This window comes from Pelodiscus sinensis, chromosome 9, assembly GCF_052426305.1.
Source record: "Pelodiscus sinensis isolate ZL-2025 chromosome 9, ASM5242630v1, whole genome shotgun sequence".
Lineage (NCBI taxonomy): Eukaryota > Metazoa > Chordata > Testudines > Trionychidae > Pelodiscus > Pelodiscus sinensis.
In genome coordinates this window covers 36,730,962-36,986,854 of record NC_143060.1, presented here as the reverse complement: position 1 = coordinate 36,986,854, position 255,893 = coordinate 36,730,962, and the positions used below count along the sequence as shown (strand labels likewise).

The window sequence follows — 255,893 nt, the reverse complement described above, 5'->3', positions numbered from 1 at the left end:
TGCAGCAGTGGAGTTCCGGAACTGCAGTGGACACAGACCGCATGCATAGCCCTATTTTGGCACCAGACCTCTTTGTCGCAAAGTACATCACAAGAAAGAGAGTCACTTTTCTATGGCTATACACACGCTGCTGGATCACCAGGGACACTTCACCAACATTAATACTGGCTGGTTTGGAAAGATGCATGATGCAAGACTGTTCTCAAAAAAACCAGTAAGCAGGAACTGATGGATTATCATTGGCAAAACTGAAATGCCCGTAGTGATCTTAAGGGACTCAGCCTACCCCCTTGCTCATAAGCTGCACATCAGCCTGCTCAGCAGAACCAAGGAAATATCCAACTACTAGCACAGCACTTGCTGAATGACAGTTGAACATGCTTGTGGTAGAATGAAAGGTTGCTAGCATTGTTTGTTCACAAGACTGGATTTCTGAGAGAAAAATATCCCAATGATTATAGCTGCATGGTACGTCTTGCATAGTGGAAAATTTGCCACCAGTATGGAGAGTAGAGACACAGCAGTTGTCTGCAGAGTTTAAACAGCCAGACACAAGAGCCATAGCAAGAGTTCACTGCAGAGCTATCTGGCTCAAAGAGGCTTTGAAAGAGCATTTACACAGAAAACCACAGTAATGCATTGTGGTTACTGTGGTCTACCTGGATCTGCTGTTTGGGGGCCTATTGGGAATCATTTAGTGCTTGGAACAAATCTACAAATATAACACTGATAGTGTGCCTGTTAATTTTGTAGTGCTTGCTGTACACGTATGATTATCACAATGTGTTTATCACTGATGCTATGAGTCATGCCACAGCATGCAGTAACTACGTGGGTGTTTTCAGTATTGCTAGGCATTCTCAGCATATGTTGAGAAACTGATAAAGATAAATTATTTTCCAAACAATATTGTTTCTATTTCAGAAAATTCGGTGCCAGTTAAAAGCAAATACATTAAAACCTTAATAAATATGTGGAAAAGAACTTAAAGAATGAGAAGGAACCTTCATGTCCATTTTAGCCACACATACATCAACCATGATTCTCACAGCTCACTGCATGAGACACTATGATTGTTCTTTCCCTCTTGTATGGAGTGGTAGGGGTAGGGTTGTAGACTCTAATGCTACATGGAATGCTGAGGGAGATGTAGAGTAGTATCCTGGAGCTCCCCATGGATTGCAAAGTGAGGCAAGACCAGGATTATTGAACCTTTAGGTTCACAAGTATCTGTGGCATCAGTTTGATGCCAGAAAAGCCCCATTATGTCCTGATGCATCTTCCTGGCCTACTCTTGAGTCTTCCTCCTGTCTGTTCTTTTCTTCTCTATAAAGTCTGCAGTACTCACCCTCCAAGCCCTCAGCTCACAGCGCAACACAGCAGTGACTTACAGGATTTCCCTGAACAAGTTATCATGAATCCTCATCTTTCTGCTTCTTATGTGGATCAGGAGTTCTGCAGATGTTGAGGGGGGAGCCCCTTCACGCACAACAACTACAGAGAAAATACAGGTAATGTGGTCAATATAGTCAGGATGGAAAGCAAAAGTTAAAATGTAGAACTCCCTCCTGCTTGACCTCCCCCTTCCACAGTTTTAAACAAGACATTGACACTTCTGCTTTGGAGTGTTGCATAAGGTGCCACTCATAGCTCCAACCACAGTGAACAACACACACTAGGGGCGAGAGAAATGGGGAGGGAATAGGGTTGCCAGATGGTTTAACCAAAAATACCGAACACCGTCCCCCCCCCCCCCCCACAAAACCACCGGGAAAAAAATTCTATTGAGCAAATAAAAGGGGGAGACCAAAGTTGTTGAGCAAAAAAAAAGGGGGGGGGGACCCAGTTGTTAAAGCAGTTAAGCAAAAAATAAAAAAATCAGCATGGCCCCCTTTAAGAAGAGGCTTTTTTGTCGGTGGCCATTTTGTTTTTGTTCCAGCCACAAGACAAGCCCCTGTGGAACCAGATAATTGGTGTGAAGTGGGGGGAGGGGTATCTGGGGGGAGGAGGGACGGGGGCTGGGCCCGGTTGCCGAGTGTGTCGTAGGGTTGCCAGGTGTCCAGTATTTTCGCCTATTGGCAGGGAAAGAAGAACAGAAAATACTGGACATTTTAGGTCCAGTATCTTCTGAATTTTTTTACTGGACAGGCGGCGAAAATACTGGACACCTGGCAGCCCTAGAAGGGAACTGTTTGAAACTATCAGTATAGGATGTCAGCACTGACTATAAACCCCTTTTGCCACAGGTGATGTGACTAACTGATCTCTCACTCTCAGGGTAACAAAGGCACTGAAAGCTGGTGTCCAGAAACCACCTAGGCCCATCTGCCACTAGACTCATTACTGCAATGGAGTCTGCTGAAGTAGCAGCAATGGCATGGGAAAGTGTCCTACATAACGCTGTCATCCCTAGAAACTTTTGGCAGAGGATTGCATAGCACCTCCATGAAAGCTGCATCAGGTTACTCAAGGGACACCCCATTGTACATAAACAAAGAGCTCTGTTGCTCTCCTGCCTAACTCTACAAGGGCACGAAAACCAAATGATTCCACCTCTCTTCATTGTACCCCTGTCTCTTCCAGCACGAGCCTGGGCAGGCTCCTTTCACCTGTGGTCTCACCCCTTCCACACCATGGCTGTCAGCCCCCCATCCAGGCTGGCTGGTGCCCACAGTCCCCCCCCAACTCCGGTGCAACAGAAGGGAGAGTGCACAGTGCCACCACAGCCCCCTAACCCTAGAAAGGCAGGTGACCCGGCGCAGCCCCTAGAGTCCATTGGCAGCAGACTGAAGCAGGAGCCTGGGGGCATAGTGAGTGGGACCACAGCTGGCTCTTTGGGAGGCCTCCCCTGCTAACCATAAGCACAGTTAATGAATAGTCAATAGCTATGTCCTGCAAAGTTGGGGACACCATGGCTGTAACAGGAAATACATTTACAGATTTATTCAAGGTCCCTTCCCTTGCATTGGGCTCACCTGTGTTCTACCGCCAGGACTGACTGAACTGCAGTGGATTCTTAAACAGGTCTTGGCTCACAGCATAGCTGGACCCTCCATTTGATTGTCCTCTGTCGTCCTCCTTTCTCTCCATCTCCTCCTCCCTGTTCATGGACGAGATCTCTGGCCTAGGCTCTGTGAAGGTGTCTACTCACATGCAGGATAGTGCTGGAGTCTTTGCCAAGTGAGAGTGTAAAAGCAGCTGGTCTGCAGCTTGACACGGGTTCAACTGTTGGCCCCCCCTTGCCTTCTGATATATGCCTTATACTGTTTCTTCATTTGTGCAGCACTGCTGCTGGGCCTTGCCATGTCCTTTCTTCTGCATCTCTTGAGCAGTTTGCTCACAGATGTCCACGGTTCTGTGACTGGGCTACTGCTACCTGCACAGCCTCCTCTTCCCACAGGAGCAGGAGAACTAATCTCTCTTATCTACTCCAGGCCAGACAGCATCTGGAGCATGCAACCGGCATGGTCAGCCAGGCAGTTGCACACAACTATGGAGAGCTGCTAGGTGTGGTCGCCAAGATGGATAATCAGAAAGAGGTATTGCAAAAATTCCCTGGCATTTCAAGTGAAGAGTTCCCTCCCCTCCCCCTGGTCTCCATGACCCATCCCTTGGCAGTAGCATTCACAACTGTGACCAGAGTGGTCACTGTTGGGCATTATGGGAGAGCTGCTGGCAGACTGTTTTGGTAGATATAGGTAATGCAGTGTCTACATTTGCACTCTGCCAACCTCAATACATCACCCCTGGCTCAACACCACTTGGGGAGGTAGTGTGACTTTGTAGGCAGAAGGGAGGGCTTACATGGATAGGAGATAAATGTAAGTGAAAACACAAGGTTGATGCAAGCTGGCTTATGTTGCTCTAATGTTTTAGTGTAGCCAGGACTTACTACATGTATCTTAACACAATGCATGAAGTTAAAACAAGCTATGTTTGCGGAACTGGATTGCTCTAAAAATAGATTTCTTTAATGAGATCATCACTTATAGATTACCGTATATTCCGGCGTACAAGACGACCTCTGAAGTTAAAAAACATCCCCCAAAAATCGGGGGTCGTCTTGTACGCCAGATGCCCCGCCGCCGGAGCCCCTCCGCGGCTTTGAAAGCCTCGGGGGAAGCCGGCGGCGGGGCATCCCAGGCGCGCATGGGCTGCCCCCCCTCCGGAGCCCCGCGGAGGGGCTCCGGAGGGGGGGCAGCCCATGCGCGCCTGGGATGCCCCCCCGCCAGCTTCCCCCGAGGCTTTCAAAGCCGCGGAGGGGCTCCGGCGGGGGGGGAGCCCATGCGCGCCTGGGATGCCCCCCCGCCGGCTTCCCCCGAGGCTTTCAAAGCCGCGGAGGGGCTCCGGCGGGCGGGCAGCCCATGCGCGCCTGGGATGCCCCGCCGCCGGCTTCCCCCGAGGCTTTCAAAGCCGCGGAGGGGCTCCGGCGGGGGGGGGGGGAGCCCAGGCGCTCCTGGCGGCTTTGCTCCCGGTGCCTCTGGTCTGCTGGGGACCATCTCCAGCAGACCAGGGACACCGGGAGCAAAGGAGGCGGAAGGGCGCTGGGGTATAAGATGAAACCCTATCTTTTAATTAAAAAGATAGGGGGTCGTCTTATACGCCCAGTCGCCCTATACGCCGGAAAATACGGTACTTGTTTAAATGCAAACTAGGCTGTTAAAGAATGAAAAGCTCCCAACCTCAGATCTGTTAAGTAGCTAATACATCAGAGGAACTGATCTCCCCGGCAGAAAAAGCCATCATCATAACTGGGATTTGCTGGTAGTCTCATCAGCACAATGACCAAAATTTAACTGGATGTGGGGACTGAATGCCTTTTCATGCCCTGCATGTGCTCTCTGTGGGGCACACATCAGGCACAATATTGGGGCAGCTTATATTATTTTTGACCATGTTGTATATGAATGAGAATCAGAGAAATTCAGTAGTCAGCTTATTTCGATATTGTAAACAGATACCTTTGGCAACCTGCTGAGGGGGACTAAAAAAATCCAACTACCACCCACATTCCATATACAGGACAAGGCCCAAACTAACCTTTCTGGAGTTTAGCATTATTAACACTAACAAAATGATTAACTCAGGCTCTCTTTCCAGGCCTGGCTGCTCCCATAGTTCCTCACTTAGGACTGGTCAGCTTCACCCTACATCCCCTCTTCCTCCAAAGGTTGCTAATTTTTGAGCAAGCAGCTCTTCCTTCACCATTCTTGCCAGGCCATGTTATACTCCCCCAATCCCACTTCCAGCAGGGTTATTTCTATTAATAGCTTCTGCACTGTAAATGGTGACTTACTTTTTAGAGAAAACAACTCACTTAGTAACAGATTAATTTTGTTGTTGGAGCAGCGGTTTATGCTGTGGGAGTGGCATTGCATGGCATGAGTAGAACAGTTTTCAAACCCACATACAAGTACCCATCTCATATATTCTGGTGGGATAAAAGTTACCATCCTCAGTAAGTAGAAACCACTTAACTCTGTTGAATTACATAAAAGCAAGTAGAGCACATCAACAATTTTGCATATAATGGTCTTTGTAAAAATACCCAAACTTTTTAAAATGCAACTTTCAAAATTATCAAAATCATGTCACAAAATGTCCTTGATTTATTATTACAGAAGTTAATGAATTATTTTTAAATTGTCTTTAAAATGTTGCAGTCTTCCAAAACCCATGTTTTCTTACCAAATATCAGATTTTTATTAAATGGCATTTTTCAAATCTACTTTGGTAAATTTCAGTAAGAACCAATTGTGGAAGGTTTTTTTTCATAAAACAATGAAATGGGTTTGTTTAAATCTTGCACAATGGAAACAATTTTATTGTTTCCTAAAAGTTAATTTTCTGCTTTTCAACCATTAATAATTATTATTTTCATCATTATTATTTATTTGGTGAGTGTAAGCAATATTACCAGTTTTGCACAAGACACATATGAAGACAGTCCCAGACACAGAGAATTTAATATCTAGATATTGGACAAAATAATAAGATGCACTGGAAAATCCAGAGGACAGAGCTTAAGTTAAGTCCAAATATTTTCATATCTTTTAATCTATATTTTAAATAAGAACGACAATTTGGATTCAGGCCACTGACTCATCATCCTGTCTTCCGACAGTGCCAATACCATATGTTTCAAATGAACTAAGGCAATCATCAAGTGACACATCATCCAAGTCCTAGCATTTTGCAGTTGGAGGCTTAGGAACACCTTGGCTATGTCTACACTCGCGGCTTCTTGCCCGAGTAATATGCAAATGAGGCTAAGAGTGGAATATTGCCGAGCCTCATTTGCATACCTAATGAGCCATCTTTTTTTCAGAAGAGGTTCTTGCCCAAGGAGCAGCGTCTACACTACACTCCTGGGATGAGGCATACCTGGGTTGTCGACAACTCCCTTTGATGTCGGCAGGGGAGCGTCCAGACTATCGCGCTGAGCCGACAAACAGCTGATCAGCTGTTTGTCGGCTCAATGCGGCAGCCATGTAAATTTAAATGAAGCGGCGATTATTTAAATCGCCGCTTCATTTTACTGTGTCGGGTAGCCTAATCTACACTGGCGACAGAGGCATGTAGTCTAGACGTACCCTAAGTTTCCTCTGCCCTGCCAGAAGCACGTAGCACTTTGAAGTGCACATGCGCTCCTGGCAAAGGGCGGAAGGAGACTTCACGCGCTCCCCCGCCCCCCAGCCCTAATTGGCCTGGGGCTACAGGAGTGTGCAAAGCCTCCTTCTGCAAGGAGCACTCGGCATTTCAAAGTGCTGCATGCTCCTCTCAGGGTGGAAGAAACTTCGCACACTCCTCCCACCTCCAGGCCAATTAGGGCTTGGGGGTGAGTGTGCGTGAAGTTTCCTCCCATCCCGCCAGGAGCGCATGTGCACTTCAAAGTGTGCTTCTCCCACCCCCAGGTCCTAATTGGCATGGGGGTGAGGGAACATGCAAAGCCTCTTCTCCCCCCTGCCAGGGGCATGGGTGCTTAGTGGGAAGGGAGGGGGCAAAAAGACTCTCCCATACACCAATCATAGTCTGTGGGTGGGAAAGCCCAGAAGCATCCTGGCCCTGCCCCTGCGCCTGCCCTTCAAAAATTTTTGAAGTGGCCCCCAGTAAAAATTTATTGTCCGCCCCAATCTTGGGTAATAGCTAATGACGGACCTCTCTCCATGAATTCATCTAATTCCTTACTTAATCCAGTCATAGTTCTGGCCCTGACAACATTCCCTGGTAAGGAGTTCCACAGGTTGGTTGTACCTTATGGGGAGAAATACTTGTTTTTGTTTTAAACTTTCTACCTATTAATTTCTTTGGGTGACCCTTAGTTCTTGTGTGAGACAGAACTGGTAAATAATAATAAATAAAGTACTTTCTCCATATCATTCAAGATTTAAAAAGGCAGCACAAAGAAAATATCAAAATGAGGTTCAGAAAAGGTAACAAGGAGGCATCAAGATTGGCACAACTGAAGTAGTTTGTGGATGAGGAAGATCACTATAAGACAAGATTTCAGGGGCAGGGTGGAGTTGTGTAAATGTACATTTTGTATTTACATTAAAGATTAATTTTCTACTGTCTATATTTTAAAGGTTTGTCTGGGAAGCAATTGCCACAAAAGAGTAGCCATAGCAGCTAGCTGTCTGAATTACACGGGATAGCCATCGTTGGTCATTTCCCGTACCCAGGGCTGAAAGTAACTTATTTCTTACAGGTACTATCCTATTGCAACCCAAGTCCCTGCCAGCTTTTTCAATAGCTTCCTGCTGGGTTTTGCTGTAGCTCAGTCATCTCTTGCCAGAGCTGTGCACCAGGGCACACCCACTTAATTTCACCTCTGCCCACGCCCATCTCCTTAATCATTCTCTCCAAAGAGTGACCAAATCTGGAAGTTTGACTCCAACTGGAAAATCTGGTTGTGGAGTGGAATGGTGTACCCAGGCTCTTCATCCTGCTCACATTACAAGGACTGCTGCTAAACTAATCAAATTCTCTTCATTGGTTTATACTTGCACCTGAATCAGAAAGCTCAGTTCTTGTGCTGGAGAGACACAATTTTGATTTCTGTTCTGGGTGTTGTTCAGGAAACACAGTTTTCACTGTTTGGGTTAGAGAAGGGCTGGGCAGGATGCAGCCAAGGGGCCAAACATAGCCCACCTAACACTTTGATCCAACCCCTGGACTACATCTGGCCACTTTCTAGCATCTCATTCTTACCCCTTCACCATTTACTTCCCTAGTACCTGAACAGGCATGATATTCAAAGCCTAGTTGGGAACTGACCTTATGCCAGGCAATATAACATTGCCTGACAATGCAATACTTCTCCAGCATGAGCTGCTGCTCTAGCAATAATATTAGGGCTATATCTACACTAGCACTTTTGTTGGTAAAACTTTTGTTGGACACAGGTGGCAGAGAGGGGAAAATCCCTTTGACCAATCTAAGTTTCATGAATAAAAGCACTAGTGTGGAAAGGTGCCAGTTTGGCCAGCACTGTGTGGACAGGATGTGTTCTCTTGCTGACAGCTATCGCACTTGCTGGAGGTAGTTTAATTATGCTAATGGGAAAGCACTCTCCCACCAGCATAGAACAGCTACAAGTACAGTACAGCTATGCTGCTATAAGGTCTGTAGTGTAAACAGTTTTTGTGAGTTTTTCCTCCTTGAGAATTAATAGTTTTGCCTTTTAGGATGACTACAAAAGATTTTGACAATTAGATGCAGCCCAGTTCTGTATACAGGACAGTACTCCAAAAACTATGCATGGATTGCTGCCTACTCAGAAATTAGACTCCCATCTGGTTTCCAGCAAAGTGCTTTTATAGAAATCCTTGTTGTGCCTAACAGGGACTTCAGCCCAGATTAAACCAGATACCAGAAACAGGAGAAAAGACAGGTACCTTCCCAATTCAAGAAGCACTATGGTCCAGTTCACGCATCACCATAACTACAGACTCTAGTAAATGAGAACTGCCCTAATATACAGGCCTCTTGTAATAGTTTGCACGAACCTATACAGAGGGGCAAAACTGCTGCAGACACACTTTCAGCTTTGTCTTGTGGCAGCATAGAGGAGGCTCTGCAAATGTTGTGTGGGCCATCTGTGCTGTTGAGGCTCTTTAGCAGTGCTGTCACAAACATGTCACAGGGGACCTCCGAATCTAGTCTTTTATCTCCATCTGTTTCCTCACTGAAGCCTGTATGCTGCTCAATACAATAATAATAAGATGATCTCTGCCCAGAAGCGATTAATAACATAGAATGAATGTTTAAACATGTACGTAATAATTTGCCAAGAGACAGGAAAGGAAGATAGATTTCTACCTGCTGCTTATGATGAATTGTACAACCATATTACTTAGGCATATCTATTTGTGATTACAGGTGAGTGTTCACTGTTTCAGTACAGTCAGAAAAATCCTCAAATGTTTTACATTTTAAAACAAGCAGTTAGAAAAAGAATTCAGGCACATTATGAAATAAAGACACATACCAGACCTGACTTGCAATCTGTGCACCCTTTACAAATATGGCCATTGGCCCAAAAAGCTTAGTCTCGTAAACAAGAAACAAAATGGAATCCAATGAAAAATTCACCTCCATAAATTAAAAAATAATCTTTGTTACTGGTTTCTGTAAACTGGCAAATTAAAAAATGTGCATTTACAGGCAGTCCCCGACTTACGCGGATACGACTTATGTCGGATCCGCACTTACGAACGGGGCTTTCTCGCCCCGGAGGTCGAGGTGGCGGATTGCTACCTGCAAGCTCCGGGGCGAGAAAGCCCCGTTCGTAAGCTGCTCCGGTGCCCCTGGTCTGCTGGAGACTGTCTCCAGCAGACCAGGGGCACCGGGTGGGTTCAGAGGTGCGGGGAACCGCTGCTGCTGCCGCTTCAGTCCGGGTGCCTGTGGTCTGCTGGGGACCGTCCCCAGCAGACCACAGGCACCGGGACTGAAGCTGCAGCCACGGCGGGGTCCCGCGCCTCTGAGACTTTGCCAGAGCAAAGCCTCAGAGGCGCGGCACCCCGCTGCCGCTGCGGCTCTGCTCCCCGTGTCCCTGGTCTGCTTGGGGGGGGGGGCGCAGCTAGTGTGCCCCTCCCCCAGCAGACCAGGCTTTTGTTTTGGACCCTGGGGCAGAGCAGCTGGGGCGCTGCCAATTGGTCCTGCAGCGCCGCTCTGGGCACTACTGGACCAACCCGGCAGCACCCCAGCTGCTCTGCCCCAGGTCCTGATTCAGCCGCTGCTGGTCAGTTTCAGCAGCGGCTGAATCTGGACGCCAGTTCCGACTTACATACAGATTCAACTTAAGAACAAACCTACAGTCCCTATCTTGTACGTAACCCGGGGACTGCCTGTATACCGGTAAGTAGCCAAGCAACCCATACGTAGCAACTAACAGGCTTATTTTTCATCATACTATTATTATTGACGTATTAGATACTAAAGAGAGGGAGACATGGGAAAAGTCCTGTTGGAGAAATTACTAATTACATTTAAACGCATGAAACTAAAATTCTGAAGTAAGTGGTTTTTGGGTCAATTCTCACAATTCTCTTAAGCTCATGGCAGCTTCGTATAATCAGCCCTTATTACAATTGCTCACACAAAGGCTGCAGACAACGTTTGATTTGTTAGGGATGTTAGGAAGAACAAGTGTATCCGATAGCTTATTTCAAAAACACACTATGCGAAGCTGTTTAAATGTTAGGAATGTTGCCAGTAGACTTGGTAGGGCTGCATTAGAAGACAGGGCAGAGAAAAAGTACATAAAAAAACGTAAACAATAAATAGACTAGTAGCATCTTAAAGACTAACAAAACATGTAGATGGTATCATGAGCTTTCGTGGGCACAACCCAACTTCTTCAGTGGGTTGCGCCCACGAAAGCTCATACCACCATCTACGGCTTCGTCTAGACTGGCATGATTTTCCGCAAATGCTTTTAAACGAAAAGTTTTTCCGTTAAAAGCATTTGCGGAAAAGAGCGTCTAGATTGGCACGGATGCTTTTGCGCAAAAGCACTTTTTGCGGAAAAGCATTCGTGCCAATCTAGACTCAGTTTTGCGGAAGAAAGCCCTGATCGCCACTTTCGCCATCGGGTCTTTTTCCGCAAAACGGTTACCATCTGTCTACGCTGGCCCTCTTGCGCAAAAGCATTTGCGCAAGAGGGCTTATCCCTGAGCGGGAGCATCATAGTATTTGCGTAAGAACACTGACAATCTTACATTAGATCGTCAGTGTTCTTGCACAAATTCAAGTGGCCAGTATAGACAGCTGGCAAGTTTTTCCGCAAAAGCACTTGCTTTTGCGGAAAAACTTGCCAGTCTAGACGCAGCCTACATGTTTTGTTAGTATTTAAGGTTCTACTAGTCTATTCATTGTTTTTTAAAGTTTTTCCTGTTACAGACTAATTCAGCTACCCCTCTGAAGCATAAAAAGTCCTAATACCCAATTATCAATATTATTATGTTTAAGATGGCTTTTATCACAGACCTCACTACTAGGTTTGTGACAGTATCCACTTCTCATAATTGCTGTACATTTGTATAACAGATTATTTCATCTTCTGCTAGTCTTGCCTCTGCAGCCAAGCTGATCACAAAAGTTTGATGGGAGAGGAGGAGATCCACATGAACCCTATTTCAATTCCCCCATGCTGTTATATCCCCACTTGTTTAGCACTTGTGCAGTGGTGTGGATTATCATTACAGAAGGAAGGCTGCCCAGCGTAGCACTTTCCCTCCTTATGAAAACCTGCCTTGGCTGTCTCTCTGTCGAAGGAAACTGCCAAGTTTTTACTGCTTTTAGAACACTGCATTGAGGTGAGAGAAGATGTGACTCATTCTGATGCCAGTCTCTGACCCAGAACAAAATTCAGCTTACTTCTGTACCCATGTTAGCTTTGTAGTGCTGGAAGACAAATGTATCATAAAAGCTTAGCCAATGAAGTAAACATACTATGGATGTTAAGAAAAGAGTAATCAGCTAATTGTGTAGCTGATAGAATTTCTATCGACTACACAATTAGTCGATAGGGTTGGAAGCCTCCAGGATCTACCACTGCTGAGGCTCTGCAGTTTAAATGTAGTAAAAGCTGGGTGCACAGACAGCTTGGCTCCTACTACATTTAAACTGCAGAGCCTCATCAGGGGTAGCTCCTAGACCCAGCGCAAGCCGTTCCTGACCTGAGCTGGCTCAATTCCAGCTCATGTAAGGTCCAGCAGCTCCTGCTCCCAGCCAGACCCAGCAAGGGGCAGCCCACCGGCGGGTTTAATTTGGGACATGGCTTCCCAGCACATCTCATTTAACACCCCCCTTCCTGTCTGTGCCCTGGTGGCTTGGGGAAGGGGAAGATGAATGTCCACCGCGGGTGGTGGTGCATGACTCACCAATTTGCGCTTCTAGGTCTGCGGAACTAACTGCCAAAGCCATTTCCGGGGGGCGGGGGGACGGGACGACACTCCCCCTGGCTGTCTGACGTGCCAGGCAGTGGCACCGAGGCACCATGTGGGCTGGCAATTGCAGGGCCAGGGCAGACAGACAGTAAAGGGCAGGCCACAACCCAAGCACCGCCCACACCCACAGGATCCCTGCTCGGCCCCTCACTCTGCTCCTTTGGCCTGCAGTGCGCCCAGGTGGAGCTACACAATGCCTGCCTGCCCGGAACAAAGCCCCAGCAATGGGTGAGCTCCAGTCCCTGTCCCCGAGCCCAACGGGCTGCTGCCACCAGTGCACAATGCTCAGTGCTCAGCCTGGGCTCACTAGAGCTGAGCAGCAAGCCCAGTCACACCGGCTCAGCTGCCAGAATCTCCTCCTACTTGTCCACAGGGCACGGCGGGGCTCCCTGAGCACCCACTTTGGCACTGCCCCCGCCTGCCCAGCCCAGGGCTCCACACAACACCGCTGGCAGCATCGGCCTGGCGCGCTACATCTGAACTAGAGATTTTGACTGTCACTTTAGCCCTGAAAAGCTGGACATGCAGGTTTTAAACAAATGAACCTGTTCGTTTTACAAACATGCAAATATTGCAAATGGTGAGAATATTCTTCCTGGAAGGAGTCCCCAGGGCAAAACTGAGATATTGTTTGCAAGTATATAATTAGCCAACTGAGCAGGAATGTCAAGGCACATTGTCACAAACCGCTCACCAGTCAAAATGGAAGCAGTGCTTAACAATATTCTATATAACATTGCAAAGGCAGTGAAAAGTGACTATTCAAATTAAATATAAAAACCATTTATAAAAACACATCAGAATTTTATTGCTTGAAGAATACAGCATAAGAAAAAAAAAGCACAAGAACGTCCAAAGAAAAGGTCACAAGGAACCAAACATCCTATCCCATACATACCAGATGCAGTAAAATGTTAACCTGAATTCTGCATCAGAAAAAACAAGTGTGAAATACCTAATTTTGTTTACTTAAAAGAAAAACGACTCATTAAAATAGAAAGTGTAAGGTGTTATAATACAAATTAGAAAAGCCAACACTGCACATTAACATTGTTTCACTAGACTAGATTTACTACCTTTGGTACGTAAGTGTTAACAGAAAACCACTTAGTCAAATCTTGTCCAACATATTTCATGAAAATTTTCAACTTAACAGTCAAACTAATTTTTACTTTCAACCATCACTGCACAGATGCATTTAGAAAATGTGCAAGTGTATTAGATACTTAACCTCACGCTTCTAAGATTGAAATCAAAAGGCCCTGGGCAATCGTTGAGCTGAATATATGCCAACTGTACCTTGGTCATATCTCTACTTAACATAGGCACACTGTTTTCTGTTTACTTCACTATGTAAACAGATTGCTGCACCCACAGCTCTTATTCAAAAATATTTCACCAGAGAAACTTGTCAAGATCACACTAAGAAGTTTTTTTTTGTTTTAAAGAAAAGAATGCATTCTTACACAGCTATTTAATCAGACCATCTGTACTAGTATACAAGTGGCTTTTCCATTCTGTTGGAAACAAGAGTACTCGAATAAAGGCCAAAATTTCTTCTTTAAACATTAAAATTCTATAATGGATACAACTGTGCTCTAACAAAGAACAGCTGCCCATCCATTTATATAAACAGAATTTTCAAAGTCAACCTCACAAAAAGACTTTTCTCTTTCCTGATCCATATGGTGCTGATTACTCATAGGGCATCTTTTCCTAACTAAATTGGACAGAATCCTTTGTACCTACTAATCTGTTTGAATGTTATTGTTTCACAAGGTAGCTGAGGAATTCATTGGTAAACTAGTCTGGAAAACGTTAACATTATGCTGACAATAACTAATCAGGGTTAAATAAAAATCCCTCTTTTACTGAAAGCATGTTCATTAGCTTCAACTTGTGCCTTTTTAGGCTTGAACATTTAATAATTCCCAGTTAAGTCAATGGAACCAACACAATTCTGTTTCACCAAGTTCCAGCTTTACATTTGAACAATATGAACATGTCTGAACTACGCAATACCATCAACAACAGTTAACATTAAATTGGAGTGAAAGAATAAGAATTATTAGCGCTCTACACTGGGCAGTCTTTGAAATGAAATATCCATTTGGTTCAGGACTCTTCACATATGTCATAATAAAATCATGGGTTTATTTTTTCACCCCCTATACAAAAAATGACAGAATTTCTACAGGTCCTATTAAACATACCTATTCCTAGCTTAGTGAAAATTATCCTTTCAAATTTGTAATAAATGTGGTATTTGAGCACATATAATATTTATTGCCATATATATATATCCTCATTTTAAAAAAGACAAAGATTTCAGACTTTACTGTGCTGACCTCTTTGCTTTTTTCATTACATATTTAAGTGTCTACTGAACCACTCCCACCCCCAAAAAAACAATTAAAAATTATCTATGTAAGATTTTATAGTTTAGTTAAAAGGGAAGAGAAATGCAAATATGGATTTAGAGCTTCTGTATAAATCTCACTATTTTATAAACTTGTTTATTTTAACACTGTTATTGATCAAATAAATGACGCACTGCTATCTAAAATTTCCATATACACCATTAAAAATCCAAAGTTGATATGATATTGAACCTTAATCTCTTAAGAGTTCAAAAACATTTTTTTACATGGACAACTCACAACAGCAGACATCCCTAGAATACCAATGGCCAGTCCAAGATGCATACAAAATTACAGGTAAGCATTCATTTCACTGTTTTCATTGTGCAGGAAAGATATTTCTCAGTAGAAATAGAAACTCAGTTGGTGAATTTCAGATATCATCTTCATCATCTTCATCCTGAGAGGACCCTGCCTGATTGGATGCACTGGCTGACGCAGCAGCAAGTTGTGCTTGTTGGGCTGCTTGTTGCATCTGTAGCCATTCCTGTTGGGCCAGTTCTGCTTGTTGCTGTCTAGCCTGAAGACATAAAAACGAAACTGTTAACAAAACCCAAGTCTTTGTAAGGAATTACTACCAAACTGGCAAAGATTACATTAGTGGTCTAGCAGAGACAGGTGCAAAGTAGAAGATTTATACACAAAAATAATTACTGTACATAAACGGTGTTCAACACACTGCAATGCTTTGTACTGATATTAAGGTTTAGCTATTATTTCCCTCTAATCCATAACCTAAACTCCTTACTACTGTAACAGTACATTTTTTGTGGTATTGCTATAAACTATTTTTATGGTTTGCTGTACAACTACAGCCATCATTTGGAGCATTTATGCTCAAAAATCCAGAGGTTAGGGTTCATAAAAAAGTACTTGGAAAAAACTCAATTTTGGAGGTTGCACACAGTTAGAGCAGCACCATTTTCAAATGAAAAATGAATAATTTTGCCAAGTGACTAGAAATGCAACAATGAACAATTCCCTCTACCTCTTACCCACATTGCCCCAGAAATACTGACCAGGAATTCCAGGATTTAAGGAAGAAATTATTAAAATGGGAGTTCTAATTAAAGAAATTTTCATCTTAAAGACAGTGCAGACAGATTAGGATGGTCCTAATACTTCCCATGTTTAGAAACCAATTCACTCTGAACATTCATGTGTTACTTGTAACCTAAAACAAGGCATGAAATCCAATAAGGAAAAATGGAAAGTGAGGAAAGTGAAACATGCACAATATGTTATAGTTTGAAAGTGTGAGAACTAGAGAAGTGATGTAACAATATTTCTCTAATATCAGGCCTAGCCTTTTCTGTAGCTAAATTCAGTCCTAACCTCCATCTCTCACTTCTATTTGGCTTCCTTCTGAAATAAGAGTATAAAAGTTTTCCCCAGCTCCAAAAAATTACTTGTTTTTATTACATAAATTCCAGGAATGTTAAATATCGTTTCTGTGGATGAATTTTCCTGATTCTCAGACATATATTGTGAGTTCATCTTCCTCATTTAAAGGAGAGGGGATATTTGATAGGAAGTCTCTTAAATTATTGTTAGTACTGAACTGAAATTGAGAGTATAAAAAGTACAAAGTAAAGAGTTTGATTAGTGGACCTCTCTCCCCCCTCAACTGTCAGCTTTCACTTTCTTGCGATGTCATAATTTTTCTAGTACTTTAATCTCTACAGTTGCCTCCAGGATAGTTTAAACTACTATTGGGCATTTCCCCCCTCTTTATAGGAAACTTTAAACATTATGTGCACACTTCGATTCATTTTAAAATGTCCATAACTTGACTATCAGGCAGAAATTTTCTGAACCTTCTTTTTACCTAAGGATGGTATTTTGCAACATTTCAACAGACAACTTAGTCGGTCAAAAATGAATACAAAAAGATACTGTCCCCATTCGAAGAGCTGTGACAGTTCGTTGAAGAGCTCAAGTACAAATGTGCTGGATTTTTTTTTTAAAAGTTGATGTTTGCAAATAAAACAATCCTCACTAAGAAGAAGCTTTAAGTGTTTACGTTATGCACTCACCAGGGTTTGAAAGAGAATCACTTTATTCACAGTCAATACTTTGATACACGTTTAGCCCTTTTACATGGTGTTCTAAAGAAACAAAGGCAACACCTACATACATTAGTAGAGGATATGCATGTTTAAGATATACATTCAATGTGACAGTGGTCCATAAGTGTTAATAGCTCTACAGCAGTTTCTCTTAACTTTTCTGATACCAGGGACCAACTTGCTGCCTTCCTAAACTGTCATGAAGATCTCATGGAACCAAAAACACTGCTCCACAGGATAGTGCATTTTCTGCTGAATAGATAATTGTGGTGGCACCTAATATTGCCAAATTATACAACCACCATTCCCCATCCTTTTTCTTTTGAAAATTCTGGAAACTACATAAAGTTGCATAGTTAAGAACTCAGTCAGGAACTCAGCCAAAATTAAGATGTCCTCAAACTTAAATCTGCTCCCTCATGCCATAATGTAGCATGCCAGTCTTTAACGGCTCATGTCTCTTCTCAAATATTACCACACTCAATTTTTCCTATCAACTTCAACTTAACATTAACAAATGAGGACACTTCTTGATTTGGATTTATTCATTAAGTTACCTTTGTACATAAACAAAAAATAGGGCCCTGATCTTACTAATACTTATGCGCATGCATAATTTCTCAGATATACAGATGAATATTTTAAGTGTGATTGTCATGTAAGCAGTCAGTATTCCTTCTGTATAGAACCACTAGTAAATTGTGGAACATTAATAGGAATAATCACATGCATGAATTGTGCACATGCATAAGTATTTGCAGGACTAGAGTGCAAGTACAGCACTTGTTCCAACAATACTACTTTGATATACAGTTGAATAAAATGCACTGTTTTAGAATCGCAGAGATATTTGCATATTATCAAAGAAGGAACATTTTAAGTTTCATTTATTGACTGAATACACAGACTAATAGTGACTTGCATGTACTGACAATATTAGAATGCATTTTTATTAATTGCTAATAAATAAAAAACTAAATCCATACCTTTAGAGGCCAGTGTCTAGATTAGACAATTTAAAATTAGGTAAAAAAACCAGGGCTAAATTGAGAACACCTCTTTACATGTAGTTTCAGTTAACTGTTTTAATTTCCTGTTTATATTGCTCTGAGTAATATCCCAATCTCACCCACCTTTATGGCTTTTGACCTGTATAGAGTACAGTTTTATTAAAGTTATCCACATTAAACTTCATTGCATTAAACATAAAAGAACATAAAAAACTTAATGAACAAACCCATTTGGTATAAAACCAAACACTGCTTCTGCAGCAGTCGCATTGGCTTTTTTTAATGTTACCACAAGGTTGGGAGGGGAGGAGAGAGGGAATATTTGTTAATTTGTCACAATATACACCACTATGTGTGTTAGCCATTTGATAAATTTTTAAACCTGGTGAAAACTTCAACTGTCTCCTCATCTAGTTAGCTATAATGTACGTGGCACTTTACAACAAACAAATAAAACAATTTTTGGTTGTGGGACCACATGAATTTCAGCAAGGTCAGAGAGAAGCAGGTTGCAACTAAGATGTGAGATCACCAGACTGAATAAATATTTTCACTTATGGAACAGGAAGAAAAAGACAGATGAACTTTTAAAATCATGTAAAAGACAAAAAGCAATATGATTTGCATATGGCCTGGATATGAGAAGTGCAAGAGGGAAGAATTGCAGATGATTGCCGAATTACAAGTCTTGCAGAATAGCAGTGGTGCCAGTTACAGAATGGGAGAAGAGAGGATGGTTTTGGTCTTAGCCAGTCACACCTGAGTTGTCCTGTAAACCATCTCAGAGGAAGTGCTGGAAGGAAAAGCTGAGATGAAGGATCTTGTCTCGTGTTAGGACAAGCACAGAGAAATATATTTGAATTATCTTAGAATTCCTAAATAAATCAACATCATTAGACAGTGACAGTCAAGAGTAAAGGGAAAACAGCTGGGGAGACAGGCTAGATATTAATAAAAATGTTCTAGTTAGAAGGGCAGTTTAGCTCTGGTCTAACATATCCTTAGAAACCACCAAGGACAGGGATTTCCCAATCTCTCTTATAAACTAGAGCTTCTCAACTTTGGAAGCTCCGGGGGCCACAATGATCCTCACAGCACATGCTTAGGGCTGCAACTTAAGTGTGGTTGCATATACATGCAAATATATATGAAAATACATGCAAATAGCTTCTTTCACACTGATAGGCATGAATACAAAGATTAAGGCAAGACTACACAACACACAGGGCCCATTTAAGTCAGTTCTGCTGATATTAACAAAATGCATTATTTATCTGATTTCCACCCATACAACACTTTTAATGAGCAATGACAGTCAAGGAATGTAGCTACTAAAACACATATCAACAGAAGACCATTATATTGAGTACTTTTTTGTTTTGGCTTCTACCCGCAGGCCATGTGTTGAGCCCCGTGTAACCCAAACCACACCATGGGCCGCAAACAAACAGGTTGTGGGCCGCATGTGGCCCATGGGCCATGTGTGGAGTAGCCCTGGGTCAGACAAACGTTTTTGAAATGGCCCATGTATAGGTGAGCCTGCCGCAGCACAAGAGGATGTCAAAGTCTCTTTCGGCACTACATTTCTAGGATTACAATTTACAGATTTTGATATTTTTCTAAAATATCAGTTGTCATTCCCCTTTATCTGTATAACTGGACTAAATACAATATGGTAGTACAGATAAAGGAATATAAAAATTAGTTGAAGTAACTTTTTTAAAAAAGAACGATTACTTACCTGTAACTGTTGTTCTTCGAGAGGTGTTGCTCATGTCCATTCGAATTAGGTGACTTCCAAGCCAACCCCAATTCAAGGAGGAGGGGTCGGAGCAGTCAGAAACAGAAGTCCACAAAAAGTTGAACAACCCAAACAAATTTATTCAATCAAGCGAACACAGAAAAACTGTATAAAGTGCAATGTGACACTGATAAACCAAACATACTTACAATACAGAGCTGAGGACTGCAGAGCCCACCCCTGCATCTTCCCTGGCCTGTTGCGCCAGCGCGTAGTGCGCCGTAAAGGTATGGAGTGACGACCATGTGACTGCCCTGCAGATTTCAGTGCTTGGAACCTGCGCCCCTAAAGCTACAGAGGACGCCTGCGCCCTGGTAGAGTGTGCTGTAACCCGGGGCAGGACCTTCCCGGCAAGGGCATAACATTCCCTGATGCACCCTGCAACCCAGTTGGACAACCTCTGGGTTGAAATGGGGAGCCCTTTCACCCTGTCCGCCACAGCAATAAACAGCTGCTGAGATCTGCGAAAGGGTTTGGTCCTATCAATATAAAAAGCTAGTGCAAGCCTAGCATCCAGGGAATGGAGCACCTGCTCCTTGGGGGAGGCATGGGGTTTTGGAAAGAAACCCGGGAGGTAAATTTCTTGGGACAAATGGAATGGTGACACCACTTTGGGAAGAAAAGCTGGATGGGGGCGGAGCCTCAAGTTATTGTCAGAGAACGCCAGGTAGGGTGGATTTATATTCAATGTCCTCAATTCGGAAACCCTGCGAGCCGGCGTAATGGCCACAATGAATGCAACATTCAAGGAGAGGTGCTTCAAAGAACACGTGGCCAGCAGCTCAAAGGGGGCGCGACATAAGTCTAAACAACATGAGGTTGAGGTCCCAAGCGGGGAGAGGGGGGTCTAACCGAGGGATACAATTTATCCAAACCTGTAAGGAACCTTTTGACCACAGGGTCAGAGAACAGAGAAACTCCTGCTGAACCAACATGGAAGGCGGAGAGAGATGCCACATGGACTTTGATAGAAGAGATAGAGAGGCCACTAGACCTAAGTTCAAAAAGACAGTCCAGAATGGACGGGACAGGAGCACAGGACGGGTGCACTCCCCTTCGGGATGCCCAAGATGAGAAGGCCGCCATTTGGCAGTGTACGACCGTCTGGTTGAAGGTTTCCTACTACTTAGGAGCACCATCTGTACCTCTTGGGAACATTCCCTTTCATGTTGGTTCAACCATGGATAAACCAGGCCATTAGGTATAGAGTCTTGATATTCGGTTGAACCATGGTCCCCCTGTCCCACGGTTGGGTCAAGAGATTCCGGGCTGGTGGGAGCGTTATAGGCTCCTTGGTGAGCATGTCCACCAGTATGGGGAACCAGAATTGTCTGGGCCACCTGGGGGCTATCAGGATGACCGTGGACCCAAAGGTCTTGACCCTGGTCAGAACCCTGGGAATTAGGGGGAATGGGGGGAAAGCATAAAGGATGCCTGCCAGCCACGTAACCATCATGGCATCCCCCCAGGAGTGTTCCCCTAGCCCCAACAGGGAGCAGTAACTCTGACACTTGGTTTTGCGTGCCGAGGCAAACAGGTCTAGTAGGGGATAGCCCCACCTGCGGAAGATCTGACGAAGGACTGAGTCCTTGAGAGACCACTCGTGGGCTCCGAAGGACCTGCTCAGAGCATCGGCCAGCAAATTTTTGCACCCTGGCAGGTACTCTGCCTGCAAAGCGATGTTGTGCTGTACACACAGTTCCCAGAGGCTCAGGGCCTCGCGACAGAGGGGAGGCGACCGGGCACCCCCCTGCCTGTTGATGTAAAATACAGCTGCCGCATTGTCCAGACGGACTAGAACAGAGTGGCGAGAGAGCTTCGACAGGAAGGTCTCACGCTCTCCTGACTGCCCTGAGCTCCCGTACATTTATGTGCAGAGCGCACTCTGCAGGTGACCACAGACCCTGGGTCCTGCAGCACCCCAGGTGTGCGCCCCAACCCAGGTCCCAGGCATCCGTAACCAGAGTGAGCAAGGGAGGAGGTACAGAGAAGGGGATGCCGCTGCACACCACAGACTCCTGAGTTTACCATTGCAGCGAAACTATTACCTCCGGGGGCACCGTAAGAACCGTGTCCCAGAGGCCCCTGGATTGGCGGAATGCCATTGCCAGCCAAGCCTGCAGAGGTCTGAGCCTCACCCGAGCATGGCATACCACGTACGTGCATGCTGCCATGTGCCCCAGCAACCTTGAGCAGACCCGGGCGGTCATTATAGAGGACCGAGTTAATTCGGAGACAAGCTCCACTATGGCCAGGAACCTGGCCCTGAGGAGAAGCGCCCTCGCTAACCTGGCGTCGAGGAGGGCACCCACGAATTCAAGGTGCTGAGAGGGGGTCAACGATGACTTTTCCTCATTCAAGCATGAGTCCCAGCCTTACGAAAAGGGCCCTTGTGAGGGACACGTGGGCCTCTACTTGTTCATAGGAACGACTACGAATTAGCCAGTCGTTCAGGTAGGGGAACACGTGCACTCCTGATCTGCGGAGGAACGCCGCCATGACTGCCATGCACTTTGTAAAAACCCTGGGTACTGTAGAAAGGCCAAATGGGAACACAGTAAACTGGAAGTGGCACCGGGAGACAATGAAACAGAGGAATCTCCTGCGGCAGGGTCTTATCGCCACATGGAAGTAAGCATCCCTGAGATTGAGAGTGGCGTACTAGTCTCCTAACTGTAGAACCGGAATGACAGAAGCCAGGGTCACCATTCTGAATTTGGATTTTACGATCGCTTTGTTGAGGTCCCTTAGATCTAAGATGGGATGGACCCCGCCCTTGGATGTGGGAACTAAGAAATATCGGGAGTAAAAACCCTTGCCCTCCACGTGTGATGGAACCCTCTCTACCGCTACCTTTTGGAGGAGTGCCAGTACCTCCTGGCGAAGGGTGCCTTCGTGAGAGGTGTCCCTGAAAAGGGATGGGAAAGGAGGGTTGGAAGGGGGTGAGCCCAGAAAAGGGATGGTATAGCCACTCCTGACTATGTTTAGGACCCAAGCATCGTTTGTGATTTTTGCCCAGGCTTGAGCAAACCGGGATAACCTGGCCCCAAATGGGGGGCCAGGGTGGGAGGCTGGTGCGCAACTCTCTGGGAGCTGGTCAAAACGGTTGTTTGTGCTGTTGGGAGGGACGTTGACCAACCCCACGGGGGTTGTCTCCTCTCGGGCGACGCCTACGCCCCCTTGAGGCCGAAGGGCCCGCAGCCGCCCCCGTACTCCCACCGGAAGCACGAGGACGGCGTCTCCAGTATTCCCCACGGGGGATCTGGGACTGCGGTCTCCCCTGCTGTCTGTAGGGCAGCTGACGACGCTGAGGAGCTGGTGTGTGGATCCCCAAGGACCGAAGGGTAGACCTCGTGTCCTTAAGCATACGGACCCAGACACTTCAGATACACACACCCTCGAGTCTGTATGCCCCGAGAATAACACCTTGCTCTCGAAAGGCAGATCTTGGATAGTAGACTGGACATCAGGAGATATTCCAGACACTTGCAGCCAGGCACCACGGCGCATGACCACACCTGACGCCATGGTGCGGGCTGCAGAGTCAACCGCGTCCAGGGAAGCCTGGAGGTCTGTACGGGCGATGGCCTTACCCTCAGAGGTCATGGCCGCAAACTCCTGACGGGACTCGGCAGGGAGCTTATCTTTGAACTTATCCATGGCCTGCCAGGTATTAAAAGCATAACGACTTAGCATCGCTTGCTGAATAGCAATGCAGAGTTGCACCCCACCAGTGGTGTACACTTTCCGGCCCATTAAGTCAAGGCGCTTGGGCTCTCTAGCTTTAGGGGACGGCCCCCACTGGGGGAGCTTTTCCCTGTGGGCCGCTGCCTGGACAACCAAGGACCCAGGGACAGGCTGGGAGTACAAGTGCTCGTGCCCCGACTGGGGAACATAGTAGCGCCTCTCGACACCCTTTAAGGTACGGGTCAGGGTCGCTGGTGTTTGCCACAGGACATTGGTAATTTTTGCCACCGTTTTATTAAGTGGCAAAGCCAAAGGGGCAGGCGTGTCATCTGAAAGAATATCAATCATCGGGTCCGTGTCCTCCACGATTGCCTCCACCGGAACACCCAGGTGGGAAGTCAGACGCTGGAGTAGCTCCTGATGCGCTCGGGCATCCATAGTAGGCAGCGCTGGTGCAGGATCCGCCAGGGCTTCATCAGGAGACTATGATGACCATGACTCCTGTATCGATGCCAGATCTACCGCAGGAGCCACGTGCGGTACCGGTTGGACATACAGCACCGCTTGCGGGCATGTTTCCAGCACCGAGGCCTGTGCCTGTGCCGCAAGGTCTGATGTAGGCGGCCTCTGGGGGGGAAGGAGGAGGTCGTGACAACGACGCCGATGGTTGCTTTCGGCGACCCGAAGCATTCGACATGACAGAGGGGGGCACGGGCCCCTGCCACTGGTGGCAAGCCCACGGTGTCCAGAAAGGCCATTGCGGATGAGGCGGCCAAGTCTGCTGCACCCGTGAATGATCACGTCGGTGCCGGGAATGGGATCTATGGGCCAAAGAGGTTCCTGAGGATCCCGACCTGAGGGATGTCGCATCGGAATCCGACGAATAATCGGACTCTGGCCAGGGAGGCTCTGATGAGGAGTGATCTGTAACCGACAGAGGGGCAAACCTAGCCATGGACTCGGGCTTGCCAGCATGTACACGGTGGGGGGGGCCGGTGCCGGTGCGACCGGTGCTGGTACGACCGGTGCCGTTGGAGGTGGCTGTTGCAGCATCGGGAGAACAGGAGGTTGTTGTGGCACTGGGGGAGCCGAAGCATGCTGCGGTACCGGGGGGACAGATGGCTGTTGCGGCACAGGGGGACCTAGGCCCGGTGCCGAAAGCGGTGTTGGCGCCAAAAGAGGTGCTGGGAGGCCCAGTCCCGGTGCCAGTTGCATCTCTGGCGCGGAGCATAACGGTGCCGAGACGAACCCCGAAGAGGACGACATCACCGTCGGCTGGGGCACCGGCAAGGTCCACATGGCCGGTGCCGGTGCTTACGACGGTGTCAAGACGTGCGTCGGTGCTGAAGAGCCCGGTGCCGACGATTGGAGGCACAGTCCCGGAAAGGTACTCTGAGCCAGCATCAAAGGTGACGGTGCCGCAGACGTTGCCACAAGGCTAGGGTGGTACGGCACCGGTGCAGCCAAACGGAGCCGGGAGAGAACCCAACACCGAGGTAGGTCGAGCCCAGTCAGGTGCTGAGCGTCGAGAACTGCATCGATGCCGAAACAAGCAGTACTGGTCCCACCGGGGACGGTCCCGACACATAAGTAGCCTGAGCCTGCCGGTCATGCTGGTGCGGAGGCGAAGCCCGAGCCAACACGGCCTCTGGTGTAGGCAACCTCAACCCTTCCGCCTCAACTAACGACAGAAGGGAGGTGGTGAGACTGATGAGGTCCTGCGCCGCCTCAAAAGTGTCCAGCGTGGACAGGCGGTGCGGGGGCAATTGCCCTGGGCTAGAGGGGCGTTCCGTTCGCTTACGCCGCATCACAGAGAATGTGTGCACTGGTGAGTTGGCACCACGGTGCAGAGCTGGTGTGGTTTTCCGAGACGGGGACCTCCCACGGGACTCTCTTGCCCTCTTCGATGCTGGAGAGTGAGACCGTTGCTGGGTTCTCGACGCCGAGGTCTGGGGCCGAGGCAGGGCATCCCGCGTGGACGACGTTGTGCACGGCAGGGGGGCCAGTCGGTGCCGTCTCCATGAGGAGAAGTTTTAGTGAGTGGCTTGAAAGATTTACAGATCTTACAGGCGTCTGTAAGGTGGCTCTCACCCAGACACTTCAGATAGCTGTCGTGTGGGTCTCCTTTGGGCATCAACTTTGCGCAGACAGCGCACGCCTTGAAGCCTTGCGGCCCTGGCATTCCTCACCCCTGAAGGGGAAGGAAGAACAAAGAACAAAGTAGACACTAACTACCTAACTAATTGAACTATCTACAATGCTAAGAGAAACGGGAACTATTAACTAAGCTAAGAGAGACGCGCTCCAACGACCGTCACGGGTGGTAAGAAGGAACTGAGGTGGGGCAGCGCATTAAATCAGGAAGTATCTAGTTCATTCAACCTCACTGATAGATTTTTCTTTGTTTGTTTTTCTTTTTTCAATTAACAGGAAAAAAATATCACATTAGATATCTTGGTCAGAAATATTGCCTCACTCACCTTTGCAAATAACTCCTGTTGCTGCCTTAGAAGTTCTTCTTCAGGAATGCCAAGATTTTCCAAACGAGAACTGGCCTTTCTTCTTTTTAGTGCTACTGTTTTGCACTCTTGTAAGACTTCTTTTACCTCACTGATATAGGAGCCAAAACCCAAACTTTCTAGTGCTGGAAAAAAAGAAAACATGTTGCTTAATTAGCATATCAAGAAAGTGTCCAAGATACAAATTTGTCCTGTTCTATAGATTCCTTACTTACAGCGACCTACAACAATTTTTTATTGCACCTTTTGCTCTACTGTCACTGAATAAAGGTCTAAGACAGATATTTTCAATCTGGAGGGCACAGAGATCATTTGGGAGGTGAGCGGTGTTGTCAGGTAGCAGGGGCTTAGGGTGGGAGCACCCCACCTCCACCAACTCACTTCGATGAGCCACCAAGCCTCTCGGTTAGTGTCAATAGGCACTGATGCTTGATGATTTCCACTTCTGGCAGCCTGTGGGTTCACTGCTGGCTCTGCCCCCCAAAACTGTTACATGTGCCGCCTCCCCCCCACCACCACCCTGAAACACAGGGGGCAGGTATTGTGTCTATATCTATCTTAATTTGGGCAGCACAACCCAAAATTGTAACTCGCAGGCAGTGGGGTGTTGTCAGCTCCCGAAGTCTAAACACGTCTGGCCTAAATCATTTTCCTTCTCCCCTCCTGCACCAAAATGCACTCTCTTAAATCTTCAGACTTGAGACTATCAGATGAACTCTTCCCTGGTTTTACTGGAAGACTTCTTGGAGCTCTCAGAGGCATCTCATACTTTACCTGAAGCATCAAGGATTGAATCTTTAAAGACATCCTCTTTCTTAAGTATTAATTACACTAAATTAAATAGGTATTTAACAAGTGATTTTAAACAAGATTAAAAATACTTTCTCTCAACTGTTCTGAACTTCAGTCTCTTGTAAGGCTATAAATTTCCACTTCAACATTCATCAGTAGCTCCCCTCACCTTAACTCAAACTGAAAACTATGACACAGAATACAATAATTCTTGGACACAGCAGACAGCTTTGTTTAGACAACTGGTTCACTGACAGCATTTGTACTGACAATTTTCTTTCTTGGGTGATCATGCCTATAATATAGTTTTATCCTTATTCTGTTTTAACCTTAAATCAAACTCTCCTGGTAGAGGCACAGTACCAAACAATAACTCACAAAACCCCTCAAGTTTTATGTACATCAATTGTAATAATGTTCTGAAATTCATCTCTTAACTCATCTCCTGCCATTAGCTAAGGAGCTATGACATATCCGTCAGGCAAATATTCAGCATCATTCCATAAGTCAATTTTCAATTCTCATAAAACAACTGACCCACATACACTTAAACATAGTAAATTACTGCTAAACAGTCTTATTAAAAACTCCCTTTCTTCCAAGAAATTTTAGTTTACCTTGGAGAATGAATTTACAAAACTTTTACTCAAAAAAGAACACAACATAGAACAGCCTAATTTGTTCCAACTGGAGCTAACTGCTTAAGGGACTGCAGGTAATGTATGTTACCTGATCTCAATGTCACTCCACAGAGACACTAAAAAAATATTTTTTAAAAGATGATCAACTCAAGTAGGAACATGAAGACATCCTTTTGTATGAATAATGGTTTAGTGATCATTATATCCACAATAACTCATATTTGCTTTCCTCTAGTGGTAGCACTGATTACAGAAAAAAATATCTATACACTAATACAGGCAGTCCCCGGGTTACGTACAAGATAGGGACTATAGGTTTGTTCTTAAGTTGAATTTGTATGTAAGTTGGAACTGGCTCCAGAGTCAGCTGCTGCCACTGAAACTGACCAGGGGCTGACTACAGGAAGCGGGAGGCAGAGTTGCTCTGCCCCCAGCTTCCTGGAATCAGCCTGATCAGTTTCAACAGCTGCTGAATCTGGAGCCTGGGACAGAACAGCTGGGGCGCTGCCCGGTAGGTTCCCACAGGACCAACCCGGCAGCACCCCAGCTGCTCTACCCGAGGCGTCCTGCAACAAAAGCCTGGTCTGCTGGGGGGGGGGGAGGGCACTAGCTGCGCCCCCTCCCCCCTCAGCAGACCAGGGAGACCCGAGCAAAGCCGCACAGGAGGAGGGACCCCGCTGCCCGTGCGGCTTTGCCCCTGTCTCCCTGGGGTGCTGGGGGGGTCCATCAAAGCCGCTGGACCCCCCCCAGCAGACCAGGGACACCCGAGCAAAGCCGCCGCCTGGGCAGCTTTGCTCGTTGGCCCGGGAGCAAAGCCGCCCAGGCAGCGGGACCCCCGCCGCCTGGGTAGCTTTGCTCCTGTCCCCCTGGTCTGCTGGGGGGGTCCAGCTGCTTTGCTGGACCCCCCCAGCAGACCAGGGAGACCGGGAGAAGCTTTTCTCACCCCGGAGGACACGGGCGGCGACCTGCCACCCGTGAGCTCGAGGGCGAGAAAAGCCCCGTTCGTAAGTGCAGACCTGACGTAAGTCGGGTCCGCGTAAGTCGGGGACTGCCTGTAGTCAAATCCCTTTGATAAGAGAACTGTCAAAGATAATACAATTTTTAGGCACAGCAAGATTATTCAGTCCTTTCAATCATTACCATTCCATCTGGTAGCATAGCTGTGACCTAATCATGTTTATAACAACAGTCTCCACAAAACACACTACAGGGTTAGATGGATAACATCAAGAAACAATTGTAACCAGATTCATAAAAATGAGTGATCCTGTAGCACCTTAGAGACTAACTAAAATATATAGAATCATGAGCTTTCGTGTGTGATCATATTTTGGTTAGTCTTTAAGGTGCCACAGGACTACTTATTTTTAAAGTTACAAACCAACATGGGCCCCTTTCAGATTCATAAAAAGATAGGAACAAACTTGTCTACAATAAGCTTTGACACATGCTTTAAAGTAGTTTGAACTAATGGAAAAAAGGATTCAGGATACACTAGTTTCCAATGTTGTTCAGATAGACACTGAAAATAGCACAAAAGCTACACAAATACTTTGAAGAACTTGCCTCCTGTACTACAGAGAGCATCTCCCCTTAGATTACTAAATTGGTCTGCAGTCATAGGCTCCCTAAAGACTCTTCAATGCTATTAGATGCCCAAAGAGCAGTTGTAACAAACAATCATCTGTTACTTGCCAGAAAGTTATACCCCATCCTAACAGAGATTTGTCAGTGAATTCTATGGTTAAATATCGCTCTGCATATCTAGCAATTAAGTCAAACCCAGAAAAAGCTTCCTCTGGTACAAAACACATTTGCTTAACAAAGGCCCACCAGCCCAGCATTCTGCTCTCAGTCTCTACTCTGGATCATAGTCTGTCTTGGTACTCAAAGCCCTCAAAGGGACTGGTCCAAGCTACCTGCAAGATTTGGTCTTAGTTCCATGACCATATATAACAACATTCCCCCCAAAACAAAGAAATAGTGAGGAGTGAGCTTGGGAGTGAGATACATGGACCAGCTGCAGGGAATGATCTTAGATTTGATGAGAAGAATTACTATGGACCTCTCCATGAAACAAAAAAGGTAACACTAATTTCTTCAATTTACTGAGGGAAATCGTAGTTCATCACACACAAAAAAGATCTCAGATTAATTAAACTAGGAAGATAAATTATCTGGTTTTAATATACTTTGGAAGCACTACAAAACTACTATGATAATGGCCACAAGTACAAGGATAAATAGACCCTAGTTTGAATATTTAAAAAAAGAAAAAAAAATCAGAGGAAGAGGTTTGGCTCTTCCATCACCATTCACAAAATGTTTAAAAACTAATTTAAAACAGTTAATTTAATAAGGCAAATGTGTCTATTTCTTTAAGCAAAATATTTTATTAAAATGAAAATTATAAAAATAGAATCTGTCACAATTTATGCTCTAGTTATTGTGCACATTTCACTAATATTAGATAATGAAAATCCATAGAGACAGTCTTCCTTTTGTTTGTCAGACTCACTTTTAAATTGGCCGTATTTAGTTGACAGTATCTTTCATCTACATCTATTTTAAACATTTACAATCTGTTTTCAAAATTGGTTTTAAAGTCTATTGTAGAAAAGACCAACTGACATACCAGTATTACTTTATCACTGACAAATATTTTCTGATTAACTTAATGGCACAACCTTCAACAGCTTTGTTATTACTATTTACACATATAGATATCAGCTCTCTGATCTGTTTTGTTTACTTTAACTATTACAGGTTTAATGTAGACAAAAGAACACACCTTTGATTTACCAGATGTCTTAGTTTCAGAGCCAAGCAAACAGGTCTGAATTTTTATTTCTCGCAAATTTCTATAAATCACTAGTTTTTAAGATATGAGTGCATTAATTTTCATTTACTGCTTTTAGTATTTGTATTACACTAGCACCTACAGTCCCAACCAAAACTGAAGTCCCATTGTGCTAGACACCACACAAACAGGGAGAGACAGGGTACAGCTATACACTTTGAAGAAAGCCTCTGAGCACAGGCTGACAGAACTGGGTTAGTGAACTTCACTTTAATGCTCTAAAATCAGCAGTATATACAGCTCTTTAAAAGCTGCATCTCAAGCTGAAGCCCGGGTTCTGAAGCCCATTTTGATTTTCCAAAGAAACCTTGACTCCCATTATGAAAAACTATGCAACCAAGATGGGACAAATAACATGCATGAGTGTTTAATTTTGTAATACCAGTTTTGGTTTCAGTATTCATTTTGTGACCTCATGCTTCTCGTGGATGGTATAGGTTGAACCTCTCTAATCTGTCACTCTCTGGTCCAGCAACATCCGATTTCAGTTATCTAGATGTTCACTTATCATGGGCGTGGCCAAGTTTCCCACAATCCCATAAGGTTTGTTTACAGCCACCAGTCCTAGCTCTCCATGTTCTGTGCTGTTAGTTAGCTCTAATTTATCTCTAAATGTCTTCTAAGAGCCTAGCAGGCAGTGAAAGTATTGCTAGACAATATTGACCTCCTGTGATCTGGCAAATTCTCTGGTTCGACACTGGTTAGGTGCAGGATGAGAGAGGTTCAATCTGTAAATACATTAGAATCCTTAGATCCAATGGAGGCCACTTAAAACATACCGCAACGAACTTCTAAGAAGGATTTAAACAGAAAGAACCTAATAAAAAATGATTCAACTATGAAAAGTATGATTATGTAGCAATGCACAAAATGTTCCTTGAACCAAATAAGTATCTTTCAGAAAATGCAGACCTAACCGAGCGAAGCCAACAAAAAAAAAGCATTAACTACGGCAGGGAAAATTAGTAGGGATAGGGGATTTTGAGGACCAAATAGTCTAGGTCACACATGGGATGTTGGTGATACTTATCCTAGACCAACTCTTTTCAGGTATTCAGCTGACATAGTGATATGACAAAAAAGGTGGTGCAGATGATAAAATAAGGTCACAAGAACCATACAATATGGACCCAAAATATCTGAAAGAATTTAAGAAAGAATGAAGTGACAGAGCTGCCAATAAAAATATATGTTCTCTCATTCAGTTTAGCTACAATGCTGGTACTCTGGAGAGTAGCAAATTTTTAAAAAGATAGCATGATCTTGGGAATAGGCAACCAGTAAGCTTCATTTAAGTACCAAATAAATGTAAGTGTTAATTATAAAAATCTAGAGGCGTATGATAGAAAGAGCAAACAAACCACAGTTTACTTATAAAAATCTGAGCATATTAGTGAAACATTTCTTTTAGTATGTTGATAATATAGTAGGCAAAGAAGTGACTGAAATTTGAATTTCAAAAAGCTTTTAATAGTCATTGTAGACAACTCAAAGATACTACTCAAAAAAAGCAAAATAAGTTTTAGTATATAAAATGGGATAGAACATATTTAACTCGCATACACCATATAAATCTTAAATAATTTTCTTTAAAATAGTGACATGATTCCTCAAAGCATGAGGGTTAATCTGACAGGAATTAGTACCATATGTATTTGTGAAGGATAATAAGGATAACAATGAAGGTACAAGCAGAATATAAAATACTATGAAAGGAACATCCTCCTTACCACATTTGACCATATAAATGGAAAAACATAAATGTTCATTTAAGAGAATCTGATTAACACTGACAACCTGGAATTCAAGAAGAGCTTTATATAAAAAATTATGACTTTGAACACATTAGCAGTTAGTGTGTATAATATATATAACCTGAAAAAAACCTTTTAGGAGACAACACAGTGCAGATATAATCATTTCTTTTCGGCTTTCAATCACATACACATTTTCTGAACATCATTATTAGAAAAATAATCCATTACATGCAAACAAATGGACTAATCAGATGATGTTAGAGTGAAGTCTGTACTAAGGACCATTTGTAATAGGCAACAGACTTTCATCACTCAATTATTTCTTCCCACTAACACTGTTTCCAATATAGTTTTGTTCTACTTTTCTTTAACCTAAGAACATGTGCTGATACTTTTGGTGGCATCTTTATCTATTTAACCAGCACATTTCATTTGCAATCACAGTCTGGGTTTTACTTTTTAAATTCTGAGCTTGAAAGTTTTTTTAAAAAATCAATTTTATTGCAATACATCATTTTCTTAAAATATTAACTAAAACAAAAGTTTAGATATGGTTCATATTTTCTTATACTGCTGCTTATGTCATCAAAACTAGGGATGTGAAAGGTTAACAGGTTCCAGTGCTCCAGGCTGGAGCAGTGCCCCACCTGCTGTGGGTAATGGGCTCCTTCATCCCTATGGGGCCCACTGCGGACAGAGGATGCTCCAATCATCTGGGCCAACCCTGGTCTGCGGTTGGCTGGGGGGGTGGTATAATGGCAGGCAGCAGGCCACTTAATCTCAGCCATAGGGGAAGGGGGAAGAGGAGGGACTTAATTGGTTAGCTAGTAAAATGTGAAGTAAACTTCACATTAAACCAGTTAGCCAATTACACAGGATTTTACACCCCCTAATCATAATCAGAACTTCAAAAATCCACTTACATATTGCAAATAGGAAACTTCTTCTTTCCTGCTGAGTGGAGTGAACATACCCCATCACAGTCTGCAGAATCTAATTAACTGAACATTTAGTGATAATTACAAAAACAACTTTCCATGTGATACAGACTAATAGTTAATTGTTTTCCTGACACTGATATTCTACTGCTTATGCCACTGTTCAGGGACCTGCCAAGCAGCTGAGTAAAACTAAAACTCTGGTCACTTTCACTACCATCTCCATTCACAAGTTTGTGGGCAGCAATGAAACTGTGAAGAACTGTGGTAGCTCTCTCAAGTATCTGAATAAAATGAAAATGATTCTTGACAGGAACAGCCCATGTGGCTTACAAGTCATTAGTTTAACTCTTGTTACTACTTGGGAAAGCTGTGAGCAGCAGTATTAAGCACTGATTCTATTCATAGTGAACAAACACCCAAAAATGAAAGCTAGTGAGTATATGCTATTCTGGTCTTCTCCAAAATCAGGAGGCTCAGATCCGGGAGAAAGAGAGAGAAAGCTTTTCCATCCAACAGCCACAGAAGGTAAGACACAACAACCAGAAGAGGGTGCAATGGCATATTTTAAAATGTACACACCTATTACATCAGAAACTGATGCAAAAGATGAAGCCACAAAACAAGACCAGGAGCAGGAGCAGATAGGAATCCCAGTATCTTCCTAGGTGATAGGCTTTTTAGTGCCAAGAGAATGGAACTCACCGCCCATCCCTAACCTTATATACAGCATCAACCTCTGGTTTACAGGTACTTAGTATTTTGTTTCTGTAAGAAACAGGGAAGTAATCTGCACAACCATGCTGCAAAAGTCTCTTTTCACAGGTATGGAAACTGAAGCACTTAAGTGACTCACCCGCAGTAGCACAAGAGAACATGGGCAGGAACTGACAACTCCTGCCTCCTTCACCACAAAAGTAGCCTTCCCATTTGCAATGCAAACTAGTAAGAAATGCCATAAATAATCTTACTCATGTTTTTTTAAAAATGACTTCTGCAGTACTTTTAGAAAAATCAATGTTAGGATCATAGACCTGAGGGAGGGCTCTGTGTTATGTGAAAGCTTGACTTTCTCACCAACAGTTGTTGGCCACATTACAAGTTATCTTACCCACCCTAGCTCGCTATAATCCTAAATTCTACAACATTAAACTAAATGGTCTGTCATCTACCAGATGACTGCCTTCTCTCCTCCCGCGTCCTCCAAGGATCTTACCTTGTATGACGTGCTCTGGGGAAATGGTTTTCTTCTCAGACTTGTTACAGATCTCATTGGCCTCCGAGGAGATGAGGTGGATGAATTCAGTGCAGCAGTTCACCACCAGCTCCCGGGCATCATTAGCCACCCGGACGTTGGGGAGAGTCTCTTTGATCATCTTGTTAATAGCAGCTCTAGGGATGGTGAGGTCGTCGTCGTTTCCCGAGGACGAGGCCATTGTATTTCAGTTCACACTCACTCTCCGAGCCCCTTTGAACTCACTTTTCAGATGCAAAGCAGGGCACGCGCTCTCCCGGCGGGGACCCGCCGCTCAGGGAGCCCCGGGGCGGTGCTGTCGGGGCAAGTGCCCGGGGGGGACACGAGCAGGTGCCGTGAGTCCGAGGACGGGAGCTGAGGGGACCGGACGCCGGGGAGAAGAGAAGGGGTCGGATTCGCGCCCGAAGGCGGGAGAGCGGGGGCCGGCTGCCAGCGCCCCAGAGCCGGTGCCAGGCGCTCGGCGGCAGCCGCGGGAGGCGCTGCCCGGAGTTCAGGGCTCCCTCGGCTACAGCCCCCGCCACATCCTTCACGCGCCGCCGCCGGGTAGCCGGGCCATGCTGGCCGCCGCCGCCGCGTGAAAAGGAGCCGAAGGAAGCCGCCCGGAAAGCCCGCGCCCGGCTCGGCTCTGCGCTCACCCAGCGGCGGCCGCTCGCCCAGAACCGCGGCCGGCCGGGAGGGGGAAACGAGCCAACGCGGAGCAAAACCAACGAGCAGGGCCGCTTCCGCCGGAAACCGTTCTCTGACACTTCCGCTTCCGGGACCCCATGCCCCAGGTAGCGGAAACAGGTCGCCACGCTGAGGACCCTCTTCGCTCCGCGCGCCACCTGCCCCGACGGGCTTCGGAATCCGAAGGGGGCGGCCCCAGTTCCGCCTGTGCAGTAGCCTCGTGGCGCTGCTGAGCGCGCGGCCCCCGTCGCGGAGCCTGCCCTGGGACGCGCACGTAGCCGCGTTACTCCGGCTGACGCGGGGTGTCGGTGCGGGGCCCGGGCCGCGAGGAAGGCCCTGGGGGAGCAGGCGGTCCCGCCGCCTTGTCTGCAGTGGGATTGTACCGTCCCAGTTACCCCTTCCACGCGAGCGCGCACGTGCTCACCCAGCCCGCCTTCACCCGCTGTGGCTGCAGCGTGGCGGGCAGAGCCTTCGCTTCCCCCGCCCGGCTCTGCAGCCTGGGCTGAAAGCCAGGTGGCGATCAGCCCAGGCTGTGGGGGAATTAATTATTTTATCTGTACGTGCTCTAAGTGTCGCTAGGTTGGACAAGGAAGCGGATCCAGGTGGTGTGGGGGCTACATAGGCGCATCTTTACTTATTAACAGTGCCCCAATTCGGGGTCCCCTGCTTCACTGTCGGCAGGGTCATCCCCATGGAGGAAACGGTCTGATCATTTTTCATTGCACTTCAGTGTTGAGATCAGACTGTGAGCCAAGTGTAGGTGGTCGATACTCTCAAGCAGAGTTTGCTGTTGCTGGTACTTTATCATTAACAGTTTAATTTGGCTGTTATTTTTCCTGACTTATGAAAATGTCTTTCAAAATAAATTAAATCCTCTTCAGAATAACAGTCTTTTAAATATCTAGATTAGTAGTTTCAAAGGCTGTAGTTTGAAGCAACACCCAGGGAAATTGTAAGCAGCACATTTAAGTTTGGATCATCTGCTACAGTGTAAATTTATATTGGTGGTTTGATTGGAGTTCTGCTTTTAATCCCAATGTGATACCATTAGCTATTCTTTAGTTTAGGTCTGCTGTGTCAGCACACAGGAGGGAGTTTTTCCATCCTATAATGTCTGATGTATTGCTTAGAAACAGTTAATTAGGAAAGGCTATTGTGGAATAACTTCCTAGCTGACTAGTCTTTAACTGCAGATCTGATGCTAAACATAAGTTAGGTAAACACCATAATTAAAAAAAAAAAAAGCCTTCCTAGAGTGAACATACATGATATAATTTCCCCCTATATCCTTGCCAAGTGTTAGAAGTAATTGTGTGGACATCAGTACAACAATATTTAGCATAGACTATTTGAACAACTTATCAGAGCAGCTTTTCCTGGAACTGACAAGGGGAGAAGGAATTCTTGATTTTGTTTTAATTGAAATACAGGGGCTGGATCAAGAGGTGACTATAACGGAATCCCTAGATAATAGCATTAATGTAATTAAATTAACATAGTTGTAGGGGGAAAAATGCAAAAGGAGCTCACCACCGTAGCATTAAACTTCAAAAAGGGGAACTACACAAAAATGAGGAAACAGTTAAATGGAAATAAAAAGGAACAGTCACAAGGGCAAAATGCCTGCACTGTATGGAAGCTATTAAAAACACCATAATAGTGGCTCAGATTAAATGCATATCCCAGACCAAAAAAAATTCAACCACAGTCAAAGTGCAGAGGAAAAGAGATTCCAAAGACAACCTTTAAAAATTAAAAGTCCAATCCCATTGAGGAAAATAGGAACTCTGGTAAGTCAAGTGTAAAACTATAATTGAGCAAGCCAAGAAAGAATCTGAAGAGCAGTTAGTTAAACACACAAAAACTAACACAGTGTTTCTTGTAAGTACATCAGAAGAAGGAAGCCTGCCAAGCAGTGACACCACTGGATAACTGAGTTGCTAATGGAGCACTCAAAATAAGGTTTTTGCAGAAAAGCTAAATGAATTCTTTGCATCAGTCTTCACTACAGAGGATATAGGGCAGTCAGACATCCAAGCCATTCTTTGGAAGACAAATCAGAAAAATGGTTTCATATTGAAATTCATTAAACAGTAACAAGGTATTAAGACCAAATAGTATTCACTCAAGAATTCCAAAAGAACTCATACATGACATTATAGAACTACTAATTGTGGTTTGCAAACTATCACTTAAATTAGCTTAAACAACAAATGATCCAGTAGCACCTTAGGGTATGTCTACACTGCAAAGTTAATTCGAAATAACAGCCGTTTACATGCAAACCGCTATTTTGAAATTATTTCGAAATAGCGGAGCGCTTAATTCGAATTTGGTAAACCTCATTCTACAAGGAGTAATGCCAAATTCAAAATAGCTATTTCGAATTAAGTGCTGTGTAGACACTTAATTCGAAATAGAGGACTTCCAGCCTTTTCCAGGGAGCCCTGATGGCCACTCTGGGCACAACCAGGAAAACTTACTCTCCTCTCCCCCAACCCCGGAGCCATTAAAGGGGTAGACCCTGGCCACAGTGCCTGTGCCAGCTCCAAGCCTGCCAGCTCAGAGCCAGCAGTAGCCACTGACTCAGTGGCCCCAAAACATGAGCTAGCAAGCCACTGGCAGCCAGCCCTCCACCACTCCCCAAGAGCAGTCCGCCAGCTCCCAGGAGCCTGAAGGGCTGGAGGAGGCGGGCCCCTTCCTGGTCCAGGAATGAGGCTGTCTATGGTAGCTGCCAGCCTGGCCACATGTCAACCCAGGAGCAGGTTTGTATGAAACTCAAGTTGGTGCAGCGAGACCCCCAACCCTGGGCCCTGAGCTTCCTCTCCCCCTTCTTCCCCTTCCTTCCCCCTTACAGCTCTTTCCTCCCATGTTTCCCCCTCCCCTTTCTTCCCCTCTCCCACCTTTTCCCGGTCTCCCCAGAGGTTCATCTCCCCCACCCCTCGTTTTGTTCAATAAACCCAGTTTCTATTTTTGAACATATGTGTTTTATTTTACTTCAGGAAGGGAGGGTAGGGAGGGGTAAGTGGAAGGATATGAGGGAGGAACGGGACATGAGCCCCCGGTGGGGAGGACCAGGGTGGCTCTGAAGGCTCCTTGAGGTGGACGTTCTCCCGCAGGGCCTCCTGGATCCTAACAGCATGCAGCAAGTGCAGCCGGGCTGATGGCAACAACCCCACGAGATGCACCAGCATACCCAGGGGCAGCTCTGGCTCCATGTGGCCAAGTGCTGTGATGTCCTGAGTATGGGCACTCAGGGCACTCCAATTGGGGTACGTCTAGACTACAGGCTTTTGTCGACAGAAGTGGACTTTTGTCGACAAAACTATACCTGCATCTACACTATCGCTGAGTTCTGTCGACATAACGTCGAAGTTTTGTCGACTGGTAAACCTCATTTTACGAAGCATAATGCCTTTTGTCGATAGAGTTTCTGTCGACAGAAGGTGTTACTGCATGTAAACTGTCCTTTGCGTCCACACTACCATGTTGACAAAGCAGCTTGCTTTGTCGACAGAACTGAATGTAGTGTAGATGCTCTTTGTCGACAGAAGTTTTGTCGACAGTATCTGTCGACAAAAGCCTGTAGTCTAGACATACGCCAAGACAGGTCTGCTTTGCTGTCCCTCATCGAGGTAGACAAGCAAGCGGGGAACTCTGAGAACTGTCTGTCTGGGGTAGGGTCCCTTTAAGTTCAGAGCTTAGTTAGCCTCAGGCAGCAGCCCCATGCACTAAGTCCTAACCTGATGCCCTGCCGGCACTGGTTCCAGCTAGCCTTAACTTCGGTTCACGGTCCACTCACTGTGGACGTGCTATTTCGAAATAGCAAAATGCTATTTCAAAATAGATTTTGTGTGTAGATGCGTTAATTCGAATTAGCTTAATTCGAATTAACTATTTTGAATTAAGATAATTCGAAATAATGCTGTAGTGTAGACACCCTTAGAGACTAACAAAAAATATAGATAGTATAATGAGCTGTTGTGGGCACAACCCACTTCTTTGAAAGCTCATGATACTATCTATATTTTTTGGTTAGTCTCTAAGATGCTAAAACAGAATTTGTCTAATTTTTTTGTCGTTACAGACTAAAACAGCTAACCCTCTGAGACTTTAAATTAGCTTGTATACCATATGAATATAGGGTAGCTAGCATGATGCCTGTTTCTAGGAAATAAGCCTACTTCCCAACTAGGCAAATTAGTTGGAACTATATCATTTATCAGACATAGCTGGGGAAGAGTCAGTAAGGCTTTTTTAAGGGAAATTGTGCTTCACCAACCTATTAGAAATTTTTTGAGAGGGAAAGCATATGGATATAGCATACCTGCCAAATACTTTCTGAAAGTCCAAGGTCCTTCACTAAAGACTCTAAAGCAAATTAACCAATCATGGGCTAAGACAGAAGGTCCTCTCATAAATGCTACTGTTAAATAAGCTAGGAAACAAAGAGTAGGAATACCTCTCTCCACTGTGAAAAAATTTAAATAGCAGGGTCCTGCTAGGATATGTGCTGGGACTGTGTTAAAAAATTCTTAAATGATTTGAAATAGAAGGGTGACTAGTAAGGATGTAAAATTTGCAGAAGATACAAAGTTACTTAGCATAGTTAAAAAGAATTACAAAAGGATCTCAGTAAGGGGCTATGGATAACAAAAGATGAAATTCAGTGTTGATAAACTCAAAATAAAGTATGTTGGAAAAATATTCCCAACTATAGTACAAAATGATGAGATTTAAACTAGATGTAACCACTCTAAAACTCAAACTTGGGGTCATTATGGATAGTTCCCTGAAAACTTCTGTTCATTGGACAGTATCAGTCAATAAAGCTAACAATGTTAAAAGCCATTAGGAAAGGGGTAGATTAAAAAAAGGAAATATCTTAATGCCCCTATATAAATCCAAGGTATTGCATGCAGTTCTGATTGCTTCATCTAAAAAAAAAAAAAAAAAAAAAAAAGATACTAAAATTATAAAAAGTGTCAAGAAGGGCAATGAGAAGGATTAGGGGTGTGGAACAGCTTCCATGAAAGGGACTGGCACTGCTCAGCTAAGAAAAGAGATGACAAAGGGGGGAATATGATTGATAGAGCCTTATACAATCATAAATGGTAGCAAGAAAGTGAATAAGGAAGTGTTATTTACCCTTTCACCTAACACAAGAACTAGGTGTCACCTGATGAAATTAATAGGTAGTAGGTTTAAAACGAACAAAAGAGGAAGCATTACTTCACACAATGCACAGTCAGCCTTATGGAACTCATTGTCATATGATGTTGTGAACACCAAAAGCATAACTGGCTTAAATAAAGAAGTTCATGGAGGATAGGTCCATTGCTGGCTATTAGCCAAGAGGGTCAGGGATGCAACCCTAAACCTCCAACTATCAGAAGCTGTGACAGGACTACAGAGGATGGATCAGTCAATAATTGCTCCATTCTGTTAATTCCCTCTGAAGCATATGAGGTCACTGGTCGCTGTCAGAGATAAGATAGTGGGCTAGGTCTGACCCTGTATGGCCATTCTTATGTTCAGTTTTTAATATTATTCAAAAAAGGACCTTATAAAAAGCAAAAGGGTTATAATAGCATCAAGCTTAAATTTGTAAATTTAAATTGTTATGCTTAATTCTTTCTGTTATGTGAAAACCAATTTTTCATACCCATTTCAGTAAAGCAATGTGAAATGTAAAGGGTTACTATTGAATTCAGTTTAAAATTTGACTTTGCTATAAAATTATTGTCTGATGACATTCTTTAAATTCTAATTATGTACTGTGTTGCCAAGATATTTACAAATCCCACTACATAGATCTCCAGCTTGTATACTATAGCACAATTAGTAAATCCTATTCCCACAAACACTGCTGACCTTATTGAAGCTACTGGTTCATCTACATACTTGCATACAAACACTCATGCTCCAGACCCTCAAATATAACTATGTAAAACATCTTAATTTTCAAACCTGAAAGCATAAAGACATGTCTAGTCAACTTCTATGAAATTGTCAAATGCAGGTGCCTAAGGCCAGTGTCTTAAATTCACATTGTGACATTCAGATAGTGTTGTGATTTTCAAAGGCACTTAATGAATTTAATTTGCATGGACTTCAGTGGGAGCTGCAGGTGCATAGCACCACTGAATAGCAGTCCACTTCTATCCAGATGTCTAAATATGGATTTAGGAGCTTAGCTTTAGGCTCTCAGGTTTGAAGAATTGTGAGTATATCGACTTGTGTTCCTAAGAAAACACTGAAATAATCATAAGGCATTTACCAATATCATAGCAGTTACTTTGATGCCTAAAATACGAACATAAATATTAAATACATTTTAAATCTATAAAAATGCTTGCAACTTTTTAGGCTTTTAACAGGTCGTTTATTCTAATCCTTTTAGGCACAGCACTATAGAACAAGGTGATTTAAGTGAATCACTAGAACATTAGCAAAGCAATTCAATACTTTTTACAATACTAACATGAGGTTTTTCTACAAATAAGATATACACATCGTATTTATCTCAGTATCTTTTCTTTTTATTTCTAATAAATGCTGAAGGGAGATGTCTGACAATTGATTTGCAGATGCTCAGAAAAATAGCAGTCATAAATGTCTATGAGGAACACAGCTGAAATATTGTTCGTATACTTTTGACAATAATTGACATGGGTAAAAACATTTTACTTCAAAGCATCCGAAACTTGAAGTTCAAAATAAAAGTTAATCAGCATAGATACCTGAGTTAAGCTCAATAACAAAACATCTTGAATGTATTTTTGTAATCAATTATATTGCAAAGCTATTTCTCAAAATAGCATATCAACACTATGAACTAGTGATATCAGCACTATAAACCAGTGATCCAGATGCACACAGTAGCACACAGATTCATTGTGAAGGATTTCCTAAATCAAAGCTTTTTCTGCTTCTCCATCTTAGCAGTTTGATGAAGTTAAGGCTTGCACTGAAGATTTTATCATGCTGAAAAACCATTTTGTAGAAGGTATCAATAGGGAGATCTCCATTTGGATCTGCATATTTCAAGGTTGTCATGGGGGTGTATAAAGTGTTGGTCTGATGGCGAAAAGGTGGATTTTCTGTAAGAATTATCTTTACTGTATGCTGTCAGAATGAGAAATGGGACCTTTAGAAAAGATCAATTATCCACATAAATGTGCAATAAACAACAAACAATGACTGAGCAAAGTGCTAAAGGTAGTTTTGTAAAATCCTCTAGTAAATTTGATCAGGCAGTTAATCCATTATGACTTTCTTAAGATAATTTAGAAACCTCAAAAACCATTTTTCTTTTTGAGACTAATAAACATAGTTTTATTCTCCAACTTTATCAGAAGTGGAAATTTATAATATATTTACTATGTAAAACATTTGACTTTGAGATCAGTGGTGGAATATCTGATTAGAAAGCCAGAAATGTGTTTTCAATTCCCATAGGCATTTTTTCTCTAAAACTTGTATTAATGAGACAAGATAGGTCAGGTGGCATCTTTAGTTGAACCAACTTCTATTGATGGATGCCACAAGCTTTCAAACTACATTGATACATTGAAAAAAAGTTCTATGACATTTCCAGAGCATCTTTAATACTAATACTGCATATAGTGCCAGCATCAGTGCTATTTCTGCATAAAGTCATTTCAAGCTCTTGGAAGTATTGGGCAATTGTGGAGGTAATCAGTATTCTTGCTTGATTTTTTATCCTTTGAAAAGCATCACAGTGATTAAATTCTGGCTCAAAGGAAGTTTGATAATATGAGAGACTTAAGCTTCAGTGGGGCTCCAAGGGCTAAGCATTTTGTTTTTTTCTTTTTTTATTTCAGATGCATCTTGAGGGAACCTCAGCACAGAATGGTTTCTTGACTAAAGCAAAAAATGTATATATACTATGTAAACTACAAAAAAGGTAAGTAGAAAAAAAAATCCAACTTAAAATTATTAGCTGGCTCCAAACTACTGCTGCACTGGACTTGGAAAGGATTCAGGAATAAAGTTGGGAGGCCAATTTCTTAGATAGCCTTGTGTAGGGTTCCATGGAAAGGGGTTGTGAGTTCAATGATCACTGCTGGTTAACAGTTCTGTGCTCCTGGCTAGAGGCTTGTATGTTTGTGTTCTTTAACCCTATACATAAATTGTATCATATGTGATGCATGCTGAACAAATGGCAAGTTCTTGTCTCAGAGACTTTAAGAGTCTAAAAACAAGAGTAGATTAAGCAAGTGGTGAGTAAAGTCTGAGCACTTCACGGAGCTAGTTTTCAGGATATTTTGAGAGTTTATGAGAAACTCCAAAAACACTGGCTGAGAACATATGGAGGTGGTAAGAAATAGGACATGAACTCAGATGTAGGCAAAGGAAAGAAAGGAGGTGGTCAGATAAGCACAGAAAGTACAGGGTGAGACTCAGGATGCACCCTGAGAGTTAATGTTGGCTCTTACTTGTATTTAGCCCCATCCCCTGTGTGTCTGTCTCTTGCTGGTGCACACACACACTCCTTTCCTCTGTCCCAAATATGGTTATGCTTTGCACCCAAGATAGCTGGTTCATTTGGCACTATACACTAAAGCCAGAGCGATACTTTCACTCACACTGATAAATATCCCATAATTCCCTCTGCACGCCCACAAAGATAGACAAGTTTTCCCACAGTTCACTCAGCTAAAATGAATGCATTAAAGGCTATGTATATACTACAGAGGTTTTTTTGGAAAAACAGTTGTTTTTCCAAAAAAAAACCCCCCCCCAAAAAAAACCTCACATCCACACTGCAATCGTGTTCTTTAGAAAAAAATTGAAAGAATGGAGGGATTTTTCTTCTTTTCTACGAGGAAGAAGCCTTTTTCTGAAAAGTTATTTCTGAAAAAGGTGTATGTGGACAGGAAAGGGAGTTTTTTTGAAAGAAGAGGAAAGAGGAAAAAGCACAGGTGCCCTGGTGGCCATTCTGTCTATAGTAATCACGGCTTAAATGCGAGATAGCATCCACACTGAATGGATGCTATCTTTCAAAAAACAGATTGCTTTTTCGATGTGCTTTAGTAGTGTGGATTCTCTCTTTCGGAAGAAGTTTTTTCGGAAGATGTCTTCCAGAAAAGCTGCTTCTGAAAGAAGCCTGCAGTCAAGACGTAGACCCAGCGTACTGCACTGCTAAGAACCATTGGCTATATAATTCCAGATGTTTTAGCAGGTATCTGCAGATTTACAGGACTCTACTCTTCTGTTATTGGTTCCTTGGATAGTCTACTGTACTTCCCATGGGTGTAGAGATTTGCACTAATGAAATCTGAACAAGAGAGGGGCCACAAACAATGGTAGTAACCCATCAAGATTTCTGGTGACAGTTCATACTAGTGTCATTCTGACTTCACTGGGTGGTTATATCACATTGCAGCTATTCACTCAGTGATATTATAGATTAAAATTCACAGCTGCCTTTTAAAACTGGGAGAATTTCATATTCTTTTTAAATTCTAGATACAATATTTTATTGAGGTTGTGATTACTGAAGTCTAGGGGTACGACAGTCAGAGCATTCACTGCACAATTGGACTAATTACCTCTGCTATGTCCTCTGCACTCTGTCCCAGGCTTTGGAAAATCTGTTTGTAATTTTTAAGGTAAATATTAGTAAACATATCCGCAGTTTCTTCATCGGCAGCTGAAAGATCCATTTTCATTCCATCTTCAAACACCTTTTTTTCAAATTCTGTGATCACTGGACCTGGCTCAATCAGACTTAGCCTATTACAAGAACAAGAACATATTGGTGATCTGTCCTTCTATATGGGAAATGTGTATAGCCACCTTTTACATGGGCAGTGAGTGGCAACAGATAAATGAGCACTTGTTAGCATTTTTTAACAGTAAATTCTTTAAGGGGAATATCCATACTACAGCTCTTGCCCTGAGTATCTCAGTCAGGCATTGGGTGTTTCCAGGGGAAGAGAGCACTGGCGGTGAGCAATGGAACTATTAGTCTATGGCAGAAATGGGAGCAGGAGACAAAGCCTGCTCAGATACTAACTCACAGCTGTGGATCTCTGCAATAAGACTTTGCTGCTGTTGAGCTCTTCGGACCTATGGAATAGGAGCAGGATTCACCCAGAAGTGCATAATAGAAAAGCTAAGACATTGAAATACTTAAGGTCCCTTCACCAGTTCCTTCTCTAGCTCTATTCTCAAGTTTTTAAGTATGCTTCCTGTTTATAGACATAGTTATCTATTGAATGCAGGTTTTGTACAGCAGATTTCTGGCCAGTTTTGTGGCTGCTAATGAATATCTGCGTTTTGCCGCTTATTCCTAGTGGCTCTATCATGTTATTGATTTAAGCTGAACTTCCAAATTAAAGCTTCTACACAGTGCCGCCCCCGCCTGCATAGTGACCAGCCAGTTATCGTGGTGTGGACCCTGCACATTGCCTGTTCCACATTTCTCCATACTAACTTTTTCACTTTCTTCCATGCTGCCTCCTATGCCTAGAATGTCCTCTAACAGGCTGTGTCTACATTGGCACCTTTTCCGGAAAAGGGATGCTAATTAGACACTTTGGAATTGCAAATGCCGCGGGGGATTTAAATATCCCCCACGGCATTTGCATGAACATGGCTGCGGCTTTTTTCCGGCTCGGGGTTTAGACTGGCGCTTTTCTCCAGCAAAACCCTGAGCCGGAAAAAGCGGCAGTCATGTTCATGCAAATGCCGCGCGGGATATTTAAATCCCCCGCGGCATTTACAATTCTGAAGTGTCTTATTAGCATCCCTTTTCCAGAAAAGGGTGCCAATGTAGACACAGCCACACTGTATGCCACAAAAGTTGATCATCTTTAAACTCTCTCAAAGCCCACCTATTTACACACACAGTAAATCATCTACTAATTTCTCATTAAACACCAATAAAATTAAATTCTAAGTAATGATACAAAAATATTATAAACTACCATGTAAGAAACCCCACAATCTTATTTTGTGCATCCCTCCTGCTCATACTCTGCCCGGCCTTAAGCATTTCCTCTTTCTTGCTGTCTTGCTTTGATCAATTTCCATTGCAAACAATTTAAGGCAAGGCCCATGTTTCTGCTCACTACTGCAAATGCTACACACCAGTATGTTGTTATAGGAGTCTCAAATACTCTTTATAAGAAATCATTATTCAGCACTCTCACAAATGTATCTGGGTACTACAGATTAGAGAAAACATTCTTTTTGAGGTAAACATGACCACATCCCCACAGTATTGTATATGAGAGTCCATATTCTTAGGGATGTGTATGAAAGCTATACATATTTTTTCAAGGCTAAACTGATTCTTAGTGTGAATGCTGAAGGTCTTGTTTATTTTGGCGTTTAAAGAGCTGCAGCACTTGAGGGAGAGGGGCAAGGAAACGTCTACAAGCAGGTTTCAGTGGCTTGTGAATGTATAGTTTCAATTGGTTGAATTAAAGAAGAAAATTTCTTTCTCTGGGACAACAGCCTGCTATATAATGGCTGTACTACTATTATCATCATCTGTAGCTCAAGATACACATTTAAAGAACAGTCTGATATGTATCCCACACCTTTGGGTCAACACTTACTGTAGTTTAAATTTCAGTGCTTGTATTGCTAAGCTTTCACAGAATCCTTCCACAGCAAATTTAGATGCAGCATAAACATCATTGAACAAAATACCTGAAGGCAAAACCAAAATAATTACAAAACATGCTAAGATTATTTTAAGTTTTTGAATGGCTTATATTTCCTAAAATTTTAAGATCATGGAAAAAAAATCCTTGTGATTTATGTTGGGCTAGTTCATCAGTTATGATGCTAAAACACTCCTACTAAATGCACTAAGGTGTCCATACCTATTTTTGGATACATGCTGAACAGTGATTGTTATAGGGAAGGAGACTTGGCCAAGACTCCTTTGCACCCTGGCTATTATGATCCCTAGGTGCCATTGGCAACTAACAAAGGTTACAGCTGCCTTCAAACTGTTCTCTGGTCATAGCTGAGGATTTAGCCCATTGTATTTATGCTAGATATTGTGTGGTTTGATACAGCCTTCTGCATGTATAATAAAATCTGTATCATTTGGCATGGCAGCTGTGTTGCAATGCATGCCAGAGATCTAAGATTTAAAAGATTTGGATTTTTCAATTCCTGGGGACTCAAAGGAGGTAATATAGAAATCCTCTAAGATGGATGGTGAGTATCATGTTGGAGGTAATATAGAAATCCTCTAAGATGGATGGTGAGTATCATGTTGGTCATTAGCCATTCTTAGTAGCCAAGGCCTTGACATTCCAACTGCCTACTCACATGAATAATCCATATGTGAGAGGCCCATTAAAGTTTTGGGGCCTAAGCACGCAAGTAAGATTATGCAGGGCAGAGCACCAAATAAGACAACATTATCTTGCAGGTTAGCAGTAACCCTAGGGTGTCCAGTAAAAGAGAAGGCCTTCCAGAAAGGAAATACTAATTTGACAGTCTGGGACAGGGGGGGACTCCAATGGATGTGGTCAAGGACCCACTAATCAAACAATTAGAGAATATTTCAGTGTGGACCTGCTGATCCCATCTTCTAGTTCTTTTTTTGTTTTTTGAGGGGGGAAGGAGGCAGAGGGAGAGGTGTTAGAAGACCAACTTTGCATATACTGCTTGGAATTCTTTCTTGTGTCAGATATGTGAATTACTAACAGATTGCAGATGTGCTAAATCTTTTTTAAAGTAGAAATTTTTTTAAAGCTAGTTTCACAAAATATCTGTGCATACAAGTGTATTAAAAATGTTCTTTCCTCCATAGTCCCTTTTAAGCAATACACAGAGACAAGTTTCTATATGAAATTATTTTGTAAAAAGAGCAAAATGCTACTTTCCAGAAAACTCAAACATAGTTATTGTGGGCCTAAATCTGCCAGCCTTGGTTACAAGCAGTAGTAATTTACTATGCGAATAGAATTATTAAAATTAATCAGAGTACTGACATAATATCATATTACTCAGTGTGAGTAAGAATGGAGAACTGAGGCCTGAGCTTGTAAACTGGAAACAAAAGCTTAATACATTAGATTGCTTACATTTTTCAGTTCAGAAAAATGTGAGCTTTAAATTATGAATAATTACTATATTATAATACTTTGCCTTGTATTCCCATGACACTACTAATTATAACTATATGTCCACTCTTTCTCTTCTTCATATCAGGTAAAATCTCCTTCAAGAGTCGAACCAATCCAAAGAAGTTTGTATCCATCACAGTTCTCATCTCATCTATGGTCTGGCATTCAATAGGTCCAATTAGTCCCATTCCAGCATTGCTAACTGTACAGATACAAAACACAGTAGTGAGTAGTAACTGCAATAAATATTAACTTGGCATTTTTACTGAAACCCACATGGTGGTAAAATTAGTCACTGGAATAAAGGATTAAACATAGGAGAGTCTTACTGAAAGTTTGAGATTACATTTGGCATGGAATGTCTTTGCTTTTACTCTCTCCGGTACATTTTTAAATTTCTACTACAGATGACCATGGATGCTCAGGAAGGGAAGCCTGGCTGGGGCTGCATCAGCCCAGACAGTAGCGCTGCTGTAATATCCTGGGCGGTGGCAGCAGGACCACAGTTATCTGAGCGGCAGCAGCTCCATGATTGGGGTTACCTGCCTCCCATCAGCAGGGCCAGGGCTTTTAGCTGCAGCAACCTGGGAGGAGAAAGTCGGGCCACGCCACAGCAGCCTGATAGAAGCAGCACAGCTGGGGCCACGTGCCACCTTGCAGCGGGGCTAGGGCTGGCCAGCAGGCAGCTGTGCCGGATCAAGGAAACCAGCAGCAGGGAGGGGCAACAGGTTGAAGGGTTGGTGTCAGGTGACCTCCCATTGTCCGGCAAATTCCCTCATCTGGGACCAGGCAGGTCCCAAGAGTACTAGACCAGGAAGGTCCAACCTGCATTCTGAAATTTTTCTTCCTGATTTATGCCTTATTTTTTTCTTTAACTTACAAAAGAAGAAGGGAAAATGAGCAAAAACTACAATTATTTTCTTTTAGTGCAGTATTAAGAATTAGGGGCCCAATCAAGTCAACAAGAATCTCAATTTACTTCTCTAGATATTTGATCAGGCCTTGCTATGTTTGTAGATAAATTCATGGAGCATATATCCATCACGCTTATTAGCCAGGCGGTAGGGATGGTGTCCCTAACCTCTTTTTTACAAGTTGGAAATGGGAGACAGAAATGGAATCACTTGATGGTTACCTGTTCTGTTCATTCCCTCTGGTGCACCTGTCATTGGCCACTGTCAGAAGACAGGATACTGGTCCAGATGGACCTATGGTCTGATCCAGTATGACTAGGGGATGGTTTTGATCTGCTTTGTGTTTAGCACCTCATAATGGCAGTTTATTTAAAAAAATGAACTGGCATCTGTTGAGAATGAGATCTTTATCACTATTTGGTGGGCAAAAGGAGATTCCATTTCAGTGCTTGTAATTTCAGATATGCAGAATGGTTATGTCATAATATGAGCAATCTGTAGTAAGAAGTGGAATGCCAGACTGGAGCATACTGTAATTTTCAAGAAAATCATCCTAATTTGCACCTGCCTGTTCTAATGCTCCCCTAACTTCTCCCCCACAAAGACAGGCTCTGTTTTCTCTTAGCCAATATTTAAAAGCTGAGGGTATAGTTAGTGGACATATTATAATTTTTTTACAAAATATATCACAGATCATTTATTAATAAAGTATCAGATAAAATGGAATTATAACTTCTTATAAATTAAACGTGCATTTTATGATGGATTAGTCTCTCTCTCATTTGCTTATTCACCTATTTGCTAAGTCACAAAGTATCACCCTATTGTCAGTGCCAATAAACAAGGGTATACTGTGTTCAGGGAGTAGAGGTGGTCTTAGTTCTCAAGTGCAAGATGGAGAACCATGAAATCCAAATTTTGTTCTCAACTTTGCCACATGATTTTGTAGAAGTCATTTAGTCTTTTTGTGCCTGAATTCAATTGAGAACCTTGAATGACTTTTATAGACCTGTACAATGTTATTGATTTTATTGCTATATTTATACTTAAATCCATGTACATGTTTAGAAATAATAGTATGCTATTGAAACATCTCTAAAATATAAGTGTCTTTAAATTAAATATTGTATTCTGATTTTTCATTCAACTTTCATTTGTATTCAGTACTTGCCTAGGATATCAATCCTTCTGTCTGGGATGCTACTGACACAAGTTTTAATAGACTCTTCACTGCAGACATCCAGTTGTTTAATATCCAGGGTTTTACCCAAGGTGTTGCCTGCAGCTTCTACAAGTTTGTCTTTCCTGGTCAGATTCCGCATGGTAGCATACACTGCAAAGTTTCATAAATAAGTAATCAGAAATGTAACTACAGAGAAAGCTTGTTCTTTGAGAATGACAGGAGACACAAGTTACAGTTCATACAACCTTTAAGTCCATATTTTAGTGCTTAGATATCTTGGTGATAGGACCTTGAGAACAACCTAAAATAAAGAGAATGTATTTTAAATATTTATATATTGCTTCTAACTTTCCTAAGTTAGAGTTTGGGAAAGAGCGACTAGAGAAATAAAATATTTATACAGCCATGTTCATAGCTATATGTTTTTATTTTTGTATCAGGGAAGGAAGGTGTGTAGAAAAACTATTTCCAAGATTTTCAATAATGGGTGCCAGAAATTAGGCTCCTAAGTCCACATTTAGGCACCTAAATAATGAGTTAGAAGCCTATCTTTAGGAACCCATTTTTGAAAATCACAGCCAATGTGTTTAGAAAAGCAACCAGAATTTTACATGAAAGTGAAACAAATTATTACTCAGACTGCAAAATTGCTGGGTTTTGCAAGATATTTATCAAAGTATAGATGAGCTTTCATATTACTGCAGCCAAATTACTCTTGCTTCCTTAAATCTATGCAATTGTTCCCTTCTGAGTAAGACAATACTTGCTGAGAGTAAACCTGAACTGAATTGGTAAGTTCATTTAGTCAGCTACATATAATTGCAGCAAATATTTCCCTTTTGTAAGGTAAACATTGGAACCAATTTTCCCCCTCCTCCTTCATGGCAGTAAATACAAGGAAGAAATACTGAAATCTGCCCTTCAGAAACAAATTGCTAGCTTAATGAAAGGCTCCTAAACCCAAGGTTTTTCCCACCTAAAATTAGCAATTGCATTCACACCAAGATTTTGCTAAGAGTCAAGTAAAGCTACTTGCAGCTGTGTGAAGGACTAACCTGTAAAAAAGTATGTTTATTTAGCATGCTGCAAATCGTCTTTTTTAATTTTAAAAGTTTCCGTTTTTATATCACTGCCACATTTATCATCTGATAATTTCAGATAAACATGTCATTTCAGTACAGTCACAGAATGACCATCTGTTCATAGTAATAAGTATATTTGATTGCATTGTATCTTCCTGTCAGGAAAGGGAGAATTATTAAGAGTGGAGGAAAAAGGGAAGTTAAACAGAATTCAGGTGCACACAGATGAAAATCTATACATTGTGAGATGCCCAGACCTTAGCGCAGTCCATTTTGTCATACCACAAAATGAACGTGACATGGAAGATTCAGTACTGCCTGATATTTAATTTCAGAAATACCTTTACCTTTAAATCTTTTCTGTTCATCTCTAGCCATTTTTACAGCCAAGGCCAGTCCAATTCCTGAGGAGCAACCTGTGATGAGTACAGTCTTTGGAGCCATTATTTTCAGCTGGATGGCAGCAGATATAATAGGAAGTCTTGTTACTCTGCTGAACAATCACCTCAATGTCATGGCTACAGATTATTGTTACTGGTCCTTTATGCTTTATCGCTTCACTGAGCCAACAAAACTGAAAAATGCACACCTGGACATTGTATGATTAGGGGGATAATCTCCAGATGGCCACTAATAGGAGTAGATGCTTCTGCATGGATGCATAATCTGGATCAGAGGCTACTGTATTTACAGCAAAGCTAGGCAGTTGCCTAGGGCAGCAGATTTGACGCGACCACCCTTCTGTCAGGATGGAGGGTGACAGGGCTGAATCTGAATGGCACAGGGGATAGCACACTGATGTTTTGCTTAGGGTGGAAGACTGTCTTGAATGGTCTCTTATGTGGATAATCACTGTACAATAGATTCAATACCAAAATTTCATCCATTTTTAAATTTTGCAAAACATTTGTGCTAAAAAGTTTTAAATAGTTAAGTAATTAGACCATGGATATCTTGGGGGAGGAGGAGTTCACCATGTCTTGCTGTCATAATCCGTGGCCTCTATCACAGCCCCAATGAGGGTATACTTACCAGTCATGCACAAGAGAATGAAATCATCCCCACAGTCACAGGTCAACTATCCACCCCTAATCTGCTGCAGGGTACAAAGGGTACACATAGATCATAGCTCCCTGCTGTTCAGGCTTCCTCCCTGTTCGTTTGTGTAACAGGACCACATTTATTATAGCCAGATTTCACCTGAGCCACAGAGGTGGGGGTCAGATTTGTCCCTCAAAGAGGCACAAGAAGATTTAACCACATCTTGGATTTGGCCAAATGACAATGTATAATTGAATGTTTGTAACTAAAAGTCCTAATAGAATATCTGGAAGAAGTAAAATGGAAACTGGAGTGTGGCTTTGAAGAGAAACAGAAAGATGGTGAAACACTCTTCAGAGAGCTTCTCCAATGCCTCTGCTCCCATTCAAAACATTTTACTGTTTTTCCCTACTTTTGCAGTTTTCTCTTATTTTCCATTTGCCTCCTTTCCCATCAGTTTCCAATGCTTTTACCTTTCCTTTTCGTAAATTTGTATATTTCTATTGATTTATAACAAAACATATGGTAATTATCATATAGAGAAAAGCTTAATTTACACATATAGTCACACATTTAAGTCATTCACTAAAATATAAAGGTTACTTACCTGTAACCAGAGTGGTTTGAGATGGACTCTGTCTACTCACACTCCTGGAACGTGCTGACTTAGAGAGCGAAACTTAAGCAATGATAATTGGAATGGTCCTTGGTCCCCTTTCTCGCTTCCCTCGATGTTTGCCAACATACTGAGGCCAAAGTTATAAAGCAAGGGCAATAGTTCCAACCACCTCAGTTTCTCTCACTGCTTTGTCATGTTCCATTTAGAAATTAGGATTCCAAGGAAGAGGATAAGACAAGCAGGGAGTGTGAATATGCACAACAAATCTCAAAGAACTCCAGTTACCTTCATTTCGTCCTCAAGCAAGCGGTCTCTGCCTATTTCCCACTCATGGGATAGTTTAGCAAACACTAATCTCATAAGGTAGAACATGGAATCCTAATTCAACAGAAAGTGAAAAAATGACATGCCAAATTTAGCATTTGACTTGTATACCAAGTAGAATAGCATCTAATGAAAGTATGAACAGTACCCAAAGTTTCAGCTTTACATATAGTAATAGCCATATCTTACAAACTAATCCTGGATTGAGGAATTTAAAACGGAAAGGTTCATAAAATTAAACACCTCAAATGTACAGTAAATGTGGTGCATAAGTTGCAACAGAGTGCACTGCATCATTTACTCATCTTTCAAATCATTGCATAGCAATTTCCAGTGAACTGATGGCATTGCAATGTGAAGTGATGACTTGTTCATTAACATCAGGGGTGGGCAATAATTTTTTTACCAGAGGCCACTTCAGAAATTTTTGAAATGACCCCGGGCCCACCCCGGAAGGGGTGGGACCTCAGGCAGAAGGGGCGGGACCAGGACACTTCCATGCTTCCCCACCTACAAACCCTGATTGGTCTGGGGATAGGAGAGTATGCAAAGTGTTTTTCCAACCCAGAAAGAACCATCAGCTGTTCTGAACAGCTGACGGTTCTCTATAGGTATCATCTCCCACTGCCAGGGATACATTCACGTGCTTCCCCCCTTCTGCCCCCAGGTCAATCAGAGCTTGCGGAAGGGAAGTACATGAAGTCTCTCGCTCCCGCTCTACAAGTGAGTTCCATGCTTAGAGTCAACCACCAGCTGAGCAGCAGCTGGTGGTTGACTTTAAATGCTGAGCCCCTTGCAGAATGGCAGGAGACTTCACGCACTCTCTCTGCCCCCAACCCCTGACTGGCCTGGGGCAGGTGCAGTGCACAAAGTCTCTTCCCACCCTGCCCCCAGTCTGCAAGGAGCGTGCAGCGCTTAGAAGCACCATGTCCCTCTCAGGGCAGGAGTGCGTGGCACTTTTAAGCACTGCGCACACCTTGCAGGGCGGGGGCAGCGTGGGAGGAGCATGGCCTGGAGGCGGAAGGAACAGCAGGGCCTCTATGGGCTGGATCAATTTGCCTGGCGGGAAGGATCCAGACTGCAGAGGCCCTTTTGCCCATCCCTGCTCTATCCTCATCAGTGAAAGAAGAGCCACGCCCAGAGGAAGGAATGAAAGTAAAGAGATATCCTAAGGGGGGGGGGGAGAGAAGATTACAAGACAACAGTTCTAATATATTCTGAGTCACTCAGATGCACAGGCTTACTTACTTTTTGCTTACTGAACAGGCTAAAAAGTCAGTTGGCTTGAGATCCTTCTACGAAAACAAAAGTTTTGACTAAGAAAGGTTTGGATTAGATCGGAATTCCTCTAAAATTTGGGGGTACTTAAACCTGAATATTTGGTACGGGTCCTCCTTAATATTACAATATGTTAACATACATGGTTAACAAAAAAGATAAATTACCATTTGGAGAGAAACATTTGAGTCTCTTGCAACTTTAGAGTTACATAAAATGATACTCAAATTACAATTCTGAATAGCATCTGGGATGACAAAGATTTCAGTATACACAGAATAAGAATATTTTCCAAGAATAATCCCACGTTATTTAATATGATTTGGAAAAGTGCACTCAGAGTTCCAGTATTGTTATTAACCATTTTACATAGGCATACAAAAAAATGACTTGTTTAGATCCCAGTTACAGTGAAATTATGGTTTGGCACAGAGGCTTTCCAAACCAATAAAAATACATTTGCTAATGTAACAAACAGAATAATTAGCTTCTCAAACAAGGCACAATATAATATGACCCACACCTAAAATTAATGAGATAAATGTAATTATAATATAAACTTGGCTATCAGGTTTGATCCAGGATTCACTAGAGAAACCAAGTGTCCAGTTTAAAAAAAATTCAGCTCTCACTGTATTTAGCTGATCAGCTATTAAACCAAAATGCTTGTGCTGTTCATGCACATTTATATTTAGCACATGTAAGAGGGGCAAGCTAGGCTTTATACAACCTATGATGTGGTAATGCAACTCTAATGAAGGGCAGGTTAGACTTTCCCTTTGAAATCCTGGTTTGAAGGGTTTCACATTCTATTGTTTTAAAAGAGGGCTGTCTGAAACTTGGCACACAAATTATTAGTTTAAAGGCCAACTGGCTTGTTTAGAGAAAAATGGTTTACATCTTTTCAACAGTTGTTCAGTTATCACACTGGCCAAGACAGTTCAGATAGGTTTTTTTTAAAAACATTATTATTATTATTCTATAGGGAAACAAATGGCTTGATTAAAAAACTATAAAAAATGTAGTTATTTCCAAAAGTAAACTAAGTCCTTTTGTTACACTGCACAAATCTTTCCTAATAGCCAAAACAAGTAATCATAGTTATTTGGAACTGTATGAACATGCACCTTGTGTATTTAGGCCTTGACTATGTGAGCAAAATCTGTAGCTGTAGTATCTGTATTTCAGGAGTTGCCAGCAATGGTGTAGTTGCAATGGTGGAGCAGGTTTTCTTGACAGTGGTAAAAATGCTTAAGCTCTCTGCATAATTGCTGAAACACAAGTGCTAGTTTTGCTGGCTGAAATGCACCCTTAAGGATTTCTGTGTGTGTACACTTGGGCCTAAAATCCTTAACTGAATTATATTATTTTCTGCTCTTCTGAAATACTTTCATTGCCAATAGCTATGCTGATGTATTTTTCATGCAAGTATATTTTTAGTGACTGGTTTTGAGAGTATTTAATGCTATAAAGTTTTGGAATCTCAACTGCATAGATTCAGGAACACATGGTAGACTTTAGGGCATGAAGGTCTGTCCCCTTACATCCTAGATTTGTTGTATATGACCTCTATATATCAGTGTTATTGTTTTTTTTAAACTTCAGAGAGTAGGGGCATAATGAAGACATTTTTAATGACTAAGCTGAGAGATTTTTGAGAAGCCAAAAACCAAATGACATAACTTCAAGTCTATTTTAAACTATTTAAAATAAGACAGCTTAAATGCACTATTCTGCCTCAATTGAAGCACATGAAACTTTCCCATGGACTTTCAAAAGAGCAGGATGAGGCTTGAATTACTCTCTGTTAAAAGATGAATGAACCTACTTGTGAAAGTTAGACAATCAAAACTTAGTTTAAAATCTTGACTGAATATTATGCTTCACCTATACAGTCAGTCCCCGACTTACGTGGATCCGACTTATGTCGGATCCCTACATACGAACGAGGCTTTTCTCTCCGTGGAGGACGCGGGCGGTGGGACCGCCCAGACGTGCCGCGATCCCGCCGCCCGCATCCTCCACGGCGAGAAAAGCTGCTCCGTGTCTCCCTGGTCTGCTGGGGGGGGGGAGGCGCAGCTAGTGCACCCCCCCCCAGCAGACCAGGCTTTTCTCACTGTGGAGGTCGCAGGCAGTTCTGCTGCCCGCGTCCTCCGTAGCGAGAAAAGCCGCTCCGCGTCTCCCTGGTCAGCTGTGGGGCGGGGCCCCCAGCAGACCAGGGAGACGCGGAGCGGCTTTTCTCGATGCGGAGGACAGGGGCGGCGGGACCGCCCGCGTCCTCCGTGGTGAGAAAAGCCTGGTCTGCTGGGGGGGGGGGCACGCACTAGCTGCGCCCCCCCCCCCCCCCCCAGCAGACCAGGGAGACGCGGGCGGCAGGACTGCTGAGAGGCACCGCGATCCCGCTGCCCGCGTCCTCCACGGCTTTGCTCCGCATCTCCCTGGTCGGCTGGGGGGAGGGGGGGCGCAGCTAGTGCTGGAGGGGGGGGGCAGCTAGTGCACCCCCCGCCAGCAGACCAGGCTTTTCTCGCCGAAGCCTGGGGTAGAACAGCTGGGGCGCTGCCGGGTTGGTCCCGCAGCACCGGTGCTACTGGACCAACCCGGCAGCACCCCAGCTGCTCTGCCCCAGGCGTCCCCAAGTCAGCCGCTGCTGAAACTGACCAGCGGCTGACTACAGGAAGCCCGAGGCAGAGCTGCTCTGCCCCGGGCTTCTTGGAATCAGCCGCTGATCAGTTTGAGCAGCGGCTGACTTGGAAACACCTGTGGTAGATCAGCTGGGGTGCTGCTGGGTTGGTCCCCGCAGCGCCGAGGTGTGGTGCTGTGGGGACCTACCCGGCAGCACCCCAGCTGTTCTGTCCCAGGCGTCCAGATTCAGCCGCTGTTGAAACTGATCAGCGGGTGATTCCAGGAAGCCCGGGACAAAGCAGCTCTGCCTCGGGTTTCCTGTAGTCAGCTGCTGGTCAGTTTCAACAGCGGCTGAATCTGGACACCAGTTCTGACTTACATACAAATTCAACTTAAGAACAAACCTACAATCCCTATCTTGTACGTAACCCGGGGACTGCCTGTATTCCAAATTGTCTTATATTTGACAGTTTAAAGGAAAAGCCTCTTTGTCAGTAACAGTACATTTGCAAAACACTCAAGAAAAAATTCTCAACAAAAATGCTAATAAAGCAATGACTCAGGAATACTGTTAGGTAGAATTTAAATATAAAGATTAAGGTCTCTGATTTTCAAAGTCCACGTAACAAAGGGCCACCTAAATTTATCTTTACAACTCACAAAAACTTTAAAAAAGACCCTTTATTACTAAATCAAAGTTACAATACAAATTATTTCAGAGCAATAATATTAAAATTAAAATGGGAAAAATAAGAGGGTTGGAATATACAATCAATATATTTAATTATGTACAACACTACTATATTAAAATTTCCTCTTTGAATGCAATGCTGTGTTGCCAACAATTCTACTTATGGTTCAAGACTGGTGATAGTCTTTCTTCACAATCTTTGTCCCTGATATAGATATGTTTGCTAGTTAAATTAAGATTCTGAGTACAAATACTACTTTCAACTTCTTTGTTTAATTTACTAGATCAAAATCCATTGAGGGTAGTCTTGCAGTAATATCTCTTTATAGATTTTTTCTTAAATAAGGTCTGTTTTATGAAACTGATCAAACATTAAAATAAATTAGTTACACCATGTTTGATGTCCAGTCCTTTGCACATCTAGAAAACTGAAATAGAAACATGAATAGGTGTTAATTAATACAGTAATTTCTACCACTATAAGAGAGAATTTCTCTAGAAATCCATAGATGCCAGCATTTAGATACATAATATAGTACAAAAGGCTCATAGACTAAAGTATCTCTCTCTAGTCTATAGGTATCCAACAGTTGCTCAAACTCCATACTAACTTACTTTTATAGCACTTTGATATGGATACAAACACAGTAGTCTTGTAAATAAGAAAACAAATTAAGCAGAATGATTTGTAAAGAAATACTCTTATTTAATGATTATACATTGTCTATATAAACAATTTTTAATGTCATTAGCAGCATTATCATAATGCTATTAGAACTGTAAGTAATTGAAAAATCATTTTTTTCTCCAGTTGTGTCATTTGTATTCTGCATTTCACTTAGCTTCAATAGTGAAAGTGAACTAGTCAGTTTCATTTGGTTTACAAATAGGTTTCATTTTCCCATATGGAAGTGTTGGCTGTTAGGAGTTACTTCTAGCAACAGTTATGTTGTGCAAGATTTTAAAGGCACCAAACAATAGACAAACAAAAATTTCACCTTGAACAGTGCTGTGTTCAAGTCTGCACTGTTATAAGGGGAAAATTTTTTAAAAAATTCTATTTTTTGAAATGCCAACAACATACATGAAGTATGGAAATCTGTTGTCATTTGCATCAATATGATCTGGAAGTAGTTCATTAGCTAGTGGAGTTATCCTGGTGAAACTGAGACCAGAAATTGGCCTATTATATGTGCAAATGTTTTAAATAAAAAGTTAAATTTTGGGCCTTAGTTACTTGAAAGTGTACCTTTAATTTTAAAAATCCTGGTGGGTAAGATGGTGATCTATTAACTGGTCTCACTAAAATGTGATCCACATTCTGGATACATTTTGGAACTCGCAGCCATTAATAGATACAAATGTTAACGAACCATTCCTATATAAACAGAGTCACAATTAAATTAAGAATTACTGTACCACAGAATCACATTCTTGATTTTCTTTTAAGTTTGTGCCACATAATATCTGTACAGAAGCATTTTCAGACTTCCTCATTTCTTTGTTGATATATTTTAGCATTCCACTAAGCGTTTGGAAGTCATTACTGTTTGATGGCACATCTTCATCTTCAGGGTATGTGAAATGATCAAATAAAGATTCATTCAAACTGTCTGATGGAGTATGAAGAAAGTCCTTCTGACTCTCTGAAATCATTGTGGGTTGTAATGTAACCATTTGTTTGAAGTCTTTTAACATGGTTTTTGATGTGTCTAGAGAATCATCATCTTTAATACCTAGATCACTAGCACTTATTGAACGACGCAGTTTTCTATGTTTGAAGTATGAAGTATGTTTGGAAGAATCCTGTTCTTGAGCATCAAAGAGCGTATGAGATGATAATACAAGTGGGATGGGTAGCTTCTTGATGCCTTCTGTTCTTTCATGCCCGGCAATTCTGGTTTGTAATCTCACTACTTCAGATTCCTATAGTACAATAAAACAAATATGTTGTTCTTTTAAAAAATGATAATGTCTAATGAAACTATCCTCTATAGTCTTTGCCATGTGTAAATACATTTCTCAACACCTGGGCGCGCCTGGGCTGCCTCGCTGCCGGCTTCCCCGCAGCTTTGCAAAGCTGCGTGGGGGAGAGGGGAGGCCTCGGGCAGCGGGGCAGCCCCACTGCCCGAGCCCCTCCGCGGCTTTGCTCTGCGTCTTCCTGGTCTGCAGACCAGGGAGACGCAGAGAAAGCCCCAGAGTACACGGGCGGCAGGACCGCGAAGTCCCGCAGTCCGTGTACTCTGGAGCAGCCCCGTTCATAACTGCGGATCCGACTTAAGTTGGATCCGCGTAAGTCGGGGACTGCCTGTATAAATGCATGGAATATTATGTGGAAGGCAGTCTCACTATAAGCATCTCTCAATACAATAGTGTGCTGCCATGTTTCTGGCTTCAAAGACTCATCCTTTGAAAAAAAAATATTTCCCAAATGAAAAAAAACAGAGAATGATTACCATCTTAACTCTACAGAACAAGAGAGTCACACTAAGATGTCCCATTTGGGACATCCAATAAAACAGTGGGAAACAACTGCCACCCAGACAGGAGGGAGGGGAATTAACTGAGACTCACATGTTGCACATTCATGAAGGAATCCCTCAGCTAGAGTTGGAGTGTAGGAGAGAGAAGTAATGTTTGCCATAAAAACAGAAATTTTATTAGAGTTAACAATCCTCAGTGACAGCTATAGTTCATCAATAATATTTCTGAATGAAAAAGATGACTTACTGGGACTTAAAAACTCCATAGTCCAGTGGTGGGCAATCTGAAGCCCACGGGTTCTACATATGGCCCATATACCCCTCATCTCCCTTTCCCCAATGCCTTTTACATGCTGTGTGCCCTGCACTTACCTACTCATAACCCTCCCTCCCAGTGCGCTGAGAATCAGCTGATTTGCACCCCTCCTCACCACCTTCCCAGTGTTTAATTGCCACAAATAATCTGATTCATAGCATTCAAGCTCTAGGAGGGAGGGAAGGAATGGGAGTGGGGCACAAATCAGCAGATTCATGGTGCTCTGGAAATGCTGGTAAGGGAGGTCATGAAGGAATGGAGAACGCTCGTAGGAGGAGGCAGGGAAGAGGCTGGGTGGGGATTTGAGGGAAGGGGTGGAATGGGTGTGAGGCCTGCAGTAGGGATGTTAAATATTGGTTAATTGAATAGTCAAGTAACCTCATGAATTCTTATTGGCTAGTTGATTACTCTATAGCACCTGGTGGCTGGGCTGGCAGCTAGTGTACTCCGGCTCCACTTCCGAGGGGCCCCCTGCTACTCCTTGCTACTGTCTGTACCAGAAGCAACAGCGTGGGATGCCAGGCAGGTGCTGGTCTGCAAGGGGAGCCAGTTTAAAAACCGGCTCCCCTTGCGGACCAGCTGCCTGTCGCCCTATGCTGTTGCCTCTGATACAGAGGAAGCAGCGCATGGTGGCAGCAGCTCTGTCTGGGTGTGGAGTCTGTGCTCCTGGACCTGGCGCGAGCCAGAACTGAGCCAGGTTGCCTGCCAGCCTAGCTCCTAATACACTTTAAATGGCAGAGCTGTGGCAGGGGTAGGTCCTGGACCCACCACAAGCCAGGACTGAGCCAGCTTGCTGGCTAGCCTGCTAAAAAATGTACTCTACGTGTGTGTGTGGGGGGGGGGAAATACTTGTAGTCTATAGCATTAACCTATAAGCTTTTTCTTATTGGTTAATTGGTTATATCCCTAATCTGCAGCGGAGAATGGGTTAGCAGCCCCTGGCAAATGAGAAGTAACATACATTTAAAATAAGAGCGTGCGTGAGGTGCATGCTGACTGCACACAATACTGTGAGAGTCATGTACACTCTCTGCTACTTTATGTACTTTTGCTGACAATTTAATTTGCCCCTAATAATGGATCACTTTGTGCTGAAAAGGCATGATAAAGAAGGAGAATCACATGTGGTGTATTTAATCTTATTCTTGCGGTCATAGATTTCAATTTTGCAGCCAACTGAGATGAAGAAGAGCCGCTCATGCAGCACACTCATCAACATCTGTTGCCCATCACTGCCATAATCTATCAGGCACAATGTAAATACTTGTGAAGAGAAAAGTCTGAAAAATGCACATACTGCAAAAGCTATTACAAGCAGCAAAAATCAGTATAAAAAAGACAAGCCTCTTGCCAACAGTCACTGCAAAAATTTTAATAAAGAAAATCAAAACCATAAGTTTGAGGCAGTTGGGAGAACTAATTGGAATTTGAGAAGCAGTGAAGCAATACCTCAAATATCAACAGACTTGAACAGGAAACTGAAATATGGCCTTTCTCCTTTCAAAGTTGTAACTAGGGGGAGTGGGGAGTATATTAGAAATAGGACTAGCAGTAGAGTACCATTATCTCTCTCAGGGTTATAGTATCTGAGGGTATGTCTACACTATAGAGGAAGACTGAAGCTACCGCTGTCGATCTTCCAGGGTTCAAATTAGCGGTCAGGACCAAATTTTTCACTAACAGCCCACCCCCCCATTTCTTGACCAGGAGTTTTCTATCTGCTACCCAAGATACACAAATCTGGAAATCCCAGACCAACCATCATCACAAGCATTGGCATACTTACAAAAGGATTATCTGGCTATATTGACTCTCTCCTCAGACCCTATGCTACCAGCACTCCTAGCTTTCTTCGAGACACCACCGACTTCCTGAGGAAACTACAAAACATCAATAATCTTCCTGAAAACACCAGCCTGGCCACCATGGATGCAGAAGCTCTTTATACCAATAGTCCACATGAAGACGGAATACAGGCTATCAGGAACACCATCCCCGATGACAGCACTGCACACCTGGTTACAGAGCTCTGCAACTTTGTCCTCACTCACAACTACTTCCAATTAGGAGACAATTTGTATCTTCAAGTCAGCAGCACAGCCATGGGCACCCACATGGCACCACAACATGCCAACGTCTTTATGGCTGACGTTGAACATCGTTTCCTCAGCTCTTGCCCCCTAGCCCCCTTACTCTACTTATGCTACATCAATGACATGTTCATCATATGGACCCACAGGAAAGAGATCCTTGAAGAATTTCACAGGGATTTCAACAACTTCCACCCCACCATCAGCCTCAGCCTGGATCAGTCCACACGAGAGATCCACTTCTTTGACACTACAATACAATTAAATGGACAAATTTCCACCACCCTATACTGGAAACCTACCAACCACTACACTTACCTTCATGCCTCTAGCTTCCATCCCAGACACATTTCTCAGTCTATTGTAGATAGCCAAGCCCTAAGATACAACTGGATTTGCTTCAATCCCACAGACAGAGACAAACACCAACAGGATCTATATAGAGCATTCATAAAACTGAAATACGCACCCGGAGAAGTGAAAAAACAGCCAAAAAAGTACCCAGACATGAACTACTTCAAGACAGGCCAAAAAGAGAAAACAACAGAATTCTACTTGTCAGCACCTACAGTCGACAACTTAAACCCCTTCAACGCATTATCAACAATCTACAACCTAACCTGTCACCTGGAAAATGACCAGTTAATCTCAGAGACCTTGAGGGAAAGGCCAATCCCCGTTTACAGATAACCCCTAACCTCAAACAAATCTTTCCAATAACCACACAACACACTTCCATCATAATTATCCAGGAACCCACCCCTGCAATCAGCACTGGTGCCAACTCTGCCCACACATCTACACCAGCAATTTCATCACTGGACCCAAACACATCAGCCACCAAATCAGAGACTCATTTAACTGCACATACACTAATGTGATGTATACCATCAAATGCCAACAACGCTCCACTGCCACATATATTAGCCAAACTGGACAGTCTCTATGGGAAAGAAATCAGATACACGCAAAGACAACACACAAAAACCTGTTGGAGAACACTTTAATCTACTTGGACACTCATTAATGGATCTCCAAGTCACAGTTTTGTTTCGGGCAGATTCCACAAGCCAAATACACAGAGAAGGATTGGAACTTCACTTCATTTACAAGTTTAATTCGTATGCAAATGAACAAGGACATTGGCTTGCTCCCACACTACCTTCCACATCCTAAGACTTAACCTATCAACCAAACAATGGAGATGCTAATGATTCTTATCAGCCTCTTGTAACTATTTAGTTTTTAAGGCGCTACTAGACTATTTGTTATTTTTTAAGTTTTTCCTGTTACAGACTAACTCAGAACTACTATTATTACAATATATATACACAATAATAAATTTCCTTAAGGTTTTTTACATTTATAAAACACAGATTGGTCTTTCATTTAGACATTTTTGCATAGAACAAAAAGACTTGAGTTAGAAGATATGTATATGTATATTAACTCATTGTGGACTGAACTGCTCTCACACAATTCATTTATATAGCATGTGTAATCCTCCTGCTGCTCCTCAAATCCACTTCTTCAAAGTGGCAGAGTAAAACTCTAGGCCTATACAATAACTCTTTTAGGTACTTTTCATTCCTTGTGAAAATAAACATGAAGCAAAAGAGGGTAATTTAAAAAAGGGTAATTAGTTTATCGTTTTCTTAATTTCTGTTGGCATAAGGGAGCCATTGTTTTTGCCTACAGATGCCTTAAATATCTCACATACACCACACTGTTGTGTTAACTCACCTTCACAAGGAGTGCTTCATTTGCAGCTTGAACCATTTCATTTCTGGCCTGAAGCTGCTGCTGCAGATTATTGACAGTGTCCTGAGCCTCTTCTAACTCCTCCTTCACCTGCTGCAATTGTCCACTTAGATGATGAGAGCCAGATTTCTGGCTGTCTGTAGACATCTGCCACTTTTCCTGATTTGTGTTATGTGCAAGCTTCTATAAGTTTTAAGAAATAAAGTGAGAAAAATTAAACAGATTTTGTTTTTGGACAACTTTCCTTAACACTATTCTCTCTCATTTTACATGAGTATAGACTGGAAGGGTTGAAAATAACAATTTCAAAGCTCATCGACACATCATCAAGGTGCTTGACACACCTTCAGGATTTGACTAATTAAAAATGGTTCCTAAGCTTCCTTAACTGTTGTTCTTGGAGATGTGTTGCACATGTCCATTCCATGCCAGCTGTGTACATTCTCAGAGCAGTTATGAGAATTTTTCCCCCCCTCACTGGTACCTGTCAGAGCAGCTCAAGTGTCTTTTGCTGCTGCAAACTGATAACACCAGAAAAAAATGCACAGCCGACTCAGTGCCTCCTCCATTTCTTCTTTCAGGAAAACTAATGTAGAGGGGCAGGAGGGCAGCTCATGGAATGGGCATGTGCCACACATTTTGAAAAACAACCATTATGAAAGGTTAGGAACCATTTTTTCTTCGAATGACTGCACATATGCATTCCATGCTAAGTGACTCCAAAGCATTTGGAAAAGGTGGGGGAATTAGAAATCATGTACACGTGCTCTGTAGAAAGTCTGGACAAATTTGGCATCTCTGGAATGCTGAGTGATGGTGCAGTGGGAGGAGAATGTGTGCATCAATGACCAAGTCCCTGCTTTACTAATGTCCTTACTAGGGATCTGTGCTATGAATGCTGCTGAGGATGCCTGTGACTTTGTGGAATGAGAAGCCAGAATAGTTGGGGGTGAAACAGCTGCCTGATCACAACAACTGTGAATACATTAAGTAATTTTGGATGAAATTGTCTGTGAAGAGACTGTCAGCTCCAGCTATTAACAGTTGGGTGGACTTTCAGAATGGTTTAGTTCCTTTAATATAGAATGCTAAGGCTAGTCTAATGTGCAATGGCTGAAGGCATTCATTCCTATTTACACACAACTTCAGGTAAGATCAGATAGGTACATGCACCAATGTATCACCTCAATATTGGTGAATGTTACAAAAGTCATTTTGCCCATGGACATACAAAAATTAGAATGAACAAGTTGAGGAAAGACACGCATGTAGCACAATACAGTAAAATGCTAGGGTCAATTCAGTTTTATCTTTTACCTCCTGCTCATAAGCCTCCTTTAATGATTCTATTTCTGATGAAAGATTTTTTATCTCAGCTTGCATTTTTGCTTGTAACTGAGCTTCACGTGCTTGGGCAGCACCCAGTTCTTCTGCCAAACGGTTTGCCCGAGCCTCCTGTAAGATAGCATATAATAAATAATGTAGATGGAACTTTCCACTAATATGGAATCTTATACCCAGATTAAGACTGAACACTATTTTGCTATTTTATGCAGTGAGGCACAGAATGGTTAAATATTTTCCTCATTTGTCCATAGTAGCATAGCAAGAAATAGAACTCAGCAAGCCACAATCAATTTCTTTTTAGTTAGTTTATAATGCAATCCAAGTCAGTTGAATAGCACCAGTATATTTTATACTGTGTTATAAAAGTGGTCACATTATATACTATCATAGACAATAATCCCAAATGGTTATGAAATCATTAGAAATTAGGATTTATTTATTATTCAAATCAGTTTCTTACAAATTAACTTTTTAAAAAAAAAAAAAAAATCTTGTGTTAGCATTGCTTTGGATGAATACTAATAGATTCAGCAAAGACAGCGTGGCTCTGCAAGTAGATATTTCCCAAGACTAATGACTGTCACAAATGTCATGTCTGTTGAAAATATTTTATCATAACCTGTAAGAGTTACTCTCTTTTGGTATTTCTATGGCTACCATTACTGCAGTATCTGAGCACCTCTCAAACACTGATATATTTATTGTCATAACATCTCTAGGGGGTAGGGTAAGCATTCTACTCATTTTATAAACGAGGAAGAGTGGTAGAGAGATGAAGTTCATCAGCAAGAGTCAGGACTAGAATCCAGATCTTCTGTATCTCAAGCAAATGAGCATTCTTCTCCTCTTTAATCACTGTGTCTTGCTTTGCAATAAAGTTACAATACACAAGGCTCAGTTATAGCTTTTAAAATAATCCCTTCCTGAATTATCCCCAGCGAGCAGCAGAGGCTAAATGTTAAGACTGAGTCTCATGCACATACAGTACATTTTTGTATGGTTTTATTGAAAAGGAAGACACAGTGATTAAGGAGCAGAACAATGCTAATATGCTTAAGGGAAGCACAATCCCTCTGAAGCACAATGGGGATGAAGTGGTTCATGATCACTTCCTAAGAAGATACATCATGCATGTCCCTTCTCCCAACCCTCTTTGAGGTGGCTAATATCTCTGGGGCACTAAGAGGTATCATGTTAAGTAGAGCTCAGGAACCACATCTGAGTTTGTCTCCTGTGCAGGGAGAAGGAAAAAAGGTAAATGGGTGGAGGCTCCCATGCAAGAAACAGCCTCAATCTACTTCCTAGTAGTTAGATTTTACATGTGAATCTTTCAATTACTTCCTTTACGTTCTATGTACCAAATGGACCTAACCCACTTACCAAAAAAACTCCTTTAGTCATCAATATTTTTAAATTAGGGCATTTGGGATTCACAGACACTCACAAAATATTTGAAATCTTATCAAAAGTATGTTTTTGGGAATTGAAACTCAATTAAACAATCTGTCCTTATTATTATTAAATTAAAGGGGAAAAAATCACAACATTCCCTGTCAATCCAAAAGTAAGCATGTGTATCAATACTGACAACTTTATACATCAAACTGTATACTCCATTCTCTAAAATCAACATTTTTCAGTGGGTAACTCCACTGCCACTAAAAACAAAGCTATTTTGAGTGTTACATGTTTGGTCACCTTATCTCGAGACAGATGGTTCATTTCTTCTAGTTCTTGTGAGAGTCTGTCTCTCTCTCTTTGAGCTTGAACCAACAGCCGGCGAGTCTCCAACAGCTCCAAATGAATGTGCTGCATCTGTTCTCGTTCTAGCCTCAACTGCTGACCTAAGTCTAATGCTTCCTTGTACTGGTCTGCAATGCACTTCTCCTGATCTTTCACGGTCTGTAATGGGAAAATAATTTAAATTAAAGAAAACAGTTATTGAACAAGAAATCCTACAGGGAACATTTATGAAGTAACTTGCCAATAACAGAAGGTTATTTCTAACTCACATCAATTAGTGTTGGGTTTATACTCTGAAGCATAAATGTTTATATCCCTCATAAAATAAATCAGATAGGATACAATGTGTGTGTTCTCATTATACTTCTAAATGTCTACTTTTTTTCTGAAACCCATATAGATTTTGGTCTCATTGATATCTAGTGGCAATAAGTTCCACAAGCTAGTTCTGCACCATGTAAAAAGTAATTAGATTTTTAATGTTTTGCCTTTTCAAATGAATTTCAATGAAACCCATTTCCAAGCTAAATCAGAAGGTTGCTATCACTTGAAACAATCAGCAGTTCCACCTAAAGCAAAGTTATAGTGTGCGCTTTGGAATCTGGGTTAATTTATGGGATTCAAGATTCTGCAGACAAACAACAGGAGAAAAGCATGGAACCCTATTTTGGAAGGGAGACAAGAAGGATCTATACACAGCTGTTTCTAAACAACTGGTTATACCAATGCCATCTCAATCCAATAAAGAAAATACAATAAACTTCAGCCAAGAACTCCAGCAAATAATTTCACTAGAAGAAAAACCAAACCTTCCTGAATGCATTACATAAAATGAGAAGACAACTTTCTTCTGCTGTTTATTGGTTAGAAAGCCTAACAATCTATTAGACTGAATATAAAGAATGTTCAGTGAGTACCCTAATAAGTAATTGGAAAAGCAGATTTATCTGAGAAAAAAAACTTACTTTTTCAATATCTGTTATTCTATATTGTTTTTTTTCAATTTCCTTTTTTAGTTGATTTATTTCTTGATCTCTCTGGAGCAGTTCAAACTCTTTATCACGAAGCTCATCTTTAGAATGTTGTAGTTTGCAATCTAAATTCTCAATCTAAATACAAAAAACATTTAAAGTCAGCAGAACAAGCTTTTTTCTTAAGGGACACCACAAAATCCTATCAAATTCAAAAGTTAGAAGAAGTTCTGATTCTACTTCTGCATCCCCTTACCAAGTTAGAAGAAGTTCTGCATCCCCTTACCAATTGCTGATAATTTTACCAACGTATTGTCCTATTTTAAAGAATCATTTAAGGAGCACATTTATGACAGGGATGGGCAATAATTTTTAATGGGGGGCCACTCCAAGATTTTGGAAAGTGGTCATGGGCTGCACTCTTCCATGACATTAATTGAGGAAGTGTGGGGTCTGGAACAGAGGTTGTGTGAAGGAGACAGTTGAGATCTGGGGCACTGGGGTGCAGAGGGGTTTGGGTTGTGACCTTGGGCAAGGGATGGGGTGCAGGGTCTGGGAGGGGTTATGGACTTGGCTTATGTGGATTAGGGAAGCAACAGGGTTTGGCTTATGTGGATTAGGGAAGCAACAGTGCGGGGGCAGTGGGCTGGGGGAAGAGAGGGGCTGGGGTATCAGAGGCAGGCTCTGGCAGAAGACTTACCTGGACAACTCCTCACCAGCAGGGTTCTCAAGCAGCTTCCCTGCTTGGCCTGCACCCAGACTGCAGGGGCCATGTGCATTGGTGACTAAGAGCCTGAGGGGAGGTGCTTTGCACACTCCCTATTCTTCAAACTGGCAGCTCCCATTGGCTGATTTCTAGAATCAGCCAATGGGGATGTGCTGGGGGCAGGCAGCCTGTGAAACACCACTCCCCAATCCCCTATCCTCACAGCTGAGAAAGAGAAACAGCTGCGGCAGACACTTTTCCAAGTGGTGTGGGAGGGGCATGAGCAAGCAGGGAGTATGACTGGTGTTCCCCACTGCATCTGTGGGCCAGATCTGATGGCTTGGGGGGCCGGATCTGGTCCCTGGCTGTATTTTGCCCAGTTCTGTTATAGTAAGTAAAAAGGCTGCCTTCTCTTTCCATAGTGCAGTTTTTAAAAAATTAGTTTTAACTGGTGAACCCCAAATTATTTCTCTGGTTAAAAAAAAAAATCCAAAAAAATAAATATCAGAGGGATAGACATGTTAGTCTATACCCGCAAAAACAACAAGGAGTTTTGTGGCACCTTAAAGACTACCAGATTTATTTGGGCAAAGACCCACTTCATCAGATGTTTTTCCAAAAAACTCAGAAACCCCCAAACTATTAACATCAATTTGGTCTTAGCCTAGGGCAGGCTCTTGCCTACATCCAATCTCATGCAGACACGAGTTATTCATTCTGCCATGCTAGCCAAACTTTATTTTAAAACATTAATAAAAATACCTGTTTATTGCGCTCTTTAATTTCTAACTCTGTTTTCTCCAAACTGCCTTCTAATCTAATTATTTTTTGTTCCATTTCTCCCCTGTGTTCACGAATAGTCATATCTAGCTGGGTAATCTAAATATAAGAAAGGAATAAAAAAAAAAATCAACAACACTGTTTTGAAGTACTATTTAGAATTTTAGAAATATTATTTTACAGAACACAAAAGAATTCATTACACCCAATAAAACTAATACCTTTTAGTCTTGAAAATGTGGTCCTAAGTGTAATCAGTGAAACAGACCTAAGAATGGTCTGGCATTTAGAAATCTATTATTAGAGGCCAAAAACTCAGAGAGAAGGGAAAAACAATTCTAATTCCATAATTTAACATATCTTGAAACCTCAACTCAAAATCTACACTTGCTCCCTAGTTTGAGCTAGGGATGCAAATGCAGGTGACCAAAATTGCTAAATGTCCTGCGCTTCATTAGCATGATCTTGCTGGCGCGTTACTCCACTCAACAGCTGATTCGAACCAGGAAGTGCGCACTGGGACGTGTTAGTTTGAACCAAACCCCTTGGTTTGAACTAACGTGGAGTAACATTACTCCTCAAAAAATGAGGAGTAATGTTAGTTTGAATCAAGGGGTTTGGTTTGAACTAATGCGTCCCAGTGCGCACTTCCTGGTTCGAATCAGCTGTTGAGTGGAGTAATGCACCGGCAAGATCATGCTAATGAAGCACAGGATATTTAAATCCCTGCTTCATTAGAAATTTCAGTCACCTACATTTGAATCCCTAACTCAAACTAGGGAGCAAGTGTAGATGTACCCTAAGACAGAATGGTTACTCAGCTTTACCCTGAGTTCTTTGTGTAGACTGTCAGTATAGATCCTCATTATTGGAATGTACCTTCCTAATGCACTAAAGCAAAAAAATGCTTTGATTATTGGGAGCCACATGGACTTCATCTCAAGCTACAGGCTTTACAGGTGACATTATGAATGGTCTTCATGAACCCTCAGTTCCTTCAACTTCATTAGATTCCAACTGAAACTCTGCAGTAACCCTTCTTTTTCTCTTTTTGAGTACTGTCATTATAAACCCCCATTTTTGGGAGAATGACAGGCAGTAACAATTCTCTAATGAGGAGGCTTTGAGAAGACTATTTAAACAATGACAGTTGGACTGTTCTCCTGCTGAGACCAGGTCTATACTGTGGGGGGAAGGTGGGCTTAAGGCATACAATTCCAGCTATGTAAATAACACAGCTGGAGTCAATGTATCTTAAGCAGAGCTTGGCGCTGTCTCCATAGCAAGAGACTGACGTGAGAAACACTCCCGTCAATTTCCCTTACTCCTCGTGACAGTGGAGGGAACTGGCTCTGACAGGGGAGCCCTTAGCATTTGATTTAGCGGGTCTTCGCTAGATCGGCTAAATTGAACCCCGGAAGACTGATCACCAGAGTACGATCCTCTGTTAAGTGGAGATGTGGCCTGAGTTTCAGATCTTGAAACTTCAAGACTGAAATTATGAAAAAATACAGATCAAACTGCACTCAGCAGCCCTACGTATTTCCTCAACAGGAACATTACAAAAGCATGTTCCAAGACTGCTCCCAAACAGTCAAATGTGCTTGATACTATTGAGGACAGGATACCAGTTGACTGATAAGGCATTATTAAATACAGGTCTTAATCCAGTTTGTCAAATTCTGATAGGAAATTGCCTGCGCCATAACTGTACTGCTATAAAAGAATACAAGTCTCGGGGATTTACAGCAAGATTCTGTTCTATTAAAGTAATAGTTAGTGGCCCTCTTAGCATCCAAGTGTGCCACCTGGCCTGATAATGTGGATGACTTGAGGAAAATGACCACTTTATGAATTAATATGGAAGGATACTACTACCTTACCTTCATATTATGTTGGGTGAGAAAGGTGAAGCCATTTAAGCTTGACGCTCATAGGCAATTTTAGCTAATCTAACTGCCATGATAAACAGACTTTGGGGCAGATGACAAAGAGAAAATTCCTCCAGAGGCTTTAATGAAGAGTCCAATAGTTTGGCCAACACTTGGTGAAAATCTCACAAAGGCTCACAGAAAAATTTAGGCATATTCTCTACAAATGCCTCAATGGTAGGCAAACAGACACAGAACCCCTTGAACAGGAACACAATATGTAGCTAGGATAAATTAACTGATTTCAAAAAGTCCTCATTTCTTGAAATGTAGTGAGAGGTCTTAGCTAACATTTGAGCATTAGTAAATGCTGGACTTGTTAATACTTTAAATAAATCACTCTATAGGATATTCTGGTAACATACTTAGAAAGAGCTAACCTGAGCAGCTCTTTGTTTCAATTCCCAATTCCGTTCTTTCAGTGCTTGGTCCATGTCAAGAAGTTCTTGCTTTCTGTCCTCAATTTCACCCTTACAATACCTGCAATTTCCATATAAAAATAAACAGTGCAAATGTTCTCTCTCCTTTATAAATCTAGATCTCACCAATTCCCTTCCCAGATTCAAAAAATAAAAAATAAAACAAATCAAGCTTTCATGAGTCTGATAAACTTTATATTCTAAAACTCCAGATGATTTTTCTTTTTAGAGATGTTTATTAATTTATCTGTGATCAAACTTAGCATTATCAATCCCAACTTCTTGGTTGAGCAGTTTCTGCCTCGCTGCTGTGATGATGACATAGGGGACCCCTGCTTCTGACTCTATATTTTGGAGAGGAGAAATCTGAAAGTAGTTGGGATACATGAGTACTTAAAAGGAGAGAGTAATGCCCCCAGTGCCCTAGCTGGCACTTCCTTATCTCTTGAAACCCCTGCTTCTCCTTCTTGCCTGACCTAATGGTAGCTTCTTTCAGCTTTACTTATCATCCTTTTTGTCCCCAACCTGGTATCAGATGCGGTTTCATGCTCCACTCCTGCTTTCATATGGTTTGTCTGGGTCAGTTGAGATAAGAGAAAGGATGGAGCATACTGCAGCAAATGGTGCAATGAGAAGAGTGAAAAGGCACTTTTACATGGAAAACTATTAACTGAAGCCTTTATAAGCCAAAACTGAGATATATAAACTAGAGATGTGATTGGGTAACTGGTAAGCATCACCCTTACCAGATGATGCTTATAGTAACAGGTTAAGTGGCTCATGGGAACAGCCTGCCTACTAGTGTAGGGCTGGAAGAAGGCAGCTCTGAAGGGCCAGGAGACAGCAGCTCCAGCTGGGCTGGAGCAGCCCTCTGCCCACGGGATCCCACTTAATTGGTTAACTGTTTAAACTTAACATTTAACTGGTAAACTGATTAGATAGGATTTTATATTCCTAATATAAACAGATGGAAAAAGAGTAGGTAACTCAGGAAATGAAAGGCTCCTTTCCCCCAGCCTAGTGACTTTGCATAAGCATCAGAGATGGAAGATGGAGAGACAGAAAATAATGATGCTATAAGTTTGCCTTCTATATCAGCAAAGCAACTCACAGGAAGACCCTTTCTCAACCAGGAATTTGAAATTACAGTTGTCAATTTAAAACTTTATTTTAAAATACATTTTATAGTATTCTCATGCTATGACATCATTCATATTGGGATAGAGAGTACGCTTATTAAGTTTGCAGATGATACCAAACTGGGTGGGGTTGCAACTTCTTTGGAGGATAGGGACATAATTCAAAATGACCTTAGCAAGTTAGAGAAATGGTCAGAGGTAAACAGGATGAAGTTCAATAAAGAGAAATGCAAAGTGCTCTACTTAGGAAGGAACAATCAGTTCCATACATACAAGATGGGAAGCGACTGTCTAGGAAGGAGCATGGCGGAAAGGGATCTAGGGGTCATAGTGAACCACAAGTTGAATATGAGTTGACAGTGTGATGCTGTTGCAAAAAAAGCAAATATGATTCTAGGTTGTATCAACAGGTGTGTTGTAAGCAAAACTCGTGAAGTCATTCTGCCGCTCTACTCTGCACTAGTTAGGCCTCAGCTGGAGTACAGTGTCCAGTTCTGGGCGCCACATTTCAAGAAAGATGTGGAGAAATTAGAAAGGGTACAGAGAAGAGCTACAAGAATGATTAAAGGTCTAGAGAACATGACCTATGAAGCCAGGCTTCATGAACTGGGCTTGTTTAGTTTGGAAAAAAGAAGATTAAGGGGGGACATGATAGCGGTTTTCAAATATCTAAAAGGGTGTCACAAGGAGGAAGGAGAAAATTTGTTCCTCTTGGTTTCTGAGGACAGGACAAGGAGTAAAGGGCTTAAAGTGCAGCAAGGGAGGTTTAGATTGGACAATAGGAAAAAATTCCTAACTGTCAGGGTGGTCAAATATTGGAATAAATTGCCAAGGGAGGTGGTGGAATCTCCCTCTCTGGAGATATTTAAGAACAGGTTAGATAGACATCTGTCAGGGATGGTGTAGACAGAGCTTGGTCCTGCCTTGAGGGCGGGGGGCTGGACTCGATGACCTCTCGAGGTCCCTTCCAGTCCTATGATTTCTTAGCTATAGAAGCATTTAGAGTGCTTGACTGAGCAAACTGAATTAAACTCTAAACATACGTATCCTGATTTTCAGAGTGTTGGGCACCTATTTTAATGGATACTTTGGCTACTTAGCATCTCTAAAAATATGGCCACTTATGTTTTAGGTGTTTAAATATGAATGTAGCTGTGTAATTTTAAGCAAACACATTTGAAAATGTTTGCCTTTGTTCTTTATTTCATTCTGATTTATTTTAAAAATATAGGTAAACTTTGAACTGAGTAAAAAAGCCTGAATTCATTTTATGACCTTCAGAATAGAGATTTCCCACTAATTTGAAAAACTATTTCAATGAGTTATCCAAGGACAATGAGGCATACTTCACTGTTTCTAAAACAAACAAACAAAAATTATGCCACTAGGATTATGTCTTCAAGGCGTGAATAGGAGTTTGCTCACCTAAGTTCAGCTGTTAAATCCTTGATAGCAGCATACTTCTCCTCCAGAGTTAACTGTGCATTCTGTAGCACATCTCGCAGTTCCTGTAGCTGTCTCAAAGTGATTTTTAATTCTCTACGGGCATTCTGTAGTTCAGCCTCTAGCTCTTCTACTCTGTGTAAAGCTTCCTTCTTCCCAGTCTCACTCTGCAACAGCTTATCTTCCAGATCACTCACTATAATGTGAATAGAAATTTAAAAACAAGGATACCTTCCAATAACTGGTTCTTTAAGTGTAGCCTCTATACATTAATACTTGCAGTATGTGCCCACCCCAAAGGTCACTGAGCTTTAAAGACATTCTAGACAAGCAAAATCCCATTCAATACTGCATAATCAATCCATTTGTGAAGCTATGAAGTTTATGCATTCCCCAGCCTCCTCAGTTCTTTGTGCTAACCTTAGTCTTTAAGAGAGTTGAACTGTAAGAAGTGACTAGTCAGAAAATGCAGAGGCAACACTCAAGAAGGGTTATTCTACCAACAAAGATGTTGTAGTAAGTGTGAATCCCACTTCAGGTTTGCTTATTTTTGTGTAAACACAAAATGTTATAAATAGTAAAGTTTTGGAGATTTTGGGGCCACATGAGTGCTCTGTGGCTCCTTGTGGTCCTATACAAAAGCATGAAGGTTTCTTAATGTCAAGAGGGGTGTGATGCTGCGTCTGCCCTGTACTGCCCTTTAAGGGTAAAAAGCTAGCTCTGGGAGAGGGCTGGAGCAGTGGAGCTGTGAAACCAGCAGCTGTGGCAGGAACTGGCCAATCAGGGTCCAGCCCAGGGCAGTATAAGTAAAGGCTCCTGGAAGGATGGAGTCAGATTCACTGTTGCTCCAGCCTTGGAGCAGGAGGGACCTGGCTGCTAGGGAAGCTAGAGACTTCCTGACTTAGAGCAGGGCTGGGGAAAGGCAGGCAGCAGAGCTGAGGAAGGTCTTTGCCAGGTAAGTTCTTAGGTTGCAGGACCTGAAGCAAGGCCTGAGGGTACTGAGAGACATAGAGAGGATAGGCAGAAGCAGCAAGTCCACACCCCTTTGCCAACAATGAGTGGCCATTTCAGATGGCAGTTTGCCCTGAGGTACGGTGGGCAAAGAGAGTTGGAGGACTCCAGAGTGTGGGGGCACTATAGCAAGGCAGTACCCAGAGCGGAAAGCACCATAGTCTAGGTGGGAGCGGATCCTAACATAGAGTTGGAGGAAAAATAGGTAACAGCAGACAAGACACTAGCTGAAAGGGCGTGCTCCAGGGCTGAACAGCTCATCCCCAAAGCGACCAGCAGGAGATGTCATGGGGGTGAGTGCTCGCCCCATGACAAGGAGAAAAAACTTCATGTCCTCCATTATTACAAAATAGCAGAGCCTTCTCAGTTTCATGGCTCCTGTTGTGAAATTGACAGGACTGTCAATAGATGATGTAGAAATAGACTAACACAGATTCTTTGTGGCCCTAACTACACCAATATAAGCACAATACTTCTTGTGGAGGTAGAGTTACACTGGTGTAATAGAGCACTTATGTCAATAAGAGAAAGTGTAGTGTATACACTGACATAATTACATAAATGTAATCTGCCTTACATCAACTTAACTTTGTTGCGTAGATCCAGCCTGAGGCAGGGTCACAGCTGCACTGCTTTTATGCCCTAGCATGAAAAGACATAGGAAGCACAGATGGCTGTGATGGCTATTCTCTTAAAAAGATTCTGAACTTGTGTACCTAAGGCTCATACACACCTATGATGGGACCCATGCTGACAATCAAAAGAAGAGCCACTTATTGTTAAGCAAGCTTTCTTTGAGTTGGCCTCTTCATATTCCTAAATGTGGGAGTTTAGTAAAACAGCATAATACCTAAGGGTATGTCTACACTACCACCCTAGTTCGAACTAGGGTGGTAATATAGGCAACCGGAGTTGCAAATGAAGCCCGGGATTTGAATTTCCTGGGCTTCATTTGCATCTTGCCGGGCGCCGCCATTTTTAAATGTCCGCTAGTGCGGTCTCCGTACCGCACGGCTACACGCGGCACGGACTAGATAGTTCGGACTAGCCTTCCTATTCCGAACTACCATTACTCCTTGTGAAACGTGAAACGAGGTGTACCGGTAGTTCGGAATAGGAAGCCTAGTCCGAACTACCTAGTTCGAGCCCCGTGTAGCCGCACTGCACGGGGTTCGAACCAGCGGGGTTTTAAAAATGGCGGCTCCCCACTTATGCAAATGAAGCCCGGGAAATTCAAATCCCGGGCTTCATTTGCAAGTGCGGTATGCCTATATTACCCCGCTAGTTCGAACTAGCGGGGTAGTGTAGACATACCCTATGTTTCTAATGATCGAATCACCCACTGCTAACATCTGCCTCTTCCTAACTGGCATTCCCTCCCCCTCAGAGGTATCCTCAGTGCGAGAGGATACCACAACATCCTCTGAGAGGAGAGTCCCAACTACGGGATGATTTCCCTCTGCTCCCATTGAATGCTCTGTTCCCTTGAGACTTTCATCCTCCTTAAGAGCACTAGGGCTCTCAGCCTGGAGGTGGGACTGTACTACAGTGTCCCGGAAAGTCTCATCAACATAGCTCTCTACCTCCCTTAGCTCCTCCAGTTCAGCCACCCTGGCCTCCAAAGCCTGAACTCGGTCTCTGAGGGTCAGGAGCTCCTTGCAACAGGTGCACACATACGCCACCCGCCCACAGGGCAGGTAATCATACATGTTATGATTAGACATAGCCTAAGTGAAAATGGCATTCTCTTCACACTGATCCATAATGACTACAAACAGTTTAGGTGCTTTTTTAAACATCTTATTTAACTCTATCAATGCTCTATGGAAGCCTATAGACAAGACTTTGCACAGGTAGTGATTTTCTCCCACACAAACATTTTAAGTAAACAAGTCTGACAGTGATATGAAATTATACATCTTTTGCATTGAGAGGTTCTGACACTTTAGGGGATATTTGTGTGTCAATTTATGAATTCCATTCTGTTTTGTGAATGTCATTTCTGAGTATAACCTTCACTGTGGTCTAAAGCATCATTTTGTAGCTGAGGTTTGATAACTTGTTGACACACAATGGCTGAAAAGCAGACACAGAGCACTTAAGTGCCACTGACATTGAACAGCTCTTCCCTAATGGAACAATGGATTTCCTTCCAGCAGGGCCACTGATTTTGACTATCTCTTTACATAAAAGCTTATGGGAGTTGGAGCTGGAATGTCCCCATCCCAAGCTTGCAGCACATAGGGACTCAGGAGACATGGTCAGTTTTAAGAAGGGGTGATTTTCTAAGAAAGCTAGAAGCAAGACAGCCAGGCCAAGAAGCCCAGAAGGGCTGCCCCGCATAAGGACTCAGACCACATCCAGCACTCATAGGGATGGTGAAATCAACAGAGATGGATTGTGGTTAAGGCTACGTCTACACTACAAGGTTTGTGTGCAAAAACTGCGACGCATCCACACTTCAAACGCATTTTTGCGCAAGTAAATTGGCAGAACAGAGGGCTTTTGCCAGTAGAGTTATTCCTCTCCCCGCGAGCAATAACTCCATGTTGCACTACAGCAAAAAGGCATGTGTGGACACTTCGGAGGGGTTTTTGCACAAGAAACTCCTATTGGCAAAAGCACAGGTGCTCTCGTGGCCATTCTGTGAATGGCCATCAGCAGGACTCGACGAACCACGGTGAGCCCCACTCGCCAGCCGCGCTGTCCGGCGATCTTCCAGGTTGCAATCTACTCGCCACGGGTGAGTAGATTGTATTATTTGTCGAGCCCTGGCCATCAGGGCTTTCTTGCACTAGAGTGTCCATGCAATGTGGACACTCTCTTGCACAAAAGAACATCGCTTTTGCAATGTGCTTTGAGGTCTGGACGTGCTTTTGTGCAAGAAGTTTTAGCAGAAGATCTCTTCTGCAAAACGCTTCTTGTGTAAAAAAGCTGCAGTGTAAACGAAGACTGAGTGTTTGCTATTTTCCAACTATCTATAGTCCTCTTGTCCCTTTTTAAGAGCAAAGTGTTTGTTGATAAAAATCTCACTGTTCAGTCTATGTGCCTTACTTTATTACCATGTTATTCCTGAAGGGTGTAACTTGGAAGCCAGTTCAATAAGCATTTGAAGTCTGGAGGAGAATATATTTAAGCAAATGGGGACACAGGGAGGCTGCATCACTGATTATGGGGACTAACCAGAGTGCCAAAGAAGTATGTTGGTCATGGGTATGCACTTGGGATTGCCTTCAAGATGCAGAGCTACCAGCAGTTACTCATTACTCAGATGAAGGTGACATAGAAGCATGTGGAATTCACCAGTTGGATACAATCAGAAGAAACAGGTGTCCATCCAGAGACTAAGATTGGACCAAGATTGTAACAAGAGAGCTGAGCAAGTCTCAGTAGGAATTTGTCCTTACTGATGTAATTGTTCAATATCTTCATGTCCATGATGGAATTTATTGTAATGAGAAATAATTTGAAGCTGATATTAGGCCATTGTAGCCTGATAATTGGCAACACTGATCTTCCATGTACCTGAAGCTCCATGGAGAAAGGGCACATCCCATAGGTGGGAATATGCAGAAGCCCACCTAAAATGAAGAAGCCCCTATAACATTTTATTACCCAGATCTTTACAAACTGAAAGGTTATGAAAAGTCAAAATATTCATATGTTGTGTTCCTTGAACTGAACTACAAAATAAGTGGCATGGGAGGGGGGAGGGAATCTAATTTAATTCATAAAGCATAAGCAAATAAGTCTTAAAGATAAAAGTTTTACACCTAGTAAATTATTTACCTTGTTGTGTTTTTTTATTTAGTTCTGACTGTGTCTGCTCCAAAGTAATTTCTAAGTGACTTAGCTGTACAGTTTTATTTTCTCCATCTCGTCTTAAATGTATTAGTTCTTTCTCCATACCAATTAGCTCATCCTTGCACTGATCCATCTCCAGCTTAATCTGCCTGAATAAAACACAAGAGGAAGCAGAGTAAACAAATTACAATTGGAAAAATAAAGACAATATAATTTCCCTCACCTCTTGTGCACCTCCAGGTCCTTGCTCTATTCCAGAGACTAGTGCAGGAGCCTTCTTGCTCCCTGCAGTACTCACTCACGAGGCCAAATGCCTAGGAGTCATGCAACAGCTGGGTTCTTTTCTCTGCTCCTTCTAGAGGAAGTGAACTGACCTCTTAGTGCCTTTATAAGGAGCAGGTGCTTTTCAGACTATAAGGAGCAAGTGCTTTTCACCTGACCCCAAACCTTCAGTTGAATGGTAGCAGATTACCCAAAGGTGAAATTGAGCCCATCTTGCCTAGAAGGAGCCAGTCACCCTGTGACAGATTACTATTTTCATACCTGGTTCAATGCTTTGTGTATGCAGTGAACACAAGCGGAGACATTTATACAAAAGGCTGTGGCATATTAGCTCTCTACAGAGTGATATAACAATTAAACTAGTGGTTCCCAAACTTTTTGGCAGCACGCCCCCCTTTTTGATTTTTGAGAAACCCACGTCCCTCCCCTTCCCCCCAAAAATAGCAGCAAAACTTGCTGAGAGGAAGGGGGGGGGGGAGGTGGGAAAAAAAGGAACTGACCAGGGCTGAAAAACAGTCGCAGCTCCTTTAATTCTCGGGACCAGTGTAAAAAAAGTTGTTGACACACACACACACACACACACAAAAAAAAAAAAAAAAAAAGTTGCCCTTTTAAGAGCACAGCAGGCATTGCCCTTTTAAGGCAGCTATTCTGAAGTCTGTCCGGGATCCTCCATCCAGTGCAGGAAGTCCTGCAGCACTGCCGTGACTCTCGCAAAGATCAGGGCTGGCAGAGTGGCTGAGAGCCTTGTGGCATGGTAGCCCTGCAGAGTCCCATAGCAGGGGAGGCCTGTTGGTGTCAGGAGTCCTGCAGTACAGCCAGGAGCCCCAGCACAGGGGTGCCTTGTGGCACAGCTGGGAGCCCCTCAGCAGACAGCCCTGGGGATATGGGGAATTCTGCGGCAGGGGCAATCAGGCAGTGCAGGGAGCCCAGTGGCAGGAGGCTTCGTGGGCATGGTGAGTTCTGTTTGGGCAGCCAGGAGCCCCATGGCAGAGGGTTCTGGGAGCACAGGGAGCCCCTAAGCAGGGGTGTCCAGTGGCGCAGCTGGGAGCCCTGTGGCAGAGAGTAGGAGACCCCAGGGGCATGGCTCGTAAGAGGGGGCTCCAGTGACATGGGTAATCATGCAGCAGGGGGCAGTCTGACCGCTTGGGGAAGCCCTGAAGCAGGAAGTGGGCCGATCACTTGGGAGAGCCCTGTAGAGTGGCTGAGAGCTGCATGGCAGGAGGCTTCAGATGCATAGCTGGAAGCCCTGTGGCAGGGGGATACAGTCACATGACTGGGAGCCCAACCAGGACTGGCAGCATCAGAGCTGGTGTTGGGATGGGAGAAAAATGGCAAACGACCTTCACTGGTCTAGCGAATTCTCACTGACCAGTCCTGAGGGTGCAAGACCAGGGAGGTCCAACCCGTATTTGCAAATTGAGCATATTGATACAGAATATATGAAAAACAGTAAGTGGGGAAACCTACTGGTGCCTTTTCACAGACATAATTCAGAAAAAAAAACACATTTTAAAGGAACACTTATTATTTGTTTCTAAAAATATATTTTTTTCTGATAAGGCACCTTTTAAATGGTAAATCCTAAAAAAATTGATTTAAAAAAATCCTTCAATTATTTATAATGCTTTTCTGTGTCTCTGATGTTGACAAAAGTATTTTTGTCATGGAGAGTGGTCAAGAGCAAAACCATCAACATTTATTATTTTTTTAACCAACTCAAGTTCCCATTTCATGAAAGCATTTAGGAATATGTTTAACTTTAAGCATGAAACTGAACCTAGTGTATTTATGTGCTCTTCTTGAATAAGGATGTTTCTTGAATAGAGACACATAGCAGGACACAGTCTGTATATCTGTAAATAATATAAAAGAGAAATGTTCTTTAGCTGGAAATAAAGCTCTCAATTCAGCAAGACACATGGAATTTAGAGATGTCAAAAATTTGTAACCACTGAATATTTACATGGATACACTATCACATCCCTAATGGAATTATTAACATATTTACAGGTAGGCACATACACAATCTTGCTGAATCAAGACCAAAGTCTATTTTAAATCTACATGTACCTGTAAAACATACTCTTTTCAAAAAAACGTATCATACATCATAATAAAATATTTTGGTAGTTTTACAATACAGATTGTCAGAATACACCAAAATGAAAAAAAATGTTCTAAACATACCCAATTGTGCTAGTAAGTTCAGCCACCTTCTTTCTTTTTAAATCTGCTTCTTGAGAGACTATATAAAACTTCCCTTCTGCCTCTCTCAACTCTTCTTCGGAATTTTCTTTTTGTTTTTGAAGCTCTTGCTCCAGTTTCGATACCTATTTCAAGATGTATTTAATAAAGGTATTTGATATTTAAAGTGTTAAAATATATATAAAAGAATTTAAATCTCCCTCTTGAAAAATCTCACATGAAAAATTTAAAAGTATTTTTTTGGTTAGATCCTAAAATTCCACATAAAAATCAAACAATAGAAATCTGCAAAGGTACTTTTAGAGAATAAATTATTTGTCAGTTTAATAAGTGCTACAAAACTAGCCAGACTCAAAATTCCATAATATGATGTATTTCTTTTTAATTAAACATCTCTGGCCTGATTTTCAAAGTACTGAGCACCCACTACTTTCTCCATGTGAAAAAAATTAAGTGGTGTTTCAGACACTCAGAACCTCTGGTAACTTAGGCTACTATATGTGAAAGTAGAAAGAATTATACTGTAAGAGAAAGATGAATTGTGCTGTAATAATTGAATAAGTTGAAGGAATACTGTTTGTGTCTGAACAGGAAGAAGAAAAGTATGTTAATGTTGTTTGTAGGTATGCAGATTCCAGAGTGCTAGCCAGAGTTCATAGGAAAAGGAACATTAGGTGTTAGGGAGAAAGCAATTGAGATAACCAGAGATATGGACTTGATGTGGAAATAAAGATACTTGACTAGCCTCACACTAATTATGTGAAGTTTTGCCCCTCTTTTAATCCTGTTAATTTTGTCTTTCTTTTGACTGTATAAATCAAGGGGTTTGAACGTTGTATGGCACTCACATTTTCTGGGTTAATTTACCAGAGCAGCTTTGCTAATAAACAGAGCGGTCTGACAAATCTGTGAGTCCTGTCTGACTTTGACATATAATAATGTTAACTATGTCTGATCATTAAGGCTATGTCTAGACTGCAAGCCTCTTTCGAAAAGAGCATCTAGACTACAACCAGTACTTTTAAAAAAAAAGCATAGTTTGCATTACATAGCGCCTTTTTTCAAAGAGGAGTTCTTCCTCATAAAATGAGGTTTTCAATTTACTTTCGAAAGAACATAGCAGCAGTCTAGATGCAGGGGAAGTTTTTTCGAAAAAAGGCCACTTTTTTTGAAAAAACCCTGTAGTCTAGACACACACTAAAAGATTATAAACAAAGTAAGCTGTCAAATAGAAATTGCAATCCCAGAGAAATACATTTAAATATTTACGCTTACTTATACTATTAAATTCTTCTCACTATGATTGTACTTACCTGCTTTTCAAGCTTAATTTGGCAGTCTTCCAGATCTCCATTTCTAATTGTCTCCTGCTGTAACATTTGCTGCTGCTGCTGCAAAGTTTGCTGTAGAAGGGCATTTTGGTCAGTGGTGTCCTGAAGATTATGATTTCTTAATTTTATTTCTTTTTGTAACCGGTGCACCTGAAAATACATTAGGTTTCTTTACAATAAAACAGAAATATTTATGGCTTCTCTTGCTCCCATTTAAATGGTCATTCTATTGGGCTGCATCTAGACTGGCATGATTTTGCAGAAATACTTTTAACAGAAAAGTTTTTCTGTTAAAAGTATTTACGCAAAAGAGAGTCTAGATTGGCACGGATGCTTTTGCGCAAAAGCATCCGTGCCCAGTATAGATGCGCTTTTGCGCAAGAAAGCTCCGATGGTGATTATAGCTCCTGTTGGCCATAGATTGCCCTTCCTTGCCAATGGGAGCTGTGTCCCGGACCGTACCACTTCCTGCAACTCTTACTGGCTGGGAGCAATAATCCACAGCCAACTGGACTGTGATTTCCCGTACCTGTAGAGGCACAGGTAAACAAAGTGGTTCTTGTTATGCTTTTCACCATAAAATTATAGAGCCATTTAGTATCTGTTATTTCCCCATGAAGGTATTTCTATACTATAATCAAGTCACCTCATAGGGATGTAAAAGAGTAATTGAACTGTCGACTACCCAGTAAGCTAGGGCTACTCAACATGCGGCCCACGGCCCATTTGTTTGTGGCCCACATTGAAGTTTGGGTTTTGTGGGGCTCAACACGTGGCCCGCAGGTGGCAGCTAAAACAAAAAAAGAGTCAATGTAATGGTCTTCTCTTGATATATTTTAGTAGTTAAATTCCTGAACTGTCACTGCTCATTTAAAGTGCTGTCATGTGTGGAAATTGGGTAAATATTTCATTTTATTAGTATCAGCAGAACTGACTTAAATGGGGCTTGTGTGTTGTGTAGTCTTGCCTTAATCTTTGTATTCATGCCCGTCAGTGTGAAAGAAGCTATATGCATGTATATGCAACCACACTTAAGTTGCGACCCTCGGCATGTGCTGTGAGTATCATTGTGGCTCCAAGGGCTTCCAAGGTTGAGTAGCCTTGCGATAAGCCTAGGCTTACCAGGAAGTTGAGTCTACAACTCGTATCCCTGCCCTGCTGCCTGTATATCCAAGAGAGCTAGAGGAGTGGGGAAGCAGGAACCAGTGCTGGGGGGAGCCAGCTTAAAAGCTGGTTCCCCCTAACATTGTCTCCGTGGTGTGTGTGGGGTATGGAGAGGCAGAGGCGCAGTGCTGCTGTGCCTCTACTTTTTAAATGTAATAAGAGCCACCTGGTTCTTACTACATTTAACAGGCAGAGGTGCACCGCAGGACCCAGCGCGAGTGGCGACTAAAGCAGTCCTAAAGAGCTCAGCGGCTCTTACTACATATAAAAGGCAGCCACTGGGAGCTAACCCCACTGTGGCTCTGCAGTTTAAATGTTGTAGGAGCCGGGCTGCTGCGTGCCTGGCTCCTACTACATTTAAACTTCAGAGTCACAGTGGGAGCAGCAAGTGCCCCCCCCCTTTATCGACTAATCAAGTAGTTGATGGAAATTCCAAATTTCCACACACTGCTCGATTAGCTGATTAATTGCAATTTAACATTCCAATCACCTCACTAACTTCTTTCTGATTAGCTCAACATTCTGTGGCAGAGGTCTGGAAGAGCCTTCTGGGTCCCGCGCTTCCTGGCAGATTTTAAGATACCTCAGAGGCTCGCGGTGACCCTCCATCTGCCCCTCAGTTCTTTTAGTGGCAAGGGTTCCCCGCTTAATGAGCCCTAGCTTGGAGGCAAAAACCTTTCTGCGATCCAAAATTCCCCTTTTCCCTGGTGGCGGCCCACTGGGCGTGAGGAGAATTGGGGGAAACCCAGTCCCACCCACTTACTCCGGGTTCCAGCCCAGGGACCATAGGTAGCGGTTACTAGTGGGGGCCTCTTGCCCTTATCCCCACCATATAGCAGCCTTTCCCTAAGCTACTTCCCCAACCACTCCAGCAATACCTTCTCCCTGGTGTCTTGGAAGAAATCTCTTCTACTTGACACTCACAGTCTCTGTCTGTCCCTCCCTCCTTGAAGGGAAACCTTTTATAATGGACCAGCAGGCCCTAACTAGCTGTAGGTTTCCCCCTAGCCTGCTGCTGCAGGCCTGCTCTTAATGAGTCCCAGGTGCCTGCCTGACTTAATTGCTGGCAGCCTATTCAGGGAACAGAAACCTGGTCACCCATCTGCCCATATATCTGCTCTCCATCAAACTACTGCAGCCTGATGCCTTTGATTTGCCACAATTCCTACAACTCCCATAGCCATCTCAAGCTCAGGTCATTCCATAACTGAACGTATTCTTCCTCCTGCTCCTATTTTTGTGGCTCTATTAACAACTCCCTTATCTCAGATACTACTACTTTTCACCTACCACATCCACTCTCATAAAGTCTTATTGCTTCTCCCTCGGTCACAAAAAATTGCCTCCTTTTTTACAATCCCTATTGCTAAAATTTTGTCTTTCTTCTAGACACAAATTCTAATACTTTATAATGGATAACACCAGTTTTCTCTGTAATGGAGAAAAAACAAGTTGATAAAACAAATTACCTCTTCAGACTTCTTCTTTAGCTGCTTTTCAAATGACTCTTTATTTTCTTCTAATTGACTTAAATACAATCTAAGTTCTTCCTTACAAATGTCCAGTGCTGACTCTAATTGTCTGACCTAGATAGATGTAAGAGACCATTTAAAATAAGTAATGACTAGTTGTTCAGAATTGGTCAAGAAGTCTAACATAATTAATTAAAACCTGTTTATTAATTCTGCCATTTTGTGTCTCATAACTCCAAAGATGGATTATAACAATCAAATATTTCTCTGAAGTTTTAACACAACATGTACAAAATGAAAAATATTAATATAAAACTTATTACAAAAAGCCAGTACAGAAGCAAGCCACCTACTGAATCATCAAGCCACTTCTCATAGCACCTAAACCAAGGGTGGGCAAGAAGTGGCTAGCAGGCTGGATCCGGCCCGTGGCCACCTCGCAGCACCCTTACTACACAGCAGCTCATGCCACTTTAAAAAGAGCTGGCTGCTAATTGCTTGGGAAGCTGGGGAGGGATGGGGAGGCTTTGCGTGCTGACCCCGCCCCTTAGCAAAATTCCTCAGCTCCTATTGGCCAGTTTCTGGCCAATAGGAGCTGAAATTTTGCTGGCAGCAGAGGCAGCGTGTTACGCCTCCTCTTCACTCACTCCCTACTCCCCAAGCTGGAGCAGACCACATGGAGCAATCAGCCCAGAAGACAGTCATGGAATCTTTCTCAGGTTCCTGCAGGGATGCTTGCTGGAAGCTACCTAAGGAAGCGCATCCCAGCCAGAACCTGCCTCTGGCACCCCACCTCCACTCTCCCTCCAACTTCCTGCCCCAGACCACTTCTGCCCCAGGTCACCACCCAAATCCTCTGTATCCCCTCTCTCCACCTCCTCCATGTCACAACTCTCTCCCAGATCCTTCATTCCCTCCTACATCCCTCTCGCAGGCCAGAATCCTCTCCTGCACCCACACTCGTAGTCAATGTTGTCTTTAGAGACTAACCCAAACTATCTCCAATTATAGTGATTCCTATACTGCTCTACTTATACTATCAGAGCATCTTAGCCAGGCAAATTATTTTTAAAGTACGTTTCACTATAATTTCTCTCTCTTAAATGAAGGATGAGAGAGAACTAAAAGACAATGACAGCTTTTGGAATATTTACATGGGCCCTATAAGTAACCTAGATATGTCTCATCCAAAAGGAATGGAAAAAAGCTACATAAATACTGTAATTCAAAAAAGAAAAAAACATACTTTGATTGTTTCTTCCGTTAATTGACTTTGCATTATTTTCAAAGCTTCTTCTTTCCTGATAGTTTGCTTTTCCATTTCCTGTTTGTATAGAGTTACCAAGGGAGACAAAATATGACTATACATGCATACATAAAAGTTTTACTACTGGAAACCAACATACTAGAAAATAAAAAAATTGTGGTTAGTGACAAAAAGGTCTGCCTTTCTATTGTATTAGAATGCATTTTCTTTCTAAGTGAATTTGGCCCTGATTCTGTTATACTGTGGTTCTTTTACACTTCCCCAGTGGCAGAAAGAGGCTATTAATAGAATGTAGGCTGCACCTGCAGCGTATTCTCATTATAAGTAAGGCTCTACTTAAATTGCAGGATAATTATCAAAACATTCCACCTGAGTTGTGGCCAACCCATGGAAAATTGTGGAAAAGTAATAATGGACTTTATTATTTGCAGTAATAAAGTCCGTTATTACTTTTCTGTCATTTTCCACTATTGGCTGAGAGCAGGTACTCCTTTTGGCCACCCAGTGTGGAGTGCAAGGATCTTGGCTGACAAGTAGCCACCATGGGCGGGCAGCGAGGGCTCCTGCTCTCAGCCTTGGGTGGCTGGAGCTCCCACTATCAAAAGAGAAGTGGAAGACTAAAATTGTGGAATCTATATCACAAGTTACATAAGGCCTTAAATATAGGACACTTCTCCACCTGACAAAGTAGATCTACGGCTCTATGCTAGCTTCCTTCCTTCTCCCTTGCATGGGAGGCATACTTAAGTGGGAGCCAGGATGTGGCCAGTGTGCTATTCTCTGCCGGAATAACAAGCCACTGAAGTCAGGGCAATTTAGAGCAGCTCTGGGACCAGTCTACCTTGCAGCAGGTATATGAAGGCAAAAATAGAGAATAAGCAAAGGTGGCTCAACCTCACCCCCAATCTGTGTCTACCCCCTTTCCTGTACCCAACAAAATTAAAGAGAGTAAGAAAGAACCTGGCCTGTCATCTCTAAAAATTAGTCAACCAACATTTGGTTTGCTTTTTGATAGATTTAATAGTCAATGTTACCTCTCTGCTTTCTATCAGCAGCCGATCCAGTGATTCAAGGTGACGCTGTTTACATATAATATCTTCTTGTAAAACAGACATTGTCTTCTCTAATTCATTAATTTGCTGGTGTTTCATGTCCAGCTGAGTCTGAAGCTAGACACACACAACAAAACCCATTATTTATTGTTTTGTTTTATGTAGTTTCTTATACAACGCTATTTTGATATTTACAAACCAACTACACATATGGTTCCATTTGGTTTATTCACCACCAAAATGCAGTCACCCCTAAAGTGAACACAAAAGTATCATACTGATGACATCAACAACACTGTGCAACCTAGAAATGGGTATAAAAATTACATTACATTACTCCTGCTTAAAGCAAGAGGAGCACATAATAACTATATTCTGCCTATGCATGCTTAAATTGGTCAGGACAACAAGACATACAATACTACTTTTGCAAAATATGAGATGAAATATTCTATGACTGCAAGCAGTAAGGGTTTCTGTTTCAAAAAAGGTCATGTGAAAATTATTAAATGTTTCTAAAACTATTGAAGGAATATTGTCAAAGATCACACTAACTCCCATGACCGATGCTGCTGGGAGTCAAAAGAAAATACTGTCTGGAGTTGTATTTTTGCTGGGAATTCTCCTCCTGGCCAGAGGGGAGATGACAAGTCAGTCTCCACTTTCACAACCCACACTGCAGACCCTGAGGTCTTTATAGTGTTCAGGGAAGTGAAGTGATGGTGTACAAAGGTGTCTGGCTTCCACTTCTATGTGACAGAGAAGAGACTCAGATCTCAGGCGGACTACCTTTATATTGCTAAATGCTAAAGAAAGAGAGTGTATGGAGCTGCTGTGAATGCCATTTTAAACTCTAGAATTACTGAGGAATGAACATATGAAAATTAAATTTACATAGAAAACAGATATATGTGATACACGTTAGTGCATAATCTCTTACTATTTCAATCTGTTTCTCCATCTCTTTGTGCTGTTCAAGATGAATTAACTTTGCTTTTTCAAAGGCTATAGATAGTTGCTCATGTTCTTCATTGATATTGGCTTCCAACTTGTGAATCTGGCCATTCTTTTCCTAGAAATATGAAACAGTTTTTTAAATCCTTCATCGTAATATATTTTGATACTAAGTAAGGAGTTATTTTTGTATAAGCAATAAGGAAATATAAAAGCCTCAGACTCCTAAGAACAATAGATAACATTGGAATTTTGGGCAGTCAAGTGATTAAAACAGATTGTGATTAATCGTGCTGTTAAACAATAATATAACATATATTTAAATATTTTTGGATGTTTTCTACATTTTCAAATATATTGATTTCAATTACAACACATAATACAAAGTGTACAGTTTCACTTTATATTTATTTTTTATTACACATATTTGCACTATAAAAATAATACTTTCAATTCACCTAATCCAAGTACTGCCATGCAATCTCGATCATGAAGGTTGAACTTACAAAAATGTAGAATTATGTAAAAAAAAAAACCCTGCATTGAAAAATAAAACAATGTAAAACTTTAGGTCATACAAATAAGTGGGTTATAATTTTCAGGCGACAATGCTGCTTGCTTGCTTGTTGTTTACAGTGTCACTTGAAAGTGAGAACAGGGGTTCACAAGGTGTTGCAAGATATCTACATGTCAGATGCACAGACAATTTTAAGTCCTTTCATGCTTTAATCACAATTCCAGAAGTAATGTATCAATGCTGAAAACAGGTTGTGTTCAATAACAATCAGAGCAGAGCGTACTGAAGAATGTTCATTTTCATCATCTGAGCAGGTTAATTTTCTTTTTTGATGGTTCAGGTTTTATGGTTTCCACTTCAGAGTGTTGTTCTTTTCAGACATCTGAAAGCATGCTCCACACCTTGTCCCTCTCAGATTCTGGATGGCACTTCAGATGCCTAAACCTTGGTTTGAGTGCTATAGCTATTTTTAGAAATCTCACATTGATACCTTCTTTGCCTTTTGGCATATCTCCTGTGAAAGTGTTCCTAAAAAGAATGTGTGTGCTGGATCATCATCCAAGATTGTTAGAACATAAAATATATGGCAAAATGCAGGTAAACCAGAATAGAGAATACAATTCTCTCCAAAGGAGTTCAGTCACAAATTTAATTAATGCATTTTTAAAGAGCATTATCAGCATAAAAGCATGTCCTTTAGACTGGCAGCCAAAGATGAAGAGGCACATGAAAGTTTAGCATAGCTGGAACATAAATATCTTGCAACAATGGCTACAAAAGTGCCATGAGAATGCCTATTTTCACTTTTAGGTGACACTGTGAATAACAAGCAGGCAGCAGTATCACCCATAAATGCAAATAAATTTGTTTGTTTTAAGATTGGCTGAACAAAAAGTAGGACTGAGTGGACTTGCAGGCTCTACATTTTTACAGTGTTTTGTTTTTTGGTGCAGCTATGTAACAAAACAATCTACATTTTTCAATTAAACTCATACAAATACTATAGTGTATCTCTATCTCTTTCAGAGATTGCACTATCGTATTTGTGTGAGTTGAACTGAAACATTTATAATTCTTTTGTTTATCATTTAAATCGTCATCAATAAAAAATATAATCCCCAGCTACTTACTTCCAGATATGTACCCTACCCATGTTTTACTCACATTGCTAAAAACACTGGAGTATCTTCCAATCTTTTATTTATCTTCACAACATGCCTGTAAGGTAGGATGCTATTATCTCCATGTTTCAGGTGGGGAACTGTGGCACATACCTAAGCTCACAGGAGGTTTGTGGTGAAGTAGTAATTGAATCCAGGCCCCCACAAGACAAGCTACACTAAGTCTCAAATCAGACAGTAAAACTATGTGAGAATTGACAATTATTGATAATATTGAACTAAATTTGAACACTAAATTTGAAAACTCCATCCCTTCCCATTCTTTTCTCCCTTTGCTCCATGCCAAAAAATCCCCCTTGCTCTATATCAGGGCTACTCAATTTTGGAAGCCCCAGGGGCCCAATGATACTCACAGCACATGCCGAGGGCCGCAATTTAAGTGTTGTTGCTTATACATGCAGATATATATGCAAATATATGCAAATAGCTTATTTCACACTGATGGGCATGAATACAGTGGGGGCGGTCTAGGTTGGATATTAGGAAAAACTGTTTTACTAGGAGGGTGGTGAAGTACTGGAATGGGTTACAAGAGAGGTGGTGGAATCTCCATCCCTACAGGTTTTAAAGTCTCGGCTTGACAAAGCCCTGGCTTGGATGATTTAGTTGGGATTGGTCCTGCTATGGGGAGGGGGCTGGACTCAATGACCTCCTGAAGTCTCTTCGAGCCCTATGATTCTATTATTCTATGAATACAAAAATTAAGGCAAGACTACATAACACGCAGGCCCCATGTAAGTCAGTTCTGCTGATATTAATAAAATGCAATATTTACCCAATTTCCACCCATATGACAGCACTTTTAATGAGCAAAGACAGTCCAGGAATTTAACTACTAAAACATATATCAACAGAATACCATTATACTGGCTACTTTTTTTTTTGGCTCCCACCCACAGGCCGCAAACAAAAAGGCCGCGGGCCACATGCGGCACACGGAGCAAGTGTTGAGTAGCCCTGCTCTACATTATTCTTTGTCTGAAAGGAAATTAAAGTAATTTTACTCCAGTGGACATTAAATATGAAGGAAGTTAAGAGAGCAATCTTAAAAGTGTAAAAATTAAAATGATATTTTAATACTTTTCACCGTACTTTCTATTCATATGTAACAGTTCAGGAAATATTTGAATTTTCAATCACTGAATATTTCTAACTGACAAATATTTTCTTATACTGCAAAAAAAATGTCAAAAGACAATTTAAAAAATATTTCTAGATATTTACAAAAGTGACTGCTTCTTGGATTTAAAAAACATGAGTAAAAATGCTAGCTGAAGTAATTGGCAGTACCATCATAGACTTCAATGAGGCCAAGATTTCATTTTATATATAATATAAAGAAAACTATTTATATCCATTTAAGAATTGTTATGGGTGTTCAAAGATAGAAAATTCCATTCCTGTTTAAAGTAAGGTTATCTGAGTTATTAAAATGGTGTAATCTTTACTAAGAGATCTTGCACTCTATCTTGTTTGTATATGTATAATGTCAGCACAATAACTAAAAATATATAACACCCCTAAAATTGTGTGATTTTACAAAATTATGACTTCTAGATGAAAATTTCTTACTATGAGCTCCTGATCCAGCTCAGCGCATCTTGCAGCAGCAGCAGAATAAGCAACTGTCTTTTCTTCCAACTGCTTTTCAAGTGCTGAAAGTTTAGAGGATTTCACTCTTATCTGAAGATAAAGAGAATATAAACTATTAAAAGAGTTCTATTTTTCATTTCTAAACGTAACATATATGCATCTGTATTTTTTTCCTAACTGTGATGTTTCTATAATGGATCATATGTAGCATAAGAGTAATATGGTGAAAATTATGAAGGACAACTGATTAAGCTTTGTTCAATTATTTGTGACTGCTTTCTTGAAAACTGACTTGGTATTTATTATTATTTTGTATTTGTAACAGAGAAAAGACATGTTAAGGCAATTTATCTTCAATATGTGCAAGTTACCATAATTAAAATGCCACAACTGAGAGTCAAATGTTAAAACATTTATAATATTCTGGGGTCATTACAATGGTTACTATAAAACAAATTATACTGAAAGTGTGTGTGTGTGTGTGTGTGTATATAGATATATGTGTTAGAAATCTGAATGCTAATGCAGTTTAATAGTATTGGTGAGTTATAGCTTTCATTGCCTTACTTTCTCTTGTGATTATCCAGTCTCTGGCAAAAATGCCAATGTATTTCTCATTAAATACAGGCAGTCCCCAGGTTACGTACAAGATAGGGACTGTAGGTTTGTTCTTAAGTTGAATTTGTATGTAAGTCGGAACTGGTACATATTGTAGGGGAAACTCTAGGCAAACATTTCGCCAGAGCTCAGTTTTATTCTCCCACGCCTCACTTCCCTCAGTCCTTTATTCTCAAGCTGAGGTGTCTGCTGAGAAAAGCCGTTCCGCGTCTCCCTGGTCTGCTGGCGGGGGGGGGGGGGGTGCTAGCTTAGTGTCTCCCTGGTCTGCTGGGGGGAAGCAGCTAGTGCAGGGTTGCCTCACCCCGTTTGTAAGTAGGGATCCGATGCAAGTCGGATCCATGTAACCCGGGGACTGCCTGTACATACTCAGCATTTGGGAGTTCATTAGGAGGTCTCGCTCTTTCTCTTTCACACACAGGCATCTACCACAAGTGGGCACACTAAATACAGTGAAAGCTTTGTTATCCAGCACTCATGGGAAATGGATGTTCCCGGTTAATTGTATGAGCCAAACAACAAAGCTTATTTCTCTGCTCCTGCCCCATTCTGGCGGATCTGGCTCTCAGTATCTTGAGGTAGGCTGAGGGGAAAGAAAAACCACCTGTTGATGATATGAGCTGGCAGTGCTGGCTGTCAGAAGCCCCACAATGGCTGGCTGAACAGGAGGGAGTCAGGTGCGCATGCCTGAAGTGTGGCAGTATTGCAGCTGGGGCAATGATGGTCAACAAAATTTTCCGATTAACAGAATGCCAGATAACAAAGCTTTCATTGTAACAGCAATTAACATTGTAGCTTTATAAATTGGGATTTCTTGTGTTATTAACATACTAAGATCTGAATTTTACCTTCAGATTTTCCTGCATCCCCAATATATTTACTAATTTATAGTCTCTCTAAATAGTTTTCAAAAAAGGGGATCAAAGGGTACACACATCTCAGCCCTCCTAATAACTTACTTCTCGTTCTAAGTTAGTAGTTTTTGCAGCCTTCTCCAGTAGTTCTTTCTGTATAATTTGAAACTGACTGGCTCTCTGGGCCATGCTGGTTTTTAAAGAAGAATTTTCCTCTTCTGCTTTTGATAGCTTAACAAGTAACTCTTCTACTTCTCTTGTGAGCCTACGACGCTCCTTTTCAAACTGTTTACTGATGAGTTCCAATTGTTGACCTTTTCTCCCTTTAAAAAAAAAAAAAGTGTCATAGATAAAAATTAAAATTACAGACAATCAAGCAGTAAAAGATATGCCTGATGAAAACAAGGAGTAATTTGACAACAGCACATTAAAACTATAACATGTGCCCCAACCCTCAAGACTAGCCTCAGAAAATGTTGTCCTCAGAAGTCAATGCCTGTTGTGGAGGTTACGTTTGAGCTTTGGGAAAAAAAGTGTAAAATGCGCTGTCATGAATGTACAACTCATGTTAGTTTATAGTGCAGCATGAGGGCAATCAGAAATCTTCAGTCCTACATTTCTAGAGCTGAAGAGCCCTAATGACAGTAGAAAAAGGAAAAAAAAAAGAATGAATAACTGGAGACCTCAACAAAACAGTAATGAGAGAAATATAAGTTTTGCATTTTAACATATTTTGTGTCTGGGACCAAGACAAGCATGGGAAAAGACCATTTGCAAGAAAACCATTTTTTTAAAAATGCAAACTGAGTCTCAAAAAAAAAATAGCAAGCAAAAGGTCTGGTAGCACTTTATAGATTAACAAAACATGTAGATAGTATCAGGAGTTAGTCTATAAAGTGCTACCAGACCTTTTGCTTGCTATTTTTTTCTGTAACAGACTAACTCGGCTATCCCCTGAAGCTACTGAGTCTCAAGAACATGATAAACACCAAGGTAGATAAACCCTTGCTCTCTATAAGGGCATCTGTTATCTTGTTACAGAAAATATTAAAATAGCAAATTACCATCCCACCATGTTAACTTATATTCTTACAATCATTTTTTAAATAACCATGTGTCAGAAGGCATTTTATTACTTTTAAATGCACTATTTTTCACCACGCTCACCTGTTTCATTTCCAATCAATTTTACAGGTTCTGTTTCTAAGCCATGTAATCTGCCACTTTCTTGTCCCTCATAATCGCTAGAAAGATGTTGAACTACTTTACTGACAGTTAAGTTTGCCCGAAGCTTTTGAATTTCTGCTTCTTTCATTGCTAGTTTGATTCTAGCACAAAGAAAAAGATATTAAATGTTATGGGGAAGTATTCTTTGAAAGTGTGTTTCTCTCTTCCAGTAGAAATACCTCCCAAATACTATTTTAAAGTCTTTCTATAATTCAGGACACTTCAAATATACCTTAGGTCTGCAATCAGAGATTTATTTGATTCACAACAGGAAGCATCTGTACTTTCCTTTGCAGCGGAACTGGCCATCTGACGTTTAGAGTGAGGCAATTTAAACTGCAAGTTAAGAAAAAATAACTAATGAAAATATCAATTCTGGATATGATAAACTCAGATATTGTACAAGCAGAATGTTTTGCAAAGCACAAAGGTTTGAACATACTGGCCTGAGCAGATAACTATAGATCTGTGGTGTCCAACCAGTTCTGAACTACCCACATTTATCTGGTCAAATAGCATATGTGGCTAGTGGCTAGCATGTTGGACACCACCGCTATAGACAGAGTCATAAAAAAGTGATGTTTAGAAGCGGTAAATGGAACTGTATGAAATGGGCACCTTGCAACTGAGGTATACTTAGATACCTACATTTAAATTTAGGCACTCACATTGAAAATTGTAGCCATTAAATATAACATTTATGGAGTATCAGTAATGACTCCAAAGTTGAGCTTGTTTTGAACTTTTCATTTAAAAGAATGTTCCTTCTGTTTTATTTCAATGAGTGAATTTAATCTCCCAATTTTTCACAACTACAATTGAAAGGACATCTGAATTTTCTATTAAATTTTCTCCCAAAAATACTGATTAAAAGCCAGTCAGTTTGAAATTAGCATTATTACAACATCTCTGAGACAGCTTATGTTGGATATTCAAAAATTACAAAGAAACAGTGTTATTCAACTTTCTTCATAATCCTGTACATTTATGGAACAAAAAACAGATGGGTAGATCAGCATCCACTATAAAGATTCTGCTTTCTAATGCTGTCTCTCTGGTTCTGCTACCCAGTCCACCTTCCTGGGTCTGCCCACCAAATTACACTCCAGGCAGCACCTGATCTTAGGTTTCTTTGTGATGCCTTCCCATCCACACTCTATCCACCAAATTTCTTGCAGGCCTGATAAAGTTCACAAGTCCAAGGCCAAATCTGATGAGCAAGAGCTTCATTCTAGTAAGCCATATGATGTTTGCGATTCAGAAAAAGTACCTACAAGTTCTGTTTGTCATCAAGTCTCTTGGTCTCACTGCTCCACACTCCCTGATGACACTTTCACAGGGGATATAAGTGTCATCACCACCTGGTAAACCTTATACTGATCAAGAGACAGGAGCCCCAGCATCACACTGTATTACTTAACTGTGTTTGGGAATGTCTGCCTCTGAACAATCAACAGAGGCCACAGAGGGGACAAGCCACCAAACTAGATGAACATTTATTAATGGGCTCCAGTACTGCAGTTTTTACATTCTTTGAGTGTTCATATATGCACCCATGCACAGACACATTCTTGATTCAAATAAAGTAAAATGGTTAATTAAACAAATACTAGGGGGCAGTGCCTACTGCTCGCTATGCTCACCAACTCCCCTCTCCAGGGGTAGGTAGCCCAGGCTCTTCCCCATGGCTGAGGAAGGCCAGGTTGAGGTGTAGCAGCCCTGGACTTTCCCGGCTCTCCAGCTAGAGCAGGGGGGAGGCAAACCAAGGCCGATGATCCAGCTCTTTCCCTCTGGCAGAGAGGGGGATGGAAAGGGGAGCAGGGTGCCCTCTCGTGGGGAGGGGACAGGCCACATGGCTCTGGCCCCCCTTCGGTGAGGGGCAAGGCCGCACAGCTTCCATGTGCTGGAGCTAACTTCAGGCCTGTGTGGAGCAGCACCGGGAAGGAGGGGTGGAGGGGGGGAAGGGGAGCAGAGGAGAGGGCAGAAGGGAAGGGAAAGAGGCCTGGATGCGGGGAGGTGGGGGTGGGCGGAGGGTTATTTAACCCTTGGCTGATAAGGGATCATGGGGGAGGAGGAAACAAAGTAGGGCGTCCATATGGCCTCTCTCCAGAGCACCGCAGAGGGGGGAAGCTGCATGCCCCAGGATCCACGCAGCTCCCACCACCCCAAGCCTTGCCGGGGCAGGTTGGAGAATGAGGGAGGCCGAATGGCTCATGGCTTCCACAGAGGGAGGGCATGCAGCTGAAAGCAGAGGGAGGGGCTGCAGGATGCAGAGCAACACACAACATCACTCTGTCATCCTGCAGGAAAATCCTTTTTAAAGTATAGTAAAATAAGGTTACCATACCTTCATCAGTGCATTGTAGAAGACGGGGGGAACCCCCCCCCCAAAAAAACAATAGCCCCTAATAAGCTAAGCAACATTTCTATATAATACCTGATTAGGATTCTACAAGATGCACAATACAAATGCATACTGATGTATCAATTACCATACCTCTTTAGATGTACCTAGCGACAACTGGGAAATGATAGTTTCCAAGGTGCTCAATTCTTCTCTTGAATTGTCAATTTCTTGATAACATAATTTTAGGCGATCATTTTGCTGTGCAATAAGTGCTTTTAGCTCTGCATTTTCTCTTACTACGGCACTTTTCTCTTTAAGTACTACTACTTCGTCATTAACTTCACTCTCAAGCTTCAGGATCTTCTGTTCAGACTGTGTCAGCTGTGACATGATTTCAGTGTTTTTTGCCTCTAGACTCCTTATCTCTTCTTTTGCACTATGGTTCTCATCACTTAATTGTCTACGAAAACAAAAATATATATACAATCTAAAGACACAGTTCAACAAAAAAATCTAGAAGATTAGAGTTTTGCTAGGACATTGGCTAACAGAGATACTGGCAGAAGGCACCTCACACAAAAATTGATAAATTATCTTTATACATTGGGGAGACTAAAGAAGACTGGAATCTGAGTGGTCCCAAACCATGGGGTTTCTAGACCAGGGGAGGACAAGGCTCCCTTCCTGGCCATCAATCCTGCTACCTGACGCTAGCTCTGGCCATTAGGTCCCATTACCGTCAGCCCAGGCCAGGGCTGCACTCCCAGATATGCTGGCCCCGCTGCCGCCAGCCCTGGCCAGGACTTCACTTCTCACCGCTGGCCTGGGCTGCCCTCCCAGCCTCTAGCCCCGCTGTCATCAGCTGGGGCTGTGCTTCTGACCCTGGGCGCCATCACTCCTAGCCAGGCTCTGGTCCAGCAATACCTGTGGGGTCCTACGGGACCACAGATGTTGCTGTACCAGAGAATAACAGATTTCAGAGTTTCAATCTGTAGTCTTTTCTCAATATCAAAAGCAGAGAAGCTAAGGAATAAAGTAACAGGGAAACTAAATTATCCTCTTGTTCTTACTGATTTCTCCAGTTAAAGGCTGAAATGTTGTCAGTGAGCTGAGAGATATGCCAGTGCCACCTTAACTCTTCTGAAGATAGCGGAATTCAGGAACAGGGTAAAACTAACATATATAAATTTTTAAAAAATAAACACTTTTACCTTAATTGTTCCTTTGTAATTTCAAGTTCATTTCTATAAGCAACATATTTTTCATGCAACTTTTCTTTTTCTTTTACACAATTAATCAAATTTTTCTCTAAGGTTTCTTCTTCAGCTTGAACCTTAAAAACAGGTTGTTGTATAATGATGAAAACAATTATTTAAGCTGCAAATAGTCAGAGTATTCTAGCAAAGAACAAATTAAATTACTTTATATTGCAAAGATTGCTACTATCTTACTTGCTTTATAGTAGATAGATAGGTAACCATACTGACTGCTGTTTCTGAGGAATGGGAAAGCAGGGAAAAGAGCTTTTTTTTTTTTTAAATTGACAAAGAAAAAAAGTAAGAATCTCTTTATAGGGCCTACTTTTGATCAGCAGTGATGTCAAGGTAGGCAGTCTTGCCAGTTTTCATGACCAAACAAGCCTAACCCATGGCAAATCCTCCTTCAGGGGCAACTGCCAAAGAACTTATGTGATTCCTTGACTCATTTTCCTACCTAAGGCTATGTCTAGACTGCAAGCCTCTTTCGAAAGAGGCTTTTTCGAAAGATACTTTCGAAAAAGCCTCTTTCGAAAAAGAGCGTCTAGACTGCAACCAGAACTTTCGAAAACGCAAGCCGCTTTTTCGAAAGAGAGCACCCAGGCAGTCTGGATGCTCTCTTTCGAAAAAGCACAGTTTGCATTACATAGCGCCTTTTTTCGAAAGAGCACTTTCGAAAAAAGGCGTTATTACTCATGAAATGAGGAGTACCAACATCGAAAGAAAAATCGCATTTTTTCAATTTAATTTCGAAAGAACACGGCTGTAGTCTAGACGCAGGAGAAGTTTTTTCGAAAAAAGGCTACTTTTTTCGAAAAAATCCTGCAGTCTAGACACAGCCTAAGAGAAAAAGTGACAGACTTACATAATAATAGCTCTAGAATATAAAATCAGGTAAACAGTGCATGTTCAACTCCTGTTCAGTTTTGCTCTTGGTATGGTTACTCTAGATGACTTATAGCCTGCCAAGAGGGACTAAAAAGGGCTACCCTGATTTAGCACACCCATCTTAAAGAATGCGGAGTGTGAATAAGCTAGTTTTGTTTAGATGTCAGATAAAAGGAGTTTGGGCCAGTAGATTTCACATGAGGAATAGATGACCTAGGAAGATGGCCATAATTACCATTTTTTAAATTTAAAACACACTATGGATATAAAATCTACCTATGGAAGCCATTTTTTGATAGATATAATAAATAAGTAGGTATTTTTGTTGGAAGTATGGGATGGATTAGTCAAGCCTAAATTTCCCTTCATCCTAATTTTGCACTTTTGTATTCTTGAAGCCAAAAGAAAAAGCATGGTTGTAAGAATTCAGAGCTTATTTTATAAATAAAAGAAGAAAGGATAAGTTTTGTGTAAGAATATATTGTTACTTTACTGTTTTTTTGGGTTAAACCTCATCTAAATTGTTGTGACAGTCAACCTTCATTTAAAATATCTGTGAAAGACATCTATGGACCGCCAACTAATACAAAGGGGGTATAGTGGTAGAGATGTATGTAAGTCCAAACAGTAAGCAGATTTAATGAGTGAAGTGCTCCATAAAATGCAGCCTCTGATTATGGGATACGGGGCGAGAGAGGGAAAAAAAAAAAAAAAGAGACACACGGAGGTCCAACTGAAGGACCACAGAGAGAGAGCAGAAAGAAATCTAGAGACACTGATAGCCTGAACAAGCTGTTTGACAGAGTTTTGTGCTGTGTGCAAGGAAGCGATCTTATTTTTTTTGTTGTTGCTTCTGTATTAAGAGAAATAGGAGCAGGTTCTGTCCACCGGGTGCTGCTGCTCCACGCTGCTGCCTCTGATACAGAAGCAACAGCACAGGGTGGCAAGGTGGCTCCCCTGCATGCTCTTTATTTAAAACTTGGACCAGTGCCAGTTCAAGTTTTAAATGCAGAGCATGCACGGGTTGGCGGTTGTTGCGATTAACCAGGATTGTTAATCAATAAGTAATCGCTTATTGGTTAAACAGATGGCCAACTAGCTGTTATCATCCCTAAAAGATACCAGACCATTATTGATTTCTCCACCCAACTGGAACAATCTGCAGGGCCCCAAACTCTGACTAGTCACTTGGATAAAAAGGGGTAACTTTGTTAAGCATTCCAAAAGATAGCTTTTTCCAAACTCTTCCTATATATTGCTACATACTTCTTATCAGAGTTGCCCTCCCACTGTAGCCATGGCAAAATGAACAAACATATATCTATTCTAATCATTTATTTTTTGCATGTGTACTGTGATGCAGCAAATTCACTTATGAAGCCTTTTTTATTATAAAAGTATAAATACAATTTTCTTCTGCCAAAACTTTGAATGTAGGGCTGGCTACAAATGTTTTAGCAAACATTTTTAAAGTGTGTGAATAAGTACATATAAGATACAATAGCGTCCTTCAATCCCATTTCTAATACAATGGAACCAAGAGTGTTGGCATTTAAATATGACCAAATGGGTCAAATTTCCATTTTAAATCTAATATCGTAGCCAAAAACTATACATAATCAAATCTTACCTTTTCAAGTTTTTCAGTTATTTTCTCTCTGTATTTTTTAAAAGCTTTAGTCAGCTCTTCAGCATTAAACAGAGCCTCATTTCTTTGCTGTTCAGCTCTACAAAAAAGTGCCATATATTTAATTACTGGTATAACTATCTGCACAAATTACCCAAACTTGAAACAAAGACTAAATTAATCGCACATGGTAAATGACCTTCCTTTTAACTTTCCAGGTGTTTTAGATACAATTGTTTTTTAAAAAAATGGACTTTAACTTATCATATTAATTACTTACTGTTTAATGTTTTAAAAAATCAGCTACATCCAAGCAATTATAAGGGTTTAAGAACTCAAAACCAAAATCACTGCTGAACCCTCTAAAAAAAAAAAAAAAAACCCCATGAACCGAACCCTCTCCTGGGTCCTGATGGCATCTACCACATTAAAATTCAAATACATTTTTGATTGTGACAGTGTGATTATATAAACAGTTTAGTGCCTGCCCATTTTATTTCTTACGCTCTTTAGGGTTTTTTTTTTTGTTGCTGCTATTTTTTAAAAGATAATTACAGCACTCTTAAGTCTGAGAGATGCCTTCAAGCTACTGGAAAGTCAAAAGATATTATACTGACAGCAAGACTGGCAGTCATATTACATATAAGCAGTATTTTGGATTACTGTTTATCATTCAAATCTGGCAAAGATTACATATGCAAAGAAATTTACACAGAGTAGTCCCAATGAAGTCATAAGGACTACTCACAGTGTGGAAAGTTAAGCAGATGCATAATTCTTTAGAAGCTCAGAGCAGTATGTATGAGATAAAATAATTGTAGTAAAATTATTTTGTACATGCATTTCAACTCTCAACATTAGCACGGCATCAGCAGGCTTTTTTGTATTTAACAAAAATAAGTGTTGGTCTGTTTATTTAGCTAACCTATCACAGCCAAATAAGGTGATACTGGGACAGGGATCATTAAATATTGCCAGGCTCAAAAAAGGATAGCATTCAGTTTAAAAAGAAATCTTTGCAGGTCACCTTTAAAGAAACTTGATTTTCCTACCATTTTCTATTATAATGCACACATAAAGAAAAGACAACTTGGTGGCACAAAAAATATCCAATCATGGGAGATAGGCATTTACTCATTAGTAAAATATTTTCTACTATAAAAGCTTTATTTGTTTTTAATTATATAATCACCTCTTCCCTTGCTTGCTTCGTTCAGTTAAATCCATTCTCAATTTTTTATATTCTTCTTTAAATCTTTGCAAAATGTGTTCTTTTTCTACGACCATTTTCTGGCTCTGCTCTAATTTATCTTCTGCATCTCTAGAAAAAGAAATTAATGATTATTAGACAACATTTTTTTTAAATTATCTGGGAGTTTTTTATATCAGAAGCATTTGGTTTGATGGCTAAATATCAAATAACTTTTTTTCCTTTTCCATATATGAAGTTCAATAAGAGGACTAACTAGTCTGATATATGGAAAACCATTTTACCAGCCTCTCTATCTAAAGAAGCAACAAGTCGTATATTTGATCTAATTCAACGAAGACTACCCCAATGAAGATATTAAAATTAATAAAGTTATTTATTTTGTAAAATAAGGTTTTTCTATTTTCATCCTTATTAAACTGTGTACTGAGATTTTAATCAATTGGGGGGTAGGAATTTTTTTTACTATGTATCTGTATAGCATCCAACACAGTAGGGCCCTACTCTGGTTCAGGCCTCTGAGTGCAATACAAATATATAATAAAATAATAAAATTTACCCAAAATTCAGCATCAGAATTTATAAGCAGGCTTGACAGAACATGATATTTATTTTATCATAATTTTGAGGGATATCATCAATATTTAAGCACTTGCTTCGAAATTTTAAATAATTTAAAATCTCAGTTGAAGAAAATTACATGGAAAGATCACACAATTATTTAATGGCTAAAGACATTGAGATTCAAAAACCTGAAGTTTTATAAACCATTGTCACACAAACTGTCAACATCATTCAAATATTCTTAACTCAACAAACCACACCTGGTTTTACTGTTATTTTTGCTAGTCCATTTCTAAGAAGCCTAATTCAAAAGTCTAAATCACTGGATTTTAACTCTTAAGTAGTTCTCAAGCAACACTTTTCTCACTAGACCTAACAGTAAATTCCAATTATAATCTAAGGAAATATTATTCCGGTGGGGGGGGGGGGGTCTGTGTGTGTGTGTGGTGAAATAGACATTTACCAACATCTATTGATAAAAATTGGATCCTTCCAAATCTATTTATATATAATCATTATAAACGTATGTAGTAGTGACCAGTGGACTGTCTGTTTTATCCTTAGAAGATAAAAGACTGAATGTGTTCTTGTAATGCCCCTGTCACACTAAGAAAAATGGAGATATTAGTGCTCTATCATGCATTATTATATTGGTTTTATATCTATATCATGTTCTTTTTAACTAATGTAAAATATATTCAGGAAAAAAGTATTTCAATTTGCTTCCATAATATAGTTTGCAGCAGCTGTGTATCTCTGCATAAGCAGAACTGTTTCACCTAATCAGCGGTTCTCAACCACTGGTCCGCAGATCAGTACCAGGCCTCAGCAGTTCTGGGGGCCGGGGCTGGGGCATGCCCCCAGCACCTCCCCTCCCACTGTGGCTGTTGGAAGAGGCATGTCCTGCCCCGCCTCTCAACCAACCAGTGCCAGGCAGGAGCAGGGTCTCCTCCCAAATGCAGAAGAGTGCTTCGCAGTGCAGCAGGAGGGCCATGTGAAGCACAGCACGGCAGCCTTAGAGCAGCTGTGACTCGGGCAGCAGCACCCAGCTGGAGGCTGGGAGAAAGCGCAGGGCTAGGTGAGGAGGTGCAAGGCAGGCACTGTGAGGCTCTAAGAGGCGGGGGTAGGGTGGCACTAGGGGGCTCTGGAAATGGGGCTAATATTGGAGACTGGTGGCTGGCACTCGGGGGGGGGGGGTGTTTGGAGCAGCTCTGGAGGGGTTGGGTGCAGTGGGGCTTTGGAAACAGGAGGCTGGCCCGGGGAGGGGGTGTCTATTTGTGGGGGGCTGGCACTGAGGTGTTTAGGATTGGGGCTGGCACTGGAGGGCAGGAGGCTGGTAGTGGGGGGGTTGGGTACATGGGACCCTAGGGTGAGTGGCTGGCAGTGGGAAGTTGTGGAGGGTTCTAGGGGATAGGACTGTCACTGGGGGGTTCTGGGGCTGGGGTGTACCTCAGCCTTGGCCCCCAGAGCTGCTGCAAACAGCTGGCTTCAGCTGCGGCAGCCACTTGCCCCAAGGCGACTGCCTAAGCTGAAGCCAGCTATTTGCAGTGGCTCTGGGGGCCGGGGCTTTTGGCGGACTGGTAACGCCATTTGAATATTCATTATTTATATCATGAATATGCAAATACAAATGTTACTGGTTCACCAAAAGTTTGTGAATGGGTTTGCCGGTCTGCAGTATAAAAAGATTGGGAACCACTGATCAAGATGACAAGATGAAAATGTTATTGCAAAAGATGTGAAGTACTTTTTGTATTTGTTTGCCAGCAGAAGTTTTGGTTTTTTTTTTAAAGTATTCTATGGTTAAAGATTACAAATGTGTCCAAAAGGGCCAATCAAATTCTACTTACATAGCCAATGATAATTCTGCTTTGATAGGGAGATCAAGCTCTTACAGTATAACTAAGATAGCAAAGGAGGTATGTAAGTCAATGTGCGATGTAAGACAGTCAGCTTTAATGACTGATGACTTTTGGGGACAAACTTTTGGGGACAAGCAAGACACTTTGCTTTGGTAAGTTTTATTTAGACAGCCATGAGTGATTTTAGTGTTTCTATAGTGTAGTAAGTGGACGAATCTGAGAAGACAAAAAGTTTGCTTATTGTACAATGAGTACAAATGTTTACACATTTGCGACATATTTCATAATCTCAGTCATAAAAGCACATTTATTTTACCTCAGATTATAAACTATATTTATTTTAGAATTTAGTTTATTTATTTTACCAAATCTTCATCAATTACCTTAAATTCTTAGAACACATTTTCATCCTCTCTTTTGTACACTGACATAAAACACCAATGAAATACACATATACAGTGACTTCTTGAGGACTGATTTAAAACTTTGTAATGTTCTGATGAAAAGCACTAGATTTGGAAGCAATTTGTAGTTCCTGTTCCTGGGAAAAACTGTGAATTAAACAAGTAAACCAAAAGGTTCATAAGGGAAGGGAAAAATATATTAATTACCTCAGTACTTTATCTTGAGCCACAATTTCTGCTTCCAAATTTGCAATCTGTTCTTCTAATGAAGGAATGCTGACTAAATGTGTACCTAAAGCTGATTCAAGGAAAGTTATCTGAAATATAAACATATTTGGGATTTCTTTAAAATTTGCAAATATAGCCAAAAGTGTTCGTTGCATAACTGAATGACATTGTCTCCCTAATCTTGCAGAAAAATTGTCAGCACACTTCCATACTATATTTACTCTAACTTCAAGTTTTTCCTTCTGTTTGGCATATTCCCAGTTCCATAGGTACCAACTACTCCAGTCTGGTTTGGTATGTTAAAAAAGAATTTGTTCACAGTTGACTGTCTAAACTTTTTCCTCCAAAAAATCAATATTCCTTCATTTTTCCCTTACAAGCCAGAACAATGAGTAGTTTTTAATTTGCCCTGTCACCCCCACTAGCTATTATCTCTTTCTCTTTGTTTTTTCTTCAACATCACTTGTCCTCCAAATGGAGTCTGAGAAGCACGATCATCTTTATTCTGCAAACCAACATGCACACAATAGAGTGGCTTACTTCTCAGTGACTGCATTTCACACTATTCCTGCAATGCTGTAGTCTCCAAAGACTTTAGTAAGTTTCTGTGTAAACTAAAAACAAGCAAAACATTATTTCTTTAATTCAAATATCTCTATTTTTAAAATGTGTAAATTATACTAATGGTTGTCTCTCTCTCTCCATGGTCTGCAATATTCCCTCATAACTCATCTTCACTTTCTCTATATAGTAGACATGTTGCTCTTTATTTGGAAATAAGACCAGCCTTCTTTAGTTCCCATTGTTAATATGAATATAGGAGACCAATTAAACTCAGGTAGATATACTGCAAATATATTTATGTATAAAATTAAAAACATGTACCAAGTTACTTCTTGTATAGGTTACAGGGCATCTTTAATACCACTCTTAGATTGTAAGCTTTAGTGGGGAAGAGTCTGTCACTTAGTTCTGTTTGTACAACACTTAAAAGAACAATGGTCTATGACTAGGTGCTACTGCTATACATATAAATAACATTTAAAATTGGAATAATAATATAATTGATTATTATCGCATTTTAAATAGATTAAGCCAATCTGAATAGGCATATTCTAAACAAAATTACAATATAGTTAACGGATTTATTTGTCTAAAATGTTTTTGTTGCTAGAAACCACATATTCATCCTTATAAGATACTCACCCTTGTTTTTGACTGACTCAGTTCAAAGTTAATAGTTTCAATTTTATTCATTAGACAGTGGTTCTGGGAAGTCAAAGATGCATTTTGTTCTCGAAGTGTGTTCAGCTTCTCTCTAAGATGTTCATTTTCTTCTTCCATACTTTTATCAAAAAGAGTGGACACTTTGCAAGACTTGAAGCAAAAAAAATACATATATCAACAATGAATCACAACAATGAATCATTGCCAATGTTACTTAAACTATAGAAATAATACATTTTAAAAAGTGATCAACGGTATGCTACCATGACTAACTCCCAAGTGCTTACTTTATATTAGCTGAGAAGCCTACAGATCTACCATATATTTTAGAAAGTTTGTCTGTTTGATCAAGAACTTCTTCTAAATGGTAAGAGCGAGGAACACAACATTTTGGTATACAGCTTCCTCTTATTACACCTTAAAACACATAAAGGTTTGGTTGTGCCAGAAAAGTGAATGTTTTTGCATACCACCAAACAGAAAAGAGACAGATTTACTAAATTAAGTACAGTCCTCAAAACTGACATAACTGAGAGAATGTTGAAAGAGACTGAACCAAGATAAGCCAGAAAAATAGGATGAATGTGGAAAAGGACAGCTTCTCAATAAACCTTACAGAAAAGAGAGCAAATGAAGAAATTTGGAGTAGTGCTCTGTTTTGGCACTACTGGGCAATGCTGGGTAAATCTGCTAGTGAAAGAATTAAGTCGAATGTTCATCAAATCACAAATGCGTAAAACAACATAGCACCAAAATAAACAAAAAAACAAAATTACTTTGGTTTGAGATTTTCTCTGAGAATTCCTGCTGTGGTGGGACATTTTACCAGCACTCTTACAAGAAGAATAATTTTGAAATTCACTGCAACTCAGCTCAAGATCTTCCAGAGTTAGTCCAACAAACTCACTTAAATGAGAGCTGTGGACAGATTGCTCACCCGAACTAGTACTAGAATAAAAAACAAAACAATAATAAGAATTCCCCCTCCACCAGAGTTCTTACCAAATATACCAAAATGAAAACACAAATAGAACTAATAAATATAGTGACTAATATAGATTTAAAATACTGGGGAGATTTAGGGCTTAGTTCTAGTCTTGCTTTTAAAAACACACATACCTGGAAAGCTCTTCTCCTAGATGTTGTAGATTTCTCTTGGTTTTCCTCAGTTGATTCCTTAATGCCTCTACATTCGCAAGCAACAGTTCTTCATCATCATCTTTTTTATGGTAAGTCCAAAAATTGGATTCCATTGGTACTCTACATTTGTCTAAAATATGTTAATATTAAATTGAGTTTAATATCATGATATGCTATTTCTAGAAAGTAGCAGTTATTTTTTTAATTTTTAAAAAGGTGTTATGCATATATACTTTCCTTAATTACATGCAAAGTATCACTTATTACCTTCTTTCATAACAATAAAAACTTGAAAACATAACTATATATAATTACTTTTACTTGATTATTTCATTATTCTCCTTTAATAAATATACTTGTTTTAATAAGAACACTTTTTCCTATGCCTAAGAAGTGACTAGGAATGAGCATACTAGAGGTGCTGTGTACAAATAGTTGAAGAACAGATTTATATTTTACAGAAGAAAGAGAATAGGAATAAAATAGAATAAAGAACTAGCTTATTTATGATCTATAAAATATGTACTGTTGATAGTCATTAGGAACATCTGCTCTTTTCAATTAAAGAAACACTGCACAATACAAATAAATATTTAACTCTCAGTGCATCTCGCTTACTAAAGGCCTGCATGAACATAGACACTGCAAGGTGCCCTAATTTTTTTTTATATTAAAGGCAGAAATGTATTTCAGAATAGGGATGTGAACAGGTAACCAATTAACTGGTTATCCAGTAAGCATCACCCTTACCAGATGATGCTTACCAGGTAGCAGTTAACCAGTTCCCCTGGGAGCAGCCCACTTGCCTAAGGCCTGCAACAGGCAGAGGGCTGCTCCAGCCCAACTCAGTTCCCAGACTGGGCAGGGAGCTGAGCCTTGCAGCCAACTACAGAGTAGGTTCTGGGAGCCGGAAGAGCTGGGGGGCTTAGTGGCTGGAACAAGAGATCTCGCTAGTCAGCTTACCAGTTAAACACCAGGGCTATGTCTACACTCGCGGCTTCTTGCGCAAGAACATCTTGTGCAAGAAGTCTTGCGCAAGAAAATGTCCACACTGCCATGTGCTCACTGTGCTTTTGTGCAAGAGCTCCCATGGCAGTGTGGACGCTCTCTTGTGCTAGAAAGCTCCGACGGCCATTTTAGCCATAGGGCTTTCTTGCGCAAGAAATCCCTGCAGAGCATCCACACTGACCTCTTGCGCAAGGGCTCCTGCGCAAGAGGGCTTACACCTGTCAAAAAATAGCATAGCTCTTACGCAAGGAGCCCCCTCTTACCATGCTGTACTGTAAATTTACTTGCACAAGAGCAGGCGGGCAGTGTAGATGCTCTGCGGATTCTTGTGCAAGAACAGCCATACTTGCGCAAGAAGCCGCGAGTGTAGACATAGCCCAGGTGAAGCTAACGTTTAACCAGTTAACTGATTAACTGGCATTTTACATCCTTACTATGCACTCAGGCTACCAGAAGCAGGTGGGAGAGGAGGAAGAAAGTTTTATTCATACAAGTGTGAAAGCAGAAAGGAGAGAAACATTCTTGCATGATGCTCACTGTTGCTTCAGTTTCCATTTGCTTTTTTCAGATAAGTTTAGCACCTTGTTTTTCCACACAAAGATTTTGTTTTAATTTGGTCTGGTGCTTTCTTTACCGGTGTATTTTGCCCACTTTCACCATCCCATCTTCTGTTCCCAGTCCTAAATGTAAGGATGCAAATAAGCTATCCAATTTGAGCTATGTATTGTGTATTTCTGAAATTGTGTAGCATGTCAAATTATGAAATAGAGCACTACAGGCAGTCCCCGGGTTACGTACAAGATAGGGACTGTAGCTTTGTTCTTAAGTTGAATCTGTATGTAAGTCGGAACTGGCATCCAGATTCAGCCGCTGCTGAAACTGATCAGTTTCAACAGCGGCTGAATCTGGACACCAGTTCTGACTTACATACAGATTCAACTTAAGAACCCCAGGCATCCCCAAGTCAGCTGCTGCTGAAACTGATCAGCGGCTGATACCAAGAAGCCCGAGGCAGGGGCTTCCTGTAGTCAGCCACTGGTCAGTTTCAGCAGCGGCTGACTTGGGGACGCCTGGGGCAGAGCAGCTGGGGTGCTGCTGGGTTGGTCCAGTAGCGCCGCCGCTCCTCGGCGCTACTGGACCAACCCAGCAGCACCCAAGCTGCTCTGCCCCAGGCGTCCTGATTCAGCCGCTGCTGAATCTGACCAGCAGTGGCTGAATCAGGACGCCTGAGGCAGAACAGCTGGGGTGCTGCCCGGTTGGTCCAGTAGCGCCCAGAGCGGCGCTACAGGACCAACTGGCAGCGCCTGAGCTGCTGTACCACAGGTGTCCAGAGCAAAGCCATGGAGCACGGGGGCAGCGGGACAGCCCAGACGCGCCGTGGCTGTCCTGCTGCCCTCGGGCTCCGTGGCTTTGCTCTGCTTTGTTCCCCGTCCCCCTGGTCTGCAGACCAGGGGGACGGGGAGCAAAGCCGCAGAACACGTGGGCAGCGGACAGCCCAGACGCGTCTGGGCTGTCCGCTGCCCGCGTGCTCCGCGGCTTTGCTCTGCTTTGCCCCCCCGTCCCCCTGGTCTGCAGACCAGAGGGATGGGGGGGGGGGGCAAAGCAGAGCCAAGCCGCGGAGGACACGGCCAGCTGACAGCTGTCAGCTGACCGCGCGCTCCGCGGCTTGGCTCTGCTTTGCCCCCCCCCCCCTGCAGACCGGGGGGGGGGGGGGCAAAGCAGAGCCAAGCCGCGGAGCGCGCGGTCAGCTGACAGCCCAGACGCGTCTGGGCTGTCAGCTGGCCGGGCGCTCCGTGGCTTGGCTCCGCCTTGCCTCCCCCCCCCCCCAGGGGGACCAGGGGGGGGGGGGGGCAAGGCGGAGCCAAGCCGCGGAGCGCCCGGCCAGCTGACAGCCCAGACGCGTCTGGGCTGTCAGCTGATGGCGCGCTCCACGGCTTGGCTCTGCTTTGCCCCCCCCCCCATCCTCCTGGTCTGCAGACCAGGGAGAGGGGGGGCGCAAAGCAGAGCGAAGCAGAGCCAAGCCTCGGAGCGCGTGGGCAGCGGACAGCCCTGTCTGCTGTCCACGGGTTCCGCAGCTTTGCTTCCTCTCCCTGGTCTGCTGGAGACCAGGGAGAGGAATGCCCCGTTCGTAACTGCGGATCCGACGTAAGTCGGATCCGCGTAACTCGGGGACTGCCTGTATTCTGAAACATCCCTTAATCCTCATGGAACAAGATTTACAGGGATGTCAGAATAGAAAGCCTACTTTTTAAAAAGCTATTTTGAAATACTGGGCTTGTTTTAAAGACATGGAATAGCTACTTTGAGATACCGGAAGTATCCCAAAATAGCGCCACTGTCCAAATGCACCCTAAGACTCCTACCATATTTTGTCAATGATGCAATTAATCAATAAAAGTTAGCTCTGCAAGCACTCAGTCCCAGTTGTGCCAGATCTGGCATCTACCCCCGCTGTGTCTCTGCATGAAAAGTAATTTAGTAGCTAGCAGGAGGGCAGCCCGGCTCAGTCCTGGCTCCAGGTCCTGGAAGCTACTCCCATTGCAGCTCTGCATTAATACTTACCTTGCAGAGCCACAGCCGGGGTAACTCCCAGGACCCAGCATGAGCCAGGACTGAGCCAGGCTCCTGACCAGCCCTCTAAAAATTTTACATGATTAACTGGTAAGTGGCCTTGCCAATATCCAGCTACACAATTACATTTCTAATACAGACAGTGCTGAAATTAACTTAAGTTTTTTACAATACTGTTATACTGCCTTCAGGCAGGGCAGGGTGGGGGGGGAGCCTCTGGAAAAGGAGTAAAATTTGACAGCACCTGTAAGAAATTTAAGTGTGGAATAGAGTATAGGGGGCTCCAGGCAGGGGGTTGGGATGTGCGTGCGGGGATCAGGGCAAAGGAATGTGGGAGTTGGGGCAGGGTGCTGGGGATATGTGGGAGGAGCAGGAGTCAGGTTTAGGAGAGTATGAGGTGCAGAGGGTGGAGATATGGAGGGATGCAGAAATCAGGGCTGGGGAGGAGTGCAGGGGGACAAGGACACCTTTTACAGGGACACTGTGTACTGTCCTCTGGCTCTCAGAGTGAGAGAAGTGGAATACCAAGCAACAGCGGTAGGAATGGGGACACCCTCCCTAAAAGCCATGGAGGGGCACTCGAGGCTGGGGGAGTCCTTTCCCTTACCAGACTGGCACTTCACCTTATTTTCGCCTCTGCCTACAGATACGCATTGCACTTTCCGCACTCCGGCAGTGCCGTGAATCAACCCCCCCCCCCCCCCCACCCCACGTGTGCGGTGAATTTGCGTGTTGATGGGCAGACAGCTGCAGTATTTTCACAGGGCGTTGATCTGTTCTCGCTTAACCTGCGGAAGCGGAATCACTGTAGCATCTGGAGCCGGACACCAAAACCCTTCGCATGAGCCATCCCAGTGATAGCCAGGTCCCCACGGGAAAACGCCAGCAGATTAGATCCCTTTAAAAAACCGCAGCCAAGCCAGCCAGATCGTCTCCCAAACAGCCCCTCGCCCCCCATCCCCAGGACTGGCCTTTCCCGCCCCCTCAGCCCCGGCCACAGAGCTCTTCGCGTTGCTCGGCAACGTAGCCCTCCCCTTCCCCACGCAGCCGGCGGCTGGGCAGGAGCTGGAGCGGCGCCGGGCCCGGCCCGGGGATCCAGGAGAGCCGCCCCGGAGCTGGCCCCGCCCCCTCAGACCTACCTTAGAACGAGACCCGGGCCCAACTTGCGAGAACTCCTTGGCTGTGCAGCCGCCTCCAACACGGGGAGGGGGGGAGGAGGAGGAGGAGGGGCGGCACAGACTCACCGCCGGGAAAGCCCTCGGGGCGCGCTCCTGACTTCTGTCAAGTGTACTTCGCGCTCTAAAGCTGTCCCAAACGGCACCCCGTCTGCGCCCGTTCGAATTGCGCGGGCCGTTACGCTACTGAGGCAGCGATAGCCCCACTTCTCCAGCTACGCATGCGCATTTCACCTCTTGTCTTTTTTTTCCTGCCTCCCTTGCCCCCTAGGAATGCTAGTCTGATCTTTGCGCATGTCCGCCTCAGACTACATTTCCCACAATGCCCCCCGGAAAAAATGAACGGTCAGAGCGCCCCCTGAAGAAAAAAAAAATCATCCCTCGCGTTTGCTTACTGGCAACGCACCACCTCCCTCGCTCCCGCTGGTGCATTATGGGGCGGTGGAGGCCGGCGCGCTCGTTGAGAACGCTGCCTTCTAGGGAGGGGTTGCTGCTGCCGCCATGCGATTGGGCTGTGGGCACGGGCCGCTCCGCCCCGGGGTGGGCTGGTCCGGCCCGCCGCCTGTCTCCGTATCCGTGAGAACATCCTGTCAGCGCGGGCAAAGCCGGAGCGCGCCGTGCCAGGCCCACCACTGCTCGTGGGGATGGGGGCAGCCTCCCGCCTGCTCGTCCTCCGCTCCCTGCTGCTGCTGCCCGGCGCCTTTGGATTCGTTCCCTCCCTGGACAGCGACTTCACCTTCACGCTGTCCGCCGGCCGCAAGGAGTGCTTCTTCCAGCCCATGCGGCAGGGCGCCTCGCTGGAGGTCGAGTACCAGGTGAGGGAGCCGGCTCGCCGCTAGCGACCCGTGTGCTCCGCTGCGCGCGGGACGGAGATCCGCCTACCGCGCATCCTTCGCGGCGTCCGCGCCGCCGCTCTCGCTCTAGCAGCCTCCCGAGTATCCGGCGGGAGTGGGCTCTGCCCGCAGGCTGAGTGTTCTCGTAGCGCCGTCTGCAGAGCCCATCGTCAGTGTAAAGCTCGTTCTCCGACCGCTCGCTGCAGCGATTTCCGGTACCGATAAGGGGGACCCGGCAGTTTTCTTACCTGTCTCTGACTTTAGTGGGCAGGGTGGGCAAATAGCTCTGGGAAAGGTAGAGGGGACTGTCAGGGTCAGCTTCTGGTTTTATTCCACCAGCACTGTTCTGGAGTCTTCAAGCATTACAGATGTTTACATATGTGATGAAACCTCCAGGAATATGTCTAGGCAAAAGTGGCAACCCTAGTTCTGGAAACAAATCCCCCCCCCCCCACCCAGATTGGAAATTTTTGGCCAACACAAGGGGCAAAAATCCTAGAAAATGCTAGATGGGCCTTCAATGTCCACACAGGTCAGGCGCTCAGGTTCAAATGCTGTGCAGAAGATCTGCACACAGTAAACTTCCTGGAGCTGACTGCCTTCCAGACTGAAAAGGACCAAGCAGACAATCCTATTGGATTCCCACTAAAGGACCCTCCCCCAGCCTGTTGGAAGGGTCCACAGACTCCAGCCAGGCAGAAGATTGCAGGCAGACAAAAAGTTCAGGTTCTTCTTATGCTGATGAGGCAATTGTGTGTGGAAGGTCAGACTAGATGATCATGGTGGTCACTTCTGACCTTAAAATCTGAGTCTAAAAGTTTGTTGAAGCAAAACGATGGGGTTTGTTTTTAGGCAATAGATTGTGCTCTGTAGTCCAGCAAGGTTAAAATGAGTAATCTACCTCCTGCAATTCCATGCAAATATATAACTCTCAACTTCTTTTTCTTTCTTCATCAGTCCATACAATCATCCTTATAACTTGCCATTCACTGGTTTTATACTAATACAGCTGAGCTGACCTGTTTACGCAACAGATTTTTATCATAGTTGCAGTTAGGTTCTAACGAACACAATTGACTCCCTCATGCACTGTGTCCACCCATAACTACTAATAGGTGATCCCTAACTGTGGTTGTGCCATCTTCTAACCTTGGTTCTGTACAAATGTCAGGCTGCAATTCAAACTAATACAGTTCTTCTGTATAGATAGGATTGTTTAACTATGTCTGTTTAGTTAGATTAGCAAACCCTCCTATGTACAAAGTTACATTGGAATGTGAAAAAATCCTCCCACAATCCTCTCACCAACCTTCAGATTTCTGTATTTTTTTTCAGATGCCATGCCACAAACAGTTGTGTGTCAATGGTACTTGTTAACAGGCCATCAACAGTAACTATTGTACTGGGAATAATCCTGCTGCATGCATGTAGTTCTGTCTGTAGAATTGACAGTGTCTTTGTATCCTGTAATGTGCATATTGTTTGAGAGATGTTTGTAATGCGATCATAGTACTTTATTACTGCTGGCTTTTTTATAGCAACAGTTATTTTCCCCTATTGAATTGGGTTTTATCTGAAAATATTTTTGGGCTATTGATACAAGAAACTTCTAAGCTTGTTACAGTTGGGAGAAAATTGAAGAGGAGAAAGTATTTCCTTTGTTTTTCATTTGTTTAGTGTTTGACAGCATTTTGCACATAGTCAGTTTCAGTATTTCTCCTGTAGTCTTTCCAGGATAAGAGCCCAATGAATGTATGCACGTGCCTAATTTTATGCAAGGAGTAGTCCTGATGAGTTATCTGGCTTCTCCTGCTGAGTTCCACATGGACAGTGAAGGAAAAAATGCATTTACTTAAAAAGGGGGGAGGGGAAGAATACTATTTAAAAGTCATAAAAATTAGAAGACAGGCTCAAGGATAGAACATGGGGCCAGAATGTGTACGAATTTTTTTTACTAGATTAAGTTTTTTTTTTAAAAATAGGAAAGGTGCGTAGAAATATCACATGCAGTTCGGAGACTTTACAAAATAGCTATAAAACCTAAACAAAACTAAACATGATTGATGCATAAAATGTCTCTTCCTTTGCATCTCCTGCCCCATCTCTCTCCTCCGCCTCCTCTAAATATTTAGTACATTTCAAAAATTAATTTTTGTAGTCTGTCATAAAGATTTAGATGCTGTAAAATGCCTTTTGGGACAGGTTGAAGATGGTCTTTGCAGCTCAGCAGCAACAGATCTTACAATAACTTAAGTCCTTTTTAGATAAAATAAACACCACACAGCAGTGCACATTTCTCATTGTCCTGCCAGTATTCTTCAGACCCAACCCAGTCCCTGCACATTTAATCCTTCGCCTCGCTACTGGGAATGCATAGCAATTCCAACAGATGCTACCGTCTCAATTTTTTGAGAAGAAATAGCTCTGTTCATGACTCATCCTGAATAACAGTTAAAAATTAAATACTCTTTGGACACTTCTTTAATTGAAAAATCAATGCCGGCAAAGTAACTGAAATGCAACTTTCACATTTATTACAGAGGGAATAAATACTTAACTCTCATAGGGCTTTTGATCCTACTAAAGATCCATGTTTCACTATCAGTTCCTCAAGTCATCTTTATAGAGTACTAACTAGTTTTTATGTTGCATAAGTGGAAAGGATTCAAGTTCTGCTTTGATACTAATTTTTTTTTTTACAAGTATGAATTGTAAATTGATAAAGAACAAGAATAGTTTTTTCTGAGTAATATTCTCCAAACACATGTTCCCAATGTAGTAGAACAGTATGAAGCTGAGATTCCGAACAGTGTGCTCAGACCATATTGAAATATCAAAAATATATCACTACTTATCTCTTCATTCTGGACACCCATTCCTTAATTATTTTCTTCCTTTTCTCTTTCAGTAAACTTCCAGTCTTGCACCTACTGGGATCATTGTGAGTTTTGCCATTGACTTTAGTAGGAGCAGGATTGGGTTGAATGAGAGAGGCCTAGTCTACACTTAAAAGTTGTACTAGTTTAATTGTTTTAGGTAAAGGATGGTGGTTTTTGTATTTAAAAAAAAGAAACCCAAAATTGTTATACAGGTAAAAGCCCTGGTGTGGACCAGTAATGCCAGTATAAAAGTGACTTATTCCAGTATATTTATTTTCTTTCTATGGGGGAATAGCTATGTCAGTATAAAGAGTATCTATATAACTGCATCCATACTGGTACATTCAAACAATACAACTTTCAAACGTTGACAAACTCAAAGGGTTTGATCCTGTGACATGCTAAATGTCTTAAGTTCCTTTTAACTTTGAGAAATGAGAATGCTCAGCATTTTGCTGGCTAGGGATCCTAAATCTGCAATATTTCCTTGTCATGCAAAAAACCCCAGGGATCCCATCTTCTATGGCTCTAACTGGTGTGGCGAGTGTGGTGTCTCTTGCAGTATAAACTATGATCCTCCAAGTACAGAGTCCATGTGATGTTTGTACATGAGTTGAATCCTTGTTACACAGAGCCTTCTTTAAATACTATTCTTGTCAGAAAGGTCTAGGTATCATCTGCCTTATAATGCCTTATCTACACTGAGATTTTACTTAATATTTCCCACCATTTAACTAACACTGGAAGAGCTCCACCAGTGATATCTATAATGGAAGTGTGAGTGTAGACCATCTGGCATTTTTACTACTATGCTGTCTAACCTTGCTCAGAGAAGGTCTAAGTGACACAATGAATAAATGTCCTGCAATGCCTTGTCTTCAGTAGAGTTCCCAATTCAACGTTGTTGGAATTGCACTAGAGAAAGAAATAGCAGAACGCACTAGGGAAACGCTTAGTTTATTCCTTTCCTAATGTAATTAGTCACATCTGTGCTAAAATTTAAAACAGTGTACCATCTTTTTGGCAGAAAACTTGGGTAAAGTGGGTTTGAAGTTTACAGTAGGTGAATTTACCCTTTACATTTTCTCTGTATCAATTCCTTTACGTAAAATGTTTCTTTTCAACAACTCAAATGGAAGTTTGCTTTTTAAAAATGTATTTATTTGTTGGCTGACTTCACAGGTTTTAGACGGAGCAGGATTAGATGTTGACTTTTACTTGGAATCTCCAAAAGGTGAAATCCTAGTTTTTCATCAGAGAAAATCAGATGGAGTTCACACGTAAGTTTTAAAATCTCCAGATTTGAACCTCAATATTGTATACAGCAGTGATGACAGTTGCTTTAAACAAATACAAAACTTAGAGTTAAGTGTTTTAAAATCATTTTTGTTCTTAATGGTTTTAAAAACTTGTTGTATTGTTTATCTAAATTACTCTTTGAATGTGGAATATAAGAAGCTTGTTAATGTGATTACTGTAAAAAGCTTGCTATATTCATTCTTTTAGTTGTTTATATTTTAGGCTGTTTTACAAATTGTGTCTACATATTAAAAAAAAATTCCCGCGTGACAATAGTGACACGTCATCACGTCACTCTGCGTCCTGCCTGCTTCCTTCCTCTCTCCCAGCTTCAGCCCCATCTTGCTGCTTCCCCTACTTGGAATTGCTATTTTAAACCAAGCCCCTATTCGCCTTCCATCACCCTTGCCCCACAGGGCTTTCAATGCCAAGAAACATGGCATAGTAGCAGGCAGACTCCACGTTGCAGCTGTTACACCCCCTCAGAGGTGGGGGGGTTGGTACAGTTCTCCTGGACAGCAGCCGAGAGACAGGTGCTGGGAGTGGGGCTCCCAGCCGGGCTTATTTGCCAGCAGTGGGCTCTTGAGGAGCTAGACCACGGTGTCCTAGCATCTGAAGTCTGGCTGCCCCCATGGCTTACTGCGGCTGCCAGAACACCCCTGAGCCGCCCATGGGAGCTGCCTCACCAATCTGTCTGCTCCTTCCCTTTTGGCAGGTGGACAGGTGACCCTGGGCTCTGCGGACAGGGCTGGAGCAGTGAGCAGTACAGGTGGGAGTGAGGTCAGGGCAGCAGCCCCCCACACTGGTGCTTTTCCCACCTCAACAGGCTGCAGTGACCCGGTGCACCATGTGCACACAGCACTTCATGCGTCTTGCTGCACCCCACATGGAGCAGGCAAGCACCCCTGCACCTCCCCGACCGCTGGGGTTAGAGCCAGGCCTGGCATTTGCCACGGCTAGGAGAGGAAATGTTAGGGTTGGTGGGGGAGGAAGAAGGGACCCTGGCTCGAGGGGGAGGGAGAAGGGACCTGGGCTAGTGTGGGGGTGGGGGAAGGGGCCTGGGTTGGTGCTGGTGCATCCACAGTCCAGCCCTACCCAGTGACTGGGGGGGGTGGAGAGCTAGGGTTTCCTACCCCCTGAAAGAGGGGGGTTTGCGAGTGCACAGCCCCCTACTATTACCTTACTAATACTTCCTAGACAGGTTCCTTCAGGAGTGAAGGATGTTTGACTTACCATAGTGGCCATCTGTTTATTGGCAGTAAACAGAAAAGCACTTCCTATTGTGGAATTTCAGAAGATAGTAGCCCATTGTCTGTGAGTCTATAATGCTGACATACACGACCACGCCCCTTGGCCGTGTACGTCAGCACCCCGCCCCCTTCCCCTCCCTCGGTGGCGGTTCGGCCCACTGCTGTGCCGCTCAGCTGGGCCCCAGTGGGGGAGCAAGTGGAGGCAAGTGGCCTTTTGGGGTCCGTGCTCCCCCCGTTTGGGGTCTGCTTGCCGCCCAGGGCCCAGCTGAGGATGCTCAGCTGGGCCCCGGCAGGTAAGCAAGCGGCAGCAAGCAGCCGTTTGGGGTCTGCACTCCCCACGTGTGGGAAGCGCAGACCCCAAATGGCCGCTTGCCAATGCTTGCTCCCCTGCCGGGGCCCAGCTGAGGGAGGGAGGCGAAGGGGGGTGGATCTGGCCGGAAGGGGGGTGGGAAGCAGAGCTGGGGAATCGGGGGGCTCCGGCTGGAGGGGATGATGGGGGGGGGGGGCCCGGAGGAAGGGGGGAGGGAAGCAGCGCTGGCGGGGGGGGAGGAAAGGGGTGTCCGGGGTGCCGTGGGGCTGGCCGGCAGGAAGAGGGGGCGGGAAGCAGAGCTGGTTGGGGGGGATCGGGGGGCCGTGGGGCTGGATGGAGGAGGGGAGCGGGAAGCAGACCTGGCCAGGGAGGGGTGCAGCCACTGGCCGCAGCCGGACCCCAAACAGGCGCATGCTCCCCCGCCGCGGTCCAGCTGAGTGGCGCTGGCGCTGCGCCGCTCAGCTGAGCCCCCGTGGAACAGGAAGTGGGGCGGGGTGGTGATGTACACGGCCAGGGGGCGGGGCCGTGGACATCACTGCCCCCCGCTTCCTCCTCCTGCCGTGGCGCTGAGTGGGGGGGGGCGGTGATGTAGACAGCCCCGCCCCCTAGCTGTGTACGTCACCGCCCCTCCGCCGCCGCGGTGGCCCAGCTGAGCGCGCAACACTCAGTCAAGCCGCCAAGGAGGGAGGGGAAGGGGGTGGGACAGTGACGCACATGTCAGGGGGGCGGGGCCGTGTATGTCACCACCCCCCTTACCCTTCCGCTGTGGCACTCAGCTGAGTGATGTGCCCCTCAGTCGCGCTGCCAGGGGAACCAGCAGTGCAAGGGGCTGTTTGGGCTCCCCCGGGGTGGGAGGGGAAGGGAGGGCAGTGACGTACGCAGCCCCCCCCCCTGGCCGTGTACATCACCGCCCCGCCCCCCCCCCCCCCCCCCCTCACGGCAGCCCGGCTGAGCAGGCAGCACTCACCCAAGTGCCACGGGGGGAGAGAGAGGCAGGAGCAGGAGGCGAAGAGAAAGGTAGAGTGAGAGGCAGGAGGGAGAGAAGAGAAAGAGAGAGAGGCAGGAAGCAGAGGAGAGCTGAGAGTAGGGGGGAGGCAGTAGGAGGAGAGAGAGAGAGAGACAGACAGACAGAGCGAGAGAGCTCAGGAAAGAAGACCTGAAAATCCCATCTTATGTCAGGCTAATTGGCTAGTTTCAGAAGACACTTTCTGCAGGGTATTTTCTCTGTAATAAAGTAATCTAGCTGTCATTTCAAGTAATCATCTATTTAGCATACTGTTAGTCTGATCTCTTTCCAGGATTGGTTTTGGTTTTTTACACAATATCAAATTTACTTTCTCAAATATTTGGGGCCAGTATTGGTACACTTAAAATTAATTAACTTTAGTGGAGCAGGGACCATTTGTAAAGGTGAAGATTTTATCTTTTCTGTTCTTTGTGCAGCCAGTGGTCAAGTTAAACTTTGTAAAAGTATTTCTGTTTTCTATAGCTGTAAGAAGCAGCTGCTGTCTTCTATTTTAAGTGGTTGTAAGCATTAATATTTCAAGGTTTAATTTTTAAATGTAAAGGGAAAGAAAGCAAATGCTTATCACACTAAGATTTAAGATCATTGGAGCTTGTTTTCTTAGAAAAATTTGTAACTTTTATGCTTGTGTTATCTCATTCCATAGTGTGTTGTGGCTTTTTCATTTGTGTGTAGCAGAGCATATTTTTGTTTGCATGACTGTCATAATCATGTAAGGACAAATGTTAAAAATGTAATTTTAAAGGCAATATTAAAATACAGTTTAAAAGTGCATGTCTGCTCGTTTACAGGGTGGAAACAGAAGATGGAGATTACATGTTCTGTTTTGATAACACATTCAGCACCATTTCAGAGAAGGTGATTTTCTTTGAGTTGATCCTAGATAATATGGGAGAAGAAGAACAAGAGGACTGGAAGAAGTACATTATAGGTACTGACTTGTTGGATATGAAACTTGAAGATATTCTGGTAAGAATTCTGCTCTAGAATCAGACAGTTGAATATCTGAAAGATTCATTTTTATCATTCTATCTTAGTCTTTTTCTTGTTGAGGGCCTGAGCAACTGTGATACAGTGATCAGCTGTGCTCTTCATAATACATTATGTTCACCTGTCCCACAGTGAGGGAGGATTGTAGTTAAAGAGCAGCACTGGGAGTTAAAAGATCTGTATTCTGGCTCCAGCTCTGCCATGGATTTCCTGTGTAGCCCACAGCAAGTGATTTAATTTCACTGGGTATGTCTACACTGCAGTTAGACCTCTGTGGGGAGCCCTGCCAATCGACTTGGGCTAAGGGCTGTTTAATTGTGGTGCAGGTGTTTGGGCTTAGGCTGGAGCCTGGGGATCTCTAGCTCTTGGACCATGCCAGGTGGGAGGGTTCTAGCATTTGGATGAAGTCTGAATCCAAATGTCAACACCTCAATTAACAGACCCTTAGCCTAAGCCCTGTGAGCCCAACTCAGCTGGCACAGGCCAGCAGTGGGTGTCTAATTGCAGTATAGACATACCTTGAGTGTCTTTCTTCTGTGAGTAATAACTATCCTAAGGAAGCTTTGACACTTTGCTCACTATGATTTAATAAGTTCTGTGGATGAAAGGCACTAAAAAGTGCAAAATATTACTAACACAGAATCCTGATGCATGTATAGTAGCAGTATTTTTCATTGTACAATAACCTTTCCTGTGTGTGTGTGTAATTCACTTATGATGAATTAAAGTTTTTTTTTTTGACCTTTTGTAATTAAGTTGTGTGTTCATGTCGATATATGATTTTGGATCATGCCCAAGCTCATTTTGAATGAGCAAGTGACTTGAAAGTACCAAGTCATAAATCTGACCCCTTTTGGTAGCTATATAAACACAAATGTAAAGTGGACACCACTTCATCTTCTTAAGATAAGCAAATATTCCCTATTCATCAATCTTAGGCAGGAGAAAAAGAATTGATCAAAGTCATTTGCATATAATTCATTTGCATATAATTCCCTATTCCCAAAAGTTGCCCTGAAATGTTGACATACATTTCTCTGCTTTTATTTTTATATTTTTATATATATATAGTATTCTTTAGTTTTTCTTCTATGTGGTGTTTTGGTTAATTACAAAGTATATTCAGTCCTCAATCTGCCAGAAGATACATCAATTTTACATATTATTTCATCTAAATAATCTTCTTTAGCCTAGAGGATTCCTCACTGTACATATCTGCTACCCTCCACATGAAGCCCAGCAACACAATTGTCTTCCCATATGAGAGATTGGATGGGAAATCTTTCAGTGTTTGTCTGTTTCTTACCTTGCAGAGCTGGAAGGGACTGTGTATCCAGCTGTCTGAGTCTTTTCATTGGCTACCCGCTTCCCTATCATGGGAAAGGGGACAAATAAACAATGTCTTCAAGAGCTAAAAGGTGGTAATACATCTCTCACAAGGATGCTCTGCTTAATTTCTGTTGTAGAGTCAGAAGCACTTGTAAGAATAGTGATAGAAATGTAGCCGTGTTAGTCTGGGGTAGCTGAAGCAAAATGCTAGCAGGACAATGTAGCACTTTAAAGACTAACAAGATGGTTTATTAGATGATGAGCTTTCGTGGGCCAGACCCACTTCCAGATCTGAGGAAGTGGGTCTGGCCCACGAAAGCTCATCATCTAATAAACCATCTTGTTAGCCTTTAATGCACTTGTAAGATATACTCTTGGATGTCTCTTCTTCCCATCTTTGCAAACATGCCCTGGTTACTAACATAAGATGGGAAAAGAGGAAATTTAAAGTGTTAAGATAACTAATACTTCCAGATGCACTGGCTGAACTGTTTATCTGAATAATTCAGCGGAGGGAAAGAGCGGTAATAAACTGAGGACTGCAGATGAGAGTTGGATGAATGCAGATGAGAGTTGAGGGAGAGTGGTGTTAGTCCACCAGTAGAGCTGCTGAGCATAGTATTTTGTTGATGGTGATATACAAAGAACTGAACTAACGGGACCAACTTCTGTAGCTTGTTCAGTTGGCAAAGAAAATGTGCATAGCATAGAACTGAACTAACGGGACTAGCTTCTGTAGTTTGTTCAGTTGGCAAAGAAAATGTGCATAGCATAAAGTATGTCCTAAGGCATTGAGAAAGCGACTGGGAGGGATACTATTTTTATAGTGTTCTTGGAAATGTTTCTGGGTTAGTGGCTGCCGTTCACAGTTGCCCAAGTATTTCTCCAACTCCCCAGACAGCTCTTAAGCACACTTGAGTCATCCTGCTCCTAGTTCAAAATCAGAATAACTGAAAATCCCAATTTATAGGTGCTACATACATCATTTGTATAAAGTTATACCACTTAAACAATACACTGGTTCTGTGCTGTCTCCACTGCCTGCTTCCCAAATGTAGCCTTTGACACCTCCCTGGCAATATCATTCAATGAATAGTAGGTGTAGAAGCTTGCTCGCACTGCTTTGCAAATTTTTTCATACTGTAAAGTTACTCTATACAAATTTTTTTGAACAGCTTGTGCTTGTTTCAGTATCACTTAGCAGGTTACAATACTGAGCTCTGACAGTTATGCAATACAATACTTGCTGACAGACCAAATAGAAGGCTACCAAGAAAGCAGAATCAGCATGCACTAAACATTTATTTTATAGTGTCTGCTGTCCCACAGTTCCCTCATTCATGTAAAAAATTATTCAGTTTGTGTATTAGATCTGTTTCCTATAATAAATGAAAATCGAATCTTTCTTGTCAAACACAAATCAGCACTGAATAGAACGTTTAGGATGCCAAAAAATTTTTGTAGTTTATTTTAATACAATTTAAAATACTGAAAATCAGATTATCCTTTTCTTCCCAATAGAAGTTAAGATAATTAGAAATATTAGTAACTATTAATTGCTAAAGAAGTATAAAGATACAGAGGTGGGGAGTTAATGATGCGAGCAACTTTTGCAGGCGCAACACAGAATCTGAGTTCATGTACAAACAAAAAGTCTGCCAGTCCTCATTTTGAAACTGGAGGCCATATGAATATATAGGAGAAAGCAGTCAACAGAATAAGTAATAGGAAAACACTCTCAAGAAGTAAAGTTACCTATTACCTGAAGATAGTCTAACTGCTGTGTCAATATACTCTGTAAATCAATAAAAAGACAACCTGTTGGGCATTAATGCTAGTTAATTTTTGTTAACGGGTATCTTGGTCAGATAATCCAGCTGAGAACAGTTAGACTGCAAAATAAAGCTAACAGTGCAGAGTAGAATTCATGAGTAGGTCCCTACCAAAATCACAGTCCATTTTGATAAATTTCAGAGTCGTTGGGTTTTTTAAATAATTTTCATTATTTCACCTATTTAAATGTGAACTTTCATAGTACATAATTGTAGGATCCTGATCTAAAAAGGAGTTGGGGTCACAAGTTTATTGTTGAGAGAGTTGTGGTATTGATATCCTTACTTCTGTGCAGCTGTTAGTAGCAGCGCTGTCTTCAGAGCTGGGCACATGGAGAGTGTCAGCTGCTGGCCAAGAGCCCAGTAGTGAAGGCAGAGCTGCTACCAGCAACAGCAAAAAAGTAATGGTGGCATGGTATGATATTGCCACCCTTACTTCTGCACTGATGCTGGTGGGGCATTTGCCTTTCAAGCTGGGTTCTCAGCCAGCAAGCATCGCTCTTCAGCCACTCAGCTCTGAAAGGAGGCAGAAATAAGGGTGGTAATGCCATGACCTCTCCCTAAAGTGATCTTGTGACCCTCCAGCAACCGACTTTTTGGTCAGTACCCCCAGTTTGAGAAATATTGGTCTCCTCTATGAAATCTGTAAAAGTACACACAAGTCCAGGTTTCCTAGACCATGGAAGGTTTCTCATGGCTGTGAATTTGGTAGGAACCCTATTCATGAGTTATCTGATACAGATAATGAACCTTACAGATACGGCTTTGCCATGATACTGGTTTGAAGCTGTACATCGTGAAATGGCTTGACCAGTCTTATTAAATTCAAATCACAGTTTTGGTTTATGTCCACCTAGTTCTATACAAAGTATAGTGCTGGTTTAGAAAATGTAATCTAAATATTCAGAGGACAATAGGGTCTTTTTCCTCTAATATTGTAGCTTCCATATTAGATGCTTGCTTAAATGGAGTACACAGTAGGACATGGTCATTAGATAGGGAGTTGTTTCTGAGGGCCTTAGCTTTGAACTTTGTCCCATATGGCTCTGACATAGCCCAAACTTGTTTACCTTTAGGGCATTCTTCATTCAATCTTTCACCTGTCTATGGGATCTCTTATTAAATAGTTGTGGATTATTTTTGAAAGATGTGTCAAGATGACTAAAGCCTGGCATACATTTTATTTATTTAAATTCAAACACATGAAAATACACACAATAAAGCTAACAAAAAAATAATGAAAGTTCATAAGATGTAGCATTCAGAAGTGAAGTAACTGTCACCTAACCATGGAATGAAAAAGTAGTAGTGACACATGCACAAATAAAAATAAGTAATGTGAATTGATAGTATGGTTTTTAAAGTGGAGAGGAGTGATATTATATTTGTTAGCAGAAAATTTGTTTCCTTCCAAATTATTTTACATTTTAAAACTGCCATTCTGTTTTTACCAGGAATCCATCAACAGTGTCAAAGCCAGGTTAAGCAAAAGCCTCCAGATTCAGACGCTGCTCAGAGCATTTGAAGCTCGTGATCGAAATATTCAAGAAAGCAACTTTGACAGAGTGAATTTCTGGTCCATGGTCAACTTGGGAGTAATGGTGGTGGTTTCAGCTGTTCAGGTTTACATGCTGAAAAGTCTTTTTGAAGATAAGAGGAAAAGTAGAACTTAACAGCTAGTAGGATCAGCAATAACCAGAGAGGAGGGGAAAATGCAATAAACTGCTACAACAAGAGACTAGTTTTACCTTGCTGCTTGTTTTGAATAGACATTATAATCAGGTTCTTGATTCACGTGACTAACACGAACAGACTACCTGTCCCCTGTACTTTCATCTCCACAAGAGTTACTAACAGTCTTACTGGTGGTGCATCTATTTTTTGGTTTATTGCATTTATAGCGACTCTAGCGTATGCATAATACGCAGAACAATGGATCAAATGGAAGTCAATGTTAATACCTGACATATAGTCACCTTTTCATGGTCACTTGAAAATCTTTCCTTGTCCGCCTAAATAATAATTTGCTTTTTTACAACTTTTTTAAATAAGCAGGAAGTAAAGTTACACAAATGACAAAGGATTAAGGCTCATCTTAGTAGTCAATAGCTACTGTCATTTCTCCATAAATGTAACAGTATAACATTTCCTTAAACTCTCAACTGAGAAGTTTTTTTTCTACAGCGTAATACAGAAACACTGGGTTAATGTATTTCAAGTGGTTAAAATGAGAACTGTCATTTTCACTTTTTTATATATATCAGCAATTTTAGAGACAGTTCAAGTGAAATGTAGTCAATTTATAAACTAAAGGTAGCATCAGGCCCTACACCTCTGAGTCCTTCTGCCCGTTGTTCTGATTGTACAATCCCATTTTCCTGTTTAGTTGGTGGTTATGTAAAAGGTCCACTGAAACAGTGAAATTGACCACACAAAGTACAGGCAGAAGCACAAAGTAAAATGGAATTTAATTAATCTTTTAGTTACTGTAATCTTAGATATTACAACAGCAGATAAATTCAGATAAATAAGATTTTTTTGCAGATGACTGTGTTCCTTTAATAGTACTTTTTAGGTAAAAGTGTTTAAAAACATCTTGACATGTTTATATACAGGCAGTCCCCGGGTTACATGGATCCGACTTACATCGGATCCCTACTTACAAACGGGGTGAGGCAACCCCGCACTAGCTGCTTCCCCGCAGCATACCAGGGAGACACGAAGCTAGCGCCCGCCCCCCCCCCCCCCCCCCAGCAGAGCAGGGAGACGCGGAGCGGCTTCTCTCAGCAGACACCTCAGCTTGAGAATAAAGGACTGAGGGAAGTGAGGTGTGGGAGAATAAAACTGAGCTCTGGAGAAATGTTTGGCTAGAGTTTCCTCTACAATATGTACCAGTTCTGACTTACATACAAATTCAACTTAAGAACAAACCTACAGTCCCTATCTTGTACGTAACCCGGGGACTGCCTGTACTTCCAAAATCCTTTCTATATTACTAATTTTTCTAAGATGTTTTGCTTCTTGAGGTCAAGAAAGCTATGCACAATTTTATGGAGTAGCAGTTCACTAACATCAGAGCTAAAGTGGTTTAGTTAAAACCCTCACAACAAAATTCAAACTGTGTAATTAATTCCACTATTTTCACTCTACTCTAATGACTAGTCCTATTAAATTAATGGGACTACAGTAATTGCATAAAATAGGATTTTGTCCTAAACCTTGAGATTTGCACCATGAATTGACTATTCAAGGTAATGTTCAATCATAGAAGCAGTTTGCTATCTTTCTTAATAAAAAGCCAAATAGCTTGCTTCAAACCTAGCATTTGATTCTGCAGTGGAAAAATACATGACTCATCTGTACATTTGTCTCCTTTTGTTATAATCTTAGTAGTTTAGAGTGCATTTAAGTGTTTTGTCATCAGCCTAGATTAAAGCCAAGTGCCAACCCACTGGAAGTGCCCATAAAAATTGTATTAGCTCTGAAAATCTATGCTATAACTATTAGGACTGTTTACATCAGTTATTTTTAAAAATTGTAAATGTTTTGTTCTGATCTAGATATACAAATGTACTGTCTGTTTGAACTTGATAAGAATTGAAACATTGCAACTAGACTCTCACATGATTATCCTGGAGGGCCTAGTATTAGCCATCTAAAAATGGATGGGAAAATATTTAGTTCAGTGCAGTGGACTTATTAAAATAGTAATTGTATAGGTGCATTGGCCACTTTTCTCTAACAAGGACTATGTATATGGGGAGAGATTTCACTTTAGTTTCAATTTCAGATGTGTGAATGAAGCCTAGCAATAACCATTCTAAATTGTTTAAGAAAAAAGTATTTCAAAGTTGCTGTTTACTCTATGACTTCAGTGGCTTCTGGACCATTCTCCCCTCTGCAGTTTTATACAAAAACCAGATCTTCTGCTTCCCTATGAGTCCTAAGCATCTGCCGAGCCTCATTCCATTGGCAATTTATTGATAGGAAGGTGTCATTGAAGCCATGCAATCTACAGAATCATAATTTCAATAATGCAACCCACTGGTTGTGGCAGGAAGCTTACGACCCCTTACAGCTCTTCCTGGAAGTGTACATTTTGATCATATAGCTTCACTAGAAATGGGTCATGTTGGAAATCACATTTCATGGAGGTTCTGTGAAATACTGTGTGCTCTCAAATCAATCCTGCAGCTTATCAAATGCTTATATGCAAAGACTGGATACTCACCACCCTGCAGATGTGTGACCAGCAGCCTGCCTTGCACAGAGATGTGTGAGTGTAGCACAGACAAGGATCAATGTGACATCTAGCAGTGTTACCTTAGACTGAGAACACTGATGGTGACTTTGATGAATAAATGTTCTCATGTATGTCAAGGCTCGATTCCTAGGATTACCAAAGATCAGTCTCTTTGTTAAATCATAATTAAAAGAACAAGGATTTGTTAAAATATTTTCTCAAATATATAGCTATATAAATGTTCTAGATTTGTCACCTTGATACCATTGTGTGCATAACAGAAAGGGCTTTCAGGTGATACCTAATCCTTAATCTATTTCAAATTATTTTGTATTACCAGAATTCCAATGTGAAGCACAAAGTACCTCCTTCCATTTTCATGGTGACACCATTGAATTTGAGTCGAGACTTATTAACAATGACATTCTTGCCTTTGTCATTGTGTGCAGGGAATTGCCTATGCTTCCATACTGCATTGGCTGTATCAATGGGTCTTAACCTTTCCAGACTACTGTACCCCCAGAGCCCAAACCCTACCACCCAAAGCTCAAACATGCAACTTAGCTGCATGGGGTCCTGAGCAGTTTTCATGCTTGGCATCCTTTAACACCAGCCATACACTTGCAACTCCCTTAAACCTGTTGTATAACCCCAGGTTGAGAAACTGCAGGTGATGAATTGATTTGCCCCGGAAGACTTGTGTACACTCACAGGTGCATGTGGTTCCCTTCTGGAAAAACTTAAGACAAATAGTCTAGCAGCACTTTAAAGACTAACACAACTTGATGATGGTATGCTGCATGGTTACTGGAAAGAATTGGAGATTGGGGATTGCCTGTGAGAGGTTTTAGATTGTTGATAATGCATTGGAGGGGTGGACAAGTGGAATTCTCTTTTCTCTGCTTGACCTGTCTTGAAGCAGTTCATGTCTGGCTCGGTCAATTTCTGAGTACAGTACAGGCAGACCACGTTCATAGAGCTGTCTCCTTTTTATAAAGCATAGAAGTGATGCATCTTTCAATGTAACAAAGGCCATGGTGTAGCAACTATGAAATGCTGTATTCTTTCCCAAAAGCTGTGTCTAAAAAGTCTACCTCTGATGTTAGCCTACTGCATTTTAGCTTGTGGCTCAGTTATTAGAACCCTTCCCTCAAAATCCTCATCTCAAGGTTTTAAACAGCGTGTATAATAGATGAAGAATTATGGGATTTTGTCAACTGAAAAAATTTCAGGGGGTACCCTGGGTAAAAGATACGGTATTCAAACTTACACAATAAATGACATTTTAGATAATATATTCGCATAAATTGTCCTTGTGTTTTGTGTAAGACGTACAACTCAAGTAGGTAAAAGGAGCGGTTTATTCTGTACTAAATATTAAATGCTTAAGGTCCACGGACATTAGATAAAATTGTATGCAAAAGCTTGTATTATGCTAAATATGTGCTTGTGCACCCTAATTTATAATAGTTGTAGAAAGAACACTATCTTCGCATACTCTGCTGTAAGAACTTGATTTTCTGAAGGGCTAAGCACTCAGTCTCTCCTGACCCATAGTTTCTCCAGGATTTGAGGGTGCATATCAGGTGACAACTGTTAAGTATCTTGCAGGACAGGGCCATAAAAGCAGCAAACATTGTGAAACAACCTAATAGTACAGCACATACCAAAGCTTCATGACTTCCACACAATTACAAAGCAAGTCATTTAAAGACTGAATTTCTTAAAACTTGGGTCCTTTTAAGATAAAGTAACACCTTGTAACCATAAATATTAACACATGAAAATTCAGCTTACTGGTAAAAGGATTATGAATGAAACCTGTGCAAATATTTATTTTCAGGTGAGATCAATTAACATTTGACTTTCTGCCTTGATTGAAATATATACCACATTTCTTTTCCACTGTACAATACACCCTTGTGACATTTCTTTCCTGAAGAGATGTCTCCTCCAAATTTAGTGATGAAATTCTACTGTGTTAAACTAACATTAAGCATTCTAACTCTGAGATCAGACTCACTTCCCTGCATTTTAAGATGGTGGTATTGGGCTGGCTGGCCAAGAGAGGAGAGTGATTTTTGGTGGCATGGGGAAGAGAAAGCAATTCATCTAATAAAAAAATTGTGGCCTGATTAAACACATATTAAATGTCTCCTCTCCTTTCACATAGCCAGACAATTTGAAACATGCTCTCTAATTCTTTCAACAGGATGGAGAGAAGTTTAGTTTAAGACACAATTTACAAATTCCTAGTATAGTCATGCTTATAGCTTTCAATATTTACATCTTAATTAAATGTTAATCTTTCACAAAAGATGACTGGATGGGAGAAGCCACACTATTTTTTTCAGAAAATATTAGGGTATCATACACTGTGCAATGAAAGTAAGCCTATGTTGTGAAATGAAAGTTACCAAGTGTGAGTTAATTTCATCCTGTCTGTTGAACACAAAAATCCCCCTGTATTCTAGGGGAAATGAAAGTGAAAAAATGAAGTGAATTTTTGTAACTTTTAGTACTATGTATAAGGAGGACAGAATAAGATTCAGAAAAAGTAGTATGTGCAGTCTTAAAACACTACTGTAACTGGTTTAGTCTAGTCTAGTTTCAAGATTGCTAGCAGACAAAACAGTTAAGAACCAGATTAAATAATTCTGTAATGCAGTAATGGGAGTTGTGTAATGTCTCAACTATTGCAAGATACCGTCTCCCGTTGACAATAAATTATTACATTAGACAACCATAATCCATGCCAACAGAAATAATCACTAACCTTTTATTCTGTTCTCTTTGACACAGAAGAATGTAGAAACATCCTGCCACTATGAGCTAGATATTTGCAGGTGAAAAGACATTCACTCTTTCCAGAAAGGGGCAAAATACCACTTACTATCTGATGTGGTAAAGCCTCTCTAGCTTCTCTTTGCCATGAACTTGCATACATGCAAAAGTAGGCAATTCTCCATTTGTTGAAGACTTTTATTGCCAAATTTCTGGGGACATGTTATAGACTTAATGGCTTGAGCTTAGTAAAACAAGAAGCGCTATATACAGTTTGAGATGGTATTCAGAAAAAATGCTTTATATCTCCATCAAGCAATCTGTCTCCTTCTAGACTTGAGGGTCCACTGGGGTCATTAGAGGGTTCTGAGAGTATGAAAAGGGAACCGCTCTACTTGCTCCCCAGGTCTTTCTTAGCTGCAAGGAACAGCAAACTGGGATTATACAACCCTTCCCCTTGTTTGTGGTTTCCTTTCTTCTGTGGCTTTTTTATTTTTACTTAGATTGCCTGTAAGTAATTATAAAAAAAATTATGCCCAGCTGGCATGGACCTAGTCTGGAAACATGGGTAGCAGAGGGGCTCCTAAGCCAAATCAACAAAGTCTGGCAATGTGCAAATCCTGCACAGGCTCTGAAAATCCATTAACTTAATGCCACTGCCTCTGTCTCCAAAATGAGAAAAGGACAGGAAGCACTATTTCTCAGAGACTAGCTTTGTCTTTTCTCCATAGATCTAAACATGGATCTGAAAACACAGTCTGCAGAGAAAACCTGTGGAGTTGGCATGTCTGGACTAAACATGTTCCATCCCAGGGCTCAAGGACAGAGCTGAACTTCCCCGCACTTTGTTTCTGATAGTGATACTGAGCACCAAGAGCACAGAAATAAATTCTCTCTCCTGGGCTTTCAGTGCCCACAATGTTAGAGTTCAGACAGATGGAGCAGCAGGAAAAAGCTTGACAGGAATACACAGGTGAGGAGCATGGGGAGAGACAAACTGAAACCAGTGCTAAAGAGGAGTTAGTGTAGCCATGTCTCTTGGGGGCATGAAAAATCCACACATCCATCCCCAATGATACAAGCAGTCCCCGGGTTATGCGGATCCGACTTATGACGGATCTGCACTTACGAACAGGGCTTTTCTTGCCCTGGAGTACACGGGCGGCAGGACCACCCAGAAGCGTCCGCGGTACCGCCGCCTGTGTCCTCCGGGGCGAGAGAAGCTGCTCTGCGTCTCCCTGGTCTGCTGGGGGGACCTTCCCCCCCCCCCAGCAGACCAGGGAGACGCGGAGCAAAGCCACGGAGGACCTGGGCGGTGGGACCGCGGCGCGTCTGGGCAGTCCCCCCCGACCGGTCCTCCGCGGCTTTGCTCCACATCTCCCTGGTCTGCTGGGGGGGGGGGGGGGGGCAGCAGACCAGGGAGACACAGAGGACCGGGGCAGTGAGACCGCAGCGCGTCTCGGTCCCGCTGCCCGCGTCTCCCTGGTCTGCTGGGGGGCAAAGGGGGCAGCTAGTGCGCCCCCCCCCCAGCAGACCAGGCTTTTCACGGGACGCCTGTGGTAGAGCAGCTGGGGCGCTGCCTGTTGGTCCCGCAGCACCGCTCTCGGTGCTCCTGGACCAACCCGCAGCACCCCAGCTGCTCTTCCCCAGGCGTCCTGATTCAGCCGCTGCTGGTCAGTTTCAGCAGCAGCTGAATCAGGACGCCTGGGGCAGAGCAGCTGGGGTGCTGCTGGGTTGCTCCAGTAGCACCGAGGAGCAGCGCTACTGGAGCAACCCAGCAGCACCCCAGCTGCTCTGCCCAGGCGTCCCCAAGTCAGCTGCTGCTGAAACTGACAAGCGCTGACTACAGGAAGCCCGAGGCAGAGTTGCTCTGCCCCGGGCTTCCTGGAATCAGCCGCTGATCAGTTTCAGCAGCGGCTGACTTGGGGACGCCTGGGGTTCTTAAGTTGAATCTGTATGTAAGTTGGAACTGGCATCCAGATTCAGCCGCTGTTGAAACTGATCAGCGGCTGATTCCAGGAAGCCCGGGGCAGAGCAACTCTGCCTCGGGCTTCCTGTAGTCAGCCGCTGGTCAGTTTCAGCAGCGGCTGAATCTGGACGCCAGTTCCGACTTACATACAAATTCGACTTAAGAACAAACCTACAGTCCCTATCTTGTACGTAACCCGGGGACTGCCTGTATTGTTAAAACCAACCTCATCCCCAGAGTAGACAGGGTTAACAGGGTAGAGTTAGGTTGACAGAAGAATTCGTGATGATTTAGCTTCTGCTTCTCGGGGAGGTGGATTAATAGTGACAGCAGAACCCCTGGTAGCAGCTACACTGAAGCACTACAGTGGCACATGCTGCAATGCTGCTGAAGGATTGTAATTGTAGACACAGCTTGGAAGTTCTGAGGTTTTTAAGACCAGCATTAACCATTGACTTTGTCTATACGGCTGTGATATGGAGATATTCAAACAGGAGAACAATCATCTTGGCTTCCCACCTCAGGCAACTCTTGTTAGCATACCCATTGTTCTGAGTACAATCACTGAAGTTAAAGGACTCTCCACTGTCTCTGGCATTGGGAATATGCAATAGCCTTGACAGCATAGGATTGACTTTGATCCTGAGATTCCATTATACAGCAATTTCAACCAGAATTAATAAATTGTATCACAAATTCCACTCACAAACTTTCAGCCACTTTCATTTCAAAATCTTGTCCTCTCTCTGTTTCCAAGATTCTGCTCAAGCTTGGCTCTTCCTCTCTAATTGCTCTCATTGTTTTTTTCCAGTGAGTATTTCTCATTCAACCTTCAACTTTCTTAAAGTGTCCCAGAGAGTTCCATCCCTGGCCCTCTTGTTCTCCCTTTACATCAGGGTTTTCTCATTTGCAAAAAAAGTCTACATAGCAGGGTTTTTGCTTAAGAAGCTTTTTGTGGAAGAGATCTTCCGCAAAAACTTCTTGCGCAAGAGCGCATCCACACCTCAAAAGCAACATGCTGCTGTGCAAGAGAGCGTCCACGCTGCATGGACGTTCTTGCACAAGAAAGCTCTGATGGCCATTCACAGAATGGCATCAGAGCACCTGTGCTTTTTCTGATAGGCTCTTTTTGCACAAGAAACCCCTGCAGAGCACCCACACATGCCTTTTTGCACAAGAGCTGTAACACAAAAAGGAGTTATTCCTCTCCCCACAAGGAATAAATACTGGCAAACGCCCTCTGTCCTGTTGATTTACTGTTTTGTTTTGGGGTTTTTTTGGGCACAAAAACACGCTTGAGGTGTGGATGCTCCACCGGTTTTAGCGCTAAAACCTTGTATCGTAGACATAGCCTCAGAGTTTGTCTACACTTGCAGCACAGCTATACCTCTATAACACTTAACAAAGATGCTATTTATTCTGTCAGGAGAGCTTGTCTGTCAGCATAGGTAATCCACCTCTTCAAGAGGCAACAGCTATAACTGATGGTAGAAGCCCTCCTGTTAATATAGTGCTGTCTGTAACAGGGCTCTGGTTAGTATAACTACATTGCTACATTTGGTGTTGGCTTAAAATCTGCCATCTCCTGATACCTAATCTGTCTAAAGCCTGCCACTTCATTCTATGTAACATCTGTAAGATCCAGCCTTTCCTCTATACGTGCACAGCTACATCTCTTGTCAAAACCCTCACTTGTGCCTCAATGGCTATAGCCTCATCCTTTCCGAGCCTGACAAATCCCATTTTGCACCATTTATCTCCATTCAAAATTCTACTGCAAAAGTCTTTCCTAGACTATTACTTCAACCATGTCAACTTTCTCTTTGCATTCCCCCACTTGCTTGTCCTAGACGACAAATACAAATTACCTGTGTTCTATATGACTTATTTCTGCCCTATCATCTCTAATGTGGTAACTGGATGTCAATCCCTGGCTTAATTTCACAAATGATAACAGCCTTGATTATCCATTTTTAAAATTTTCTAACAAGCCCCTTTGACCACCACTGTAAATGAGAGGAGCGTCCCATAAATATTTTCAAAGTAAATTCCTTGTATTCTTTCAGAACTTTCCTTAAAACTCCTTTCTGTTGAGATGCCTACATAAAATTTGACAACAGTTAGGTAGCTGTTTTGCTGTGACTGCTTTTTTTCCCCACACTGGCCAATATACTTCTCAAAGCAAGGTCTTTGTTATGTTTGTACAAAGTCTAGTACAATAGAGCTCTATTCTCTGACCACTACGGTAATACAAATGGATAAATAAGGACAAAATATTAATCAGATAACCTGGGTTGAGAGTTGTGAAATCAGTCAATATGAAAGGTTATGCTTAGCCCTGTGTAAACCAAAACAATGACTGATAAGTCACACTACAATCAAATTGTTGCCACACAGTGATCTTTGTCTTTTCCTTCTAACAATCCATGATCATAAATAGATTCATATAAGGAAGATGCAAAGAGTACCACGATGCAAACTGGAAGGATCAAAACATTCCCTGGGCATACTGAATTCTTTCAGGGTTCAAATAACGGCAACATACTGCTTGTTGAGACCCTGTGCAATACAATTACTTTGTTCATTCTACATTACTCAATTCTGCGTGTACGTGGAAGACAACAAGCTCAAAAAAAGTTAGAGGCATGGTTATAGTTTGACAGACGACACGGAAAAAGTGTAAAGTACTAGAATGTATTTCACATGAATGCAGAAGCAAAACTCATTCTCTCAAAAAATACACACATTTAATGTCGGTCTTTTTTAATTCTAAGAAATGCAATTCCAAAAATACAAACTGAACATCAGAGTCATGTCAATCATCATAATAAAATGAAACAAAGACATTCACAATAATTAAGTCTATGGACATTTTAAGTTTGACAATTATTGTTTTCTTTTCCCTTTCCCTTCCCCCATGTATATTCCAGTATTAATCTTCAAAAAGAAGCATCACTGAGAATACTGCTGGTGTTCAGTTAGAATTAAAGGATTTGGATAAAGTGAAAGAAGACAGAAACAGATGTGAAAGTAAGGTTACAAAGGCTTTACATTTTGCATTACCCCAAGATATAAAAATTCAAAAATCAACAAACTTGCTTTTATCAAAATATTACAGCTACAGACAAGGCAACTTTAAATTAATAGCTGAGGGTGTATGTGAGAAAAATCACATTTTAGTGAAGGTAAACAGAAGTGGCAGATGTTAATTAGCACTTTTGTAAAGCTCATTTATTACCTGGCCAACAATGGACCAAGCACAGGGCAACAAAATTTTCTCTGCTTCCTTTGGCAATAAGGTGACAGAAAAATCCATCTTTTGAAGATGTTCAAGACAGGCAGTAAATTTAAAAAAGTCAAATATGTAATGGAATAAATAAGTACTAAACCAGAGAGTACATTTAAACCAGTATGTAATTAACAAATATTACATAATATTATTTAGGTGGCAAACTCCAAGTATGTAAGAAAGACAGTAAAGTGAATAACCACCAAAATAACAATATTCTTCTGTTTACTCTTTGGCTAAAAAACCCTCAAAATAGCAGACAAAGAAAAATACATCTAACACTGGTGATAAACTGTCTCTTTACACGTAAAATAAAGTTATCAATTTAAAACTTGGTACATTTTATAAAAACAAAAGAGGTAAAGTTGTTATAAAAGCAGTACTGTTACTTCAAATGGCAACATACTGTTTGTTGACCCTGTGCAATAAAATACTTTGTTCATTCTACATTTATCAAACAGACTAACAATTACTACAGACATTATAGGAATCTTATGTGTGTAGCTTCTGTTGACTTATTTTTATAATTGGGAGACAAAATTTACAATCAATGTGCCACAAAAACTTTAAAGTGTTGCTTCTAATAGAGTCCTTATTCAAAAAAATTTAAATCCTGCTTTGTTTTGAATAGCTGATTTACAAGGAAAATGACTGACTGTATTAGCAAGAACATATGAACATCAAAGACTGCACCCATTGCCAGAAGACACTGCACTGGTTTGACACTTTTCCTTAGTACATAGAAAGCAACAGCACGCAATATCGCCTGAGAAGAAATGCTGCTGTGTAAATACTGCAACTATTCCTGATAAAAGAATTATGGGACATACACTCAGAAGCTGCCCAATCCCATAATCTGTATTGCATAGGTCACAATCACACATATATACACATACATGTGTATATATAGTGTGTATTTATACACACGCGCACACACACATACACACAGAAAGAATATATTAAAAAGACAATGAAGTCTAGTCAAAAAGCAATTTACAGGCTCAATATATTTTTTACACTTTGCTTGAAAGAAAATCAGTATTTTACAGTAGTCATTATATACACTGCACTTTATGAAATCTAGAGTGTATTGTAATAGAAATACAGTTCTGAAAACATCTGGATAAGAAACAGACCAAGATTTCTCCAAAGATTTGTGCTAACTAGATATTTTCCCCAATCACAAAAAAATTGTATCCATGGAATGTTTAGGGGGGAAAAAAACTTATTTTTTTTAAACACCATGCACACTGTAAGCAATTGTAACTCAAAATATCCCAATCTAAAACAATCTAACAATGGTCACATTAAAAAATTTAAGTATCAGATCTGATTTTAAGAAAAATCTGTATCACAATATTTGTAATGTTAACAAGTACATATTAAGGCTAAATTGGTTCTTTTTTTAGAAACACAGTAAAGACCTGTCTCCTTGAGAGCCCTAAGTTAAAAAACTGTATCTACAGATAGCAGTGCAGTGAACATAATGTTCAGTCCTACAGTCAGGATGCAGTTGCTCCTTCCCACTCCACAAGATACTGCACCTTTCCATCAAGGGTCACCCGACGAGCCAAAACACGATATTTTTCACCACAAGCTATTCTACCTGCTGCACCAAAATAACTAGTAATTGAGTTTTTTAGATGATTCAGCTGTATTTCCTGATCTGCTAAATTATTAAGAATCTCTGTATTGAGTTCATCATATTGATAATCTTCTTTGTTGTCATCATCTTTTACAATTTCTGAATTCTGAGGCTGGAGTGCTTTTCGTGGAAAGCGACCTCTTCTCCTCAAATGTGGTATTGCAGCAGGCCAAGTTCTTCCTGTCCGAGTCCTTTTTCTGGAGTCTGATAAGCTACTTAACGAAAACAAACCAACATTAAGTCCCAGAAATATTGTTTATTTAAATCATTTTCCTCCTGCATATAGTTTTATTCTGCTTCATATTTTTAGTTATATCTATACAATTCAGTTATGATTTTTTAAAATTTTGTCTATCACCAGTATAGTGTAATAGGTATAAATGGCACTGTATGCTTCTGAGAGCTTACAGTGTAAGGACTTGTTTACATGAGAGAACTGCACAAGTTTAATTGAATTCGTTTAAAAACCAGCTTCAATTAAAAAAGTGCAGGTCCATGTATGGGCACCTTATTTTGGTTTAAGAATAACTGTTCTTTTGACTTATCTTAAACCTTTTCCTAACTGCCCCTCTAAAAATGAATAAGTGCACAGTAGATATTTGTACCAGTTTCAGTATATTTGTTTAAATTCACACCTCAAATTACTCTTTCATTTAGACAAGCCCTCAATTACAGCAAACATCAGGCTCAGTCACTTTACTGAATATAAAAGGCTACAAATAAAGAAAATTTAAGCATGAAGTTTTCACATTTTCTGGATCAAGTGAACTTCTTTTTAAAATAATTTTTAAAACTTTGCATGGCTTCTTCTATATTAAACTCAATAGTCGTAAATTTCTGACTCCTTGTGGACATATTACACAGGCAAAAAAAATTATGCACAAAACTCAGACTAGATGCACTAATGACTAAAGGAGATGTACCGTGGTTTAAGGGTAACATAGGCATGAAGGATTTAAGTCCTTGAAAAAGATATCTTTTACACAGACATCTTTCGCACACTAGAATGGTTGATGCCAAGACATAATATGAGCTTAGTAAATTAGTGACTTGTTTGTATAAAATGTTTCACTTTGTGTATTTTGAATAATAAAAATAAACTGCAGATGTGTAAAAAACCTGGTCATGAAGACATTTGTCAGCATTTGACTCAAAAAACAAAACTTATATCAAATGTATTTTAAATTATAAAATTAGGATAAAGTTTGCAAGACATGAATCAAAACACTTATTAACTCAGTTTCTCAGTTTGACAGAGATCCTTTTGGAATGTTAAATCTGAGGTAGAAAACGGTTCAACGGGTATTTGTAGAACTTCCAGATGACTGGGCTGTTCTTAAGTAAATGATTAACTTATCAAATGTGTGTGTCAAGATAATTCAATCCCTGTGGAAAATATATTGTACTTGATTCATTTTCTTTAACATTAATAGAAATTATGCAAAAGCCTGTTAAACTAAAATGAATTTAGGGTGCAGGTTAGTCCTACCAAATTCAGTTTTATATCAAAATTTATAAGAAGAAGTGGCCATACATTTGTTCATTTTGTTGTAAACAGCTCAAGTGCAGACTATCTCAAAATTAAATAGTAGTTACTAATCAAAGAGAAACCGTCTAATTTCTCCTTAAAAACAGCTTTTGTTTAAAAGACAGAATGTTCAATGTTTCAGCAAGGGCAAGGTCTGTAGGATGCAATATTAGTGCTGCTTTCTTTATTAATGATAAAAATATTGTTGCATCTTTTTCTTCCTTCAGAAAATTAGCCTGGAAGAGCAGGGGGTAAATCAAAGACTGAGAGGTTTCTGCATGTTTCATTTTCAGGGATAATTCAGTACTGACCTGTAATGTCTGGAAATGCTAGATGAGGTAGTTTCTTTTGTACTGGCAGCACCTGTAGATTCTACATCTGAGGTATTGGATGAATGAGCAGTTCCATCAGATCTCCTGAGACATAAGAACAAGACTGTCATGTAATGAAAGTTATCCAGTATTAACCAATTAATCTGACATATGACACGCAAAAATGAGATGCTACTACAAAGGCTGATTTTTTTTTCATTTACCCAACAGAGCAGGGTAAATCCAAGGCTGGGTTCTCTAGCACTGGAACTGGTTCCTTATCCTGAGTGATAAGTGAAAAAATTCAGACAATTTCAGTAGAAATAATCAAATTTTTGAAAACCACAAATTAAAACTTAGTGGTCATGTTATTATAAGAAATGACATTTTAAAGTAAAAAAAGAGAATTATTTGAATACTTACCAAAGAAGATGGCTCTGAAATTTTTTGAATCATTTTTCTTGTGTAGGGGCCAGGTGGACGACCTACTGATTTTTTCTTCCCTGGTCTTTCAATGCCATTACTTATTTCCCTAGAAGAAAGATGAGAGAAAAAATACTGGAGCAACTTGTCCAATGGAAAGATTCAATTGCTGTAAAATAAAAGTTTAAACTTTTACTCTAAGTCAAAGCAGTTATCCTTGTAAATTGAAATTTACCAAATCAACAAAAAGTCATAGATCTTAGCCTGCAGCATAATATGGCAATATCAAGAAAACAGACAAAACCCTAAGCCTTTCCAAGGACATGTGCCACAAGTCTTAATCGTGTAGGAAAAGCACATATTAGGATGAAGTATAAACATTCATTTAGAATACAGGCAGTCCCCGGGTTACATACAAGATAGGGACCGTAGGTTTGTTCTTAAGTTGAATTTGTTTGTAAGTCAGGTACCCCAGATGTCCCTGATTCAGCCGCTGCTGAAACTGATCAGCGGCTGACTAAAGAAAGCCCGAGGCAGAGCTGCTTTACCCCAGGGTTCCTGTAGTCAGCCGCTGATCAGTTTCAGCAGCAGCTGACTTGGGGACACCTGGGGTAGAGCAGCTGGGGTGCTGCCAGGTTGGTCCCCGCAGCTCCCCAGCTGTTCTGTCCCAGGCGTCCAGATTCAGCCGCTGTTGAAACTGACCAGCAGTGGCTGAATCGGACACGCCTGGGGCAGAGCAGCTGGCGTGCTGCTGGGTTGGTCCAGTAGCGCCGCACCTCGGTGCTGTGTGACCAACCCGGCAGCCCCCCAGCTGCTCTACCCCAGGCGTCGGCGAGAAAAGCCAGTAGACCAGGGAGACGCGGAGCAAAGCCACGGAGGACGCGGGCAACAGGACTGCGGTGCGTCTCGATGGGACCGCCGCCTGCGAGAAAAGCCTGGTCTTTTGGGGGGGGGGGGGGGGGACGCACTAGCTGCGCCCCCCTCAAGCAGACCAGGCTTTTCTCGCTGCAGAGGACGCGGGCGGCGGGTCTCAGCGGTCCCGCCGCCCGCATCCTCCGCGGCGAGAAAAGCCTGGTCTGCTGGGGGCGGGGGGGGGGGGGGGGGAGGCGCACTAGCTGCATCCCTCCCCTCCCCCCCCCCAGCAGACCAGGGAGCCGCGGGGCAGCTTTTCTCACCGCGGAGGACGCGGGCGGCAGGACCGCCAAGATGCGCCATGGTCCTGCCGCCCGTGTCCTCCGCGGCTTTGGTCCGTGTCTCCCTAGTCTTCTGGGGGGGCCCCCCAGGAGACCAGGGAGACGCGGAGCAGCTTTTCTTGCCGTGGACAATGGGACCGTCGTGGCACATCTCGGCGGTCTGCGGGGGGGGGGGGGGGCGGCGCGCAGCTAGTGCGGGGTTCCCTCACCCCGTTCTTAAGTAGGGATCCGACATAAGTCGGATCCACATAACCTGGGGACTGCCTGTAGTCAATGTATATAGAATTCTGATAGTGTTAAAATCAATTGTGTTTCAAAACCAGATACAGAATCCAGGAGTTCGATTCACAACTTGAAATCCCATCTTCTGTTTAAAGTCTTAGTTCAGAAAATTGCACAACAGGCCTGACTAAGGCAAACCATTATTTTTTTTATTTGCTTAAGAAAAACAAAGTCTGAGTATTTTCTTGGTGCTGCTAAATTAAACGGTTTTCAAAGAGGTCTTAAGGTGGATTAGCTCAACATTCTGACTTCACAACAACCTCAAAAGAACAATACATAAATGTATCAGATCATTGTATATTTGTAAAGCATCTGCACTCAAAATGCAGAAATAAGTTATTCACTTATATAAGTGTTTAATAGTGTATAATTTGTACTATAAAAACCTCCGGGGAGACACTCTTTCATAACAGACCATTTAAAATATTTATGGAAGATTGAAATCAATACTGTTTATACTCAAATTTCAATCAAATGCAAAGTTAGCCGGAGAAAAAATTTCAAATTTAATTTTTAGGAAAAATACCTTCTACTGCTATTACAAAGAAGAAAGTAGCAGGAACTACAAAATAGTTATGTGCTATCTCTGCCTCACTAATTAGTTACACATTAATCCTAATGTTGTACTAGCATGAGTGAATAAACTTTTAGCATGATAAAAATACAAATATTGCCTCAATATTGTAACAAATTTTAGTATGATTTCAGTTCTGTAACAAATACTGAAGTCATTGTGCTGCTGATTTATTTTACCTTGCATCAGGTATGGGTTTGGATGATTTTCTGCCTTTTATTTTGAACTCATGAGATGTTCCCTCTGGTTCTTTCTCCGCCTTTAAAGCAGCATTTGGTGGCACAGGAGGAACACGAATTCTCAAGCCAAACAAATGCTTCTTTTTCTTTATCTCTTTTCCAGACATAAACCTAAGTGGAAGAATTAAAATTTGGACACCAAGAAAGCAAAAAATATCTTGGAAGTACACAGATGCTGGAAGTTAAATAAACTAGAATCCTCTAATTTTATTTTGTTTATCATATTTTATTCTACGCACTCCACCCCAATATATAATGTCATTCTACAGAGAAAATGATGGAAGTTAAACAGAGTTTTGCTGGTGATCTGTTTTCCAGAGAAAGCTACCTCAATTCCCATATAATATTGAACACTGAAAGAGTTTGGTCTTTCTAGTAAAAATGCTACCTAGGGCCACCAACAGTTATAATTCTGGGTAAAGATTCTAAGATTACTGTGGGAAAAAACCCACATTACAATAAGATGTGAAAAGAGCATTTAAAATGTGTAATACAACTAATCAACTTACATGGTCTTGTAATCATTTAATGCTTCCAGTACATGCTCATATCTTTCAGATTTTGGTGTATCTGCCAGCTGTAAAATATTAAGAAGTGATTTAACCTACTGGAATTTTCAGTGATAAAGCTCCAATGACCTAGAACAGAGTTCTTTTTGCTTAAAGACTACTAGTTCAGGATCATAGTATGTCTTCAAGGCATAATTTACGGTGAAACTTGCCTTACTTCAAACACGTGCTATTATAGTTAGTACCCCATGTATTCCAGGAGTCTAGGGTACACAATTTGCTGCAAAATCCAAGCTGTCAGAGAATTTAAGCTTTACATTTTAAAAGGATCAAGTATTGTTTTCATGATCCTGCAGATATCCTGAAACAAGAACTCTGTGATGTTAAATATTCCACTGACATGAATGGGTTAACCCGTAACATACTAGATTGCAGTTTGTATACCAATATTTTTAACTATTTCACTGATAATTTTAGCAGACATATTTTGCTCAAGGAGCCAATTATCATTTAATCTAAGATTGGTCAACACCACTCAAGGAGTGTATTATAAACTCAAGGAGTGTATTATAAAGCCTTAAAAGTGGAAGTAAAATATTTACCCCCACTTCCCCACTTTAAAACTCCCTTTCAATATCAGAGCAGCATAAAGAAAGTTTAATGTAAATCAGCATTAGGCCCAAAGTATTTACTCCACAATCCTAAATTTCCTTTTATGATACGTCACAAATGGTTTCTTCCCAACTACCAAAACTTGCAACATTTCCCCCTTAAAGTTACCGAACGCGTTCATGAGTTACCAACATAAAAATCTACTTCACCCTAAGAACTGAAGATATGGAGAAAGCATAATATAAATTTAATTCACTATTTAAATACGTAACAGACTCCACAGTCCTAACTACTACTCATTTTCATATTTAGCTCAATACAAATATTTTTTTTATTTCAATGAAGCTGTCAAAGAACTTCCAAGTACATTCTGTGACACTGAGCTCTTATACACTGATGGTAATATATTTTAAAATATAAATATCCCTAATTCTAATATGCTTTCTGAAAAATGTGGCACACAACCTCTCATTGGAGAGCTAGCAATCAATGCGAAGTGTCTGAGACGTTTGTCCAATGTACATAGCAGACGGACACTTTCGGCACATGATAGCATAAATTATATTTCTGGATGCACAGGAATATGTGTTCTTGATCTTATAACTCACTTGGTTATGTCTAATAATGGTATCAGCAGAGTGAATATGTGGACAAGTGTCTGTCTGCTATGTACATTGGACAAACGTCTCAGACACTTCGCCAAAGGATCAATGCCCACAAAACAGATATTAGACAGGATCACAAAGAAAAAACAGTTTCTTGCCATTTCAACCAGAAAGGACATAGAATCATAGAATAATAGGACTGGAAGGGACCTCAAGAGGTCATCGAGTCCAGCCCCCCGCCCTCAAGGCAGGACCAAGCTCTGTCTACACCATCCTGTTCTTAAATATTTCCAGAGAGGGAGATTCCACCACCTCCCTTGGCAATTTATTCCAATATTGGACTACCCTGACAATTAGGAATTTTTTCCTAATGTCCAATCTAAACTTCCCCTGCTGCACTTTAAGCCCATTACTCCTTGTCCTGTCCTCAGAAATCAAGAGGAACAAATTTTCTCCTTCCTCCTTGTGACACCCTTTTAGATATTTGAAAACCGCTATCATGTCCCCCCTTAATCTTCTTTTTTCCAAACTAAACAAGCCCAGTTCATGAAGCCTGGCTTCATAGGTCATGTTCTCTAAACCTTTAATCATTCTTGTCGCTCTTCTCTGTACCCTTTCCAATTTCTCCACATCTTTCTTGAAATGTGGCGCCCAGAACTGGACACAGTACTCCAGCTGAGGCCTAACTAGTGCAGAGTAGAGCGGCAGAATGACTTCACGAGTTTTGTTTACAACACACCTGTTGATACAACCTAGAATCATATTTGCTTTTTTTGCAACAGCATCACACTGTTGACTCATATTCAACTTGTGGTCCACTATGACCCCTAGATCCCTTTCCGCCATGCTCCTTCCTAGACAGTCGCTTCCCATCTTGTATGTATGGAACTGATTGTTCCTTCCTAAGTGGAGCACTTTGCATTTCTCTTTATTAAACCTCATCCTGTTTACCTCTGACCATTTCTCTAACTTGCTAAAGTCATTTTGAATTATGTCCCTATCCTCCAAAGAAGTTGCAACCCCACCCAGTTTGGTATCATCTGCAAACTTAATAAGCGTACTCTCTATCCCAATATCTACATCATTGATGAAGATATTGAACAGTACGGGTCCCAAAACAGACCCTTGAGGAACTCCACTTGTTATCCCTTTCCAGCAGGATTTAGAACCATTAACAACAACTCTCTGACTACGGTTATCCAGCCAATTATGCACCCACCTTATCGTGGCCCTATCTAAGTTATATTTGCCTAATTTATCAATAAGAATATCATGCGAGACCGTATCAAATGCCTTACTAAAGTCTAGGTATATGACATCCACCGCTTCTCCCTTATCCACAAGGCTCGTTATCCTATCAAAGAAAGCTACCAGATTAGTTTGGCAAGACTTGTTCTTCACAAACCCATGCTGGCTATTCCCTATCACTTTATTACCTTCCAAGTGTTTGCATATGATTTCCTTAATTACCTGCTCCATTATCTTCCCTGGGACAGACGTTAAACTGACCGGTCTGTAGTTTCCTGGGTTGTTCTTATTCCCCTTTTTATAGATGGGCACAATATTTGCCCTTTTCCAGTCTTCTGGAATCTCCCCTGTCTGCCATGATTTTTCAAAAATCATAGCTAAAGGCTCAGATACCTCCTCTATCAGCTCCTTGAGTATCCTGGGATGCATTTCATCAGGACCTGGTGACTTGCTGACATCTAACTTTCCTAAGTGATTTTTAACTTGTTCTTTGTGTATCCTATCTTCTAAACTTACCCTCTCTCTGCTTGTATTCACTACGTTAGGCACACCTCCAAACTTCTCGGTGAAGACCGAAACAAAGAAGTCATTGAGCATCTCCGCCATTTCCAAGTTTCCTGTTACTGCTTCTCCCTCCTCACTAAGCAGTGGGCCTACCCTGTCCTTGGTCTTCCTCTTGCTTTTAATGTATTTATAAAAGGTCTTCTTGTTTCCCTTTATGCCTGTAGGTAGTTTGATCTCATTTTGTGCCTTTGCCTTTCTAATCTTGCCCCTGCATTCCCGTGTTGCTTGCCTATATTCATCCTTAGTTAGTTGTCCTAGTTTCCATTTTTTATATGACTCCTTTTTTATTTTGAGATCATGCAAGATCTCCTTGTTAAGCCAAGCAGGTCTTTTGCCATATTTTCTATCTTTCCTACACAGCGGAATTGTTTGCTTTTGGGCCCTTAACAACGTCCCTTTGAAATACTTCCAACTCTCCTCAGTTGTTTTTCCCTTCAGTCTTGCTTCCCATGGGACCTTACCTACAAGATCTCTGAGCTTATCAAAATCTGCCTTCCTGAAATCCATTACCTCAATTGTGCTGGTCTCCCTTCTACCTTTCCTTAAGATCATGAACTCTATTATTTCATGATCACTGTTCCCTATACTGTCTTCCACTTTCAAGTTCTCAACTAGTTCCTCCCTATATGACACTGACATTGTCTCAATGACTTGATTACCTGCATCCTGCTTCAAAGGCCTTTTAAGACTACACTTGAAAGAGAATCCTCTGAACTGTCATTCATGCTTAAATTCGATACTTTACCCTTAAGTTTGGATAAAGATTTTAAGTATATTACCCATTACAAAGATAGCTTCCCCAATTATCACCTCTAATATCATTAGCTCACAGACATTTACCTCCCTTCTGTTTTGAAATTTGATTTGTCCTTTTCATGTGTTCATTTTTTTTAATTGTATCCTTTGGTGTATATGGTTGTGACAATTTCCTTCCACTATTTGATCTGAGGAAGTGGGTCTGGCCCATGAAAGCTCATCACCTAATAAACCATCTTGTTAGTCTTTAAAGTGCTACATAGTCCCGTTTTTTAAAAATAATGACACTGAAATGTCAATGTTAGTAGTCTACTACTTTCCTCCTATTTTACTAAGAGGAAAGAAACTTAGTTTCTAAGGCTCCTACACTGTTTTTTGCAGAAGAGGAAATGCAAATGAAGCATTCATTAGCAAATCTCGCACTCATTTGTATATTCTTTTCTGATATTTTTTGCGGAAGGGATTTTTGAGAAGAAAAACACAATGTACATGGGACCATTTTTCAGAAAAAAAACTTTTGTGAAAGATCTTGTAAACCTCATTTTTTGAGGAATAAGGGATCTTGCGCAAAAGGGTTTTTTCCCAAAAAACGACCCCGTCTACACTGCATTTTTTTTTCTGCAAAAAGGATCGGAAGAGAATGTATAAATGGGAGTGCAAGATTTGCTAATGAGCACTTATTTGCATTTCCTCTTCAGCAAAAAACAAACAGTGTAGACGGAGCCTAAATTTAAAATGCACTGATCTGAAGCAAAGTCAAAAAGTTGTTTCTAAACACAATGGGCTCCTCAGCAAAGAAAGATGTAGGAAACATTTATACTTTGCAAATTCCTATTGCACTGAATAATCACTGTTTTGCAAAAACCCAAGGTTTACTAGAAGTATCAAAACACCAAGCTGACCAACATACAGTTTATCATTTTTATTTCCTCTCCTAGTGGAAGATAGACATGGAGATCACCACATTTGTACCTCAATCTTGAAGATCCCACCGTACGCCACCTTTCCTCTATTGTACAACACTATTTATGCTCTCCTAGGTCATTACAGAACTTAGCCCTCTGCTTGAAAGAGAAGCAAGTTTCTCTGGAAATTTGCAAACACTGCTGCTTAACCAAGTGGAAGTAACACTTAATCAGGCATGAGTGAGTTTTCCTGCTTTATATCCTGCTTTAATTCTCTCTATGCCATAGTGTTTTAGCAACATTTTTTATTTATGACTTTTCTGTTATAAACAAAAGTTTACTTTTGCAGCATTTCTGGTCTAACAGTAAGAAACCAGAAACCACAACCAGGTACCAAGTCCACTTGTCATGTAACGTAAGCATTTAAAAGGTCATGGAACTTGCTGGAATATTCAATTTTTTACAACTTACTGAAATGCCATGGAAAGCGAGTACCCACCACATTCTCTACTATTCTACTACTATATTTAATTTTAGATTAATACATTTTTACTTCTGCTAAAATAAGTTATACTTCCGAACAGACCCTAAAAAAGAGAAGGCTAGAACAATTACTCATTGACCTGTTCTTTATTGTTTATCTAAATGGCTCTTCATCATCATAAGTCCTACAAATGTATAAAGGATTAGACTAGATATATGCATCAAATTATTAATCAACTTCAGAATTAAACTGATGTTATATATCAGATTCTAAGAAATTCAGATACCTCTATCACAATAATTCTGTGTTTAATTACTGCTATTTAAGATAGGCCATAATTAGACTCAAAGTATCAACTTTTTGGACACAGTTATTTGAGTGTGTTTTTTCCAGAATTCAAGAATCGTGACAGATAAAAGGTGTTTCAGAGCTAAAAAACCCAAATCATGCGTGTTATTTACTTTGGCTTAGGAAAAAAGACTACAAAGATATATTAACTTGTTGCACAAAGTACATCAAATTAGGGCATAATCATAATCAGGATATCAAGTGTTCATTCAAGTAAATAAAACACAGTATCTGCAGTTTAAAGAGACCAAAACCTTCTTAAATAATTATCATGTAAGAAAAAAATTACTTAATAAGCATTTTGTCAAATTCTAGTTTAACTATTAGTTATGTCTGCCATTGCCTGCACAACTACAACCCCAAGTGTTATCACTTGTTCTCCCTAATCAAACATACTAGAGAGTAAGTTTGTTTAGGGAACTGAATTTATTTAATTCTGAGGCAACTACCCAACAAATCAACTAGCTAGAAACTAAGCAGCACAATGGTACAGCAACAACAGAAGACTTGTCACATCTTTGGTAAAGAATCAAAACAGTCTAATGACAATAGTAAGTGGTACTGAATGATTTTCTGTGAAAAATATGTTGGCTAAATTTTACCACAAAAAAAACCCCTGCATTTTTTTAGTAAAGAAAAAATGCTTAGAACAAAAAAATAGTTCAAGATTTCTACCTCAACTTATACATGTCAGCCAATATTTTTCAAAACATCAAATATGGCAAAATATTAATATTAATAATATGGGGGGTGAGATTGCAAACTGCATTCTATTTCAGCTCGTAAAGATTCAAAATACTAATAAACAGAGCCTAAGTAGGTCATGCTTAGATGTATCTGCATTTATATAGTACTTAAAATGTTTTTTTAGAATACTAACCTCTCTTTTAATTGAGATACAAAAGGAAAATATTACAAATTACTTTTATTCTGCAGCTTACAACAAAGAATAGTATTTGTTTAGGTGGTGTTTAATTAAAAGCTTCAGCTGTATACTAAAAATGCTTGCAGACTTCAGTTTCTCTTCCTATTCCCCTAATAGATATTTCCTAAGAAAGAAACCCAATTCATAAACATTTTCTAGTTTAGTTGTTACAAAGCTGCTGATAAGCTTTTTTCCTCTTGTTTTCACACTGTTATTGTGATAGCTACATTTAAGATTTTACTAATCTATTTATCCTTTTGAGACAAATGACAGTTATGTCACATATTTCTAAATGGAAGATACTAAACAAAGACTTAATGCTTTGGTATAAATAATGAACGTGATCATCTGAACAATGAAATAATTACCTGAATATCACTATATTTTGTAGCTCAAAAAAGTTCTATGACACTTAAAAGTTATGCTGAATAATTCTAGGAGGCTATTAAAACTATGTCTCATTGCTTTGGTTCACAAATTTTAAGGCCAAAAGGGCCCATTGTAATAATTTAGTCTGATCTCCTGCAAGCCACAGACACTCATCCAGTAGTTTATGAATGTACTGATTGCTAAGAGAAACAAAAACAAGAAAATAATATTTCAGCTACCTACCTCACCAGGGTGCAATCTATCCCAGTTTTCATTAATGTATGTCATAAGTTCAAGCTCTGAATCAAAGTATTTCTTCTTATGAATAACACTGAGGTTGTAAAGGCATAGATGTGCTATATCTACCCTAGAATTCAGAAATATTTAATCAAAAACATTAAGTTTTTATTTGTTTAATTTTTTTTATAACAAACCATTAGTCTTTGAAAGTTTTGCATAAAAATATTAGCACAACATGACTAACAGTACAAAGGCTGATTAGAAAGTTTCATTCTTATAAAACCTAGGGATGTTAAAATGTGTTTATTTTGATAAATGTGTAACCACTGAAATTTTCCGCAGTTACACGTGTGTTTGGGGGAGGAAGGGGGGGAAGAGGTGGCTCCCCACATATACTCATTCAGAGCCGCCTGCTCTCCCACCCCACATTGCTGCTGTCTCTGATACAGGGGGGCATGTGGGTCTGTGGGAACTGATACGCACAGGGAGCCTACTTAAAAGCTGCCTCCTGCCTACACTCCCGTGCTGCTACCACTATATCAGAGGCAGCAACACAGAAAGTGAGGGGGCAGCTGTGTAGGAACTGGCGCTTGCATGGAGCTTGTTTAAAAGCCAGTTCTACATGAGTGCTGGCTTCCACCAGCACCCCTTCACGCTGCTGCTTCTGTTATAGAGAAAGCAGCAGGGAGAATGGGGTAAGCACGTCCTTCCATTTAACCATTACACTATTACACCCCTAATAAAATTTGCACATATGCCCCCCCCCCCCCACCCTTTTCTGTCTTGTGTCCTGTTTTCTGCCTAGGGTTTCACTCCACTGCCTTATGGTATTTTTAGCTCCAAAGTTTGGTATTTGTATAGCAGAGCTGAAAATTAATGAAGTTCAAACTACAAGTTACTTATAATTCTCATGTAAGAAATTCTACTGTAAAATGTGTCAAAATCCTTATTAACATGCACATTGTAATTTGTCTTACCTAGTGGCAAAACTCTAATACATGGATAACAAATACAGTTTAGACTCAAGTTTCTCATACCCAACCAGCAGTGGTTTGTAATACTGAATTGTCCAAGGAAGTGGATCCTGATATCATGCATTAACAGCATGACTAAATAAACACAATAACTGACTCTGAAAGGGACCCTCTGTTGCCTGTCCTTTATTTATAGAAGCAGCGTGTATCAGTGGACGCAACGAGGATGATCCTCAGTTATACAAAGAGACACAAGACATCGGGGAGAAAAGTGAGCGAAATATCTCTCCCTCTCCCCCCTTTTTTTTGAAGTTGTACTTACCATCTCAAAGGTAAACGTTTGAGGTACTCTGGTCCAGAACTGCAAACTGAGCAAACAAATGTATAAAACCTAAAACAAAAAAATAAAATTAAGATACGAAAAGCCATTCACTTTTTTAAAAAGCTGACAACCTAATAGGGATGTAAATGGTAACCAGTCAACAGTTGCCTGGTACCCAAGAGCAGTCCCTTGCCCATGGCCAACTATGGGGCTGAGCTGCCCTGCATAGCAAAACTAGCAGAGGTTCACCTCCCCCCCCCCCTCCACCCCGCACGCACACACACACACACTCACTCAGGCTGGAGCAGCTCCTCCCACCCACCCCCTTTAATCAGTTAACCGGTTAAACACTACATTTACCTGGTTAATCAATTAAATGGGGTTTTACATCCCTATAACTTAACACTTTAGTTCTCCAGCTATTTAACTGGAAGCATCTAAAGAAACTTCATTTTGTCGTCTTCCTTACAACCTGCATTTTAAAATGCTTTTGGGGTTATGACTATTTTAATAAAATTTTATGTTTAAATGCAAGAGGATTAAAACATTCCACATTTTAAACAAACAACCATAGATCAAAACGTTCAGTTCAAGCTTCTTACCTGTCACCGAAAAGCATTGGCTTTTGGAGACACTGCACACAAGCCTCATGAAACCACTGGTTACATTTGCAGCACTGTAGCATCTTTAAATACCAGCTTCACAAGCAGAAATAAAAATAAAACAAGTGTTACAATAAACTGCTGCAAATATTTCCCCAAAATAATGTTGACCTAAAATGTATAGATTTTAGTAAGTATACCATCAATAGAGATATTTCAATAAATTTTAGTTTCATGGTGAAAGTAATTAGAAACTGCCTAGAAAGCAAGAGAAACTGTCTAGTCTGTTCTTGGTAATTCAGGTGGAAGAAATGCAAAGAAGAAACTAGAATAAAATTTAATTTTTAATAATGTGAATTATTTGCTAAATATGCACAGATTTAAAAATTAAATTCTGATAGCACTCTCTTAATTCTCAGTAAAATTTTCCAGAATTGTGCATTTAATTAGGACCAACATCTTTTATTATTCTAGATCAGGGCTACATAACACTGATTATTTTAGATCAGGGCTTCCATCGACTAGTCAATTAGTTGATAAGGGGTGGAAACTGCAAAGCCCCAATGGGGTTAGCTCCCAGCCCCGGGAGCTAACCCCACTGCGGCTCTGCCTTTTAAATGTATTAAGAGGCTAGCAGCTCTTAATACATTTAAAAACCACAAGCGCAGCAAGGGGGGGCAGGGGGGCTGTACGACTGAGTACAAACAGGGAATCGGCTTATTCCCAGCTTGTGCCCAGTCCCTGCTATGCCGCTGCCTCCCCTGAGGAGGTGGTGTTGGGGGGGGGGGGGGCACGACTGGTTTTTAAGCCAGCTTCCCCCAACACCAGCTCCTGTCCATCACTCCCCTCCCCCCTTGCAGCCTCACTCTGATAGAGAAAGCAAGGTGGGGGGGAAGTGACTAGTCAGATCACTGGTTGACTATCTGATAAGCATATGCTTATTGGATAGTCGCTTACTTCCCTAGTTGAAACATCACAAGAGTAGACAGTGTGTGACCTATGATGATACTAACTATTCTTCAGCACCTGTACCACAATGCCCAATAGTAACCGCTCTGATCATAAAACTCTTCTGCTTTAGAAACAGGAAGCTTCCCTCCCCTTCTTTAAAACCCTCATATGTTTTTGAAATACCCTTTCCTGATTGGACAGCTTGGCAAGCACACCTAGGAGGTCTCCCTCATGTGCAACTGCCTACCTAACCATGCTCTAGACACACTCCTGCCTGAAATAAACAGGAGATACATCAAATGCTGGGCTTGTAAGGAGAAGAGCTGCATACACATAGCTATTGGCTAGTCATAGCAAAGTAGACATCTACAAAAAGACTGCTCGGGGAAACAGAAAAAATGTTACGACAGGGATCAGCAGCAAAGCAGTGTGACAGTGACAGAACTGTGGCAGGCATGCCACAAGACCCAGGGAGGGAAACAGCTGATCTGGGGCCAATTCACGGACCTGCCACTTTTACAAGCTGCACTTAGTGGAGACTCCACCAGAACCCCACATACCACCACTCAGAGCCAGAGACCCTTGCTGTGAACAGCAATAAGGAGAAAGGAGGACATACTGGGTGTCAGTCACATCTATGCTGTGAACCATGATCTTTTTGAGACTCCACTATATTCCAGCTAGTCCCACTATAGGAGCACAACACCACCAGGACACCAGTCAGAGTTCTGTTTTTGGTGCCTTAATTACCATCAGGAGTGGAAGATCAGCTAAAATCACCAGAGTCTGCTGAAAACAGCACCATATCTCAGTGCCACTGGAATAGGGGCCAACATTTTCTTTGAAATTGAATAATTCCCTCATTCCCCCACACGCCTTACCCCCTGGTAGGCCATATTCATGATGGCTGCAGCTGGAAAGAAGGACACAAAAGATGAAGTGTCAATAATCATGTCTTATTTAAAACTCTCATCAGAATGAGGCAAGGAAATTCTGAAACTTATCTTCGGCTTTCTAAAGCTGTTCTATCTGTGGCTGCTATTGTTGCAGCATATACTGGGGCCCCCTCTAAGCACATGTAACACCTGAGGCTGAAAAGGAGGAGGAAGATGCAGACTGAGATGACATGTTCAGTGAGATCATGCAAGCCAGTGCTGCATCAGACTGAAATACCACAGAGCCTAGAGAAGCAAAGAACACATAGAAGAAAGGCCCAGCAGAAAGACAAGAGGGAGATGCACAATGATGTGGTTTCTCAAACACAACTGCAACAGATTCTTGTGAACCTAAAGGTTGGTCCAGTCACAGACTCTCCTCCTTCTGCAGTCAGAAAACTGCATTTCAACAGCCCTCTACAGTCGCCAACATTTCAATTTTAAATTTTTGTTCCATTAGTTTAATTTATTAGTTTACACACTAAGGGTATGTCTACACTAGTCCCCTAGTTCGAACTAGGGAGGCTAATGAGGGCGACAAAAATTGCTAATGAAGCGCGGGATATTTAACAGTTCGAATTAACTGTTACTCCTCATGGAATGAGGTTTAACAGTTAATTCAAACTAAGGGGATTATCTCGGAATCCCACTCCTCTGTCGCGTGTAGACGCAGGCAGTTACTTCGGGCTAGTCAGTTTCCAAAATGGCAACCAGCCGGGAATATGCTAATCAAGCACGGGATATTTAAATCCCGCGCTTCATTAGTAATTTCGGTCTCCCTCATTAGCCTCCCTAGTTCGAACTAGGGGGCTAGTGTAGACATACCCTATAAGTTTTTTAATGCCCATTAATGGTTTGTACTGTTTTTGGCCTACAAGATTTTTAGAAATAAAACATCACATACTCCATAGTGCATAGAACTACTTAAAGTGCACAGCATCACAGAACACAGTTAAAAACAGTAATTATATATCTATAGTAAGAAATCCCCACAGGTTAAGTAACTAATTTTTATAAATGTGCACTAAGCACTACACAATTTCTAACAAAACACCCGAAACTTCAGGGCCAGGTCAAGTACTTTCACGAACACGACATTACTATGAGCAGGACTCGCTGAGCGGCGACGAGCCCAGCTCACCAGCTGCACGGTTCTGCGCTCTGCGCCTGCGCAGATCGTTCTACACCGGCTCTTCCGGGTGTAATCTACTCACCCCAGGTGAGTAGATTACATTGTTTGTCCAGCCCTGACTATGACTGACCATTAAATTGCTCCTTTCAAGATACCCTCACTCTCATAGGTCCATGTTGAGCTCTTCTAAGGGACTGTGTGTTCAAAGTGAGCAGACAGCCACTCCATCTCTGCCCTCCACTCCATAGCAACTTTTCCCCTTTCCGCTCACAGATAGTATGAAGGTCACAACAGGCAGCTATTGGGATATTTTTCTCATTGAAATCTAATCTTGTGAGTAAACACTGCCAGTGCCCCTTCAACCTGATGAAAGCACATTCAAAATTGTAGTTTCTGTGCTGATCAGCCAGTAGCTAACTTTCCAGGATGATGTCAAGGTGGCCACTGTATGCCTTTGTAAAACAGGGAAGCAAGAGGGAGGATCAGTCTCCCAAGATCATTATTGGCATTTCAACATCACCAATGCCCATCAGAAGAAAGCATTCCCTGTTTGCAATGTTCTTCACAACAGTACAGAGATATATAGGCTCCATGCTTTTGTCAGAAATGGCAAACAACAACAAGTGCTGTGCAGGTTTGTGGAATTTTAAAAAGGAGCAAAAAAATAATGGGATAAGGATGGCACTAGACCTCTTAATCCCAGTCACCCCTGCATACCCCACAACTCATGCATGCCCCACAATGCCTTGAAAAAATTCCTTACGAGGCATGGCACTAGAAAGGTGACAGGTGGAACACTGGATACTTATCTATCACACACTGCACTCTGTGTGACTAAAAGAACTCCTAAGGAGCACATGAAGTAGATATGCAAGCAGCCATGCATGCATGAACACTACATTAACTGCTGTGGCTTTATGTTGCTGCAGCTTGCATTAATCAAAGTTTATAGTGTAGACATGGCCTAAGAAGTGTGAATTGTCCCAACCTCAATCCACTCATCCAAGGAGATATGACAACTGCTGGGGCAGGTACAGGAAGACATCCAGCTTCACCCTCTCCCATCCTAGTGGTTGAAAGGGACCACTTTCAGCTCAAGGGAAAAGGAGGCTTTCTAATGCCACTTTTGGATGCAAAGTACTCCTCTTGCCACAACCACTCCAAGTGGGAGGCTGGGCAAGGTAATGAGGCAGACATAGGAAGCTCCAAGTTATGGTATGTTATAACCCCAGATGGCTTTAATTTGGGACTCACAAAAAAGTCACAGTTCTGCAAAATTTTCCTCAGAGGTATTCTGCTGCTATTCATGTAAGTCTTAGGGATCGTCTATACTAATGCTATAAGTTGATCTAAGTTATTTTAGTCGCAGAAACACAGACAGTTGTAGACATTGCTGAAAATCAAGCTGTGTCAACAGGAGATGCTCTTCTATTGACTTCGGTATGTCTTCACTAGATCTGTTAAATCAACTGCAGCAATGCCAGTTTAGCCAGTTTAAACAGGACCCTACACTAACTTCAAATGAACAGAAATAAGGGCTTGAGGAAAAACGAACAAAAAGCTATTCCTTGCCCCAAAAGAATAGGTAAATAGGTTTATTACAAGATACATTAAAGAAACACGTTTATTTCAAAACTCATCTCTATTAGTTGACCCTCCCCTTCCCAGCGCCACCATCAGTACACATTGAACCCTGAAGAAAGATATTTAGGCCCATATCCTGAAAACATTTAAGTAAAGTTAACCATAAGTTTAAGTACTTTCAGAATGAAGGCCAAAGTTTTCAGAGCTGCACAAAGAAGAATTTACTTACTCTCCAGGGCCTCCACAGTAGCAGTAACATTGTTGAACATTGGTTTTATGACCTGCATCCCATTCAAGGTCTGCTACATTGTACGGTAATGATTGCTTCATGACTTGTAGCGCTTTGGCATTTGGTCCTTTCTTTAGCGCGCCACCCCTCTGGAACAAAACAGATCAAGGGTTTTTATTAAAAACCAGTAAGTATAGTTATGCAAATTTCAAAACTTTCAACGCAAAGGCTTACATAGTTACAATAGTACTTAATTTTTATCTGCAATTTTGCTATATCAGCTGTTATTAAAATAGCTGATATAACTATAGAAGAACTCATATTATTTGTAGCTGATATTTTATTGACTGCCTTTGAAAAGATATCAAAATTCATAACTTCCAATTTACTCACAAACATTTCCCATCTGGATCAAAACCAGGAACTGTGGGAAATCTCTCAAAGAGAACTAGTTTTTATTTGTCACTTTTAACTTTACACATAAAAGTTTAGTTAATCACCATACAAATACTATGGAAGAGTAGATGTACAAGTTATATCAGCCTAATAATAATAATAATTTGATTCCATAACACACCTTTGTTGTTGTTGCAAAAACACACTGTCGACAGAGCCATTTATCATCTGAATCAATCACGCTGGAATCAATATTTGGTGTGTGACACAGCTGATGATAACCTGAATTCAGAATAGAGATTTCACTCTTATAATGAAACCCATTAAAAACTTTACCCATATTTACACAAACTAAATTGTTTTAAACAACTTCTTTTCTTTCTAAAACAGAATGTAGATTTAAAATATCCTTTGTTTCCATAAAAAGATTCTGATCAGCTATTATGATCAATAGTGCTCCAAACTCTCTTTTTAAAGCTCTTGTTTGTTGAGAGTTTTAATCACAAGAGCTTTGGAAGGTTACAAAACCCAAACCAAATATAATAAAGCATTCAGCCCTTCCCATTAGCCATAGACCAGAATAAACCAAAATATCTAAAATGGAACAAACATCAAGAAACAAAAGTTACCTTGGCCACATTTATCACATATAACCATTTCATTAGGTGCTTCGGAATACTCCTCCTGACATATCGTACAGACCATTTCCCCACTCTCAGAGGCTCCTAAAAATAGATAAAAGTAACTCATGTTACATACATTTAGAACTAGAAGATTCACCCAGCGTTGCTCAGGTCCTTAACTAAGGATGTAAAATCATGCTTAATCAGTTAACCAGTTAAACATTAGTACATTTTTGGCCAGGGGCCACTTCAGAAATTTTTGACGTGGCTCTAGGCTGCTCAGGAAGGGGCAGGACCTCAAGCGGAAGGGATCAATATACTTCCAGGTTCCCCATCCCCAGACTATCATTGGTTTGAGGGTGAGGGAGTGCCTTTGCCCCCTCACATTTCCCCTGGGTGCCCATGCCTCTGGTGTGGGAGAAGACTTCCCGTGCTCCCCAGCCCTTAGGCCAGTGGTCCCCAACGCTGTCACCAGCCCCGCCCCCGGGCACGTGGTGCATGGGTGGTGCCGGCCCCTAGGCGTGCAGCGTATGGGTGGTCCCGCCCCCAGGTCCACGGTGCAAGGGCTGTGCCGACCCTGGGCGTGTGACATATGGGCGGCCCCGCCCTTGGGCGCGCAGTACATGGGCTGTGCTGGCCCCAGGCGTGTGGTATATGAGCGGCCCCGGCCCCCAGCGCGCGGCACATGGGCGGCCCCGGGCGCGCGGGCGGCCCCACACCAGGGCACATGGTGCATGGGCAGCCCCACCCCTGAGCACGCAACACAGGAGCGGCGCCAGCCCCGGGAGTGTAGCACATGGGTGGCACCGGCACTGGGCATGCAGCGTTTATCTAGTACATCACAGCTGTGTTGTCGATCAACAAGGCAATGCACTGGCCTTATAAATAGTGAAACAGGCCTGCCAGGCAACGCAAACAGCCCTGAGTTCCCTGACACTGATGTGCAGGGAGAGTTCTGCCTTGGACCACAGCCCCTGAGTATACCCTGATGTGCTCCCCAATCCATCGCCAAAGCATCCATCACCAGAGACAGGGAGGGTTGGGAGCTGGCAAAGGGGACTCCCACATACACCACTTGGGGCTGCAGCCACCAATTCAGGGAGTGGAAAACTGATGTAGGCAGGGTGACCAGGCCATCTAATGCAGAGGTAGGGAACCTTTTTCGGGTTGAGGGCTGCTGACCCACAGAAAAATCAGTTGGGGGCCACACACAAGTGAGAAACAAAGTGACAAGCCCCTGACTGAGAAGGAGAAAGACACTCCTCCCATTATCCTCACACACCAGAGACTAGGGGGGCCCAAGCTAGTAGATTTTGTGTGCTCCAGCCCTGCGGGTGGGTGGCTGGAGGGCTAACATGGGCTCCCCCATGCTGAGTCTCAGGGGCCAGATCCAGACAAGCCAGGGGCTGCAACCAGCCCCTGAGCCTGAGGTTCCCCACCCCGATCAAATAGATCCCTGTTGGGTCTGTGGACTATGACAAATTAGGTCTGGAGGGGTTGGAGGCAGAGTCTGACATGCTCTCTCACAAACATGTGGGCCGCCATGTGGCCCAGGAGCCTCATACAACTCCTGGACATAGTAGTAGAAACCATTGAAGGGTTTGCATAATGTCCATGAGCATCTGAAAGTGGGACAAGAAGGCTCTCAAGGGTAGAATCTACAAGGGCCCCAGTGAACACTACTTGCTGAGCTAGAACCAACCGGGACTTGGGAAAACTGAGAATAGAGCCCAGAACAGTCACACCTGCCAGTTCCACTAGCTGGAGCACCTGCTCCTGGGACCTGCCCTTGATTAGCCAATCATTAAGGTACAGGAAGATCTGTACCCAGTGTTTGCAGAGAAAGGTCGTCATCACTGTCATGCACTTTGTGAACACCCTCCATGCCATGGAAAGACTGAACGGGAGGACTGTGAATTTGTAGTGGTGGCCACTGACCATGAACCTGAGAAACCTTGTGTGTGTGGGAATGATGGAAATATGTAAGAACGCATCCTTCAGATCAAGGATGGCACACCAGCTCCTCAAATCAAGGGAGGAGACGATAGTGGCCAGGGAAACCATATGGAAAAAGAAGTTACTCACTTTGTGCAGTAAATGATGGTTCTTTGAGATGTGTATCCCCATGAGTGCTCCATTGTAGGTGTCAGGTCATCCCAGCACCGCAGATCAGAGTTTTGAATAGCAGTAGTTAGTGGGGCCACGCATGTGCAGTAGGTGCCTTGTGGCATTCACGCCTTAGCACGCTGTGCATGCGGCCCAACCCACCTCAATTCCTCCTCTATACCCAAGTAGACTGGTACTTCCAAGTAGATGAGAGGCTGGTGGGTCATGGAGAACCCATGGGGGGACACACCTCTAATAACGGTCATTACTGCACAAGGTCAGTAACTTACTTTGCTTCTTCAAGTCATGTCTCTGTGGGTGCTCCACTGTAGCTGATTACAAAGGAGTGACCAGTAAGGAAGGAGGCAGAAAACAAGATTGCTGTGGCCAGTGAGATATTGAGCAACAGCTTGGATACGATGACAATGTCTTGAGAAAGTATGCCCGGACCAGGTGGCAGCATGATAGAAGTCCTTGAGTGGAAAGTTACAAAAAAACACTTTTGATATGGCACTGGTAGCGTGTTCTCAGGGGAGCTGGAAGAGTCCTGTTTTGCAAGAAGTAACAGCAAGTTATACATAAGGGTATCAAGTTGGAAATGCGCTGAACAGAGATGGGCATGCCTTTCAAGTGCTGTGCAATGGAAACTAACATGCTGCGATCTATGGAAGGCTTTGGTTCTATCTATGTAGAAAGCAAGGGCCCACCAAACATTCAAAGTCTGTAGAGTGGCTTCCTAACGGGAGGCTCATGATTTTGGGTAGAAATCCAGCAGGACGATGGGTTCATTAATATGGAATGATGTGCACACCTTTGGCAGAAAGGTGGGATGTGGCCGTGACAGAACTCTGTTTTTCATAAAGACTGTATAAGGCAGATCCACTGTGAGGGCCCCAATCTCGCTGACCCTGTAGGCAGAAGTAATGGTAACTAAAAATGCTACCTTCATGGAAAGGAAGGGAAGGGAACAAGTTGCCATGGGCTTGAAAGGAAGTCAAGTAAGTGAGTCGAGAACCAGATTTAAGTCCCACACAAGTGCTGGATGCCTGTAGGGTGGGTATAGGTTACAAAGTCTTCCAAGGAATCTCCTAGTGACTGGATGAGTAAAGACCAAAAACCCTTCAACTGGACAGTAGAAGGCAGCAATTGCAGCAAGATGAATCCTGAGGGATGACATGGATAGACCTGTGATTTTTAACTCGAGAATGTAATCAAGGAGGATGTGAATTGGAGAGGAACAGGGATCAATTTGTCTCTGAGTGCACCAGATAGAGAATCATATCCATTGGTGGAGGTAGGTGGTGAACTGTGGAGGAGGACATCCTTCACTTGACTGGAACAAAGTGCCCCAGAATCCTAGAACCAGACAGGAGCCACACATTAAGGTTCAGGGATCAAGGTTGGGGATGTAAAGTTGTGCCTTGGTTCTAGAAGAGCAGTCGAGACAGTCCGGACAAGGGGAAAACACAGATTTTAGGGACATCTAGTGAAGGTATGGATACCAGGTTTGCCTGGACCAGGATCAGGCTATCGGGATGACTCGGGACCCATCTGAGTGGATCTTGTGCCGAACTCTTGGGATGAGGGTGAGTGGAGGAAACATATGATGGAGTGGCGTGTTCCAGGTTATGAAGAATGCATTGCCTAGGGGCTCAGACCCAACCCTGCTCAGCACTGAGACAACCCGACACCTACAGGGGAGCACACACATGGACATCACTCAAAAAAGAATTTGAACTTTTTTTACGAACAAGTTCAGATTTTGGAGAACCATAATGGGCCTGAGCCCACTCCACTGGCCTTGGGGATAAGGAAATAGGAATAAAACCCCCTGTCCTTGTATTCCTGAGTAAAGTCCTCTATCACCCCTAACTCTAGGAAGGAGTGAACCTCCTGACTGAGTTGCTCATGACAAGAGTCCCTGAAGAGGGACATGAAAAGGGGGAGTGGAAGGACTGGGGAATAGGGAACTGGATGAAGTATCCCACTGCTGGCATGCTGAGGACCCAACGATACAAAACAATACTGGCCCAAGCACAGCAGAAGTGGGACAAATGGATTGTCAAATAGGAGGGAGAGATCCCAGAACTGGATTGATGCTCCATCCTTAGGCGCATTTTCAAAAGTTGGTCTTAGGGCTGGGAGATGGCAGAGTGACTCCGGTGCTGACCCAAAGAGGTATGGGAAGGTTGCCTATGACTATTATTTCTGCCCCACCTGCGGGTCCTGCCAAGGGGAACCCTGGGAAAAGCGCAAGGGTGGCAGAGGCCTAAATGGCTTGTGATGAGGTCCCTTGGTCACAAGGGACTTAAGAGTTGCCTGGGAGTCTTTAAGGCGGTGCAGCTTCTTATCTATCTTTTCAAAGAAAAGACATGCACAGCCCAAAGAGAGGGGGATCATGGTCTGGATCCTCACGGAGATGCATGTAACCAGGATTGTGCCGCATGGTGATTCCCATGGATATGGACCTAGTGGCTGAGTCAACCGAGTCCAGGGCCATCTGAAGGGAGGTGGGAGCCACAGACTTGCCTTTCTCCAGGACCACAATGGACTCTAAGTGCGAATTTGCAGGCAGTAGCTACTGAAACTTTGACAGCACAGGCCAAGAGTTATAGGAGTAGTGACTCAACAGCACCTGCTGATTAGCTATGTGAAACTGGAGCCCCCCAGTTGAGTAGACCTTATGAACCGAAGAGGTCCAGCATCTTAGCACCCTTGTTCTTACAGGTCAGCCCCTGATGCTCCTGCCTCTCCTTACAAACAACCACATTAACCGCCCTGGAGATAGGTGGGTGAAGAGATGTTTGTACCCCTGGTGGGGAACAGAGTAGCACCTCTCCACTTCTTTTGCTGTCAGAAAAAGGGAGGCTGGGGTCTGCCACAACACCCTGGTGGTACACTGATAGTTTTGACAAAGGGTAAAGCCACCCTGGACAGGCCCTCAGGGCTAAAATATCCACCATTGGGTCTGCATTCTTCACAATCTTTTCCGTGGATACATTGAGGCTGTGAAGCACCCACCGTAGAAGGTCCTGGTATGCCCTTACATCAGGGACAGGAAGGGAGGAAGATGAATCCCCAACCACCTAGTCCAGAGAAGAGGAGGAAGAGGAAGACCTTTGGGCTTCCTGGTGTACCTAGAGATACTGGAGGGCTAAGACATTGGTGGTTCAATGGGTGTCAACGGGTGCCAAGTTGGCGCTTCAATTCAAACAGGCTCAGGAGCTACTGCCATAGTTGAGGGTGCCTGGCAGGATGAGGACACTGAAGCTACCTGCGACACCGTGCTCTGTGCCTGATAGTAGGCCCAGGGCCGCCACAATGGCGACTACACAGGTGCCACTGCGGGGGGGGAGCCAGCATGTCTGCGGTGCCACAGGAGCCTCCCAATGGTGGTGCCGGGAGCGGAGCCGCAAATGGCTGCTGCAAGATGCACAAGAGACCACTTCTCACGTATAGTCAGAGGCAAACAATAGAGGCACTGTGCCAGATAGTGGTGCTGAGGGGACGCTAAGTGCTATGGTAGCAAAATTGGCTTGCCCCAATGCCATATAGGAAAGAGTGCCAGTTAGTGGCATTGGTACTGGGGGCATTTGCTGCACTGGGCAGTGCCGGAGGCTGGAGCATACAGTACTGACCCACAACTAATGCCAATGTCGGCACTGAAGCCAGTAGCGCAGTCTGCATCGGAGCCAGTGCTATGAGCTCTGTAATCTGGATTCAGTCCCTTGCTGCCAGCATCAAAAGGAGGTCCAAGTCCTCCTTCATGGCTTCCCAACTGGGGGAGCCCAACACCACCAGACTCAATGGCCCTGCCCTCAGGGCCAGAATCAACAGTGCCATACTGTCTTTAAGGTACCCATCTGAGGGCCGCACTAACTGATGGTGACTGCTGGCTTTGTTATGCAGTAGCAGAGATGGAGAGCGGTGCCAGGCAAAGGAGCTCGTCTTGCGGACCGGAGAGCAGTGCTTTTGCTCTTTCAGGACTTCTTTTTGAGGCACCGATGTGTCCTGCACTGAAGCTGGACTGCACACCAAAGATGACAGTGCACCAGGGTCCAAGTGCTGACTCCATAAGCAGGAGTTTCAAGCACTGATCTCATTCTGTTAATTCAAGGTTAGAAACTCCTTCAAATACTACACTCATCAGCTAAGTATCCTTAACCTAAGAACTTCAGGCAAGCTGTATGCAGATCTTCTCTGGGTATAGGCTTGCCACAAGGGACACAGTTCTTCAAAACCCACTGCATGCCTGGGGGGAACTTAAACAAGGAAAAAAAAGTGGAAAGAACCCCACCCTCCCAATGACAATTATCAACTAACTTCAAATAACAAGAACTAATCATAACCAAGAAACAGCTAAGAAAAATATAGTTAGGATTGTCTTGCTGAGAAAGAGCACTCCAACAACATTATTGGCAATAAGACGGAACTGTGGAGGTGGAAGGCCGATTAAGCCCTATGTACCATTGGCGGGCAACCTGCGGCCGGCCCATTGGGGCACCACTTGTGGCCTGCAGACCCCTTGTCTGTGCCCCTCGTACACTGGAACCCCGCACTTGGTACTCCTCCCTTCCCTGCGAGCACTTATGGAACACCACAAATCCACTGATTGACATTCCATCCCTGCTCCTCCCCTTCCCTCTCTCCCAGAGCTGGAATGCCACAAACCAGCTGTTCAAGCTCTGAGAGGGGGAGGAGCAGGAATAGAGCACAAATCAGCAGATATGCAGTGCTCTGAAAGTGCAGGGAGGTGGGAGGAGTAGGAAATGCAGAGCTCCAATGCCCAGGTGCACGAGGGGTGCATGGTGGGAGTAGAGGGTCTGGACTGCCAATAGAACCTCAGTGGGCTGAGGGTTGCTGCAGCCCACTGTGATGGAGGGTCACTATTCATAGTTGCCCATTGCTGCTATATACCATGCCATGCAGGTGCCACTTTAGCAGAAAAACTTTCTGATGCTCGTGCTCACAGCACTTACACATCTAATGGAATGCACATGACCAATAACTCAAAGAAATGAATTCTCACTGCAAGCATATTAAATCAGCACTTCACAATGTGCATCAATTGCCTATGGGTTTTTGATGAAGCTTAATGCATTGTTCTTGACCTATATGATTTAGAATTTATCAATCTGCAAAACTGCCTGCCTCTCTCTTCATAGCAGTTTACTGATGCTGGGTCTTTAAATTTTACTTCTGCATTTATGATGTGTTTTTAACTGATTTCAATCAAACACCATTGGCACCGTAAGTGTAACATTTAGTCTACATCAGTGTTTCCCAATTTTATTTGGCCACGGAACCCTTTTTTTTTTTTTTTTTTTTAAACGCCAGGGGTAACTGGTTGACAACAAAAAAACAAAAAAACAAACAAAAAAAACACACACCACACACACACACCCCACCCCACGTTGGCCTGCCCCTAACATTGTGGTGGCCATTGGCCGACCCCTAAAACTGGTTCTGGGGGAGGACGAAGTGATCGGGGTCCCGCAGAACCCTTACTTTCACTTCGTAGAACCCCGGGGTTCCACAGAGCACTATTTGGGAAACACTGCTCTACAGAAATGAAATACTGAAGTTCTTGCCTGTTTGTATATCCTTCCAGAGAACCCAGGATTTGGAACTATCTTCAAATATAACAAAGCAGCTCTGTTTCAATTTGTTTATCTGAAAAATAAAGAATTATTTTGTGATTACATAGAATCATTAAAAGGGAGAATTTTAATTAACATATTGTAGTCAAGCTTAATGTAGGATGCTACAGGAGTCCCTGAATACTAAAAATTAGTTACCTTTTTGATAGTTCCAAGATAAAACAAGCCATCTGACCACCTCGCTAGGACATCCTGACCTTCTTCAAATTTACACACTGGCTTTTTGGCTCTCTCTCCATCCCGTAAGGATAGTTTGGCCAAGGATGTTGGGGTCTTCTGGTTTCGACGTAGAGGAGACCGTTTCTGGACCAGTGAATTACCCACCCCTGTAGAGTCTCTAAAATTAAACAAAGAAAAAAAATTAAATTAGGGTAACTTATTAAACCTATCAATTGTACTTTGATCAGCATTAATAGCACTTACGAAGAAAAACCCCTCAGCTAATCCCTAGAACTGTGTAAGAAGTTAATGATTTTAACAAAAAACCCTACCATTAAAATTCAAAAAGCACCAAAACCAATCAAAAGAATCTAATACTTAAAGGGTAAAAGAAAGGAAGAAGAGATTGATTCAACATGAGGCCATAAAACATTTTAAAGTGACATACAGAATTATCATTATTCTCTAGTAATAGAAATTACTTATCTAACGGCAAAATGGATCTAGATAAAAAGATGAGTGTCATTTTGGTAGCTCAAAAGTTACAATTCATTTCTTAAAACAAACAGTCCCCTCTCCGAGAACAAGCTGCTCATCTACCTGTATTTAGATCCTCTGGATGACCCAATACAACTTAACTTCAGCCTGAAAATGAAAACTAGCCTTCTATCTTCCCCCCCTCCCCCTCCCCGAATACACAGAAAGGTAGAAGAAACATTCTGCATATCCAAACCATCACTTTGCTACACTTCTTTTCCAACTCCACTTGGACAGTTGAGTTACAAACTATACAAGAGAGAATGTACGTGGCAGGTGGTTCTCAAAGTACATTATAGCAGTAGTCTCCAAATCTTTTAACCTTGCGTGCTCCTCCTCCCGCAGGCCTGTGTAGCATTCATTCTCCCTCTCTGACTCCCCTCACAAGGGCTGCCCAGGCATTCCTTGGCACAACCCAGTTTGAGGACTTCTACACTACGGAATAGCACTGTCATTTGGTTATATTTGTGACGAAACCAGGGTGGGAAGCAAGTTTTCATTTTCCACACAAGTTGGGATAATTTATATACCCAGAATACAGTGCAGAACAGTCCAGCAGCCAGAAATAAAGTTCCATTCATGCAGATCAGCGTTTCAGTTGTCAGCCTCCCAAACAGCAACATTTAAATACAGTAGTCAAACCAAACTTTAAAATAGCTTAAGGCAGATCTACAATACAAAGTGGCATTGGGTCAACTGCATCTATTCTTTACTTAGTAACTCCACCTCCACGAGAGGTGACACCATGACAACAGGAGCTCTTCTAAAGACAAACCACTGACTACACAAAGGATTAAAGTTGGTGTAACTATGGCCTTGTCTATACTAGCAGAGTAAGTTGACCTAAGTTATGCTATTCCATCTATGCAAACAACATAACTGGAATCAATGTAGTTTAGGTCAACTTACCACAGCATCTTCACTGTGATGTGTTGACAGGAGATACTCTCCAGTTGACTTACTCTTCTCAGTAAAATAGATTACCTGCTTTGATTTAGCAGATTTTCACTAGACCCACTAAATTGACACCCACAGCATCGATTGCAGCAACATCCATCTCCCTGGTAATGAAGACAAGCCCTATGTTGCTAAGAAATGTGGATTTTTTCAAAACCTGAGTGATGTACTTATATTGACGTGTGTAGTATTGATCTGATCTTAACTATTTTTATTTATTTTTAAACGCCATCTGAAAAGTTTTAAAATTGTACTTGCATCCATGTTGTTGATTTTTATGTAAAGTTTCCATTTGTTTCCCTCTAAAAGCAAATTTTTTCAGCTTTTTAACCTTAGACATAAGAATATCAAGTTTGATAGTCTCCAGTTTTATTGAATGATCTCAGGGATGCTTATTATGAGCTTTAACAACTTAAAATGATGAAGTATAAACTTATTTTTTAACAAAGGACTCCTGTATACAAAGTGTTGTTAACTGAAATTTAGTGGGTGTTAATCATCTAACTAAAGAATTCCATTCACTTTCAATTAGGCCTCATCAACACTATAAAGTTATGCGGACATTTTTTCCACTCTTGTAATTAAACTGCTGTTGAACATCCACAAAACTCAACTTCTGACAGCACTGCGCATCTACAATAGGTAATCTTGGACTGACAGAACAATGCACTGTGGGTAACTATCCCATCGTGTAATTAGTCACCATCTGTTGCTGGGTGTTCTGGTAAGGGAACGCAGTTCCTCATCGAGGTTGGCTCTGCCTCCCATGATGCAGTTTTCTTAATCCCAGAAACTTCTTAGCATGTTTATGCTGTTTTCAACAAACTGCAGTAAACTGCACACCTGCAATATCCATAAAGAAGTGAGGATCCTGCACAGCTGACTATAATGAGCTTTATGAATATAACACACTAGATCCTGCAGTATTACATGACCTGCAAGCTTATGATGACACGGTAGTGTCTACCCTACTGTGTGCATGGTCACAATCATCCATGGTTGCTGCTGGCAATCACAGAGCAGCTGCAAAGAGTGGACCATCAGTTCTGCATGTGAAAAACATGCACTAGGTGGTGGGATCACATCATTATTTGAAAAACTTAAAATAATAGTCTAACAGCACCTTAAAGACTAACAAAACACGTAGATGGTTTCATGAACTTTCCTGGATATAACCCACTTCTTCAGATGAATGAAGTATTAAAAAGTCCAGTTCCAAAATAAACAGGAGATGGGGGGGAGGATGGAAGGAAGGGGGAAAAATAGTGACTCTGGACTGTTCAAGTTACAAGACACTGATAGAGGTGCAAATTGTTGTTAAGTACCTATTGTTTGGTTGGTTAAGTCATTAGAATGTGGAAGATAGTGTGCTAGCCAAGTAATGTCTTTATTCATACCTTTGTGATGGCTCCCAAACTTGTAAATGAAGTTCTAAGGCTTCCCTGTGTATTTGGCTTGAGGAATTGGCTGGAAACAACAGGGTGACTTTGAGATCCTGGGCAGGTTAAAGGACTGAGTGCCCGGGCAGGTTAAAGGACTGAGTGCCCGGGCAGGTTAAAGTGATCTCCAATAGGTTTTTGGGTGTTGTTGCCTTTTCGGATATCTGATTTGTGTCCATTAATTCTTTCCCTGTAGAGACTGTCCAGTTTAGCCAATACACATGGCAGAGGGGCACTGCTGGTATAGATCACATTAGTGGACATGCAGTTATGTAAGTGTGGAATGATAAGCAACAGCTGCAGAACTTTCCTGGAACTATAGATACATCTTACCCCTGCGCTTCAGCACAATGATTTGAAAATGAGAGTTGCCCCAACAAGGGAGAAGCCAGCAGCAATTGTTATGTGGAAGCTGGCAATGCCAAATTGCTACTCAACAGTCACAAATAAGATTGGAATGAGAAAATCCACTGTGGGGGTTGCAATGTAAGGAAGCAAGGATCACTAATTGTTTTCTGCTACAAAGGACTGAACTCTGGTCAACATGCCAAAAATAGTGGATAACTGCCTGGCAATGCGGTGGGGCAAGAGTGGCACACATATCCTCATTTTGGCCCCACAGCCACCTTGCAACAGAGTATATCAACAGAAAGTGCTATTTTTCTATGATACTGCAAGCACTGATGGATCACCAAGATTGTTTCACCAACACAGACTGGTCAAGAAAAATGGATGATGCACCCATCTTCAAGAACACTGGCCTGTACAGAAGGCTGCAAGCAGGGACTTTCTTTCCAGACCAGAAGATATCAATTAGGAACATGGAAAAGCCAATTGTGATCCTGGCCGGTCCAACCCCCACCCTTCTTCCTCCTATAACTGATGCAGCCTTACACCAGCAACATTGAGGCACTTTAGCTGCAGTCAAGAACAGCTCAGCAGGTGCTGGGAAGCTAGAGGTGCCACTTTGTCAGGTTAGAACTCAGAGGAAAATATTTCCATTATTATCAAACTCTGCTGTGTTCTGCATCACATCTGTTAGGCTAAAGGGGTAGAAATTTCAACATCATGGAGCATTGCAGCGGACCAACTGGCAGCTGCTTGTAGGCAGCCAGGTACCAGGGCTGTAAGTCAGGCTCAATGGAGAACTATTTGAACCATGGAGGCTTAACAAACATTTTGACAATAAGCCACAACTAAGGATGTTAAGAGGCATGTAACTGGCTAATTATATATTCGATACAGTTTGTATCAGCTACACATGATTAGTTGATAAGGACAAGTGCTCTCACTGGGTCCAGGAGCTACCCCCCACTGTGGCTCTGCAATTTAAATGTAATAGGTGCCAGTGCATAGGCAGCCCAGTTCTTACTACATTTAAAATGCAGAGCCGCAGTGGGGTAGGTCCTGGACTTGGCATGATCCAATCTTGCTCATTTCTGGCTCACACTGGGACCAGCAGCCTCTTCCACAGGGGTCCCAGTGGGGAGCTGAGATACCCCATGGACAGAGGCTGCTACAAATAAGCAGCCCCTGTAAGCAGTGGCCGGGGCTGGCCAAAAACAGAGGCATGTGGAGAAGTCTCTGCTCGCGACGAGCCTGGACCTACTGTAGGGAGAAGCTGCTGTGTGACGCAGGCAACAGCGTGTGGGGAAGGGGACCAGGCGGTATCACAGAGTTGGTGCTGGGGGGAACCAGCTTTTAAGCCAGCTCCTGCTTCCTCCCTCCCTCCAAAGGCAGCAAGTGGAGGAAGGGGAACACCGCTAGCCGCAACAATCTGTGTTGCTGTAATGCATACAGACAAGCATTATTTTCTTGCACCACAGTATAAACCTTGTAATGACTGCTCTGTGTGTGGTAATTTAATAAAGTAAATACAACTGCTGCCACTGTTTGAATTTTAGCAGCAATCACTGTATATAGGAGACTCATTTTGTTCACTTTCTGTAAGTACATTTTTATTCAAAATCCATGCGAGCATTCTATGTTTGGTAGGAATATGAAACTCAAAAGCATATTCACCAATTAGGCTCTCTCCTCATTGTGAGGTGGACCTAGAAGACAACTCAGTATGGGACACAAGGGGAAGGAAAAAATGGATATGTTCAACCCGAAGTTCTAAGAGGGACCACAACACATCTGTTTGTTCCCAGGATAGAAGCAGATAAAGCTGCTCATTTCCCAGCCTGACTGTCCATCTGCAATTTGTAATTGATAACCTCTCTCTATGCTCTCTGCTTGCAATCCAGACCACAAGAGGATTGCTTCACTTCGTGGAACATATCTTTTAGTCCTTTTGCTTCATCTTATAAGAGTGGCAGAGCCAATGTGCAGGACAAGCCCTTCAAAAGGCACCTCTGCATATACAAAAAATAAGACCCACCTATTGCAAATGCACTCACACCATAGATTCAAATGAGTTAGAAAACACAATTTTTCACATAGCAAGTGTACAGCATAGCAGTAGTCCCAGCTATGCTGAGTTCAGCGTGGGTAGGGAGGGGAGAATAGGCAAGATAGGACAAAGAGTGGAAAGTATCAATAGGGTACAAATGCATAGGGATAATGTGGCATAGGACTACTATTCTGAGGGCTGTCCCTAGAGAGCTGCGGGGTCTGAGGCAACAACCCCAGTGCCCTAGGCACGTGGCCTGAGGCAACCCCCTCACTACACAACACAAGCCAGGCGATTACCAGGGATTGGGTGGCAGCAGGGGTTGCCCCGCATCTCCCCGCCTCCCCACACTCACCACAGCGGCAGGAGCCGGATCAGCCCAGCAGCCTACTCTGTTCCACTGTGCAGCCCTCCCAGTCCGCTGTGCTTTACTTTTCTGCAGCAACTGGAAGCAGAATGCCTGGGACAAGGGCACTCTGCTTCCTGCAGCCCCGGAGAAGCCAAGCATAGTGGGCTGGGAGAGGGAGGCAAGGCAAAGCAGGCTGCCTGGTCATTCTGGCTCCTGCCACTGCGATCAGTGCAGGTGGGTGACCCCTACTGCTGTCCCATGCTAAGCCCATCCATAGGACAGTTGAGGTGGCTAACATGAGTCCCCCTCCACTCCAAGTGTGGGACCCGGGATAGCCACCCCAAATGTCGTATGCAGAGAATGGCTCTGCTCTAAAGAATAGTACTCTGTCTCATAGGCAGAGGTGATAGCCAGACAACATCTCGCTCCTGAAAGTAACAGGGGATGCAAGGGTACAGCACCTTCCCGTACACAGCTGCAGCCTGGATCTGCATGCTGCCTCCCTATGTGCTGCTATAGTGTCTACAGACGTAATTGCTAATTATCATGGCAAAGTTTCCTACTGCAGAGGAAGTAACAAGGCAACCTTCCCAAGAAACCTTTGGCAGAGGATTGCCAGCTACCTCAATGAAAGTTTCTTAGAGATCTCTATGGAGGATTCCTGGGACATTCCAGTGTGCATACACAAATTTTTCCACCGAGCCCCTTCTGCCTAGCTGCACAAAGGAATGAGAACCAGATACTGGTTAACCAGTCACATCCCTAGTTTGTAAGGACTGCTCCCTCCTTGGGGTGCCAGCCCTGCTGTGGCGGCAGCAGCCGGGGGGGGCGGAGGGAGAGGGGGAAGAACTGTGCACTCTAGCCAGCCTGCTTCTCCTTTAATCAGTGAACAAGTTAAACACTATGTTTAACTAATTAACCAATGAACACGGGATTTTACATCCCTAATACAAACTGTACCTCTGTAGGTTACTTCAATCCCTCTTCTACACCGGTTAAGAAACAAGAACATTAGCACATGCCCCCAAAGAATTAAAGCTGAATGAGTACTGAGTGGCGCTTCCTTCTCCTGACTTAGGCACACCAGAGCCTGATTACTGGGACTGGCTAGGCTGCTCTGGAATTAAATAAAGAGGCCTTGGCTTGCCACACCGCCAAATATCCCACATCCTCCTCCATCTCCCCTTCCTTGTCCACTATGTTGTCGTCAGGGTTCACGCCACTGGCCACCAACACCAGCTCCCCATAAGTATCCACAGGGATCTTAGTTATTGAGGTGGGGTTGCTGCTGAGGATGGTATGCTGCTCCTTCTAGAAGTGTTGTGTATGTAACACCACCCCTGCGTGACTATTGGCCTTTCTTGGTTTCTCTCAATTCCTTGATTTTGAACAGCACTTCTCTGTGTTCCTAACATATCCACTCTTCTCCGTGCTTCAAGAAGTCTGCCCATTGACATCAAAGTTCCTGCAGCTGAAGCAGATCCGTGACTGCAGCCTCTCCCCACAGGCCCATCAGATGCGTCATGTCCAGTGTATTCCAGGGAGGAGTTCATTTGCTAGAGTGAGCCGGTATGTTGAGCTAGTCAGATGCAATGTGAGCTCTCCAATCTAAGCAAACAGGAACAACAATTTCAAAGCTTCCCAGTGATCAAAAAGGAAAGAGAAGCACACTTGTGTACTTGGCTGCAGGGCAGCAGAGACCAAACCAATGACCATAGCAATCACAATGGGCATTGCGGGATATAAGCAATGTACTGCCTGCACTGAATAGGGACGATAAAAATCAAGGTTGGTTTTTTTTAAATGTTTTTTTAACATTTTTTATAAAAATACTAAATTTTCATTTAAAAACAACAACAGCTGCAATGAAATCTTATCACAAATATGCTACACCTACAGTGTCATAAAAATGAATTAATGGTTTTAGTCAGTGCAGCCTAGTAATCAGTTCTTGCTCTGAAAGTTCTGGGTTTTTCATTTCTGTTTCTCAGCAGACTGACAAGTGGATAGGTGGTTATTTTTGTTTTGTGCTTATGTGGTGGTGGCTCTGGGCCAACCATGGCCAAGTTAGTTAAGACATTGTCTCAAGAAAGAGACACAATATATTGGAAAAGCGAGGCAGCACAAAAATGAACACTGGAGTGGACAGGAAAGGAAAGGAAAAAGGGAAGACATCCAGTGTGTGCACACACCGCGTCCTATATTTTCTTACACTTTTGCCACAGAAAAACCTGTCATGACTTCTACGTGTTAAAAAAACACCTATCTGGAAATATTTTGAAGAAACTAGTTCCCTGGATTTAAAAAAAAAGGAAAAAAGTGTCAAGCGTAAGCAGTGCAAGAAGATGCAGGACCTACCTGCAAGAATGAAACATAAGGAAAACAGCTTATTGAGAGAAAATGTTGTGAATGAAGATGTGGATGTGTCTTAAGAACGATGTGGATCAACTTTGTAGTGCATCATTCTTCAAGACTCCCACTATGCCTCTTAACATAAATATGATTTAACAAATAAATTCCCAAGCTGTTTGCTATATTTACTGTTACATGACTATTAAATAGTCCCCAGAGGAAGAGCCAGCCAGCCAGTGCGGTCTTGGCTCCACACCTGAGGAGCCCCCTGCCACTCTGCGCTGCTGCCTCCTAATACAGTGGAAGCAGGGTGGGGCAGCAGGAGCCCCTAAAGGGGGTCTGAGCTCTCCATAGACAAAGGCTGCTGCAGCACCCCGATCTGCAGGGAGCTCAGACCCCTCGCGGAGAGGCTGCTTTGAGGCAGCCTCCCCTACCATATACTTCCCTGCCCCCACCTCCTGGTGCTGCTGCCTCCATAGAGCTGATGCTGGGGGGGAGCCATGTTTTAAGGCAGCTCCCCCCAACACTGGATCCTGCCTGCCCTGTACCTCACCCCCACCACTGCCTCTATAGAAAGTAGCAAGGGACATAGGGAGCCGGGTTCACAGAAACAGCTCCCTGCACGTATTGGCTCCTGCATACCGCCCTCACCTTCTGCGTTGCTGCCTCTCTCATATAGAGGCGGCGGGGGGGGGGGAGTGAGGGGTACATGTAGTCAACAAGATTAACCAACAAGCCTGGGCATATAGGTTAATCATGTAGTTGTCTACATGTTGACATCCCTAACCCTTACTTGACTTTTTATTCCTACTTCTTACAATGTCCTCATCTCACTAGCTCTCCATTCACCGTCATCCAGCCTAGAAAGCAAGGATGTAAAATCCTGTTTAAATGATTAACCAACTAAAAGGGGGATTAAGTGGAGGGGACACTCCAACCCAGCTAGAGCAGCCCTCCTTGCCCCCGCCAGGCTGGAATGCTTCACACCATCTCGCAAACAGGGGCTGCTCCAACCCAGCCACAGCATTCCCTGCTTGTGCTCCCCTGATACAGGTAGAGGCTGTGCTGGCTGAGATGCTGAGCAGTCCCTGCCTGCAGCAGACCAGTGTGCCCCAGAGGAAGGGGTACTCCAGTGTGCTGACTGGAGCATCCCCTGCCTGCAAGATGCCTGGGTTTGATGCCATCAGGGATTGTGCTGGAGCAGCCCTTGTCTGTGGTGGGCTCCCTCCCCTGGGATCGGAGCAATCCCCTGCTTGCAGCAGGCAGGAAGCTACTCCAGCCACACTGTTTAATCTTCTTACACAGTAAGTCTCACCTGTTAAGGGTGAGGCTTACTGGTCAAATCTTCACATCTCTACTAAGAAGAACTTTAATTTCTAACTTAAAAAGAAAAAGGGGAGAGAAAGAAAAAAAATGAAATGAGACAAAATAAGCCTTTCAGCCCTTCTCACATCATAAAATTTCAGACCCTAAAAAGCTATGGAACAGGAACCATCTTGTGTACTATTTGTACAACATCTACCCACATAGAATCCTGATCCTTGACTGGGGTTCCTTTGTGCTATCACAGTACAAATAATAATAGTGTAGAAAAGGTTCTAAATAGTAGAATGTCAATGACCCCTGAATTTCACAAGAATTGATAGTGATCTCAAGTTTGGAGAAATTTCTCTAATAAAGTCATAAAAAGGAAGACAACTCAAGTACCAACTTTCTTCCCCAAAAATTTGTTTAATGAAAATAATTTTACATTAAGATCCAAAAGAAAAAAAATACACTTTAGCAATCATCAGAATCATAGCAAGTAAGCGTGAAAGCACAAGTTATCTTCTGGTGTCTGAGCAACACCTGACTAACATGGAGAGAAAAAGCAAAAAACAAAAACACCTTGCTACAAACTTCCAAGTCCGCTCAGAGACAAGATGTTCGACTACATGTTCTCTGCGCTTCTTGGCATGGACCACATGCCCAGCCACTGATGTCAGGGCCAGGAGAAGAACTTTTCTAAATGTGACCCAGAGAAATCCATCCACTTCACTAGTTTTTTGGGAATGCAAGGCTCTCATGATCCACATTCTTTGTGAAGTCAACAGGCCCAGATCCAAGAAGATAGCAGTAGTAGAGTCAGTCACTAGGATAGACTCCTCTTATTGTGATATGCGTTCAAACTTCCCATGGCCTCTGTACCTCTCAAGACGATTTTCACTGAGCACATCACATTAGTGATGAGTGCAAGCAATGTTTTCTACACAGACTGGCACAAGCCCAAGAAGATGACTTCAACATGTAGTACAGCCAATGCCAGGTTATCTGCATCACAGCGCTCACTCAGACGCTGTTGCTTCCACTGCAGCAGAAGAAATCTCACCTGTTGGAGATCCAAGTATATGGTGGCATCATTGCTGTGAAGCTGGACTGGACGTGAAAAGTTGGAACAGCAGGTGCTTGCGTCAGTCACCTTTGGTCAAGATGAAATATAGGTATCAGTGCAGTCATGAAGAAATACAAAAGGAGTCACCAGATACTGGCACACCACAAAGCTGCCCTAAAGACTCTCAGGAGTTTGTGCAAAGTGGCCCGCACTGACACCTGGCAATTTGCTCACATGGCTTTCTCTACAGCCCAAGCTAGCCTGAAACAGTACCAACACCACCCAGAAATCAATTAGAAGATTTACAGGATTAGGCAAAGTTACCAAATCAAGAATGGAAAGCAGATCCAAAAACAATCTAATATAAGCATTAAATACCTATATAGTTCTGTCCACTATATATTGTGTTTAAAGACTGTGCTATTAGGACTATTTAAAAAACACCCTGCTTGTACAGATGAAGAGTCAGATCTCGGAGAAGAGTGAATAAAGTTTAATTGACAGCTTCCAAATTTGGTCATGTCCTCTTTCAGGCTGCCGGGGTGAAAGCAGCTTAAACTGGACAATTCAAGACAGACTAGGGTGCTAAAGAAAAGACAAGACATCTGAAATGCTTTCCTGTAGCTATAACTTGTAGTTGGTCTCAAACTATACATAATTTTCAAAAAACTAACTACTGTACAACAAACAGAATTTTTCACACCATTCTTTTGTGCATTTGTTTTCACTTTTGTTTACCATTCATCCACATTTCCTAGGAATATTGCTTCCAAGACACTTCTTAATGATCCCTCCACAGTGAGGGATTCTCTTTCCCAATTTCAAAACGATTTGGAAAACGAAGAAGAACAAGAGCTTGTAATTGTTTTGCTTATTTATTATGTATGAAGGAATACTGACAGCCATACTGATTCATTTTTGCTTCAGATTCTCCTCACGGTACTACCTATATTGCAGTTATACTGCCCAATGCCCTCCAAGTACCAATCCCACAAATGGATAAAGAAATAGCTTCCTGGAGATTTTGAAAGCCAATTGATATCATAAGCAATTATGGGAGAAATCAAATTTGGATCTCTCTGAAGAATTATATACCTTAGTCAAAAGCTTAGTGGGCATGCACTACTCAATCCTGCAGTATATGACTGTAATGAAGATAATCAGTGGATGAGGCTTAGCTACAGACAGACAGTTATTTTTGAGAGAAACAGAAGCAACTGCAAAACCAAACTGATGAAGGCAACCTGATGAACTATGCTTAGTATTGCAGCATCACACCACAAAGATAAATCACGGTGCTTTGTGGTAAAGAGAATGGAAATCATCCTGTGAAGACAGGTTCATCAAGGTATTAAGCAATGTACCAGTCTGAAGACCGTGGGGGAAACTGTGCAGATTTGAATAGCAATATATATTTTGTTGCATGTGCATATGATCAAGATGATTAGCAAGTGAAAAGAATTATCAGGATTTTTCAATTCTAGAAGAACTTTTACCCACACTCTCCTCCCTACCTAACCTAGAATAAAACAAAACCCGTACCTAAAGGGTGGCTGGACTGGATACCACAATTTTTCTAGAAAAGCTCTCTGTTCTTCATAAATGGACAGCAAAGAACACTATACCCGCTGAATTATCGACATTACTGCTGTCCCACCCCCAACATAATTGCACGATGCTCTATATCCAATTTATGTCTAATGACACCGTGTTGTGTGTACACAAACGTGAAAAAGATGTCAATTTAGCTACACAGTAAGCAGGTTCAGAGCAGCAGTAAAATGGTTTTGGGACACTGAAAGAAAAGTATAGAAAGTCTAGCCCATAATGACTGTTCAGTAATTGTGACATAGAAGACACATTGGCAAAGGATACCCCATTCTTTGTAAGCAACTCTCATGAGTGCTATGTGGTTTATAGTAGAGACGTAAAATCCCATTTAATTAATTAATAGGTTAAATGTGAAGTTTAACTGTTTAACTTATTAAATGAGGCAAACAGGGAGGCTGCTCAAGCCTGCCTGTGAGCGTCCCAACCAACAGCACACCAAGAGCAGCTCCAGCCAGACTGGAGCTGCCCCCTACAAACAAACACTCACACTTATGGCAGGCTCCACGGGGCTGGACCAGCTTCCTGCCCACAGCAGGCAGAGGGCTGCTCCAACCCCTTCTGGTTAATCGTAACCAATAAGCCTCACACACTAAGGTGAGGCTTACTGGTTAACCATTAACGTTCCTAGTTTATAGGAACAGTGGTTTAAGGATAAACTGGTAAATTGGGGATACATTCTAGATCCTTTGCATCCAAAGGTGAAGGGTATGCGAGTGGCCAGCGTCAGAGGCAAAATATCACCAGAGAACGATTCACTGGTATTTGTTAACCTGCCTGGAGAGGGAAGGGTTGCCATAAAACTGGAAGGGTTGCCATAAAACCAGAGGAGAGTACTTTAGAGTGGCTGAAGAGCCAGCAGTGTCAGGAAACTGACAGCTACAAGAAAGATTGTCACTAGAGGCAAGGGGAAACAAGGTGACTCTCAGGCCTGGGTACTCTGAGCACCACCACACTAATGTAGCAGTTTTAATATTTGCCAGATACTCAAAGATTGACTTCTCTGGACAACAGAAAGAGGAGGCAGAAGAAATTGCTTCAAGTCCTGAAAAGCTAGAAAGACAAGCTAGGCTGTTGCATATGAATAAACCTTGCAGTCAGCATGTTGACCAAATCGAAATATTTAGTGTACACTGTCAAATAAGTGTGAAGAACTTGGAATAGATAAGTCATTCATCACTTCTTTAATGCCAAATCTCACCTTACATATTACACTCTTTCTTTATTACATATATCAGTCTCAGGCTACGTCTACATTCTGTAGATTACAGCAGCATAGCTAAAGCCTTGCTTATATCTAAAACCTTGTTGCTCTGTAGCTGCTACTCTGTTAGCAGAAGAGAGATCTCCTGCTAACAAAATAAAACTACCACCGCCACCACCACCACCACCAGAGGGCAATAGTTTTGTTAGTGACAGAGCCTCTCCTATTCACAAAGTGCTGTCCAAATCAGCACTGTCATTAAAACTTTTGTTAGCCGGGATGATGTCTTTTCACATCCCTGCTCAACAAAAGTTTACTGCACTTTTGTCATTAATAGACATACCCTTTTTTGATATGGTGATGGCAAAGAGCAGGGCTCGACAAACAATACAATCTATTCGCCCATGGCAAATAGATTTCAGCCACGCGCCCCGTTCATTCGCGGTGCGCACATGCGCATTGCAGCTCTTGCACATGCGCAGTACGGGCCTGGCGAGCGATTTTCACCATCGTTCATCAAGCCCTGGCAAAGAGCATTGTTACTCTACCCCCGTGGTCACCAACTGGTCGATCGCAAGGCGTCTGGGCTCCCCCCATATTCCGCACACCACTGAGAAGCCCCACTACCTACCCCCAGCGAAAATGGAGGCAGTGCCGGCTTCCCCCAGGAGGACTGAAGTCCCACAGCTTAGCGCCACTTCCAGGGGGTCCGGAAGTGCGCTGGCTGCTCTGCCGGGTGCACTGCAGGAGGGGGCGTCGGCCCGGAGGAGGTGCACAGCGACTTCCCTGCACCAGTGCAGCATGCGTGGGGTATGTGCATTTCCGCCCCAGAGCGGGTGTGCACAGGGTTTCCCTGCACCCCCGGGGGGGAGGAATGGAGGAGGGAGTCGGGGTTGGGAGGGGGGGCGGAAGTGTCGGGCCCAGAGGAGGCATGCGTCAGCTTCCCTTGGGGGGAGGGGAAGAATCCTGGGAGGTGGCAGATGAAGGAGACTCTCTGCCTCCACTGCCACCCTGCCCCCACTCCCCAGCCACAGAACTCTGTCCCCATCCCCACTCCCAGAACTCTGTCCCTTCTTCCCTGTCCCGAGCTGCGGCACCCTGTCCCCTGCCGAAGCACCCACTACCCCCCTTCCTCAGTACTATGTCCCCTGTTCCCACCAACACAGTTGAGGCCACATTAGTGAAGTTGGGTGCGGGGGGTTGGAGGAGGGTTTTTTTGCATCTCACTTGTGTGGCTCCAACTGACTTTTCTTGGGTCAGAGACCCGACTCAAAACAGGTTTCCTGCCCTTCTCAGAAATAAAGACAATGCAGAAACTTTTTGTGTTTGACATAGTATTTTATTTAAAAATGAAACCCAGCCAACAAATCCCCAAATGGGACCAAGTCCCCATCTGGCCACAGCATCATAACCCTCCTGCACTCCACTTTCCCCCAGACCCTACATCTGAGCCTATCGTACACTGGAACCCCCTGCCCTGAGCCCCTCACATATCCCAACCCAAATTCCTGAATCCTCACATACAGAAGTCTGTGACTTGCTTAGTACCCTAACCCTACGTCTGACCCCAACACTGCCCAGCCTGGCACCCCCTCCCCGAGCCAGCATCCCCTTATCTACCTTCTCCTGCATCCAGATTTCCTCCCAAAGCTTGCACCTCTCACCCCTTCCCACACCCACATCCCTCATTCTCATCTCAGAGACTACACATCCTGTCAACCCAGCGAGGGTACGGCTAGACTGCAGGAATTTTTCAGGATTCCGGAGATATCCCACAAAAACACTTCTGCATCCAGGGGTGCATTTGTTCTTCCGCTTCTTTTAGTAGAAGAGCAAACATGATTTTTCGGTCACCCCTATATTTCTCTTTCCACGAGGAATAAGGGAGCTTCCAAAAGAAGGAGTTTGACATTTGGTCCAGTCTAAACATGCCAAATGTTGGAAAAACTTCTTCCTACAGAAGAATTGGGAAAAATGCAGCAATATTAAGGTTTGGGGATAGCAAGTGATGGAGAAGAGGAGAATAGAGAGGGCGGGGCTTCAAGGAAGGGGCGGTACAGTAGATCTTGGCTTGGTTGGTCATTTAAAAAGTGATCTTGGGTGTAAAAAGGTTGGAGACCACGCTCTACCCTATAGGCCAGCTGCTGCTGTATATGAGAATGGATTTATATACACACACTCAAAACCAAGTATATCTTAGTGGTACATGGTAGAACACCACAATGAAGTAGCAAAGACTGGACTACTAAACGTCCAACTTACATAGTGACTCTCTTTTCCAGAAATTTCTTAAACGTTAGAAGTTGGCTAGCTATAATAAAAGAGTCTTATGTTCATTCTAAAAAAGTTTCATATATTTTAAAGGTCCATAAAATATTAAAGATTCCAATTTTCCTTCCCACAACCTTATCAAAGAGGTAGAAAAACCCTGGGTAATTGGACATGAAAGTAACTGATACAAACCTATCTTAGTGATTTTGCAGAAACTGAAACAATGTGAAATGAGAATCACTTTATATAAATGCCAGTAATATTTTATTTACTGAAATGAGTAAATTTAACCCTTAAAATTATACTGCTCAAAATATGAAAAAAGAAAGTATCGTTATGATCTATTCTGAGCAACAGCTCATTTTTAGCACCCCAAGTACGTAAGCCTGAGAGAGGAACATCCCTAAGTAGACAGTTTGGGTTCATCTACATTGCAGTGCTTTTCCGGAGTAACGGGTCTTATTCCAGAAAAACAATATTTGCATCCACACACCAATTGTGTTCTTTACAAACAAACAATCGAAAGAATGGAAGGGGTTTTCTGACCGCAATAAACCTCTTTCTACAAGGAAGAATGCCTTTTCCAAAAAAGCTTTTTTGGAAAAAGGCATGAGTGGACGCAGAAGAGGGAGTTCTGTGGAAAAATAGGCTTCCAGGAAATAACACGGACGCCCTGCTGGCCACTCCGTCCAAACTCATTACAACTCTATACTTCCCATCTCCCGGAAGGTCTTAAAGCCACAGGCACCCAGAACAAGGTTTGTGGTAGGAAGCTGGCCCTGGGAGCTGTACCTCACTGTGTGGCTGCCACTGCCATACATCTGGGCACTAATGGCCCAGCCTCAAGTAGCAAAGACCCTCACAGGGAACATGCCCAGGGCTCCCAGGACCCTGTCAGGGGCACAAAGGCATGCGCGTCATGGACTGGATGGAGATCCTGGCCCTCCTGGAGATGTGGGGTGAGGAAGAGACCCTCCAGGATCTCCACTCCAAACAGCACAATGGCGATATCTACGGCTGGATGGCCAAGGCCCTGGCCGCGAGGGGCCACCAAAGTTAAGGTGCACAGCAAAGTTAAGGGGCCACCAGATCAGGTGCACAGCAAAGTTAAGGAGCTGCGGCAAAGCTACACCAGAGCCAGGGCGCACAGCTCTTGCTCTGGGGCAGGACCCCACTCCTGTTCCTATTTCAACAAGCTCTACTGCATCCTGGGGGGGGGGTGCAGTCCTTTCCCCACCCCTTGTCGTCAACTCAGGGTTGGAGTTGCCTGTCCTCACTCAGGCAGGGGTCCCAGAGGATGACAAGGAGGCAATGTCACCCTAAGTCTGGAGCTGCTATCCCAGGACCTGGATGTCTCCCAGGCATCCTCCGAGGCCAGGGAGGGATCATCAGGTGAGTACTCTTAGTTTTTCCACACACACAGGGCAGGCCCTCACGTTGCAGTCCATGCTCTGCAGTCAGCAGCACGCAGCCCCACAAGGCAGCCCTGGACCCCCCTGGGCTCCTGCTCACAGGATCTGGGGAGGCCAGACACATTTCTGACCCCCAGAGGGACGGGGTGGGAACACCCTCCCACCACCAACCACTGCTGTAAGCAGGCTGGGAACAAGGATACGTGCCTACCCGCACACAGACTGAGTGCTGCACATGGGCATGCCTGCTCTCTCAAGGCACCACCCGCTCTCTGGGACAGCACTGCCAGGTGCAGGTATGCGTGTGGCCCAGATGGACCTGGAGCAGCCTGGCCTTCTCTCTCCTGCTCATGGGATCCAAGTGTGGCTGGACACATCCCTTGCCTGCTTGTCTGTGGGAGGGAGGTGGGGGTCCATGGGAAACATGGCCCCTGGGCACCTCTGGGCCTCTTGAGGAAGGGCCCACTGTCCAGGCCACACATGGCCTGGCTCGCAGGACAGCAATGTCCTCTTGCCCGAGGACTGTAGCCCACAGCTCACAGAGGAGGGCAAGGGCTCAGGGACAGTGTCTCCATGGATGACTGACCACCTCTCCCTCTTTATTCTCCACAGCTGGACCAGCTGTCGTTGATGGGCAATCACCAGCAGACGAGCCAGCCACCCGATCCTGGGGGAGCCACTCATGCTGGAGGGTCCAGGAGGACCTCATGAAGGAACACATGGCCATCCTCCAGGACATGCAGCAAACCCTGGCCCAGACGTTCAGTGATGACACACAATGGCAGACACAAATATGGACCGAGCTGGTGCAGCAGGGCCACAATGTGTGCCACCATACGGGAGAGGATGGCCTACCTGGCTCCTGTCCCTGCTCCCCCCCCCCCCCACCATGACTATGCTAGCTCCTCCTCTAGACCCGCCCTCCCCCTGCCTATCCCCGTTGTCCCTGTCCCCACCACTCCCGAGGTCACCAAGGTTCCAGGACCCAAAGCAGAACTTCCAGCTGCACCACGCAGTACTCCCAGCCCCAGTTCTGAGCCCCCCCTTCTTCCTCTCCCTCCCCAGTTTTTTTCTTTTTTTAAAAATAACAAGACACCACACACACCCCACAAAGATTTCAGCTGAACTGTTGTATTTATTGACTGTACAGGGAAGGGAGTTGTTGTGGGAAAGGCAAAGGGGGGCAAGGCACAGGCCCCTAGTGGGGAGGCCCTGGGGAGAGTTACTTGGGTCCTTGAGAGAAACTCTCTCTCAGGGCCTCCCTGATAAGCACCCCCACTTGATGGGCCTGGTGGATTCCTGCTGTGAGAGACTGCTCAAAGGCCCTTCCCTCCCGTCCGGGCTCTGCCCCCCATCCCAGAAGGAAGGTCTCCCCTTTGCTCTCCACAATGTTGTGGAGAACACAACAGGCCAAGATCACCTCAGCAATGTTGTGCTCCCTGACATTTAGGCGGGTCAGGAGGCACCTAAACCTCGCCTTCAAACATCCAAAGGCAGATTCCTCCTGGATGCAGGTGCTACCCAATCAGGCATTGAAATGGTCCCTGATCAGGTCCAGGTGGCCAGTGTAGGGCTTCATGAGCCAGAGGCATCTCAATGTCCTTGACCATGTTTTGCTGGGGGAAGAATGTGCCAGACTCCAGCTTGTGGTAGAGGCTGCAATTTCTGAAAATGCAGAGCCACCCAACAAAAATGTCCATAAACTGTTTGCAGTGGTCGACCAGGTCCTGAAGCACCAACAAAAATAGCCCTTGAGGTTAATGTATGGGGTGGCTCGATGTTCTGGTGCTCAGATGGGGATGTGGGTTCCATCTATGGCTCCCCCGCAGTTAGGGAAGCCCAGGGCAACATATCCGGCCATGATAGGGTCCAGGTCTCCCAGGCGGATGACCCTGCACAGCAGGTTGAGTTGATGGCCCTCACCATCTGCACAAGGAGACAAAGAAACACACAAAACAGAGAATCAGAGGGGGTGCCTGAGCCCTTGGGAGGACCCCTCCTCCTCCAAACACTCTAGGAGCCACCCCCTATGAGGCTACCCTCCCTGCAGGTCTGTGAGGGTGGAGACTGCAGATCCCCCTGGGAATAGGGCTTCTCCCCCTTCTCCTAGAGTCCCCCTTTCCAGTACCCCCCCACCAAGGGATTGCAGAACCCCCTGGGAATAGGGTCCCCCCCCCCTTCCCCTAGGATCCCCCTTCCAGTACTCTCCCTCCCTCCCCCCAAGGGACTGCAACCAGAGAATGCCTTACCTCCATGAGGAGGGCCCCAATGGTGGACTTCCCCACATTGAACTGGTTGCCCACACACTGGTAGCTGACTGGGGTGACGAGCTTCCAGATGGCAATGTCAACCCGCTTCTCCAGGGGGATGGCAGGTCACATCTGGGTGTTATGTTGACGGAGAGCAGGAGTGAGCCAGGCACACACCTCCATGAAAGTAGCCTTCCTCATTCTGAAGTTGTGGAGCCACTGCTGGTCATCCCACCGCTCCATCACCAGCCAGTCCCACCAGTTAGAACTGGTGTCCAGCCTCCAGAACGGTCTCTCCACAGTGGGGTGCAGTTGCAAGGGCCTTGCTCCCACAGCCAGGAAGAGAGTCCCACTGATGTCAATCTCCTGCAACACCACAAAGGCGGCCTGCACAAAGTGCTGCAGAAACTGCATCATGGAAGTACAGGGTCATCGTGTGCCCAGAGGCAGCTCCAGCTCCATGTCAAGGAGTGTGCTGTGGTGTCCAAAAGCTGGGCAACCAGAGCGCACACTGCAAATGCTTTGCTGTCCCTCAGAGATATAGGCAAGCAAGTAGCAGAAGCGGAGAAACATCTCAGCTAGCCTTAGGCAACAGCACCTGGAAGAAATTGCTGACCTAATGCCCTGCCTGAACTGGTTCTGGGTGGCTTTAAATGCAAGATAGCATCCAATGAGTGTGGACGCTCTCTTTCAAAAAAAGTTTTTCCAGAAGATCTCTTCTGGAAAAGCTTATTCCAAAAGAAGCCTGCAGTCTAGACGTAGCCGTTTTTCTTGGGCACAACTTCCCCTACTAACAATTTGAACACTTAGTACTATTACATGGATTGAAAAAAAAAAAAGGCAGGGGACAGAAGGAGCAAGTATTAAGTGAATGCATACAACAAGCAAAAAACTTAGTGACGTTATAACAAGAATTAAGGAAAAGGAATTATCAGGGGAAACTATTTAGCCACACCCTAAAATTTGCTTACTCCTTTTTAACGTCAATGATTAACATTTCGGAAAAACTAAGTCCACGAGATATAGTACCACCTAGCCTTTCTAAGGCCTGATCTATAAACCATTTAATTATTTTGGTGAGGTGTGATTTTATACTTAAGTGGTGTATCAGAACCAGCAGCATGGAGTGGGGAGGCAGGCAGGAGTCCATCCGAAGCCAGCTTTTAATCTGTCTCTCTGTGTGCACAGGCTCCTGCAGACCTGCCTTCCCTCCCCTCCCCATGTAAACATGTACCCATTGAAAAATTCAGCGGGTACACATTTACCAAATTAAACAAATTTTAACTAGGGATGTTAAGTAACCGTAAATTAGCTAATTGAGTAGTCAATGCAATTTCCTCCAAGCTCTTACTACAAGTGCAGAGCTGCAGCAGGGTTAGCTCCTGGGGGTGGCTTGTGCTGGCTCCGAACAGTCCTGGCTCCGAGACTGTTGTGGCTCTGCCTTTCCCCTGCACCCTAAGAGACAGTGCTGAAGGAAACCGGCTTTTAAACCAGCTCCCCCCAGCACCATCTCCTGCTTCCCTCATTTGCTGCCTCTGATATAGATGCAGTGGGGGAAGAGGGTTGGGGGGGAGGGAGAAGCAAGTAGATGATTACTCAGCTAGCCACTTACATCCCTAATTTTAACATCCCTAGTTTGGCTGTGCCAGGACAATGGGATGTGCCTGGAATGCAATTGTTTTTCGTAACACGGGAAGAGGGGAGGCTGCTAGCAAAAACAGCTGTATTGTGTAATGACTGCAGGGGGCCAGAAGAGAGTAGCCGGGGGCCAAATATGGGGATGGGAACAACTATAACCCCATTGGGGCAGAAGGGTTGTATATAAGCTTTCCACCCGCCAACTAGCCAGGGCAGCCAGCCCTGGGGAGCTGTCACCCACCCAGCATGGCCCCCCTGCTGCAACCAGCCCAGGGAGCTGCCACCCCTTCAGTACAACTCCTACCTGCCCCCCCCCCAGCATCTGCAACCCAGACAAACTCTGAGCCCCAAGCCCCTCCGAGCCCCCTCATCCCTGACTGCAACATCCACAAACGCTAGGGACACATCTGGTTCAAAAAGTTAACCAGTTAAACATAACATTTAACTGGGATCCTGGGTGATGCTTATGTTGTAACTGTTGGGCCCAGCCAGGCTGGAGCAGCCCAGTCAGGGCATCAGTTTCCAGTAAGCATCACCTGGTAAGGGTGATGCTTACCAGGTAACTGGTTAACCCTTTACATTCCTACCACAGATAACAACCCCCTGCCCTGAGTCCAGTCTCTCTACACATATACTCAGCCCTCTGCCCTGAAGGACCTGAGCAATGCCAGGTAAATCTTCTCATCATAAAAAACAAAATGGTATAAACTCTCTCCTCCCCATCCTTTCTTTGTCTAAGGCAGTTTTAAAACAAAGCTTAAATTCACTTTTTATTATTACTTTGTAAGAAAAGCAGATGTGACCTATAATCTAAATCGACAACTTCATAAATGCAGAACTTTACCATTGTTGAATAATATTAATGTATTATAGTAAATTGAGAGTTTCCATCACAATCAATTTCTCATTAGCTGTAACACAGATTACTGTACAGACTTGTATATATTTGAGTATTTTCTACTTTAATGGAACACTTTAAAGCTTAAATAATATTTAAAATATGTTTTGATTTCCAAACTTCCTGTCCTAGCCCACGCACACAATAGATTACTTTTACAGATTTTTATATTTCAGTACAGTACCACTTGGAGCTGAACTTGCACCAGACTGTACAAACACTTAAGATAGTGGTCACCAACAGGTCGATCGCGATCGACTAGTCGATCGCAAGGCCTTGACCAGTTGATCGCGAGATGTCCGGGCCCTCCGCCTCCCCCTCCCTCATTTTCCACCTACACCTGAGAAGCCCCAGTACTTATCTCCAGCAAAAATGGAGATAGTGCCGGCTTCCCGTGGGTGGACAGAACTCCCTCAGCTTAGCGTCACTTCTGGGAATTCTGGAAGTGCACTGGCTGCTTTGCCAGGCGCGCTGTGGGAGGGGGCCCTGGCTCCGGAAGAGGAGCATGGTGACTTCCCTGCTCTGGCGCAGGAGGCATGAGCTGTCCCCGGGAAAGGCGCATGTGGCGTTTCCCTGTGCCGCATTGGGGGAGGGGAGGGTGTCCAGGGCAGGCGCATGGGGGAGGGGTGTTTCAGCCCCAAGGCAGGCACACGTGGGGTTTCCCTGTGCCGAGGGGGAGGTTTGGCCCCAGGGCAGGCACGCACAGGGTTTTCCTGTGCAGCACGGTGGGGTTGGGGGGGGGGGGGTATTTCGGACCTGGGGCAGGCACGCACAGGGGTTTTCCTGCACCATGGGGGGGGGGGCTGGCCCCAGGACAGGGACGCGCGGGGGTTTTGGCCCCAGGGCAGGCGCGCATGGGAGGAGGGTCACCCCTGAGGTGTCACCTGAGTGGGCTTCCCTGCTCGCTGGGGGTCAGGCCCGACAGAGACACGCAACGGAGCTTCCCTCCTTCACGGGGGGGGAAGGGAGGGAGAGGGAGAGTCAGCCACGGAGGGAGCACGGGACGGAGGCTTCCCTCTGTGGCTGGTGTAGGGGACTCCCTGCCCCCGAACCTGTCCCCCACTCTCCTGCTCCCGTTCCCTCTCCCCTGCTCCCTCCCCCCCGCTGCGGAAACCTGCCCTCCTTCTGCAGAAACCAGTTCCCTCTGGCACCCTGTCCACTACTGCAGAAACCTGTCCCGTCCCTGCCCCCTCTCCCCCACCCTCCCCGGGCACCCTGTCCCCAGCTGCAGAAACCTGTCCTTCTGGCACCCTGGCCCCTCCCTTCTGCCCCTACTGGCACCCTGTTCCCTGCCCCAGAACCCACTAGCACCCCTCCCCAGTACTGTGTCCCCTGCTCCCGACTGACTTTTCTATGAGTCAGTGACCCCTCACTCAAGGCAGGTTCCCTGTCATTCTCAAATAAAGAATGCAGAAACTTTTTGTGTTTGGTATAGTATTTTATTTAAAAATGAAGCCTGGCCAACAAACCCCCAACTGGGGCCAAGCCCCCATCTGGCCACAACCACTTCTGCATTCCCCCTTCCCCAGACCCTAGATCTGAGCCTATCATACACCGGAATCCCCTGCCCTGAGCCCCTCACATACCCCAACCCAAATTCCTGCACCCTCACATCCACAAGCCTGTAGCCTGCTTAGTACCCCAACACTGCCCGGCATGGAGCCCCCTCCCCGAGCCAGTGTACCCTTCTCCACCTCTTCGTGCATCCAGATTTCCTCTCAGAGCCTGCAACTCTCACCCCTTCCCACACCCAAATCCCTCATTCCCACCCCAGAGACTACACATCCTGTCTCAACCCAGTGAGGGTCCGGCTAGACTGCAGGAGTTTTTCAGGATTCCGGAGATATCCCAGAAAAACTCTTCTGCATCCAGGGTTTGTTCATCCGCTTCTTTTAGTGGAAGAGCAAACATGCCCTTTCAGTCATCCCTATATTCCAAAAGAACATTTTTTCTGACATTTGGTCAAGTCTAGACAAGCCAAATGTTGGAAAAACCTCTTCCTACAGAAGAATTTTTTTTTAAAGCAGCAGAATAAGGAATTGGGGATAGCAAGTGATGGAGAAGAGGAGAATAGAGAGGGCGGGGCTTCAAGGAAGGGGCGGGGCGGTAGATCTTGGCTTGGTCTGTCATTTAAAAAGTGATCTTGGGTGTAAAAAGGTTGGAGACCACTGACTTAAGATATAGACCATACCCCAAGGAATAAATGTATTTTGTTCTGGAACAACATAAAGGATAGACAAAGAAACACACTTATACAATTTTAAGTGTTTAATAGGCCAAATCCATCTGCCAGTCAAGCCATTGTTAATTGACAATTTTTTTCAATAGGCATCAGCAGAAATGGGTCTTGATTGCATCTTGTGAAAGAGAATGTATGTTCCTTTATGATTGATTTCAGAGAGGTTTTCCCACATGTTGGGTGTTACTTGATAGCAAGTGAGACTGAGTATATAAACGTTTCAGACAACAGAAATCAACTTTTATTTAATCAACCCCCTTAAGCTCTCCCTAACTCATGAGCTAGAGTTCCTTAAGGCAGCTTGTGCTAAGACCGGGCAGTAAAGGAAAGTAAAATACCATACATGATCAACACATACGCTGACCATACGTCCCAGTTTTTCCGGGACAGTCCTGAATTTAAATGCTTTGTCCCAGTGCCCCATCAAGTAGGGGAATATCCCAGAAAGTCCACCCTGATCGGTCTAAAAATGTTACTGCCATTTCTCTCCCTCTCTGGGACAGCCTCGCAGGCAGTAGTGCGGCGCAGCAGCAATGCCCGCCCCCTCCCAACACGTCAGCAGCTCCCTGCGGGGTTTGCCAGTGGGCAGCAAGGGCCACTTCCAATGGCGCGCAGTTTCCAGGTTGGGTCGGAAGTGGAGGCACCAGGAAGATGCAGGGGTAAGGGAAGGTGCAAGTGCCAGGGATACTGTGGGGGTGAAGCAGAAGGCAGACACGTGGAAGGCACCAGAGGAGAGAGGCAGGGCAGGTAGGTAAAGGAAGATGTTAGGAGAGGGGATGGGGAGGGTAGCTACAGATGATCAGGAGGGGGGCTAGAAGAGGAGTGGGCAAAGGGATGGTGCAGGGATCAAAGAGAATGGGGAAGGGGACAGGTCCTCAAAGGGCTGAGGAGAGTGAGGGGCGGGGGCAGCAGGCACCAGGGGAGCGGAGGGCGAGGGGAGGAGACATGGGAACAGAGGGGAAAAGAGATAGATTTATAAGGTATTTATTAACTTGGGTGCCATAGTAGCACACATCCAAACAAGCGCACATGAACTCAGTACTGGTACACGAGACAAAACTCACTCCGCTCATGGGTGGAAAAATCTTTGAGGGAACACTGCCCAGGCCTCTCCTCAAGAGTTAATGCAATGTCAGTTGGTTTCATGCAATTGCAAGCTAGTTGTATGGGGAGATTCTGTGGGGGACAAACCCATCCGTATTGGTAGAGGATGGTGGGAGTGCTTAGAGGAGTCACATGACACCCTTTACTTCCAGTCATGTGTCCATCTTGACCTCTGGAGTACTACCCTTGAGTGGGGCTGAAGCACTAGAAGAGTGAGGAATCTCAGTTGGGGGTCACATCAGTGAGGGTTGGGGATTTTTACTTCTCACTTGTGTGGTCCCCAACTGATTTTTCTGTGGGACAGTGGCCCCTGATACAAAAATGGTTCCACACACCTGCCATAAATAAAGAAAACATTGAAACCTTTTGTGTTGGACATAAATTAATATTTTATTTAAAATGAAGTTTGATAAACTAACATGAGAAAGTTAAAGCGCTTAATCTGTTTAATAATTTAAATTAAACCACTCTCCCAAGCTGCATCACTAGCAAAATGGCTCAGGTGTAATTATGTAATTAATGGTGAGTTTCCACTAGCAACTGGTAGTCTCTGTGGAAAGATTTACATTGAACCAGGTGGTCCATGGGTTAAAAAGTTTGAGAACCACTGGACTACACTGAAATACAGGTTGGACCTCACTGGGACCTGACGAGTCCAGATGAGGGATTTTGTCAGACCAGGGAAGGTCATTTCAGACCCCTCTGCTACTGCACCCCTCCACAGCCCACCAGCCTCACTGGCTCCTTCCCTTACCCCGCACCCAAACCCGCTGAATTGCCAGTCTCCTCTCCCCTCTTCCTTGTTAAGCCAGGCAGCTTACAGTACCCACCATGCAGCCCTGCTGACGCAACACAGGCTATGGCCCTGCATGAAAGCCCGGCTGGCTGGCAATTGGCAGCCCAGCTGTGGAGACCTCGGCCACCAGCCTTCCACAGGGACTCTCCGTGGTCCTTCCAGACGACAGATATTGCTAGACCAGAGAGTCCCAGTTTACAGAGGTTCAACCTGTAGTACACTTGCACTGCTGTAACTTTAAGTGTAGTCATAAATGTGTCAACTTTAAGTTATTAAGCCTAGACATTTATGACATGCTCACAGATGTATCAGCCAGCTTTTCTGGTTTATTTTTATCTATGTTGGTATAGTTAACCCCAGTTTTCTGACACTATCAATATAGAGCTGTCAAGGATGCTTTGAGTGGAGGCCCTGAAAATGGGGACATATTATAGAATCAATGTTTAAGTATAGCATGTTTAGCTTGATAATCTACTTGTGTCCGATCTTAAGGTATAAAATCTATCACTCCAAATAAACAGTATACCACTAGTAAAGTGTAAATGAAATAGAAATTAAGAAAAATATTAAATATATTGGTAGTGCTAAAGGAATAAGCCTATAAATATTGTTATTGGCACTGAATACTGAAAAAAGGAACTTCAATTCATATTCATTAAAAGGGTCCAAAAGGGCACTAATGCTAGAGTTAATGCATAATATTCCCAGTAAAGCCTTCCACAAGACTCTATGGTCCTATTTTTAAGCTTCCTAGTTTAAAACTGTTTAATTATGAACCTTTTAATTTCTGACAGTCTTTCTGCCAAAGAACTAGAAGAAGCCAGATTCTTCTATTTCTTATGCCAGGTTGTGAAAGGTAAAAGCATATTTTAAGCATAGGAAAGACAAAAATGGGACAAATCAGTTTCATATCATTTGGCTCTTTTTACAACATGAAAGTAATTAAGGTGGACTTACATGTATATGGTTTACAACTGCTTTTGCAGTGTAATGCTAATTGTGCTAGTTTTGGAGACAACCCCTCTCACTGTTGTTGTATTACTGTTACAATAATAAGAATAGTAGAAGTACACTGATAATGCATAATTGCTGTCATTTCTGTTTTTTGAGATTTTTTTAAAAAGTATTGGATAGTTTAAGAGACTTCTGTAAGCCAATGGACTGAATATATATCTTCTCAAAAATCTGTTCTTTAAGTATTCACACACTCATTTCAATAGCGATATTCATTGTACTGTTAAAGTTTACTTTAGCCCCAACTGTGATTACAAGTGAATATCATCAGTATGCTATTCCACAAAAGGATTATTAAAAATGTCTGAAGTAAAGAAATGGGAAAACTGGGTAAGCCACTAGACTTCCTTATCTTATAATCACATTCTCTGAAAATCATCAAAACTCTAAAAATAACTTATTTGAATTATGGAAAGGCAGTGTAATTAATTATGAAATCTACATAAAGACTAAAAAAAATCTCTAAAGGGTTATCCAAGAATGGTGGACTCCTCTCTAAACCTGTTACCACAACATTAATGTGATTGTGTGTGTGTGTGCATATACATATGCACGCGCGCACACACACCCACACACACACCCCATAATATATGTGCGTGTCATACACACACAGCTTTATAAAGAACAATTAATCTTTCCTAGATTTCTTTTTATGACCACGTCTACACTAAACAGAAAATCACCCCTGCCACAATGGATCTTCGAGAGTTCGATTAGCAAATCTAGTTAAGACTCACTAAATCAAACTCAGATAGCATGCCCATACTCCTGCTTGCAAGAGGAGTATTTGCTCCCATCAGCCTCCCAACGTGGGGATGGCGGGGCAATGCAAAACAAGATACACAGACTCCGGCTACATAATTAACATAGCTGGAGTTGCGTATCTTGCTTTCATGTTCCCCATGAATGTAGACCTCGCCTACACCATAATCCAGTGGCTCCCAACCTGTGGTCTGCAAACTCCTAGTGGTCCACAATGGTACTGTAGGGAGTCCACAGAAAGTTTAAAATAGAAATTAAAATAAATGTCCAGAGCTGCTGGCAGCCAGTAAGTCCCCCAGCCCGAGCTGCTTCCTGAGCCATGGGAAGCAACGTGGCCTGAGGGCTGTGTTGGCTGCTGGCACAGAGCCTCTCAGATCCCAGCCACGGGAGCTGAGAGGCTCTGTGCCAGCAGCCATCACATCCTTCAGCCCACCCTGCTTACCAAGCTGTCTGAGGGACATGGCTCAGGAAGCAGGACATGCTGAGGGACAGGCACAACTATATTGTTTGGGGGGGAGGTCTGTATATGTTAATAGATTGAAAAGAGATCCGTATGCTCAAAAGGTTGGGAGACACTGGCATAATCTATAGCTGAGCAGAAGAAAGTGATTTTTGAAGTCATTTAACACCAGAAATGTGTCAGAACTGAGGAAGAATGCATCAATTTTCTTCCCTTAAATTCAACCTCCATGACAAATACAACCTGTATTTTTTATAAGATGATCTGTTTCTGAAGTGATGCTGTCAATAGGGATGTTAGCTTTGGGTAATTCAATAGCTAAGTAACCACATGAATTATCATCGGTTACTCGACTACTCTATAGTCCCTAGGGGCAGGGCTGGCAGCCAGTGCAATCCAGCTCCTCTCCCGGGGAGCCCCCTTGCCACCCTGCACTGCTGCTTCTCTATCAGAGGCAGCAGCGCAAGGTACCAGGTGGGAGCTGGTCCACAAGGGGAACCCGTTTAAAAAACAGCTCCCCGCACAGACTGGCTGCCTGATGCCCTGTGCTGCTACCTCTGAAACAGAGGCAGAAGTGCAGAGTGGCTGCAGCCCCTGTCTGTGGGGAGTCCGAGCTCCCTGCGGATAGAGGGTACCGAGGGGGAGGGAAGCAGGGGAAGGCTGCTGTGAAGCAGCCTCTGTCCACCACAGCCTGGGTCCGGCAACAGACCCCTATCTGCAGGGGATCCCAGCTCCCCGCTGACAGAACCTGGGCCCATCGCGGGCAAAGGTTGTTTTGTGTCAGCCTCCTCTGCACTGGCATCCTCCACGGTTGCCTCTCAGAGGCAGCAGCATGGGGCTGTGCAGGAGACAGGCAACACCATGGCACCAGTGCTTTTAAGCCAGCTCCTCCCAGCACTGGCTCCTGCTCCCATCTTGCTGCCTCTGTATCAGAGGCAGTGGGGGTGGGGGAGAATGCAAGTAATTGATTAGATTAGCCAATAAGTCTAGGCTTATCAGTTAATTGTAGTCGACTACTCGTTTACACCCCTAGCTATCAACCTGAATATAGTTCTTTTCAAAACATCAGAAGTAGTTTCAGATATTACACTGCCCGATGGACCCTCTGACATTTTTTGTGGTTTTACAACCTTCCTCCTGGCTTTTTAAGAGACATTTCTTTCTCCTTTCCCTTGAAGACAGCCCCCACAAACAAGGTGAAACTGACTACCTAAGGAAATCAGTCACACCCGAAAAGCTAGGTGTGCAAATACAAAGTTTAATCTAAACTGTGTTACATAATGTAAAGTAATACTTTTAATTCTACAAAAAAGCCACCAAACCTAGCATAATTAATAGACTCCTTAAAGCCAGTCTCAGAAGCACTCAAAAAAATAACCCCTCCATTCAAGTGTCTCAAGAATATGGATATCCACACTTTAATAGCCAAATGCTATTTACTTTTCTTCTCTAACACACAGGGCCCTCTCACCACCCCCCACTCCTAGCGTTTTCTCCAGAGTAAACTGAAAAAAAAACCTTAGTATGTCTAGACTAACTTTTGGAATTTGAAGTGGTACAGTATACAGCATACTTCACCTTGTCACATTTATGTTTGCAAAAATATTCCACCTATTTTACTGGACATCAGCCAGATTAAACAAACCTTACAGAAGCAGAGTGAATATCATGTATGAGAAAGCACCTACCATCACAAAGGAAGAAACACTCTAGAGGAGAAGCACATAGCCCTGTTCTCCCAAACCTGTAGGGCCACACAAAACATAACTACACCATTAAAGCTCCTTCAGGAACAGTCTTAATAAAGGTCCACATCTCAGGAGCATGCAGCTCCTTACAGATATCCCCTCCCCCCTTTCACTGCCTCCTTCTGCTCATTTCCCTTTCTTTCGCTCTCAATCTCTTTGTTTCCCCTTATTCTCTCTCTCCAGTTCTCTTTTCATACAAATTGAAATGGTGTCAGTTTATCAGTCTATATTCCCCTATTGCACTACTTAGGGTTTTTTAACCTTTCATCTTCAACTAATGCTTTGAAATGAATTATAATCTTTAATCTGTTTTAAAGGGATAGACATCTTAAGTAATCGCTGTTAACATTCTCGCTTAGTCTACTTACAAATAAATATTAACAAATTATTTTTTTTCTATTGATTACTTCAGTGCTTTTGACATTAGTTTATGTATAGTTACCATCACAATTTCCCCTGCATAGTCAGCCAGTCTACCTTGCTTATGGGGGATGATAGATCATATTATAATTGCATTGCTAACATGCTTTGACATTTTTTAAATTATAACCAAGGCCAAACTATTAGAAATTCATAGGATACATATTAACCTAGAGAAATAATAATGCTGATTGTAATTTTATATAGCTTCTTTCATTCAAATTGTATCCTAAGCACTCCAAATGGTTAAGTGCTGCCAAAAAGACACTGGCCTTAGGGTTCATCTATCTCCTGTTTAAAAAAAAAAAAATCAACCAACATCAACCCATTTTCTTTTGTGGTTCAAGTGCTAAAAGAGCAAGTGCTGAGACTACTTTCTAGTTACGCTAACCTTCAAGCTCCACCGTTTTGGAGAAGAAACATCTACAAGTTCCTCGGCAATATATTAAATTTGTTATAATTTGTCCATCTTTGAGATGAAAGGTGCTACAGTAAAAGAGAACATTACCTGCATAAAAACTTAATAGACCTTCAAATAAGACTTTCCCCTCCCTTTGTGTTGCTTTTATAGAATCACTTTGTCAACAGCCAGCCCAATTGTTTGAAGGCCATCGTCTGAACACTCAACGACACCCCAAACCACCCAGATTCCCCCTAGTAACGCCAAGATGGGGACGTGACATTACTGGTGGTCTCCCCTTTGTCTGGTCTTCACAGAGCACTTGCAAATTCCCTTATCTGTCGGTGAAGAGTCAACCTCGGAGACGGCCCTTCTTTTTTAAGTCCTCCGGACCCAATATGCCCCACAAAACCAGAGGTGCCCATAACGAATACAGCCCTGGGGGAAGGGAGAAGAACGGCTGAGGGCTGAGCTCTCCCCCGCTCGGGACCCAACTCTTCCTCCCCCTTTGGGGGGGCGCTCTGTGGGGGACGGCGGGTGAGGATCCCTAGCTGCCCCCCCACACACGCAAGTCCCGGAGCGGGCGCCCCTCCCCGCCGCCGTGAGCCCGGCCTCCCTCACCTCATTCGGTCTCTCCAGTGGTGCCAACCGCCTCATGCAGGGAAATCAGCGGGCTCAGCACCCTCCCCCCGGAGCCTCTCTGCGCCGGGCCCTCGGTGCACAGCGCCCCACACAGCCCGCGCTGGGCGGAGAGCGGGGGAGGGTCAGAGCCGCTTCACACACAGCCCGGCGCCGCCGCAGCCGTTCGCCATTTTTGTTTCCCGCGGAGGAGAAGCTGGTGCATTGTGGGAAAAAACAAAGCGCCTCACCCCCACCCCAAGCGCCGCGCTGCCGCTCTCCGGCAGGGGGCGGGGAGAGGAGGATCGACTACCGCGGAAGGACACGGGTCACAGACTGACTTTGCCGCTGTTGAACAAAGAGGAACTACTTTAGATATGATTGGATGTGAATCCTCCTCCGCCCTCGGAACTAGTTCCAGCAGAGCCAAGAGAGCATCCTCGTACTCCAGACTTACCTATTGTTCCCCCTCTTCAGTCACACCTCTGGGGGGAGGGGCCGCAGGCCTTGCCCGCCTCCTTCCTCCCCCCCCCCCCCCCAACCCCTTGCGCCGTCTCCTAAGGCTTCCCCACGTAGCCAGCTCTCTAGCTGTGCCAGCTCCACGGGACCACAGCACCGTGCAAAGAAATGTAGGAAGGATGCCCCGTGCATCTAGTCCCTTCCCCTGCTTAGGCAGGTCCACGCATACCCCTCACTCCTGCTTGCTGGTAGGGCGGCCAGATGGCTTCAACAAACATACTGGACACACTTGACATTACATCACAATCTACATGAAATCTTATTTAGAAAATACCGGACGTGTATATTTTCTCAGTTATGTTTTCTCAATTTGTTTTCTGAGAAAACCAGACACCTGGCAACCCTACTTGGCGGCGGGTGCCTGGCGATTCTGTTCTTTCAAAACCTCCTGGCATGACTGGGATTCCTTGGGACAGGGCCTTCCTGTGGGCATGGCACCCACATGGATCCCCAATCCTCTGCACCTCCATCCTAGGCCCCTTTGGCCACTAGCCCCTGAATTGCCCTCCCCCCCTTGCCACAACTTATGCACAGTGCCCCCTTCCTCCCTACTCCTGCACTTTCCCGCACCTGTTCCTGAAACCTCACCCCAGTGCTTCCAGCAACACCCATACCCACTGGCCCCTCACCCTTTGGCTACAGTGCTCTGGGCTTGGGCCCAGTTTGCGTGAGGCTGTCTAAGGCTGTCTCTGCCTTGGTGATCAGTTCCAGTGCTTAGCTAGGCAGGGTCTCAGTTCTGCCTCTTTCTCCCTTCTCCCTCCAAATGGCCTGGCCTGAGGTTTCAGACGTGAATCCGGAAGGGGTCGCAACAGATGAAGGAACAAGAACAAACGTCCTAACCACCATATAACCACCAATCCTGGAAGCTGCAAACAGAGACCAGCTACTTATGCTCCAGTGCTTCTTGGCTTGCTCCCTTAAAGTATAAGGCCTTCAGTGCTGAAAGAGAGAGACAACACTCATGGGACTGAAATGAATGACTGACGCAATCCACAATATTGTTCTGATCTCCCAGAAGATATGAAGCTTGCAAGGGAATATCGTGGGAGGTGCACAGATCACACAGAGCAATGGCTTCCTGATACTGGGGAGAGGCACAAGCACTACGCTGGCTGTTGTGTAATGCAAATATTTACCAAATCTACAAAATAACTGTTTACAGTATCCAAACAAGACTAAAGACAGTGCTGAAAGGCACGGAAAGCCAAGAAGCAGGAGGACTAGATAACTGCTGCCAGTCAGTTAAGCCATTTCCATCTTCCTCCTTTCACTGAAGTGCATGATGAGAGTCAATGAGGTTCCTTGCAGTAGAGACCATAACTATAACTTAGCTGGGTCTATGGAAGTGTGTTATAAAGGGCCTATTATATTTATTTTTCACTTTTTTTTGTACACTGAAATCTGTTTAATGATTTGTTCTAAAATTGAAATTATAGTTCGTACAAGAATTTTCCCCCATGTTTATTGTGGCTATTTAATATAACAGGTAGAAAAATAGTCTTAACAGTCCATAAAGGCCTCTAAGCATTTGTATAATGCAGATTTTACCAAATCTAATAACTGTTTACAGCAGTGGTCCCCAATCTTTTGGGGCTGCCGGACACCCGGGGCTGGCGCCGCGCATGCGCCGCGTGCCCGGGACGGGGGCCATGCATGCACTGGGTGCCCGGAGTCCGGGGGTCAAAGAATGGCTCAGGCCGGCCCTGGTCACTAGGCGGGTGCACATAAATGCCCCAGCGGGAGCCATGGTGCCCGCAGGCACCATGTTGGGGACCACGGGTTTACAGGATCCAAACAAGACTAAAGACTAAGCTGCTGACCATGAACAGTTAAGATTCAATAGTTATTAACAAGCACATGACTGAGAGCGAAGAAACTTTGTGCTTCAGTTTCCCAACTCTGATCTACTGTGTTCTTATGGTAGAGTAATTTAGTACAGTACTTTGAATAGTGCTCTCCAATTCCAGGATAAACAGTTCAGAACAAATACCACAAAATCTTCCAGCCATGTGGGCTCAAATAGTCCTTAAACAGCTCTTCCCTGCCCATTTATCCGTTCATGCAAACTGTGTAGTTGGCAGGAGCACAGGAGTTGGCTCTGGGGGCCAGGGCTTTAGGTGGACCGTTAATATTTTAATGAATATGCAAATTAAATGTTACCGGTCTGCCAAAAATTTGTTAATGGGTTTGCCAGTCCGCAATACAAAAAAGGTTGGGAACCACTGGTGACTACTAGAGTAGTCGCTTACATCCCTGTGCGATACTAAAACTAGCAGCATGGCTCTGGCCCAGGAGCAGCTGCACCACAGCCCTGACTCCAATCTCAGGACATGGGGCAGCTGCCTGCCATGTGGCTCCACCCCATGCACTGAGACTGGAGCCAGGGCCTGAGTGCTATTTTTGGTACTGAAGCCCCAGCAACCATCATGTAGCCCTAGCCCCAAGTGCTCCCGGGGCAGGATCACGTTGCGGACAGCTTCCCCGTGTGCCACAGCAGAGAAAGTTCTCAGGGGACTGTCTGGTCACTGCCCAGACCCAGGGGACTGCAGATTGTCTCTAGGGGTGCAGTCTGGGCAGACAGGGAGAGATTTAACCAGGAACCTCTCTCTCCATCTCCATGGCCTATTTATTATAAGAGGTACACTAGTGTGCTGTGTTTTACACTCAGGGTATGTCTACACTATCCCGCTAGTTCGAACTAGCGGGATAATGTAGGCATACCGCACTTGCAAATGAAGCCCGGGATTTGAATTTCCCGGGCTTCATTTGCATAAGCGGGGCGCCGCCATTTTTAAAACCCCGCTCGTTCGAACCCCGTGCAGCGCGGCTACACGGGGTACGAACTAGGTAGTTCGAACTAGGCTTCCTAGTTCGAACTACCGTTACTCCTCGTGGAATGAGGAGTAACGGTAGTTCGAACTAGGAAGCCTAGTTCGAACTACCTAGTTCGTGCCCCGTGTAGCCGCGCTGCACGGGGTTCGAACGAGCGGGGTTTTAAAAATGGCGGCGCCCCGCTTATGCAAATGAAGCCTGGGAAATTCAAATCCCGGGCTTCATTTGCAAGTGCGGTATGCCTACATTACCATCCTAGTTCGAACTAGGAGGGTAGTGTAGACATACCCTCAGTCTTTAGGAGCAGTATCAGACAGTCCCTCCCCATGGGCTGTGCAGCACTTAGACAGTGGGATCCTGAGGATACTCTGACCCACAGGAGAAATGAGGTGGCCTCATGTCCCCGAAGACCATTCCATGGCATAATGGAGCATGTGTTGGGGGAATCACTGAGAGAAAGGCCCCCCCCTGGGCTCCATGGCTTTGGGATCAGAGGGCTGGAGGCAGGAGCCTTTGGCAGGAGAAAGGGGGCAGTGCGTGTGAGACACTGTGCATCCAAGAAGAAACTAAAGCAGGATTGTTCAAAATGGGAATCATGACACTTCACTATGAGCTGGTGCCGGATTTGAGGCGGAGGTAATGAACGAACGTGTAACATGCTGCTACATTTCCTTTTCTCTACCACTCTATATTTAGTGCTTCTGCTATTTTTATTTTGTTTAATTTGTTTATTCAACCTCACACTTGTTTTGTTTTATTGAAGGTTTATTTTGGATTATTTTCTTGGTTCAGGAAGAAAAAGCCATCACCTCCTGCATACTGAATTACCCACCTGAACTTGTAATGGTCACTCTACGTTTGTGACCCATAACCATTTAATTCCTGGAAAACTCAAACAAATGCTCCCCTGAATGCATAAGGGATTTTGGGACTGTCACCCAAGTACTCACTGGTAACACAAGACAACCTCCTCACCCCAGAAGCAGTGAGGAAAATAAAGGCGGCAAGGATGCAGATCTGTATAAAAATTCTGGGTATTTATCTGCCTAGGATTTCTCTTCAGTGGCTCAGAGTCTCACCTGCCCCATTTTTAGGATTCAGTGACATCCAACTCAGTTTCCTACTGTGGTATCCTTATGCTGGCCTTAAGGCTGGGCAAACTGGGCCCATGCCCAGGGAGCCATAGCCAGAGGGTGAAGAGCAACTGGGCATGGGCGTTGCTGGGCAAAGGGGGTGAAGGGTACTGGGTGGGAGGCAGCATGGCAGGACACGTTGAAGGCACGGGGTGTGGGTTGGGGACACATCTGGGAGGAAGTTGCAGGGGTTGGGGACACTGTGCAGAAGTTAGGGGCAAAGGGGGCACAGGATGGTAGTTTAGGGTTTTGGGAGCCCATAGATGCAGGGATGGTGGGAGTGAGACTTGGTGTCAACCTGGGTGGGTGGATGCAGGGTCATGCACTTGTTAATTATCCCTTGTTTTAATATTTTTTATTCCATAACCATTTAAAATTATATATTTTGTTAGTAACTAGTGGGTGGCATGGTGGCACACATCCAAACAAGTACACATGATGTCAATGTTGGTGCACAAGACTAAACTCACTCCACTGACAGATGGAAAGTGTTAGAGGGAACACTGGTAGGGAGGATAAAGCAGCCGCTGAACTTAAGGTGGTGGGGTGGGTCCTCCATTGGCCTCATGGATAAGACATCAACCTTGAGACCCTGGCGCTGTGGGCTCAAGCCCTCCACCCAGCCAAGGAGCAGCCAGGCAGCCACCACCAGTCTCCCCCAGGTCCAAAGCCATCACCAGCTGAAGGTAAGGAGGATAGGGCACCTGCTGAAGGCAGGGAGGTATGGGGTAGCTCTGCCAATGGATGATGGTGAAATACTGCAGATACAGATTCTCTAATGTTTCAAAGGCTGCCCTTTTTTAGTCTGTTAAGCACATAATCACGATGTCTCCTGAGCCTTCTCCAAACAAACCCACTTACACTTACACTTTGTCCCAGACTGCACCAGGGCTAAGCTATGCCGATAGCCTCCTTTAAAGAGTCAGTGTATACCCTATTATGGGATGGTAAAAATAACTCACCTCTCTACTGGGATTGCTGTGCTTCTTCCACAGCTTGAGCCATTCATAAGTTTTTTTAAAAGTTCCTCATCTCTTCTTCATAGATCTATTTCTAAACAGAGTATTGCCCATATATTAGTACAGTGGTTCTCAACCACCAGGCCACAGACCCCTGCCTGCCAGGCCACACCCCCAGCTGGGCTCCACTGGGGAGCACAGCAGTGTTCCCTCTAAGGTGCGTGCTCAAGAATTTGAGGCCCACCTGGGTGCTCAGCTGCTCTGGGATGACACCACATGGCCGGCAGCTGCCCACCCCAGGAGCAGCAGGGCAGCCACTACGCAGCTCTGGCCCTAGCTTTGGCCCTTCCCCCAAGCTGGAGCTGCAGGCCACATGGCCAGAGCGGGAGCTGCAGGGAAGAGAGGTGAGGGGGTTGTGGGTGGGCGGGGCAGAGTGTGATACACAGGCAGCCCAAGGTCCACGTGAATGGAGAGCTGCCACAGGATGAACCTCCAGCACTGAGGAGGAGGCTGGAGCCACATTGTCCCATATGGCCCCAGTGCAGATTCTGATCCCCCAGGCCAGTCCGTGAAGGGTGAGTGCAGCTCCCGCCAGCGCTCTGCCCTGGCCATCAGGAAGCCCTGAGAGCTGCTGGGTCTGACCCGGGCATTGGAGTCTGGTGGTACGATTCTCCTGTGCAGAGCCACTTCCAGGGGCCGCAGCTGGGCAAATGCTGAGCTGTTAATCCCTGTGCAACTGCCCTCACATGCTGGGACTTGCCATTTCCTGCCCAACTCCCTGCGTTGGTCTCTCCAAGCAGTCTCCTTCCCCTCTGCCAGCTCTCACTGCCTGGCCCTCAGGCTGCTGAATTGTGGGTTGTCTTAAGAGGTGGAGGATTCTAAGGGGGCTGCTGGTATGGAAGGGATATTGGGAGGTTGGGTGCAGTAGGGTTCTGGAAATAGGAGGCTGGCACTGGAGGGAGGAGGGGCTCTAAGCCTTAAGGGACAGGTGAAGGAGCTGAAGCCAGGAATTTGTGGTGGCTCTGGGGGCCGGGGCTTTTGACGGACTGGTAACATTTTATTTGCATATTCATTTGCATAAAAAGGGCTCTAGAGGCGATCTTGGCAATTACAGACCGGTAAGTCTAACTTCAGTACTGGGCAAATTAGTCGAAACAATAGTAAAGAATAAAATTGTGAGGCATGTAGAAGAACATAATTTGTTGGACAAAAGTCAACATGGTTTCTGTAAAGGGAAACCATGTCTTAGTAATCTATTAGAGTTCTTTGAAGGGGTTAACAAACATGCAAACAAGGGGAATCCAGTAGATATAGTATACTTAGATTTTCAGAAAGCCTTTGACAAGGTCCCTCACCAAAGGCTCTTGTGTAAATTACATTGCCATGGGATAAGAGGGAAGGTCCTTTCTTGGATTGAGAACTGTTTAAAAGACAGGAAACAAAGGGTAGGAATAAATGGTAAATATTCAGAATGGAGAGGGGTAACTGGTGGTGTCCCCCAAGGGTCAGTCCTGGGACCAATCCTTTTCAACTTATTCATAAATCATCTGGAGAAAGGGGTAAGCAGTGAGGTGGTAAAGTTTGCGGATGATACCAAACTGTTTAGGATAGTCAAGACAGAAGCAGACTGTGAGGGACTCCACAAAGATCTCACCAAACTGAGTGATTGGGCAACAAAATGGCAAATTAAATTTAATGTGGATAAGTGTAAAGTAATGCACATCGGGAAAAATAACCCCAACTATATGTACAGTATGATGGAGGCTAATTTGGCTATGACAAATCAGGAAAGAGATCTTGGAGTCATTGTGGATAGTTATCTGAAAACTTCCACACAGTGTGCTGCGGCAGTCAAAAAGGCAAATAGGATGCTAGGAATTATTAAGAAAGGGGTAGAAAATAAGACCCAGAATATCTTACTGCCCCTGTATAAAGCTATGGTATGCCCACATCCTGAATACTGTGTACAGATGTGGTCTCCTCACCTCAAAAAAGATATTTTGGCCTTGGAGAGGGTTCAGAAAAGGGCAACTAAAATGATTAGGGGTTTGGAACGGGTCCCATATGAAGAGAGGTTAAAGCGACTGGGACTTTTCAGTTTAGGAAAGAGGAGACTGAGGGGGGATATGATAGAGGTATATAAAATCATGAGTGGTGTGGAGAGGACAGATAAAGAAAAGTTATTTATTAGTGCCCATAATAGAAGAACTAGAGGACACCAAATGAAATTAATGGGTACCAGGTTTAGAACTAATAAAAGAAAGTTCTTCTTCACACAGCGTGTAGTCAACCTGTGGAACTCCTTGCCAGAGGAGGCTGAGAAGGCTAGGACTATAACAGAGTTTAAAGAGAAGCTAGATAATTTCATGGAGGTTAGGTCCATAAAAGGCTATTAGCCAGGGGACAGAAATGGTGTCCCTGGCCTCTGTTTGTCAGAGGCTGGAGAAGGATGGCAGGAGACAAATCGCTGACCTGGTGGTGGCCACTGTTGGCAGACAGGCTACTGTGCTAGATGGACCTTTGGTCTGACCCAGTATGGCCGTTCTTATGTTCTTATGTTATGCCAGTTCTCCAAGAATTTATGAATGGGTTTGCTGGTCCGCAGTATAAAAAAAGTTGGGAACCACTATATTAGTATATCCTTTAGCATAATAAATATATAAAAGAATGCTCTAGTTCTATTCCCCCCCCCCCCCCCCCCCCGAAGGTTATCTTTAAAGGAGGAAAAAGTCTGCTGCTATTCCTCCTTCTATGGGCTTACCAGTCCCTCATCCTGAACATGTCATTCCTCCTTGGAGGGAATTTATCTATTTTCCTGCAACTCATTAGATGTGGCTTCAACCCGATCTTTCCCTCTGACTGACAAGGAGAGCTTCTTCTCCAGTTCTCTTTGACCCTGGTTCCTCAAAAAACTCTCACCTCATATCCCTGCTAAGCCAAATCAAGACCATATCTAATCTCACCTGACTGCTGAAGCAGATTGGCTGTTATAGAAAGCCCTAGTCCCTAACTATAATTATTTAATGCCTGGTCACCTGATCCAACCACCAGCCTAAAACCATCATGTGGGAAGCAAATAACTAGGCACAAGGGAGGCTAAGTCCAATTGCTCCTGAAAGACTAATTCATGCTACGCCAGGCCCTCTTCCCCTTTAAAGTATAAAGGTCCTGGTATGAGTCAGGATCTCACTACTAATGTGTAGACAATCCATCTACAGCTTATACTCTCAGATCTGAGTGTACAAACAACTGAAATAAATCTCATAAGTTTGTATTTGGCTATGAATGAAAAAAGGCTTCCTAACAATATTGGTACATGCAGTGCAGAGATATCAACAATAGAACTGAAATTCAATCTATTTCAGACACTTTTTACACAGTTGTGACTACTGTAATGTGAGACGTGTATAACTAACATGGTTTTGAGGGAACAAAAGCTTTTATGTGCTTTCTGACCAGCTACGGTAATCAATAGAGGCACACCTTGGATATACTCAAACCTCAGGGATGATTAGACCTTATAGTAACATATGTCAGGTCAATATGCTAGTTATGACTTGTGATTCAAACTTTCTGCCTCATTTCCTATTGTGTCACTTTCCGCCTCACTTTTCATAGTGTCCAAAAAGTATTTGAATATACTTACAGTGTTGTGTTTTCACTTGACACATTATGTACAGCAATATCTTGATAGAGACTATTATCAGCTGAAATGTCTCTTTCTGAAATCTAAGTCACATCTATCCCTGTGAAAAGACTTAGGGAAAAAGAACATATAGATAATCTGTCATATCAAAATCCATGTTCTGCTTAGTCTAATATCTACAACTTTATTTTGTCTATAGAAGCAACAAGGGGGTGGGGGAGCAGGAGCTGGTGACCAGGACGAGCTGGCTTTAACCAGCTCATGAGCACCAGATCTGCCTCCCGCATCCCCCTGCACTGCTACCTCTGATACAGAGGCAGCAGCATGGAGGGTGAGGGGGCAGGCTGGAGCCAATATGCATAGGAAGCCGGCTTTGAAGCAGGCTTCCCACACATGCTGGCTCCATGGACCTGCCTACACCCCCCCCCTTCTGCCTTAAAAGCCAGTTCCCACCAGCACTATTTTCATGGTGCCACCTCCCCACCCCTCGCCACACTGCTGCCTCTACAGGAGCACAGGAGGTGGTGGGGGAGGCTGCCGCAAAGCAGCCCCTGTCCGCTGGGGGTCCAAGCTCCCCACTGACAGAGGCTGCTGCAATATACCAGCCTCTGTCCATGGGGAGCTTGGACACCCCCCAACACACAGAGTGGCGGCAGGTAGCTGGTCTGCACAGGGAACTGGTTTTTAAACTAACAGCAGCATGGGGGGGGGGAGGGTGTAGTAGGCTACCCGGAAATGGGGCTGGGAGCAAACTGGCTGCTGGCCCTGGGGACTACCAAATAGTCATGTAACAGCTAAGATTTCATTCAGTTACACAACCATTCAGATATATGATATCTAACATCCCTACTTTACAGTACACAGGGTATGCTGAATTAGCACAGGTGATTGGCTCCTAGGTCTGAGCACCCAGGTTAGCCACATCTGAATGCAAACCCTACATGCATTACTGTGTCTCTTTTTCTTTCTCACCTTTTTATGTCTGAGAGCATATCCTGGTTTTCTTTGTGTTGAGATGCTTTAGGATTCTTTTCCAGTCAATTTGGGAATAACTTGTCTGTCTTTTAAGGGGAACTGTGGGGAGGCATTGGAGGAGTGTCAACATTCAAGTGATTTAGCTTGAACCCATACTGCACTGTGTGCAGTTTCAAGTCCAAATTAAATTGGAGCCAGCCCTCTATTCCTCTCCTTCAGCCTGACAAACTACCTCATCAGTGAGGGTATGTCTACACTACCACTCTAGTTCGAACTAGGGTGGTAATGTAGGCAACCGGAGTTGCAAATGAAGCCCGGGATTTGAATTTCCCGGGCTTCATTTGCATCTTGCCGGGTGCCGCCATTTTTAAATGTCCGCTAGTGCGGACTCCGTGCCGCGCGGCTACACGCGGCACGGACTAGGTAGTTCGGACTAGTCTTCCTATTTTGAACTACCGTTACTCCTCATTTCACGTTTCACAAGCTACCTAGTCCGAACTACCTAGTCCGTGCCGCGTGTAGCCGCACGGCACGGAGTCCGCACTAGCGGACATTTAAAAATGGCGGTGCCCGGCAAGATGCAAATGCAGCCCAGGAAATTCAAATCCCGGGCTTCATTTGCAACTCCGGTTGCCTACATTACCACCCTAGTTCGAACTAGGGTGGTAGTGTAGACATACCCTTAGAGATTTTGTATATGAACAGTTAGTAGGGTTTGGACCACTGTGCCCTCTAATCTTTTCCAACCATGTGCAGATCAAATGTTGTTATGTGCAATGAAGCATGCGTGAATATGCACCACCAGTAGAAACAAAGCCTAACTGTGGGCACTCTGCTAAGCAGCTGGGCAGCATGGGAATCTCTCCTGAGTGGCTGCCCAAGCGCTCAGCTTACAGGGAACACTGGTTTGAACTGAAAACCAACTAAAAGGCTGGGTTAACTCTATGAAACTCTAATTTGCAAATATAACAGCATACCATTCTATGTGGAGGCATAGCCTGAAGAGTAGGTGAAGTGGTGACTCTACATGTATCTAACTGTATCAAGGAAAAATGAGATTTCATATTCAAAATATAATTCTATATTGTACACAATAAAATCTTAAAATCACCATGTAACTTGTTGCAAGCATTTAGTATAGTGTGAAGTTGTCTGGAGCTGATGATCTAGCATAGAATGGCTTTTTAAAATATTTTAACAATCCTGTGCCCCATCTACACTACCAGAACAACCACATAAACAGAAACAATTTTAAAAAAACATTTAACACAATAGAACATATATATGCAAGTTCAGGTACCAACTGTTGTAGAGTATTCATTTCTGTTACCTTATTGTATTATCACACATGGTGTCAGAATGATATGCTTAAACCAGATCCTTATACAGATGGTCAATATAACCACAATTCAGTGAGGAGGAATAATTAGATCTCAGGCTACTTTCCCTGTATTGTTTAAGCATGAGAACAGTCTGGGAATACACCTGGGATATTCCAGTAGAGTGACAAATTACACGTGGTGCTTCTTTTTATTCCTAATCATAAGCATCAGTGAGACAGTGTACCTGTGATGCATATACTATAGAAGAGTCATAATATTATCCTCAATTTTAAAATATAAGAAAGCAGGTGAAGGAGTCATGTGAGAGAAGGAATGTAGACCCAGCTACCAGTCTTGATCCTAAAATTACAATAACAAACCTCTCTGGTAAATTTAAATCAAACACCAGAAATGACCACTAATCGATGGATAGCAACTTAAAATCTTAACTGTAATTTTAAAATATTTTCTAGATAGATGCTTTTTTTCAGTTTCAAGCAAAATAAAAATGAGTTGACAATAACTTTGGGTCCCAGCAGCACTACAGAAGAACTGTGTTAGGTGTAAACAGTCTCTGATGTGCTGACATAATTGATGCTAGCCTTTCTAGTTCTCTCACACTAGAGAACCATGTTTGCACAATATCAGTGCACTATGGGAAAATCTGTTCCATATCAGATATCACCACAGCTTCTAGTAATCATGAATATTTTTATGGTGCAGTTTTCTAAACTATGAAGATAGAAATACTAATTAAATATTACATTTCAAAAACACTATATCAACAGGATTTAATATCTTTACGAACGTGTTGCTGTCACGGTCAATCTTAGGTTCCCTGCTAGGTTTGAAATTGGGGTGAGTCATATTGGTGCAAGTTTAACATTGGTGCAATGAAGCTATCCAGGGTAGCTGTATCTTTACCAAATTATAGGTATTTTGATCTCCTGGACCAGAATAAAGCCATTGCTTCCAGTTCCAAGATTAATCTTGTAGATTTCACTTACAATTCAAATATATTGGACCACAAATAGTACAAAAATACAAATATGAATTAATAAATAAATATGACATGTAGATCTATATAAAAGTAAACATTTCCATATAGGGGTGTTGAAACAGCTTTTGATGCTGGTGGTGCTGAAAGCCACTGAACAAAACTATAAACCCTGTCTGTATCTGGTGGAGACCATGTATATGGTTATTATTACTACTTCAAGACAGAAGGTGCTACTACACCCCAACACCTCAAGTTCCAGCACCCTGCATCCACACTGATCTTCAAAAATTCTCTCTTCCTTCTTCTTTATTAAAGGTTAACATAAAGATTAGTTGGAGCCATTCAAATGCTAATCTTGCTTGCTAAACCAAGTTAAATGAAGAATTAATTATATTTGCTCCTCTACAATTCTGATCATTTTTCTTATGTTACATCCTTTCTTGTTCCATTTCATTTGTCTTGTTAAACCCAAAGATTGTAACTTTTTGAGGTATGGTTTGTTTTAGCATATGTTAGTATAAGAATGGGGCCTGGTGTAGTGAGGCATTTAGGCACTACCAGAATACAAACAATAAATTATTGCAATTATTATAAACAATGGGATCATAAACCCCTAAAGGCCTGTGTATGTTTTGAATTGAAGCTGTGTAGGTCGAGGCTGTCTACATTGAGACAACAATTTCTCCAGGTAAACTAACTGTCCTTAAACTATTCTACAGGCATGGTCAGACCAAACTTAAAAGTCAAGTCTGCTAGGAAAAATCCAAGGAATATAGTTCTGGATCTAACAGTACTGCATCTTGAACATATTGTAAATTATGGGGAAAAATCTATCCAATAAGAGGTCAATTTAGAAATTCTCTAATACTTATACTTTTGAGTAATTTACAATTGTATTCTAGACATGTATGTGATGCAAGCAGGCTAGGTGCCAGCTCCTGGCAAGGCTCCATCCCAGGCCTAACTGAATGCAGACAAATTCATAGTTGGAAACCAGTCTGGTTCATCTGTGGGTTAGTATAGTTAAAATAGATATTAATCTTATAAGAATGTGTTTAGACTTTATGGAATGCTTTTAGGATGCTGCATATTTGAATTAATCCTATTTATAATATCATTATCCCATACTTGTAAGGTAATACTTAAGTGTTTAAAATTGCAAAAATATTCTGAAATGCTATAACTCAAACTGGAAAAAGGCTTCACCTAATGCAAAATGGTGGATTCCTACCAAAGGTTTTATCTCCTCCTGTCAATCAGGAAATACAACTGAATCGGAATGGGTTAATTGTGTACTAGGGATATAAGTGACTAGTCGACTACCCAAAAATCCTAGGCTTGTCAGGTAGTCGAGTCCCTACTCTACTAGTCGCTTCCCCCCCCCCCTTGCTGCCTCTGTTTCAGAGGCAGCAAGGGGGGGGGGGGGAAGCAGTAGCCAGTGCTGAGGGGAGCCAACTTAAAAGCCAGCTACCTCCAGCACTGTCTCCAAGGGGAGCAGGGAAGGCAGAAGTGCAGAGGGGAACCCAGGGTAAGCAGGGACTCAAGCAGTCCCCTCTTACACAGGGTCTCAACTGCTGTGCCTCTGCCTTGAGGTACAATAGTCGGGACCTCATGCAGGTGGGGCTTGCTTGAGTCCCCACTCGCCCTGGGCTCCCTACTGTGCCTCTGCTTTTCAAAAGGCAGAGGCACAGCAGTTGGGACCTAGCCCGACCCTATTCGGAAATTCCATTGACTACTTGATTAGCTGATTAATCAAAATTTAATACAGGCAGTCCCCGAGTTATGCGGATCCGACTTATGTCAGATCCACAGTTACGAACGAGGTTTGCTGCCCGTCTCCCTGGTCTGCTGGAGACCAGCAGACCAGGGAGACGGGAAGCAAAGCCGCGGAGCACGCCGGCAGCGGGACAGCCGCGGCGCGTCTGGGCTGTCCGCTGCCCACGTGCTCCGTGGCTTTGCTCCACGTCTCCCAAGACCAGGCAGATGGGGAGCAAAGCCGGGGAGCACGCGGCCAGCGGACAGCCCAGACGCGCCACAGCTGTCCCGCTGCCGGCGTGCTCCGCGGCTTTGCTCCTCATCTCCCTGGTCTGCTGGTCTCCAGCAGACCAGGGAAACGCGGAGCAAAGCCGCGGAGGACCTGGGAGGCAGGACCATGGTGCGTCTCGGTCCCCCGCCCGCGTCTCCCTGGTCTGCTGGGGGGGGGGCACAGCTAGTACGCCCCCCCCCAGCAGTCCAGGCTTTTCTCCGGACACCTGTGGTAGAGCAGCTGGGGCGCTGCCGGTTGGTCCCGCAGCGCCGCTCTGGGCGCTACTGGACCAACCCGGCAGCACCTCAGTTGCTCTGCCCCAGGCGTCCTGATTCAGCCGCTGCTGGTCAGTTTCAGCAGCGGCTGAATCAGGACGCCTGGGGCAGAGCAGCTGGGGTGCTGGTGGATTGGTCCAGTAACGCCGAGGAGCGGCGCTACTGGACCAACCCAGCAGCACCCCAGTTGCTCTGCCCCGGGCTTCCTGGAATCAGCCGCTGATCAGTTTCAGCAGCAGCTGACTTGGGGACGCCTGGGGTTCTTAAGTTGAATCTGTATGTAAGTCGGAACTGGCGTCCAGATTCAGCCTGTTGAAACTGATCAGAGACTGATTCCAGGAAGCCCAGGGCAGAGCAACTCTGCCTTGGGCTTCCTGTAGTCAGCCGCTGGTCAGTTTCAGCAGCGGCTGAATCTGGACGCCAGTTCCGACTTACATACAGATTCAACTTAAGAACAAACTACAGTCCCTATCTTGTACGTAACCCGGGGACTGCCTGTATCCCTGTTGTGGACCCAAGACTTTGTTGATTACTCCCCTTATCCCTACCCTAAAGAGATTATGAGCCGAAGCACTCATCCTATCATCTTGGAGATGGAAATAAAAATCCTTGACCAGAAGGAATTAGGGTCTTTTGTGCAATATGGATTTTAAGGAGCAAAGTTTCCTAAACATAAGCAAGAGATTCCCCCAGACTCACCTGGATTAGCTCTAATGGATTTAGAGAGCTGGCATATTCCAGCAGTTCCATCACTACCTGAAATCTAAGACTGCAACTTGTGTGTATTTGTATTTGTTTTAACCTTGTAAATAATTATCTTATTTCTCTTTCCTATTTAATAAAACTCTAGTCAGTTCATTAAACAGTTGGCTAAAAACATTGTCTTTGGTGTAAGATCTAAAGTGTAAATTGACCTAGAGTAAGTGATTGGTCCCCCTGGATTGGGAGTAACCTGAATATTCTGTGATCTTTCCTGTAAAATGACTAGCTATTTCAGAATCAAGCTTCCCTGGGTGATATGATAGATAAGAATACTGAAGGGGATTTTTTTCTTGTTATTTGATTCATGAAATCTAATTATGGAACTCACAACCTATTTGGGGATTGTGTCTTATTTCTTAAAGATGCCCTAAAGTTGGTATTCTTGCTCATGAGCCACTCCAGACAGCGTGACAGCATACATTTACTAACTTTATGCAAAACAATTGAAGTCCAGATTCTATATCATTGAATTTATTTTCCTCTGCTTATATGTAGATTTTGCTCAGCAGGTGGCTTGTAGCTTGCAATTGAAAACACCAGCTGCTAAATTCTCACAGTTCTAATTTAAAAGCTTAATTATCTTCAATTTGCAGTAGACTCCTCCTAGATGGCTGAAAACTTATTTGCCCATGATAAAAATCAAACTAAATGAACTATACTGTTTCTAGAAGAGTAGAGGTGACCAATAAGGAGTTTAATCCAGTATTCACATGACTAATCCCACTTAAGACAACCAGCCAGCCTACTCACATTAGTAAAAAGGTTTTGGTTTGGACCCCTCTTCCCTCCACCTCCCTTAGTGCCAGTTCATGCAAACATATGGTTTGTTGACAAGTTAAATTATGAATGAAGACAGGCAGTAATCGTGAATGGAAACACAGTAAAATCTTAGAGTTAGGAACATCAGAGTTACAAACTGACCAGTCAACCATACCCCTCATTTGGAACTGAAAGTACACAATCAAGTATCAAAGACAAGGAAAAAGTACTATACAGCACTGTACTGTGTTACATGTAGAGTACTAAAAAAAGAGAAAATTAAAAAAAAATTGACAACATAAGAACATTTTCTGTAGTTGTTTCATTTAATGTTTTGTTCAAGTTTATAAGCACCCTTCATTGTCAAATTATTTGTGACTGAGGTTCTACTGTGTATAAATAGAGAAGTTATCAGAATTAAAGGTAGAGTGTTTAGTGTTTCTAAACTATGTGTATTTTATAGCACTATGACCAGGTCCCCCTGGTGGCAGGGGGGCCCAGTGGTTAAATCACAGGATTAGCCAGCACAAAAGGGGTGCAGAACCCTGCTGCTCATGCCCCAACCTAGGAATTCCAGCCCACTATATTAGTATAGTCCTTAAAGGTATGTCTACACTTGCACCCTCTTTCGAGAGAGGGATGCAAATGAAGACATTTGAAATTGCAAATGAAGCCGGGATTTAAATATCCCGCACTTCATTTGCATATTCGCGTTATGGCGCTATTTCGAAATAACAGACACTGTTAAGATGCGGTTATATCGAGAGAAAACCCTTCTCTCAAAATAACCATTATTCCTCATACAATGAAGTTTGCCAGTTATTTTGAGAGAAGGGCTTTCTCTCGAAATAACCGTGTCTTAACAGCGTCTGTTATTTCAAAATAGCGCTAGTTTGAAATAGCACCATAACGCAAATATGCAAATGAAGCGCAGGATATTTTAATCCCAGCTTCATTTGCAATTTCATATGTCTTCATTTGCACTCCTCTCTCAAAAGAGGGTGCAAGTGTAGACATACCCTAAGTTTGGGGCATAGCACCAAGAATCCAGATTCCCCCCCTTAGTTAGGGTTCTAGCAGGTTTCCCCCCTTTTTGTCACAAAAGGTGGGGCTGGAGGCTTACTTGCCTCTGTGGCTGGCCAAGTGGACAGGCTTTGGTTCATGACCTGCAGAACCACACTCCTGTCTCCTTGTTGGTCAGCTCCTAACTGACCCAGGCTCCTTCCTTTTATCCACCCTCCAGGCCTGGCATTGGCTACAGGTAAAGCAGGGCAGGGCTAGCTGGGCCAAAAAGGCTTTGTTTAACCCCTGTGATGCCAGGCCCTCCTTTCTTCACTCCTTCACAAGCACCAATAAGTACAGTAGGTATTTCACAATCATAGCATGAGGCAGGTTCCAAGAGTCCAGGCAATCAGTCTTAAAAGACAAAAGAAAGAGGAGGGATAAGGGGTAGTGAGTATCTGCTGGCCCAACCAGTTCAGTGTACACCAAATCACTAATCTCATAACCTGTATCCAAAAGGTGTCATGTAAGACATCAACAGAAAACTAGTAACACACTGATAATGAATTTTGTTGTATGGTGTATATATGGAGGACACATTTGTGATTACAAACATATTGGGAATTGTGATCTTAAAGCATGTTGGCAGGGCTAAAGAAGTTATCCCACCTTAGAAAAAGGAATGTGGTTCTGCCCCTTGAAAGTGCTTCCAAAGTATATTAAAAATAGTGGAAATGTACTTTACATAAAACATGAGCAATGGAAAACATATGCTGGAGGAAGCTGTGCCTTCTCCAAACAGCCAGGTGTGGCCCTGGCCCATGCTCAGCCCCCAGATCCCCTGTTTGTTCCATTCTGCAGCCCGGTTCCAGGGGCGGGGGCTCTGCCATCCACCGTCCTGGTGTTCCAGAGCTGCAGCAGCATCAGCCTCTGTCCCTGTAGATTGGGGTAGGGGAGCAGCAGCACAGTGCACCTTCCTGTGCTCTATGGCTGGGGAAACTGCAGTGGCATCACCCAAACTCCCCTGCACTCCAGGGTGAGACTGCACTATCCACCATCCTGTTGGTAGGATCACTAGTCTGGATGGGCAACAATGACCATAATGGGAGGGCATTGGATAAAAATGGGGGATGGAAGGGCGGGCCTTGGGTGAAAGGGGTAGAACTGGAGGCTAGTCTCCCTCAGCCAGTGGTTCATGTGAAGCCCATGCATAAAAGGTAAACAAAATACTCAAGTCAACAAGGGGAGGAGATTGATCTGTTTCTTGCAATCTGTATTTTAGCAAACACCAGCAAGGGAAGAAATCAGCTTGAAACTTCCTTAACCTCTCAACTCCATGTCTTCTTCCTCACAGCTTGAATGAACTTCTCAGGTGCTGGCTTCTTCCAGGTACTGAGGGTGCTCAGCTTCGCATTCTGTGCCCTGACACCACCTTACCCCTTAATACAAGCATCTGACCCCCACTAGGCCTCTTCCTGTCCCAACTCTGCTCCAGGCCCCACCCATACTCCACCCCTCCTCCAATATCCCACCCTGCCTCTTCCCACCCCGCCTCTTCCTGCCCAATTATGCCCCCACCAAGTTTATTCCCTCCCTTCCCATGGAACAGCTGGGAGGAACTGATTGACAGAGGAGCTGAGGAGGGAGGGCAAGATGGCTGCCAGTGGATGCAAAGCACACACTATTTTTTTTCTGTGGATACTGTAGTTTTGGAGCACCCATGGAGTTGGCATGATGAACTTTACATTTTAGGGATAATCTTCAGGAGAATTCTTTTCTAAGGATTCTTTCACTGAACTATAAAATATCTTGACTAGAGAGATGGTCAGCCATCTTCCTAGATGGTGGTGTAGTAAATATCTTACCCAGGGGCGGATATAGGACAGGGAGAACAGGGAGGCCACCCCAGGCCCCGCGCTTCAAAAAGCCCCGCGCATGCGCCGTGGCGCCACCGCGCATGCGCATGGTGTCACTGCACATGCGCTGTGGCAAAGGGGGGGGGGCCCTGCTTAATTATGCTGCCCGGGGCCCCGCAAAACGGTCATCTGCCCCTGATCTTACCCCTGAACCCAGACTCTAGTTTTACTAAGTCTTAGTCTGTACAAGCTTTTTTCACTTTTTTTCTCTTGTAACTATTTCTAACCCGTCTTTCATATTGTAACTGACTTAAAATCCTATCTCCTTTTGCTAGTGAACTTGTTTGACTTTTAATCTAACCCAACCCAGTGCTGTAATGAACTCCAATTGGGGTGACAAGCTGTGCAGTTTGTCTCTTTAGAGGATCAAATGAACATTATTATTCCAGGAGAGGCCCGGAAATTGGGGAACACATGGTTTTTGGAAAAATTTGGGTTGGAGGGTGTTCATGTTATCTTGTTATGTGTAACCAAGGCCAGTGGAGCCAAGGAGTAGCTGTGGTATAACACTGACACTGAGTGGATGTCTGTAAGCATCCACAAAGGGAGCTATAGCAGCAGAGCATTTCAAGGCACACAGGTTTACAGGGCAAGTGATGACAACCTCTCATTGGCCTGAACCTCATCCCAGAATGTGACAGTAGCATCTCCACTGTTTTTAACTATAAAGTCTATAAGGAGATGTGTTCACTGCAGAGTTACAGGTATCAGCCATTCAAATGGCTAGCCTGCTGCAGGTATTAGCAGCCAGCTTGAAAAGCTGCATTTGAGTTACTGTGTCTGCAGTGGTGTGGTGCTACCCTATATCTGTTGCTGTAGGCATATCTCAGGGTACTTTAAGTTGAGATGCTCTATAATTCTTTTCCATGGAATTGTGGGAAACTTGTCTGTCCTTTTGAGCATGCAGAGAGAATTGTGGGAAAGCACTAGAAAATTCTTAGCACTTGAGTGAGTAACCTGTATTCTCACTGTGAAATGACTGTGTTACCACCCTGGGTGTAAGCAGCACTTAGTTTTACTTTATAGCCCCATCAAGCCTGGATGAAAAGAAATAAATTGGATGGGAGGATTTTGTGTGAACAAAAACTTAATAAGAACCCAGTAATTATGCAGCAAAGTCTTACCCCCCAAAAATTCCCCTTCTGAGTAGTGAATATATGTAGCTGATTTAGTGAAGAGTTGTTTTGCTAAAGCAAAGTCAAAGAAATGAATTTTGCATTTAGTTCTGAATGAGGAGGTTGTGACTGTCCCAATTTCTTGTCAGAACCTGTTCCATAATCTTTTTCCAGCTCCTGTAGAAGTCCCTGTTTTCTGTGCTCACAAGCCTCCCTTGCATGTTGAATAGTAATAGAGAGGTAGCCGTGTTAGTCTGATCTTGCTAAAACAAAAGGAAAAACTATGTAACACTTTAAATACTAACAAGATGGTTTAATCCGTGATGAGCTTTCGTGGGCCAAAATAGCTAGCTATACCCTCTTTTCCTCCCTCTCCCTCCCCCCACCTTCTGTACTAAATCTGATTTTTCAGTTTAATAATGTGTTCACTTTTTTCATTGTATTCCTTCGGTATATATGGTCATGCCAATTCTCTTCCAGAATGTGATCTGAGGAAGTGGGTCTGGCCCATGAAAGCTATTAAACCATCTTGTTAGTCTTTAAAGTGTACATAGTTTTTCCTTTTGTTTTAGCAAGCCTCCCCTTGTGAGCACACAGTTGCTGTGAAGCAGGGCCGGCCCGAGCCATTAGTGCACCCCAGACCCCAGGAGCAGGGTGCATGCCGCTCCCCCCTCCCCGGTCCAGCAGCCCTGTGCGGCGCCCCCTACAATGGGGCACCCCGGGCATTAGCCCGGTCAGCCTATAGCTTGGGCCGGCTCTGCTGTGAAGTGTGCTGTTGTGAGAGAGCATGGTTACAGAAGGTGAGGCAATCTTTCAGGTAGCTTGGACTACTCCTAGGACAGGAGATCATTGAACACAAGGACAAAAGCCATAGACCAGACTATTTTTAGTGAAGACCTTCAGAAAGTGGAGTGATAGGGATGATATAGGACCAGTATTGTATAACGGTCAGGTTGGAGTATTCTGTTCTAATTAAAACTTTTTCCAGCATGGGTAGCTTCCTTTCTATATCAAAAGAGGTGCAGTAATCAACAATGGTGATCATAAATCAGTATGGACAGATGAGACTGCTAATATAAAGTTATAGTCTTGTAACTAACTGCAGTTAAAATTAGAGTTTTGTGGCTTGTCTCACTTCAGTTTCAGTCAGTCCTCTTTATGCAGATACTGATCTCCGTTATGGAGAGCAAATATTGAGTAATGATAGCATAGCCTACTTTCTGTATTATTCCATTCCTTATGTATTCTAATGTTTTATTCACTTTTCTGTTCTTTGCTGCATATTGAGATGTCCACAGTCTTTTTCCTGAGTTGATACAGTCAATTTAGAAGATAATAAGAAGGTAATACCAATTATTCCTTTCAATGTACATTTCCTTGCATTTATTGGCTTTGATTTACATTAACCATTGTTGCCCGTTCACTTATGTTGGGTAGATCACTCTGAAATGCATCCATTCTTTTGCACTCTTGACTACCCTAAGCAATTTTGTTTCATCTATGGTTTTTGCTGCCTCACTGCTCTTTCTGTTTTCAGAGGTTCTTATACAGAATCTTGTGACATCCTGATATTATTAACCTTTTGCAATGATGAAAATTGATCACATTCCAATTCTATTTTTTGTCATTCAGCAAGATTCTGAGACATGACAATATTTTCCCATTAACACAACAGCTAGTTGCCTTACTAGTCTCTTGTAAAGGACTTTGTCAAAGGACCATTGAAAGTATAAGGCCTGGTCTACACATAGATTTTATATTGGTATAACTGTTTTAGTTAGGAGTGTGATATCAACACAACCCCTCATGTGGACACTGTAATACCAGTACAAAGACTCCTTTTAAAAATACAACTTATTTTCCTTCCCATACTGGAATAAGCTATACCCGTATAAGGACATATTTAAATTAGTACACCAATATACTTCAAGTGATACAACTCCTCTTGAGTGGACACAGTTATACCTTTTGTTAAAATGCTTATATCAGTATAGTTTATTCCACAATAGGAAAGGGAATAAGTTAATAAGTATGTATCTAGACGAGACCTAAATAAATTATGTCACATTGTTCTCTTTTTCCACAGTTGTTCTGACACGTACAAAACATTTTAATAGCTAAGTTGTGATTTTTCTTTGCAGAAGATGTACTGGTTAGTCCCTGTCACTCACACATCTGTAGTGGGCTATAGCTTAAATCCACACAGACTCTGAAGGTAGCATAGGCCCTCAAACTAAGGGTGTTGGGGTGCTGCCACACCCCTGGGCTTGAAGTGGTATCCATTATACTCAGGGTTTACAGTTTGGTTCAACAACTCTCAGCACCCGCCCCTTTCCCCCATACAGTTTGTTCCAGGACCCCTGGAAAGTAGCACAGAACCTAGTAGTATGCTTTTTAAGTGGGAGCCCTATCAGGAACACGCTATACCAGTGCTCCAAAATATGCATTTGGCTACCTGATTGTTTCCAGGAGGAGTTTGTTTACGATGGTAGTTTTGACCAACAAAGCTCAAAATTTCCTGGGATCATCCTGTTTAACAGACTGCTTTTCCATTCTCTGCCACAGCTGAGGTCAGCAGAGGCAGGGCCAGTTCTAACCAATTGGTGGGCCTGGGAGACCTCCCAGCTCGCCCATAGGGTTGCCAGACAATTTCCTAAAAAATATCAGACAAAAATTTATCAAGGAAAAAAAATCAAAACAGGGAAACCTGGGGCAAAGTCACAGCCCGCCCCTAAGACCAGCTCTGTTGGCGGCCCCTTGAAAATGGCAACTGCCCCTAACACTGGCTCTAAGCAGAGGTGCTCAAACTGGGACATATTTGGTATATAAGATATAGTGCTCCTGGCCCCTTGACATTAAAATTCACTTGCCTCCACCAGATCTATTTGTCTTTCAGAAAAGCTGCAGAATGATCTTCCTAAGCAAGCCTTTAGGGATGGATGAGGAGTCTAGCATTTTGTTCTGATATGTGAGGGGTAAGAAAATTTATGTCCTGTAACATATTTTTGGTAGCTGCTGCTGTAATGAATGAGCATGGGACAACGTGCTGCTGTTTTCATTTTTCATAAAGATTTTTGCATGATATTTTTAACTAATCACAAGGGTACATAAAGCCATGGGCAGACATTATTTTATAAGTGCTATTTAAATTAAAATAAAAAATAATATAAAAGAGGGCCCAGATTCAAAGGACAGAGTCAGGAATCTATGGTTGGGCATATATGGTACTGGAGGGACGGCTGAATGGAAAACACAAGTTAAACATGTCCAGTGAAATGGGAACTGATTTTAATCCTGATTCAAGAAAACTTTTTAGTCAGATACAAAGAAGCAGTGCTGTGTTAAAAGTGGATCATTGTTGTCAGACTATATGGTATGAATGTGAAGAGATTCAAAGCATGAGGGAGGTTTTAAATATTGTGTGTCAACAAGACAAAAATGCTTAGATTGCATCTTCTGTTTGAGAGTCTCAAAGTATTCACAAATTTGGAAAGGCCTAGTCTATACTAGTTTGAATTAAAATATGCAACTCCGGCTATGTTAATAGTGTAGCTTGAGTCAAAGTATCTTAAATCAAATTTTGGAGCCATCCACACTGCAGGAAATCGACAGGAGCGCACTCTCTAGGGTTGACAGATGGTTTCACAAAAAAAAAAAAAAAAAAAAACGAACAGAAATACTGAAAGTGACCAGGGCTGAAATGCAGTCATGGCCCCTTTAATTCCTGAGCTGCTCCCTCCCCCCCCCCCTTTCCCCAGACTTCTGTTGGGCGCCTGAGCCTGGCCTTGGGAAAAACAGAAAATACCGGACATTTTAGATGTCCAGTATTTTCTGAATTTTTTTTTTGCCAGACGGAAGGTGCAATTACTGGACTATCTGGTTCAATAATGAACACCTGGCAACCCTAGTACTCTCCATTCAACTTCCATTACTCCTCATAGGAGGAGGACTACCGGCATCGATGGGAACACCCTCTCAGTTCAAATTAGCATGTCTTCACTAGACCCCCTAATTTGAATCCCAGAAGATTGACAGTGGCAGCTTCGATCTTCTCTGTAATGTAGACATGGCCAAAGTGTTATCCCCATTTAGAGATAGGGAGAATGAGGCACACAGTGACTTAAATGACTAGTCAAAGATAACATCACCAGAAGATAACACAGTAAAATCTGGGATTACAAAACAAGCCTCCTGATTCCTAATACTGTTTTATTTTGTAACTCTGCACTTTTTAAGCATTTACTAAGTGCTTGGTGCTGTACAAAATATAAAATGTAGTGCCCATTTTACAGTCCATTAGACTATCCTATTCTCAATGGTTTTTCTCAGATTAAATTTACATTCTACTAGCAAATTTACAATCCAAAATTCTGATTCTCCAAACATAAGTAGTTCCATTGAACTCAGGGGGGACTATTAATGTGCTGAAGTGCCTGCAGAATCTTGTTGTAATTGTGTTCCAATTATAAAATCTTTGTGCTTCTGTCTTCATATATGAGAGAGAGAGAAAGAGAGAGAGAGATGCCATAAAAATATTTGTTAAAATTAATGAAAAACAAGAGTCTGCAGATGAGTAGGATTTGGCAAGTCTGCTGAAAAATTGAGAAAAAGGCCCAAGCTGCATATCAGGTAGTGGGAGTGGAGAAGGAATGCTATATTTATCCTTCCTCAGAATACACTAATGTCTAGGAGGGATTTTTATTGTAGACAAAACAGCAATTGTCTATACCAGGATTAAGTTACCTAAACTATGTACAGGCAGTCCCTGGGTTACGTACAAGATAGGGACTGTAGGTTTGTTCTTAAGTTGAATTTGTATGTAAGTCGGAACTGGTACATATTGTAGAGGAAACTCGAGCCAAACATTTCTCCAGAGCTCAGTTTTATTCTCCCACACCTCACTTCCCTCAGTCCTTTATTCTCAAGCTGAGGTGTCTGCTGAGAGAAGCCGCTCCGCGTCTCCCTGCTCTGCTGGGGGGGGGCGCTAGCTTTGTGTCTCCCTGGTATGCTGTGGGGAAGCAGCTAGTGCGGGGTTGCCTCACCCTGTTTGTAAGTAGGGAGCCGATGTAAGTCGGATCCATGTAACCCGGGGACTGCCTGTAATTCAGGGTGTGAAATTCACACCACCTGAGGGACATAGCTGAGTCAACTTAACTTTTTAGTGTAGACCTGACCTGAGAATGTTATCAGAGTAGCTAAAAACACATCTCTGACTCACACAGCTATGCTGACAAAGACCCAGTGCAAATACAGCTATACTGTCAGCAGAGTGCTCTTGCCAGCCTAGCTAACTTGTTTGGAGAGGCAGTGTTCCTACACCAACAGAAAAACTCCTAGCAGTGTACATTACATCTATACTAGGGAGCTATACCTGCCTAGGCTCCATAGTGTAGACATAAGCGTAAAATGTATATCAATGTGGTAGTTATGCTGACAAAAATCCCAATACAAATGCAGCGATGGCATTGGAAAAATGCTTCTAGCAACATAGCTAATGTAATTCTGGAGGTGGGGTTCCTACACCGACATGCTGACATAGCTGTGCCTAACATACTATTCTGTTTACTTCCCTTAGCCCCTGGGTTTTTTGCCTGGGGCACTGTCCAGTCCAAGGCCTGGTCTATCCCTAAAACTAAGGTCAACTTAACAACATTACCCTGGGGTGTGAAAAATTCATAATCCCTAAGAAACATAATTAAGCCCACCTAAACCTCAGTGTAAACTCACCTAGGTTGACAGAAGTATTCCGTAGACCTAGCTACCATTTATCAGAAAGATGGATTGATTACAGCAATGGAAAAAACTCTTCTGACACTATAGCAAGTGTCTACAGGCACAGCTGTAGCACTATTGCTATGTTACTGTAGTGTCTATAGTACAGAAATACCCCAGTGCTTCTTGCCTTGCATAGTATAGTCTAGAAAAGTGGGCTTTAGCATTGTGATGTGGTATATAAACCACACACTAATATGGAAGGGGTAAGGAATTTTAGTCTGCAATGGCCATGCCCCTCCATACCTGCTGCAAATCATGCCAGCAGCACTGGAGGAAAAGTTAAATTTGAGGGAACTCTTCTCTAAGCCAGGTAACCCTAGGAAGTGAACAATTGAGTTTCTCCTGTCCTGAAAAGACTACTGACAGCTTGTAGGGCCCCTACCCTCACAGAAGAAGAGTGCAGGACCCCTGGGCTGAAGGGAGAAAAAGGACTTAATGCAGGGATGAAAGAAATTTAGATTTTATACAGGTACTGTCCTATCACAACCCTTGGTGGGTGCTCATGGCAGGAGGTGAGGAGGTTGTGATAGGACAGTACCTTTAAGAAATTTAAGTGTGGGGGCTCAAGGCAGAAGATTGGGGTAGGGGTGCAGGAGTCAGAGCAGGAGGCTTAGGGTGTAGAGGGAGGCTCAGGAGAGTGAGCTGAGAGTATGGGGAGAGACTCATGGTAAGTGTGTGTTTGGGGGGGGTGTACAAAAGCTGTTGGCCAACTGTATGGAGGCACTGCTGCAAGCCAACATGGAGCTGGTGTGAGAGCCCCCTGGCCTGTTAGGGTACATCTGGACTACACCTCTCTGCGGTCCATGGTGTGCACTGCTGCTGATGGTCCCTAGAAATAAGCCTGGGGAAGAGACTAGGGCTGTGTCTAGACTACACCTCTCTGTCGACAAAGAGATGTGGATTAGGCACCTCGAAATTGCTAATGAAGCAGGGATTTAAATATCCGGTGCTCCATTAGCATAAACATGGCTGATGCTTTTTTTTCAAAATGGAGCTTTTTTGAAAAAAACGGCAGTCTAGACGTGGATCTGTCAAAAAATAAACCCTTTTTTGAAAGATCCTGTAAACCTCACAGCCCTAGTCTCTTCCCCAGGCTTATTTCTAGGGACCATCAGCAGCAGTGCACACCATGGACTGCATGTGTTTTATCCAGCAAGAGAGGGACAGCAGGACAGGTGCAAACACACCAGGGGCTCGTCTACATTGGCCCCTTTTCCGGAAGGGGCATGTTAATTTCAGAGATCGTAATAGGGAAATCCGCGGGGGATTTAAATATCCCCCGCGGCATTTAAATAAAAATGTCCGCCGCTTTTTTCCGGCTTTTAGAAAAGCCGGAAAAGAGCGTCTACACTGGCCCCGATCCTCCGGAAAAAGCGCCCTTTTCTGGAGGATCTTATTCCTACTTCAAAGTAGCTACTTCAAAGTAGGAATAAGATCCTCCGGAAAAGGGCACTTTTTCCGGAGGATCGGGGCCAGTGTAGACGCTCTTTTCCGGCTTTTCTAAAAGCCGGAAAAAAGCGGCGGACATTTTTATTTAAATGCCGCGGGGGATATTTAAATCCCCCGCGGATTTCCCTATTACGATCTCTGAAATTAACATGCCCCTTCCGGAAAAGGGGCCAGTGTAGACGTAGCCCCAGGAGCTTGGCTGTCAACATGAACGCCTTCCCTACAGCAAGCCCCCACCCAGTTCCTTTCACACGTATCTGCCTTACCTGGCTGTGTTCAGGACTGCCAGTGCCAGCCTGAAGCAGGAGCCCCAGGAGACTGGGTAGGAGGCACACCACAAGTCATGCCATGTGTGCCTACTGCAAAGCACCCCAGCCAGCTCTCGCTGGAGTGGCACTTCCATTTCATTATAGTTATTTTTAGAAGACTAGGTGAGATTTAAAATGTAAGGCGCAAAACAAAATCGCAGGGTATAAACAAACCAGGTCTAGTAATGAATTGGTTTTTCTGAAATTGCATGAATGACTCTGAGAGATTGTCTACCAAAACAAACAGTCAAATACCATCATATCTAATTTGTATACACTACTTAGGCAAAAATAAATATAAAACCCCCTCTATACTCACAGCATTACTGCAAACCACTATAAAATAGTAGCTTCGTACTCTATAACAGTGATGATACATAATTTTATCAAACTAAAATCTCTAAATATAGTAATAGTATATATTATAATATCATGGTATAAATTAGAAATGTCTAAGATGTGCCTTATCCCAAATTATCTGCTGCTGTTCAGTTCAATAAAGAAAGAAACTGAAAAACTAGGAAGTTAATATCTTGATATTGCTAGTCTATAGATGCATCAAAGATACATACTGTGCAAAACTATATATAGTATTAATAGAGTAAAACACATCACAAGACTCCCCCATCGAATTCTGTCCTTTTCTATCTATTGTGTTGGATTTTTTATGGTGTTATAAGACAAGTATTGAGTGTGACTCGCATTCAACTATTCAGAAAATTGCAGTCAATCTATTAATACTTTATGATATCTTTTATGCAAAAGTTCCCAGAGTGCTTTACAGAAAATATATGTACAGGAATTAATTAATCTATAATTGAAATGCATCTACCTCTGGGGAAGGAACACAGTAGTTATTTATGCCAGAAATATACTTAACTATTACTTTGGAATGAAGTGGAGAATATCATATCCAGTTGAAACCACAATGAAAATATAAGTAGACAGATTATAAATATTGGTATTTGTGATGGGGCGAAGGCGCCCCACACTCCAGTCCCACCGGCGGCCGCTTTTCTGACGGCTCTCGGGGCGGGGGGGCGGAGTAGCTATGCCGGGCACGCTGCGGGCCGAGCAGTGCCGGAGCAGCGAACCCCAACAAGTGCCATTTCGGAGAACAGGAGGTTATGTACCTGGGCTATACCGTCGGGCGAGGCTGTGTGAGACCACTGGTCGACAAGGTAGGGGCATTACGAGACTATCCTGCGCCCATGACCAAGAGACAAGTCTGCCAATTTTTAGGCTCAGCCAGCTATTACTGCCGGTTTGTGCCCCACTTCATGTCTCTGGCGGCCCTGCTGATGGATTTGACAAAAAAGGCGCGACCTAACAAGGTAGTGTGGAAAAAAGCATGCAAACAGGCCTTCCAGATGCTCAAAGGCAAGCTGACAGGGGCGCCAGTATTAGCCCAGCCGAATTTCGAGAAACCCTTTATAGTACAAACTGACGCTTCAGAGGACAGATTAGGAGCCGTCCTCTCACAGGAGCAGAAGGGTGCGGAACACCCCGTGATATATATGTCAGAAACTGTTCCCCTGGGAACGCAGGTATTCGACTATAGAAATGGAAGCGTTGGCAGTGAAGTGGGCTATAAAAATGCTCCGGTATTACTTGTGAGGAAACCGATTTACGGTCGTAACCGACCACGCCCCATTACGGTGGCTGCAAAGAATGAAAGACTCAAATGTACGAATCATGCGCTGGTATCTCTCTTTACAGCCTTACGCCTTTGACGTAGTCCACTGGGCCAGGGCCGCTCATGGGAACACAGACTTCTTCTCGCGAAAGGACATGAAGGAGGAGGACTCCGAACAAGGGGTAAAAGGGCATGTAAAGGGGGAGGTGTGTGACGGGGCGAAGGCGCCCCGCAGTCTGGTCCTGCTGGCGGCAGAATAGCTATGCCGCAGTCCGAGCGGTGCCAGAGCCCGCCTACCGGCGGTGCACCAGATGTTCACGGGCAGCTGCCCCGTGGCCACGCCAGAAGGGGTGGGACCCTGCGGACCGGGAGCCGGCGCGGGGATTTAAACCCTGGGCGATGCCAGGGAAGGGGGGAGATCGAGGGAGTGGCCCCACGTCAAGGACCAGCACCGGATGGGACCCAAGGCGAGGAAGTGAGCCCGACTGCAAGGGAATGTTTGACCGCAGAGAGAGGAAGTAGCCCACGGTGGGCAAAGGGAGCCTGTGGGCTGGCGAGTTACGGAGGATGCCCCGTCAGCCGGACTGGACGGTAGAAGCATTCGTGTCCTGAGGGTCCTGGACTGGGGTCTGTGAGGGTATGTCTACAGGAGCAGGTGTGCATGAAAATCAAGGTGGCCCACTGAGACCCCCGACCCTGAGCCCTGAGCTTACAATGGCCGTCCTGGGTCAGACCAAAGGTCCATCTAGCCCAGTAGCCTGTCTGCCGACAGCAGCCAACCCTAGGGGCCCTGGAGGGGATGGACCGAAGACAGTGACCAAGCCATTTGTCTCATGCCATCCCTCTCCAGCCTTCCACAAACCTTGGCCAGGGACACCACTCCTATCCCCTGGCTAATAGCACTCCATGGACCCAACCTCCATCACTTTATCTCACTTCCCTTTAAACTCTGTTCTAGTTCTAGCCTTCACAGCCTCCTGCAGCAAGGAGTTCCACAGGTTGACTCTTTGCTTTGTGAAGAACAACTTTCTGTTACTAGTTTGAAGCCTGCTACCCATTCCTTTCCTTTGGTGTCCTCTAGTCCTTCTTTATGGGAACTAATGAAGAACTTTTCTGTATGCACCCTCTCCCCCCAACTCCTGCTTTTAGAGACCTCTATCCTGTCCCGCCTCCGTCTCCTCTTTTCTAAGCTGAAAAGTCCCAGTCTCTTTAGCCTCTCTTCATATGGGACCTCTTCCAAACCTCTGATCATTTTAGTTGCCCTCCCTTCTCCCAACCTCTCTCTTCCCCTCTCCCACCTCCTTTTCCCAGTCTCCCCCAGTTTTGTTCAATAAAGACAGATTCCATTTTTGAACACAATTGTCCTTTATTTTGTACATCAAGAAGAGGGGCTAGGGAAGGGTAAGTGGAAGGAGGTGAGGGAGGAATGGGGTACGCGCCCCCGATGGGGAGGACTGGGCTGGCTCTGCGGGCTTCTGGGGGTGGAAGCTCTCCTGCAGCCCCCCAATTGCCCCCTCTCTCCAGATGGCAGCCTGTGGCAAGTGCAGCTGGTATGATGGCCGAGTGCTGTGATGTGCCCAGTGTGGGTACTCCGGGCAATCCAAGCCAGGACTGCTTTGCAAGCGGGACACCCCTGAGAACTGTCTGTCTGGGGTGGGGGTCGGGACCCTTTAAGCACAGCCCTCGGCTAGCCTGAGACAGCAGCTCCACGCTCTAAGACCTCCTCTGATGCCCTGCCAGCACTGCTTCCGGCCATCCTTAAGCCTGGTTCAGTGTCCACTTAATGTGGACATGCTAGTTCGAATTAGCAAAACGCTAATTCGAACTAGTTTTTTAGTCTGGATCCGTTAGTTCGATCCGTTAGTTTTTTAGTCTGGATCCGTTAGTCTGCCCTACGTGTAGACGTACCCTGAGAGGGGACGGGCCCGGACCCCCCTCTCCCTGTGGTCGGGACGAGGCCGGCTCCGCCTCAGGGGGGCCAGCAAAGCCCCAGACTAGGGGAGGCCCTGCAAGCCTTGGTTAAGACAGACTCGGACGCCAGAGGGCGCTCTAAAAGGGTGAAAGAAACATGGGGACGGGGGAGGGGGAGGCGCTAACGGGGCGCACTGAAGGACTCGTTTATAGTATCTGATTTGGAATTTAGCTAGAACATTGATATGTGCTGCAGAATGTGGAGTTTTTCAGAGAAAAGTTAGTTAACATGATAGATAAGTAACTTTAGATCTATGAGATTTTAAAAACTAACAGATTATTACATTTCTGTAACACACTCAAGCTTTTAAATTTTGAGGTTACATATTCCAAGAAGGGGATGAGTTATTCTCTAACCGTGCTCATTAATCTTTATTGCTTTTTGCAGGATGCTGATAACAAACCGCAGATGACTCACTGCAAAAGTTTTAGATTCCTAACAAAGTTCTGGAAGATACATACATGAAGACAAAAGCAGTGTAATATTATTTTATTTTCAATCATTATTGCACATCTTATAAAGGATGTTATGCCAGGAACATGCTTTCACTCTTATTCATTGATTCATAGGTCCAGACTCTCAGGGCATATCTACACTGCACACATGTTTTGAATAAGCTGTTCTGTAAGAAATACACCGAAATAGCTTATTTTGAAATAGCACGTCTACACAGAAAATGCCCATCCAAATAGCGCTGAACTATTTCAACCTAAAGTGTCCACACTCATTGGATGCTGAATCGCATTTAAGGCCACCTGGAAGCACTTCAGGCAGGGCATCAGGATCGCAGTTACTTCCTGGAGCTACTGCCTGAGGCTATCTGAGGCTCCAGTTTAAAAGAGACCCTCCTGTGCAGCCATGTCTCAGGTTCTTCACTTTTGCCTACCTCATTGAGGGACAGAAAAGCCTTTTCTCTGCCTGCTGTGGTTGCCTTTGCAGACATCTCAGCTTTCTAGCTATGGAGCTAGAGCTGCCTCCTAGCAGTCATCGCCTTTTACAGGCTGTGCTGCACCTCTTGCAGCTCTTTCTGTGCGATGCCTTGCAGGCCCTGCAGGAACACAACCCTGAGCTCATTGTGGGGAACTTCCTCATCTCTCTCCACGCACTGCTCATGCAGTAAGACCCCCACCCTGCACACCGCCGCTTCTGGCATCTGGACACCAGTTCCAACTGGTGGGATGACCAGCAGTGGCTCCTGGCTCCTGAATTTCCACTTTTCGGGAGCTGTGTGAGTGGTTTGCCCTTGCCCTCAGATGACAGGACACTCACATGCGACCCACCATCCCCCTCTAGAAGCAGGTCACCATTGCCATCTGAAAGCTTGCCACGCCAGACAGCTACCAATCTGTTGAGAATCAATTTGGCGTGGGGAGATTGACTGTCGGGGCTGTGCTCATGAAGATATGGTGCTCTCGGGCTCTTGTCCCAAGAGGGGAGTGAACTGCTGGAATGGGGTTCCTCAGGGAAGAGAAGGGTGGAAGCCCCCTCCCTAGGAGGTTTTTCAGTCCCACTTTCACAAAACCCTGATGGGGGATGGAGTCAGCAGGGGATTGGCTTCTGGTGTGTGGAGGAGAAGGAGGGGGGATGGGCTTGTGGACCTCCCGAGGGCCCTGACAACCCTGTGATTCTCTGTCCCCTTTCACAAGTGGTGCAGGCCATCAACACCATCCTGCTGTGCAGGATCATCAACCTAGGCAACCTCACCCTTGCCAGATTTGCCACCATGGGCTTCCCCAACTGCGGGGGGGGGAAGGGGCTATTGATGGTACCCACATCCCCATCCAGGCCCTTGACCACCAAACAACCAAATACATTAACCAGAAAGGGTACTTTTTGATGGTCCTGCAGGCCATCATGGACCACAGCGGCCAGTTCCCAGACATCTACGTTGGGTGGTTAGGGAAGACGCACAATGCCCTTGTCTTCCACAACTCCAGTCTCTACCAGAAACTGCCCGCCAGCACTTTTTTCCCCGACTGCACCATCAGAAGCAGGGACATTGACATGCCGATCTGTACTGTGTGGGACAAAGTCTACCCCCTGCTCCCCTGGCTCATGAAGCCCTTCACAGGACACTTGGACCAGAGCTTCAATGCCAGGCTCAGCAGGGCCTGCATAGTTGTTGAGGGCACCTTTGGGCATCTCAAGGGGAGGTCCCTTGCTTCCTCAGTCCCCTGGATGTCGGGGAGTAGAACATCCCACAGGCGATGGCAGCGAGTTGTGTCCTTCACAATATTTGTGAAAGCAGGGGGAAAGATGTTCCTCCCAGGGTGGGGGGCAGGGGCAGAGGCAGATCAGATCGGCAGGGCTTTTGAGCAGCTGCACATGGCTGCCATCTGAGAGGCCCATTTGGAGGCTGTGCGCATCTAGGAGGCCCTGAGGAAGAGTTTCTCACAGGGACCCCAGTGACACTCTCCCCTCGGCCTTCCCAAAAGGGGCCTGTGCATTGCCCCTCTTTGCCTGTCCTTCCATACTCCTCCCCTGCAGAGACAATAAAGTACACTGTTTCCAAAAAAGAAACTCTCTGTATTTAATTGGGGTAAATGAAACTGGGGAAAAAACCTTGCAGAGGGGAGGGGGGAGTTGGAAGGAGGTGGGAAGAGAACTTTGGAGGGGGGAGGAAGGAGCTGGAAGGGGAGAGGCTCAAGGCTGGGCCTGAGAGTGGTGCCTGGCTCTGGTGATCCTACCACTTCACATGCAGAGCCCTCAGCAGCCACGTGGGAGAGGGCGCGAGGGAAACTAAGGAGAGAAGCAGGAGCTGGGACAGGAACTGGGACTGGAGTGGCAACAGGAGCTGGGGCACAAGCAGGCTCCAAGGTGGCAATCACTTCCTGTAGAGCAGTGCAGATGATCCGGCCCTGTCCCCTCATCTTCTGCCAGGTCTCGTGGCGCAGCTGCAGGTCCTTCTCCATTCTGTGGTTCTGCTGCTCCATGTAAGGCTATCAGGGCAGTGATATGCTCCCTCTGGGGGTCCTCATGTGGTCTTCTGCACTAGCAGGTCACATGGGGTTGAGAGGCAGCCAGGGGAGGTGTCAACTGTGCCCCTTTTGCCACCGGTCCAGACGTATAGAGGAATGAGAAGGTCAGTCAGTCATGGAGACACTGTCCCTGAAGCCTTGCCCTCATCTCTGTGCCAAGACCGACAGTTCTCAGCTCAGATAATGGCAATGTGCTGGGAGCCTAGACAGTGGACCCTAGACAGATGTCCAGGGGGAAGCCTCACTACCCCAATGTCCTGGGGACAGGGGCAGCCCGTCCATATAGGCCAACTAGGCAGTTGCCTGGGGCGCCAAGTTAAATGGGGCTAAATGGTGGCACAATATCATTGAGGGGTTTGGAGGTGGGGGCGCCAATTGCATGGTTCGCCTAGGGCGCCAGTTGCTGGCAGCTAGTCTAGAGCCGCCCCTGCCTGGGGACAAGCAGGCATGGGAAAGTGCCGACCAGACTGGGAGTCTATGTGCAGCTGAGGGGCAATGGGGCAGCTGGGCTTCCCTTTGTGCCATGCATACGCCAGGAACGGCAGTGGTGACATTCCACAGAGAGAGGACTTGTATCCCTTCCTGCTGGAGGAGAGGGGGTCAGGCCATTGGGGGGAGGTGCGTGTGAGCGGCAGACACTCCTGCGCCTCGGTGTGCTGTTCCCAGGAGCGGGTGGTTTCCCGAGCATGTGGGCATGCCCATGTGCTGTATGGAACTCCTGAGTGTGTGTGTGTCTCTCCAAGTCCCCAGCCTTCTTCTAGAGGTGGTTTGTAGTGGGAGGGTGTCTCACCCCAGTGTCAGGAGTATGTCAGGCCCCCCAAATCCTGTGAGCAATAGCACAAGGGTCCTCCGTAGCAGCTGTGCACCCCGGACTGGTGCTCCTTGTGCACAGACTGTTGCATAATTCCCAGGCCAAGAAGGACAAACAATGAGTGCACCCCAGCCTGTTGGCACCCACCACCTCCACCCGAGTGTGTGTAGGGAAAGAAATGACACTCATCTGATGATGCCTGGGAGACATCCAGGGAGGGCGTACTGGCTCCAGGGCAAGCATGAGGTCCTGACTTGTGAGCACAAAGATGGTGCTGGCCTCATCCAGATCCTCCTCCTTCTCCTTGGCATCTCTGCTCCCCAGGCAAGCAATGACAAGCATCTCCAGCCCTGAGTCCACTACAAGCATGAGAAGAGACTAACCCGCCCCCTAAGATGCAGTGGAGCTGGGAGTAATATTGGCAGATCTGGGTGCCACCTCAGAGCAGGAGCTCTGCTCCTTGGCCCTGGCATAGGCCTGCTTCAACTCCTTAACCTTCTTCTGGGTGTAGCTGTGGCCCTTGGTGGCCAGGATATCAGTCATCCAGCATGGAGATCCTGGAGGTTTTTCTCTTCACCCCAGACCTCAATGTGGTCCAGGATCTCTGCACCAGACCAGGAATGTGTGTCTCTCTTTCAGACCCTGTCAGGGTCCCGGGAGCTGCCTGAGGCAGCTGTGGGGGGCTCAGCAGGAGCAGTGGGTTTGGCCATGGCAGCAGGGAAGGTCCTGCTGTATGGCACGAAGTGAGCAGGGCCTGCTTCCTGCCACAAGCCCTTTCCCTTCTGCCCGCAGCTTGTTGTGATGAGTGTGGACAGAGCTGCCATCTGGGCACCTGTGGGATTTCCTGGAGGCTCCTTATTTCAAAAGGACTCCAGCCACCCTGTCTACCCACGCACTATTCCAAAACAGCTATTTTGGAATAGGTGTTATTACTTGTAAAATGAGGGTTACAGAATCCAGAATAAGCCACCCATTATTTCAAAATAACAGGCTTGCGGTGTAGATGCCCACAAAGATATTTCAGAATAAAGGACACTATTCCAAAATAATGCTGCTGCGTAGACCCGTCCTCAGATGGAGTAAAATGATTTCAATGGAGCAATGCAGATTTATACCAATTGAGAAGTTGGTGCCTAGATTTTAAAGCCAGAAGAGTCAATTATGACAGTCTAATTTTACTGACTGCATAAGGTAGGATATAATTTTATCTAGTGGTTTCTGCATTTAACCCAAGAAATTGTGTTTGCACTAGAGAGAATATTTATTTTACAAAGATTTAGTCTTAATTTAACAACTTCGTGTACAGAAGAATTTAATCTCGTCCCTTAGTAATCTATTCCAGCACTTAATCTTCAATGTTAACTATTTATATCTTTTTCTTCAGTTTGAACTTTGCTGACTTCTACTTCCACAGTTGGCCTTTGTTTGTCTGATGAAGGAACTCTTTAATAGTTGATATCTTTGCTCTTTGTGGGTTATGAACAAGTTGACTCAATGTTCTCTTCAATAGAGTACATAGATGAATCTCTTTTAAATAGATTGAACAGCACAGGCTCTGACTATAGGTATGTGTTTCAGATTTCAAACATTTCTTATAGCTCTTTTTTTTACCCTTCTCCAATTTGTCACCGTCTCTCTTAAAATATGGACATTATCCTTGGACACAGTACTGCATGAATGACATATACAAAAACAATTGGAGCCATAGAGTTTAAGGCCAGAAGGATCTAAGTATGATGTCCTATATACCACTGTCCTCTAAAACCATCAAGCACCCACACACTAAACCCAACAAGAGCATCTTCCATTCCTACTTGTCAATAGATGAAGGGATCACATTAGACCTTTTTATTATAGCATTACCTGGGGAACTGATGTTCATTTGGTTATCAACAATAACCCTTAAATCCTTTTCAGAGGCTCTGCTTTCTAGGATTCAGTCCTCCCCTTTTGTAAGTATGGCCTATGTTCTTATGATTTTACCTTGCATTTGGTTGAATGAAAAAGCATGTTGATTGACTGCACCCATCTGAACATATGATTCAGCTTGCTCTATACCAGCTATCCTCGAGTTAATAATGTATTACCCCACCAATCATGTCATCTACAAAGTTATCATTAATATTTTTTTATTTTTTCCCGTTCATTGATAAAAATATTGAATAGCTTCCTTTGCCTCTCTTCAAAAAAATATTTAGCTGTTTATTATTTGGTGGGACAAATGATAAGTATCAAGAATGTTTTTCGAAAATGTAAAAAGGCCTGGGTGCATACAGCAAAAAACAAATAGGTATTAAAGTTTTGGGAAGATATCTAATGGAATAATTGTAGTTGTAACGCCCACGGAGATTACCTAGATTCCTGGGGCTCTGTCTGCTGGCAGCTCAGGGAGAGGCACACTGTCCCTGGTAGGGAGGGGGAGCCAAGGCAAACTCAGAGTCTGCCCGGCAACAAATAGGGTGTGAGGTGCCCCTCCCAGGGAGTTCAGGAAAGGGGAGAAGCCATTGTTTTTTATGAGTCAGTCTGGAGCCAGCCAGGGCAAGAGTAGGACTTGTTGTGTGGGGAACTGGTAAGTCCCAGGCCTGTATGCAGGGTCCCACCTGAGAACTGGCCTCTAGGGACCTGAAGCAAGATCCCTCAGTGGGTTTTCCTTCTCCACTGATGATTCCCAGTTTGTAGAGTTTGCTGGGAAACTTCCCCAGCCAGGCTGAATTAGCCCTCCAGCTCCCTAGGTGAGACCAGTCACCACATGGTCAGCTCTGCTCTGTCTGCTAGTTCAGGGCTCCTACCTGCTGTGTGTGTGTCTGGGTGCTGGGCAAGGAGACTACAATTTGGATTTGAGTACAGTTGCGTAATCTGCACCTTGAGCCCTGCACCCCTTTGTGGTGAGGGAAAAATCCTGGGACCGAAGCAGCTTGATTCCTGCCTGAATAGGATCCCTGCTAGCAGAGATCAGCCCTGCTGCAGTTACTGAGGAGTCCAGTCATCTCTGAACCAGAGGATCTTTCATGGTGTTTGTGAGTGCACCATCTTTTAGTTAGGGAATTTGTTTTGAGGACCCCCTACTCCCTGAACTGTGTCCTCAAGCCAGCCAGGGAGTAAGGGTTTGGGGATTTTATAACCTGCTGCATATTAAACCTGTGGAGGGATTTACCACCTTCTCCCACTTGTGAGTCCTTTGGGCTGTACTGTACGCAGTCAGCCACACTGCTAAATCACTGCAGAGAAGAATTTTGTGCTCACAGGTCATCAAGGGCCCCAACAAAGTATGCATACCAATGGGACACTAATCTTACATTTGCTACATCAAATCACACAACTGGGGAAAGTCACAGGTATTAGCAGCATGGGCACCGGTGAACCTAAAAATAGTGTTTTACCCTGTTATATTATAATTGTTTTTTGTTTAATATAATTATCATGTTGAATATATTGTATGTGTTTGTGTTATTTTTTTGAAGTCTCCAACTATCTGGCAAGTAAGTGGGGATTACCCTGTGGTTAGAATTTTCCTCCCAAACTGCCCTGGTGACCCTGTCAGGAAGGAGTGAAGGGGGTGGAGGTACCGCCAAATAAATTCATAGGAAAAAATAAAGAAGATACACCCTGCTGAGTGGGTGCCGGGATCCAGAAGAACCCAGACCTGTCCACTGAAACCTGTAGGCAGACTAGCATTAAAGAAGGTAATCGGATGGAAAGGGGTGCTACATAGTATTTTAAGGTCTCAGCGTATTCAGTATCTTCACAAATTATGAAGAAGTCAAAAGCACATTAAACTTGCAGATGATTCTAAATTAAGAGATTTGGCAAAGACCAGAGAGAATGTAGCCTAGAAAGAAAGGGAGCCAGAGAGAATTTACTTTTTTTTAAAAGCAAAAAGTAATAGAGATTCAACCTGGAAAAGATGTGAGCTAATATCACTAGAGAAAAATTATCTGAAACCTTAGATATTCAATGAGAGATAGTTAGACCATGTCTCAAACTTTGATTGATGCAAGTTATAGCAGGATAGGGATAGAGCCTTCAGAGTGAGTATTGTAACAGTGTCAGGCCAGATGACTGCAACAGAGTTGGAGAAGTCAGCCATAGTTAGGTAAAAGGCCCACTCTCCTATTAATTAGAGATGGGTTATTGCATGTCAGTTAGGATTAGCCAAAAAAGGATTGCTTATGATCAGATGAGATAGAGCTACCTTGGAGCAACTGGGATCAGCTGATTCCATTTCAGGGTTGTCAGGCCTTTTTAAACCTTCCCCTATTGGGAAACAAAAAGGAGGATTACACCCATGCCCCAGTGACCACTAAGCCAGAGAGAGCAGGGGAGTGAGGGACTTCAGGAGGATAGGCTGGGCTCCTTCCCTAAGGGAAGGTGATGAGCCTAAACCTCTGTTAAGGGGAAAAGGTGATTGCCTGGATGTGACAAAAGGGGTGTTTTTACACGCTGGCTACGTCTACACTGGCATGATCTTGTTCAAGAAGTCTTTTGCGGAAGAGTTCTTGTGCAAAAACTCTTCCAGAAGAGAGCGTCTACACTGGCATGTGCATTTGTACAAGAGATGCTCTTTTGCACAAGAGCATCCATGCCAGTGTAGATGCTCTCTTATGCAAGAAAGCTCCGATGGCCATTTTAACCATCGGGCTTTCTTGCGCAAGAAATTCATGTTGCCTGTCTACACTGGCCTCTTGCGCTAGAACAGATGCGCAAAAGGGCTTATTCCTGAGCGGGAGCATCAGAGTTCTTGTGCAAGAAGTACTGATTTCATACATTAGAATGTCAGTGTACTTGCGCAAGAACTCACGGCCAGTGTAGACAGGCAGCAAGTTTTTGCACAAGATCGTGCCAATGTAGACACAGCCCTGAAGTCCATCTTGGCAAGGGGAAGAAGTGCTTTTACCACAGTATGCATTAATGCATACCTGGCTCCTTGTAATAGTGCTGCATGTACTCACCAGGAGTGCCTATGATGATACACAGTGTGGTGCACATGGGTTGGTATCCCAGTGTGCAGCTTGTCGTTGTGTGTACTGTACTTTGCATGGTGGGGCAAGGATGATGGAGTGAGAGATCAAGTTCCCATAATGCACCTTTCTACATCTCATAATGCCATCCCTGTGCCATAATTTTCATACTTTTTATGTTACAATCTCACAAATCCATATGGCTCTTGTGGCTGCCATCCAGCCCCAGGGGAAGGGGAACAATGGGGGGGAAACAGCCCCAGGGCCCAGTAATTCAAAAGGGCCCAGGGCTCCCAGCCACCACTGGGCAGCATGCTCTGGGCAGTGCTGAGGGCTGCCTGGGGGAGGCTAGCCCCCCTTCTGGAGATGTGGAGCTGGTTTCCCCTCACCTGGATAAGAGTCAGCTCCCTTGCTGCCATCTCTGACAGAAGCATGAAGTCTGCAAAGCTCCATGTCATTATCACGAGTGTTGCAAACACAGGAATCACAATCCTTAATGTTTCCTGCTGGGATTCCTTTCTCCTGTCTGCTCTTTCTCTCTTTACATTCTGAAATATTCTTCCTTCAGGCCCTCTATTCATACCTTAGTGCAGCGCTAGCTTGCAGGGTCTTGCTGAACATGTCATCCGGAGTCCTCTTCTATCTCCTCATTTTCTGGCTCCTGCTTTCTATGGTGCGGAGGGGGAACCCATGAAGGTCGCAGTGAAGCAGCTACAGATGAAGCACACATAGATACCTTGTCAAAACAGTCATAGCAAGTGCCAGATTCCAGACATCTTTCTTTCCTTTGGCCCTCATGTGGAGGAAATAGACAAAATGGACTTCCATACCGATCACTGTGAATCTGAAACTGTAGTAACTGATATCTGCAGCGAATAGCAGCAGTTCAATGTAAAAACACCCTTTGGTACACTGGAGTCATCCTCAGAACAATTCGGTCTCATGCTCAGATGGCAGTATACTGAATTTAGGAAAGACTTGATGCCATCTACATTTGTTGTTAGTCTCTAAGGCACTGCAAGACTATTTGTTGTGTACGTTTTTCCAGTTACAGACTAACAGGTATACCCCTCTGAAACTATCCAAAATGGGGGACAATATTATGTTTACAGCCTGAACTGACAGTGTCAGTATAAGATGCCTATGTATATATTGAAAATAATATATTGCTAGTGGAGATGTCCAGTACTGTGTAGTGACTAATCATCAGAGTTATTTTATGGTAATTGAAGTGTAAAAATACAAACTCTACATTTGTATTACACCCAAAGTGCACATAGATAGATTGAGCATATGGCATTGTCCCCCATATCTGTTATCTTCATTGTATGGTAGTACATACATCAGAAAATCAGGGATTTAAGCAAAAAGTATCAGGTACTCCCCCACATACCTCCTATGGGAAATCAAATTATATATGCACCAAAAGAACTATTCAAGCTCAGGTAATCCCTCAAGCTCAAATAACAATACAAAGAACAGAATAATTATGTGTTCTTGTAGCCTGCCATTACAGCAAGGCTATGTCTACACTGCAGGCTTCTTGTGCAAGAACTGTTTTGCGCAAGTGTTCTTGCTCAAAGATCTCGTGCAAGAGCGCGTCCACACTGCCATGTGCTTTTGCGCAAGAGTGTCCATGGCAGTGTGGACGCTCTCTTGCTCAGTAAAGCTCTGATGGCTATTTTAGCCATAGGGGTTTCTTATGCAAGAAACCCCTGTTGCCCTCCACACTGCCTTGAGCTCTTGCGCAAGAGGGCTCCTCATGGGGAGAGGAAAAACTCTTGCGCAAGAAGCTCTCTATTCCCGCATTTACTGTAAATTTACTTGCGCAAAAAGCCTGCAGTGTAGACGTAGCCCAAAAACATAGCAGATACCAGAAGACCCTTATGCAACTAGCCATCCCAGCCTAAAATTCCTTAGCGGTCTCATGGAAAGATAGTAAGCCCCTAAATTTATGAAACAGGGTTTATTAATATTCACCCTATCAAGGAGGAGGGGGGAGTAGATTTATAGCAGTGGTCACCAACAATAGATTGGGATCTACTGGTAGATCTTGAAGCCTCTGACAGGTGATCCTGACTGGTTTGGCCAGGAAGCTATCAAGCGCTGGCACTTGAATTGCCCCTCCACCCACTGTCATGCTGCTCCTGCCCTCTGCCTTGGAGCTTCCCCCCTGGGAGCCTGCTGCTTGCTGTGCAGGTGTGGGAGGAAGAAGAGGGGGGAAACTTATGATGGGGTGTCCCTTCTCCCCCCATTTCTGTGCCCTATCTCCACACAGAGAGAAGGGGATGGAGGATGCTTGGCAATGAGAATCTCTGTCACTCTCATACACTGTGGCTGTGTCTAGACTGGCAAGTTTTTCCGCAAAATCATCTGCTTTTGCGGAAAAACTTGCCAGCTGTCTACACTGGCTGCTTGAATTTCCGGAAAAGCACTGATGATCTCATGTAAAATCATCAGTGCTTTTCCAGAAAAACTATGCTGCTCCCGTTCGGGCAAAAGTCTTTTTCCGAAAGACTTTTGTGCAAAAGGGCCAGTGTAGACAGCATAGTACTGTTTTCCGCAAAAAAGCCCCGACCGTGAAAAAGGTGATCGGGGCTTTTTTGCGGAAAAGCGCGTCTAGATTGCACGGACGCTTTTCTGCAAAAAGTGCTTTTGCGGAAAAGCATCCTACCAATCTAGACGCGCTTTTCCGAAAATGCTTTTATCGGAAAACTTTTCCGTTAAAAGCATTTTCGGAAATTCATGCCAGTGTAGACATAGCCTGTGTGTCTGTCATTCTCACAAACACACACTGTCCTTCACTCTCATCTCCCAACCCAACACATACGTGGGGGGGTTGTTGTTACTTCTTTTACTACTTGCAAAGTGTGTTACTTTTGGTTTTTGCCCGGTTTGTTCATTTCATAATTTTCATTTCTCTCTTATGCTTAAATTTAATTCTTTGACTAGTGAGTTCTAAAATGCCTAACCTGTCATGTTTTGAATCATTATCCCTGTGGTAATTACTGCTCCTGGACAAGGCTGGCATGTCCCTGCAGCCCTTGAGAAAGCAGGAGGTCTCCACATGCTGTCCTTGCTTCAGGTACCACTCCTGCAGCTCCCATTAATAAATAACAAGGAACCATGGCCAGTAGAAGCTGTGGGCTCAGTGTCTTGTAGATGAGGGACAGCACATGGCACCATGGAGCCATTGCTGTACATGCCAGATGCTTTCAGGAGTGGGGCATGGCCATGGCAGGAGTAAGCCTTAACCCCACTGCTCCACTACCCATAAGCTGTCTCAGTTAAAGGGTGCCCAGACAAAGCCTGCTTCCTAAACCCGTCCCAGCCCTGAACCTCCTCCTACACCCAACCTCTTGCCCCAGACAGGAGTCCCCTTGCATCCCAACTCCTTCCCAGAGCTTGCACCCTGAAACCCTTTCTGAACATCAATCCCCTGCCCTGGGCTAAACCCAGAGTCCCTCCCACACTCGGAGGGTACATCTACACTGCAGGCTTCTTGCACAAGAGCATGTCCACATTGCCATGTGCTTTTGCGCAAGAGCATCCATGGCAGTGTGGATGCTCTCTTACGCAAGAAAGTTCTGATGGACATTTTAGCCATAGGGGTTTCTTGAGCAGGGCAGGGGATTGGAGTCCAGAAAGGGTTCCTTGAGCAAGAAACCCCTGTTGCCCATCCACACATGCCTTAAGTCTTATTCTTTGGAGAAAGAGGAATAACTCTTGCACAAAAAGCCCTGTGTTTTTATGATTAACTGTACTTTTTCTTGTGCAAGAACACGCTAGTAGTGTGAACACTCCGCAAGTTTTCACGCAAAAACTCTGCAATGTAGATGTAGCCCAAAGCCATTGGCCCAAGACCAAAGCCTACACTCTAACCCCCTAACTCAGCCTGATAAAAGTGAGTGAAGATGGGTGAGGAAGGCGCATGCAGGAGGCGGCCTCGGAGAAGGAGTGGAGCAGGGGCAGGGCCTCAAAGAAGAGACATGAAAGAAGTGGGGCAAGGGCAGTTGGTTTTGAGGTAGCTCATACGTTGCACTTAAATTGAAAAAGTGATTTTGTGGTTAATAAGGTTAGAGATCACTGATTTATAGTTGATATATGAAAAACATAAGTATGTTAAGGTAGTAATGCAATGAACCTACAACCTCAAGGTCTATAAGTTAGTAGCTGAGCTAAACTAGTCAAAGCATAAGACTCAAAAAGCCTTAGCACAGTCAGCTAACAAAAAAGAATCCCTCGATCAAAAGATACAAGAAGTGTGGCAAAGTCTTCACCCAGATCCCTCACCTAGGACCCCTTCTTTGGTCACAAATCAACCAGAGACCCTCTTTTGTGCAGTCCCCTGTGACTTTTATTGTCCATGCCAATTTCCCACCACCTTCTATTTACAGAGCTTTGTTTGTTCATTCCAGCAGCAAACTCAGCTTACCTCTCCAGCAAACTATGATTCACAGCCACTTTTTTGCTCCTCTACTTCCACTTCCTCTCTGGCTGCCTCTCTAGCCCGCTGGCTACAGAGGACCACCGCTGTTTCCCATTAGCCCCTCAGGCCTGGCCTTGCTCAGCTGGCTTCAATTGCCCTTTTCAGCCAAGCTGTAGTGGCAAAACTCAAGTTTAGCCAAGAGCCTGTCACACAAGATAGACTTCTGGAATACACAAGTATGGTGAAACTGCTGACATGTAACCACAAGATGTTAGTTTATGAGATATTTTAAAGTTTGGAACATCAGCAAATGTCCAACCACAAAGATACTATGGAAACTAATTGATGTTTTTGCTAATAAATTTGAGGTAAAAGGATTAGCAACCAAACCCTGGTCTATACTAGGGAGTTATTTTGAAATAATCCCTCTTATTTCAAAATAATAAGTGGAGTATCCACACTACTAAGCCCATAATTTCAAAACAACAAGCTTGTTATTTAGAAATCTGTTCTCTTGCTTTCCTTGGGGAATAAGCTTATTTTGAAATAGTTATTTCAGGAGTTATTATTTCAAATTTAGTTATTTCAAAATAATTTCCTAGTGTAGACATGCCCCTGGGGGATACTGGCACCCCAACATTAATAGGGTGAGGAAATACAAATAAGAAAAAGGAGAAAAACTACTGATTATGTATTAGGCATAGTGGTGTCAGCGAAACACATAAAAGTTATGTCCTGGCCTGTGTGCCTTGGGAGATGTAACTCGTGGGAGATGCCAGGGTGATGACCACTGGTGCTGATGTTAATAGTGAGTTTGCTGATGAGGAAGATAATGATTAACACTTCAGGTTATTCTGCAAGGGATGGTGTGAGTATATGGATGCTTAAATGCACATTCTATATTACCTCTATCTTCCCTGCTGTGTTGGAGTACAGGCAGTCCCCGGGTTACATGGATCCGACTTACATCGGATCTCTACTTACAAACGGGTGAGGCAACCCCGCACTAGCTGCTTCCCCCCAGCAGACCAGGGAGATGCGAAGCTAGCGCGCCCCCCCCCCAGCAGACCAGGGAGACGCGTAGCGGCTTTTCTCAGCAGACACCTCAGCTTGAGAATAAAGGACTGAGGGAAGTGAGGTGTGGGAGAATAAAACTGAGCTCTGGAGAAATGTTTGGCTAGAGTTTCCTCTACAATATGTACCAGTTCCGACTTACATACAAATTCAACTTAAGAACAAACCTACAGTCCCTATCTTGTACGTAACCCGGGGACTGCCTGTATTTGCAACTTTGCTGTGCTAATAAAACTATTATGAATCTAGGGTTTTTCCCCCTAGGAATGAGTGTTGAAACAGTGCACATTGGGGTTCCCAACTGAACAGTAATTTTAATAGTAGATCTGATTTTGGGACAAGAATCTGTCAAATCTCATAGTGCTAATTGGGAATTATTAAGTAATTAATATAATTAATACACAGTGAATAGATCAAGCAAAACTCCCCTAAAGTTTTAAATAAGGCAGGCTTACTGATACTTCAGATTCAGAGCACTCGTGCCCAGCCCCATTGGGCTTGGCAGAGCAGAATGGTGGCGAAATGAGGCAGGAATTATTCTGTTGCTTATGAGTATAGATCAGTGATACTGAGTAATAACACTATTTCCCATAGCTGGAGGTGATTTTAGATGGTATCTCATTCTTGATGGTAGCAAAGGCACAGAGACTGCAGCTTCTGCTAGAATCCAGAAGCCATTCAGCCTGTATGCTGCTAGCTCGGGAGTTTTCAACACGGGGGCTGACAGATTGGCTGGGTCAGTGGGCAAGGGTGGAGGCTGACTCCATGCTCCCAGAAGGAGCAGATCCTCAGGTAGAAGGGGCGAGGCTGGGGACAGCCAGCCCTTAATGTCACCTGGTGCATGCCACACTGGCCCCCCATTCCGCAGCCAGCCCTGAGAGCCATCCAGAGTGCACTGTGTGGTGCTCTGATGGCAATTTAAAGGATCCGGGGCTCCGGTCACCACCACTCCTGCAGAACCATCATCCAGGAACCACAGGACCTTTTGAATCACCAGGCTTCAGGGCAACGGCCTTCTTTGCCTCCCCCCACCGGTGGGCCATGGCCATGGCCACACGAGCTCTGGAGAGAGGACCAAAGCCTAAGCCAGCCTGAGCCCCACTGCTTCAGGTGAGGGAGTAAAGCCTGAGCTCCACAGCCCTGGGTGGGGGTCAAAGCCCAAGGTAGGCAAGAGGCCTGTAACCTGAGCTTGCCTTGGGTAGAAGGGGCTTGAGCTTTGGGGGGTTGGCCCTGGACTCCAGCAAGTTTAAGACAACAGCTCCATTAAAATGGAGTTGCAGTCCACTTTGGGGTCCTGACTCACAGTTTTAAAACTGCAGTGCTAGCCTGTCTATTACAGTAGAGCTTTCAGAGGAAGAAATAAGGTTGTCATCCTTAGACACTTCCAGAAAAGGATTGCGGAGTACCTCCATGAAAGTGTCATTGGGCTCTCTGAAGAGGATTCAAAGGATATAAACAAACTGCTCCACATTCCTGCCTCCCTCCTAACTCTATAGGGAAATGAAAAGCTGATACAATTTTGACTTCTTTCTGTTGTAGTGTGACGTCTTTTAGGACTTGTACATTAGTGAAAAATCAATAGCTATGTCCCACTACGCTGGCATTGGGTGCTTTCTATACATTTAAACACTGATGAGAAATGTATTCACACATTTACCCAGGGTTCCTTCCCTGCATCAGACTGGCCCATGCTTGATTTCTTGGACCATCTGGATTGTGGTTGAGCCTCAAACAGGTTCTGGCTTACAGCATAACTGGACCCTCTTGGTTTCATGTCCCCTATCCTTCTCCTCTTTCTCCTTGTTGTTCATGGCAGGGGGCTGTGACTTGGACTTTTTGGAGGTATCTACAGCAGTCTGCAGGTTACTGGTGGTAAAAGCAGCAGGTCTGTGGCTCAGCACTGGATTGATAGCTGGCCTCCCTGTTCTTCTGGCATGCCTGCCATAATTACATCACTTTCACATGGCACTGCTACTGATTCCTATCATATCTCCTACCCGTGCATCACCGTGCAATTAGCTTGTAGATGTCAGTGTTTCTATGACTACTTCTGCCTCTTCTCCTCACACAGGAAATTAAATACCCCATCTACAGGAGTGTGTGGGAGCACATGGCTGGCCTGATCAGGTTGGCTGTTGTGTGAAACAGGAAAGAGCTATTAAGTGTTCTTCCCACAGTGGGCTATCGGGAAAAGGCTTCAAATCGCTGTGACTCCTAGGTAGTGAAGTTTGTAAGTGTGACTAGAGTGGTCAGTTATTAGGTGTTGTGGGACAGCTGCAGGAGGACTCTTAGGATCAATGTGGGTCATGCAGTGTCTACATTTGCATTTCATTGACCTCACTATGTCAACTATGGCCCATTGCTGTTTTGAGAGGTGGTGTTACTGCATCACTGTAATTGGATACTTAAGTCATTGGGAGAAACATTTAAGTGTAGACATAAGCACAATTAATCCAACACAAAGTATCTTGCATCAACCTAACTTTGTAGTGTAGACCAGGTCTTAGAAAGCAATGATTATGCTGAGACTTACATGTAACTTTGTAAAATGATGTGGCAGCAAAATAGGGTAATGCAGTTTTGCAGTACACATAAAAAGGTCTCAGCCATGCAGTAGTAGTCTCTCTCTTTCTCTCCCTCTTTGGATTTGGGGCCTCTACACATGAAATTTTATGCTTAGTTTGGACACTACAATAACAGCAAAGGTTGGGTCATATGATGGGGAGAGCAAAGTCCAGAATGCGGCCACATACTTTTCTCCCACAAGACCATCTCAATTAGTGCACAGGAAGGATGTATATTGAATCAGAATTAAGGCTGCCTGCGTAATCAGGCTTTTTACCCAGTTTTTCAGTGAACGACTTTACAACCCTAAATAACGTGCTTTTAACATAGTTATTTATATTTTGTATACGTGATGCTTGCCTAACAATGGATATATAAGGAGAGGGGGAAATGGTACATCTACAAATACTTGAAAGATCAAAAGATAAAGTATTGGCTTAGGATTGTGCTTTCAGTAAGAAGAAACAGAGCCTTTTTAGAGGGGAAAAAAGAGAAGTATCCTGCAAAAGTGTAGGTTGAGTGTACTCTGCAAGAAAGGGGAAAATGCTTATCCACCACGATTACCTGGGAAGAGCATTGAGTGTCTGTTTAATATCTGGTGCATGTGGAGTTTTACCTCTGGTAACCTTTCCTCAGTGTATTGCCAGAGACAAATACTTTGAAGATCTTGTAATCATGAACTAGACATATCAGAGTTTTATTTTAGATCAGCTAAGTCAGCCTTCTTTACAGAGTTTGACTAGAGCTATCTTCTTTTTTTTTTTTTAAGGAAGATTGGGTCTGTAAGAAGGAGATAATTTCAGGGCTATGTTGTACCCAGGCTGCACAGCCATTTAGGGGCATAAGACTTACCCTAACAACTCTGCGTGGCCACATCCACTCCAAACTAGGAATGTACAAGTACATAGGTATTGTGTTCCTGCTCCTCCCCCCATTCCTCCTAAGTGTGTGAGGGGGTGGAAAGAGGATAGCGCCAGTTCTCCCCTTACCCTCTAGCCCCAGCATGTTGGCCCAGCATAACTAAAAAGATATTTCATTGTGGTTAAGACTGTTACTGGTTAGGGATGTAAAATACCATTAACTGGTTAAACATTATGACTGTGTCTAGACTGGCAAGTTTTTCCGCAAAATCATCTGCTTTTGCAGAAAAACTTGCCAGCTGTCTACACTGGCCGCTTGAATTTCTGCAAGAACACTGACAATCTCATGTAAGATCGTCAGTGTTCTTGTGGAAATACTATGCTGCTCCCGTTCGGGCAAAAGCCCTCTTGCGCAAATCATTTGCGCAAGAGGGCCAGTGTAAACAGCACAGTACTGTTTTCCGCAAAGAAGCCCCGATCGCGAAAATGGCGATCGGGGCTTTTTTGCAGAAAAGCGCGTCTAGATTGGCACGGACGCTTTTCCGCAAAAAGTGCTTTTGTGGAAAAGCGTCCTGCCAATCTAGACGTGCTTTTCCGAAAATGCTTTTAACGGAAAACTTTTCCGTTAAAAGCATTTCCGGAAAATCATGCCTGTGTAGACGTAGCCAATGTTTAACCAGTTACTGATTAAAGTGGGGCAGGCAGGGAGACCCTGCAGGCAGGAGCTGCTCCAGCCTGACCCTGTCTGTGGCAGGCCCAGGCACATCACAGGCAGGGGCTGCTCTAGATGACCGAAGCAGCTCCTGTCTGATATGCACCAAGGCCCACCATGGACAGGGTATGCTGAAGCAGGCCCTATCCATGGTGGGGCCCCCCCCCCCACGGGCTGGAGCAGCCCTCTGCCCCCAGCAGCAGGGGAGCTACTCCAGCCCTCACCAGTTAACCAGAACCACTAAGCATCACCTACTAAGGGTGATGCTTATTGGTTAACCTTTTGAATCCCTACTAGTAGTGAGGGTCATTAGCAGATTATTACCTCTCTAAAGCAAGAGGGGAGAGAGGTATGTGATGGAATATTCATCCCACATTTTCCCTGAGGGGTTGATGTAGGGCAAGGAGAGGGGGGCAATTAACCAGACAGGGCACAGCTGTGGGGGCTTAGATGGCTTAACTAATCCATCTGAATGAGGAGGGAGCCCAACTGAAGGGGAATTACTTGGGGTTATACAGACAGGAAATTAGTATGATAAAGGGGATGAGTGTGATGTGAAGTAATCTGCTCTCAGTTTGTAGGAAGAAGGAGGTGTGTTAAGGAACTATAGAACCAAAGGCTGCGTCTAGATTGGCATGATTTTCCGGAAATGCTTTTAATGGAAAAGTTTTCCATTAAAAGCATTTTCGGAACAGAGCGTCTAGATTGGTAGGACACTTTTCCACAAAAAAGCCCTGATCGTCATTTTCGCTATCGGGGCTTTTTTGCAGAAAACAAATCTGAGCTGTCTACACTGGCCCTTTTGCACAAAAGCTTTGCTCAAAAGGGACATTTGCCTGAACGGGAGCAGAATATTATTTCCGCAAGAAGCACTGATTTCTTACAGTAGGAAGTCAGTGCTTTTGCGGAAATTCAAGTGGCCAGTGTAGACAGCTGGCCAGTTTTTCCGGAAAAGCGGCTGATTTTCCAGAAAAACTGGCCAGTCTAGACACAGCCAAAGAGTCTACAGTTACCCCTTGGCTGTGTCTAGACTGGCCAGTTTTTCTAGTGTAGACAGCTGAGATTTGTTTTGGGCAAAAAAAGCCCAAGATTGCGAAAATGGCGTTTGGGGCTTTTTTTGTGCAATAGCGCATCTAGATTGGCCACAGACGCTTTTCCGCAAAAGGTGCTTTTGAGGAAAAGCGTCCATGCCAATCTAGACGCTCTTTTCTGAAAATGCTTTTAACGGAAAACTTTTCCGTTAAAAGCATTTCCGGAAAATCATGCCAGTCTAGACGTAGCCCTTGAGAGGAGGAAGTTTCTGGGTTGGCAGCCCTGGGGGGAGTGGCCAGTCACTTAAGAAAAGGTAAGATACAGAATAGAACAAACTGCAACTGCTTGTTAGCAACTCCCTGAGCAAGAAATTGGAGTAGTAGTGGGTAGTCCCAGGTTCCTTTATCAGCCAGTGGGGAAGTGGTACTAGCTAGGCAGTAAAGGGAAAGTGTCTGAGTCTGTTTGGAATAAGGGACTTTGATACTCTGAAAGGGGAGAACATATGTGACTTGGACACTAAGCCACAAACACAGAGCATTTTGCCTTGCTGAGAGCCAGAAGGAGAAAGTAGGATGTGAGGCAAGAGAAGGAAGGAAAATGTCAGACCTGGAATCAGGAAGAATTCCACTAGAAGTGAGGAGACAAGTGTTCTTATGTAGAATAGCTTGAAAAATTGCAGTGGAGCCCTATGTAAATGTTAGCTGGAATTCTTTTTTCAGTGGATGAATATCAAATACTAGCTAAGTAAGAATTTTTACATTTTTTGCAGAAATAAACTTCAAGCAATAAAGGTGTAAATTTAAATTACTAACTCAAATGTGAAAACAGACAAAGACAATTAACTAAAGTACCCATGATGAAAATTTGGCAGTTCTCTGATAACATTAGGTTAAAGGACCTGCTTGAAGATTTTAAATACCCGATGAAAACCTTTCCCCAAGGGTTATAATCTAGAGGACTCTTGAACAATAAATACAATAATGCTAGCAAGTGTTCACCAATCAAGCATTTTAACATTTCAGCTCTGAATAAAAATCCTGAACCTAAGGAAAATAGCAATTAATGGAGGAAGTAGACTTGAAAGGATATGTGTATGTGTGCACAAAGGAAGCTGGAATTTTTTTTTTTTTAAAGTGGCTGACTGAATCTGAACTGTGTAGTCTTTGTAGACTTTGAAACAATGAGAACACAGATGCAGGCTTTTGTATAGATTCACCAACAATTAGCTATTAACGAGTTCTTCATTTTCATGGCTACGATCAAACCTTTTCTTCTCAACAAAACAAATTTAGACTATCCTGAGTTCCTTAATATATGAAGCCTGCTATATTGAATTTATTAAAACAGATGTCCGTAATTTAATTGGTGGCTTCCTCATTATAAAACATCTGATGTATTTCTTTTAAATTCAGAATTTAAATTAGATGCCAGTGTTTGGGTATGGAACTCCAACCACTTTGCAAACATAACTGATTCCATTAACTGTATTTGCTTAATGTAGCCCACTACATGATTAACTTCAATGAAATAACAGATATATAGCTCTTGTTTTAAAATGTATGACTATAAATTAGAACCAGCATTATTTTCTCAAGTAACAGACTTACTTCAAACATGGGTTAGACCAAGTTCTTTATTTCTGAGTATAAAAATTCTACTGAATGACTGTGGAGAATTTAGAGTCTTCCTGAAGGCTACGTCTACACTGGCCCCTTTTCCTACTTTGAAGTAGGAATAAGAGATCCTCCGGAATAGGGCTTTATTCCGGAGGATCGGGCCAGTCTAGACGCTTTTTTCCGGCTTTTCCCCAAGCCGGAAAAAAACGGCGGACATCTTTATTTAAATCCCGCGGGGGATATTTAAATCCCCCGCGGATTTCCCTATTCTGAAGTTGAAAATTAGCATGCCCCTTTCGGAAAAGGGGCCAGTGTAGACGTAGCCGAAATGTTCTATGTGGTTAATCCCACACTCTTTCGGCCTCTGGCCAAAGCTTGCTGCACTCTGAGCATCCTATCAGCAAGTGTAACAGTCTTCAGGCTGTTTTAAATTATGCTGGGTGCCTAACCACAGCCCCAAGCTGTCTCCAGAATCAGGAATTAGTATGAGAAGTTAGTGTGCTCATGACCCTAGATATGCCAGGTACTCTTCTAGGGCACCTGAGGATTGAGCCCTATCTAATTTTTACAAAAACCTTGTTTTTATTTAGAAGTGACACAGATTTCAATGGGTCAAGTTTGGTGTTGACATAAATGGTGGTGAAAATTACATTTTGAGGGTAAGCCGTAAAACAGTGTAGCTTGTATTATTCTGGTGAAACAGGTAATTTGCACAAATTGCAGAGCAGAAGGATGTGTAATCAGGAAGAACAAATGAACAGCAGGGAAGGGAGAGATGGATGGTTTTATGTTGCACCTTGTTTGATTTTCCTGCTGTTTCTCCTCCCGTTCCATTCCATCAGATTGTTCCATTTGTTTTGTACTCCCACAGAAAGCCAGGTCAGTAAAAGCTGCACCTCTTCTACTGCTGTTACTGCTAAATTGTTCTGGAGATTCCATATGAATTGCACCCACATATACTAGACTGAATTTGGCCAGCTGTATTTAAAAGATAGCTGAAAAAGATTGCAGAGATCAAACATATATTACTTACCTAACCTTGCATAAGGGAACAAAGAAAAAACAACAAATAACTCCATTGCTGGATAAAAGTACCTACTCCTAAAGCATCTGACTGAAGCTGTGGCAGATAACCAGCCCCCCGGCCAGATGTGGTTTGCCAGGATTAGTCCCGGGGGGATGCCACCACTGTATTTACCTGAGCATTCACAGGTATGGGCACTTGCAGCCACCATTGACTGTGGATCTCTGTTCCTGGCCAATGGAAGCTGTGGAAAGTGGTGTCGCAGTGTGTGCTACTCCATGCAGCTCCCGTTGGCCGGGAATGATAATTTGTGGCCAACGGGAGCTCCAAGTGCTCATACCTGCAGAGGCACAAGTAAATACAACAGCAGCAGCCCATGAGGGGCTAACCCTGATGAACTGCCACCATCTTATTGCCCACTTTGACAGTGCATTGCCCTCCACTGGCCCTTTAAGGGGCTGAGAGTGAGTCAAAGGCAAGCCCAGCTGAGGCAGCTAATGAGGGCCCAGGTGGAGGCTATAAAAAGCAACTCCTGGCAGGTGGAAGAGACCTGTCTATTGCTGTGGAGGGAAGGTAGTAGACATCTGATTGCCAGGGAAGCAAGAAGCTTCTTGGAAGAGGGCAGGGCTGGGGATGCTTTGGCCTAGTAAACCCAGGCTACTAAGCCTGAGGCTATAGGGGGTGTGAGAGGTAGCCATGGTGGGCAGGACTGTGAGAGGCAGTCATGAAAAGCAAGGCTGGGGAAGCCTAAGGCCTGAAGTCAGGGTTGCAGGAGGCAACTTGGTAGTCAGAGGTAGCAGGTCTGCACCCTTTGCCGAGGAGGAGTGGCCAGAAGGGACTGTAGTCTGCCCAGAGGCAGGGACTGGCAGTGGGCCACTGAGGCCTGGAGGGTGCAAGTGTAACCCACATGCCTAACGTGGTTATTGAGCTATACAAGTAGTACCTAGACCACAGCAACAGTTAAGACCAAGAGACTTCCAGCTGGCTTTTAGCTCAGAGGGTAGAGGCTCCTATACTCTGCTTCAGAGGTCCCAGGTTCAAATCTGCCCGGTGGTGGTTACACAAGGGAACAAGGTGTTCCTGGAAGGAACTGGGTGTTCCTGAGGCGAGCAGGGGGAACTGGGTGTTCCATGGCAGAAGAACTGGGGGGTCCCAGCAAGTAGGGAGCACCCTGGAGAGTGTAGTGGAGGAAGAACAACTCCTCCCCCAGAAGGGGGTGCAAAGACTGGAGTGGTACAATGCGTACTGTACTGATGGAGGACATGGGGGAGATGCCAGCGGAAAGGGGTGTATCAGAACAGCCAGCTAATTCCCCAAAGTCACCTTGCTGATGGCGCCATGCTGGTGAGTTGACCCCATTACACCCACCCTTGGACTAAAGTCTCCAGCACTGTCTTTAGGTGGGTGCAGGGCCTGTGACATCCACCTGCTCTATCCCAGCTCTTCCCACCCATGCTAACCAGTGCCCCATCTCCACCCCACCTTTCTCCAAACTCTGCCTCGTCCTGTCCCTACTTTGCCTGCTCTCTATCCCCCATTGCACTCCTTCCTATGAGTAATGCAACCTGTGGCATTACTGGGGGGGCCTGGCACTGGCAGCAGGGGTCATCCCCTCCCTGCACTGACCATGGTGGCAGGATGTGGAAAGACCCAGCACCAGCCCGTTAAACACCTCTGAGCCTGGCTCCCCACCACGTTGCTTGAGGGAGTGGAGCAGACTGGGGACAGGGTGCTTTGCTTCCCACCACTGCAGTGAAGCAGAGCAAGCTGGCTGGAAGGAGCAGAGCAGACTGGGACTGGTGCTAGCCAGGCACATCCCGGGATGGGAGTCAGGAGGAGCACTGTGCCAGGAAGAAATCACTTGAGAAGGACAAACTGAAGCCAGAGTCAGTATTACCAGGGCTTGACAAATGATGCATTCTACTTGCCCATGGTGAGTATATTGCAACCTGGAAGAGCTGGGTTTGGGCAATCTGCGCATGCGCAGATCGCTGGACGGTGTGGCTGGCGAGCGGGGCTCGCTGCAGTTCAGCGAGCCCTGAGTATTACCATTACCAAGATCTATAGGGCTATGTCTACAGGGCTATGTCTACACTGGCAGCTTCTTGCGGAAGAACAGCCGTTCTTCTGCAAAAACTTGCTGGCTGTCTACACTGCACGAGCATTCTTCCAGAAGTAAATTTACAGTACAGCGTTGTAAAACAGGGCTTCTTCCAGAAGAGAGATTCCCCTCCCCATGAGGAATAAGCCGTCTTGTGCAAGAGTTCTTCGAGAAGAGGCCAGTGTAGACGGGCACCATGAATTTCTTGGGCAAGAAGCCCCGATGGTTAAAATGGCCATCAGAACTTTCTTGTGCAAGAGAGCATCCACACTGCCATGGATGCTCTTGCGCAAAAGCACATGGCAGTGTAGACGCTCTTTCATGGAAGAGTTTTTGCACGAGAACTCTTGAGCAAGAAGCTGCCAGTGTAAACGTAGCCCTATAGGGGTCTGAGAGGATTGAGGTTTGTGACTTTGAAATGGGAACTAAGGAGGGAGGTTGTAGCTAGGTAAGTGCGGTTGTTGCCCTGTGTGGGTTTGCAGAGGAGGGCACTGGAAAAGTTTGTTGGGGAAAGGTCTCTGGGGCCAAAGACAATCAGGAGTACCCAAGAGTCACTATTGGACTAGAACTGTGCCAGGATTCCTGAGTTTTGAATCCAGATGCAGATTCCTGAGTGTTGAATCCAGATTGCTCAGGGTCTATCATTTTATAATAGGATACTGTTGGGCCCATGGCTCCTTTTGTTGGATGTAACCCTGCATTACTGCTCTCCTTCTCTCTTCTGTTTTCTTTCATTCCTCTGTAAAAAATATTTCCTTTGCCTGTATTCATTGTACTAATCCTTAGTGTATATGAATGTATTTAGTTGATGGGATTAGGAACAGGTGCCCCTTGGATAGAATGGAGATTCTCTACTGTGTTCCTGCATGTGCATTTTCTTGACCAGTGTTGCCCTTTAGAGTAGACTCCATCTTAGCCATGAGGGTAGGGTGGCCAAGGACATGATCTTTTTTTTTTTTTTTGACCACAGAGTTAGTTGAAAAGAGGACCTGCCATTGTCCAATCAGATCTACTGACCCAAAATCCAGTTACTGAGAGCAGGGAAGTTGGGAGAGGTACTGGGTTATCACCTGCTCCAGCCTCTACTCAACCACAGCCATCTCTTACTTTCATTGCATAGTTGCAGCTCCCAGCCCCAGCTCTATTGATAGTCCCTCCTGATTCAGGTGGGACAGGAAAAGCAGCAAGGAACTGGGAGAAGAGGAGTGGATGCAGTTGGGTCAGGTGTGAGGGTTTATGGTCAGAGGTAAACAGGATGAGGTTTAATAAAGAGAAATGCAAAGTGCTCCACTTAGGAAGGAACAATCAGTTCCATACATACAAGATGGGAAGCGACTGTCTAGGAAGGAGCATGGCGGAAAGGGATCTAGGGGTCATAGTGGACCACAAGTTGAATATGAGTCAACAGTGTGATGCTGTTGCAAAAAAAGCAAATATGATTCTAGGTTGTATCAACAGGTGTGTTGTAAGCAAAACTCGTGAAGTCATTCTGCCGCTCTACTCTGCACTAGTTAGGCCTCAGTTGGAGTACTGTGTCCAGTTCTGGGTGCCACATTTCAAGAAAGATGTGGAGAAATTGGAAAGGGTACAGAGAAGAGCGACAAGAATGATTAAAGGTCTAGAGAACATGACCTATGAAGCCAGGCTTCATGAACTGGGCTTGTTTAGTTTGGAAAAAAGAAGATTAAGGGGGGACATGATAGCGGTTTTCAAATATCTAAAAGGGTGTCACAAGGAGGAAGGAGAAAATTTGTTCCTCTTGGTTTCTGAGGACAGGACAAGGAGTAATGGGCTTAAAGTGCAGCAGGGGAGGTTTAGATTGGACATTAGGAAAAAATTCCTAACTGTCAGGGTGGTCAAATATTGGAATAAATTGCCAAGGGAGGTGGTGGAATCTCCCTCTCTGGAGATATTTAAGAACAGGTTAGATAGACATCTGTCAGGGATGATGTAGGTGGAGCTTGGTCCTGCCTTGAGGGCGGGGGGCTGGACTCGATGACCTCTTGAGGTCCCTTCCAGTCCTATTATTCTATGATTCTATGGGAAGAGGGGGAGCAGGAGAGGTTGTGGCCAGGGGTGCTAGTGTGTCTGGTTGGGTGCTGCTGTAGCTATACTGAATATGGGAGGTGACCCACTAGAGTAGGGGCAGGCAAGATAAAGACCAGCAGGCAGGAGCAGCCCAGGGCTCAAAACGGCTGGCTGCTCCATCTGCCTCTCTGTGTGGGCAGAGGGGGAAGGTTTGTGTACTGCGAGCCCCCTCATTCACCCAAACTCCCTCTCAGACCCCATGCCCTCTTCTGCACCTAACCTCTGATCCAGACCTTGTACCCCCTCCTTAAAGTACAGCCTGAGACCACTTTTCAAAAATTGAGTGGCACCTCCCACCCATCAAATTATTGTCCATCCCTGCTCTAGAGAGCTGTTAGAGCTGGCCTGGAAGATCTTCAGAATGTATGGATGGTGAGGCCAATGGTTAGCAGAACGTTTGACTATAACTGCCTAGATGTATTAGAAATCCCATAGTGGCAGCTAGGAGTTGGTAAAATAATTAGCATGAATAATGTATTCTTTCCATCAACTGTTCAATAAACATTTTCATTATTCAACTGCCTCTGTACTTCAGTCTGTGCTATTATTTTTGTGAATATCTTTGCTTAGACACATTAGTTATAACTTTCTACCTCATTTGACCACCTCTTAAGGGGACAAGGTCTCCTGTTGCTCTCTGAGCATG

General features: G+C 43.7%; 5 protein-coding genes across 10 annotated transcripts; 1 reads left to right on the top strand and 4 right to left on the bottom strand.

Annotated features, from left to right (window-relative positions):
- Positions 1-13,235: 13,235 nt before the first annotated feature.
- On the bottom strand, positions 13,236-35,239 carry DR1 (down-regulator of transcription 1). The gene is made up of 3 exons (XM_006114174.3): positions 34,163-35,239; positions 25,920-26,083; positions 13,236-15,392 (listed from the first exon to the last, which is right to left on the bottom strand). The coding sequence occupies exons 1-3, from the start codon at positions 34,380-34,382 to the stop codon at positions 15,246-15,248; spliced, it is 531 nt and encodes a 176-aa protein (XP_006114236.2). The 5' UTR covers positions 34,383-35,239; the 3' UTR covers positions 13,236-15,245.
- A 6,309-nt stretch (positions 35,240-41,548) lies between these two features.
- LOC102461202 (retinol dehydrogenase 8-like) lies at positions 41,549-48,179 on the bottom strand. The gene is made up of 4 exons (XM_089780669.1): positions 48,014-48,179; positions 46,462-46,615; positions 44,446-44,629; positions 41,549-41,995 (listed from the first exon to the last, which is right to left on the bottom strand). The coding sequence occupies exons 1-4, from the start codon at positions 48,177-48,179 to the stop codon at positions 41,762-41,764; spliced, it is 738 nt and encodes a 245-aa protein (XP_089636795.1). The 3' UTR covers positions 41,549-41,761.
- Positions 48,180-50,064: 1,885 nt separating this feature from the next.
- On the bottom strand, positions 50,065-113,350 carry CCDC18 (coiled-coil domain containing 18). 4 transcript variants are annotated; one of them, XM_089780535.1, is made up of 29 exons: positions 108,139-108,287; positions 107,796-107,967; positions 106,999-107,169; positions 105,772-105,881; positions 102,717-102,845; positions 101,528-101,624; positions 98,965-99,086; positions 97,904-98,213; positions 95,639-95,742; positions 95,347-95,507; positions 94,285-94,502; positions 92,690-92,800; positions 89,406-89,537; positions 88,448-88,582; positions 87,393-87,470; positions 86,144-86,260; positions 83,493-83,660; positions 82,162-82,304; positions 79,675-79,838; positions 74,857-75,070; positions 72,254-72,353; positions 69,925-70,041; positions 68,451-68,594; positions 67,441-67,644; positions 65,713-65,850; positions 64,378-64,578; positions 59,168-59,671; positions 58,221-58,222; positions 50,065-50,238 (listed from the first exon to the last, which is right to left on the bottom strand). In XM_089780535.1, the coding sequence occupies exons 1-29, from the start codon at positions 108,270-108,272 to the stop codon at positions 50,169-50,171; spliced, it is 4,470 nt and encodes a 1,489-aa protein (XP_089636661.1). In that variant the 5' UTR covers positions 108,273-108,287; the 3' UTR covers positions 50,065-50,168. The 4 variants fall into 4 exon arrangements, with proteins under 4 accessions (XP_089636661.1, XP_075792667.2, XP_075792668.2 ...); XM_075936552.2 differs by lacking the exons at positions 50,065-50,238; positions 58,221-58,222 and adding an exon at positions 112,878-113,350 and having other exon boundaries at positions 58,428-59,671; positions 108,139-108,289; XM_075936553.2 differs by lacking the exons at positions 50,065-50,238; positions 58,221-58,222 and adding an exon at positions 112,983-113,350 and having other exon boundaries at positions 58,428-59,671; positions 108,139-108,289.
- Positions 113,351-113,417: 67 nt separating this feature from the next.
- TMED5 (transmembrane p24 trafficking protein 5) lies at positions 113,418-130,200 on the top strand. The gene is made up of 4 exons (XM_006114159.4): positions 113,418-113,728; positions 117,808-117,905; positions 121,300-121,477; positions 126,114-130,200. The coding sequence occupies exons 1-4, from the start codon at positions 113,558-113,560 to the stop codon at positions 126,330-126,332; spliced, it is 666 nt and encodes a 221-aa protein (XP_006114221.1). The 5' UTR covers positions 113,418-113,557; the 3' UTR covers positions 126,333-130,200.
- A 6,135-nt stretch (positions 130,201-136,335) lies between these two features.
- MTF2 (metal response element binding transcription factor 2) lies at positions 136,336-197,912 on the bottom strand. 3 transcript variants are annotated; one of them, XM_075936549.2, is made up of 16 exons: positions 197,622-197,912; positions 176,775-176,864; positions 166,357-166,555; positions 166,150-166,231; positions 158,459-158,554; positions 158,011-158,111; positions 157,434-157,582; positions 152,603-152,698; positions 152,001-152,069; positions 150,708-150,831; positions 143,649-143,716; positions 143,080-143,250; positions 140,852-140,960; positions 140,653-140,711; positions 140,429-140,533; positions 136,336-138,804 (listed from the first exon to the last, which is right to left on the bottom strand). In XM_075936549.2, exons 2-16 carry the CDS (start codon positions 176,804-176,806, stop codon positions 138,447-138,449), a joined length of 1,818 nt encoding a protein of 605 aa, XP_075792664.1. In that variant the 5' UTR covers positions 176,807-176,864; positions 197,622-197,912; the 3' UTR covers positions 136,336-138,446. The 3 variants fall into 3 exon arrangements, with proteins under 3 accessions (XP_075792664.1, XP_075792665.1, XP_075792666.1); XM_075936550.2 differs by having other exon boundaries at positions 136,336-138,801; positions 197,622-197,909; XM_075936551.2 differs by lacking the exon at positions 176,775-176,864 and having other exon boundaries at positions 197,622-197,911.
- Between the last annotated feature and the right edge of the window lie 57,981 nt (positions 197,913-255,893).

Coding starts and splice junctions, on each gene's coding strand:
- TMED5 (XM_006114159.4), top strand. CDS start 113,558: ATGGGGGCAGCCTCCCGCCTGCTCGTCCTCCGCTCCCTGCTGCTGCTG. Junction 117,906..121,299: donor AAATCAGATGGAGTTCACAC/GTAAGTTTTAAA, acceptor GCTCGTTTACAG/GGTGGAAACAGAAGATGGAG. Junction 121,478..126,113: donor TGAAACTTGAAGATATTCTG/GTAAGAATTCTG, acceptor TGTTTTTACCAG/GAATCCATCAACAGTGTCAA.
- MTF2 (XM_075936549.2), bottom strand. CDS start 176,806: ATGATGCCACCATATACTTGGATCTCCAACAG. Junction 158,555..166,149: donor CTGGAAGGATATACAAACAG/GCAAGAACTTCA, acceptor ATCTATTTTTAG/GAGCCTCTGAGAGTGGGGAA. Junction 152,070..152,602: donor CCAATGCTTTTCGGTGACAG/GTAAGAAGCTTG, acceptor TTTTTGTTTTAG/GTTTTATACATTTGTTTGCT.
- LOC102461202 (XM_089780669.1), bottom strand. CDS start 48,179: ATGGGACTAATTGGACCTATTGAATGCCAGACCATAGATGAGATGAGA. Junction 46,616..48,013: donor TAGTGTCATGGGAATACAAG/GCAAAGTATTAT, acceptor AGGAAATATAAG/CCATTCAAAAACTTAAAATA. Junction 41,996..44,445: donor GTGCAGAGGACATAGCAGAG/GTAATTAGTCCA, acceptor TCATTCTGACAG/CATACAGTAAAGATAATTCT.
- DR1 (XM_006114174.3), bottom strand. CDS start 34,382: ATGGCCTCGTCCTCGGGAAACGACGACGACCTCACCATCCCTAGAGCT. Junction 26,084..34,162: donor CCCAGAGCACGTCATACAAG/GTAAGATCCTTG, acceptor CTTTTTTTCCAG/CACTAGAAAGTTTGGGTTTT. Junction 15,393..25,919: donor AACAGGAGTTATTTGCAAAG/GTGAGTGAGGCA, acceptor TTATGTCTTCAG/GCTAGACAGCAACAAGCAGA.
- CCDC18 (XM_089780535.1), bottom strand. CDS start 108,272: ATGGAATCCAATTTTTGGACTTACCATAAAAAAGATGATGATGAAGAA. Junction 107,968..108,138: donor CTAGGAGAAGAGCTTTCCAG/GTATGTGTGTTT, acceptor TTTTTATTCTAG/TACTAGTTCGGGTGAGCAAT. Junction 95,508..95,638: donor TCTCTGATTGCAGACCTAAG/GTATATTTGAAG, acceptor TCTTTGTGCTAG/AATCAAACTAGCAATGAAAG.